The sequence below is a fragment of the Aythya fuligula genome, chromosome 5 (assembly GCF_009819795.1).
Source record: "Aythya fuligula isolate bAytFul2 chromosome 5, bAytFul2.pri, whole genome shotgun sequence".
NCBI classification, from domain to species: Eukaryota; Metazoa; Chordata; class Aves; order Anseriformes; family Anatidae; genus Aythya; species Aythya fuligula.
The window spans coordinates 48,924,584-49,212,941 of record NC_045563.1 but is presented as its reverse complement, the minus strand read 5'-3'; the positions used below and the strand labels follow the sequence as shown (position 1 = coordinate 49,212,941).

The window sequence follows — 288,358 nt, the reverse complement described above, 5'->3', positions numbered from 1 at the left end:
CTTTACCTTTTGATGGCCACTTGCTTGGAGTACCGGGTAGATTGGTGCTATAAATGAGGGTTAATGTATCACGGTCCTTTCTCAACACAGCTAAAGAATACTTCATTTTCTGTAGATGCTCAGCCAACATTTTGCATCTTGCTAGAGCATATCCATTTATTTAATATGCTGGAGCTGGTCCTGGTTTCTGTTCTGTGAAGTAATAAACCCCTGTAAGGAAATGCTACAGAAACGCATGCTCTAAGAGCATCTCTGCACAGCGGGCTTGCAGTGTGATGCTGCCCAGTCACCTTACAATTAACACCTGAAACATTTAAATGCACACATCAGACCCGTGCAGTTTAACAGTGTGGATGGAGGTCTGTGTGGGATTAGCCACTCCTTCTTGCTCTGCTCCACAGATGCCACCAAAGCACAGGTCTCTGGGCCAGCAGTGGGAAACCCTCCAGCATCGTTCCCACAGCCCCTGTTACACTTGTGTGCTCTTGTCCCTTCCCCACAAGCACCTCCTCATCCCCTGCTCACCTGGACCTGCTCTCAGTGCATACATCCTTCTGTGGCACTTAACCTTTGTTCCCTAAATTCCCGTGCAGTCCATCCTAACTCCTGCTGAAAAGCAAGTTGCTCCCTGCCAGCCTGCTCCCTGAGAGCTACAACCCCACACAAATTTCTTACTTATCTTTAGGGCTAACAGAAAAGATTGGGTGGAAAAACAAAACAACCCATCCCCACCTCAGGCAGTGCTCTGGTGACTTCCCTTTCCTTTGATGATTGCAATAAGGTACTTTTACAAGCATGGGAAGGGATTTATTTTCTGAATGAGCAGATTACGAGCACAGACAGTGACCGTTTCAGATTAAAGAAAGGGTGAAAAGTCTAGAGACAGTAGCAGATGAGATTAAAGCATAACAAGGCAGAGTCAGAGTTCACAAAGCTGAAAATACAGCTTCTACCAGTGCAGGAGAGCAGGCTAGTGAGTGTTTTGGGTATCATATTGACCATCCTACCTGGGAACAGGCCCAGAATACTGGGTCTTCCATCATTCTGCCTGCTAGTGCAGGCAAACAATAATGAAGAGAGATTTGTACATTATATCCCGCTAACGAGGTCTAGCTACAAGTGAAGACAAAAACTACACCACATATCCCCATCATTTGTTCACTTCTTGCTTACTCTCCCCACTAAATGGAATTCAAGATAATTCCAGAAGGGAAAATAGAGATAAATAAAATTTAATAACTACATATCCTATTTCCTCGTTGCAAATATTAGTCACTAAAAAGGGAATAGGGTGCTAAATGCATCCCTCTGCAGATGCTGCTGTTAGTAGTTCAGTCACACCAGAGCCACAGAGCTCTAAAACAAACGTTGAAGCACCATCTCTGACTGTGTGAGTCATAGCTCCCCATGGCTGTATCAAGTGGTAAAAAAAAAACACCCTTCCAGACCTCTTTGCTAGGTCTCTAGTTTCACTCATTTTTTGGACCACTATCCTCTATGGCTCATTCAGGCAGAGAAGAAAATCTTACAGCAGTCTGTGTGATTACACTGAAAACTGGCAAACATCTTCTGTCTGCTTTGCTGTTTCAATGAATTACACTATCGTCCAGTCTTTCTACGACCTAAAATATTTTCTAACTAATGCTGGTAACACAGCTGATTATCCTAGATCACTGTGGCCAGGTTCCTCCAATCCTTCCCCCATTTCACTTGATTAACCTGACATTCATGTCAGAGCATCTCATATGAAGAGGCTCTGCAGGTGTGGACACTGAGCAAACCACTTGTTAATAAGGAGTAAGTGCTTGCAGTGGTTATTCAATAAAAATGAAGGTTGCAGTGGTAACAGTATTCAAGAGCTAGCAGCAGCAGGTTTAACTTACAGCCAGGAATATTTAGGACAGACATCAGGAAGAGCTTTCTGCTGCTCAGGATAGCAACGGGCTTGCACGGGCTTCACAAGGACTTTGTGAAATTTCCATCACTGACGGTTTTCTGTAGCAGGTCGGACAAACATCTGCTGGGAATGGCAGATGCAAGTGATCCTGCCCTGAGGGAAAGGCAGACTTTGATGCTCCCTGTATCCATCTGCATTTTTGGTAGGTCTCTGCCTCCTGCTCCAGAAGCAGCCCCAGGATGGCTGCAAGCCCCCTCAGAGCCTGCCGAGGAGGCACAGGGGCACACTGGGGCAGAGGCTGCCGGGGAGCTACACGTACACCCCGAGGCAGCCCCAGCACTCCCTGAGAGCAACAGCTACCTTCTAACCTCAGATTCCTCATCAGCTGCTAAAAGCCAGAGAGAAACAACTGCACTCCAGACAATTGTGGAGGAAGTGGGTGGCTGGAAGTGACACGAGGAGCTGGGGGCTTTCATGCAGGCAGGCACTATTTTTAAGCACTGATGTGGAATCTGTTTGTTCTGCTCGGAGGAAATCCATCCCCCCATGCTGTGCCATGCCCACTCACTTTAAACCGAAAGACTTCAAACATCATCCATATCCTCTTTCTGGCTGCTGCTGTAGGACTGAATTTGTAACTTCTTCATGGGAAGCACGTTAGATCCCAGAGACTGTAAAACATTTTTTCTTCCCTTAAGAATTTCCCTCCCAGTTGCTTTCCACCAGCAGCAGCGCAAGAAGGATCTTCAGCACAGACTCACTGCTAATATTTTAATCACCGCATGAAAAGCACAGCTCACCGTGCCGTTTACTCCCCGCTCAGCTAACACAAGTGACAGAGCACTCGTGTTGATCTCGGTAGCAGGGTTTTTTCAAACAGGGGAAGAAAACAAAAAAGTAGTTCACTGTGGTGCTGTACCTGCTGTTACAGGAACCAGCTCTTCATCTGAGGACAAAACCACCGACCTGCTGCACCAGGCCCATCACCTCTGCTCCTGCCCAGTCAGACAGACACACGACCGTGTCACCGGTGAGGGAAGGCGCTTTGAAAAGCTGCCACAGTGTCCTGACCTCTCCTCGCAGGAGCCATCCGGCCACAGGCACAGCCAGCCTGACCTACTTCAGCCTGCGCAGCCGCAGCGTGCCCCCGGCATGGAAGTGGACCAGGATGATTTAAAAAAAAAAAAAATACATTTATATCCAGTTCCCTCTCCTCATCCAAACACAGCCTTGTCGATACTATTAGTGCCATTTTTCCTGTGGGAAATGCATTACTGATCAATAGAGTACGTGCTACTTTGTGAGCAGATGAGTAGTTGAATGAATTATGAACAGAAGGTCCTCCTCTTCAGCTGACATTATCCCTAACCCCTTCCTTTCTCTCTGCATAAATTCTGTGTGGCATCTTAGTGGTAAGACAGGGAGAGATCTCAGAGCCAGAGTAAGATTCATGATGAGATCATTATCTGCAAGTCAGGTCTCTGCAATTCATAAAAATTCAGGGTTAAGTCTCCTCTCCTAATTCAAGTCTGATCCTTCAGCCCAAACCAAGCACGGGGATGAACTAGGAGAGCGGAAGAAAAGACTGTCAAATATAACAATATGACACTCGGCTGCTTTATCACTGTTATCACAGTAAACTTTTATATGCAGCCACCGAGGGTCTTAAATTAAATGTCAAATATCATCTGGCACCAGGAGCACGAGGTACAGTCGCCTGCAGGGAAACGGAGCCTGACAGCTTGGCTCTGCTTGTCAAAACAGCATTTGCTTCATTCAGATCTTTGGGCAAATGAATCACCACTTGCCAAACAAATAGTTACTAGAACCTACTTACTAAAGCCTACAAAAAAGAGGTGGTGGTGATGGCAGGGAGTAAAGGCTTTTTTTTTTTTAATTATTCTATTCAGATGTTTGAAGATTGTTTTCTCCACTTGTACACTTGTAACAGAGGCACAGAAGAAGATAGAGAGAAGGTCCTTTTTTTTTTTTTTTTTTTTTCCTCCTTTTTTCCTTAAATTGAGGTTGATACAAGGTCATTAAGCGTTCTCCCCTTTCAGCTGGCCTATGTCCTCCTCACCAGTTAAAGAAAAGAAATAACCCAAGCTTATTTCCCTCTCAGGCAAGCCAGGAACTGTTGCTGCCTTTTTGAATCGCCTCCAGAAAGCTTGCCAGCTGAAGTTTATGAAGTCTAGTTAATTGCTGCAGCATATTGATTTCATGTTTGTGTGGGGAAATGTATAGCTACAGACACCCTGGCTGGTTACCCTCCCGGCGGCTGGCACAGCCACCCTGCTCCCTGCTCCTGCGAAGGAAGAGCTGGGATGCTCTCCTGCTGCTACTGCTGCTGCGTCCGGAGCCACAGAACAGCTTCCCAAAGCCTGCAGCTCTGCTGCAAAGGCAGATTGCAAGGAACTGCTGATAATCATGCAGATTTCACAAAACGCACGGAAGAGAGAAATCTAGTTTCCTGAAAAGCAGAATAATTTAGACAGTAACAGGTTTTCTTCAGCACCTGATTTTGTCAGCAGGGAGCTTTCTGTGCCCCCGCAGCCCCAGGGTACAGCCCTCACAGTGTACGGGAAGCAATGCTGCAAGCTTCTGTAGTAGTGGCTGCAAGCAGGAGGAGGACACAAGGTGAAAGCAGCAGGTCCCAGCTGGCATAGCTGGGCACATTTGCACGCCTAAGCACGTGCTGGAAAATATATGGTAATTACAGCTGCCTTTACTGACGCTTTAAGTTCATTTTAAGTGGGGTTTTGGGGTGTAAACTGGAAAGCAGACTTAGGGGCACCAGGAAACAGCTATAGAGTAAGGCACACCCGACTTGGAAAAATCAGTGGGAAGAACTGCCGTGGGCATTAACTGCCCAGTTGTGCTTTGATGTGCAGAGCCCAGGAAGAGTAGCATGCAAAACGCCAGCAGAGAGAGTCTCTGAAACTGTTGGCAGAAGCAGCAGGCTCCAGAGCAGGCAGCAGACAGCCTCTTCCAGCACAGGTCACCCGCTGCTGCTCGTGCCTTGGTCCATCTGCCAGAGAACTGCACGGGGCATGCAGTGCATCACGTGTGCAGCTACAAGGATTTGGTTCAAATGATCACAGAGCCACCACCACGCAGCAGTTTGCTGTTTCTCTGCCATCAGCACTGAGCCTCTCTCTTTCACTGCACGCCTTCTTCACAGACCGGCGAAGAATATGGTCTGGTCACATTAATTCTTGAAATTTCTTACTGAAAAGCCTTTCCCTGTGCCCTTGAAACAGCAAGCCCAGTACCAGCTAAAGTCAAGCATAAAAAATATTGGCTACAGGAGGAAATGGAAGAGAAGACTGAAAAAATTCTTGTGAAGTAGAAAATAAAGCAAGTTTCCACCAGGAAGGTTCTGTTTAAGCCACCTTTCTTCTCTCTCTGGCCTCCAACCTCCATTCCCTTCTCAAAATGGAAAGCACTCAAAAGGTTCTTTCCAGTATGAAGATTTATAAAGTTTTAGCAGCCAAAAGTGAGAGTGGAAATTCTAAATGTGCACAACTTCAAAATGTGGTACCTGCTCTGACCCATGGTCACCAGGCAGAATTGCTGCCCCGGTAACTTTTTAATTAGAGAAATAAAAGGCAACTTTGGGCACTGGGGGGTGGGAGGGTGGGTGTTTGTTGGAATCCTTCCAAGTTTTTAGCAACGAAAGGAAAGGCTGTGAGATTTATATTAGACAAAATCATAAATCTTCATCCACCCTTCGCAGAGTGCGAATGTTAATGCTAAAAATAACTACAGTGCCTGCGGGATTCAGCGTTTGGATTAATCAAGTCTCGTGGAGCTAGAGGGGAAAAAGCACTACAGGAACAAAGCGCTGAAGGATTTCAGGACCCAAGCATACAGGCAAGGACGCCGCATCCCAAGAACAAGCTGCCATTTGTTTCTGGCTCAGGCAGATGTTCCATAAGGATTACAGCAGGGGAAGGAAGAAAAAAAAAAGCAGGCAGGCACAAAAGCACATTGAGACACGGGTCAGGCTAGAGCAGAGCTGTCAGCCTTCCCTACCCACAGCATTAAAGCTTAATTAGCCCAAGATCTTTTATTAAAGTCCACGAAGCAGGACAGCACATCGAGGAGTCACATGTCTCCAGTCACAACTTTCTTCCCCATCCTTTCAGGTGTCTGGCATCGGCTTACCCCTGCTACATGATTTCTACACAGTGCAAATTTTACAAGCACTGAAGTACAACGCTCAACAGCTGAGAAGTGCAGAAACCATCATCATGGTTAATAAACGATCAGGGAAAGATCTATTGGGTTATCTTAGCTGGAAGTTCTGGTCCTGCTATACTATTATTCTATCCTGGTTTTTGCATCAAAATAAGGCGCCTAACTTCTGGTGTCCTCCTGAAATTAAGACAATTACTGACTGATATTTGGGAATTTTATGTAATGTTTGATCCCGTCACCTTTCAATCATGAAAAGCTTCTTGTACAAAACATTGTAATCTCAATTCTATCAATATGCTTCATTTCACAAATCTGCTGTGGAGTACAAGCCACCTTCCTTTATTACAGTTGCTTACAAATAGTAGTAACACTCAATCCCAAGACCTCAGTGGAAGCTCAACAGCCACACCATTTGATATTGCCATTATTGGTTTCTGGTTAACAAATTAGAATTTACTCTAGCTGTAACCATCCGTAGCTTTTGCTCCAATAGCAGAAACAGGATGTGGTACTCTGGATGTTGCACCTTCTCTCCTATTTCCAAAAAGACCTTCCAGGCATCTTTGTCGTATTGACTCCACCTGATCACATTATTCCTCTGAGACATTTCTAAGACAGTTTCTGACATTGCATGAAAAGTTGAAAACAAATTCTTTGACTTCTCTATGTTGTTCCAGTACGACCTTAGCTACAGCCTGGCAAAGTCTGGACCTTCCATGTGATGTTTGTTCAAAACAATTTTATAATTGAAGCTGACCCTTGAGGTAAACACTATGGTAAAAGTTCATTAAGTGCTTGTCTGCTGTTCAGAGAAAAAAAAAAAAAACAAACCCACAATTACCAGTAGCATGTTCATAGTCAGAAAATTGAAGGGGAAAATGTGACTTACCACCAGGCATATTAGAAGCCTGCTTTCTCTTTATTTCTGATTGGCAGGCTTAATTAGAGCTTAATGCAATGTTCGAATAGGCATTAACAATATACTACGCTTAGATCAAGGAGAATGAAAGGCAAGAGCAAGCAAGCAAACGTTCAAACAAGCAATCACTTCAATAACTTACTTCGGGGTCTGTGAACTTGAACTTTGGCCTTTCCACCATCTCCAGTGTGACCAGGCTCAGTGTAACATGCTCTGTTCTGTAGGGAAGGAGAGCAGAGGTCACTAGACAGAACTTATTTCAACTGTACAAAGCACAACAAAGATTCTCCGTAAACAATGGGAGGCAGCAATTTTTCAGCTTATTCTATCAGCCAAGTTGCAGCAAAACTATGAATACATTAGCCTGCCCTTGTGGGACTGCTTTTGTTCAGTCAAAACGACCAAGAAAGAATGAAAAAAGCAAGCAAGCATGAATTAAGAAAGGAAGAAAAGAAGAAAGAAAGGAAAAAAGGAAGAAAGGCTGCCAAGTGAACTGGGAGACCTGCTAGAATGAAAATTAAATGCAACTGCACAAGCAATTCATTTTTCTCAAGGCTTCCTTGCATAATTGTTACTAAAGCAGGGCTCTGAGAGATGCTCACGGATGCTCCACAGACACCACCAAAGTCGGTGGCTCAGAAGCTTGTGGGAGGCACTCGGTCCTTTCATGTACAGGTGTTAAATTTGCTCTCTGGAACACAAATTGAGTGCCTGACAAATTAATACTCTGCATTTATATTTTGATTTATTTATAAATGTGAGCAGAGAGAGGTTTAAGAAGTACTAATTAAGGAAGCAATCAAAGATGCATGCTTCAGGAGAGAAAAAGTGAAGTGTGAAGTACTTAAGGAATACCTGAAATATTTGCTTCCTTTGCTTCATCTACTCCCTGGAAAAAAAATAAAAAAAAAGTTACTCTTACTTGAGAGGCAGCAGCTTGCTGACAAATAGAAGAGTTGGGGCAGTCTAAGGGAGGCTTTTTGCAGGAGCATTTTCTGATTTTATCTACAGCGTTTAACAGAAGAGAATCTGAAAAATGTGCTGAGACCTTGCTAGAGGGAAGCTTAAATAACTAACCCCTGATTCAAATGCCTACATCCAAAAAGTAAATCCTAACCCCCCACCTAATCCTAAAGGCATTTAAGCACCTGCCTTCAAGAGAAGTGAGAGCTCCAGCTCTTGGTGTGCTGGGCCTCCTGGAGCCTCTCTCCTACTGACGCTCCTCCACTCTGCATAGTTATCAGCCACAACAGGGGAAACCCAGGCCCCTCATCAGAGGTATATTTGGCTTTAGAGTTGCCTGATGGCTCAGAGGCTGGGAGAAGCAATGCATACAGTAGGCAACTTTCTCAAACCTTGCCCCTCACAGACACCCCTTGCAACAACCCCCTTCCTACTCACATACTGAGGTGCAGGAAGAACACGGGAGGTCCTCTCTGCTCATCCCAGCCACCAGCCCACCTCCTAGCGAGATGACTGGGTTTGATCATCAAGCTGTGGTCTTTTTTGCTTTGTTCTGACACCAAAGGCCATGTTTTTTGCTTGTTGGCACGCAAATCTTTTGCTTGATGGCAAGTGAAGGTTAGTCATGGGCCCATGGGGGTGGTCAGGGCTAGTATAGAAGCCTTTCAAAATGAGCATGGGGCAAAGACCAGGCTACACTTGGTGCCTCACTGGAGACAAGGGGAGGTGGGGAAGGAGATCTCCTTACAAGAGCGCTGAGGGCTTCCAACAACAGCACCAACGTGTGGGTTTTTGGGTGCATCTCAATCAGCCCTAATAGCACATCTTGTGATGCACGGTGAACGCTCCTTCACCATACCACCAAATACTGTGACCTCCAGTCTTTCTCACTTCACAGCACTCATCTCTCTGTGGAACAACCCCTCTAAGCTCTGTTCACCAGCCAGTCTCAAAACAGTGCCAAATCCCATTTCACATGTGTTTGGTTTCTCGTTCACGGTCCCAGAGTTATCTTTCCTCCTGCCTCTGAGAGCTACCTCCTAAGTACAGAAACACTGGTGAATTTCCTCTGCTTCTTCGCTGCTTTCTTGCTCCAGGTTTGGCGGTGCCTGTGGCGTGCCAGCCCCCAGAGCTGCGGGTACTGCACCCTGCGCCCCGGACACCTCTTGCAACCAGCCCGTGACACAACAAGCACGAACAGCAGCAAGAGAGAAAATTTAAAAGCAGCAATGCTTTCACACAGGTGCCCCGAGTCACCAAACGAGGAAACCCTAAACTCCACCATATGGCACGCTGGCAGGATTGTTCCCAAATACATTTTTTTTTTTCCTAAGCAGCATCAGCGGCGAGCGCCCTGAGGGACTGCTTATACGCAAGACAGACGGCGGGATGGCTCCGACGAGCCAAGAAGCATCCCAGCGGTCCATTAACACACCCCTGCCGTGACCGATGGAGGCAGAAAACAAGACCATTTCTTCCTGATGGGAGAGACTGAAGGCAAAACCAGAGAGATTTATCCCCGGGCTCTACTCGACTTCGTCCCCAGCCCCTCCCTGGCGGCCCCCGCGGCATGGCCGGGCTGAGGCGGGGCCGGGAGGCTGCTGTGAGGCAGAGCCACGGCACGGCCCCACCTCCGCCGGCAGCCTCACACGGCTTAAAGCGGCGATATCGCGGCCGGGAGGGAAGGAAGGGAGGGTTATGGCTTCCCCACTCGTGATATTTCCCTGTCACGACAGCGGGGGCCGCCCGTGGCTGTGGCACATTGAGCCCCGTGGTGCCCGTGCCTTGGTGGGCACAGCGGCGGTCACTGTGCCACCCGGACACCAGTGCGAGCCCCCAAACCCTTGTGCCCCTGAGGAGTGGGCATCACCCTCCTCTCAGAGGCATAAGGGACCATCGGGACCATCGCGACTCCTCGGCTCCCCCAAATTGAGGCTCGTCACGGAGGAAGCCGAGGGCCCAGGGGAGCCGTCTGATGAAGAGCGAGCGCGTTTTTATGTGCTCCAAGCCCTCCCACCCAATTTTTCCCCTGCCGCCAGGCGGTCCACCCCTTTCAGCACGCATTAGTGAGTATCACAAGCCTATTGGAAAAAGTGCTGGGGATGAAAAATGAAACGCACTCTATTTAGTCTTCAATTAAGGAAAAAGAGTTTACTCCGTCTCTCTAGGGCAGCAAAAACTGGAGCAGAGTGCTAGGTTCATTGAACATTAATGATCTTTCCCTATTATGCTAAATTATTGTTTCCTAAGCCGCTGATCAAATACAATAGCTTTATTAAAGCCCATTCCAGTGAGAAAAAAAAAGAGAAAAAAGAAGGCGTCTTCCCACTGTGGTGGCTCCCAGGAGTGACAGAGCTCGGAGGGCCCAGAAGAGCGCTGCTGCATGAAGCAGGGGGAGCAGTGGCTGCAGGCACCAGCACGCTGCCTACCTCTAAGGGACATGTGGGGGCCTTGGGTGAGGAGCAGGATGCAGGAGGTCCCCCCAAAAAGAGAAAAACTAAATCAAAAAGGTGTTTAGCTCGTGGTCCGGGCGGGCCTGAAGTTTGTGCTCTGGGCTGCAAGGAGCAAGGGCAGGCCGTAGCCATGCGCTCCTGGGGGAAAAGAGAATGTGTAGCAAAAGGAGACGGTTTGGGTGCAAGCTCAGGAAGACAGGGCTGTGCTCTTCAGACAAACTTAAATGAAATGATTTTAGAGCAGGCCAGTGGAGGCCACAGTCCAGGGTAATTACAACGACAAATTGACGCTGTAATACAAGTATGCTGCTGCTGCAAGGAAAGGACATGGAGCCATGCCAAATACAATGGGTGGAAAAAATAGGGTCAAAACTAAGTTAGGGGAAGGCTGTAAATCCCCTAATCACCCATCCCCTTCAGCACCCCTCCTCATGTTTAAATACCAGGCTGCATCCCTGGCCCCTGCAGGATGAGGGCCAAGCAGGGCAGGCTGCCGACTGTGGCACTTGCTTCAGACACCCTGTGAGATGCTGAGGAGGGGAGGGAGAGAACCGGGTGCTGCTGAGCACACCCAGCCCAAGCCCTGCAGCACCCAGGGGGCACAAGGCTTGCTTTGTTTCAACAAGAGGCTTTCTTGCTAAGGGAACTTCAGTTTGCAAGTTGTTTCGCCCCACCCCAGCCCATCCATGCTGCAGTGATGGCTGGCGTTGAACATCCTGTTTGAAATCTACCTGGGTAAGGGGAGGATCGCTCGGCACGCAGCCCCGCATCCATGGCAACACGCACTTTACATATCATTTTATCCTGAACAAAGGGAAATTAAATACTCAATGTGAGAAGACTTCAGGTTTCGAGTAAGGAGGGGGAGGCAGGAGCAGGCTTTGCCTCCAGGTGGAAGCCTGCCGTACAGCATCCTTAATGCAGTGCACTTAAGGAAAGTGTTGATAGAGCAAAAGTGGAGGCTCTGTGAGGAGCATAGGAATGCCAGGCTTGTTTCAGCTGGCATGATTAGCAGCTTAGTACAAACTAACAGAGCCACCACTGACCCTCAGCAAACAAATATGCAAACAAGCCACTCTCAAAAAGTAATAATAGAAAAAAATCATCCTTCCTCCTCAAAAAAAAAAAAAAAAAAAAACACAAAAAAAAAAAACACTGAGAAAGGTCAAAACTTTATGCTTAGCACTAATAGCTTTTGAAACCCAATTTTGATCTGACTTCTACGGGCAGAAATCTTGAAAACCAGTTTTGAAGCTGCAGTGCTTCAAATCAGCAGAAAATCCTTGCTGTGGCCCTGGATACTGGAAGGGTTATTAACACTGGGTGATGTCTGTGACTGCTTTGGGTTTCATATCTGGTGATCTACAGAAGCCTCACCTGCTTCTCAGGTTTATAGTTTGCTACTTTGATGTCTTAATAAAGGTATATTTTTTTATTTTTTCCCAAACCCAATTATTCTGAAGTTGGGTTGAACATTAATTAAATTAGGTAGTTAACAGCATAAAGTGGCCTGATTTTCTTCTGCTGTATCCCATGGGTTTTATCTGCCCAAGCACTGGACAAGTAAAACGCATAAAACCCTACATTTCTTGTCTGGTGTAATTTTACACGAGTGACAAATGACGGCATGTCACAAGAAATGCAGGCTGTCACCGTGCACAGCTCCACTGCACCTGTGGGTACGGCTGAGGCTCGTAGCTGTAACCCTAGGACCGTGAGAGCTTCCCTTCACTCTGATGCCCTCCTGCTGTCCTTGGGGCATGAGGGGAAGTATGGATAGCTCAGGGACAGAGCTGTGCAGCCTGAGAAGGCAGCGGTGAAGACCCTGCTCTGCACACGGAGGAACTGAGCACTGGGGACCACTTGTCTGCTAATTTAGCTTCAGTAGCCCTCCTAACAACATGCAACGCGCCCTTGGCTTCTCCATTCCTGCTTTCCTATCTGTAATACGAGGGCAATAATGATCACACTGAAAGAGTGCCTGACTTGTCCTTGTGACGTGCTCAGAACCCACAGGAGAGGCTCTGCACAAGTGCAGGGCTTTGGCGGCACATCCTCAGCACTACCCCAGCACTGCTTGTGCTGCTCCCTCTAGATGGCACGTGTCGTTGTCATCAAGCATTATTTGTTATCTACCCATGCTATATCTCCAGGTACGGAGATGCTGAAGCTGCTTTCCTTACATTTGCCCTTTCCCAACAATTTCAGGAAGATAAGCGCACATCTGAAGCGTTAGAAGTCAGAATTCTGTCACTTCTAATGCACAGAAGACTCCATCTGGCACACCTATATTTTTCAGCCTTTATGCAAACTGAGAACTGAAATGTTAATGAGCTTTGTGAGTAATTCCTATCAGGCAGGGCAATTTTTAAAGCCGTTCGGTGAGCACACTTTGCTTTCTGGAAAGTAATTCTCTTGATGACCATGAGGATCATGTGCACGCTGATCACGGCCACGATGGAAAGAATCGGACGGAGATCATTGCGCTGACAGCAGATTGAGAAACAAGAAAGCAAGATGCACAGGGAAAAATATCCTAAATATTCTTTTGCAAAATACAGAGAAGAAAGCATGTTAATGATTTGTGTTTTCAGAGGAATGGCTTCCTTTCGAGGAGCACTGACTGTAGGGCCGCCAGCACAGCTCTCGCCGTGTCCCACTCACATGGGAGAGGTCTGGGAAATGAGACTGCTCCGAGCTGCAGCATCGACAGAACGTGCCTTGACTCAGATGAATAAAACAAGCCAAATAACCATCTAGACTGCTCACTGACAACTAAATTACATTTTTAATTTAGTTTTAATCTTCAGAAGCAATATTAGAAACATAAAGAAAGGATTTTTTTTTTCTCTTATGGAAAAACATGAGGCAACCCAGGAGCACCCGCTCAACCCAACTGTACCAGCTCCAGCCGCCCACCTTCAGCAAGTGGGAGAGCTCAGGGGCTCCGCATCCAATCTCTTCACAAAGCACAAGCAGAGGGCCTGGTTTCGGTCTCTGGTGGCTATAAAAGGGGGAATATCTCTGCTGAGCAGTCGCCTTGCTGTGTAGCTGGTGCAAAAGGAAGTAATACCATTAATATCCTCCAGATCTTTGCATCCAGGTTCATCCATAATGTATGGCACCTGGCTTTGCACCGCACTGTTAAAAACTGAAAAATAACTCTTTGCCAGATGAGAAAATCCTGTGTGTTTTTAACAAAACAAAGGAAACGGTTACGGTTCCTTAGCTTGAACATATGAAGGGGCACGGAAAACTTTGGGGATTAGGAAGGTGACCCAGCTAAACTAAAGCAAATTGCCTGGCTGTCGTAGCTTAAACAAATAAATAGGTGAGCAGGTCCCTAGCTCATCTCCAAGAAATCAGGAACAAGAAAAAAGAATTCACACCAGGAGCTTTAACCCATAGTTTATTAATGCACTTTCCCCCCCCGGCAGGACACAAAAAGGAAGCTAGCAAGACAGGCGCATTAAAAAATGATGATTCCTCCATCTGAAATTTACAGATATGCAGAAATAAGACCGCTTTGTCGGGGCTGCGATGGGGCCCTGGCACAAGCCCTGCCACTGGTTAGCGCATCCCGTGCTGCAGGGGGGTTTCCACTACTCCAGGTGGGTGCCCAATTGGCAGCAGGGGGGCTCAGGGAGGGGTGGTGGGGTGTGTGTGTGGGCACTTCAGAGGCTGTTTTGCTTTCTGTGAGATATCTTTGGGAATGAAGCCTTTTAGCTGGATTGCAGCTACAAGAGGAAATCCCCACAGTCCCCACAGACGATGATGATGCTTTCGGGGCACAGCAGGAGCAGCAAGTGGACTCTCCCAGCCTCACCATGCCCCGGTGCCCAGCCTGCTCCTCACACAGCACAGCGGTGAACTCCCCAGCCTCACACAGCCACAGGTGCCCAAAGGCTGGCAGCGTCCGCTCCTCCAAACAGCTTGGGAAACCCTGGGCTGGTACGTGCTCGGATATGAAATTTTATATGCGTGCTTTATGACACTGAAAGTGAGCTTTTTAATGAACTGCTCACAGCTCCGAACTAGGGAAGGAAGAGCATTTCCAATGATGTCCAGTGTTATTTACCCAAAGTTATGAAATACCTTGTGTCAAACGCTGAGGGCAGTAAGGCCTGTTGAGCGCACATAACACATGGAGTGACATCCATTAGCGAGGCACAGTGAGTTAGATCAAACCATTGCCAGGGGTGCGGTGATATTTGTTAAATGCCAGTCGAATCAGGGCGAAAGACTCTTAGCAGCCAGGAGTCACCACACTGGGAAGTTACTGCTGCTCAGGTCAGCAGCGCCCGTTTCCAGCGGTGAGAGCTACGCCAGCGCCCAAGGGGCGAGGGAGGTTTCTGGGTTGTGGCCAACACTGAGCAGAGTGGCTCTGAGGAGCACTCATGGTTTATGTTGTGGTAGCAAAGTAGGAATAACGTGCAATATGGGATTAAGCCCCGACATGATCTCATACCCAAGCTAGTCCTGGACCACCTAGTATGCCGGTGAGAAAATTCTCAGAATTATTACCATTAAAATATGCACTGAACTTCAAAGGGCAACCAAGCCACAACCACGGTGCCGGTGATGGTAAGAGCATGCTGTTTGCCCAGTAAGTCAAAGCGTAACCAGCTCCCTTTTCACTTTCTTCCAGTTATTCCCAGAACCCGTGAGGGGGCTGGCATGGCCCCAGCTGGGTAGCAAAGTACAGCAGGAACAAGTAAATGTGTGAGCAGGGGGAGCCTCGCCTGGAGAAAAGCACCACGGAAGCTCATCCAGCTTCAGAACTCCTCCGGACCCCTGCAAAAAAGACGTGAGGAACGTGCCCTGTGAATGCCAGCCTTGTGGGCAAGCTCCTGAGGAGCAGCCACCCCCAGCCCACACCCCTCCCTGGTGTCCACCAGCAGCAAATTTGGATGCTGCAGGAAGCCCAGCAGCATGGATCCTCCAGCGAGCTGCTAGCAGCGCGTGGCCAGCTGCTGCCCTCAGCACCACTTACAGCTCACAACTTCCAGGGCTGCAGGTTGTCTCTCTCTAAAGAGAAGCCCTCCTCGCCTGCCCCGCTGCTGGGTGCAGAGGGAGCCACAGGAGATGCTCAGCATTAGAGTGGCACCAGCGAGATTTCAGCGCAGGAGAAGCCCGATGGGCCCCCAGCCCTTTGTTCTGCTCAGAGACAGCCCGGGCTCAGGCAGCGCATCGAGCTGGAGGCACGCGAAGAATGCGCCAGGGCAAGAACTGACAAAGCTCTGCTTGCCCCAAAGAAGTCACGCAGCAGAAAGGTGGTTTCCTTAACGTGACGGTGATTGAAAGATTTCTCCAGCACAGCAGCAGACGGTCTGCAGCAGAACAAAACGCAGGAGCTCCGCGGCACAGCATCGCGATCCCTGCTTTGCCCTGGCCTCTCTTCCCCCTGGGACGCGGCTCCTCTGGCACGGTACCTCCAGCATCACCGACCCCAAACTACACCGCTTTTCAGCGCATACCCCACGTACAGCTCGAATTTACCGATTGACAAATAGAGCCCCGCGTTTCTTCTTGAAGGGTGTAATTATCTAGGGTCTGGCTCTAAAGGCGCTGCAAAGGAGATTTATTCCCCATTAGCCATCAAAAGCGGGGTCGTGCCGATACTTGTAGAAATACTCGAGCAGAAACAAAACCGGGGAAGTTTGCGGCACAGCAGTTTGCTCTTCACCGTGGCTTACAATTTGTACCAGCAGTCTATTACTTAAACGCGTTTTCATTAGGTGAATGCAACAGAGCTGCTGCTTTTGAGTTACAAAGTAAGGCTGACAAACAGCGCTAAAGAGGAATTAAGAATTACACAGCTAAATTGTGCATTATCATGTAAATGGCAAGGGAGCGTCACATGGGGTTCTGGGCATTGTTCAGAGAGATAAATGCACCAAACTATAAAAACGAGTTCAATAGAGAGCCCTGTCAGTTAAGCACTTGAATGAAGCGAGTCCTGGAGGCTGCTGTAGCATTTTAAGATAAATACACATATGCACAGGTTGCAACATCTAATACAGCTAACTAGCGGGTAAGTTAAAGCTGTTTGTAAAACCCTTGTCCTACTTGAACAAGCAAACCAACCAACCCACAACACGCACACCAAAGGAAAACACGGCAACAGCCAAAGAAACTCGTCTTGGTGTGAAGTTTAATCTAAATAAATGAATATTAACAGCCCGAGGACCCCCACCAGCACAGATGAAGGCGCTGCTCTCGCTGAGGTCCGGGGAGGCCGGTGCTCGCCGCGGGAAGGCAGCAGCCACCACCTCACATCCCCGCGGCGTGCTGCTGCCTCAGCACCAGGGGTTACGCTGCTGCTGCGTTACAGAGGGATGGGCACTGGCATCTGGGGCGCAAAGAGGATTAGCTTGTCCTTTGTCCCGATTCCGGCTGTGTTTTGAGCCAAACAATTGCCTCTTCTGTGGATTCCGGCACATAAGGAAAACGCAACAAGAGATGCAGATGCTTTGTTTTGTCCACCCGCTGGTGCTGCTTTGCTGTACCTTGAACAAAACTTTTGTAGAAAAAAACAACCCACACACCTCTTTTAGGAAGACTGAAGAGCTCTCCTGTTCTTCACTTTGGCCTCAGCCCCAGTTGCAAAGATAGACAAAATGGAAACAGAGGGCGGAGAACCAGTGCAAATGCCTCCCAAAAGCACCTGGCAGCTCCGGGGAAGCTTTGGGTACCTGCTGTCAGTCCAGTGACACTTGAAGCAAGCCATGGTATGAGGCTGGGACACAGCCGGGGCACCCAAAGGGGCTGCCAGCCCCTAAGCCCACACCACCTACATCAGTTTTCTGAAACCAGCTGGTGCTAGTAAAAGCAGATCTTTTCAGGCTTGGAAAAAAATACAACCAGCAACCAAACCCCACGAACAAAAACCACCAGGCAAGTCTGTTTAGCTGAAGCTCGGTGCAGGAAGCAGCTGGGAGGCAGCGGGCCGTGTCACTCAGTGGGGCCGGCGGAGGTGCGCGCTTCCCTTTCCAGGCTCGGGCACACAGTTGGGACAAAGGAGGCGAAACATCGGGCACGCTTTGCCGAAACATCAGTTTCTTTAGTATGTTACAGAAAGGCTTATGAACATTTATAATGTACATAAAAGGCAGACTTTGTAAAATAAAAAGGTCCTTTTTTTTTTTTTTATAAAAAAATTAAAAAGTCAAAGTAAAGTGCATGGGACAGTTTCGTTCTCCGCTTTCACTATCACATCCAAGTCTTGGCACACAGCGATGTGTCTGCAGCCTGGGAGAGCCTCTTCCGTCCCCCACGGTCACGTTACGGGTCAAATCAAAGGATGGCGACGATCACGAACACACACTGGGGATCCGAGCAGTCGAACCAGGAGCGCCCACGACACAGACTAACAGCTACCGGGACGGGGGCTTTCTACACGCTTCCTTCTCGGCGGCCACATCCAGCAACCACCCCAGGGGGGGTCCCCAGCCCGGCACCCGGCTTCGGGCACCCGGCCTGGGGGGTCAGAGCACGGCGGCCTGCGCGCGGCAGTGGGCGATGTGGCGGTGCACGAAGTCGACGCGGGCCTGCAGCAGCTCGGCCTGGCGCTCCGAGAGGAAGCCCAGGTGGGCCCAGAGGGGCTCTCGGGCGCGGTACCGGCGGCGCAGCTCGGCGGCGGCGCTGCGGCGGCGGTGCAGCTCGGCCACCCGCCTGGCCGTGCCCTCGCGGAAGACACAGACGGAGCGCAGCAGCGGCTCGTGGTAGGGGTCCCAGACGGCGAGCAGGCGGTAGCCGTGCACCAACCCGGCCTCGTTGTCCATGAAGACCAGCCCGCCGTCGGGCCCGCGCAGCAGGTTGCTGGTGGCGCGCCGCATGACGCGCGGGTCCCACTGCAGGCTGAAGAGGTTGCTGGCCAGGCGGTCGAAGTTGGCCGTCAGGTAGTCGAAGAGGATCAGGTCGCTCCACTGCACCAGCTCCACCAGCTGCGCCGCGGGCAGCCCACCCAGCTCCGCCGCCGACAGCGCCCGCGGCCGCCGCCCGCCGCCCGCCTCGCTGCCCCAGGGCGCGGGGGCCACCACGGCCGTCAGGTTGTCCACCCAGCGGGTCAGGCTGACCACCGCGCCCTCGGCCCACAGCGAGCCGCGCAGCTCCTCCCGCACCGGCTCCCACTGCCGCCCGCGGGGCTCCACCAGCGCCAGCGCCATGGGCGGCAGGCGCTGCTGCATGCCCAGCACGCCGGCCAGGTGGTAGGACAGCGCCTCGCCCTGGATCTGCTCCGGGCTCACCCCGTAGCGCACGCAGGCCCGGCTCCCGTCCGACAGCCTGGCCAGCCGGTTGGAGCTGCGCCCGCAGCCGCCGCGCTCCAGCGACGACACCCGCGCGGCTCGGGCGGCCGCCGGCCACGCCGCCGCCTCCTCGGCCGCGAAGCCCCGCGGCACCCGCGCCTCCAGCTCCCGGCTCCAGAAGATGCCCCGCCGCACCGGCGCCGCCCGCCCGGCCGCCTCCTGCTCCTCCTGCTGCTGCTCCTGCTCCTGCTGCTGCTCCCGGCCCACGGCCAGCAGCGCCCGGAAAGTTTTCTGCCCGCCTTGCCGGGGCTCGCCCCGCTGCGGGCCGGGCGCCGGCGGGGGCAGCGCGCAGAGCCCCAGCAGCGCGCCCAGCGCCAGCAGCCCCAGCGCCGCGCGGCCGCCCCGCTCCATGCCGCCCGCCGCCGCCTCACGCCGGGCCGGGCCGGCGCTGCCCCATGGCGGCGGGGAGCGGAGCCCGGAGCTGCGAGCCCGGCTCCAGCCCCGGTCCTAGCCCCGGTGCCGGCCCGGCGGCAGCCCCGCGCCCTGTGCGCCCAGCCCCGGCTGCGGGGGGCCCCGCGCCGCCCCCGGCACCGCCCCTAAAAGCGGCGACGCGGAGCTGGGGCCGGGCCGGGCCCCCCCGACCGCCCCCCGTGAGGCGCCAGCGCCCCCCGCAGGGCCCGGGGCCCCGCTGCAGCCGCCGCCGAGCGCGGAGAGCAACAGGAGGGGCTCAGCGCTCGGCCTGCTGCTGCCCTTGCCCAGGGGGAGAGCTGGAGCTGAAAAAGCCTCGAGCACGGATGAGGGGCTGCCAGGGAAGCAGCGCTGGTTCTCCCGGGGAAGGGTGGGACTCCTGGAACAAGCTCTGCTGGCAAACACACGGTGTGCAGGGATGCTATGTGCTCGGTGCCGCTGTACGCTACACGAGCATCCCTCGCTACACAGGCATACACTGCACAAGCAGCCCTCGTGGTGAGGCGTCCCAGCGGCTGAAGGGCAGGGTTGGCTTATTTCCTTGGGAGGCAGGGCTGGAGAAGGCATTGCGGAGCAGGGAGGTGAGCGTTAGGGACCTTGCCCTTCAGGTGCGGGGCAGTTTCTGGAAGTGTTTTACAAATGTGTCTCAGCCCGGAGCAGGGAGACTTGGGAAGGTTTTCTATTCCTTGGGCTCTGCTTCTGGTTTCTCAGAAAAGCTCCCTGCCAGATGGGGCTCCTGAGGTCTTTTCTTGCAATCTGAAGCACCATGTAGGACACGAAGCCGAGCAATTTCCATATACAGCACAGATCCTATCTCCCCGGTACCCTGCCTCTCCCTGTTCTTAATATCTGTGACTCTGCCTTTAATATCAAGGCAATAAATGAGGAAGTGCTTGAGTTCTTGAGCCTGGCTCTTGTAAGCGTTCACAAGACTTGTCAGGTGCCTGCCGATGCTCAGCCAGGCAGGGGATTTGTTCTCAGCCCTGCTAAAGGTGAGCTGCCAAGATGAGAGGTGATGGGTGATGCCCTCAGCCCCAGGGTGCCCAGGAGCGGGCTCTTGTGACAGAATTGGACCCAAACGCTCTGCCAGCAGCAACCCTCGCACCAGCTCAGCCCCGACAGAGGCAGATGGCTCAGCCAGGAGGATTTTCCACGTGAGCATCCAACGCCAGGCTATGGCCTCGCTGCTGGTGGTGTGGGGGACACCCTCAGCTGGTCCAGCCCAGCCAAACCGTGCCATGTCGAGCAGCTGACTGCAGCCTGCAGTCCCTTCTGGGGACGGGCGTCTGTATCCATTGCACAAAGCACATTTTTTCCAGGCCAGGAAGTAAAGAGGCTCAAGGAATGCTTTCAAGTGAAATTGCTGAGGCAATTCAGGGAGATGAAAGGTAATCACCGTGTGAGAGGATAAATAATGCATCGGGTGCATGCCCCTGCTTTCTGATGGGGCATCCTGAGGGGTCAGGTCCTGTCGCCGGCAATTTTCATGCCGTATGCACTGATAGCAAATCTTCTCTCCTCCTGGCTGCCAAAACACGTGAGCAGAGAAAACTGCTCAGTGCTGCTGCCACATCTAGCCCAGGCACCTGCCCTGGTGTAGCGTAACAGAAGAGAGAGGGGAAACCCCAAACCGGTGTCTTTCTGGAAGAGAAGAGCCAACCACTCTGACCACAGACCTCCTGAGCCACCCTGCAGACCCATTAAAAATGTGCATCTTTAGATAGATACTGCCTTTAAGGATGACTCTGTCATCTCACTGCAAACAGTGCCCCCTTCCCCTCAATGCCCCCTGCAGGCACTGGACAGCCCCGGGATGGGCCCAGCTGAAGGCTGGGATGGACCAGACTTGCCTGGAGAAACGGGGCCAGCCTAAAGGCAGAGTTGCTATTGCTAGAGGAAGTTAAAAAATGCTCATAAAATGTTAAAAAATGCAAAACTACACCCAGGACACATCTTAAACTTTTCAGCAAGTCCTAAAAAGGCGCAGCTTTTGCAGGGCCGGTGAAAGAGCTCTGATTAGCCATGAGGTAACAACCCCAGCTGCACCAGCATAAGGCCAGCGGTGCGGCTCTCTCGAAGCAGTGCAGGGAACAGGGCTGGCTTAAATAGTGAGCTGTTTTCCAGGCCCCTGATAACCTCTCTCACTGCGCTGTCTTCAGGGGCAGCAGGAGCCCCTCCAAGGACAGAGGAGCCCCTCTGGCTGCCAGGAGCACAGGGGAAGGCACAGAAGAAAGCAATGTATGGATTCCCTGGACCTTTGCTTTAATTTCCCCGGCCTTTCCCCTCCAAGCAGGGACCCTCTGTCCCCATGCGAGGCCGGGTGGTGGGCAGCAGGGAGTGGTGTACCTGTCTCCCCAGGTATGGGCCCATCTCTGGTGCTGGTGCGCTCCTCTCCTCCCTGTGGGGGCCCTTCCTGCCCCGCTTTCTCCAGCATTTTTTGTCCAGTTTCGAGTGACTCGGGTGATGGGATTTCCACCTTGCAGACGTCTCCGCTGGCAGCCTTGCCTGCGGCTGCGATTCCTATTGTAATACTTTTCTACGCATTCCAGCTGTTAAGTTATTGACCGGCGCTCTCAGTCTTCGCTGCAGAAAATAAACAGGGTCTGCTGTGGCCACCCTAAATTGAGGCTCACTGCATTTATCACCTTGGGTCTCACAGCCGCAGGGATCTCTGCGTGGTCAATCCTGCAGTGGTGACATCTCTGTATGGAGCCCTCCTGCTGGGGGCTGAGAGGCAGGAAAAAGAAGCCCCCCACACCTGAGCCTCGAAGCTGTCCCCGTTTCGAAGGCCCCAGCTCAAGATTCCTCTGTGACCGGGGCTGGTGACATTGAGAAGTTTCCCTGCTGTGCACTCTACATCTTAATGTGACCCATTTAAATTTCTAAGCCTTATTAAACACGACATTAACATTCAATAAATGTCTCATTGATTACGTATTTACTTATCTGGTATTTAACTAGCATTCTCTTAAGGACTGAATAAAGAGAAGGACGGAAGAGAGCTGCTGCGTGGGATTTAAATGGCAGTGGGCAAGTACCCTTCAGAGGTTAAGGACTGCAGGCAGGAGCCAACTCTACCCAATATCTAAGCGCCATTTTTTATTCAATAGGCTTTATTAAAAATGCCATAACACTTTTTTACATCCAAATGTGTCTCAGCTCCTCCAGGAGCCTCAGGCTGGCGCAGGCTGAGGTGCGAGCAGTGGACGAAGCACCTACCACATGCGGCACAACACGTGGCTTTCGTCAGGAGCAATGAAACAAAAAAGCACGGGAGCAAGTCTCTTACCCAGCCTTTCTTGCACCCAGCAGTTTGCCAGACAGGTGGTGCCAGGGCTGGTTTCTATGGCTGGCCCTGCTGCGTTTCCCTGCCACATGAGGGGAGCCACGCAGCGTGCCCGTGCCGCAGTTTCTGCCCTTGCAGAATGGGGTGCTGCAACCATAACTTATCTAGTGACATCTAAAGCAGCCTCTGGGTTCTTCTGGACAGCTGGGAGCAGCTGGGGGGCTCTTGAGGAAGTCAGCACAGCAGAGCTGTGTTATTTCTGTTGTCACTATTCCCTGACATCGCAGTTAACTCCTGATTTGTGTAGCCTTCTCACTGACACCAAATTAAAGAAAGGAAAAAAGCAGAAGGGTCTGGGGAATACATGAGCTTCCCCAATTCCTCCATCCTCCATCCAGCCGTGGTTCATTCAGCCCTCATCCCCGCTCTGCTCCCTCCTGTCGCATTTGAGCTCCCCCAACCTGTGGGTGGAGAGGAAGGTCAGCACGGACCTTACAGAGAGCTCTTCTTCCTCTGGGAAACCGACCAATGCTTTTGTTTTGATTTATCCCAGTTTCCTTGCAAACGACTTTCTGCCTAGCTGTCAAACTTTCTGTAAACACTTTAGCGAGAGTCATGAAACAAATCCCCCAAAGAAGAGAAAAACAAACACGGTCATGAGTTACTGAAGTCAGCTCTCTCTTCCTCCTGCTCTTTGTTAGCCATCGCGGGAGCTGACTTTCCACTGAGTCACAAAAAAACAAAACAAAAAAAAAAAAACAGAGCAAGGAGATAATAGGAGTCAGCACCAATGAGCAAAAGCATCATGGAGAAAATAACACCTGCTCATTTTTTCAAGCTTTGCAGTGGGTGTGAGCAGACCCTTCCTGGACTCAGGCTGTCCTAGGGCTGAGCAGAGAGCAGCCAGCAGACCAAGCCCCCTGTAGCACCATCCTCTTTCCAGGAGCTGCAGCACTCCAGGTCCTCAGGAGACCCCATGAGGTCTTTGGGATCTTCCTGTCTCCTGCTGCCAAAGCCAAGGAAGGTGCGATACTCGCTAGGTGGGAGGGTGATGTTCAGGCTGTGCGGAGACAGGCTCAGATGGGCTGTCTTGTGAATTCTGCTCAGGAAGCAAAATAATATTTAATGTGCAACACCCATCCTAGCGGCTTGATTATGTTCAAATGTCAAGGTTGAGTCAAAGAGTTTCTACTCCGGGTCAAATGCTCTGGAGTGGATGGAAGTGGTTAAAATGTCATCAACGTACAGCCAGGAATCACCAGTTAAATCCAAGCTGTTCCAAGATCTATTGTTTTTAGTAGAGCTCGATGGTCACGGTGCCAGCATAGAAGCAAAGAGCTCAGCTCCCTCACGACTAGCCCATGTCAGCCTTCTTACCTCCCCAGATGAAATCAGGTCAAGGGTGCAAAGACAGATGAAACTTTTCATGCACGTGGCATTGAGTTAAAAGGAGCCCCAGAAACATCAGGGCAGAGCAGGGGCTGCAGGGTCGTGTGTGCAGTGTGTGGGGAAGTCCAAATCTCGCAATCAAAGCCGGACCCCGTGGTGGGAGCTCTGCAGGTCGGGATGTCAGCTCTGACACGGGACAGCGACTGCCTCCCGTGCACACACGCGCTGCGTCCAGAAGCCACGGGGAGCCGGGAGCCAGCTGGGACATTTCCTGGAGCTCAGAGCCCCTCACACCCCCTCTTCTTGGACCGGGCCGGCCGTGCTGACAGGGGTGTAATTGGCAAAAGCATGACATCACCCAGGGTCTGCGACTTTAAAATAAAACAACAGCAGATGAAATCAATCCCTGCTCCAGGAGAGCTGGCTGCTTGCAGCGCTTCCCTTCAGGCAGCCGTGGCAGGATTTTGCTATTAAATGTCCGAGATGTTTCTGTTGGTGAAAACCAGAACATTGAATTTGGCTTGGCCATTAGCACTGCAGGTGAGGGGGCAATTAGCTGGGCAGTGAGGTGGGCTGGCGAGGGGGCAGGAACAGAAACCCTCCGCACCCTGGGGCTGACAGAAGGGAGCTCAGGGAAGAGAAGGGCACCCTGCATTGCCCCCACCCTGCATTGCCCCCACCCCACATCACCTGCGGGGCAGCAGCAGAGCCCTGCACCAAGAGGAAATGTGAGGCAGGGATCTCCCACATGCATCTTCCACACGTGGTTGTATGTCTCTAATCTTTGCGAAATTATGCATCATGGATCCTTATTTAGGACCCTCTTTAGGATCCTTTAAAATCCACCCTAGGATTTTGCATGCGGCTTAAGTTTTTCCCAAGTTGTGATTTGATTTTCACAACCACAGTTCTGCTGCGCAGAGCCAGACGGCACTGCTTGAACACGCATCTTGATTTTCCAAATACTCTTATATCCCCATGGTATTTACCACGGGCTCTAATTTGACTTGCCTGGAAATGGGCAGGTTCACTAGCTGCCGGGGAGCCTGGGGCAGGATGAGATCCAGATCTCCTTGCTAAGTGCTCACTCTCCTCTAGTTACTTGATGCACTCCGTGTTGGCCAGCTGAGCAGGCTTCATTACAGATCCTGGCAAAGCTGGAGAGATGCAATGCCGTGGGCCATTCAGGTAATAAAAATCCCAGCTGGGAATCTGTCGGGAAGGTCAGGGACTGTGTCGGTCTTTTGTATGGCTGCCCTACACATGCACCTGTAACCCTTCCCCTGCTTTGGGCTGCGTCAGGACTTATCAGCCACTGTTGAAGAGTTTCCATGGGGAAGCCAGGGCACTTGGCTGGGCTTTTTCAGAGCTGTGGCTCTTTGCTGCTGCTGCAGCGAGTTTCTGCACGGTCACACAGAGCCCTGGCAGCGGGGCCTGGGGATGCTGGCTCGCTGGGAACAGTACGGCTCATCAACCTTTTCTGCCTCCCTTGCCATGATTTATTCAGCTCCCTCAATCTTGCTGCCATCAGCCCTCTTTTCTCCTGGGCTTTCAGGAAAGTTCAGATATGAGACCTTCACCCTGAGGATTTTATCAGTTTCCCCTTTGCCAGAAACATTTTTTCCTTTCATGTGCAAAGTGAAAAGAAAAAGAAAGAAAAAAGAAAAAAAAAAAAAAAAAAGGATTCTAGCACTAGTGGTAATAAAAATAAATCATGGTAGTAGGGCCGACAAGCTCTTTATTGAAATTCCTTTCTTTCAAGGGTTTTGCCTGTGCAGCAACATGGCCCACGAGTATAAGACAGGAAGTATTCATCCAAAACCGCAAGAAAACACAAGTGGGTAGGAACCAGGAAAAGCATTCGAATTTGGCACCACGCTTCCCATTTGAGTCTCATGAAAAGCCCTTGGATTTGTTTCTCCTTGAGGTCCACGAGGCTCACAAACAGAACTGGAATGAAAAAAGTGTTCAGAATTTCACACAAAATAGGATGTTATAAAAAAAGCACTGTAGAAAGTGTTCTGTTTTATGTCACAGTATTGCTTCAAACTTGATTTCCCCCCACTTTTTAAATTATTTGCATTTCTTATGTAATTTCCTGATCCGTTACTGGTATGCACGGCTGCATCTGATGGACTACAATGACATAATACAGTAGCTGAAATGCTTTATTATTGGAATGTAATTTAATAGAACACATAATGTTAATAATTAGCGGTAGCTGTTACTCGGAGCCAGTTAAAGCTTCACGCCGTATTCCCCAGAGCATTTTATCTTATTCTTCCAATCTGTGCTGCAATGTGACAGATTGACACTTTGCGCAGCATAAATAATGTGTGTGCCAGGGTGAGTCAATAGCAATGATTTGCACGAAGCAGTGCTAACAATGCTGTAAGAAATAGCTTAATATTAGTGGTACTTTGTGCTTAGCTCATATTTTCCATCCCTGTATCAGCAGACACTTTACTACGGCAATTAAATATCCATTCATTACTTCTGTGTTCCGGATAGGCGAGCAGAAGCTCTGGCCAGCGTGGTGATTTCAGGGCAGCGTTAATGTCTGAGTGCAAGGAGCAGACTTCACTCAGTTTTATTCTTTTGTCTCAGAGTCACTGCACTCAAGCACAGGATATCTTCTCTCAGCTGCAGCTCAGCCCAGGACCTCACAGTGGGTCAGCACTGCTGGTGGGGCTGGTGGCCTCGGCCCTCTCAGGCAGGTGCAACCCAGAGGCAAGTGTCCTTCATGCCAAAAAAAATCAGGATTTGCTACTGTGCTGGAAGATTGGGAAGGCCCATTCCTCTTCCTGGCCTGGGGAGGACAGGTTGACTCGGAGGAAGGAGATGAGACGCGCAGAGGTCTGCTTGCTCCCTCCTCTCCTCTCCCACTCCCCCAGAGCTGTGCTGCTATTCCTAGACACAGGGACCTAGATCCGAGCCACAGGCATTTACATGGCCTGATACTTTTATAGCAACAAGAATTAGTTTCCTCTTAGCCAAAAAGTGGCTGGAATCCCAGGTCTGGAGCTGTGCTGATGGGGTAATGTCTGGAAAAAAAAAAAAAAAGGAAATCTCCAACATGGAAACACTAAATGCTATGGCAACGAGAGGAGCAACAAACAGGGCTTAAAGACACAGGCTCAGCATTAGCTTAAGCATTGGGAATTAGAGGGAAATATCAGTAGCTTGTAATGCTGTGTCTTATCTGGGATGAGGAGATGGGATCGTATGCCCTTAAACACCGGGGTATAGGCGCTTGAGGTAGACAGACAGGCAGCATCCTGCTGCAGGCTGCTGGCTTTCATCAGACTCCCTTCTGGCCGTCCAGCTGACACTACATGTGGAAACTGAGCTCTTCTCGCATTATCCCTTCCGACTGCGCCTTCTTCTTTCCAATCATGTGCTGTAAATACAAAGCGGAGAGCATATCTGCGTAATTTGTTAATCCACTGACAGGAGTTGGCCGAGCCGCCGCTGCCAAGCCGTCCGCTCTTGAGTCACGGAGAGATTCCTCCCGTCCCCGAAGAGCAGAGATTTTTCTCCGGTGATATCTGACTGGCTCTGTGCTGCTTGATAGCTCCCTGTTGAAAATGATGTATGTGTTCAGGATACGCTGGGTCTTGGCCCAGTTTACGCTGGCCCGGGCGCCAACACTTCACAGGTCTCCCTTCAACCCCTGAGTCCCTGGCAAACAGATAATTTCCATATGTAAACCTTCTGACTTCCTTCCAGAGCGGCCCAGAGGAGGCTTTTTTTGTGGCTTTTATTCCCTCTGTGGATCTCAACCTCTAGCCACCATGGCACAGCAGTTTCCAGCAAACATCTGGAGAGGAGAGATAGGTAACGTGGTCTGAAAGCACTCAGCTGAAGGCAGGGGCTGCTGAAGGCAGGACACCGGCTGCAGCTCAGCAGATCTGAATTTAACATGTGTGCCCCTCTGCCTCAAACTTCCTTTGAGATCTTTCACGTGTCACCCCCTTTCCCCACACCTCTGAGCTCTGAAGGGTCTGCGTTAGAGAGACCGTAACCCATTTGGGCATGGCCTCTCATTATCTGTCGTGACGAGGCTTCAGCACAAGCTGAGGCCTGGCAAGGGTACTTCCACGAAGCCCTGGGGTCAGCCTGTTGGGAAATGTACCGAGAGGATGTTCCCTCGTGAAGCTCAGCGCCTGGGCTTCCGGGCCCTGGAACTGCTGCTTCCTCGTGAGCTATGTGTAACACTTTGGAAGTCGCCGTGAAACAGACAGATCTTGTAAAAACAGAGCAATCCCCGACTTGTGTAGAACTGTTTTTTTAATTTAAGAAAATGACATCATAAGATCCGCTCCTCAGCACCCGATGGGAATGACATCTGAACCTCGGGCAAGTGACTCCGTCTCTTTTTCTCATTCAGCTGCTCTGAGCATCCCTTCCCCGGACTGGCCAATTTTCCCCTCCTGACAATTTGCCTTTCCCCTCTGTCCTGGCCCTTACGCTGCAGCCCTTGCTGTGAGCCCATCCCAGGCAGAGGAGTCGGGATGAGGATTAGTGGTAGGAGAAGGATTAGGAGAAGGGATGAGGATTAGTGGCAGCAGGGAGGGAGAAGAAGAAATTTAATGGCTGTGAATTCCTCCCTCTGAAGACTGGGCTGAGGAAGCAACTCTCACCTTCAAACCGTCGTGGGTGGGCTGATTGCAGGAGACAGGACCAGAACAGTGGTTATTTCTCTCCCCTCAATTTACCTTGACTTATCTTGGACTGGTTTCTTCATTCTTTGTTGCATTAGTTCCCTTCATCTATAATGACAGGATAAGAATGCCATCCTTTGTGAAGTCCTTTGGCAGGCGAGGAGGAAAAGCATCACATAGAAGCTGCAGATTATTAGCTTTATCAGCATCGCAGCCATCATCCTCTTGGACAAAGTCTCTCACTTGTGCAAAGAACACCCTTGATGAATAACTGTCTGGTGTCACGCAGCAATATACCAGCTTTCATTGTGCAGAAAGAAAGGGAGTTGTGTTCCTTCCTTCAAGGACTTGCTCAGCATCTCGACGTGTGTCCTGGCAAGGCATCAGGAAGAAGTGGGCACAATGGCAAGTGAGAAGAATGACAACCTTTTTCTTTTGCTTCTGTCTCAGTTGATTTGTGTTCCCCGAGTTTCAGCAATTTCCAAGTAAATGAAAAAAAAAAAAAAAAAAGCAGTTTATGGTTTTCACAACTTCATCCAAGTTTCCTCAGAACCGTGGCCAGGTACATTCCAGCCAAAGGGATCCTTTCTGACCAAGCCGCCTGGTTGCAGCGTAACATTCATTCCGTGCGATTTTGTGTTTCAGCTGAGAGCATTTCTCACAGCCCTGCTCAGGGCGAGGGCTCTCGGCTGATGCCAGCTCATCAGGACACCCCAGTGCCAGGGCTTTACTCGCCTGCCTGTGTCACACACACACAGCTCGACAGTCTGCATCAGGCGGTGTCAGGGCGCTGCTCCAGGTGGAAATCTCTGACGCTATCTCCTGAGACAACCCCGAGACAACTTGTTGCACAGAGAAACACAACACAACATGTTGAAATAGCAGTCAGTGGGATCAGAGTCTTTATCCTTCAGAGGAATGTCTTTTGAAGACTGAAAGCCTTTTTTTTTTTTTTTTTTTTTTGCTGTATGTCAGCCTACAGGCCCGGAGCAGGGAAATCCACAAGCTCTTGCACTGCAGCGAGGGGGCTGCCATCGGCACAGGGGCTTAAAGCCAGAGGCCATCAGCTCCCAGGACAGCCTGGGCCATGGCACCGTGGTAAGAGCTGAGCTGAGCTTACTGGAGCAAAACACAGCTCTTTTCCTGGCTTCTGGAGATGATCTCAGGAGAGGACCAAACGGGCCCGTGTCTTTTTATTTTTTTTTTCCTTCCCTAGCAGTCCTGCATGAATTTTCACTTTACAGATATTCTAAGCGAATTTTTCAGCAGATATTTTGTACACAAAAATTTCAGATCTTGTCTCTACTGTTTTTCCTGATAGACTGCATGCACAGCTTGAGAGCTAATAGGATTATGATATCTCTGATAAAGGTACAGCACGATTAACTGAGAGAAGTAAATTTTATCTAGGCTTTTTAAAATGCTGGGGTTTGTTAGTACATTTTTAATGCAGCCTCCCTATAGACAGCCGTAGACAAAAACACCAGTTTTCTAAAGATTCAGCTCAGCCTGCTCTGTGCAGCCGATATCAGAGATATCCATACAGTTTCACATGAAAAAGCAGTGGAGATGAGTCTTGACTTTTCTGATGCTTCAAAGGCTAAAGCATAAGGAGAGAAGGGAGCCTGTTTGAGCAGGAGAAGAAGTAACACTTTTCAGGCCTTTTTTTTCCATCTCAGACAGGAACAAGAGTAGCACAGACTCCTCTTGCACTTCCGTTTGCCATTTCACCTTTCTGCCTCTCCTTGCAGCTCAGGAAATGTCACAGAAGAGCTGCAGCCAAGGCAGGAGTTTCTGGCTGGAGAGTCACCAAGTGGCAAGCAGCCCAGCTCGTCTCCCCCTCAGCCCTGAGAAGCCGGCCGTGTGACCGACCGCGGGCTCGAAGCATCCCAGAATGTTTAAAGGAACAAAATAAAACCAAAACAGAGCAATTGCTCGGGCAGCGGGGCCTTCTGGGAGCACTGACAGTCCCAAGGAAAGGCTCAGCATCACAACAACCATTTCTGCTGTCTGCTTTGCCTGTCTCGTACACAGTGACACAAGGGGAAAGCTTTTGCCAGATGCTGCCTTATAGTGTTTTACCTACGTGGGAAGTACTCAGACCTATGCCGTATATCCTGCAGGAATTAGTAGTAATGTTGAGAACTAAACTGGGGAATTCAAGAAAAGGTGGGTGTCTCCTCCTCAAGGAAGCAGGATCCTGCGGCTTTTATCCACGATTCTGTTAACAGAGAGTCACCGAACACCCAAACACCTCGCCTGGGCTCCTTCAAGCAAGCTTTCAGCTATCTGCATTTGGCTTATTGAGGTGCCCCACTTGCCACCCCAAGATTTGACCATAGGAAGGTGGGCACTGACAGCGGTAATGGAGGCCAATGGGAGTTTGCTCTGATAGTGTTATAAGAAAGAATGGGATTTAAAACAGAAACAAAAGCCCCAACAGCCTGGGCATCTCATTTTGGGCCCTGAATACAAACACACTCCTTAGCTTAATCCCTCTGTCAGCCCATCTGTTTCAGCCCCTCAAGTGAAAAATGATGCAGGCTCTTCAAGTCCTCGCTTGGAGCTGTGAGCAAGCATTCATTAATTCTTAAATGGCACGAGGGCAAGAAACTTCTCTGAGTATGTTTGGAAGAAAGATCCTAGCAGCCAACAACCCTAAATTAGCTACTGTCATACAGATTTTAATTACCCTCATGTCTGCTTTCAGGCAAATATCCGGTGAGGAGCTGTACACAGTTATCCCACAGAGATGCTGGTATCAAGCACACTCCTTAAGGTACAGATTGCTGTGAAGGATGGGGTTCAGTGTGAGGTCAGGAGCACTGAGTTAGGCACGTATGGCAGGGGAGGACACAGAAGGACACTTAATGAGGCCGTCCCTGCTCAGTGAGCATGGGGAAAGGCTGCCCTCAACCACCAGGAGAAGGGCAGAGAGAAAGGGAGGGGCAGCAAAAGAGGGAGCGCTTCCCTACTGCATCTCAAGCAGGTTTTTTTCCTTCTGTTGCTTTAACTTTACCTTTTATAAACATTTTGATGGCACAGTCTGTTTTGGACCTCATGAATAAATATTTTATTTCTAGCTGATCCTACACTGGCTTGAATTAAGAGCGATTGCAAGGTAACTGGATAATAACACGGCACTTTTCCCCCAAGTCTGTGCCAATGTATGAAGTGGGGTGCTAGGGACAATCGGTGGGCTCCCTTTCTCCCGGTGCATTCTCCAGACTGTGCCCCAGGCGGATCCACCCAGGCCAGCTCCCAGAGAGAGGAAATCGCTCTTGTTATACTAAATGATATGGCTGGGAAAAACTGACAGCCTTCTGGGCTCACTCACGCTTGTGTGCTTGAAAGCTTGGCTGTTTTTTCCAGCTATATCACTTGGCCTAATCAATAATTTTCCTCCTCCTACGAACTGTGCTGAATTATTAGCCATGTGATTTTAATCATGACTTTTCCCTATATTACACAAGAACAAATTGTTTAAAGAGGCTGAGTTAGTTGGGATGGAAAAAAGCAAAGGTTAAGGCAAAACAGCTGCTAATCCCTTCTATCAGAAATATAAGGTAATTACACTTCTGGAGCTTTGGCAAGCCTCACGTTTGATAGATCAATTTAAACTTGGTCTTGGTATGACAATTCTCCCCCTGGGGATACTGCAGCCGTGACTGATGAACTTATTTCAGTCCATCCATGTTCAAGGAGGCATTTAAGGACCCACTGAGATGGAAACATCATGCCACATGAAGGCAAGCACCTCTTGGAGGGCTCTTTGTCTGCAGAGCTCCCCATACAGTGCCCTCTCCTCCTGCGTGTCAATTCCCATGGCAGGGAAAGTAAACTCCCAGGGTGTAAAATCTTGCAGAATACAATAACTTAAATAAAAGCAAAAGTACAAGAAAGTAGTGGACAAAGTGTCAAACATGCCTGTAAGAATACCTGTATCTTAGTTTTCTCTGAGAGGTATTTGACTCGAACAGCTAGTGAGAGCGATGTTGTTCTTCAGGCACAGTGTTCCTTTCACTCACTCTTTTCTTCCCCGCTACAGAACAATTTGTTTTGACTTTGGCTATTCCCCCACACTAAGAAAATCCCTTCTGCTGTGAAAACATGTTTCTTTGATCCTCTCACCTCCTAGGATTTCCTGCCCTTTGTGAATTCCTCAGTTTTACAGACCATAACCTTTTGCTTTGATGTTAGGGATCTTCCACTTCCCTTCTCCCTCTCGTGAAGGAGCTGGAGGAGCTGACGAACACTTGCAGCTACGCCATCCTCCAACAGCATTTCCCTCAGCCAAGCTATCTGTCAGGTTTAATGACCAACACTTTATGTTTCTGGCTGGCGCCTGCTGACCCACCACCGGGCCCACTTTCCATGGTGGAGCAGTTCTGGGAACCAGGGCTCCTGCCTGAGACAGAGACAGCTGCTCCAACCCGGGGTTCCTGCCTCAAGCAAAGGTCCTTGCAGAATGTGTTACGGAGCTCATTGTTACACTGCCCCACTACCTATTTAGTTGTATTTTCATAAATTAGTAGTTATTTTACACAGCAGGTCAGATGGGTAAATCAACGGCAGTTTGCAAGGCTAAAAGAATCCCTCTAGCAGTGCGTGCCCAAGGCTGCGCCCCTCAACAAGCAATTAATGGCAATTAATGATCAGAACGGCCCTGTGTTGGTTTCCAAAGAGTCCAAAGAGACTACAGAAAAGGTAAATGCCTTTCATGAGAAACCCACTATCTAGAAATTAATCTTCCATAGACAGATTTCTTATCCCGGGGAACTACAAAAAATAATAGAAACAATGATGCATTTCTGTGGAGGCTGAAATTAAATGTTTATTGCCAGTGATCTCCAGGGAGTTTGTATTTATTTTGTTGAACATTTTACGAACACTGGGAAAATATTCTCTTTTCCTGAACATTTGCCCTTTGTCATGTTGCCAAAACTTTACAGAATGATGAATCATTCTTTAGTGACTGTGGTGCTACAATTTTTCATTTTTAACCTGACCAATTATTTTGGTGCAAAAATTTCAGACACCTTCTAGTGATTGTGCAATGGGACCTCAAATGAGTATTTGAGCATATGGGGGAAAAGTGCATGAAGAGAGGAAAGAAATCGTGAGCCCTATGGTAAAATTTGGCAATGGCCTGTGGCATCATTGCTCACACTGCTTGACAGTGAGGTCCACCATGGAAATAATGGGGAATTGCACAGGTGGAGACAGAAGTTCAGCAGGAACATCTGAGGCTGCAGCAGATGGGGGCAGTGGTAGCCACATGTGAGCTCTGAGGAGCTCTGGGCTTGGAATAGCAATGCCACTGCAGGGCAGAAATCAAGTGAATTTCCAGGAGCGTAAAGCAGTGAATAGAGAGGAGCTGGTGGCCGAGACTTCCCCGCAGCCCTTTCTGAGGTGCCTTATGGAAGGAGAGAAAGAAATTTGAGCTGTTATGTCTGAGAAACAAAGTGTGTAGGTCAAAACTGTCTGAGAGAAAGGAAGAAAGAGAAGGAACAAATGTTCTTTTCTGATGGACATAATGGATCTTTTCCGCAGCATACCCCTGGGAACATAATCTTAGCAAACTTAAAAGGGTTACTGGACACACCGGGAGGTAGCCAGAGGTCAGGATTGCAATTGGTAAACCATAAACACTTTAGAGCTTGAATTAATCTTTATCAGTGGAGAACAGGATGGGACTGTGGGCTAGAGCAGATTATCCAAATGATTTTATTGTCTGTATCTATTGAAATATATGGTCCTGGTCATTTCTGGGGGCAGGACGCTATGCAATCTCATGTGGCCTGACTGCATTTATGTGACACTATTCCAACGAATTGATGAACCCTAGACCTGAGAGAAAAAGAGAGATTGAGGAGCGTGGCTTTTTGGCAGAGCAGTTTGGAGTCCAACACTGAAATAGCAGGGGATACTTCAGGTCAGTCCTGAAGTGCACTGCAAGAGCCATCCAGTAATAGGAGGTATCCATTATCACTCATGCACAAATATTTTGAAAGGAAAAATTCTGGACAGGCTCTGAAAAGCTGGCTGGCTCATCATTCTGATGAGATTTCCATAGAGAAGTCACAGTATTTGCAGGGTTGCCAATTTTTAAGCAGTCCTCTCAGCCAATTTCTTTATTTCCCTCCCCACACTACCAAACATGATTAGATCATATTATGAACATATTGCCTGCCAAATTTCATCTCCAGTAAATCATACCGAGCACTGTGACCTTATACAAGAATCTTAAACTGATTAACCTGTTTACTCTGTGCCTATGTACAGAGGAAAAAAAAGAAGTCTCACCAACTTATTTTGGAGAGCTATTGATTAAGCTTTCCTAATTAACATTTTTCTCCTCTTTTTGCAGTTGACATGTCATACTTTAAAGGAAGGGACTGTAAAAGAAAGCTCTGGTTCCACCTTAGTTTTTATCACATGGAGGAAAGGGATGATATAATGCTAAAAACACTCCATCCATATCCAGGAATATGCAGAACTCTCTTATCTGTATCTTGTTGTTCCCTTTTATTTGTTTTCACTGTAACCCCTGTGGCTTTTTTTGGTCGAGAAAATCATAAAACATTTAATGTAGTTCATCTGTGCTGGCCAGAAAGGCTGTACCCTGATAAAATGGCCGAGAAGCACCGGATAATCCAGTGCACCGAAGGCCAGATCCTCATGTGGTACTTACCTGCCAGCCTTCTGGCACCTGTACTCTGCAGAAGAGGCTAATATTTTGAATGGCAAACCAGACCATGAAATAGGAGTTTCCGTACTTTGCATTTTACTTTCTTGTATGGCATGCAGTCCTCATGTAAATTCACCAGATTAGGTTGGGGTAAAAGCTGCACACGAATACTACCTATCCATTTCAAAGTGCTGGTATTGCTAGGGCCTTGAGATGCTGCTGTTGCAAGATAATTGTCTAAAAGCCAGTGCTTGTTAGGTGACTCAAGAAAAAATGCATAGTTCACAACTTTTAACAAACCAAAACATTTTGAAAAGATGTTTGAGAAACAAATCTCCAGAACATCAGCAAGAGAAGAATTTCCATCAGAAACCAAGTGGCTGGATATACTCAGTTGTGCTCCTGTCTTGACAGTGGCTACGGCTGAAAGCATAGAAACCAGTTTGGGATTGTTATAACATAAACAGCCCACACAGGAGATTAATTCCTAATGCTTACTTTGTCAGTGTTTGGGAAATTCCTGGTTCATTAGCACGTGTCACGCAGACAGAGTTATTATATTCAATTTGCAGTCTAGCCTGTAGTCACACGGATCTAGGTGACCAAGTTATTTGAAGTGATGCGCTCATATTAACTACGCCTATACTGCCTGCAAAGGATGGCCCCACGACTGCTCCAGGGGATTTATCCACTACAGGGTGAGCGACCAGACATGGCTTGAGGTACAACCAGAGCACCACTGCCAGCATCTACAGGACCATGTATTTCCAGGCCAGCCAAGGGGAAAATCAATACAGGAAGGCAGGAAAGGAATCAAAGCAGGCTCACAGGCATTTGAGAGGGTTCTCTTTCAACACAGCATAGATGTGGCCATTCATTTTAGCCGAATTTCTATCAGCTGATGATCGAGGATCCTTATGGGTTGCTCTGAAGGCCACTGAACTCGGTGGTAGACTTCAATTCACTTCAGTGGCTTTGGGTCAAGCTGTTTTGGTTTAAAAATAAATGAAGAAAAATATAAAACAAATGTCAATGGCCAAGACATTCTTCACAGAGAAGACACTGACTGAATGCAAACAATGGAATTATTGTCAGACAATAACATATAGGGGAAAAAAAAAAAACATGTAATTGTAAATACTCTTTTAGGACAAACTAAAATTCTCTACTGGATCCAAGGCTGGCTTTTCTGTGGTCCTTCCTGCAGTGTTTTAGGCTACTTGAAATAGACATTTCCACATAGACTTTTCTCTCCTTGCATGATATTGTGTGTCATAGTGCAACAGGAGTTTGGAAAGATCTCAGGGACCCATGAATGGATATCAGAAGCTTAAAGCTGTGCTGTCAGTAGGCACACACACCGTGGTTTCAAGACAGAGAGGTAATAACAAGGATGTAGAAATGTGGATTCTCTAGCAGGACAGACTGGAATGGAATAGGCTATTCCTTTCTTTTACTGCTTCAACTTGTAAGATCGAAGTGCTGCTGAAGAAAACAAGAATCACTATTATTTCTTTTCTACTCCTTTTTGTTGCTTCTCTTCTATGAAGAAATGTTTGAAGTAAAAAAAATCAATACCCTCTCTGTCAGCATGCACACCACTAAATGCTAACAGTCCAGGGGAGAGACAACGGTATAGCAAAATCTTTCACTTTGCTTCAACTGAGGTTTTCAATCTTTAAAGAGAAGCGTCAGTGTTGATTTCTAATCCTGGAGGCCGCTACATAAATATTTACTGAAAACCCTGATATGCCTATTAACAATGAATGCTGAAGGCTGTCTTATTTAGAAACTCCTGTCACTCTTTCAGTGTCTACAACGCAGTGAATAGTCCAGTGCCAGTCTCTTGTTAACTCATTGTGGGAAATCTGGTCTGATGGAATCTCTTTCTTTTTATTCTCTGTATTAAGCAGGCAACATGTTGCAAAAGGAGAGCCTTGGGTAGCAACTGCTGTGATGATAGCAGTGCTCCACGACTCCAGAGGTGTGGGAGGCTCAGGGAGCCCAGGACTCAGGCAGAGAGATTTCATGTGACTTGTGGCATTGTCACTTCCCTGAATTTCAGTTACACGCTAAGACCTTTAGGCTTCAAAGACTTAAAATTATGTAATTTAGCCCTGCCGAGTTCAGTAGAACTACTGATTTAAACAAAGTTAAGTGCGTGCTTAAGTCTTTGCTAAGTCAGAGCTTAAAATACCACTGCAATCAGTATTGTCTAAGTATCTTCATGGATATTTTAAACAGAGGCCTTATGAGCTATACAAAGTCTTCCATTAACTTGAACAAACTTTTTAGCTTGTGGGCTTTGTGCATGGAGTCTTTTTCCTTGATTAGCAGCTTACAAATTATCTAAACCTCATTGGCTTTCATTTACATAGCTATAAATAACAGAATTATACTAAGACACATTTTTTTCTGTTGCATTAGATATGCCAAGGGGGATTTCCTGATATAAACATATCCTACTACCCACTGGGTAAGCATTCCTGAGAAGTGTGACAGTGATTTGACAGATTGCAAGACAGCTTTTCCTATAAGAATTAATTTAAGGGTAGTGGGTGGGATGTGTGCTTAGGAATTACAGTTTAAATTTACTCATGGACAGTATGTTGCAACATATGATCTTGCTCATTCATATCCTGATATCAAGGCCTAAAATATAATACAAGAAAATTTAGCAGGAAACACTTTCTATGATTTTTTTTTTTTTTTGGTCTTCTGTGTTTTTAAGTGAAAAATCAATAGTAGTCTGGCATGCCAGAGTTCAAAGATGACAAGGATGACAGGGAGAATACATATGTGGAAGCAGGATCATCAGGACTGTCAACTGCCACTTCAATGTCTGACAGGCAGAAGAGGTGGATGAGATGCTTCATCTCAGTGACTTGCCTTTCAGCACCTGGTTTTGCAGTAGTTGATGCTGATGAATTTTAAAATAAAATCCAAGAGATGGCTGCATAATGGCCTGAGATTTTGATCAGTATATCATTTCATATAATGAGATCAAATTTTGCAATACCCTGGTGACCTTGTCCTGTTACTCTAAGAATGGGTTACTGCTCTGAAAGATCTCAGTTGCTTCTCCTTTCAGTTTTATCAATCTTACTCTCTCTTTCTGAATGGGTACATTTTTATTGTCTTTGTCATCTTCTTCAGGTCCACCTTTTTATCAAGGTCAGTCAAGTCAATCAAGGGAGAAGAATGGAAAAACTGCATAGCGATTAGCAGAAGACGGTATTAAGTGATTGATGGCAGAACTCCCAAAGGATGCATCAGGAGGAAACAGATAATGATACGTTACTGCACGTTTGTTGATTATTTACTTGTACCACATATAAGACAACTATATAAAGGGTGAATGATTTCATTACTCTTTGTAATTAGAATTTTACAGTTGTTCCTAGCTTGATTTCTTCATAGAACATTCATAAGGACATTTTAGCAAATTCAACCTAAAGGGACAGAAATTGAGCCTTAATTTCAGCTTTAATGGGGATCAATGAAAGGAGAAAAGGAGATCACAAAAAACCTGCGCTTCAGACTAAGCTCTTAATTTGTAAGGTAGCTCTGCTCAGGTCTTACATCACTTATTATCTAACTGCAATGCAGTTACATCTCATTCTGAATCACATTTCAAGAAGTGCTGCAATTCTACATTTCCAGTTTGGAAATGCAGACAATCATCACCTCTGAAAAGCTGGCCTTCCACCAATTGCTTCCAACATACATTTTTCTGAACTTTATTTAATGTAAATATTTTTCTGGCTGGACATCTTGTTGCAGTGCTAGGCTGAGCTTTCCAGGTTGAGCATCATTAGATTTCTGACTCAAAAACATGTTATTTTCTTGGCTTCCGCATTGGCTCACATGTTAGCATGATTATCAAATGTTCAACTTCAAACAAACAAACAAAAGCAGTTGCTAATGTTCTGGGTCATTGTTGTATTGGTGATCAGTTTGAGCCTACTGCACAGATTAAAAGTCTTATTTGTTAACCTACAAAACCTTATTTATTAACCTATGAAGCAAAATATGTATCATAACAACAATTGAATCTACAGATAGTTCATCTTCATGTAGGGAAATATGTAACTGCAACCCTTTCCTGTTACCTCCTTAGAGTGTAATATCAGTGTCTGACTGATTGATAAGTAGGCTTGACTAATGGCTAGTTTTAGTTTCAAACCAAATCTTCCACCTGACTGTTTTTTTTTTTTTTACCCATCGCTATGGTGAAGATCGTCATAGACTATATAAAAAAGTGAAACACAGAAGGATCACTGAAAAAAACCCACAGACAGACAGACTAAGACATGAAGTACCAACTGAAAGAACAACACAAAACAAAACAAAAAACATACTGCTTGTTAGGTGCCATTAAGGAGTCATATTTTTCTGGCCATATTTTGTTGATCACCTGCCCAGAAACATAATCGGAATTATAAATTTTACCTCAGTTTTCCTGACAAAATCTTTTTAACAAATACGAGCTTTACTATTGCCATTACAAGTCCCATTAGGTCAGGAGCTGTAATGTGTGCTGGCACTACAGTTCCTTGCTCTTTTGGCTTCTCCCATTCTCATCCAATTTGCTTTCTTTGACTGTGATGCTTCAGTCACCGAGGATTAACATCCCACAAAGAGCTGGGAATAAGTTGTGGAGCTTAGGTCAGAAAAAGCCCCACAAAGTGCCCTTGCCTGCAGGTGCCTGTGTAGGAAGGTTCTACTGTGGTTTATAAGTGCTTGATATTGCATTGCACACATTTGGCAGAACTTGAAACTAAAAGGGCAAAGTATACTCTAAATATTCCCAGAAACTTATAAAATGTTCCTCGGATGTTATAGTAAGGTCTGTGATTTCTATTAAAAGCAGTGTTTTAAAGGCAAACGCTTTGTAATTTCTCCTCTGAAAGGGCTCCCTCATTCAATAACAATGATTTGAGGGAAGGAATAAAACATTAGTGCTAATCTTTCATTAACTGCTGTTGCTGCTACTCTTAAAGCTCCAAGTCTGAGTTTCATTTGAACTTTATTTTTCCTGTGAGACACAAGCCCTTTCCAGCCTTTCAGAGGGTCCATTTTCTTTTACAATGTCTCACAAATGGTTTCTTCAGATTTTGTTCAAGTATGATGGGCTTTAGTGGGCAGTCACTAAGTTCAAGACCTAACTCTGCCAACTCTGCTGGGAGCACATTTGAGCTTGGGTGATTCAAACTCTTTTTCTTGCAGAAGACTCTACTGGTTTCAGTGGGGATCTTGCCTGTGAGAAGAGAGAGAAATGGGCTCAAAATATTTGTGTAAGAAGGATGCCTTGTGAAGGGAAATAAAAAGTTCACTAAACTTTCCGACTAAAAAAAAAAAAAGAAAGCCCTTCTGACTCTGAAACAGCGATTTTATTTCAAACCAAAATTGATTTTATTCAGAACTGTACATCCATCCCTAATTATTCTTCACTGAGTCATCTCAAGCAGAACAGACTAGAGCTTTAAGTATCAAACAGGGGTGAACTCATTCCGGCACTGCTACAAGGTATGAACCTCAGCTCCTCAATTTTTCTCCCCTATAAAATGGTGGCATTCTTGCTCTTCTTACAGACTGAATCACACAGCATTTTCATGTCTCATGTTTTTCATGGTGGATTATTAGAAGTCAGTGGTATTAATTACACATTAACTATTAATCCGGTGGCTAACTGTTAATTATCAAAGCACTTGTTTTACTCTAGGTTGAAGTGAGTTGCTAGGAAGTTTATAATGACTAGGAGATACATTAACTCTATCAATTTTTGCAGATCTGTTTTACAATTCAGTGTCAGTGGAATGCAATTTTCAAACCTGTACTTAAGTATGTTCAGCAATAGGGCAGATACAAACACTGCAGCCAAATGCTAGAGATTCCTCAGCAGCACAGACACATGGCTAAGAGCTTTTAGCTTTCTTTCGTGGAGAATTACATAAAGCCCAAAATATTTGGCTGGTGTGATTTGCCTGGTTTGGTCTCTGCATCTTAATAGAAATGCAATAAGTGCATTCAGGAGCACTATGTAAGCTGCCCAGAGCTAAAGCTACGTCTCATCAAACAACCAGTGTAAATAGGATATATCTACTTGATCATGTAAAATCTATGGGATCATGTTTGAATTCACTTTTTTGACTGACAAGCCATTCTCTACAGATGCAGTGGATCAACCAATGCAACTTGATTTTGCAAAGGGCTAAATGAAGCACTCTAGAATAACACTGAGTGTGATATTATTCCCTGGTGAGCATAATTAACTTCCCTCAGAGACAAGAAAAATAAGAGATATCAAAGATCAGTTAGCTTTCCCATTCCTTATCCCAGTCCTCCATAAAATAGAAAGACCTCTTTTCCATCTTAAAAGTGAAGGTGTCCCTGCAGAGCTGCTCCTTACGCAGGACAGAGGCACAACCTCAGCTACTCCTTTTCCACCATATTGAATGGCTTGCCACAGAAACTGGCTCAAATAAACAAATACTTGTGGCCCTTGTGGCTATCTCCCCCCCGCAATGGTTCTGACCTTTATGAAAAATCTATGTATTAGGTCCTCTATGCTTGTCCTTAACTCTTTGGTTCCCTGTGTTCAGCCTTGTTCAACGCTCTGGGATTTCTTGACTTCACACATCAAGGACAGATTTGGGTCTGGGTCCTCCTGGGGCTCCCCCTCAGTTTCAGCTAAACCTCAGGTATCTATAAGCCAACTTTCAGTCTTACTAGGACTTACTAGGTTAAATATTTTTATATTTCAGACTTACTAGGTTAAATATTTTCATTGTTTATTAGAAATAACAAGGTATGAAACGAACTATTTATGATTCTATATACATTAAAAATCATGTTTCTTTGTGAAGAGGTAAGGGCTCTCTGTTTTCATCTGTTTTGGAGGAATTCATTTTTTTTTCTTAAACACAGAGGAGAGTGTTGAGCTCCAGTTGTCTGGGTGAGAAGTAATGGAGAAAAAAAAAAATAATAATAATAATAAAAAAAAAAACACAGGGGAAAACACAGGGGAAAGCTTTAGTCAGCTTGTCATAACTTTGTTTTCAGCTTGCTGTAGACTGTCACTGCAATGGCCACAGAGGATTCTCCACTTGTCACCCTTGTCTTCTTCACCTTTTACAAGAGCTGACTATGGAGGTGGGGAACACGAGCTACTATGACATATATCCCTGTGTGGAAACTAAGTGACTGTCCCCAGTGAGGTGCTGGTAGCAGGGGCTGCAGGACGGTTTCTGTGAGGAGCAGCCAAGGTTGTACTGTGCTAGACAGGACCAGTTCCAACCAGTTCCAGCCAGTTCCAGTCAGTTTCCCTCAGTTCCAGCTGGTTCCAGTCAGTTCCAGATGGTTCCAGCTGGTTCCAGTCAATTCCAGTCAGCTCCAGGCAGTTCCCCTCAGTTCCAGCCAGTTCCAGATCGTTCCAGCCAGCTCCAGTCAGTTCCAGCCAGCTCCAGCCAGTTCCAGCCGGTTCCCTCAGATTCAGTCAATTCACAGAATCACAGAATTTCTAGGTTGGAAGAGACCTCAAGATCATCAAGTCCAGTTCCAGCCAGTTCCAGTCATTTCCAGCCGGTTCCATCTGGTTCCAGTCAGTTCCTCACAGTTCCAACCAGTTCCCCTCAGTTCCAGATGGTTCCAACCAGTTCCCCTCAGTTCCAGATGGTTCCAGATGGTTCTAGGCAGTTCCAGCTGGTTCCAGTCAGTTCCAGACAGTTCCAGCTGGTTCCAGTCAATTCCAGTCAGTTCCAGGCAGTTCCCCTCAGTTCCAGCCAGTTCCAGATCGTTCCAACCAGTTCCAACCAATTCTCCTCAGTTCCAGATGGTTCCAGCCAGTTCCAGCCGGTTCCCCTCAGTTCTAGCCAGTTCCAGCTGGTTCCAGCCGGTTCCATCCAGTTCCCCTCAGCCAGTTCCAGCTGGTTCCAGCCAGTTCCATCCAGTTCCCCTCAGACAGTTTCAGCCAGTTCCAGTCAGTTCCAGTCGGTTCCCCTCAGTTCCAGCCGGTTCCAGCCGGTTTGAACACCCCCAGGGATGGTGACGGCACCACTCCTCTGGGTAATCCATTCCAGTGCCTGACTGCTCTTTCTGAGAAGAAATGTCTCACATTTTCCTACCTGAACCTCCTCTGGCACAACTTGAGGCCATTCCCTCTGGTCCTATCGCTAGTTATCTGTGACAAGAGGCTGACCCCCAGCTCCCCACCTCTTCCTTTCAGGCAGCTGCAGAGAGCAATGAGGTCTCCCCTGAGCCTCCTCTTCTCCAGACCAAACACCCCCAGTTCCCTCAGCTGCTCCTCACAGGACTTGTGCTCCAGGCCCTTCACCAGCTCCGTAGCCCTGCTCTGGACATGTTCCACAGCCTTGATGTCCTTCTTGTACTGAGGGGCCCAAGGCTGAACACAGTACTTGAGGTGCAGCCTCACCAGAGCAGATTACAGGAGAATGATCACCTTCCTGGTCCCGCTGGCTATACTATTCCTGATACAAGCCAGGATGCCGTTGGCCTTGTTGACCACCTGGGCACACTCCATGGCAGAGGGGAGATTCTCCAGCAGGCCGTGGAGCAGACAGATATCCATACTGCACCCTGTGGAGGTCTCCACGCCAAAGCAGGTGGCTGTGCTCTGAAGGAAATTTGCAGTTAGCATCAGTTCCACTGCCATGCAGAAAATCGAATGGCAGCTAAGTCCAAAATGAACTTTAAATACTATGTTCTGAGTAGGGCTGTGTGCCGTAATCATCAAAATCTTGGCATCTGTCTCATGTCTTCTTACATCAGCAATCTCACTGGGTATGTTTGCAACCATGTTAAGAGATTTAGAGAAAAAGACGGTGATGAACACATCGGTATTGTTTTATATGGAAGGTGCACAGATACTACAAAGACTGTTCACAGTTAAAAGTCTATAGGTTGTTAGACAAGGATAACCTAGAGAGATGTCTGGATAAAGGAATTCATCCCATGAAAGACCACCTGAAGGCGTAATGGATTTTCCACTGCAGTAAATTACTCAAGGTTTCCATTGGCTACTGCTCGCAAATTTTTGAGGTTGCTCAACATGCCTGAGAGCTTTACAAACAGCTGTAGGTATTTGTCAAAGCCTTTGAGATACTTGGGTTTCTACTCTGCAGAAAATGCCAATTTTTACCCTTCACATTTTGAAAATGATCTACATTTTGAAAGTTCACTACAGAAATGAAATTGAGGAGATCTGGTGTAGAACCATGAAATGTTTCCTTTGGATAGTATTGATACATTTTGTAAGAAGAATATTAGGAAAATGAAGTATACGACTATTAAATATGAGCTGAAGACAGGTAAAATCAGTAGCATGTACTAATAGAAAAGGCAAACCAAAACATGACGCAGAGATCAAATCCAAAAGCAATGGTCTCCTTTGTTTGGATTGAACGTTTCCTCAATATCAACATGTTCCGACAAAACATTTCAATTTTGCCAAAGTTGCATTTTCTGGCAGAAACGGAGTCCGTAAAAAGCATCTGACTAGCTCAAGCGCGTGTATTCCAAGTGATTCCTTTTGTGTTTTGCGGTTTTCATCCACTGTGGAGGGAGCGAACACTTACTGAGCCCCATTCATTCATCTGGCCTGCCATAAAAAAGCACGTCTATTTTAAGCGCGTTGTAAAATGGCACATGTCACTTAGCCGGGCTGTCCGGTCACAGGACCGTGGGTCAGGAATCCCTCTCCGCACCCACCCCGCGCCCAGCCCGGCGGCGAGGGCAGCACCCTGGGGACACATCGGCCCTGCACACCCAGAGGGAGCACGTACCAAGTGCCTCCTTCTGGAGACATCTGTAACTTCAACTCGCCACAGCAACAGGGATGACTCATGAATAGAAATTTGTATTTCTGTCTCTCCCCCCTTTACTGTATCTTTCTTTCTGAGATGAAAATTGCTATCTCGGAGCTGAGCAGCGCGAGACAACAAGCCCGTCACAAAAGGGATCGCCTGCCAGAGTCCAGAAAGGGTTAAGGCAGCAGTTGGAGAGGTTTGGGGTGACGTCGTGCTTCTGGACGCCTGAGAAGTCTCTTGAAGGTAGTTCCCCTCTGGTGAGGATGGGAGCGAGCCGAGGTCTGAAATCCGAGATCCCTCGCAGCCTGGAGCTGGTGAGGTCCCAGTAAAAGCTGTTTGCCTGCCTTCCCTTGCTGAGCAGTCACACCGCTGCACCGGCCTGGGCAGTATGGAGCGAGCCCTCTGGACACACGTAGGACTCACCCTCCTGCAGCTCCTGCTCATCTCCTGCTTGCCGAGAGGTACCGTAAGTCAGCGTCTGCGTTCCCGGCACGGCCAGAGCAGTCCCTTTCCTTCAGTGTGGTCAGAGGGGTTTGAGCTCAGGGGCTGTCATGGGCAGTGGAGAGATCTGCAGGGCTGGTAATAGTAGAAGGAAGGGGCTCTGCTTTATTTATTCCTTTCTCGCCGGCACAGAGCATGTGTGGGGGGAGGTCTGCCCAGGGATGATTTCCAGGCAAAGTTAATAGCCTTAAAGAGAAACAACTGGCTGGATTTGTTTGCCAATGGCCATCAAGAAAAGGGTATGCAATCACTTCACTTACTACTGCTTTATTTTCTCAACACTCAGTGCTAAGGAAATGATGATAAAAAGAGGCATTTAAGTCTCCGAATTGTAAAGCGTAATTTGTTTAGTTTGGCAAGACAGAGACTTTCCTCTCCAGCCCCAACACCAAGAATGAAGGCAAGGGAGGAAAAAAGTGAAGGAAAAAAAGAAAACAAAAGCCACACATTGTTTCCGATCTGGGCTTTAGTTCTGCCAATATTATTCTTTCGAAGGGGAAGCCTCGTTAAAGCAGAATGATCTTTTTTATAGCCAAGCCTCACTCCAGATTCTGCTGAACCAGCATGTTCAGTTTCTTCTTGATAAGGTTAAGCGAAAGGCATTTACTGGCGAGTGCAGATTCGCTGTCGCTGCGGCCACGACCGTGGGCTGCTTACACCTGGGAGCAGCTGAAGCTGCAGATGGCTGTCAGCATCCCGCGGGCTGCCTCAGGAGCCGAGCCCTGAGCGCTGGGAGGTGCGGTGCCCCCGAATCGCCCGCCCTTCGAGCTGTGGGGTTGTGGCAACGTTAGCTGCCAGGTAAGCACCTCGGGGGGACGCAGCAGAGCAGGGGAGGTGCCAGGCATGCAGGCAACCCCATTGTGACGGCTATAAATAATCAGTGTCAAGGACGGGGCTACAGAGCCTGCCCCGCTGGGGGCTGAGGCAGAGGGTCTGCCTCTGTGGTGTCCTTTCCTGCTGGGCCTGGGGGCTGACCCCCTGCCAAAGCCTGCCCCCAGGGCCACCAGCACAAAGCACGGTCTCACTGTCCCACGTGCACCCACGTTTTGTCCCCACAGCAGCCTGTCCCTCTGCCATGTGCCAGAGCACCCCTAGGCATGGGCAGCGGCTGCCTGGTGCTGTGGAGAGGCTCATTGCCCACTCGTTCTCCCCAACACCAGCTCCTCATGTACCGGGGGCAGTGACTGAAGGGCCTGGGGGTCCCACATCGAGGACAGCCACCCCCCTGCCCCCTCCGTCCTCATTGTGCCTCCGTGCCCTGTCTCCAGAGGAGTCACCACCATCAGTGCTCACCCTGCATGCAGCGGTGGGAGGGGTGCTTGGAGCCACGGGAAGGATTCAAAAGTGCGGTGGCCTGAGCGTGTCAAGGCAGGTTGGAAAATAGCATTTTGCCTCCTCCCCACAGATGTATCCAATTTTTATCCCTATTTATCACACCCAGTTGCACAGGGCCTGCCTCTGGAGTTGGGGGCAGGAGTCAGGGGAGGTCTGGGAGTTGATTTCTGGAATAAACTTGAAGTGCAAGTGACTCATATTTCCTTAAAAATATATGTGTGTTTGTGTGTGCTCCTGCCTATCTCAACCCTCCCCAATCTCTCCTCCCCTCCCCCTTCATCCTCTGTCTAGAGCCGTGGAGCCCAGATGCACTCAGATGCATCCAGATGCATTCAATCTTAGCAAATGGGTTACTTCAGTTCACACATTTAGGTCCCTAGCTTGGACAAAGGGGGAGAGACTCGCTTTTTGGATCGGAGGAAAGCTGGGGTTACTCATGCTCAACCCTGAGGCCACCTCACGGGGCTCCCGGGAGTCCTGTTAAGCCCTCCAGTGCCCCCTGGTTTGGCTTGTCGCCCTCCCCGCCGCAGGGGCAGAGGGCCGGCAGCTCGGGGGCACCCTGCGCTCCTTGGCTAGGGCTGAGCTACAGCCCCAGGGCCGCTGTGTACAGCTTGAGGTGGAGGCTCAGGGATTTTGCTGCTGTCTGTGTGGGCTGTTTCTATCCAGGCAACACTAACTGCCCACCTGCTCCAGGTCTGACACCACTACAGCAAGCAAACACTCAAGACAGGGCCGGCACCACTTCTCCATGTTTAACACAGGCATGTCCCCATGTCATGTGCTCATGGATTTAGATACTGCAGCTGTTTCTTTTCTACAGATTCCCAAATATCCTCCCATATCACAGCAGTCTGGCTTTGTTCCCCAGCCCCGTTACTGAAGGCTGGGCTTTCCAACCTCGTGCATGCTGCCACTATCTCAAAAGTGCCGCGTTCACACCCGCTCCTGTTCCTTGTCTTGCAGCACAGGAAAAACAAAATCTCTTCCCAATCACACTAGTGTAATTTTCCTGGCCAGAATAAGCTTCTCTATCCCAGAAACAAATCAAGGCCTGCTGGATAATGTAGCAAACTCAGTTTCAGCCTTATCCTGGCTGTTTTACAGCCCTATCACAGCCCTTCTTGGATGAACACGCGATGCCACGGTGCCAATAGTGAGATCAAAAATGCCGTCCCGTAATTACAGAGGAGAAAGTGGAGGATGGGGAGGTTTAGGGCAGACGTCTGCAGGTTGCTTTAGATGCTATAAACATCCCAGCTCGTGGCATAGATGATGGCCTGTAATTTAAATCCAGCCATGACGAAAAGATACAGAAAGAGGAAGCTGTGGTGTTTTGAGGGCAGGGGAAGACGCGTGCTGAGGAGTGCGAGGTTTAAACTGGAACAGCATCTGAGATGCGGCGGAGGCGTGTACGCCTGCTGCAGCGCTCCGGGCCTGTGGGCCAACTGGCCTGTCCCCAGAGGGAAGACAGGGATTAGAAGGGCTTTGTACAAGAAAAAGGGGAAAGGAGCAGAGCTGCTACTTGGAGTGTATGGAGTAGAGCTCTATCTTGCGTGTTACAGCTCACTATCTGGAAGAAAGGGCTGCTGAAATGTAGGAAGAAGCAAAGTGGGACTTTTCTAATAGGAACGAGCACCCTGCCTGAGGCCTACCTGCCCTGCTGTGCTCCTCCTCAGCAGGGGTAGGGCAGGCGAGGAGGGGCTGCAGGGCGGGCGGGTTTGCTGGGAGGAACATGGGCAGAACATCTGCAACTGGTGGGCATCGCAACTGAGGCGGAGTTGGCTGAGGGGTACTGGGACCATCAGGGCTTTATGGTATAGAAAGACTGAATGGATGCTCCTATTTTCACTTAATGCTCTTTATCCATTAACCCACTGCTGTAGCTTCTAGATGGGCAACTCCTACACACCACAAAGAGGAAGCACAATTTTTACTTGGCTTTCCTTGATTCTTGATTTTTCTTATGGACAAAGCAAAACAAGGCAGTGTGGAATGAGGTACAAACACTGGAAGTCATATGGGAACTCCTGTTAAGGACCTGATGGAGACCTCAAAAAGGACTTTTTATTGAAGTAACAATTCTTCTTGGAGCAGAGCTGTTGTGAGTTTATGATTTGTTTATCACAGCCCAGTCAAGAGTGGAAGCTTGCAGGTGTAAAAGAGGCACTACCGTAGGAGCATGCTGAAGCAAACCTATGTCCTATTGGGATCAACAGAAATATTTATTTCTGAATTTTATAGATATATGTTTAGTAAGTGGACCAAGTCAGCTTAGCATAGTAGACCTCACCATGTGTTCACATGTTAACTTTTTTATTTTATTTATTTATTTTTAATGAGAAAATCTTTCATTTTTTCCCCTCACATTCATGTCTGTGTAAAAGCACACATCAGTAGTTAGGAAAGGATGCAAACTGGCTCACTGGAAGAAGCAGTCCAATTATTCAGCAGTGGCCTGCAATCCATAAATGAAGCACACTGAGTAAAACTAAAACAGGGATGTATTTTAGCTCCTCTTTTAATTAGGTCAGCTGCTAAAAAGAATAATAGGCACATAATTTCCTAAAGGGAAGCAAGCTTCTTTAGAGATAGCGTTATTCCCTTTCGTCTTCTTAACCTATTAGGAAAATAGGCAATGTTTGCACAACGGGTTATCTGAGGGATAAAAAGGTTAGGAATAAAGACCTGCACTTTCCATCATTATTCAGGGTTTGGGGTTAAACTGTTCTTCAAGAGCCCCAGTTAAAACTTCTTAAGGGAACAACTCTCTTCCCTTCTGAGGTCTGTTCCTCTTGGCCTTACTAAGTGAATCCAACATGTTTCTCATTTCCAGTTGAGAAATTCTAGATCTTCTGTGTGCTCAGAGCTCTTCATGTTGTTAACGTCCATACCCATAACACCTTTGGGATAAGAGCCAGGCTGCACAGTGGTGCAATGAGAGTAGACTTGAAAAAGGAGCAGGATAAAACAATCATGAAAATGAGACAGACACGGAGAGAAAGAAATGTGTTAGCTTTTACTAGATTTCACCTCTGTCAGATTTATTCTGTCTTTAAATGAGAAACCTTCATTTCAGAATTATTACATGGCTGAACATTTCCTAATAAGAGCCTTAAGAAATTGCTCCTTCAAACTCAGATGCTTGCTTCTTCTGCAGAGGCAGTAATTGTTATTGAGCATCATGCTGAAAAAAATAAAAGGCAATCAAATAAAAGGGGACATATTCTCATTTGTGGAACATGAGCTGTTTGAATAATCACTTTGAAACAGTCATCTTCTATGGACTCTCATTTTGGAGATGTATATGTTTGTATCTGCTCTTATTTACAATGCACTTTTAATTTGTATGGCACTTTTCAAAGCAATTTGAAATGATGTTTCTTCGAGTGTAAGTATTGTTACACCAGCGTGCTGATGGATAAACCATGGCATGGGAGGAAAACTCATCTTTTCTATGTAACACCATGGATATGTAGGATGGGAAGTTCCATCAGCTCAGATCAAGGTATGGATGTCCTTATAAAACACTTTCTTCCACGTTATGATAAATATATATATATAAGGTCTCTCTTGTAGGATTGTGGCAAACATTTAGTTTTTTTTTTTTTTTTTTTTTTTTTTTTTTTTTTTTTTTGTCTCCAGGGAGACATGGAGACTACAAACTGGCTTTCTGTTGGATCAGTACACTGATCCCTCTATGTAGCAGCTAATGCCAGCACAAAGATACGGAGTGGGAAGTCAGGGACACAATGGAGGGAGATGTCCCATTGCAGCAGCAGCATGGATTTATATCAGCTTAAAATGACTACATTAAAATGACAACAAGCCATTCTTCCAAAGAAGTAGAAGACATCTAAGTTAATTGCTGTAATTGGGCTTGCTTTAATTCACCTTAGATCCTAGCCATATAATTTTCCTAGCTCCAAACCCTTTGGAACAGAAATCCCCTTTCTGTTTAGTAAGGTATCTATGACAGGCAAATTCACCGTGACAAGAAAAGTGTGCTAAAATTGAAGTTTTAGAGTGATGAACTGTCTGGCCCACCCTTGAGGCAGCAATGTGCCTGTGAATCTGTGAATCACCGAAGTTTTTAGCCTGACCTAGTAAGATAAACCAAAATTGAAGCTGGTTTACTTGAATATCCCAAGCTGCAAGCTGCAGTTGGTTAGAAGTTCACTAATATGTGGATCACACCTTAACTGTTTCCACGCCCCCAAACCCATTAATGTAGACTCCCTAAAGATGAAAGCTAAGAACTCACCACACTGCCCACCACCATCTTACATTTCATCTGCATCCGCATCCCACAAGAATCGCTTTTCTTCTTTCCTTATTTTCATATTATGACTGAAGAACCTTTTACTATTATTCTAATTTCCTTCGCAAGGTCAAGTTCAGCTTGGCTTTTGGCAGCGCTCCCTTTATCCCTGAGCTCTAAGACATAGCTTTCTTTGATGATCAGACTTTTTCCATCCCTCATAGGTCTCCGCTTTTCCCTCAAATGAGAGATTTGGCTGGGCTCATTGCATATCCCATAGGACTCATCACTGTCCTTTCCAGCAGACCTTGTACTGAATAGAACTAGTGCTTTAAGACAGCCTGATCCTTACAGCTATTTCTTCTTTCTTGGGCATCCTCTTTGAACTCACTGGCATAAGAGTAAGTAACATACCTCCAGTCTTCAGGGGGAGTGCTAATGGAGCCTTCGCTTATCTTCCAAAGAGACTTCTGGCTTTTCCGAATGGCATGGCAAAAACTGCCCTTTTGGAAGGCTGCATTTCTAGTCCATTTCAAGCAATATTTCTGTCAAACCTCCATCACCATCTTTCCCAAGTACTAATAAAATATTTCGTTGTGGGGGCTTCATCACCTCACCTTCTGAGGTCCTGCAGTTTGGAAAAGGATGGTATTTGAGGTTTGGCCAGGACAGGGATGGCTGAGTCACATGCGTGCCCTGACCATGAGGGCAATAGGAATAACAGACCCATTTGTGTGAGGGAGATGACAGCTTCACTGCCAACTGTTCAAGCTCCTCTTCCACACACCGGGCTGCCTAGCCTAGGCACATCTTGGCTGAGGACATTAGCACCTCTTGAAAAGGTGAAGCAGGAATAAGAAGCAAATAAGAGCTCTCTGGGCCAGAGCAAGTGAGGGAAGTGGATGCACTAGACAAGTTAAATCACAGCTGAATTTTTTGCAACTTTGTGAATGGAGTGCGTGACAGCAGAAGCTTGGCAGTCCAGCGGATTAAAATTGTATTTCCCCTTAAAGCTATTAGAGCACCAGGAGTAACCTTCTTCCACTCCTTCCCTGGCTCCTGTGGGTATACAGCACAGAGGCAGGCAGATAAGCAGCACTTGTACAAAGGCAAACACAGAGCTGAATCAAAATCAAGAGCAAAGGCTGAACACTTTGCCTTTGCAGTCTTGAGAATCTGTGGAGAACCAAGGCCCTGTCTGCACAGGGATGTCAGTAAGCATTAGAGCATCCAGCAGATCGGCCGTGCACTTCATTCTGTGCTGGCCCCTCTGTGGCTGCTCTTCATCTGCTTTCAGCGGCTCAGCTCCCAGTGCAGGCTCAGCCACCACAAGAGCAGGAGCCGGCTCCCTCGAGACACTCCTGCGGCACCTTCTCCTCGCTGTGGCTCATCACCTGCACGCAGGTTTTCATGGAGGAAGCTCAGGGCCTGCCTGTTAGTGGGGACGGCTCCCCGGGGAGAGGAGTCTTTGGCTCCTCCAAACACCCAGCTTAATATCTGAGAGCAGGGGAGGTGGCGGTGTGACTGTGATGAATTGCCTTCTCCAGAACAGCCCTCGGGCTGCTGCTGCCAACAGAAAGGCCATTTAGAGCCCACAGAAACGTGGGCACTGCTGGGGAACATCCCCTCCCACTGCTGTCTGGCAGCAGCAGCCGCTGAGAGCTGCGGGATCTGAAACGCGCCCCTGTGCTGCGGGGGCGAGGCGGTCTCTCTAGGTGCAGATGTCAGCAGAAAGAATGAACGTGCACCCACCCAGACCTGGAAACACGTGAGAACTACCAGCTAGGCCGCATGTTACCACCATACTCCCCCACTGCTCCCCCAGGCTGGACTCAAAGCAAGAGGAGAAACGTGGTGCTGTGTCCTGCCAGGCTGCCGAGCCCCGCGGGCATTCCCCCAGCACCTTCCCCCGGCTGTTCGCCTGCCTTCCCACACGACTACTTCTTGCTCGGTTTCCGTGGTCTTGAGCTGCTTCCACATGCACTGTCTATTCCTGGATTTAATGGGTTTCTCTTCCATCATTAAAATCCCGTAAATTAATCCGCTGTTTATTTGCCTGTTCTGAGACTTGTTTGTTGATTTCAGCCAAATATTTTGCAGGGGTTGTCAAGCAGCCTCTTCCTGCTTCTTCCAAAATCAGGTCAAAGCACTTTCTGGACTATGTTTGACACTGGGAGACGCAGCCACTGCCTCCACGCCAGCCTGCCTGCTCTGGAGGATTATCAGCTAGGCCCACAGTGTACCCTGTGATTATCGCAGCCGCAGCCGGCCAGGGCCCTTTTTCCAGCAATTCACTCAGTAAAGCTCCCCCTGCTCCTCCCTGCCTCAGCCTCTTCTCTTTTGGGGTAATAATGGCCAAGTGTGGCTGCAGGGAGCTGCCAGTGGGGACATGGTTAATGTTCCCCAAGTGCACAATAGGGATAATTCTTCCTCCCTGGGGCCCAGGCTGAGCTCAGCAACCCAAACAAATGTTTGTTGCGTGCAGACTGCTCTGTGCATCTCCCTCTTGCATTTCTGAGGGGAAGTGTTCCTTGGCCTGCTGCTCAGCAGGCAGAAGATGTATGTGCAACACAAAAGGGACACTACCACTGTTAAAAGGGTACATCGAGTCTTTGAACAAGTTTCCTTAAAAAATAGCTTCTACAGATCTTCAGAATAACAGACTTCATGATTTCTTTGAAGAAAATCCTAGACATGATCACTTAAAAAAAAAAAAAAATCCTCAGACCCATAGATTTCCAAGTCAAGGAAAATATGCTGCCCAAACTACCTGAAAACCTGGAAGGGAACTCAATGGTCAGTGAACCAAAACACAGTCTGTTTCCATTGTCTCACTTGAAACAAGGGCAAGAAGGAAGCAAACAGCAATATTGCTATAAAATCATAGAATAATTTAGGTTGAAAGGGGCCTGTGGCGGTCGCCTGGTCCGGCCCCTCTCAGAGGGAAGCGCTAACCCGGCAGCCACGTGGTGCTGCCTGTGGCCTGGCCTGGCCAGGCTTGGCATTTCTGCACGGATGGAGATGTCTTGGTCAGCCCTCATGGTTCTCTCTGCCTGTGAACATTTGGATCGTTTTAGCTAGCAACAGATAGCTACACCCCAAATGGATAGAGCCATCTCATTAATGAGCATTGGCAACCTTGAGAGAATTTAGATTTCCAGCTTGAGCTGGGAGACCAAAGAATTTGAAGGAAGCTTTGCGAAAGCTCCTGAGTGTTAGGTAGCTATTTATTGCTCAGGCTTTGGGGATTCCTCCTTCAACAGGGAGCGAGACACCCGCCCCCGCACAACACAGGAACAGCGATTGCCAGTCATGTATGATGAGATGGATCAAGCTGAGTGTCAGTTCTAATAAGATAATTAGACACGTGTAATCAATTCGCTCTGGAATCTGAATCAGATACAGATCACAGATAAACGGCTTCATTAGAAGAGAATAATAGCTATAGGTTAAGAAGTCCCAACTTGGCCAAGCTGATTGACTGCTGTTCTGGGAATTAGGAGGCATGGGTTTAATTCCTGGCTCTGCTATTGTTTTTCTCTGGGACCTTGAGCAAAGTCACTTCACCTCGCTTGTGCTTCAGTTTCCCATCTGGAAAAAGCACTTTGTAAAGCATGTCAAGATCTACAGGCAAAAGGCTATATAACTGCTAAACACTAAGGTCATTTGGATGCAAGAACTTATATTGGAATAAATAATTACAGAATGTTATTGAATGACAGACGTGGCTCTTTTCTTCCTTTTGGAATGGTTGTGGCTGGGAGGGAACAGGAAGGTTTTAGCGCAAACAGCAGCCCGGTTTCCAAACACCGAACTGCAGTGGACTGGGAAAGGTTCAGCTGCGAGGAGCACCAAGGGCTAAACTTCATTTCCCAGCCAAAGGGAAAAAAAAATGAAGAAACAGTTGGTGGTCCCTTTTTGATGGAGCAAATAAATAGCGTTAGGGAAAAGGATAAGCTTCCAGGAACCTCTTCATGAGCCCATGGAGAATCCAGTGAGAGTGAGCAGCAAGGTTCAGTGGCAGGGAGCTGCGTCTGGCAGATGCGGTAACTCGGTTATGAGGCACGACGACAGCAGAAGCAGCAGGGTGAGGATGGAGCCAGGGACGGGCCCAGGCGGGAGCGCTGCACCTTAGAGATGTGTGGCTGGTTGTGATGGCAATGCAGCTCTGTCACTCAGAGTTTAAAACAAAAGAAAAAAGGATGTTACCTAACCACAATAAAAAAAAGAAAAAAGGGGAGGGGAGAGGGAAGAAGAAAGAGAGTCTCATTATGCTTCCTTCATGTCTCATCTTCCCAGGCTGCTCTCACACTTCTCACCATCAGGCTCCATGAAAGCAGCCGTCAGGTCTGTCAGCTGGCTGAGGCATGCTGACAGCCGCGTGCACTCATTAGATTTCAGTTTGTAGACCTTAGACAGCGTGCTGGCGACGGAAGGTGGGGTCTGCACTTACTGCGGCAGCCTGGAGTCACACCCTGAGGTATCACAGTGCCCTTTCCTAAAAGGGCACTTCCAGCATAGCTTAAATACCAGTGTATAAGGTTATGCTAGATAATAAAAAGACATTAATAATGTTATCATATTAGAAATGCCAGACAAAACAAACCTTTATAAATAATGAAAAATCTTGTTTCCTTTGGCAACAAGACTGAGCATAACACTATGTATTTCTGAGTGAAAACAGGGAGTGAAACTGGCGAAAACCCAGCCGCGAAATTGGCCTTTCCTGCCGGACACCCTCGTCTTCGACAGCAGCAAATTCACAGGCTGAACAAAACATGCTCACATAGCTTAAATAATGTACGCTGTATGCGAGGCTGTAAGTCAGGCTGAGATCTGCAGAAGAGTTTCTCACATGACCTCATCCCGTGTTTTTTTTTTTTTTTAATAATTATTTTTCTCAGTGCTGATGTGGAAGGCCCTGCAGAGAAAAGAATTAAGTAACCATATTCCTTATCTCTGCTGTGTTTGCCTCCCCTGGCTGTCCCTGCAAAACTGCCCGTGCGTCCCTCAGACACCCCAGCTGCTATTTGGGATGTGGGTTACCACCTAGTTTGCAATTTTCTACACTGAAGACCGGGGCAACCTCATGCCATGTCTGATCTGACAAATCGCTGAATAACAGATTCTGTCAATCCTCTGCAGAGAGTGGCTTATTTCTTCTGTCCCCCCCCTTTCCCTCCCTGCCTGCAGAGTACACGGTGATCAATGAGAACTGCCCCGGGGCGGAGTGGAACATCATGTGCCGGGAGTGCTGTGAGTATGACCAAATCGAGTGCGTCTGTCCAGGACGGAAAGAAAAAGTGGGCTACACCATTCCCTGCTGCAGGAATGAGGAGAACGAGTGCGACTCCTGCTTAATCCACCCAGGTACGTGTACTACCAAGCTGTGCTCACACCAGACCTGTGGCCAGCATGTAAAGGCAGCTGTTGAGCAGGGGAGCAGCGAGGGCATGGACATCCCTGAGGGCCTGGGATGGCGCTGGGTCTCCTCAGGAACGCCCCTGTCACTCTGGTGGCAGCAGCAGTGCACATGGCAATGTAGCATTGCTGCCCAAAAAAAGACTCTTCTAGCAGAAAAGCTGTCCTCAGGGCTTCTCAGAAGGTTTGGCAGCTGCCAAAGGGTGATGATGCAGCTGGCTGCCCACCAGGAGTGTTTCACAGGTGCTCAGGGATGATTTGCATCCCCAAGGCAAGAAGAGAGAGATGATGGGGCAGTCTGACTAGCAAGGAGGAGAGGGCAGGGTGACAGGTGAGAGCAGGAGGAGACAGGACCAGGTCAGGAAACATCTGAATCACTTGGGCTGAGTCCAACCTGCACCAGCATAATGTGCTTAGACTCATGAGAGAGGCATTTACAGCTGAAGCAATGAGATTTAGAGGTTTGGCCAGTGAAACAGAGCATTTGGCTCCAGATCTCAGAGTCTGAGCTGCCTAGGGCTTGGAGTTGGAGGCTGGGTATGGTTCACAGCGGGGAAGCTGTCAGCGCCACAGCAGTCAATAATGTTGTTGGCATTTATTGTGAAAAACAGAGAGTGGCTGCTCCTCTCCCCTCAGCACAATCCACCTTGGCTTTCTTCTAACATGGTGGCTCTCCTTTCAGGCTGCACCATTTTTGAGAACTGCAAGTCCTGCCGGAACGGCTCCTGGGGGGGGACACTCGACGACTTTTACATCAAGGGGATCTACTGCGCGGAGTGCAGAGCTGGCTGGTACGGAGGGGACTGCATGAGTAAGTGTCCCACACGGGCAGAGAGGCACGTCAGGGACAGGGAGCGATGGGATGGAGCCAGAGCCATGCTGTGCCTTTGCAGCTGTTCCTGTACCATGACCCTCGCAAAGGGCACAGGCAGGAGAGGACAAACGCAACCAGGCACTGAGCAGATGTATGGTGGGGAAAAGTTCTCTCCCAAGGCTCATCTGCTAGGGATTGGCGCGGGCCCCAAGTCATGGCAGTTTACAACCCTACTAAACTTCTGTTTTGTTTTGTTTTGTTTTAAAACTTTAACTACTGTGACTCTGGAAATCTTCTGTTCTCTGCATTTCTCGGACATATGTCAGCATAACTAATTCCCCAGAGGATTTCAGCAAAGCATAAACATTTACAAGGGCAGCAGCTATGTTACAGAACTTTTCCTCTGTCCTCTTTCAACCCCTGGGCTACAGAAGCAGCCCCAGGAAAGTCCTGGCGCTCCCTCCCTCCTCCTCACAGCTCCAACACGCTCAGAGGAAGCGCTGGGTAACACAGGGTCTTTCAGGCCCTGCTGGTGCTATCTGAAGGTTTTGATTCAAAAGCCCTGCCTTCCTGGGTTTTGCTAAGTTGTTGGTCCCAGTGCTATCGTTTAATAATGAATTCCATAAGCTAATTGGAGACCGTTTAAGGCACGTATTTCCTTTACCAATTTCCCACGGGTGAAACTACAGCCTTTCACCAACCCTCCCTCAGCTTTTATTGACTGCCTCTCTGTGTTTCACCGAGAGGGATGAAAGCAGCGTCTGCTTTTCCTACTCTCTTCTGTCCATTGTTCTACACACTTTAGGCTTATCTCCTCCTAGTCACAGATGTTAGAGCAACAAGTTAATCTGTCTTCCTATCGGACACAGCCCATGACAATTAAGGAGGTGAAAGCAAACAACATAAAGTAACTGCTTGAAAAGCAGGATGCGGGGAGCCCATTGTTTCAGCAGCAGGGTTAACTCAGCCTTGGCTCCTCAGAAGCTGGTAACTGAGTCCCTTGCGATTTACAGTCTGATTTCTGATTTTTAAGGCCCTTTTGCTCTGGGTTGATTCTCAAGCTCCCTCGGCACTTCAAAGCCGAGCCAAGACAGGCTCATTAGCTCATCTCATCACCTCACGCTGCAGCCCGTCAGGAGGCTGCAGCACCACGGAGACTTCACAGAGCTTCGCCCGTCAGTGCTTTTCGACCACTTGGTCTTTTGGGGTGCCGGGGGGTGCCCTTGTCTGGGTGCCTCGGGGCGCTTCAGGGCGGAGCGAGGGGAGCGGCGGCCGCTGCCCCCCAGCAGCGCGGTGCTCTGCCTCCCTCTCGCGGGCCGCGGGCGGCTCTGCCGCGCACAGCGGCGACCCCCGGACTCCTTCTCCCGGCTCCGGCCGCTCCGGGCTCGGCCCCAGCGGGACGGCTCCGCCTGGCGCCGGCTCTGCCTTCCCCGGGCCCGGCCAAGCCGCCGAGGCACGGCGCAGCCCCCTCCCCGCTATGCCCGCCCGCCCGCGGCGCCATTTCCCCTCAGGCGGCCGCGCTGCAGTAGCGAGGTGCGGCCGCGGGGTGGCGCCCGGGAGCCCCGGAGGAGCCCGGTCGGGGAGTGGAGTTAATGGGGGCGAGGGCAGCGCCTGAGGGGTGGGAGGCTTGGCGTCCCCTGTCAGGCACATCACAACCTAAAACCAGCCCCTCCTGCCCGACCCTTCTTCCTGCACCCAGTCCTCGAGCCTTTCCCGAGCTCTGATGTTCACAGCGCTTGGGAAGATGCTCCCTCAGGGCAGGGTTACCCGCAGAGCTGATAGCCAGCAGCTCCCTCCCTGTCCCGGTGTTCCCGGTGACGGCAGTGCCTGTGCGTTTACAGACTGAAAATTACAGTATCTCCCGTAATAACCAGTCTGTGACGAGCAACGGGTACCAACGGGGTGGGACAAGCGAGAGCTGCCTTCTCGTACCACCCTGTTTCTGAAGAGCGGTAGCATTGCTGCTGCCATTGCCCCCTGCTCACCCACCGGAGCTCTGAAGGAGCCCCACATCGCTGCTGAGCACTCCAGCAGCAGGCACCAAGTTCTCAGAGGAGGTCTCCTCAGGACCTCTACCTTCACAGCGCCGCGGGTCCCCGTGGGCAGGAACTCGGAGCTCTCTTGCATTGTTTTGCTTTCTGTCGGTAACCAGCCTTAGAGGAAATCTCACTGTGGCCCTGAAAGCTGCCTTTTTTTCAGGAACAGGAACGGAACAAGGAAGTTGACAGCCTGCCAAAGTGGATTATTTTTTTGTAAATGAGGCCGAATTTGCCAGCATTTGTGTTTAGGATGTAAATTATTCTTGAGAGCTTTCCAGGTCTCCTGCAGATTTCAGGAAGGGAAAGGATTCCTTTTGATCAACAGATAACCGAGCTGTTGGTCTGGGGAGGCAGCCTAACCTCTGCTAGAAGCGCTGGAGATACAGGAGCACAGATGTGATCGCAAAGGTGCTTTGTGCAGAGGAAGGTGGTAGCAAACCTGAGAATGTTCTTTTGGAGGCAGTCACTGAAAGGCTCCTCTTTAGCCTCTGGACCACCTGCTTCGCTGGCCAAACCTACTTCCTTGGCATCTGTGTTCAGAGGGTTCAGGCTGTACCACTGCAAACAGAAAAGTTCATTTAGTATGCCTTGCACACAAGTATCTCTTTGCACCAGTTCTTTGGCTTTCCTTTGTTAAAGGCACAGGAAACTCAAAAGCCCTTCGGGACGAAAGGGAAACTTTCTTTGAGGTGGTCCAAGCCCCCTGTCAAACCATCTGAAGATTTCTAGCAGCTTTGTCTCAGGTTGTTTTTGAGGCAGGAGCCAGCGGCAGCACAAGGTCCCGCTCCATGCTGTGGGAAGGAGCATTATCATGTGCACCACAGCAGATCCTGCCGTACTTGCTGAATTGTAATGTGGCTGCTGGGCACAGTCATTAATCCTTGCCTTTTACACAAGGAACTAAGCAAGCCACAGAGAAGGATGAAACACTTGTGAGGAACTCCTCTGAGCAGGATTTCTCTTTCCTTGGGTCCTGCTTAATTAAGGGTAACCGAGGGTAAATGAACAAAGGGTATTTCATTCGAGCAACTCTTTCTTAAGAAGAAAGAGGAGTAATTGACCCTCAGTTTTCACGTCTCCCCATAGACAAGATGCAGCAGGACAGATTTCCAGACACTAAGATCAATGGGAACCGCGGTGCTTTCTACTTCACCAAATCAGGTCACTGTCTCCCTCATTTCCCAAAGGAAAGAAGGGCCCTGGGGCAAGTGTTAAAACCCACCACTCCCGTAGGGAACATTCATCCTGCAGTACTTGTTAAAAACGTAGGGTTCATCTTCAGAATTTATTGCAGGGAACAGGTCTTTATGTTGGACTGAGAGATAAAAAGAAGTGAGAGACATGCCGTGGAGGCCTGTTGGGTCATTTTTGACCCTTTGGCTTCTTCTAGTTACCTGTGGTGCAGAGCCTATCAGGATCCCTTGGTTCAGCCGTGCTATTAGACTCGATTGCAATTTCTGGCTTACAGTTACAGCCTCATTCCCCAGCAAAACAACAGAAGGCTTAGTAGAGAATATAGCCATGTGCAAGACTCCATTCGAAAAGATGTAGTCAGGAAAGTAGAAACTGAGAAATGAGCTCTGCTTGGTGTGTAAGGATTTAACTGTTCATTTTGCTAGCATTTCCATTTACAGATCACAGAAGGCTGTACAAAAATTGCTAAACAACTTTCCTTCTTCCACAGAGGAAGATACTTCTAGCCATATTTTATAGTTGGGGGAAAGGGAGAGGTTACAGAAGGTGAGAGAACTCTCTGGACTACAAATGTTCAGCATCCACGATGAGGAATTAGGGCAACTATCTCTGGACAGCTGCCTAGGGACAGCTGCAGGATGGCCGTGAAAAGATCCTGCTTCCTCTGTGTGTGACCTTGTCTGCCTATTCGGGTCCCTCTCCTCTGATGTTTTTTTTCAGACTGGGCAGAAGTGACTGGAGTACTTCTTCTTATTCTGTTGATGCTGGGCACTGAGGTAGATTTTTTGGTATGATGTAAAGCTGAGGGTGACACAGATAGAGTAGGACAGGAGGAGAGAAAGGTTAGGAATGAACCTGAGAAAAGAGGTGAGGGCTGCATATTACACATACCCTACAGTGAGGTGGAGGGGTCATGGTGGTTTTATGTCTCCATTGGCACACATAAGGATGATGTGGTGAATCCTGAGGGAAAACGGATACCTCCTGTAGGAATACATCAGCTGTTTTTCCTCCAAGAATCTCCTTGGGAAGGTCTTCAAACCATGATTTTGGGTGCAACGACTCCTCCTCTCAATTTTTTACTCACTTGAACTAATTTAAGTGTTTATAGTACCTTTGACACTATCCCACAAGCTTCTTCAGCTTCAGTTTGAGATGAGACCTGTCGGAACTTTTGTGAGCTGGAGCATTGGCCAGGTGGGTGGACGGGCTAATCCTGAGTGGGACAAAAGCAGTAAGACATAGTGTCATGGGGCTGCTTTGCAAAGCAGGGAAAAGCAAGAAAGTAAAACTTTTATTGGGGCAGTCTTAACATGGATGAGACTTCTGATAGAATCATAACTTTTTACAGCCTCTGTGTGGCCATTCCATTGTTTTCTGTGCTGCCTTGTATGTATCTTCCTAAGCCACACTGTCTTCTCATTCCAATGTTGTTACTACTTATATTTTCTTCAAATGCATTTTGAAGGTTCCTCAGACAGATTATTTCTTCTTTTGCTCCCCAGGGTGCGGGCAGGTTCTTCGGGCTTCTAGAGGTCAGATTTTGCTGGAGAGTTACCCACTGAATGCGCGATGTGAATGGACTATTCATGTTCAAGCTGGATTTAACATTGAATTAAGGTAGGCTATAATGACTTTCAGCCAGCACTGGTTTCAGGTAGACATCAGGGCACATGAATAACCGAAGAGTCAGCAAGTGTCAGCAGCTCAGAGCTCTGGGACAGTGAAGACACTACTCCCACTTTGCATCTGGCACCTTCAGCTTTCCCCTAGCTTAGCTTGTGATGGGCAGCCACTGCACAAATCATCGATGCTCTGCCTTCAGTTCCCCTTTAGGACAGCTGGATACTAAGAAGAGTTTCTCAGATATTGGGCACAATGCATCTCTCCAGATCTCTTCAACACCTTGATGCCACAGCACCCAATACTTTCTTAAGCACGTACCAGAGTGACCTAAGACATTCTTTGAAGAAAAGCTATGGGAGCATTTTGATATGATGCCTCCTGCCAGGAGAGAGCTACCTTTGGGACATGCTTTGCAGTTAGTCTACATTTTCCCTCTCTTAATTTTCTTTCACTCATTTTACTAGCCCAGTCCTCTACCAGCCTCAGTTATTCATCTTACCATTCATATGTCTGGAGATGTGACCGACTCTCCTGAAAGTCATTGCTGCTCTGACCCGTGTATGCTTTGCCCTGTTACCCTCCCCTGATGACTGAAACTCACAGTTCTTGATCAGGTGTCTTGTCTAGAGCAGGAGAGCCCCTAGTTGGGGTAATTAATACTGTTTTTGTATGTGTGTGGCAGGGAACTCACACACACACAGCAGGAAGCTTGGCAGGGGATCGCATTCAAAACCCACGAGCTAATATAATAAAAACAGTAGCTGAAGCCTCCACATCAATATTTCACCAGCTTCTGAGCCCAGGCAAAGGAACTGTGCTAGACACACAGACATATTTCTTCCTATATATTTAACAAGACTTAATATTTAATAAGAGGAACAGAAATGAACTGAATAGAAATGAAGAGCTCATGGCATTCCCACACTAACCCTCCCCCCCTTTTTTTTAGACTTGCAAATGCAAGCCTATTGTGTAGTTATGAGCAGCTGTAATTATTGCCTGGTTAGTGTTGGAGCCTCTTGACTGGAGAATTGTGTGGCACATGGGAGACACAGGGAAGCAATGCTGTGAGGAAGAGTTTGGCATTCTTGTGACACAGCTTTGTTTCGGTCTCAGTGGGTATGAGCTGTACCTACCCTGTTTTTAAAAGACATTGTTGGCTACGTGCATGGTTTGCACAGCACAGGCTCGGAGAGTTGATAATCCAGTATTTTTTACACTTATGAACAAGACTTTGTCAATTTTAAGGCTAAGAAAGTTCTTCAGCAGCTACAGGTGTCACCCTGTCTTCACTTTTATGGGAATAGCTATGAGAGGAGAAACGGATCCCATGCATGCACATCGCTAGTGAATGCACCCATCAGTAGTGTAAAGAGATGTTAGCCAGTGATACGGGGTGCACAGTACTAGAAAGGAAGGAAAGGCTATTTTAACAAAGGACACTTAGCCCTGCAACCCTGCATGGCGTAGGAGGGAACCTCTAGGCCAAGCAGAGCAGAAGGACCTATATCTGCCTCATGTAATGAAGCCCTGGCGTGTATTCTGAACACGCTGAGGTTTTCAAGGTAGGCTACCTCAAAGTGGCCATTGGGCTACTTCAGCAGGTAGGTACTGTGGAAAATTGGTACATTTAGCTAGAAGCTTCTCCGTTAGGCCATACTTGCACAGAAGGGCAGGTACGATCAAGCAGGCCTGCAGAATCTTCCTCCTGGTCTGCCATCCTGGCTGAACCTTTGCCTTCACTGCATTTCTGTAAAAACACTGATTCCCTCTGAGTGCTAACTCTGCTGAGAGCTGTAGCACACAGCCAGTGTTGTGCTGAATCAGCATCACTGCTAACAAAAGAACGCCTTTCTTCCTTCTTTCTGTGCATTCCCCACAAATTCTGTTTGCTGCCACGCTGATGGCTTGCGAGGGCGAGGGATGGGGACAGTGTGATACAAAGGGGGAACAAAGTGGTTTGTCTCCACTTACACTGGGCAGGAAGAGTGAAACTCTCAGGAGCACCAATAAATCTTCTCTTGCCTCAAGCTGTGCCACACTGTCCTTTGGGGGTTGGCTAAGCAGAGCTGTTTTGATAAATGATGCCCAGATTGCAGTGGTGGTTTGTTTTCTGTTTTTTTTTTTTTTTTTTTTTTTTTTTTTTTTTTTTATTCGAGCCTTGTTTTTCCTTAGGTTGTGATGTATAGGCTCCCTCAGCCCGAGCCACGTCAGGGATGTCACACCACAGTAGACGTAGCTCACAACTTTCAATCATTTTCTTTAATGCCTCAGCAGAGATGTAGTTTTAAATCTTTTCCTTTGGCTGGAAGCTTTCCTCAAAGGGGTTGGTGAATGTATTCCCATCGCAGACAGTAATGAAATCAAGACAGTGCTTTTCATTCCCTTTTGTCTCTGGTGACCAGTAGCATTAAATTTAAATACTTAGTTTCATAATACATAAGAGAATTAGGATATAGTCACAGTTTCACAGGTGAGCGAAGTAAGGTTAATTACGTAGACTGTAACTGATTTAAATAGCAATAGATGTTGTGGTCTCTAAATAAGAGTCCTGTCAACTAGGCCATAGCCAAGAGGTTTTGAATGGCAGGTTTTTTGACCTGCTAATTCTGAGTCTTAATCATGGGATCCAGTGTCATCAGTACAGTGTGTCTGCTTCTGTGCTAAGTGAAATAAAATGCAAATCAGAACCCCCTATGCCTTTCATATATTCCACTCCGTTTTCATCATTTTTAAAGCAGAGAAAACAACTAAAAACAGTGTTCCGCATACGAATCTTGCATTCTGTGCCTTCACTCTGTCTAGTGTCTCCTGATACTCGTTCAGGAATGCATTGCTAGACAGAGTTTGCCTCTGCATCTGTAAATAGTAGTACGCAGAGAGTTAATGGTATTATCCCAGCTCTTTCCCTCATTACATGGAGGGCATCCCGGAAACATTTCTGGTATTCTTACACACATCCTTAATTTTAGTCAGAAATGTATCAGTTCAGAAAACCAGTAAGTATCTTTAGGAGTGAGTCAGGATAAACTGTAGCCAGATAAGTGTGACAAGGATGAATAGATTAATTTGCACGGCTTTATTACTTCCATAAGGGTAGCTCCCTGGTATTTGACCTGCAGGTGAAAGAATATTTTGAAGATGTAGTGTGTAACCTGATGCCTGCGAGGATGTCTTTGGCAAACCTGACAGAATTAGAGTTCAGTCTTCCCAACTCATGTATTTTATGCAAACCTAAGTGGAATTAATCTCTTATGTATATTAAAAGCAGATATATATATATATTTTTCTATTTTCTACATTCTACCAGATAATTTAAAAAATGAGGGGCTCTGCTCCATTGTTGTAGCTTCCTAAAACTGCTCATTCATTTCTCTTTATGTAGAGCATTCCTGATGCTCTAACACCAACCACATGAGCTGAACAAAGGTGACTGAGTGAAGAGGCCTCTTAGGTCAGTTCGTGAGTTGGCAAAGAAAGGTCATTTCACAGAACACGGGGGCTTCCTTATGGCCTGAGTCCCCAGAAGAGAAGAGCAGGAGATAGACTCCTGTACTCTTTTGCCTCTTCAGACTGTGAGATGTGGCAGCAGATCCAAAATTTGGCTCATCTCCTTGGTGTGAAAATACAGTCTTTTCAAATCACTAGGCCCACACTGGAATAGGCATCGTGGGAGATATAGCCTGATCCTAAGTACACATAATCTACGGAGTTAGGAATTCTCAGGAAGATTGAATGCTTTGGGAGTTTCTTTTATAAAATGTGCAGCTAAACAGTAGCATGGCCTTCTCCCAGCCCAGATCTTCTCGTTCTTATCCGCTGTACCAGGGCTGGGCTGAGCACCCCTAGCCATTGCTTATTCTCCAGAGGCCCTTGGTGTTTCTCACTCTGCTTCTCATTCATATTCTGGTGGCATGCTTTGGCTCGGTGCCCCTCTGAACTCAAATAGCAGCATATAACATTGATGTTAATGAACAAGAGCCTTGCGCAGTGGCTGGATCAAAGCTGGGAAAGACAGACATTGTGGGGAAAAGCTTTAAATATTTCCCTTCTACACTAACTGCTGTCCCTTATTTCTGCCCTTAAAAGAAGGGCAAGTGCCAGACACTGGGGATTTACTACCATTTTGCTTTCTAATGCGCAACGTGCTGTACTGTTTCAGATTCCCTTTCTCCGTTTCTCCTTCTGTCACGTCTCTGAGCTTTCATTGTACCCCGAATTGCCGGCTTTTGGACATAACAATGTAAATAGTTTTTGATCCTTGGTCTTTGATACTGTTACTTTCAGTACTTAGGACTTTATTTAGGGCAAACAGAACAATCTTTAGCAAACAGCCATGAAAGAAATATACCCCCTACTGCATCTGACCGGAGATGAAAGCTTTAACATTGTGATGTGGTTAGGGTCCTGATGCAAGTGATCAGACTGTATGACTTCAGTTCTGGCTTCACTGTCGTGCCACTTAATGTTCTCATGGAGCAGCTCTGTAGAGCTGAGCTGGCTTTCAAGGATCACATTGCAAAAATGGAGATGAAGCAAGGGGGTCTTCATGTGATTGGGACTTGTTGATTCACGGAGGAGGGGGCACTAACATAACTAAGCTTCTAAATAAAACAGAATCAGGGTGCACAGGTCAGAGTATGAGGTCTGAATGCGTGTCCTTATTCCCCCAAGGTTTTCCATGCTGAGCCTGGAGTTTGATTACATGTGCCAGTATGATTATGTGGAGGTCCGTGATGGGGACAATTTGGACAGCCGAATAATTAAGAAATTCTGTGGAAATGAGAGGCCTCCTCCCATCCGAAGCACTGGGTCTTCTCTCCATGTCCTTTTCCAGTCTGATGGATCCAAGAACTTTGATGGATTTCATGCTGTCTTTGAAGAAATTACAGGTAAAATAGTCCCAAAAGTGGAACATTCCGCTCATTCTCATTAATTCAATTTCACTAATCTCTCTCCCTGTTTTGCTTCATTAAAAACTTTCATGCTGTGTTGCCAACAGCAACTTAAACAAAGTCAGTGCAAGGAAGGTTCAAAAGCCATCAGATAACACGTGAATGTGAGGTTCTTCTAACAAAGACTAAATTCCCTCTATCTGTGTGAAGAGCAAGCACATCGGCGAGCACAGAAAGGCTGCTGTGTTGTGAGGCTTTGCTGTGTGAATACGAGAACTAAGAGCACAGAAGGAAATAGAGGAAGGGGCATGTATATCTTTGCAGTTGTGGAATTGCTCAATGCTGTGTGCCGGAGCAGAGCCACTGACTCTGTTAGCAGAAACCTGATGCAAAGCCTCGTAATTAGCTAAGTGACAATGTCCTGACATGCCTTTTATTGTCTCATGTATCATACCATTAGAGTTAAGAAAAAAAAAAAAAAGTAAAAAAAAAAAAAAAGTGTGTACAAAGGACAGATTCTTTTCTGAAGAAAAAAATAGGGGCATTTCCCATTCTGTGGTGAACTCAGTGTTATGAATGACAGAAGTAGGGCTCCAGAATTCCAGTGTTTTTGTTCATACTCAATAACATAGAAAGTGTAGCTGGCTCCTGGTTTTGCAGTATGTATGCTCTTCCTGGACCTTTCTTATTTAGCTATGTAGGGAATTTTGGCCCAATCTATCTACAGTACTCCTGGCACAGAAGGCTAATCAGAGCATACTGCTTTGCCACAGATAATCCCTGCAGGGCCTATGGCTCAGTGTAACTTACCTTCCACATACCCCAATGACCCACATTTCATGAGGTTGTCCGGGGTACATCTCTCTCAGGAAGTTTAGTTGGTTTGTGTAACTCCTATATAAATATACAAACCTCCTGTGGGGCAGCTGTTGCCAATGATCAGGGTTGTGACTAGCAATCTGAGATGTGTGTACTGCTGCATGCGGTGCCTGTGCCATTTCTTAGCCTGCCCTGTTCTTCAGCTGTTACCTTTGGTACCCCTTAGTAACGTGGCGGTAGCAGTTAGCTATTGGTAGCTTGCCTGGGCTTACAGCAGGAGAGGTGATATCGAACAAATGAATGTGGTGTGGGCTATGTTGCATAAGGGCTGCCTACACTCAGGAAACTAACATTTTCCATATGGCGCAAGCTGAATTGATTCTGTTTTCTCTGCCCAGCAGGGAACACTTGGTATTCGAATACTGTTGAGCACTTTATTTCCGCCCCATTTTTAGTGGTAATTATTCTGAGGCTGGGTGGTTGCAAGTGTGGTAATCCACACAGAGCATGTTGCAAAGGGCTTCTTAGAGTTTGTGAGGAGGTCTCATTGTAGGCTTTATTATGAGGCTGTTCTGGCCTAATGTGTAGCTGGAGTGAAAGGCTTTTAAAACACTCCCAGTGCCTCTTTATGTGAAGCATTAACCTGGCCAGCAGGACGGTTTAGGGGAAGAATACGGCGTGCATGGGGCAGTGTAGAATTGAAAGCAAGGGCAGCACAAGATCGAAAGCTCTGGCAACACATTGCAAACTGAAGCATTGCCCCTGAAATTTCCCTCTGTGCACAGCCTTGTGAAAAGCCAAGGTCTCGGGAAAAAGCTGCTCGAGGCTTGCTAGAGCAATTCCCTGTGGCGCAGGTGAGAGCTGCAGCAGCAGTTGTGCTTATAGGGTGTGGAGATGATCAGACGTTGCCAGCACTGTAATGGTGTAATGGGGAGGACTGGAAAAGTGGCTTGTGCCACTGTTTTCCCTTCTGCTGAGCTTTGTGCTGGCTTATCAGTCACAGCCTGCTGAAGCAGTGGCACTGACTGCACAGAGGTCACTGGTTCGACAGCCAGAAAGATTTTGATTAATATAAAATAAGCTGTGAAGCCTATATTCCCCTTTGGAAAAGTTGCTGCAGGTGTAGTTATTAAAGGAAGAAACCACACAACCTGCTGCTCAGCTGCCTGGTCTGGAAACAGGTGTTAGGTCCCTGAGCTCTGTCACCCATCCCATGCTAAGTGTCAAATGAAAACCAGTAATTGGCATGAGTGATGTGAAGCCACTCAGCAGACTTCAGATGAGAAGGATGGAGGGCCAGATGGGGAGCCATCAGGATCTCCTAGGGATTAGACATATGTTGGATCTGTTTAGATGAAAGCCTGTTGTTGAATTTCAGTACCACTTCACTTTCTGTACCCCCAAGCTAGTGATCTTTGACACGACATAGGGGCTTTAACATTTTGTAGCACTGTCCCATGTTGTTTCACTGAAGCCTGGCAATCAAGACTCCTTTAAAAAGAAAAATATCTAGTGCTCTTGAGAATCAGGCATTTTCCAGGACAGTATCTGGCACTTATCCTCATTTACTTGTTTCTACAGAGTCATGAGACAAAGCTGGGGTGAGGACAAAGCTAAAAGTTCACTGGCTTCAAACCAATGACTGCAAAATACCAGTCTATACAAGCTCTTCTGCTTCTCTTTCCCTTTCTTGATGATTCTTTAGGATAATTGGATACAGTACAATTTCCACATATATATTCCTTTTCAGAAACAAGTTATTGTCCTTAGTTCGACCTTAGTCCTCAAAGGGACCTGGGAAATATTCATTGCCAGGTTACATACCAGTTAGTGTTACATCACCACGTCAAAACCTCTGGAGAAACCTATATGTGTCAGCTTTATATTTCTTGTCTGGATGTAAGGAATTCCAAGTTCATGCTTCAGGTGAAGTCTTTGCAAGGAAAACTGCTTATTCTGGTATCTGTGATTCTGAACTGCAGCAGGGAGAATGCTTTAAATGTGATAGCATGGGACCTTCAGGTGTCGGACATACTCAAATCTGAAACGAAATCTAAATCTTGTAATTGGGATCTACTTTCTGTCTGCTGAAACCAGCATTCAGTTTTGAAAATAATCTAGACTGAAACTATGTCTTTGCTTTTCTGAGAGTAAATGAATATTCTATTCCATCGTCTTCCCTTAGAGGCCAAAAAATGTGTATGTGTTATTGCACAGTGCAATTTGATGATATTAATCAAATATTGCACATTATGATGTGCAATGATATGATTGATGATATTAATCAAATATTGCAATTTGATGATATTAAATGGCGTGTATTAATACACAAACAGTGTATTAAAATACACTGTTTGATGTGCATCACTGTTAGATTTGTGATATGCAAGAGCTTCCTCAGCAGGCTCAGGATCATCAAGACCGCTCAGCTTCTTGAACCGAACACCAAATAAATGTTCCTCAGGGGTAAAACAACTTGCAAGGTCTCAAATGACATATGCCCAATACAAAACCAAACCAAAACAAAACTATAGCTCCTGTAATTCATCCTTCAACTCCAAGATGAATGGCAGGAGAAATGTAGCTTGATATTAAACTTCTTTAAGGCTATAAAACACTAAGCCCTAAACACTGTTGGAGCTTGCTGTAAATTATATTTCTTCCATAAACCTTTCTCACCACTGGGCAGCAGGTAGAGGAAAATGGTAAGAATAAATGATGAATGCTTGGAAGAGAACTCCCCATCCCTAGAAGTATAAAAGAGCAGAAGTGTTAGGCTGTTTACTGTCTTCCCACCTTTTTACCAGAATATATAATTCTGGTAAAAGACGCAACCATCGTGAGGAAAAATATATAAGAACTCCAACCTATCAGAGACCATGAATGTTCTTGTTTCTCTTTTATAGCTTGTTCTTCATCTCCATGTCTTCATGATGGAACTTGCATTCTCGACAAAAGTGGTACCTACAAATGCGCCTGTCTGGCTGGCTATACGGGGAGCCGCTGTGAAAACTGTGAGTACAGGCACTGTGTGTGTGACCAGCCTCCAGGGTTGTTACTGATGCAGGTGCTTGAATGTTAGGAGTGTCACTGGTATGTAGGTTAGGTTAATCACAGCGCCAGAGAACACACCGAACTACTTCTGGCATTTATAGACACATTGCATGCAGTTTATGATTTCCACTGAAAAGCTCTGAATCTTTATATCTGTGTGGAAGAGGGTAAGACAGAATTGGAGCTGAGAAACAGCATACGAGAGGTATACCTCTCTCCTGAGAAGGTCAGTCCATTACAAGATTTCTCGTCTTCCCTCACAGTGGTCTGAAAGTTAGAGCACTGGCGTCATGAATGACAGAGATCCTTGGGGTCAGAATGAACAGAAAATGGCTGATTCTGTCCACATCTGTCTTCGTAGTCCTCCCTGTACATATAGATACACACCTGCTTTTGTTCTGCCAAGTGAATTGTAAATTAACTGGATTCAAATCTGATCAAATCCATTGTCTGCTCTAGCAATTTCATTTTTTCCATGCTTGAGCAAATGTCTTCATCTGACAGGGCTTGAAAGAGCAAGAAAGAGTAAAAATTATGCAATATATGCTATGATGAAGGCTATATCATCTCTACTGGCTGAAGGAAGCAGTATGCAATATTTAACGTCAAAGAGCTGAAGCTCCAGCTGACCCTGGAGGATTTCAGTGATACTAGTGAAATCCAGAAGGGACTATATTTGGCCCAAGTATGGCTTACTATGGCATTGCTTTGGCACTGATCTGGCCATAAGGCACACAATGCCTTGCCTGCTTTCAGAGTTTTCAATTCTATTCAGAATAGCCACTATACACCAAACCTCACCACTTCAAAATCTTTTCCCCACTTGTGCCATTGTCAGAAATGGGTTTCTGTCCTGGAACTGCTTTTACTTCATCAGGGGAGTTAAATCATAGTGACATGGTATCTCCTTACATTGTTAAATGGATGATTTTGAGACAAAAGACCTTTGGATTTCTATGGATCCAGAACTAGCTCATAAGACTTGACTTTTTTTTTGGCAGACCAAAGGAGAGGTAGTTTTGCATATTCTATAAACCCCAGAAGTTTTGGTTCAGAAAAGGGTGCCACATTCTGACAAATTGCACAGATTCCTCATGTTTTTGGTATGGAAAGAGCTGCTGAAAATTGAGGGTTCAGGGCTAACATGTCTGGCTCTTTTGCTAAAAAACCCTTTTCTGCCAGTAGCAGGTCATTTAGGGACTGCAAACTTGAAGCTCTTCTCAACTGCTCAGTGAGATTATATTGCTGTCTGTAGGAGAGAAATTAAAAAAAAAAAAAAAAGGTTCCTATCTGGTTCAGAACCAACCTAAATTTCAAATTAATTAAATTTCCAGCAAACCTCAACCCTACTTTTGGCAGGCTTTACAGTACAGTCAAGGGAAGAAATGAAGTCTGAATTCTTGTACTAGTTTTCTTTTGTAATTCCAGTATAGAAACTTCACCCATGCAACACAAGCAGCAAACAACTGAGGAGGTAAAGGATAAACAATAGGATGAGACTTCTATTTTAGTGTAAACAATGAAGGCTGTATGTAGTAATAAAGCAAAGGGAGGAGATACTTATAAATATATACAGTAAGGTCTAACTTGACAGGAATCCTTTTGTTTGATTTGTGAAAGAATGGGGCAGGTGGATAAAATACTGTTACTTTATGATGTTTGTGGTTGTATGCTGACCTTTTCCTTAGGCTAGGAAATATTTCTTTCAACATCTGTTTTGCTGTCTTCCGTAACAGGTAAAGGTTGACTTTTTTTCCTTGTATGTGAACAGCAAACCTCACAGTACGAGGAAATCATGGCAAATCTCTGTTCTCTCTGGCTTCAAAGAAGTATTTTTAAAGATATTTCCTGCAGTTTTGCCAAAGCATATCCTAAGTATTTTCCAGTGTATAGGGGAAAAAGAGGCAGAAAATAAAAGTTTGATTTGTTTTCTAAGAGCAAATGGAAGAACTGGAAAAAATATTTGTGGCTATAATTCTTTAAAAATTAGTCATTTAGTTTCCTGAACAGCATTGCAGTTTAAATATTAAAGGGAGATCACATCATGCTCAGAATCATTCTTTGTGTTAGGTCTTGCAGCAGCAGAGCTGTCTTTCCTGTGACTTGTGAGGTGGAGCTGAGGTTGTAATTTTATTTCTGCAGAAAACGGTCATAAAATGGTCACTGTTGGAATATCGAATATGACTTTGGACACGGTGATCGTGATTCTTTCAGTCCAGTTTTCTTGGAGCATGTCAGGTGCAATCCCATTAAAGACAACGGATTTATGTTGATGAAAAATAAGTATAAGAGCGAAGAAAATTAGAGCCCCTTAATGTTAAGTGGATGTAGAAGATTTGAGGTGGTGCAACAGAAGGTAGCCAGAGAGATATGAGAGATTTAGTCAGAGAAATCCAATGGGCTTGCTTTGGAGAAAAGGAGGCTGTGGGATTATCTCACTGAGGAATAAATAAAACAAATTCAGCAATAGACATTCAGTGACTTGTATCCCCCTTGATGAGGAACTTGTAGAAGTCCCTCATCATCCCAACACAGCTATGTCTTTTTGTCTGTTTCCAAGTCTAGTTTTAAAGGTGTGGGATGCACTGTGGAAATTATGGAAATGGCTTTAATGAGATAAACCTCAAGGAACCTATTTTTTCCTCTGTTAAAGTAAATTCTATCTCTTTAACAGGATGATCAACATTGGTCAAGCTACTTTCCTGGGGTAATATCCAGCCCTAATTGCTGTCAGTTGCAATTTGCAATATTAATAAAATGATTAAAGGCACAGATTGCTGATTACTAGTACTCTCTTCTCTCTTCCTCTGTGGCAGCCAGGCAATTGCCTTTTTGTTTACAATCTGAGGGGCTAATACAATCATCTAAAGGCATGAAAGTTGAAATGCAGGTTCATTTCTTTCTTACAGCTGTTAATATTTCAATCAGCCATACTTATGACTGATTCACTGGTCAAAAAATTCCTATTTTAAATAAGTCTGATTTGACTCTGGAGATTATTTATTTATTTATTTATTTTTCTGTAAGAAATTGTAAAATAGATGCTAACCAGTAGAGTGAGATCTTTACTTCTTTCTTCTCTCCTAAAACACAGTAAAGAAAAGGCCTAACGACCAGCAACAAATACCTTCTTACACATAAGCATGCTTTGTTATGATGATACAGTAAGTAGAGAATCTTAATTCCTATTTTAAATACTTGGACTTCTTCCTGATCTTAAGCTGAATTTGCAGTATACCAGCACACCCCTCCCAGTGACCTCTGAGCCATGCTGATATGATTGAGATCAAACTCAGGTTTTTCTGTATGACCTCTGTCTATTTTAATGTAAATACTCCTGCAATCAGAGGTGTAAGAAATGACAAAAAAAGGATCATCTTGTTCTCTTAGCCTAAAATATCCTGAAATGGAGCAGCAGCTTCCTCAAAAGATATGTTAGGGAAAAAAAAAACAGCTGATTAGTGGCCTGATCCTGGAGCTCTACATGCTAAAAAGCATCCACACAAATATCACACTGTCAATGACACTATACAGTGTGATGCCTGCTTGTTCACCTCAAACTTAGCAAGGTCTTTTCTAAAGTCTCAGTGTTGAGTTTGCCTTCTGAAGATGCAGCTGTAGCAAGATGGTACCCTGGTACCCCATGGCAAATGCTCTCACCCTCTGATTGTTCTCCTCCTAGGACAGGGTGTTCTGACTCAAGAGTCCTCCCAGGGCCTGCTGGCCCCAAAGCAAGAGACCTTGACCTCATCCTGCCCTGAAATTTCCTGTCACCTTTATTTTAAACAAAGCCAGGCAAACTAGAGTTCCTACGCAAATAAGGGATCTCGTGCTGAATGGGGAATTCAGGGCTCAGATCCGATTTCCATTTTCATTCTGTTTCTCGCTCCTTGTTGCCAAGAAGAAAAGCTTTGTTCTGCATCCTAATGAAGGGTCTGATCCAACTGACTAAGCTGTATAAACTAACTCCACGCTGTAGCCTTTGATGTTGCTGGGGCTGGCCTTACCATGTTGCAGTCAGCCTCTGAATATAGCTTTCAGACCCTTCCCCACTGCTGAAATAATCCCCTTCCATCCTTCTCTCCCCCGTGAAACTATGACTTGGGCTGGTTCTTAGGGATGGCCTCACCCTTCACTAATGGACTGATATTTAAAATAGGAAGAAAGCAGTAACACTCCCCCATCCTCTGCCTTCTTCTGCTGCGGGAAAAAATGAGCCCAGCTGTCAGCGTTTGGCATAGACTAGACAGTTTTAAACTCAGCAGAGTCTAGGATGAGGCACAAGGGAAAGGTTCTGGATGTTAAACCTATTTTTCTCACCTAGCTATGGACATGTAATGTAGAGACTTCTAAGGATATACTATTTATTTTTTTTACTTATGTCAGAAAGATTCTCAATAACAGGTCAAGGAGCACCATAATCACTGGTGTATACTCTGCCATTTGTAGCCTGCATCTGTTAAGCCACGCATACACTGCATATTTATAGCAGACAACTTCAGGTGTAAGAAAATGCCCCTGAGCCCTTTCTTGCCATTCTGGCTAGTCCTATAATTAGGAGTAAAGGATAGTGGCCTTTTATTCACCATTACTGCACAAGGGCTCAATTACCTTGAGACCCATACCCCAGCAAAAACCTTTAACTGGAATGTGGAAATCCTTGGCTTTTGCAGGCCTGGCAGGGGTAACAGGCTAAGGCTTAAACCACCACCACCCTTAAGCCTGTCATGGCAAAGCTGTGATGTGAACACAGTCAAGATGTTCTCATAGATAGCTTGTTCTCAGAACCTTCCTGGGACTCCCTCTGAGAGGCAACGTAGCATCACTACTGTGCCTTGAGCACTGTCACTCACTGAAACTGCCCTTTGTGGGCAAGCCTGTTCAGCAAGGCAGTTTGTTCAGACAGGATGAGGTACTTCTGCAGAGAAGACATGGCCAGTGCAGTCATACAGGAAGCTTTATTGGCCCACATTTCTCTGCATAGCTGGGTAAGACAACAGTACTGCAGTCCTCGGGTTTTAAAAGTCACCTTCAGAGTTTGGTTCTGGTGGGATTTTGTTATTCTCCTGACCTGGTCAGAATATTGTGATACCGGCTAGACAGTTGGTGGGATGTTGTCGCTGCTCCTCTGTAATACAGTATGGTGTCACCCAGGAGAATTGTAGAATCACAGAATTTCCCAAGTTGGAAGGGACCCACAAAGATCATCAAGTCCAACTCCTGGCTCCACACAAGAACACCCAGAAATCAAACTGTATGTCTGAGAGCATTGTCCAAATGTTTCTTGAACTCCAGCAGGCTTGGTGCTCTTACAGCTTCCTTGGGGAGCCTGTCCCAGTGCCTGAGCACCCTCTGGGTGCAGAGCCTTTCCCTAACCCCCAGCCTGCCCCTCCCCTGTCCCAGCACCATGCCATTCTCTCGGGTCCTGTCACTGTCCCCAGAGAGCAGAGCTCAGCACCTGCCCCTCCGCTCCCCTGTGAGGGAGCTGCAGGCCGCCATGAGGCCTCCCCTCAGCCTGCTCTGCTCTGGGCTGAACAAACCAAGGGACCTCAGCCACTCCTCACACATTTTGCCCTCCAGACCCTTCACCATCTTTGTAGCCCTCCTTTGGACACTCTCTAATAGTTTTATGTCATCCTTATACTGTGGTGCCCAAAACTGCACACAGTGCTCGAGGTGAGGCCGCAGCAGCACAGAGCAGATCTGGATGATCTGTCCCATGACCAGCAAGCCACACTGTGCCTGATGCAGCCCAGGATTTGGTTAGCCCACCTGGCTGCTGGGGCACACTTTTGACTCATATTCAACTCACCATTGACCAAAACCCCCAGATCCCTTTCTGCAGGGCTGATCTCCAGCCTCCCATCTGAGTCTGTACGTATATCCAGGGTTGCCCAGTACCGGATGCAGAACATGGTACTTGCTCTTGTTAAACTTCAGGTGTTTGGTGATTGCCCAGCTCTCTGATTTCAAGATGTCTCTGCAATCACGTGCTTAATATGTGTGATCTGCATTGTTTAATGCCTAGTGCATGTATTCAAAGGGCTTAGCTTGAGATGGAGATAGAGGTTTCTGCTCCCACTTTACAGTTCAGTATATTTCCTGGAGGTTTTTCCCTTAGGTAGAAGGATGCCAGAACTGTTCACATAGCAACTGCCAAACCACAAAACATGGCACCCGATGTTTTAAGGCAACCTAACATCAGTTTTGGGTTATCTTAATTCACTGAGCTGTAGACTAAAGGTCTTCATCTTCTGTTATGCAAACAGCCAAGATGCCCCCATAAGGAGAGCAGGAACATCTAATAGGAAATTACTACAAATGTCTGAAGCAATCAACAACTGCTGCTTGTGAATCAGACTGCACAACACTTGTCCTTAACACTGCTCTTTCCTTCAGCTCCATCAGTACAACTACTGGATTGGGCAAGTCACGGTTTGTGCAAGGAAGTTGCTAATACTGTTTAGCAGTGCTTGGTTTCATAATATTTTTATAGAGTTTTGAAACCCCAGTGAGTAAGTGTAGCTGATAACAAGGCTTAAAGAGACAGGATAACTCCTTTAGTGGCAACTTCTCTTGGTCCTTTATTATTTTCCCAATGTTTATTAAGTAGCCATTTTTAAAAACTTCTCAAAAAAGGCAACGTGTCTGGTAAAAAACATTCTGCCCAGAGCATAGCTCTAGGCATTGCTATCATCTAAATCAAAAGTTGTTTTCTCTGTGATGAAATCTATACAAGGATAGGCCTGCTGTAGGAATAGAGGTGCATTTCTAAACCACGTTAAATCAATTCATAGGAAATCTCCACTCCTTACACCCCAAAACAATCTTGAGCATTTTCCTCAGTCTGCTAACATGCCTTAGAGTAAAACCATCCAGGGGATTCTCCTTGGTATGACTTGCCATATGGAAAGACAAATCAGTATTACAGGAGGCCAGTTCAGCCCAGTCTATGTTTCAGGTATTCTTGTCATTCTGGACAGCACAAAGCTACTTTTCCCTGTCACTGCATCACTGAATCACTTAGGGACAAAGTCATCCTCCCAGGTCTGCTCCAATCGATGGTGTAAATCAGCTCTTCAGCATGGCAGGCCAAATAAAACTTTGCATCGCTGACACACTTTGGGGTCACCCTTTGGGGTCTACCCTTTGCAGAGGTTGCTGACTATGAGTTGCTGGTATACATCTGTAAGCTGCTGATGGAGATGTTTTCTGCCTCCTAGCTGAGAGGCAGGGGATTATCTTTTGATTTCTTTGGAGTGAAAAGAAATGAGAGAAAGGCCCAGAGCAGTTATAGATTTGGGGTCTCTGCCTCTAACTGCTCCTTGTCCTCTCTGAAGACTACTAATACATAGCTCATAGCTTTTTGGGTGCAAATGTGGAGCCTGCGCATTCTTTCAGTGTTTCAGTGCTTCGGGGTAACCTTAAATCTACTTTGAAAGCTTGTTGGAGTAACCAGCATGCTTAAGTGCTGACAGTTTCACTCCCCCCTCCCGTCCCCTCCCGTCCCCTCCCCAGTTCATTCAAAGGCTTTGTTCCTCCTTGAGGATTTTACACGCAAACATCTCTGAGGCTAGGTACCTTAGGCACTTCCCTTTGTTGTGCTCTTGGGCTTGATTTCACTGCCTTGCACACTCCTTGCAGCTGATAAAAAATACTACCAAGGCAGGATGGCCCCAGGCGGTAGGCATGATGACACAAATGATCAGGCAGTATCTCACTTGCTCTTTCTTATGGCTCCCATACTCCTCTTTGTATTCTTCAAGAGCTCAGCAACTGTGTTTCACAGCCAACCAAATTGCCCTGCTACTTCCTTAGTACTCTCCTGCTTTTTAATTCCCGTAATTTTCTTTTTCCCTATACCCTCATCTCAACACTTGGTAATTTTGATCTCTTTCTCTTAAACAGGCAATGCCAGATCATCTTTTCTGCCTGAAATCCAGCTTAGATCCCTTCCAAAGACTGAATAAACTATTCTCTCAGCCACACCGGAGTGAATCTATCTCATTAAATGGTGTTTTCCTGTTCCTGTTAATGGACATTCACAAACATTGTTTCAAAGCAACTTGCATTTCTTTAGAATGTCTTTCCCATCCGGCATTGCCTGGGCTTGTCCCTGCTCAGCTGGAAGGCTGACATCTCCAAAATGAAACACCTCAAGATGATTTACTCTCTTTTGTCATTTGGTATAATAAGGAGCATATCAGCTTCTCTGTGGCTCTACAATCTTCCCTGTGAGCAGATGGTGCTCTCCTCTGCAGCGTGATATTGTGATGTTTTCCAAGGGACACATTGGGGAACTCACTCTCAATATTAGTTCCTGCTGCTGATAGAGAAAGTGAATATTGAGGATCATTCATTAGGATTTCACTCAGTCCAGTATCCCATGCACAAACAGGTCCAGTTGTGTAATTAAGTAGGCCATCCGAATACCGAATACCGGAAAGGTTGTATCCAGAGACACAGCTTTCTAAGGGCTAGGAACAATGCTGATAAAGATCAAGTGGCTAATTGTAAGCAACAACCTCCAAATTGCCTCCGGATGAATAAATCACAGTGGGTGATCCAAGCATATTTTCACATGGATACTGTCTCATTCACAGAAGCAGGGAGCTGGAAAACATCAGGAGTGAGTTCCAATTGGCTGGAAGGGAATGAAAAGATTTAAATTTCAGTAGGGATTATGTCATAGTTTTGTGTAATTATTCCTAGCTGGTGGAACTGCTGCAAAAGTGAAGAGGCCCAGAAAGTAGGACTGGAAGTCTACAATCTCTAGTACTTGGGGTTGGCTCATGAGTTGCTCTTGTTATGATTTCCTTTGACATTTCCAGGATTAATGTGAGGACTGGCAAAAATCAACAATGAGAGGAGCTTTTCAGCTTCCAGAACTCTTTCAGGGGGCACAAATTAAGATCAGTGGTCTTTGTGGTAAATTGTGTGTCCCAGCATTTCTGCAGGAGATGCTGGTTTTGGAACTGAGAGAATGTGTCACCGCACAAGCCGTGAAGGAGGGCAGATAGTTTCCTCTTTTTTGAAACACAAGTTAATGCAAAAGTTAATGCAAAATCCTTGCTGGCTAACAAAGTGAATGGAAGCTACTGCAATGAAGGGGAACATTTCTGGGGAAGAATCCTTGTTCTTCTTCTAGCAGTGTCACAGAGAGAAGGGCATTCCTGCCACAGTTAACACAGCTTGCTCTATTAGGTGCTAGACAGAGCAGGTTTCTGATGCTCCAGCCACTGGGTGTGAGACCTGCTTGGAGTCATCCGCCAGCAATGGCACCTTTCTGCCCTGGGGCTGTGGCAGCTCTACCCATTCTCCTGCTGCAGACCTCAGGTATGCAATGTGGCAGTCAGCAGGCTTTGAAGGCCAGACCAGGAAGCTGGGGGTCCTAAAGCATGAATCTGGAGTCAGGGCTTCTCCCCTGCAGTGTGACTTGAAGCATCAAGGTCTCCCAGGCTCCCGGAGGTGGTACTGCCCTGCTCAGAGGAGACTGCAGAGCCACACTGCCCCAGGACATGCCTCAGGATGCTGGTGGGCAATTTCATCAAACCCACCGCCAGCATCATATACTTGCTTGGAAGTCCTCCTCACTGCTTATGAGAAAAAATTAAAAAACATTCTCCTGAGTACACTGAGCCACAGCCTCCAGAAATCCCTCACCTCATTCCCTCCTTGAGGACACAGGCATTCCAAAAACATTTTGACAGCCAATGCCCTTATGCTTTTGGCTAAAGTTAGTATCTGTGGGCTTATGTGTTAGGCATCCTCGTCTCTGGGCTGCTCTGCCAAGCTGCGGGGGGTGATGTCTGAGGAGAGCCATCTGAGTCCTCCTCCACATCAGCTCTTCTCTGCCAGCAAACCCTGTGGGAACCTGGGGCATCCTCACCTTGTGGGTGCCCGCTGGGGAGGGAAGGGATAGTGTAGGAATAAGGAGTGCCAGAGATTTGCATGGACTCACAAAGCTCAAGGGCCAAGAATGGAAAACAAGCTCTGTTATGAGTGAAGATGACAAATTCTGTAAGTCTGAATTCGGAAAAGCTCTTTATTCAAGGGGCTTTGCAAAGGGCGTCCTGCTCCCCCTCAACTCCTGTGCTGTGCCTTCAGGGGCACACAGCTCTCTGCTCCTGTACAGCTCCATCACCTCGTCACTGCTGCTGAGAACAGCGCATTGGATTATGCAACGGCACAATATTTTAATGCTGGTTTCTGCACAAAGCTGGGCCAGTTTGCAAGTAAACTTAGTAAGAATATACAGAGATAACAGCTCTTTTCCTAGCTCTGCCACTCACTCACTATTTGCCTTCTGGTAAATCACCTAATTTGTCTGTCCTACAGCTTCCCCAGCAGTCACATGCAGACAGGCGCTCATTTTACAAAGAATTCGGAAATACAGATATCATAAATTTTAGGAACTGCTATATAACGACACTCAGGTAGTCATGTAATTAGACTTGCCCTCATAACAAAAGTTAAACCAAGAAAAAGATTTTGATCAAGTCAGAGATTTACAAGCCAAAAATCAAACCTGATGGGATTTGCCACTATTTACTTCAGCAGAGTTGGCCATAGGCAGCAACTGCAGCTACGGGTGGGCTGCATGAAGTGCACGTGGGTACCACTGGCTGGGAGTCCTCTGTTAGAACGGTTCTGAAGTGGTAAATTCACTTTTCAAAGAAATTTCTATTTTCTGCTGGATTTTTTAAAAATTACTTACTTAAGCAGAGAAAAAAAAAATCACTTCCAATCCCACATCCCCTGCGTGTTAGACTCTTTCCAGCAAGAGCATCTTGGAGCTGTGATTTCCAGGGCTTCCAGGTTCACTGGCTCCAGAGTACCTTGCCAGCCAGGGTGCTGTGGAGCCAGGAATCTGCAGAGCTCAGGGTCCAAAATCTTGCTGTGGAGGGTCCCTGTCCAGCTTTTGTCTGGCTCAGGGGCTGCTGTGGCTTTCAGCAAGGGGCTGAGTCACGGTGCCGTTCCCAGGAGAAGAGAATGGCGTTTAGGCTTTCTGCTGACAAAATGCCTAAATTCCATTTGGAGGCTGTTTCGGGATTTTGTTTCTGAGGATAGTCATTTAAATTTCTTCAGCTGAAGTCTCTGTCAGGCTTTCTTTGACAGTCACTAGAGTGGTTTTGGCTATGGTGGTGGCACTGTGAGCAGTTCCGTAGCTCTCTTTCACTGCAGAATATGTACGCTAGGAGCCATACCAGCAGAAGCTGCTCTGCACCCCTGCTCATCATCAAGTGCAGTTTCTGTGGCCATTTTCAGTGTTTGGCCTCCACTAAGCCTGCCAGCACACCTTATGTGAAAGCAATATTACAAGCGAATAGAAAAATTTTCCCCAAAGCCACTAGATGTCAAAATGTGCTATATACATTAGCATGGGTCAGTCTGAAAGCCAAACTCTGACTTGGGAATATGCAGAAAAATCAATTTCTTTAGCAGTAGTAGCATTAAAACATCCTGTGAGCAAATTAGTATAAAAAATAAAAATAAAAATTATTAACTCTTTCGCCCAATATATTGGGGGGAGCAAAAACAGAAATATAAACCTTTAATTTGAAACAGCAATGAGAAATGAGATTTATTTCAGGTAAGCAATATATTATTGAAAAGGATGTGCAGAATTTAGAGATAATGTATGATTTGTGTGAGGGAATATATATTATTTAATGAGGAAGTGGGTGAGAGGAAGGCAGCAGAATAAAACGGTGTTCATTTAATGAAGGGACTCTGGGACAAGAGCAAATGATAATTCCATCAGGCAGGATTTGAAGGACACTGAAAAAGAAAAGTGTAGCCTAAGAGACCATCTAATTTATCTCACTGGTTATAAAATGAACATGAAAACTATTTCTAAATGGCAGATAATTCAGATCTGAGGAACGTCTCCTACTTATAATTGAGAAGAGAGAAGAATTTGCACTGGTTTTATTAATAATGGAACATTTACTTAAAAATTCAGGAACTTACTGTTCCTCTAGTCTAGTTTTTCTCTGATTGAAGAAAGTTATCTGCAAAAGTGGAACCATTTTTGTGTTTCATATGGGACAGAAATATTTTTGTTTTGTTTTGTTTTCCAAGGCAACAAGTTAAGAGGCAAGAAAGATAATCAATTTTATTGGGATTCTCTGAGTTTGTTATATAGATACTTGAAGCAGTTCTGAGTTTTGTCCTCCCTCTAAAAACGGTTGTCACAGTTCAGCATTTCTTATGGAACTGTCTGTAGCCACCTTGTCTTACACCTCTCTACTTTACTTTCTTGTAAACTGAGTTTTCTCAGGCCACTAGTTGCCTCACACACTAAAGTGACAAGGATTATCTATATGCCTATACAGATTAATTGTGGGACTTCCAAGGAACAACATGGTGGGGCAAAACATGGAAAAATTAAAACAAACAAACAAATCTCTTAGGTCACAATGGGCTTGCTAGTGATGATCAGTGTTCTCCAACATCTTCTTTCTTGTTTTGTTTTTATTTTTTTAGATAGATTTTCAGTTTTCAAGTGCTGAGACATACAATTTCAATTTAGATCCTACTATGTCTTTCAAACATTTGTCAAGAAGACTTTTGTAGCATTTTTCTTGAGTAAAAATTCTGTTATTAATTTTATTCTGCCTGAACATACCTCTTTATCTTCCTTTAAACATTTTGCCATATCCTTTCTGGCTTTAGCTTTTACATTATTACAGTTTTTAGTTTTGCATGACCAGAGCCGTCATTCTTAGCTCCTAGTCTCTTCTCAAGATTATTTTTCACTAATTTTCCCCAAGATTATTTTTCCCTAATTCCCTAGTTTTTCTTTCAGATCCCCAGAGCCTTTATAGGTGTGATAACACCATGGCATGAGAAATGGATCAGGCTCAGACATGGGGTCTCTGTGTTGCTCAGACCTTTTTTTGGCAGACATTGCATGCAATCTCTTTCATATTTGGCTGTCCATTACCATCTTGTAATTTTTCACTCACCTATCCCATTTTCTGGATTCTCGGTGTCTTTGGTCCTCTGTTTGTGGAAAGAAGGGTGCAGAGACTGAACACTACAACCTGAAATCCCTGCCAGTCTTAGTTCCATTTCTGCAGGATTGTCTCAAACATTACAGTTTAGGGTGAGCATGACTGACCTCACAGTACAGTTCATAGATGTTCTTCAGGTAATTCTGTTTGAAGCTCTCTACCTTGCCATTTGCATCTTTGCATTGCAAAGGGCACTGAGAGGAAAGGTAAGGTATTTATCTCTTGAGAAGCTAGGCACTGGCTGCTGTTCAGAGGACAGAGGCCTTTCGGCTACTGTGTATAACCAGAGGGTAGAGCTAGGTATGAGTGACATTTACAAAATGTTCCTTTTTTCTTTCTTTTTGACTTCTGAAAAATGTGTTGGAGAGTTGGATATAGTCTTATATCAGGAGAGAATGTAAAGACTTCAGTACAATATCTCAAACAAAAGAGGCTGTCCTAAGATTCAGTGGAATATACTGCACATTCAGAAAGATGTAAGAACCCATCAGATTTATACCCTTGATGGGAAGCCATCTACAAAAAGGAAAGAGTGAATTGTATGAAGCACACAAGAGGCTAGGATTCCCTTCACAATAACTGTTCAAAACTTCATTGCCTGAAGTATTCACAAGTAAAAGGACAGGGTGCATAAGAGCTACCTGAGATTTATTAGGTAAAAGGGATAAAAGGCAAGTCAGGCTGTACAGGGAGAAAAGCTACAGAGCTCAAAATCAAAGCAGCAGAGGCAAGTACTAGAGTAACTGCATGTGACTTTCAGGCTAGATAATATAAGCTGAAAACAGAGCTCAGCTGCGGTAGTGAGGTGCAGGGAACATCTCAGGATTCAAAACCATGTTTAATTTGAAGAGAGTAAGAATGAAGTAATGAAATGATCCAAAGAAAAGATAAAAGGCATGGCTGTGCCTCCAGTGGCACAGTTAAAGACTAGGACAGACCATGAGGGAGGATGATGAGAACAAGAGAACAGACACCCAGCAGATAGAGGCACAGGCAACAACAGGGACACGCCTGTTAATAATACTCAGCTGTTTTGCAATCAGAGAAATTCCACCATGACTCTGTGACACAAGTGGATATGAGCTAATGCTTATAACATCCCTGTGAGGAACAGGGTGCTTTCGTTTAATTGATACAGCAAATGAAGCAACTTACCCATGGCCACAGTTTCATAGCTATGATTAGATCTCATGACCTTCTGCCTCCATATCCTCTACTCTAGGCCATAGTTTCATTACTAAATCAATCTGTGCACAAAATCCTGAATTTACCTCATAAGTAAAACCAGAGTTGTTCCAGCTGGGTCACACTGGCATAGAGAATCTAAAGAAAGACTGGCAACCAAAGCAAATCGCAAGAGCTAGGAACTGAATATCTTAATCACTCAGGAGACTGAACAAGAACAAACACTCATAGTTTGTGGGTAAAAAGTAAGTGTAGCTTGGATAAGTTTTTTCCAGGAGGGACCTCGAACACAAAAGCACCAAATGATTTTTTCTGTAGAGCTGAACTGGACCACAAGAAAACAGAAAACCTGTATTTATGACAAAAAGGAGAACTCTGAGTGGTGTACAGATGGTTCTGATCAACTGTTTTCATTTGACAAGCTGAGTGTGACTTTACATCAACAGAGAGAAACACAAATATGATGCAATAAATTGAAATTTAGATATGGAGGGAGTTACTGGGAATACAAAGATCATAACTGGGATGACAAGCATTCACTGAGAAAATCTATGCTTCCATTATTTTCCTTTCATTTCTGCATGTGCTTTTGTATACACATATATACGCGTGGGTATATTTCACATGAAAAGCCTCATGGGCAAGGAATGAATTTTGCTGAATTTTCATCATTATTCTTTTTCAAAAGATGACGCTGATGCAGAACGCTTGCAGCCAAGAGGAAATGTTGACCTTCCCTAAGTGGATGTGTTTTGACTTGGAGTAGTGAGTCTGGGCCCGTCTCTAAAGTTGACGTATTAGACAGTGTTTCTTTGCAGGACTTGGGCTTACTAGTGCACAAGTGATTCTGCCAAATCATTGTTTGACATTTGTAGTAATCCATAAAATGAGGGGAATTTCTATTGAGCCTTGTTCTTGTGAGTGCTACTGCTTTAGGACGTTTACTCACTCAAGAATCTCTTTCCTTATGTGAATAATTGGATCGTCCATGCTCCATATAAATAGATGGAGTCATGCGTGTTCTGAGTAAGGATTACAGGCCTGAGGCCTTACAAAGTTTTTTCCTCTGCAAGTGTAAGGATTAAAATTTGGCTGTAAGCAACATTCTTTGTGTGTCCAGATCCAGTAGCTACAAGGCAAAACAGAAAGGGAAGTCAAATTCTAAAAACATAAAGCAAGGATGATCTCTGTAGCATTCACCTATCTATCTTCAAAGGAGTACTGCATCTGCTGGGTTGTGCAGACACCAAAATCTGTATTTCCTACATTGTTTTAATTTCTACATTGATACAGAAAATTGCTCTTGAAAAGTGACTTGCAGAAGGTGAATAGGACATGGGCATTCTTTGTCTCTGATAGCGAAGAAAGCATCAAATGAAGTTATCATGTGGCAGGCTAAAAACCAAACCTATGAAGGCAGTGGATTTTTGACACAACGCGTACTCTGTAGAACTCATTGCCACAGCATATTGTGGATATAAAGTATGTAGTTGAGTTTAGAAGATACTTAGACAAACTAATATAAAGGAATCCACCAGGGTATGTTTTACCAAAGATACCATCGTAGTTTGGGTAGTTCTTGAGCCTCAGATTGCTGAATGCTGCCAGATTATGCCAGGAAAGCATTCTTTTTGCTTTCTCTGTTTTTACATTCTTTTTATCAAATCTACCTTTTGCTGTCATTGAAGACAGAATTCTGTGCTGGATGGACCTTCAGTCTGATTTAGTATGGTTGGTTTGATGTTCTCAGAGAAATCTTGCTTAGGATGTTTAATCTAATATTTACTACTTGCAGTAGTTAAATACACCATCGTCTGTCAGTATTTCCCCAATAGAACAAACCCTGTGGAAAGAGTAAATATCACGGTTTGGTAAATATCAAGGTTCCTTTTTAATGTCATTATGATAATGTTTGATCTATACAAATAACAATGCTTTAATATTTCAGTGATGTTATCTGAAAAAGTATATAAATGTTGAAGGAAGAATTTGAAAGAGTTTAAAATTTAAGGCTCTTAAGGATCTAAATTTTCTGTTGACCAAAAATGGTTCAAGACCTGTTTAGGTGGAAGGTGCTTCAAATACCAGTGTTTTGAGCAGATGAAAATCATAATGGTACAAATACTTATGCATATGATCATTTTGAGTTATCCCATTGAACTGAATGGATCTAGGCATGTTTTGAAAAGTGACGTATATGTAAGTGTGTGTAGAAATGAGGTATAAACAACTTTCTAAAATCAGCAGTTGTCTTGCAATTTTGACTTCTGTGCCCATTTTAATTGGTTTTTCAATGTTCTAAATAAAGAATCATCTTAACACAGTCCTGTTTTTGTAATAAAGTGGATTTTTTTGAAATATCTGAACTGTCAGTGGTGATGTGTAGGACTCCAGGTGCTCCCGCTCATGGTATTGTGGAAGGAGATGACTTTAAATACGGGGCCCAGGTTTACTTCAAGTGCAACGCAGGTTACAGCTTAAAAGGCAGCCGTGTTGCCTACTGTCAGCTTGATGGGATTTGGTCAACACATCATCCCGAATGTGGTAAGGTCACTTTAAGTTTTGGTTCTTATCAAGTGTTTCAACCATTGTATTCGCATGAAACCAGAATATCTAAATCTCGCTTGAAATTTGGTAGATCCATGGCTTAACATGATGTTCTTATGTCTTCCTGCCTTAAATAGCAGTAGGGATTCTTATTTTATTCTGCTGGAGCCCAAGCCTGCAAGACTTACTTATATAAAGGTCTGACTGAAACATCGGATGACTGAAAAATAATCTCAAAAACTGTAGGCATACATCCTTCTTATATTATACACTGGCAATTTCTAGGACCAACTCCAAGTGAGGGTCTTTGTGCATCAATGGATAGCTACTTCCATTGCTACGTACCTCTGATACTTTCTCTGCAGGAGCTTGGTGCACTCTGTGGAGGTGATTGAGGCTTACCACATGAAGACTAGACTCTTAACATCAACAGCATTCCCATCCTAGAGAAAAACTGTTAAAAGAGAAACTTCTATCCATTCTTGCTGTGCAAGTTTGCATGCCTATGGTAGATCTACCATTCACTTTGATTCAGCTGTGATATTCCAAGCCCCTTCTTCCCATCCAAAGAGACTTCTAATTTTTCTTTAGTTGTTCCATATTGCACAATTTTATTTCCATATTCCAGAATAATTTGTATCAATTTGAAAAGTGCTTTCACAACTGGGTTGTGGCAAGCAATGCAAATTTCAGGTGAAGTGTCGTGAAACAGCTGTATATAAGTTCATCTGAAAAAGCAAGCAAAGGCATTCTTCTGTCTAGAGAGAACACCTCCAATTGCAATAAATGTGATAATTTCCTGCTGCATGACGTCCCTGGATAAAGATCTGTTGAAACATCTGTCTCTAGACTTGATTGTTACTGTAGTATCAGTGCTGAAATTTGAGTCTCTCCTTCCCAGATGTTTTCTCTTTGTTTTTAATGTGTCAGAAAAATCATAACCCAGAACTTACAGAAGAAAAGAATTATGATTTGAGTTACTGATAGGCACAGGATGAAATAAGAGAAGGTCTTTGTTGACTTATTTGGTCAAGCTTTGGTACATTTGGAAACAAATGCACTCTGCTCATCAGATGATGCCTCTAGGCTAGATATCAGCACAGAAAACAACTTGCAAATGAAGCATTATACTGTGGGTGATTCCCTGCAGTCTTCAATCAGTATCAAGTTATAAGTCATCTGTGAGAGAGTAAGACAGCCCCTGAGGTACAGGGCAGAAAGAGAGAGCCAAAAGAAAAGGAGACAGGGCTCGGCTTCTCCCTTTCTCCTGGTTGAGAGGAAGTTCAACTCTCATTCTTGTTTATTCAATATGACTCATGTGGAAAAGTATTGAAGTACATGCAAAACCTTCAGCGTATACAAAAATCCAGTGTCATTAAATAAAGCACTGAAATGCACACTACACTTGAATTATACGCTCAGTGTTAAGAGCACATGCCCTTATTGAACCTTGTACCACCATGGTTAGCTATGTGCTTACATCTTTGTTGGTCTGGGCTCTGTTGGTCTGGTCAGGCCCATGCCTATGCACTTTTACTGTGCTCCTTTCACAGGGATTTTAAGCATTTTGGTTTGTGTTGGTGCTTTTGTGAAGTGAGGCTCAGCAGAGTCTGAAGCAATGCCGTGAAGGGGTCATTTCTGGTCAATCAAAAGACCACAGTCTTCTCAGGACGCTCTGTGCAGAGCAGCACCAACACTGTCTAAATGAGACCTTCACTGGATGTCATGCAATGAGATAGAGGAAGAGTTAAATAGAATTGCATATTACCATCAGCCTGACAAGAAAACTGAGATGAAATCCAAAAAAAGCAACCTTTTCCAGCTGCTAATTATAAAGAGCGGAGGGGTCAAGATTACAGGGAATAGCATTCATTAGCATCAGATAGGGAATATTTTCATCTAGATTTAGGCCAAAAATTTAAGCTTATTGAAAGAAAAAAGAACAACAGCAAAAAAAAAAAAAAAAAAAGGAGAGGAAAATATTGGGAAGGAGAAAGTAAAAGAGGTTTTATAGGCAGTGTGCTTATGAATTTCCACATTAAACTTTTAGTATCAGTAAATATATTTATATATGTTCTATTTAAATTCCTGTATTTCCCTGGATTATTGAGATCTCTCTGTCAGTGCTAAGAGACCAAACTGCAACCAAACATAAAAGCAAAATTAAGTAGTCTAGTTTATTATTCAAGTCCAGTAAAGTATTGGAAGTATATAGAGGGAAAAGGATGCCAAGAGCCTGTTTTCTGCAAATAGTTTAAGTGCATCCTTTTTTTGCTCCTGAAGTAGCCCCGTTAATGTTAATGGGACATTAACATCATGTAAAGTCAAGGTTCTTTTTCAGGATTGGCAGCCAAGTTTTAAGGACTTTTTAATGATTTGAGAGTTTTACACTTTCAACAAAGACAAATGTATTATAAATAGACATCTGTATTAACATTTCTTCTTTAATATATGATCTTTTCTAAGACTGGGATCCCAAACGGGTCTTGGGGCATCCTTAATGAAGTGCAGAATGCGTTGTAAAATCTGAATGAAACGTCAAGCAGTGTGATGGGTGAAAATAATGCTGTGAACTTGATAAAATGGTTACTATTTTTCCCCCTATCATTAGTTCTAGATGAAAAAAACTGCTCAGATCCTGGTGGCCCACTCAATGGCTACAGAAGAGTAATGGAAGATGCTGAGCTCTTGAATGGACGCTATGCAAAAATTGGCACAGTCATTGCTTTCTTTTGTAACAACTCATATGTTCTTAGTGGGAATGAAAAGAGGACCTGCCAAGACAATGGAGAATGGTCAGGGAAACAGCCAATCTGCATAAAAGGTAGTTTACAAATTATTTATTTATTTATTTTTTTTACAACAACTCTTACAAGCTGCTATGTTTTTACTGGAGTTTGCTTTTTATATTTTGCATTGGCCAAAGAAACATTTTTCCTAAGAATAAACTCTGACTGACACCTGATACTGAGATTGGTAGTTTGCCAGCTCTTACTGGCTGCTAAACTCAGCCAGAGAAGCTGCCAGTGATTCCAGCAGATGCTTTCATCTTTAAAGATGGTGAGTAATGCTCCCCATAACCCTTATTACCCTCTTTCTAGGATGAAATCTGTATAAGGTTAAAAGCAAAGAAGATCAGCAGGGAATTGAAATAGAAGGAAATAACTGTGTCATCAGAATTGTTGTGACAGGACCCAGCTCTCCTCTCACAATGCTGTTCAGTTGGTGGGACCAGTCCTGAGCATAAAGGTTTATAAGGCCAAGCCTGTAGATTGCAGCCTTGGACATTCGGTTCAGAAAACCACTTGAGGACATGCTTAAATTATCTGTGTTCACCAAACCATTGAAACACATCTTTAAATACTTTGCTAGAAAGGGACTTATGCTGTTGACCTGGGGCTACTGTAAGCATGAGCCCTGAATGGATGAAGGAATTTGGGCTGGGGAACTGCCAAATTCATTTTCCCAAAGCAATTTTTTGAAATATATTTTAATGGATTTTTTTTTTTTTTTTTTGTTAACTGAAGTAATGATAATATAAGGAAATATATCTGTCCCCTGAGGAATTTGCTTTATTCTGTTATTTTAGATGGAAATACTCTCTCCCTGAAGCGTATAATCATCTCCATTTGTGGAAGGCTTCTTTATTGAAGTTAACTTTGACAATGACATAAAGGTTAACATATACAGTAATCACAAAGAGCTAGATATTGTTAAATCCCACTGAACATGAGTGCTCAGGCATACAGATGAAATACATCCTGCAAGATTCCTTTTCTTCCACTGTGCGCAGCAGGAAGGAGATCCTTGCAGAGTTATTTGAAGTGATAAAGCTGAATATTTTATCCTGCTTTTAAAGTAAATAAACAGAACATGCAAAATTAGAAATCCTCAATTGTCCTTCTGCTATTTTGTGCACATTCAGGTAACTCTGTGGTGTTCGTTTCCTTCAGAGCCCCCAGCTCCTCCCAAAGGGTGCCCAAGCAAACAGGCTCTCAGAAGCCTGTAATATCTTGCAGCCTTTCTCAGTGTGCTGACTCACTGGCATTAGATCTGTGTGGCTACATAGGTGGAAATTAAATGGTTTTTTTTGTATGGTTCTATTATTGCTAAAGTTTGCTCAGATTCATAACTGCCAGCTGTGGTGGTGTAAATCTGACATTCAGATACTCTAATAGACAAATCTTCTTCAACAGCTGAAAGTGTCCAGTGCAGATGATGCTGAGTTGCTTCCATTGTGGTAAATGGATAGATATGGAGACCTGTGGGGAACTATTTTCCTAAAGCTTTACCTTGTAGGGCCTACCTTTATTACAATGCACATAATTTACTGCCCCTTTTCTTAATCCAGCCCCCTATTGCTAGTGAGAGGAAAGGGTGGAAATGGGTATGAATCATAACATTTTAGCTGTGAATGTGGAAAAGTACTGTGCAACATTATATTTTTTCTAGCCTGCAGAGAGCCAAAGATCTCTGACCTGGTGAGACAGAAAGTGCTTCCAATGCAGGTTCAGTCAAGGTGAGAATGCAATACCTCAAGTACAGTTTTAAGAAATTGTGATTGCTTTTCCTCTCCTTTCCATCCCATGACCATGCCCTGACTGAGCAGCTTTTCCTAGGAAACGCTTCATGTGTACTCCACTGATAACCGAGCACTGAGAGCTGCTGGGAGGGGAGGTCTGGTTAAGCACAGGTGTGCAAGCTGCAGGACGCTGCCAGGAAGAAATGCATGGTTAGAGGTGTGCAAACCACTGGACAGTGCCAGAATTAGGCTTGCAAGCTTGTAACAGACTACAAGAACAGTCTGAAGAACAGTTCCCTGGAGCTGGGGATGTATCTTAAAATATGAAAATGTGTTACCTTTGTGAAGAAATGAGTGAGGAGAGCACAAGAAGGGAAAGGGCAATGTAGTCTGCTTCCATGAGGTTTCACTACCCATTAGGTTTCACATTATAGCACAGTTGATATAAAGTTGGGTTTGGGATGGACACAGGGAAAAGGTGAAGGAGAATAGGAGGGGATGAAGTGAATGAATGATTAGACCTTGTGTGAGCTTGCCCTTTTGCTGATTTCTTGAAATGAACACAATCGGAATCTGGTTATGCTGAAATGTTCGGTTTAATTTCTGTCCAAGTAGTCATTTCTCATTTCAGCGTTTTCTTTCAGTAGAGGATTCATTTATTTTTAGATGCAGCGCAAGAACTGTCCTCATCTTTGGTCTTAAAAACAGCCATTTGAGGGCAGAATAAAGGTCCAGCTCTAGCCATATCTTGTCTCTGGCAATGGCCAGTAGCAGATGCCTAGAGAAGCCTTTAGGAACAAGGCAACATGTACCCCCCACACTTCTCCCACTCCCCAGCTGTCTGTAGTGTATGAGTGTTGAGGTGGCCCTGGGAAGCCATCAGGAGGCTTTCATAGCCATCAAGATTTGTTGCTTCACTTTTGAACGCAGGTCTTTTTATGCTAAATGTTTCAGATATTAACACCAGCTGTATGAGAGTGCATGCATGCCCCCACCTGCATAGCATCATGATGGCATCTCATGTCTGTGCACTGTTTTTGTCCCTTTAAGCATGATCCCATGAAGTAGCACAGATAAATAAAGAGGACAAATGTGGATTTTGTAGCATTGCGTGGTCACACATGAGTAGGGAATGGGACCCAGGCAGTTTGAGCATGACCAGAGCAATTCTCATCCTTCTTCCAAAACCCAAGAAACTTCTTATTGCTCTTCTTCTTAGTAAGTTTATTTTCCCTGAGTGGTGTCATGTATCTCCTCACAAATTCTATATGGTGAAGGTAGTCTTTGTTTCTCTCTGACCGAAAATGGAATTACTATGTGAAAAAGCATTCTTATGGCTTTTCTGGATACAGGCAGTTCCAAAAATAGCAAGGGAAATTATTTTCCTGCTGTTTTTTTTTTTCAGATTTAAATAGTTTGTTGTTGTTGTTGTTGTTGTTTTGTTTTGTTTTGTTTTGTTTTGTGTAGATATATGCTTTTAACCATTAGAACAAGAAATATATTTTAAGTGATGAAGATTTAAGTATAACTGTAGTCAAGCTTATGGTCCATATCCAGGCTGGTGCATATATTTATTTTTTTTTAATTATGTGCCATGTTTCAGCTAATCAGTACAATTTCCAAATGGAAGCTTAGTGATTATTGCAATTATGAAATCTCTGTGGTGAGATAATTATCTGTTAATTGCTAAATCAAGCAACTTTATCAACATGATTTAATCTGAATCGATTCCTAATACTGCCTATTAAAACATTCACTAGAGAAAAGAAGTGCCTAACTCCTCTCTAGTGAGAATTAATTATGGCAGCACCAACTTCTAGTGTAATTTCTCTATTTAAAAACACAATATCTCGGTCCTTTTGTGAAGGGTGAAACCTGTTCCACACTCAAAGACAACTAAATATAATCCAGAAACTGTAAAATAAAAATAATTAAAAAAAAAAAAAAAAGAGATACAAATAATTTAAAAATATGTGAATATATATATATATATATATATAAATAAAATATCTGGGATGTAAATGGCAATATTGCTAAACTATGTTGGAAGGATATTTGTCTTCTGTTTTCACAAGCAAACTACCTGCTTATATTTTAAAATGTTACTTAAGACAGCTGGTGATAAAGCTATGGAAATGATCTCTTTTATTGTGTTGTTATCATGACCTTGTGTTTGTGCATTGAAACAGGGAAACACCTTTGCATCAGCTTTACTCATCTGCATTCAGCAAGCAAAAGCTTGAAATCTACCCAACCAAGAAGCCAGCACTGCCATTTGGAGACCTGCCCCCCGGGTACCAGCATCTGCACACTCAGCTTCAGTACGAATGCATTTCTCCTTTCTACCGCCGCCTGGGTAGCAGCAGGAGGACTTGTCTGAAGACAGGAAAATGGAGTGGGAGGGCCCCCATTTGTATTCCAAGTGAGTCTCAGAGGGAAGAAAAGCACACGTCTCTTGGCGGATGGGGGCACAGGCTGTGTATTTGTCTTAGATAATTAGGGAGTCCCAGCAGTGTAGGCTGCCTATGCTTCCAGCTGGGAGATAGGAGCAATAAAGGTTGGAGGATATATGGCTCTTTTTACCATCAGTAGGTGATGTAGGTGATGGTAAAGGGATCAAGCTTTCAGCATGGTAATTTGCCATCGGTTTTTCTACCCTTTCATTGAGCAAAGGGAATGAGGTTCTGTCATGATTTGAAAATTTGTTCCTACTATCACCTCATGTTTTCCTGTATTTTTATTGCAAAAATGTATTTTTATTGCAAAAACCATTGTAGTTTGGTTTCTTTGATTGGGAAGAGGTGTCACCTCCTTCTTTGTCCATGTTTCCCCAGTCTGTGGAAAGGCAGAAAACATCACTCTTCAGAAGACAGTGACCTCTACCAGGTGGCCCTGGCAAGCAGCAATCTATCGGACAGCCAATGGGGTGAAGGAGAACAGCCTCCGAAAAGGGTCCTGGATCCTCATCTGCAGCGGGGCCCTGGTGAACGAGCGCACCGTGGTGGTGGCAGCTCACTGCGTCACTGACCTGGGCAAGACCATCGTCCTCAAGTCAGCAGAGCTCAAGGTGGTTCTGGGGAAGTTCTACAGAGACGATGACAGGGATGAAAAGACCATCCAGAACCTGCGGGTGAGTAAGTCTGCTGGGAGCTGAAAATGATGAGCACTGACAGATGCTGATCACATCCGTCTCGTATGGGGAGAAAAAGATTATCCTTTGGGCAATGTATTGTTTTACACGCTATTCCTTGAAATACATCTCTAGAGATTCAACTGACAGAATGATCATGGCATAAGGAGGGCACGTGCTGTAGTGCTTTAATTCCCCTGACACTGTCCAACCAGCGTGTTTCTCCCCTAACACCAATCACTGAGAAAATAGCTCAGGTTCCACGGGCCATGACATCTTGAGTGATATTGCCAGAAAAAAAGAAGAGGTGCCAGCTACTGTCAAAAGCGATTAGCATAATTTATGAAGGAAACGCTTGTGCTCTAGATCCTGGTTTGACACCGTGAACGCATTTCACATCTCAGCCCCAAAGCTGTCCAGCTCTAAACTCAAAAGAAGTTTGTATCTGATTCCAGCTCCAAAAACAGCAACTCAGGCTCAGAATAGCTTGTTTTTTCAAGTAAAACCAGGAGCATAGAAATCAAAATGAGGAGAAATACAGTAATTTTGGCTGTGAATTTTTTTCTGAAGTGGGGAGATATGTGAATCAATTAAAGGATTTGATCCAATAGTTAATAATTAATTTGTTTCCTCTCTCCCCTTTATTTTTGATTCCTTTCTCTAATTCCAACTTTCTCAGACCTACCTAGATATATTATTTTTTGACAATTTTTTAGCTCCCATGTTATGTTATGTATTGCTAATATATATATATATATATATTTTTTTTTTTTTTTTGGGGGGGTATGATGGCTGAATTTCAATGAGAATATAATATTTAATTTCAAAAGGCCCTCAAATTCAAATTATACAGACAGAAGATGACATCATAGGTGAATTCTTTTCAGTAAACAGTGGAAAAACTTGAACTGCACATTAACTCCCTATTTTTTTGGAAATGTCCTTGACTATATTTCATTAGAAGGAGCTTTGTACAATAAAAACTGTCCTGAAACGACCCCCCACCCAAAAAAAAAAAAAAAAGTTCTTAGAAGATGCTTGGTCTCTTTGCTTATTTCTCATTTGAGTGAGCTCTAAGGTGAAAGAACCCTTTGGGAGCAGAGGTTGAGTTAAGTAATGCTAAATAAACTAAAAAGTACTAATATGGAAATAATGCTGCTGATTTTCCATGGCTGTTAACGCTACAATTGTTCTCGTTCTGTTTCCTCCCCAGATTTCTGCCATCATAGTGCATCCCAATTATGACCCCATATTACTCGACTCTGACATAGCTATCATAAAACTCTTGGACAAAGCCAGAATCAGCAGTCGCGTTCAACCCATTTGCTTGGCATCTTCTCATGACTTGACTTCACCCACAGAGGATTTAAAAATAATGGTTACTGGCTGGAAGGTGTTGGCTGACATTAAAGATCCCGGATACAAGAACGACACGATCCGCATGGGAGCTGTTCGGATGGTGGACTCACTGTTGTGTGAGCAACAGTATGAGGACAACGGGATACAGGTCAGCATCACTGACAGCATGTTCTGCGCCAAACAGGACCACACGGCCTTTTCGAATATCTGCCCTGCTGAGACTGGTGGGATTGCAGCCATAACTTTACCAGGAAAAGCATCTCCTGAGCTAAGGTGGCACCTGATGGGATTGGTGAGCTGGGGTTATGATAAAACTTGCAGCCTAGAACTCTACAGTGGCTACACCAAAGCTTTTCCCTTTAAAGACTGGATTGAGAAGAACCTGAAATAAAAAGCTGTGTCTGGAAACGGCATTTTATAATTACCATAATATCTGTCACAGTCTCCTCTGCTTTAGGCTTCTCATCCCAATGATGAGCCACGTCTGGGATAAGGTTAAGGCAGACACCCTGGTAATTTGTCCTAGGATCAGATGTTCCATCAGGCTACTCTTAATTCCTGGCAGAGTGTCTTTGTGCATGGGAAGTTTTGCCATATTTCACCTGTCTCCCCTGGTGGGAGGACGATGCCCTGCTCCTGAGTCTGACATACAGAAACGGGACAGCAAATTCTGACTGAAATTAATCTGTAGCATGGAGTCCCTTAGAGAAATCAACGGTGAGCCTCTCCCAAAGGTCAGCGTGACTGACAGGAATAAGAGGCTGGAAAGAGTAGCCTGAATTCATTACGATGGATGAGCTTGTTACGGTATGTGCTGTCTCTATTGCCATAGTACAATGTAATCTTTTTCCCTCCCAAGTACTTTACACATTTAAATAAACCATGGTTTGTTTTTTTAACCTACATACCCATGTCTGACATTATTTAGATTCCTTGTTGCTTTATCTGTGTCACACTCTAGGGACTCCCTGCTGCCCTTGTCTGTTTGCATGTGACTCACTTGGGACTCTGGGACTCTTCAGGCACACCGAAAGGCAAAATTAGCACAAAATTCAACTACTGCATAAATAACAAGAATCCTTTTTTTTTTTTTTTTTTTTTTTCCCTTAATACATCCAGTGATGGTATTGTATATGAGCCATTGCAGTGAAATGTACCTGGAGGGTTAACTCCCACCTTGTATTCTGAACAGATGAAAACCCAAAACACACTTTTCAAAGCATTTTTCCATGTGGATTATTTCAAAGACCTCTGAAAACCTTGGGACAAGTTCTGGTTTCTGTCAGTTCACACACTTTTGTGGCAAAATAACTCCCCTGTAGTCCACCAGGGTAAAGAATAAAGTCCAGCTATCATGCTTAGTAGAGGCTTTTCTTAACTGGACTTTTTGACATCCGAGTATAAGATTCTCCCGTTGGGCATGTTGCCAGTGGAGAGACTTTGGTGTCCTCATGGTCCTTAATTACTGCTCTCTGCCTAAATCATTTTCCTCTATTCAGCTGTGGATGAAGACTGAAGATGATCCCTAGAAAAAGTTTGTGAGAGTGGACAGAGGAATGTCTCCTGTCACAGATCTGTCATCTATGACACCCTGGAATTTGCAGGACTTCCAGATTATTACAGAGCCCAAACCAAGTCAGAGCAACAGTTGGATGTGAAGATGTGATGAAAGGATTTGTTACTCTCACCAGGAAGGACTTGCATGTTATAAGCTTGCTGCTATAAGCTATCAAGTCTGTTTTCAACTCTCATTTCTCTGACGCCATGAAATCTCGTTTAGTGTTTCTTAGTGCTCAGAAGTTTTTCCACCTACTTTTGAATCTGAAAATTACTGCTAAAAGGGCAACTTGTATTGGGGACCACTCTGTGTAATTTCTGTTTGCTTTCCTGGTCAAAAGTACTTAACACTTTTGAAATTCTCTTATTTTTACTGGTGATAGGATCAGTTTATTTGTTAATTGAATCAGAAAGTTTAAGGGCTACAACCAAAGTGAGTTACTTTTCTTGATGTTGCTTGTCTATCTCCTCCTGCCAGGAGATTATGCTTGGCTGACAAACTGCATGACAACAAAAATTCTGAATTAAATGTGAAAAATGAGATCCGTTCCTCTGCTGGGAGGAACACGTTTCAGTGAATGTATGGTACTTGTCCTCTAAAAGAAGTGTTTAGAGGATATTAGGTGGCAGTTTTGGAGGAGAGTAAACTCACAGAAGGTTGACACGTGTTTCTTCCTAACACTATCAACGGTGAATGAAATGAAGGAATGAGAAAGAAATATAATTGTTTATTGGAGCATGGCTTGCCCAGTGTGAGCTCTTCCGTGGTTAAGTTAAATAAAATTCTCACACCCTAACAGTAAGAGAAATTCTCTTCTAAAACAGAAATCATAAAGGGCCATGAGCTGGATCTTTTCTCCGCTGTGGCACTGTAGCTGCCCTGCTCTATATCGTATTGTTCTCCACTGCTGCAACTGAGAAGGTAGGCCACAGGGGTTTTTCCCTGTAGGATTTGTCCAAAGGAGAGCTAGGTGCTCCGCACTGAACTGCAAAGTCTGAGTTAATTCCAGCCTCAGCCCTCACTCCTCTCCTCTTACCGCAGCTCATCCATACTGAGTATTTACTGATCCTCCAGCTCCTCCTCAGTGATGAATCCCATCCCCATGTCATTTCAGTCCCTACAGATCTGGCAACGTAAAGCTGAAATCTGCTGGGCTTGGGCAGCAACAATATAGCTGTTCCCTGGCTGTGTATCACAGAAAAGTGTATTATTGGAGAGAAACTTGAAGGAACTGATGGGATGAAAATCACCGGGTGTTAAGGCTCGTCGTGGGAGGAGGGTGCTACAGCTGTGCACGCACCGCAGAATTCAGCCCCCTCCCTTTCACAGGATGGAGATGCTATTTAGGGGGAAGCAAGGACATGGTCAGGCTTCGCTGGACACCAGCATTAAGATTTCAGCTCGGTCCTTTATGGAAGGAGGACTCAGCTGCAACATCGGGGTCTGCTTCTGGACCACCACCGGGCTGAATCCTAGATCCAGTTCTGGCTGATCTCCAAACGCAGCCACCGTGCGTTGTTCCTGCGTTATGTGACAGATACATGGCCGTGTACATGTACAGATACACACGGGCACGTGGGGCGGGCGGTCACAGCGGGGCACCCAGTACCTGAGCTGCCCCCGGGGGTTACAAACATGCTCCCCGCTCAGCCTGCCCCCCCGGCCCGAGCAGGGCAGGGGTTAACACCTCCCTCCAAGGAGGGAGAACCGGGGGTGCAGGCTGGCAAGACCCAGCCCCCCGGCTGCAATCGCTGCTCCTGGGGAGCTCCGGGACCCGTCTGCGAGCCGCGAAGCGACGCGGAGCATCCCCATCTCCGCCCGGCTGGAGGACCCCGACCTCTCCCCGGGGACGGACGGCACCCGGCAGCCCGGGGGTCCCGGCCTCCCCTCCCCGGGGTCCCTCACCCTCAGGTAGGGCGGGGGGCTGCGGGTCGGGGCCGTGCAGGTGGGGCCGCGCCGCCGCCGCCTTCCCGTCAGGGGGCAGCACCGCACCGCCGCCGGGACCCGGGGCCGGGAATGGGGCCGGGAATGGGGCCGGGGGGAGTGGGGAGTGGGGCGTGAGGGGCTGGGGGCGGCTCCTTGGTGTCCCCCCCCCCACAGCGGAGGGGAGCGGGGCAGGTAGCGGGCGGCGGCAGCGGGCGGTCCTCCCCCTGCGGGGGGCTCGCCGCCCCCTTCCCCTCGCCTCTCCCTCCCGCTTTAAAGGCGAGCTTGGGGGGGGCGTGGGGGGGGATTTGCGGGAGGCACGGCGGCGGTGATGTCAGCCCGAGCCTAAAATAGAGCGGGATAGGCTGCAAATCCACGGCGCGGGGGCTAAAGCCTTGCAATCCCGCCGCAGCCCGGCACCATGCCGCTGTGAAGTGCCCCCCCCCCGGCTCTCTCCCACTCGCACCCGCAGCCGGAGGACCCCGCCCGGCCCCCGCCAGGTGCCCGCAGCCCCTCTGCTGGGCGGCCCCCGGGGCACGGAGCCGGGGCGCGGAGCCCCCCCTGGGCGGGCGGCGGCGGCGGGGCGGGGGCTGCCGGTCGCTGGCGGATCCCCGAGGATTACCAGGAGCCGCTCGCCCCGTCCCGGAGGCTGCCGAGGGCCGCCCGCAGGGAGCGCAGCGCCCCGCTGCCCGCAGCCGTCCCGCGGGGCCCCCAGGAGCCGGGGGCTGCCGGCACCATGGCATCGGCGGACGGGTGAGGGGGACCCCGGGGCTGCTCTGGGGGGGAGGTGGGGGGCGAGGGGGGTCCCCCCAGCCGTGCCCCGGTGCCGGCTTCGTGCCTCGGCCTGCCCCGCAGAGGGAGATTTGGGGGGAAAAGGGAAGGGTTTGCGCTGTCAGCCGCCGGGAGGGGTTCGGGTTCCCTCCCCGCCGCTCCTTTGTTTAACCCCTGGGGGGCACGGCAGGCTCGGAGCACCTGCCGGGGAGAGCGAGCTGCCTGAATGGGAGAGGGGAGCCGCCTCCTAAAATAATACCAGCAATAGCAATAACCTGTGCTGCTAAAAGAAATGGGGAGCTGGCTTCCCCCCCCCTTTCACCCCCCCGCCTGCCCGCCTCTGCAAAAGGCAACACGCAAATCCAACTTCTCGAGGAGTTTTGCAATTTTGCAGGTTTGTGCCAAACGCAGCGCTAGCGAGGGAAGTGCCGGGAAGGGCGAAGGGTTACACAAGAGGCTTTGAGGCAAGCCAGCCCTGTCCCAGTCCCGCCACGGCCTCGTCCCCCTGTCCCCTGCCCTGTCCCCCTGGCAGAGACCTGTCCCCTGCCCCTCAACACTGAGGCTCAGCTCCCGTGGGGCTGGGGGCTTGCTGCTCTGCAGACTGGCTGGCAGTGTGCGAGGAAAGAAAAGGTTTCCTTGATCTCTGCTTGCCCTCTTCTAATAGTAGCTGGCATTAGGCTGCGTGTGGTGTGAGCCTCCCCTTTATCCCTGGCTGTTGTCAGGTTGGATCAGCGTGATCTGCTCTGGATGGGACTCTCTGAGGACAGAGTGCAAAAGGAAGCTGTGTTGATACTGCCGCTGCGTCTGGGGCTGGGAGGCTTGCTGAGCTGCTTTAAATAACCTAGCACATGGCCGGGGGGTGTGCACACAGGTGTCCCATCGCTGGGATGGCAAAAGGAACTTGCTCTCCACAGAGCGGCCCGAGGACAGTTGGCTTGGGCCGAGGGGAAGGTTAGGAAGAGTTCGCTTTGGTTGCTTTAGGACAGGGACAGTCCCCAGGGCTGGCAGAGGGCAGGTCCGTGGGGCTCTTCTACCTCACAGAGTCACTAGCTCGCCGTTTGTCTTTCCCTCGCTAGGAATTTCTCCTCCGGATTTGTACATTCCTCTATTACTGGTAGCTGCTCAGCAGTTCAATCTGCCCTGTAGCATTCCCATAACAATGCAGTCACCCAGCTAGATGCTGTCAACGAATGCTTGGAGCCACAGGGCAGAGGCTCGGAGATGGAGGAAACCACCTGCGGCCGTATGGCTGCAGCTCCGTGTCCTCTGTCCCTTCTGTTCCCTCGGACCACCCCGACTTCTGCTCTTCTCATAGTGCTCTGCTTGCTTAGAGTCATTAAGGTTGGAAAAGACCTCCAAGATCATCTGGTCCAACCATAAAAAAATAATAATAGAGCATTGCTCAGGCACAGAGGGCTTCCTTTCCTTCCATATGGAGGTGATCCAGGTGCAGAGGGGCTGGATCAGGGGCCACAGCAGTTAGCCAGGATGATGTCCATTACTTCCTACCCTAACAGAGCATTTGGCTTTGCACCGTGAGGGTCATAACTCTCAGTTAGTGCTGACTTGAGGCTTCTGCTGCAAGTGTTTAGAAATATTGCTTGCACATAAAGCATTCCCCTGCCCGAACAGGGAGGTGCAGAGGTGTCTGCTTGTTTCAGGCTGCTGGGGCAAGGGGGGATCTGCTGTGCAAGGCTTTAATAGGAAGAGACGTGATGAGAGGTGGCTGCAGCACAGGGATTTGTCAACTTCAGGGGCTTTAAATGTGTGCAGAAAGAGAGGCGCTTTTCAAGGAAGCTACCTGAGCAGGTGGGCTGAAAAGGATGAATGCCACAAAAAGAAGGGCTTCGCTAGAGGTTTGGTTTTGCTTTCTGTGTTGGACGGAGCTAAATTGTCAGCGTGAGGAAAGAAGCAGAAAGGTTAGGCTTTGTTTTCAAACTTTTTAGGAAACTCACCTAGACAGAGACAAGCCAAAACTGCTTATTTGGTGTGTTTCTGCTGATGCTCAGTGATAGCTGAGGTAGGTGTGGAAAGCAAGCTGAGTGGAAAGCATTTCACTTGCTGGTCCCTTTTTGCCACTGAGAACCTCTTCCAAAACTGACCTGCCGCCTTTCCCTCCCCTCAGGTAAGAAGCTGAGGAGAGAGATCAGCTTTGCACGCTGGCATAAAGGTCAGCAAACTCGAGCCCTGTAAGGATCAGCAGGAAAAACGAATTCAGGACCAGGCAGATCTTGTTCAAGAAAGGCTTTCGTTGGCACCAGCACAGTGGAAGAAAGACAGGCAGCAGAAAGTGCCCATTGCTGCCAGCAGAGCAGTGTCTCAGGGACACGCGGGTACATGGAGAAACACCTGCTGGAGGTGGGGACAGGCTGCCTGCACTCCAGTGTAAGGTCTGGTGGCTCTTGCGATGTTCAAATAGACACCTTCGTTGAGGTTTATAGTATACGAAGTCATTATTTTGTAATGATATGTGCAAATGACCAACCGTGGTCATTTTCACAGCGTACAATTTCTCCTCTAACAGGGAAGTTTACATAAAAACTCCAAACTGGTGGTGTCAGGAGCATGATAAGGTATTTGGCAAAAAATAAGGCCCCTATGTATACACAGAGGAAGACAAATCTCTATTATGTTGTTAAAAAATAGTCTTAGAGCCAGGATTTGCTAGGAAAGCTTCCTTTGTCTGCACCTTTAGTCTTTTTTTTTTTTTTTTTTTTTTTTTTTTTTTTTCTTCCAATGTTTAAGTTGGGTAAAGTTATCCATGTACAGAAATTTGCTGCCCAAAACTTTCTGTTCCAAGAAAGGAAAATGTAGACAGCAGAAAACTTCAATCAGTTTAAAACAAAAAAAGGAAATGTCCCTTGTGCAGCATGGCAGAATCAGACCCAGGCAGTCCCTGTGTCCACCGTGCTACAGTTTCAGCTACTGGGGCTTCCGCAGGCCAAAGAATACTCTGGCTGCTATCTTGACTGTTAAGTCTTCTTTCCACAACATCCTCCGATACCGATCTCATTACCAAGGTGGATTTTTGGTGCTTAGCTGGTGCTGGAAGCTGAAAATAGTGAGTTTGGGGAGGAAGAGCTGGAAGCAGTTCTTGATGTACTGCTCGGGGTTGCTTGTTTTCATGCTCTCCATCTAAACCTCCTCTGCTGGCTGTGACTGCAGAGAGGATGCTCACAGATGTGGCCTTTTGGTCTGTGCCAGGATCACCTTTTGTGAGCCCCTAGCATGTTTCAGAGATCCAGCGATGTCAGTTCACACTCAGCCTGTGGTGTCTGGCATAGCCTCAGTACGCACTAGGTTGAATGTATGGGGACTGACTTTCTGCTTTAGGATGATTGAGCATTTAAGCCTTTCCTTTGCTTTTACAGGGTCTGAGAGGACCTAAAGGTTAGATGAGATTGCCCCTGACCCAGCTGGTTCCCATGCTTGTCTCCAGACCTTTGAGCAAAGGCCTGAACGCCTTGCCTCACCTGGGTTCCTTGTGGCTCTCCTTGCTCTCTGCAGTGTTACTGTTTCAGAAGGGAAATAATGCAATGCTTTGCTACAGGTTTTTAAATTACACTTGTGTATCTAGAGAGAGGTTTTAAATCTTAAATCAGCATGTGACTTTGTAACTGGGATATTAAACCTGGAATGTTCAAATTACTTTGTTTTCGCCTCCTTGAGTGATGCTCTTTTAATGCTCTAAAAACCCTGCGACATGTTTGTATTTTGCGTGCTTTCGGAGCGTGGGAGTTCCAGGTGTGAAGTTTGGGTCTGGATCAGTTCCTTTAAGAATGCAGCCACTAGGAGACACTGTCACTGCGTCTAGAGCAGAAGTTGAGGAGAGGCAGAGCAGGTGTCTGAGCGCTGGAGCTCAGCCCTCTGCGCGCAGGTAGCTCGCCCCCAGCTCCCAGCCAGCCTGGGCCCGCCGGGATGCCTCTGCCACCTTTTGGAGAGGGCAATGACACAGATGTGGGCTCTACCACTGCCGGTAGTCTCAGTGCCCGGAACAGTCCCGGAGCAGGTTGGCATAGATGGCAGAGATGTTACCTTTATGCGTATGCAGGGCACAGGTACCTGGCAAGTGTGTGTATGTACCCTGCTACTAAACAAATCCGGTGAAGTGGAGTGGTACGCTGAAATATCAGGATGTTTGGAAACACAGAAGTCTCTGGGTAATTGCCTAGCATCGTGGTTTGATTAGTGCGATAGTCGCAAGTGCTTCACAATTGTATGTACAATTAATACAAGTGGTGTTTATGTTACATGGATTGGCATGGAGGCAGGGCTCCCGGCCTGTCTGGAGGAGCAGAGATGCTGCATGTCAGCTGCAGAGATCCCTGTCTTTGCTGTTATCGTTACCTCAGTTAACAGGCCAAGCAGCAGCCCAGCTGTGGGCTTTTCTTCCTCTCCCAGCCTGACTACTCCTACATCCTTCTACAGATGCTCTCTCTGCATCCCGGGTTTCACTGCCTCTGAAGTTACGGTTCCGCAGGCAGAAACAGAGTCTGCCTGCGCTACCTGCTCACAGAGCAACACGAATTCAGTCCCGATCAGGGAGGGGCATACGATTTGAGTTCTCTAAAATTAGCCACAGTACATCGCATGGAACTTACAAAGGTTTTTCACTAGCTGTGGAAAGATGATTGTTAGTCAATTCAAGATAAAGCTAACATGGGAGGCATAAATAGTAAGTACCTTACCCAGCATCAAGCCCTGTGGATGCGAGTTAACCTGTCAACAGTTTTTGAACAAATTTGATCCTTAAGAATGAGTTTATTACGCTGGATTAGTGTTTTAGTCATGTGGCTGTAGTGGTTTTGGATGTTGGAGTAGAAGCCCTAAAGCCATTTGCTGCATCGTCAAGACAAAGCCCAAAAGGGAGATTGCCAACATATATTATACACCTAGCCTGGGGACAATGAAACACACCTTAGTGAGTCAGAAAAACTAGCTTTGCATTTCATGATAGGGTTCAGGCTCCTACATAGAGTGGGTTTTCAGGATCTGCCACAATATGTACACAAGCACACCCACAGATTTCTTGTCATCTGAATTTTCACTCTGTAATTTACCCACAAAACTCCTCTAAATGGAAACTTGGTGAAATGTGCTGGCACAAATGTTTAGATACTTCAGAGGATGAAATCCTCCAAGTGCTCTCGCTGTTATTTTTATGCAGATTTTGAACAGTACCAACTCAGGATGGAGACGTTTTACCCTATACTCTCTCAGACATTTTGTGGGACAGATGGAGTGGATGTAGCCTATTAATTAGACATATCAGCTGTGGCTCTGACCTCATTTCACTGTTGCCGATTGCAAATCTCTCATCGATTTCAATGAAAGGGAATGAGGCTCCGCAGAAGATAACACACGTTCCTTAAAATTAACCTGATGACATGATAGTTCTCATGACCCCAACCTTCAGTTTGGCCTTGAGCTATACTTTCAAAAAGAAGTCATCATCTAGACATTAACTCAGTTTTTGTAGGAACCCAGACACTTATGTAAAGGTGCAAATACTAAAATGCTTCTTAAGAAGCCTATAGTGCTTATTCATTCTAAACTTTTTGAAAAAAAAAAAACAGATTAGGGAATTGGATTAGATATAAAAAGCTGTATAGATAGCAGTTCCTGAAAAAAATGGATAAAGTTTTCAACAGTCTTGGCTTACTGTAGCGTTTCATGAGATGAATAAATACATACACACCCCCTTCCCGTGAACATACGCTGAGATGTTTGTGTATAACACCCTAAGAATTCACCTGAAGAAGCAGTTCTGTATTTCTATACTAACAAGTTACTGCATTTAATTTTCTTTTTGATCTTAGCATTTTCCCTTGATCTACAGTCTGTCCTAACCAAGAATGTGATAACTAAATCTATGAACGATATTCAAAGGGTCAGATTTTTTCAGCTAAAAACTACTGCCATAAAACCTCTGCTCTGCTCCACCTGCACAGATATCCATTCCTTCCAGTAGTGACCCTGACCAGCAGTCACCGAATGCTTAATTTCAGTAGGTAGGGGAAGTTCACCTGGAAAGCCTGATATTTTGTGAAGTGCCATTACTGGAAATAGCCACCTCGGTGTTCCTGACAATCAGAGATTTTAAATCACGTTGGAGACCTCAGATTTTTCAGTGCCTGCTTGCCCAATTTGACATTGATAGAGCTAGTTTTGCTCCGTGAATCATCTGTTCCTTGGCTTAAGTTGTGAAATACTGTATTTTATAGCTTATACCTCATGACATAGATAATAAAGGACATTTTTAGAAGACTTAAAATAGCTAGTACTACTTTTGTTTCTTCTTCTGGCATGCACAGGCATTCAAGTTTCAACAACTTCCTTAGGTGTACTGAGCAGGAGGAAGTGAGAATATAAAGCTGATCAGCAAAACGAGCGCTTTTGTAAGAGGTGAGGCATGGACAAAGTAAGTGCATAGGCAGTGGGAGCAAATGCTGTTCCCTCAAAAGTGCAAATACTGCTTTTAAACCACCGTGCCCTATGCATTGATCATCTTTCCATGGGGTCTCAAATGAGTTCAGGTGTGAACCTGTCAGGATTTACCACGTTGCTCAGATCAGGTTACTGCGGTGTGTATGCATGAGGGCCAAGCCTGTGGGTCTTCAGACAATGGTTGTTTTCAGCTGATGCAACAATCTGGAGAAAGCTCTGGGACTGCCTTTGGGTAGGGTGGCATCACTTAGGGTGCAGCCGGTCAAGTTGTGCAGGAGCCCTTCCCTGTCTGCAGGCTGCACCCCCTGCCAGAAGGTGGGCAGGAGCCCCGGGCTGTCAGTCGAGGGCATCTTGTGAAGAGCACCCACCCTCTGTGCGAGTCCCCAGCACTTTGTGGAAGGTGCAGGTCCATGCCCATGGGGCACGTGCTGGGTCCTTCCTGGCACACATGGCGGTGCGAAAGGCGCAGCGCTAGCAAGTGCGCCTTCATCTTTGGTGCCTTCTCATTTAATGCCTTCTCATTTTCCGTGAGATTTAATTCTCTCCCCCAGACCGATGTGTTGCAATACCTGCTATTTAGAACAATTAAGAATATGAGTTCTTGAAAACACTGGCTGGGTCTGTCAAATCCATCATCTCTGCTATTGTCCATCTGCTAATGAAAACCCCGCTTTTGCCAAGTCAGTACAATATCTGACACTTTTAGCCTCCAGCCCTTTAAGTTAAAATGCTGTTTCCACAGGCATGAGAGCAATAAAAATGAGTGTGCTTTTATATATTTAATCCTACTTCTATATTAATTTCAAAGCCTCTCAGTGTACTTAAAGCTTTAAGACAATTAGCTGCAGTGTATGTCTCAGTGCTTGGGAAAGATAACAGACTAGGTTCAAAGATCGTATTTTATAATTTTTATATAGAACATATTTGATCTCGTATTAAGCAATTCCAAATTGGGGACCCTTAAAAGGAAGGTCAAAAAAAGAACCAAAGCATAAAAGCATTAAGAAACACTCCTGCTAATTACAGGCTAATTACAGGTGTCCTTAGGAGAACAGCGTGAAATTCACAAAAATGCAGTAGTTCAGGTTCACTGAAATACCCGAGAAATCAAATTCATTGTAGTGTTTTACAGAAAAGAAGGTGGAAAGGGAATTTAAAAATTAAAAGTGTTTAATTTTTACTTTTCAAATATAAATGCTCAGTTTCAGCTTTTGAAATGTTTGAGATTTCAAAATTCCTACTTCACACCTATTTTTCAATTGGAAAAAAATGGAATAAAAAAAGAAAGACTAAAACGAAATGACGGGAGACTCCAGTACAAAGGAAAACACACCACTGTGTATTAAGGAAGCATTTTGGGTTGACCAAAACAGCGTTTGTCCTCTTTTTTTTTTTTTTTTTTTTTTTTTAAACTTTCACTGGCAAACTCAAAATATATGCTGTTAAGTGTGACTGCAACTGATCTTTTCCTTGATATATATGTTTTTAAAATATAACCACCAAGTCAAAAATCAGTAATTTCTCTAGGCTGCTTTCTGCTCTGTATCCTTTCTTACTATTTTTTTCAACACACAAGTAAAATAGTGGTTTATTACTTTAGGCATTTAAATTTATATACGTATAGAGTTGTGAGATTTTACGCGTCATCATTCCATTTCAGATATTGTCTCCTTTCTGCAACATTTTTATTTACCAGACTTTGCTGCTGTTTCTGTCATATTGATGTGCTTTGATTCCACCTCTTGCATACATTTTGACTTTCTCTTTTACCTTTAGAATTTGGACCAATTCCTATACTTTCAACCATTTCTGTTGTCATTCTTTTATTTCTAGTCCTTCATGGCTTCTGTTTTGTCTTTTTCATAGTACTTCTCTGTGCTGGTCAGTAGCCACTGAAGGTTCACTTAAGTTCTCTGTGAAGACAGCCAGTTGAGGAGAAGTTTTGACAGGTCTCAGTGCTTCAACACTATTCTGTTTAGTTTGGAGTGAAAGGTTTCTTTTTCTCTGGAAGCGTACAAAGGCATATCTGATTCTGGCTTCAGCTGGTTCACTTGTTTTTCTTCCAAAATTGCCAGGGTGTTTTGAACCTTTAATGTGTCAATCGCAGAAACTGTTAGTATATTTTGTGGTGCTGATTTTCACAGCTGCGGGTTTGTGGTGTTGGTTGTTGATGCTGGTCGCTGTAATGCAGGTAACCAGCACAGGAGATACCTGCTCTGACCTGCTTGTCTCTGCTGGGTGGGCAGGATGCAGCTTTCGTTACCGAAGTCAGGGTCCTGGAGCTTCATCTAGGAATCGATCTTTTTCTTCTTACATCTGCACATCTACTTGTACATCTACCATAGGGAAGACCAGTAAGCAGGTCTAAGAGGAGTGATAAGTGCATCACCTGCTAGTTCACATTTCTTTGTGAACCAGGTTAGGCTCTTTTAGCTCTGCTAACAAAGCTGTGCTTCAAACCTGTGAGTGACTGCATCTCTGATTTACCTGTGGCCTCCTCAAGATGTACCATGTGGCTTCCAGGCCCATGGACTTTGTTTCCCCTGAGGCAGGAACCCCTGGTGCTCGCCTTTCCAACCACTCATTGCACGTTTCTCCTGTAATTCTCTTGGATCTTGGAGATTTGCTCTCTCATGGGGACTGCAACAGAGATCACAGGTAAACAAGTCACGCGCATGGCTTAGCTTCTGACGCACTACCCACTGTTGGCAGGGGGTGTCTGGCACATGCTGCACGTGAACTTGTTCATTCCTGCTCCCATGGGAGGGTCTTTGGGCAAGTGGGTCTCGTGCAGCACCCTCCTAGAGACTCCTAGACTGTTGCCTCAGGTACATCTTTCCAACCCGGAGGAGCAACACTATCAGGGAACGGTTTTGAAACTGAAGGTGGTGTAACTGCTTTAGCCCAGTACTGTATCCAGGCTAATGATAGCCTCTTAGCTAGGCTAATTAGCTTGAGTGCAGCAGAGAGTTAGTATGGATGTCCTGGGCTAGCACGGAGGAAGACATGGTTACCTTTCATGCCCCAGGTCAGGTCCACACAGAGCCTGAAAGCCTGTTTCTCAACAGGCTTCTTAGTCCGAGGAAAAAAGGTCAACATTCTGTCTTCAAGAGTATGAAAATGATGGCCAGCTCTTGTGATTATTCACTACCAGCCATCTAGGACTGTGGCTTCCTTAATCTATAAAAATGCCAGCACATATGTAACACTTATCTGGGAATATGGGAATGTATTGGAGGGTCTCCAGAGCTCCTTTCCAACCATAGTTATTCTGCATTTCTGTATACTGCAAATAAACAGCATACAGCTGTCTCCATGCAGTGCCTTCGTATCTCAGTTTTTGGATGTGGCTGTGATGCCATATACTGCTGGCATACCATATCATACTCTGTACACTACTTCCATGTCCCTTAGCTTTCAGGAGATCGGCTATGCCTACATGAATAAGTAGTTGAGCCCAACAGGAACAGCTGGTCCTGGATAAGTCCACGCTACAGTGGTTAGTGTGTGGAATGCCGTTGGTGTGCTACTGGAGTGCATTTTCTGGTGTAACTGCACCCAAAACCAATTCAGTGCGTCTGCCCCAGCGCAGTTCTGCGATGCGAGCCGCAGTGCAGCAGGTGGGCACCATCAGGAAATTCACTCCAGAAGCTCACACCTGGTTCAGACTAAACTGCTAGTGTAGGTTTGTCCTCAGCCGGTTACTGAGACTCCTCAGGTAAGTGCTCCCTGCTGGGCAAGTTCCTGGTGGCCTCCTGTGACCTGCTGGGTGCACACACAGAACCATAGAATAGAATCACTGAATCATTACGGTTAGAAAAGATCTTCAGGATCATCTTGTCCAACCATCGCCCTACAACCAATCTTGCCCACTAAACCACGTCCCTAAGCACCAGGTCCAACCTTTCCTTGAACACCCCCAGGGACGGTGATGCCATCACTTCCCTGGGCAACCTGCTCCAACGCCTGACTACTCTTTCTGAGAAGAAATGTCTCCTAATTTCCAACCTGAACCTCCCCTGGCTCTACTTGAGGCCATTTCTTCTTGTCCTATCACTAGTTATCTGCTAGAAGAGGCTGACCCCCAGCTCCCCACCTCTTCCTTTCAGGTGGTTGTAGAGAGCAATAAGGTCTCCCCTGAGCCTTCTCTTCTCCAGACTAAACACCCCCAGTTCCCTCAGCTGCCCCTCACAGAACTTGTGCTCCAGGCTTCGTGGCCCTTCTCCGGGCATGCTCCATGGTCTGGGTGTCCTTGTACTGCGAGGCCAACGTGCGTGCAGGCAGCGCTACCACTGCCGTGGCCATGACCCCGAGCCACTGCTGTGGCCCGTGGAGATGCTGGGGTACGCGAGCCGCCCCCAAGCAGCATGTGGAGCACTGGCTGGGGCAGGCATGGCCCATGGCCTGTCACACAGGTGGTGTCCTCTGCCAGGTCATGGCAAGAGTGCTGAGGGCTCCGGGTCCCTTCCAGTGGCAGAAGCACAAGCTTCCGAGTTTACTACAGTCATAGTACGCTTCCCTTGAGGCAGAAAGCAGTCTTTTAATGAAGCATCTGGCCCCTTGGCCGTGTAAGAACTGCTCTTCCTATAGCAGCCGAGAAAAGGTTTGCCTCTACGAGTGCACGTGGATAAAACACATGGCACTCGCACCCAGGCGTGCATATGGGAACTAATTAACACCTGGCTGCTATTTATAGCACAGCAATCTAGGACAGGGAGCGAGAAACCAGTCCGAGTCCCTCGCCCGCCATTTTAGGGGCTGTGAGGCGGGCGGCTGGCACTGCCCCGCGGCCGGAGGCATTCCCCCTGCGGGCTCCTGACCGACACCAGGGCGCCTCTGCCGGCGCCCTCCCGTGCCGCAGGGCTCGCCGCGGCCCCCGGGGACTGAGCTTGGACCCCGGGGGCTGAGGGGCCGCCCCCGGCTCCCCCGCGGCCGGGCCGGGTGTCCCGGAGCCCGCATGGCCGCGGCCCGACAGGGGGCGGCCGAGGGCAGCGCTGGCGGCCGGCGGGGAGCGCCGTGCTCCGGGCCCGGTGCTGGAGCTCCCCGAGGGCCTGCCTCTGATTTTTAACCACGTTTAAGCAGTTAACCACGCTTTGGCCTCGCAGTGAGAGTAGGAGGATGGTGGAGCCTGAAACCAGCTCGGTTTGTAGGTGTTAGCCTGCTCACCAGCCTACAGAGAAACGCTTCTAACCAGAACAGCAGTGGGGCTAGTGAATCTGGATGTGCTGTCTAAATCAGGAGAAAAGAATGCGTTTTCCTGTCATAAGGGAATGGTTAGGATGTAGTCATAGAAAGGCTTGAATGCCAAGATCTTCATTCCTATGCATTTTTGAGCTTCAGGCTGCCCCCAAAACGTCTTGTGGAGCCAGCATATGTAGCCCATAACAATAAAAACATGAAGAACAATAATATTACATCAGTGAGATTTTCCCCTGTGTCTGGAGCACTTGATCCAGATTTCATATGCTTTGATCTGTATGACTGATTTTCTAAAGCACACAGCTCTATAGCATGCTATTCAGCCTGTGCATGAAAACGGTTCATTCATAGACTCCTAGACAAATTGGTGTAATGACAGTATGTGACCGAACATAGAAAGTCCTCGTTTGAAAGCTGGTCAGGAGCCGATGACAGGGACCAGTCAGAATGGGACATGAATTGGACAGGCACAGCAAACAGGAGCAACAAAGTCAGGAGGTCAGACTCAGCCCCGAGACTGAGAATCGAAAAGGAGGGGGACAAATTAATTCCCGTCTTGTACCTGCGTGTTCATGCCTTGCAATTACCCTGGGGTCAGCAGCGACGATGTATCATCCTCCAAGTGAAGTATTTCCATAATTTTAGACACCATAAGGAAATCACGGTAGCTGTCATATACTGTTTCTTCATTATTTTGAAGGGGCAGAGAAAAGAAAGGGAAGGAGGATTTTAACTTCCACCCAGTTTCCCTGCTATTTATACTCAAGAAAAACTATAGTTTTTATAGTTTTGGCAACCGCTCTTCTCACCCGTGGCACATCGAGAGTGGCCACAAGGAGGTGTTGTTTTTCCAAGCCGTGTATTAGTAATCCTGTGATACCAGAATGCCTAAGAGGCGTCTTTTGGGGCTAAAATATGTACTGAAAGATAAATGTCTCCTAATTTATCTTCTTGTCTAAACAGAGGAATCAGAGACAGCCTGGAAGTAATGTGTTCTTGTCTTTATAGATGGAGAACCAAGGTGTAAGGTATGCTCACTGTTACACAGGATCTGTGACTGTGGACAGAAGTGAGTTAAGTTGTCCTGTCTCAGTAGCCAGTCAGGTAACACAAAACTCTCTGTTTTCCACACTTGTCATCCCAGGTGATGTTGGTTGTCCCTTGGCTGCCTGACCAGAGCAGAGGGAAGCCAGGTGAGGGGTTGAATTTACTTTGTGTGGACCTGTAGTGGCTTCCTTGTTCTTGCAAAAAGAAAATATCAGGATGTTTTCAGATTTATTGAATCACTTGAGAAAGCTTAGGGTTCCACTTTTGCTTTCTCTCATTTTTTTTTTTTTCCATGAAGCTTAAAATATCTGAAAACCTGACAACAACTTATTTATTTTTAGAGTCAGACCACATTTCTCAGAACTTCTGTTTCTGGCACTGTTGTGGAACTGATGCATTTATTAACAGTGGCTGATTTGTAAAATTAGGCTTTTAGGCACCAGAAAATGCATACCTGAAGAACAGATAGGACATTGCCCAGTGATGGGAAATAGACTAGTGCCAGCTGTGCACCGAAGGCCGGAATGGAAAGATCCTTCTTGGCAGATGACCAGCATATCACCATTCACAAACCTGCCACTCACTGTTTGTTTTATGGACTACTACAAAAGAATACTCAGGAAATGGAAAGTCACAACCTGTCTGAAGCCTCTTTAACACTTTAACTGAAATTTCTTTAACACTTTTTGGTGTAATGTGTCATGTTTCTCATGGTTCTTTCTCATTCGTTTTCTCTCTTGACATAACTTCAGATTCTGCCTAGCAAGACAGAATAGCAAGAGAAAGAAAAAAAAATTAGTCTATCCGTTGAATAAGCAATTAGGTAAGCAAGATAACATCCCAGTAATCCATTTTTTTTTCATGACAAAACACAAAAGAAGAATGGAATAGTTCATTTTCTTGACATCATTCATAAACAATTGTTGAATTGAGGGTGTTTCTTGTTTAAAGAATACATTCACACATCTGATGAGCCAGGGAAGACATTTTTACTTATGGACACATACTGTAAGAAATACATGCTAACATGCAGTCACTCGTCTGGCCAAGTGGTCAAGTTGAAATCTGTCTCTAGGACATAACTGAGAAACATGGCATAATTTTAAATTGCTCCATTTGATTTACTGAAAAAAAAAAAAAAAAACAAAATAAAATAAACCAGAGATGGCACAGCTATCATTTGGTTTGTCTGTGGATAGTTAGAAAAATTACAGTAAATGCCCACTGTAAAAGCAGTTATGGTAAGTTGACTTGGCTGTTTTGTTGGATAATACTAATTCTGATTTCACATAAAAAATCCACATCAAAAAAATCAACCCACAGCTCAGTAGAGGACCATGACCAATGACTTCCCCAGCAGGGAGAGAGGCCCCTTGGTCTCATTGTTCCACACTGGTCACAGCAGTTACTGCTTTGCATTTCTATCTAGATTCCATATCACTGACACCACTGAAATACCTTCCAATGGCTTTCAGATCAATGCACGAGTCTATGTGCTATATGAAGATCATAGAACAATGTGTAAGTTTTGTTTAAAATGCATCCTTCCAGGTCAATGGAATCATACATTAGGTGTTTTCATGTGGGAAAATGAAAAATTAGAAGTTAACGTTTCATGGTCTACTTAGTATTTGCCCCTACTGACATCCACCTAAGTAACACTTCTGTTATCACAGAATCACAGAATTTCTAGGTTGGAAGAGACCTCAAGATCATTGAGTCCAACCTCTGACCTAACACTAACAGTCCTCCACTAAACCATATCCCTAAGCTCTACATCTAAATGTCTTTTAAAGACCTCCAGGGATGATGACTCCACGTTAAGTGCTTTCTTGCTTTTTTTTTTTTTTTTTTATTTCCTTTTTTTAATCACTGATCCACATCCCACATGGGAATTTTCTCCACCTTCTTCGGTGCCAGTCTGGATGAAGCTCATGCTGGAGACCCTGTATGCCCTGCTCTGTGACAGTTCCCCCCCCAGCAGGCTCAGGAAGCAGTCTCTCTTGTGAGCATGCATCTTCTCAGCATCTGTGAGTGCAGAGAGCCACATTCTTGTGGGTGTCAGTGTTCATGTGCAGTGTCCCACAGGTTTGTCCGTACAGACATCTCACATACCTTAAACCTGACAATTTTTCACTCTCAGTTTTTTGAACAGACCAAAGGAGGATTTAACAATTCTGCCTACCCACTCTATTCTGTTTGGACTATAAACCTCTGTTGATAAACAGTGGAAATAATCTCAGATTTTCTTACCACTTTTTTTCTTCAGTCCAGTGGCAATGGTTAGTCAGGTGAACAAGAATCAGACTTGATAGCTGTTGGGACTCATTCCTGATCCAATTTTTTGTTGTAAAGGAAGCGGGGGAAAGCTGGGCATTGTAGGATTTTCACAGTGCTGTACAAATACTTGTTTTAATAGGTGAAAGGTAGATATTTTGCCCAATTGACACTTTTTTGATGCTTACTCATTGCAAGAATGAATGCAAGTTAATTACAAAAGAATGTGAGGAAGGTGGTACAGCTTTAATTGCAGCTTTCCTGGCCAACTATGCATAGCTTGTTTGGGTTTGTCAGTACAGACTGTCCTGTCTATTTGCCCATATTCTGACAATTGTTTCTCCTCAGTTAAAATAAAGGAAATTTTTATTTCAGGCTTAGTCTTTTTTCAGTGCAATTGTTACCTCTGTGGCTGGCGGTATTGTCAGTGGAGTGTGCTGGACTTTGCCTGAGTGCGGACTTCCATAGGATACGTGCTATGCCGCATGCATTCATTCTGGTGCTTTGCTGGATTTTCTGTTGATCTGAAAGTCTTTCTTTGGGAGTCCTTTGCAGCAACTCACAAACATGCTCACACTTGGTCTGGAAATGTATGGGCCTGCCTTCTGTGAAGCAAGCTATCTGGCTAATTGGCAGCGTGCTAGCTACTCTGCTCATTCCTCCTGCAGGTAGGCTTGCCCCAAAGCAAACGTGGGGTACCTGCCTCTACCTTGAAAGCGTAGAATAGGCAGCATGGTGTATACTCGTACCTTTGTCTGCACCACAGTAGGTTCCAGAGTTGGAAAGGTTTTGCTGTCCTAAAAATCACATCTTCTTTCCATCCACCTCATGTTTTGTGAGCTTTCTTTTCTGTGGCCACACTGTGAGCCCGACTGCCCGGCCGAGCCAGGAGATGGCGTTGAAGAATTGACTCCGACTCTGCTCCTTTCTGCCTACCAGTCGGTAGCACACCAGGCACTCTGCAAGTTTGAGCCTGGCAGCTAATAAAACCGCTGGATTTTATGCACAAAACAAATTTGACTCATGGTCTTACTTATCTTAGAAATGTAATTCAGCTGTGTCAGAGCAACAGGCCTTTGCTTGTTGCAGGCTTTGCCTTGTTCCCTCTGTGGTGTAACCTCATGCTGTGGGTGTGAGTGGAGCAGGACGGGGGCCTGGAGCTGCTCCCCCCCAGTCGTGGGACACTCGTGGACACAAGTGGCATGCGATGGCATGGACACCATAGCAGGCAGAGCTCACAAACACTGGTGTGAAGGGCAGACAAATTCCTGGTTCTCCCAGCACCAGGCCTTTTGTTGGCAGCGAGTGCTGCCACCCCATAATAAGTCACTGCAAGGACGCAACAGGGCTGCATGGGAGGGTGTAATTAGCACTAAATAAAGATGGCTTGGGAAAACCTAAGCAAGCCAAGTAGACACTTCCCTAATGAGGCTGTCAGGGAAGTGCTCACAGATGGTAAGTTTTATGAAATGCCATAAATAGGCTAATGAAACTGTTTAAGAATACACTGACAATGCCATTTCCAAGCAGCAGTCGTGGAGTCGCATTTTTTCCTGCCATAGAAAAATACAAATCTGGAATTTAATTCTGCCAGCGGATGGACAGCAAAGATGTGCTGTGTTAAAAAAGCAGAATTCACAACATTCAGATCTGCTTCGTAATATGCATCATGACATACTTTTAACATTACGGCTGTGATTTTCTTCTGGGGCTCCCCAAAGCGGAAGAGAAAAGGGAGTGGTGATTTATATCATCAAACCCAGCTAATAACATTTTTTAAAGTAGAAAAAGATCCATCTCTGCTCCTCCCTGAGCATTTGCTTAATGCTGCTGTAGCTGGCTTTGGAGTAATGTACTGGAAAAACTCAAATGGGGGACATGCAGGTGGACGCTTGAGCTACAGAAGGAGCTGGGCTTGGTTGGAAATGGATTTAGGAGAATTGTAATGTTGTTACTGCCTTTTCATATGGCTTGGCTCAAGATGCAGATGTTGCTGGCGTGCTCTGGGCTGGAGGGATGTGAGGCAGCTCTGGTCGAGGGGAGCTGTGTGCCTGCAGTAGCAGTGAGCTAGCTCACCTTGTCTGTCGGCTGTGTTTGGGATCGTGCTAACCCTGCCGGTCAACCCGAGCAGAGGGAGTTTGTTTCTGCATGTTGTGTGCCATTTGGGCATGGGAATTCAGCATCATGGTGCATCAGCCAGGCTGCAGGCTGACCCCAAAGTCACTTACCCTGGTTAAGCAGGAAGAGCACAGTTGTAGGGCTGGGATCTGAGCTCCTCCAGGTCTCCAGGCAAGAACCTGAACTGAATGACCAGCTCTCCAAGAGCACCCTTTTTCTAGGGAAATAAAACCCTTTGTAGAGAATTAGATACAGTTCTTAAAGCCATTCTTACAGTGCTGTTAATGTGGACACTCCTATTCCAGCACAACGTAAAAGAATAGAATGAACTTTGTCACCTGCTATCCTCCTCTCACTGCCACCTTACAGCTCATCACAAATACGTGCATACCGAGCATCTCTTTCCCTCTTTGTTTGCCTTTCAGAGCTTAGTCATAGGCAGTTTCTCTGAAATTATTTTTCCTTTCCTTTGTTTTTAATCTGAACCGTAATTACGTGATGGTTTCACTTCACATTAGCATGCTCTTTGCCTACTGTAGGTCAGAGTGAACTCCGTGCTGAAGAAGGGAGCTGAATGAGCAGCCCAGGACAGATTTCAGTTGGTTTTTGTCCATGGGTAGGAAGGCCTCAGCGCTGCCTCACTACGGCCTTGCGGAGGCTTCCCAACACTCACCCGCACATCTGTGTGTGTCTGAAAAATCTCATCCCGTCTCTTGCAGGGAGCGAATCCAGTCCCAGCAGGCAATTTATCCTCTGGCTTCTCCCCGCTGAGTCTACCACAAGTAATGTGTTCGTGGTTTGTGGGCCTGCTCCCTAGGAACCGAAATCACTTGCCCCACATCCATCACAGGGCTGCCGTTAGCGGTTGCACCTCTGGTCACAGCCAAGCCGGGCTGGCCAGGGTCCAGAGGTGAGCCCAGCTCCCCTCCCCTGCACATCCTGCAACACCAACACCCTCCGCTACGTAAAACTCGCTCTGCCTCTCCCAAAATAAAACTCCTTGCGGTATTACACAGTGCTGTTGCTACATCCATCATGCAGGAGTGGCCCTGCTAGGCGAGCAAGGCTGCATACATGTGTGCAGCTCACGCAACGGTGAATTATGTGTTGCTAATAATAATCACAGCTTCATGCTGGTGAAAAACAGCCCAAGCTCCAAGACCCTCCTTCTGAAGTCATGGGCAGCAGCATGAAACAACCCGTGTATCTGACACCGCTCCTCCAGGCTTACTTGGAGCTGAAAATGCGGGTTTTCGTGGCCAGAGGGCACAGACTGGGGCCGATGCAACGCTGTGGAGGGCTGCTGTGTGTGTGCATGGGCACACACAACTGGTGTGTTGTGTCTGTTAGGGCAAATTGATCCCGTTATAGTGTGGCCAACTACTCCCCAGTGCAGCAAGAAAGAAAATGGAAATGAAGAATATTGATTGTGACTTCCCCTCAGCCAGGAGACCTTGCAGACAGTGAGCTATATTTTTTGCTCGTGCTCGCTGGTCATCACTCTGCTGGCTTCAGTGCGGGTCTGTCAATTTGCATCAGCAGAGGTTTGACCTTCCACTTGCCTGAAATTTATAGGGACAATACATCGTTCAGTCAGTCGCAGACTGCGTGTTTTATGGGGCAGCCATCACCTTTCATGTAGACACATCTACCCTTTGTCAAGACACGCACCGTTCGTGTTCAAAGAAGCCCAAGTATGTTTTTATGAATAGAGATCTTAGGCATTGCTATGGCAACCTAATGCTGTCATTCAGGAGTAAATTATTAATGCTTTTCAGCAGCAGAAAATTGAAAATCCAATTCCTTATGGCTGTGCACCGTGGTATCATGTTTTATTATGAAAATACTGCAGGACTTGTGTAGCTCTGGGAGTTCACAGTGCAATATGTAAGCCAGAAGATTTTTTTCCTTTTCTTTATATATTTTTCCTGGAGCTTTGTCATCTACTCTCAATCTTTAAGCAGCTCTAGCAGTTCATTTAACCATTACCTGACAGGCAGAATAGGTTATGTTTAAAGGGGAATCTTTTCCTCTGAGCTTCAAAATTGGAACCCCAAACTCTCACTTGTTATAAATTTTATACAGAAAATGCTTCCTGACATTTAATATATTACTATTTTAAATTAGAATCTGGGTGGTAGCTATAAAAATCAAAACTGGGGAAAAAAATGTGTATGTTGCTTGCTATTTTTTTCATACAGCGTTTCTATACAGAAATAGCATGGTTGTAAAAATATTGCAGAAGATTTTAAGTTTTTTTATACATTCAGTAATCAACAAACTTTTTTTTTTTTTTTTTTTTTTTTTTTTTTTTTTTTTCCAAACTAATGCACACTTAAGTAAAGAGTGGAGTGTTTAATTTTCTAAGAAAATTATAGCTAAATTGATGAGCTGTGAAGTTCTGGTTCTGCTCTTTTTAATAAGAATTTTAGTAAAGGATTTCCTTGCTCAGATCCTCCCCCAAAACATATTTCAAACATTTTCTTTTGCAAAATTTCCTGGAAGTTCTTCCTAGGGTGTAGTATGAAAAATGTCATGAGGATAAGAAAGCAGATCGCATGGAAATGAAACACGCTGGTGGCATGACTTGAGGGCAGACCTTTGCCCAACATTAATATCATGAGCAATGTGTGCTTCTGTGTGTTAATATTGCCGAAGGTGGCAGCTGTTCTGGTAAGGGTCAGACAACTCCTTCAAGCTTACAAAACCAGTTAACTGGTTGTTTACTTCTTGAAAGGGCTCTGAGTAACTGCTCTTGTAGGATCTTACATTACTGCTTTAAAACTACTTAAAATATGATCCTCCTTATCACATTTCTCATGAATGTACAATCGGTTTTCTTAACAAATACGCTACAGAGGAAATCTGGTAGACGTCGTTATTCTCAAAAAATACTGGAGAAATGCGATCCTACACTCATTTGCTGAAATAACTAGATAACTGAGTGACTACCAGTCACGTCATAAATTCTCCCACCTCGAGGTAATGTGTCTCCCATCTGTGCTGTCCCAGCTAGGCAAGTGTCGGTGTTAGCTCTGGAAAGGGAGGTGTGTGAGTCTTTCACTGGGCTGCTGTTCCTGGCTGGAGACAGTCTTTTCTTTCAAAAATTGGTAACTGGAGTATGGTGCCATGTGTAGCTCCACCTTTGTTCGTTGGGAGTAGGGACTTGTGACTCTGGGATGAATTTGGAGCTTGCTGTGGTGTAGTCAGTGGGGGTCTCCTCCTTCCAAGCCCAGCTCTCCCTGCTGGGATGGCTGGTATATGCAGGTGTTACTGCATGCTGATAATTGTAGTTATCTTTATTAATGCTGATTTTTCCACTGCTCTTCTCCTCCTCTATTCACGCTCCAGCTAGGCTTTGATATGCAGGATTGAGGCCAAAGGCAGGTTTTGTGTGCAGGGTTTGAAATACAAAGCTGATGGTCTAGGGCAGATACTATAACCTCATTAGCCACGCAGACACGAGCTGCATCTGCCTGGCTGTCCATCACAGGCCCTTAATGAGTCCTTGGGAAAAAAGATAAAACCAGGAAATCAGAGCTGTAAGATACCCTGCTTTGCAGAGACACCTGGCAGGTGCCTTGATCGTTTCTGGGAAAAAGCAATAAAATGAAGAGTAGGCAGCTTTTTATTTATTTATTTTATTATTTTTTTTTATTTTTTTTTTACCGGCTGTTCCAGCTCAGATCACACTTCAGTGCAGCTTTGTAGAAGCAAATGTGTGATCCCATTTCAGAGGAGATGGTGGACTTCAATCAGTCAGAGAAGCTGGGAGCAGGTCGGGCCAAACAACTGACCTCAGATGAGCGGCAGCACAGCAGGCTTCTTGGGGAAACTTGAAGTTCAAAGCACAGATTCTTGCTTTTTGTCAGGTTTTTGTTAGAAGAAAGTTTTCTGTACTAGGCCACTGTAATCAGACGGAAAAGCAAGGCCAGCCTTTACTTTTATTGCCATGGGAAGGAGAAGCAGTGATTTTGGGTGAAATTGTTAGGAAGTTGCATGTGTTTGTGTGAGGACATTCTTCTGCTGGGCACTGAGCTGAGGTGCACTGCTGCTGGTTGAGTTAACTGTTGGTATCATAAAGAAAAGAAGGAAATTAATTTGCTTGGTCCTCGTGAGATATAATTAGGAATATTCAGATGAAAATAAACAGGGGAAAAATGATCTTGAATTTACTGAAAAAAAAAAAATGATCCAAATGTATGCGTGTATTTATGCATTAATGGCAAGATTCATTAGACTAATGCACAGATTCTCAGGGGAAGTCATGGAAGATAAATTCCTTAAAACTTTAATGAGCAGACTGGACAAATCACCCCAGTTTATCACCAGACACACAGCCTGCTTTATCTGGGGAGTGCCCAGATGACCTACTAGATACCTGGTTTAGAGCTTTCTTGGAGAGGAGAGAGGTCCAAAGGCACTAATGGAAATAAAAAACACCCAGTCATCTACAGGGGGATCCTCTTGTGCTCTGGTTTTGAGAGCTTCCACCAGGTTCTTTCTGGATGTGCTTGTCTCCCATCTTCTTCACCGTGCAATCTGCACCACAGCCCAAAAGCCACCTTTTAGCAGGAAAGGAAATATCCCTTCCCTGTGCAGAGTGCAGTCAGTGGTCGGGAATGGTCTGTGTACTACAGCCAAGGAGTGATCCTGAAATGGAATCCACTGAAAACATCCAGACAGCAGGGATGAAGAGGCTGGGCCTGTGGGGAACGCGCGGGGCTGTAATGTTAGCAGGGGGATTGTGCTTGGCAGATATTTTAGCTATTCAGTAAGCCTGGGGAGAATCATGAATCAGGAGTACTCAAGGCAACTCCCTCTTCCTTGTGACCGAAAACGGAAGCATTACAAATCAGATGGGATCAAAAAAAAAAAAAAAAAAAGGAAAAATAAAAAATGAAAAGTAGTAAACCTTCAGGAAAATCCTCATGGCTTGGGAATAATACGTATTTTTTTGCTTGCTCTGTTGATTACCATTCATCCCCCAAGGGTGGGATGTAATAGACCTCCTGGAGGCTGGCTAATGCAACTGTGTGCTGTTGAATGGGAAAGGCCCAGGTCTCTGATGTGCTCAGTGTACTGATTTGGACACAGTCATCGCTTCTTGACTGAGATAAAAATAGAGAATTACTGCAAACCCCAGGAGTTCTGACTGTAGCAGAAGCAACGCTGCTTTTTGCTATTTTCCACCCTTGCCTGACATCTGCATCTTTTCCTCTGTCCTGCAGGCAGCCCAGCCATCTCTGCGGTCAGCGGTGCTGGGCCCTGCCCCTCTCGGCTGATTTCTCCTGCAGAGGTCTCGGGGCTGTTGGCCAGGGGATATAAGGTCTCAGATTCATGCCCGAAAAAGGGCAAAATGTTACAGCTGGAGCCTCATTTATAAGATTTATTTGAATATTTCTAGAGACATTTGCTTGCATTTACAAGGCATTCCACTGCCCAGGAATTCAATAAACATCTCAAATGAATAGTACATCTAGGTGTCATTTCACCAAAAAACGGGTTTCTTGTGGTTTCTTGTGCTTGTACGCCTTCCTTCCCTCCCCAAAATGGAACGGAAAGGAGCATTATCAAAGCTAGGGGCAGAAGAGTTCAAGGCTGATGTTGCAATGCCTGCTCATAAGCAGTCCCTGCAAGGTTACTTGGAAGAATAAGGGTTGTGGTTGTACTGTCTGCAGAGCAGAGCACATCAGGGAGCCAAAGCCAAGATTTTCTTTCTTGCTGAAGAAAATCAGACTGCGGTCTGGGCCTAAGACTTGGTGACGTTGGGAAGTGCCTGTCGGAGCTCCCACATTTTCCAGGTGTCCATTGCTCCAGTGCAGATTAGGAAAATATATTTGCTGCTCTACCTCTACTTAGCTGCGGGTCATCCGATGTCTAGGCTGGCACTTTAGCATGCAGGGAGTCTGCTGTTTGTCCTCACAACTCTTCTGAGTGTGAAATGGCTTTCCCCATAGCCATACAGCTGCCGTGGTGGTGTTTGGAGGAGGGATTTCGGCCTTTAGGACCTCCCTGACACTAGAGAAATCCCATCTACTCATTGTATGATGGCCAGGAGGCCCTTACCTTTATGCCAGATCCTTCACAGCACCTGCAATAACCATATTACCACATACAAGGGGTGGGACACTCAGTTTTGGGAGCTTGGAGGCCAAAGAGGCCTCTAAAATTGCACCATTCCACAAACTGACGTATATTTCTCCCTCAGCGCTTTTTTTTTTTTTTTTTCCCCCAAAAAGCCTAGTTGGAGAGAAAGAGATAAAACTAAGAAAACCTGAGTAAGCAAACGTGATGTATGTTTTTCCTGTCATTGAGATGCAGTGAGTAATTGCATGCAGAGCAGATAAATCCATGTGTTGCAGAGCTGCTAAAAATATTGTGGGAAGAAACAGGGGACAACTAAATGCTTGTGGCTCCCCCCCAGTTTTCCAGGCTGCACTAGAGTCCTGGGGAAGCACTGCATACTGTCTGGCTTTTTATGTGCCTCCCTTACCCTCTCTTAAGGTAGGATGTAAAAGAGGATTAATTGAAAACGCAGTCGGTGTCTTCTTGCAGCTCACTGCCAATCTAAGCTAAGATTTATCAAGAGATCAGCCTAGTCCATGGTGCAGCAAAGGTTAGTCAGGCTTTAAAATAAAACTCTTTGGAAAAAAAGTTCACTAAAAATAAACCGCCATGCTTTTATCCGTGAATAGGTACAGGGACTACAAATAGACACCAGGGCTTAAGACAACATGGAGTCACGGTGAGAGAAAGCATAAACACCAGCCCTGTTCTAGGATGTGTAAAATACGAATTTCTGTACCTCTGCCCTAAATGGGGTGTGATGGTGCCTGGGGTTGCTGCAGGAAACAGGAATTCTAGGTTATTTTTAATGATTAAAGAGCATCATGTTATTAATCAAATGTACACTTAGACATGTCAGTGGGAACCTTCCCACTAATGAACACCGCTGACATCAAAATTCCTTGATATTTGGAAAGTGACAGGGAGCGTTACATCCCAGTCAGCCCTGACATCACTGCTGGAGATGTAGCTTGTCAGACGTGGTTCAAGGAGAGCAGTGTGACGCCTCAGCCCCGCACAAACTGTAAAGCACATGCACTGTCTGCGGCAGGCTGATAATTAGGAAGAGATTAAAGGCAATCAAGCAGCCAAAGCTCTTTGCTGTTTGTTTGTGTTAATGCTCATTCCATGTTAGTGAACACCACAACACAGATGTAAGGCAGCCATTGGGAGTCTCAAAGGAAGTAACGCTGTGAGGGGCCTCGGAGGTTTTCCATCCTTCATCTGAGATGGGTCAGTGGCTCGGGTCTCACCTCCCACAGGTCTTTGGTTAAATAGGCTCAGTGAAGGGCATCCCCTGGCCTCTGCTTCTTGCTCAAGTGTCACTGTCTGCATCATTAGAAAAGTTTTTTTTAACACCTAGCCTTACCCTCTTTGCTAAACCTTAACGTTTTTGCCTTCTATCCGTTGCAGCCACAGATTAAAAAATCAGTTCCTGTCTTATAGAGCAGTCTATTTCATAAGGGAAGACCTTTCTAATTGACACTTGTTCTTAAATCTTAATTTAAATAGCTAACGTTTTATGAGAAGAATTGCATTTAGTATATTAAAGCTTATAGCAGATCCAGTCCTGTGCCCAGTTCCCACTGTGTAACCACAGAATAAAGTTCTTCTTTTGTTCTGGCCAAAATAAAGCTATCAGCCACTTGCTTTTATAATGTGGTATTTTAATGAGGGTTTGTTGTATTCAGCAAAACCTGTTTCCATTTTATGAGCAGGGAAGATTTGGTACATCTCTTACACATATACATTGCAAAAAAACCCTTGTTTTGTGAAAACTCTACCTTTTTAGACCTGTTCAGAGAGCCTACTTTAACTCCCAGATCATAAAATGGATTTTTTTTTTTCCTTTTCTGAAAAATGTCAGGAAGACATCTATGGGGACTAGCCTCATTTTGCTGTACTGTGGCGTTTATGTGTCTGGCACATGGGGCCAAACGTGGTGGTTGTCTGTCCTCAGCATATGCTCTCAGAATGGCAGACTGGGCTTTCCCTTTGGATGTAGAAAAAGGAAAAATGAAGACCTTTGCAAGGCAGAAGCAATCACAGTGGTTGGTGGGTCACAAAATGTTCTGTGTACACACATGAGGGACTGGTATCACTAGGCCAGTGATGTCTATCTTATTTTTCAGTATTTGTTTCCTTTCTAGAAAACTGTGTTTTATTTACTTTTCCACATATAATACTGGGTGCATTTTGGAAAGAGTCTTGAAGAGAAACCTGGTGATCCTCATCGTGAATAGGAGTGACAGTGTGTAGTTTGATACAAGCTTGTTGCAAATTTAGGTGACATTTTTAATAACATGTTTTTCTAATATTGTGTTTCTTTTTCATTATTCTGCTTAGCCACAAGTGGGATTTAACTTACAAGTAGGATTTAACTACAAGGCTACCTTAGTTTCTTCTTTGTTTTCTCTTTGTAAAGGCACCATTTGAGAAGTGTAATTATAAGAAAATAGGAGTTTAGTTTATTGGATTAATGCACCCTGCTTTTTGATGAAATTTGTCCAAGAACCTGACAATAAAAACACCATCATTTATTAAGTCAGGGGTAAAGTGTGAGAGAAAAATGTTTAGAAGATTTTCTACCGGCAGCTAAGTCAACTAATTGAGCAGAGAGCAAAATGCTGCATTGTTAATTGGTTTAGTTTTATGCTGTTTTAGCTCTCTTAATCTGAGTGGTATATCAAAATATAAATCCAGGAATGGTGTGGTGACTTGTGGTGACTCTGGCCTGAGTGCTCTGGGACTTTGCCTTGATTTTCATTTGTGATACCTTGCTACAATACCCAGAACAAGTCCAATAAACTGATGGTCTGTGTCCTCAATGCAGTTCTTGTTGACCCCATAAAGAATGGCACAATGTCAGCTTAAGAATCAGATGCAGCAAGGTCAGACTTCTCTAAGACTAGTGTGGTAAACCTGAGGGTCAGGACATTTATGTGATTTTTATAAGGACTATGTTTTAAAATGTCAGTGTATAGGTGATGTTTAGTTGCCTGTTCTATGGAAAATGCCTTTGTGTTATCAGTGTAACAGTTCCTATGTTTTCTGGGTTTTATTGTGGTAACAACAGTTCCTATGTTTTCTGGGTTTTATTGTGGTAACTGGAATCTAGCATCTTGAGACAGCAAATGCAGGATGGCTCGTTACTAAGTGCAGTTAAGAAGAAATACATTAAGGTTTGCACTAGCTTCTCTTTATTACGTTTAAGACTTTGCTTTGGGAGAATGCACCTAGGGTAAGTTATGTGTACAAAGGCAGCTCTGCGAAGTAATGGCACCTGCACACGCACACAGTAGTTTACCCAGCTGACCTTCCCATGGTGATGATCTTTAGGATAAGCAACAAATGCGAGTCCTAGTATTTACTTTGTAAAATAAATGCTACGTAGAAGCCAAATCCGGGGGCGTAGGTTGAGGCAGAAGAAGGCCATAAGACAGGGAAAAATTGTCCTTATGAAACATCAGAAATTCTCAGCAGTATGTAACGATGCTGTAGTATTTTCCATACAAGTCTTTACAGTCTATTCTCCCTCTCAAGGCAAAAAGTGGTGGGCATAAAAGGATTTAGATTTAGTTTGCCGAGACCACATCTGTGCTTGAAATGATGCACTACAGACTAATATGCTCCATAGGAGACTGCTGGGAGGAAGGGGAGCTTGAAAAAACATGCTGGGGTTTATTATTCAGCTAGAATCATGAAGGGTTGCTCTGCCATGACCTCAAATATGGCAGAGGACAGTGTTTGCTTTCACTGGAAAACAGTCTGCAGGTAGCTCTGGTCTGTGTGGGGGCTACCGAAACAGGTACCTGGTCTACTGCCACCAGCCCAAGCTCACGAGTAGGCCGCTGAGCCCTGAGGCTTTCTTCTAGGCTTCTGTTCCGAAGCAGCTGTGTGTGATTTCCAGGCTCAGGAGCCTGTCTGTGGGTACAAAGTGACAGAAACCTTCAGGCTTAGCCATGAGTTTGTTTAGGTGCTGGAAAGGCCCGACGGATTTACTGCATGTTGGGGCCTCCCTCGCTCCCCCCGGAGCACACTTTGCCCGTCTCCTCTCCTCGTTTCCCCAGTGCCCTTCAGGTGAGCAAGCTTCATCAAAGCTGTAGTAAAACGGCAATAAAAACTCCTTGTTTCTATAGTGGCCTGCAAACACGCATCTGTACCCTAACAGCACAGCTGTGGGTGGCGTTACATTTGCTTTGTTGGAGGGTAAGCTGAGGTGCAGGGAGGTCCAGCAGGTCACCAACGTAACGGTGAAACAACAACAGAGCCAAGGACGAGCATAAAGGAGCTATAACTCTGATCATGCAGTGAGCTAATTCATCATTAACTAGCTTATCTTCTCTTCAGTCGATAAAACGGAGGTGGCTTATTTCACAGTAAATGTGCCCTTAGAAGTGCCGAGCTGTCCTAATAATTGGTATTCTAATTCATATCCTGATTCGAATTTGCAGCAGAAGAAAAACAGATTGAAAAAAGAACTGGAGTGTATATCTTTGTATTTCAGCAGCTGTCTTGTGTCCTATGGATTCCTGCTATGAATTGCCCTCAGTTAGGTCTTTGGAAGGGTTGCCAAACTGTGATGAAGTTCCCACACATGTTTCTTGGTCTGACTACCAAGTTTGCCACACAGCTTCTTTCTGCTTGGTTGACACTTTTTCATCTGCTTTTTTTTTTTTTTTTCTCTTTCTCTCTCTCTCTCTCTTTTTTTTTTTTTTTTTTTTTTTTTTTCTTGGCTACATTAAAAAAAAGGAAGGTCTATAGGCAAAACTTCCAATAAACTTAAAGGAAAAAGGATCTGATCATGAATGCAATTCATCTGTGTTTTCCAATAACAAGTTTAGTACTGTCTTTAATATATGTTGGTGTAGGACATAAAACATAGCTTTTTCTTGAACTGATTATTTTTATGTCTCTTTCCAACTGACAAGTATATATGTTTTTAATAACATGATTTTTCAGATTCACATTAACTTTTTTTTTTTTTTTTCTAAACAAAAAAGAAATAAACAAATGCAGAGATCATTTTTTATTTGTCAAACTTAGATTGGGAAATCTAGACAGAAAGAACATATGAGCAAAAAGCTGTGATGAAAAACATTTCCAAAGGCAAATGTTGACCAACTATTTTGAATGTTGGTTGCTGCACACTGCCTGTGTGGATCCAAGATCCTTTCAGTGTGTGCAGCCTGGCAGGGAGTCATGTGGGCACCTCCTCTTGTTCCATTTGCGAGAGTGTTCCCTGAAACAAGAGGACTGATTGTCCTTCTGGGTTTACTTCAGTGCACACCAATATTGTGTGCTTTAAAAATAAGTCTGCTCTTTCATTTGGAGCTAAGTGATATGCTCCCAAAAAGTCAGAGGGTGTTTTGCTTAAAGAAGTAATTAGATATTTGTTTGACAGTCTTGTAAGGAGCCTTTTTTTTTTTTTTTTTTTTTTTTTTTTTTCCAAGATATTCCATGTCTATGCTCAATATCCCCAAAAGGCACTTTTGTAGCCAATTATTTCCATGCTCCAGTAACACAAGTTTGGAGAAGGGAGTTCTCTTTGATGGCACTGTAGACCGTAATTGCAGAAGAAAAGGTTTGAAGCTCCAGTGTGCAGTATATCAATACAGAATGATTTTTTTTTAATTACTTGAAAGTTTCGTAACTGAGCTAGAGAAAACCGAACTAGGGGGTATAGTGGGACTCTTTGGAGGAGGTGTCACACGGAGGGAAGGAATAGATTAGCAGCAGCTGCCTTTCAAATATCTTTGAGGTTGTGGGGAACGGCTTCGTACCAGGCAAAAACATAATGAAGCCCATAACATGCGGAGGAGATGAAGAAATTTGATTTTTTTCCACTTATTCTTGGTTGTGTGTAAGGGAGTGCTAAGGCACGGATGTGCTTTGACTGCAATGGTTGCACAGTATTTGAGATGAGTCTGAGAAATAATGTGGAGGCTTCTCTACTCTGTGCCCTCAGCTTCGTGTTTTTCACTGCATATGCCGGGATACAATTGCCTTCCTCTGCATCTTACCGGGAGAGGATCTAACTGCTGAGTGTGACAAACGAGTGTGACAACACAAGTTGTTTTGTGGGGCACTGCCAAGCCTCTGAGCAGTTTTGCCACCATCTCTGTCATACTTTTATGTCCAGAGGGAGGGCGCATGCACTCCAGATGTGCTTGCAAGTTATTTTTTCCCAGCAATATATAAAATGAAATCTATTGCCAGCTGCTTTGTTCTGCTTGAACAACTGAGGAGAGATTGTGCATAAAACCAGCAAGGCGTGAATGAGATTTATATCTACAGAATCAGGAATGGGAGTGCTATTTCTTCCTGCGCAGGTAAATCCCTTTCCTGGCAGGCAGCTCAAGATTTCACAGAGCAAGGAGTCCACATCTTCCTATCAGGTGGCTCTGAGGTTTGAGGACTTCCTTTGAAAATCACTATAAGAAATAGGAATCCTCCATTAACTTTGGCATGGTTTAGCTCAAGTTCAAAAGCGGAGTCTTGGAAGAAGAGAGGAGATCAGGGCTCTGTCTCGGCTTGTTTTACCTTCAGCAAATCACTCCTGCTGCAGCCCTGCGGCTCTAGGTGGTTGTGCTGCTCTGGTGAGCTGTGCTGGGGGGGCATGGTGCTGCTTTGCTCACTCACATGCGTAGGGTGCACAGTGTGCTCCCTCCTGCACCTCGTCACCTCTGATAGTTGGCATGGAATAATAGCGGCCTTTGTTCAAATCCCTTTCTGCTTCCTCTGGAAAGGCTACTAGTTGCGAGGAACTCACCCCATGTGACTAGAATTTTATGTTATTTTTTAAAATATAACGTCATACAACATAATCATTATGCAGCTGACTCAGAAGATGAACCAACCACTGACTGGGTCATGCAGCAGCATGATGTGCCTTAGACAGCAGGACCATAATACTAGCCCAGGATGGCATAATTTGAATCTGTTGTAGTAGTATTTTAAATGATACCAACTGGGTCAGGCTGAGTAACCAGACAAGCTCTTTCTCTAAAGCCTTTAGCATTATCATCTCAGACAAGCGCCTGAGATCATGACCCCAGCTCTTGCGTACTTGACCTTGCACTAAGAAGCTGCACGTATCACATGGCCCGAACGCTTCAGCCCTCGAGCCTCCCACTGCTGAGCTCCATCTGTGATGGTTTGGTGTAAGAAAGGTCCCCCAAGGTGGTGCCTTGCTCCTTTGATACCTGAGCTGAAACTGCGTTACGAGCATGGGCAGGAGTATATAAAACAGATCAGGGAGCAAAAGCAACCTGGTACAAACTGTTCACCTCGTCCTCACTTCGTCTTCTGAAGAAGCCCATGGAAGACTGCAGTATGACAATCTTAGAGCTCACCAGGTCTGGATTAGGGCAGACCCAGACTTGCAATAGTTTGCATCAACTCAGAGGTTTCACAGACCCTAGCAAATTCTTTGTAAACAGCAGTTGATTTTTCCCCGTGTTTGTTTTTCCCTTTGCTTGTTTTGAAGTGTGAATCAAGGCTGTGCTTATTTCTCCATCGGTAACCAATCAAAAGGGAAGTCTGCAAAAAACAGAGCAACAAAGCAGAGGGAATGACCACAGTGAGGGCATGTTGTTTGTTGTCTGCCAGCCCTTATCCTGAGTGCCAGTCACAGACACACCTCCCGAGACTGTATTAGAACATGATCTAAACCAAAGCCATTCAATCATAAATGACATTTTGTTCACTCCAGCTCTTCTAATTGCACAATAGCACAAGCTTTGTGCCCCTCAACGACCTGAAGCTTGAATGTTCCTGTGGTAAAGTTTACTCTGTGGGAGTTTATTTCCTTGTAAAATAATGTCAAGTAGGAGAATGTGTCTTTCTTCAGGAGGTCCAGACCTTTAAAAGTTAATAGATTGCATTAACGTTTCAATCTTTCTGTTTTCCTTGTGTACTCCATTTACATCAGAATATTATGTTGTAAAACTGGAGTTAGGATTTCACGTTCTTGTGCATTTAAAAGAGAACAAAGGTGGCATTCATTCATGTTGTTCATGCTATTTGCTTTCTTGCGTTCTTACTGCTTTAGTAAACTTTCATTTTGAGTCTTTATCCCCCATTTCATACTACTGTCTGGTTGCAGGTTTCTTGCCATATATATGGCAAGTGCAGCTGTTCAAAAAACCAAATTCCCTTCCCCCCATTTTTATGAGTGGTTGCAGTAGGATAAAATGGTTCATTCAGGCTGTAGGGAGATTAAGGCTGAAAATCACCATCAGGAAGCAGGAAGAATGAAATACATGTGTGTGCACAGCGAGACTCACTGGACAGCCCTTCTTTTAAAGGTTCTTCCTTCAGACCTGTATGAATGCTGCAGCCCTTGCTAGATGGACACACCACTTTTCCTGCTTTAAATACCACTCCGTACACTGAAAGTACTAACGTGAGTGGTCTGACTGAGTGTCAGTCATGTTTTCAGGATCAAGCCGTAGTAAGAACGTTAATTTTAAAAGCCCCATTATGCCTGCTCCTAAGTGAATGAAAACACGAGAGGAAAACAGGTTTTGCACCTCTCTAGTGTAATGCAGGTTCAGTTCTTCTGAAAGGCCTTTCTCACCACTGCAGTGCCCTGAACATCTCTTCTTTTTGATATAACAGGATGTCACCATAAATTATTTTCTAGCAAAGGGTCTTAGGAGTAAGCTGTCCTGCCCCACCTTGTGCAGGGGCGTCACAGTGATGTGAAAAGGCTGCTTATTCATTAGGTGAAATGGCAGCAGGCAAGAAATATCAGGTTATTAATTCTCTTCCCATGGCATATCCGTAAGACTCTTTATCTCACCGAGCTGGAGTCACTGTATGACTGTGCAACATGTGCTAATGCCCCAGGCAATGGACAAGTGAGAGACACAGGGCCAGATGATGTTCTGGCCAAATTCCCCTTTCAGCTCCGTGCTCTGATCTGTTTTCACAAAACTATTCATACTACATAGAGAAAAAAACTTTGAAATGTGAGTGTTTTTATTGTAAAGGCTCCTCTTTGGAATTTTTTCCCTCTTGTACATTAAAGGGATACAAGAGAAGCATTTCATATTAAAAAAGAAAAAGAAAAAGGCCCAACAAACCCACATCCTGTGGGTTGGGCTGCTGGATGGGAGGAGAGAGACAAATCAAAGAGTGAATAGAACGATTGATCTCTGTTTTCTACTTAGTCTAATTGTTTACATTATTTTTAATTGCTTATTGATTTCACTTTTGAGGCAAAAGGCTTTCCTAGATTTCATTTTCTATCATATCTATATATTTTAGTAAGAATGTGCAAAATCAATAGCTGCAAGTTCTTTCCTTTTTTTTTTTTCTTTTTCTTTTTTTTTTTTTTTCTTTTTTTTTTTTCCTTTCTGCAATAGGAAGATCCACATTTTGACCTTCATCATAATTCACATGACCCCTAGTCAGGAATCCCAAGAGTAGAAATTATAAATCTACTGCTAATTAAACTTCTCACTGAGGCTATCTGCTGAGGAGCAGTGTTACTGAGGAGACGAGCATGCCTCTTGGCAAGTTGTGATAACATGTTTGTTTTGTTTTTGCATGTTTGCATTTGGTAGATTTCCTGGGATTTTTCTTGCTTACATATTATATGCAGAGAACACATGAAAGGCACGTGTATATTGCTCTATTTGTGTTGGACAACTGCTGTGGTTATGATTCAAAAAGAAAAGCATAACATTGCCTCAGTAATGTTGTAAGTCACAACTATGTTAAAACATAGGTTTTCCAGAATTCTAGGATTAAATCATATTGTCACAGAGATATGGCCCAGGGATGAAGAATGTTTCAGAAAAGGGGGGTAATTTTGTGAATCTGTTTTTCTAGCAGATGTTTGAACTGCCTGGAAAGTTTGTGTGAGAAAGGAATTTGCAGACAGAGATCTTGAGGCGTGCTTTCTTTTCCTCCTATGGAAATCGAATCACTGCAGAGTAACCTCAGATCAGAACTACCCTGGCTGAACTATCAAACTGTCACAACGTGGAATGCTGTTGTCTTGCCACAGGAGTTGTAATGTGGGTACCCAGATGGTTTCCCCTTCTACTTAACAGGCTGGGCTAAAGGTCAGATTATGTCTCGTGATAGGAAGAGTGAATCATGTTAATGTCCCTTACCCAGATAAAAATATATGGACCTGAGGTAGCTAGAGACCTTCAGTTCAGCATATCTAAACTGGAATACTTTGTCTGGGGATTTGTTCTGAACTTTCTTTTCCTGGATTCTTCTCAAACCCTGAATTTTGACTAAGTTCTGAATCAGAAATAAATAGGAGTAAGTAGGCAAATTGGGAGACGCACTCAAGTCCCATGTAATAAATTATTTTTCCCTCTGGGAAAGAGATTATTGCTAAGCTTTATACACTCTTAATTTCGGTCAGTCATAGAGCCAGGTCTTACCTTCCCATACATATCTATGCAATTAACAGAGAGAAATAATCTCTTCTGCTACAGAAGTGACAGCAAGGAGAAAAAAAATCAAGGTGATACCACAGGGGACCGAAGCCTTAAGAATTCATATAAACTGTATGCCTCTGTCAGTGTGTGAGAGGTGGTGGCTCAGAAAAGAAACAAAACCTAAGGAGATTAAAGGGGCAGGCAAGTGAGAGACAAAAAGGAGATGTACTGACCTTGTTTAACTCAGGAAAGCTAATTAATAAAGAGGAAAAGCATTGGGATTGAGCCTGAATGTGAGCTTTCTTTTAGGTGATGCTCATTAACAATCTGGGAGATTACTAGATGAAATATTAGTCTGAAGAGTTATTATTTCTAGTAGAAGTAAGTGGGTCTAGACTGTGACTTGTCAGTCCAGTGACTTTGTAGAAAGCCTGTGAGTAAATGTTCTTAGCTTCTTTTCTAAGCAAGAAACCTGCTGACTGGTGAGTGTGGAGGATCAACCTTTTATATTCCAAAGGGAGTTGAAATGTAATCTTTGATACGCACACAAACAAGGTAAGGGAATTCCCCTATTAATTCAACAGTGTCCACCTCACATGGTTGTAATGACAATAGCTCTCCGTTCTGTTCAATATGCAACTGCAAACAAGGAGAGATAAAATGACAGCAGATGTTATAAGGGATATTGTAAAAGGCTGTAGAGACAGTGAGGTTGTGCACAAGGCAGTCATTGTGATCACTTTGCTGTTGTAATTTTCCATCTTCAGGGCAGTGATCCAAATATAGTACCAGCAGAGAGGGCTAACAGAAAGTGTTGGTGAGATAGTCAATATGTAGAAGAATGGATGACAATGGCCTAATTTCTATGGGTGATATATGTTCTAAAGAATAGGCTTTTAGTCTAAAAGGTACTTGAAGCACTGTGTTTAGCATGATCTGCAGTGGCTCTTTGGTTACCTTGTGCTTAGATAAAGAATTTTGGTTTCCAATGCCTTTCCTCATCAAAGGATGTACACACAAGTGAAAACAGATTGTAACAAGACTTGCTGCTTGTCTCTGGAAACTACCTAGAGAACATGCTCAATCTGCAGGGCACATAGGTGTGGAAAACATTGAAATGTGTTGGGTTACTGTTGAAGGCAAGTGTGTGCTGGACTTAAAATTTTCCTATGCAAACATCAGCTTCTTCTATCTCACAGTTGGTTTTTTCTCATTTGTACTGTTGATATGCTCAGTTCACTGGTACAGTTCTTCACAATATGTGTGCTGTGGCCAATAGTGCATTAACCAAAAGGGTCTCTAGGGTCTCTTTGTAGTCAGATTTCTTTTTTTTTTTTTCTCCCCAGCTAGGATGGATGTTTCCTATTGCATATGAAATCCTCCATCTTTGTTACCATTTAAGAATCCTTTGGGTTTTCAATGAAGAGCATTCTGGCTTTCTGGCTCATTACAAGATTACATGTAGCCATATCACCCATAACAGGAAGGAAAGAAAAGATGTAGGAAGTGACCAAAGACAGTCTCAGCAGTGCTTAATACTAAGGAGATACTATGAGGCTGAAGTATTTAAAATTGCATTCAGAGCACAGTCTGATCCCACAAAATACTGGAATTTGGCTAAACTCTTTTGGTTTGTAATGGACCTTGTATTGCATAAATGCACATCTGGGAACAAGTCCAGGTAGTCTTCAGGATGTAAATTCTTTGTGGTCTGTCCAAGCCCACTTCACTCAGAACAACAGCACCCAATTCAAGCAGACCAGGTCTTGCTGATTGCAGTGTCTGTTGGCAAAGCCATACAATACTGAAATCTGGACTCCTGTGTCATAACAAAAGTGATCTAGGACAGGGAAAGAAAGAGAGAAAGAGAGGCAGCATAGGACAGGGAAAGAAAGAGAGAAAGAGAGGCAGCATTGGAAAATTCTGTTTGTCAGGAAGGTAGGAGGTATAAGACCTCAACAGTCAAGTGTAAGAATTACTGTTAAAACTTTTACACTTTGATAAGGTCTTTCTATAATAATGTTCTGGTTCTTCTGGCATTTAGCAGGTCTTGATACAGCAGGTATCAGATGCAGATTCTGGATTCTACTTCTTGCCCAAACTTTTGCAAATATTTTAATGTAACAACAAACTAAACAAAATAAAACAAAACAAAAAAACCTGCATGGCATACAAACTTTCCCATCCCTCTGTCCAACAATCCCAAGCCTTTTCATGAAAAAGAATACATGAGAACAATGAAATTCTGTATAATCTTGTATCTTGTTTTGGAGACCTGTATTCAAAAGTCTTTGGGGAATGCACCACGTTTGCCTGTCTGTGCATGTGCTTTCTTGGGCTACGAGGAGTTGTGATGTGGACAGATAGAGATGGTACTGAGAGCTGTGACCTGCCTGTCCGTGGCTTTGCTTATCATTCCTCCTCGAGGCAGAACGTGTTGGCATCAAGGATAACTGCTGACTGCTGCAGAGGAGTGTTTGTAGGCCACTCTAATGCATCTGATCTAGTGTGATGGGATGTTCTTAGAGTACACAGGGGCTGCTTGACATACTCAGGAAATGCACGGTGGAAACAAAGCGGTGTCATTAGGGTACAGTTGTAGAGAACTGTCAACCCAGGAACGGTTTGCACCCACCTCACTCTAATATAAATGGCAACATAAATTGGCAAGATTATGAATGATTCTACTGTGTCTGTCATGATTTATTTCCAGAATGCTGGTGGCTTATATATGTATATGGGGGACACTAGGGTACAGCAAAATCTTGCCTGTATGTATCATGTGCTAAATTAGGTGTGTTTTCACTTTTACTCCATCCTCTGATGAAAGTAGAGAGAAAGTGGCACTATACTTGTATGCATGCACATCGGGCTCTGAAGTTCCTTAAACTGCTTAAGTGCTTTTGTTGTGTGAGAGCCAGAACTGCCAACAGGATCTGAGAGCAGAGAGGAGGGCAGGGGCAAAGAAGTCATAGAAAGATTATTTCCTGCAAGGCCTGAGAAAATCCCATGTAGGCCTCAGCTGTGCTCATAGAGAAGAAGCCCGAGCACGGCTTCATGCAGACTTCAGTAATTCTGGAACAGTGAATGGTAAAATATTCCTTTTGCTCCTAGTTCTGAGAAAAGAGTAGAAGGAAAATTTTGTAGCCTACAACCCCTCTAATTTTAGGAAGCCTATTTTCTTGCTGTACCTGCATAAATCCCTGTTGGATGTCAGCCCACAGAAAGAGTGGTTCTGGGAAAGGTGTAAGAGATCCTCTGTGGGGTGTTTTTGGAGTCCTCTAAGAACATTGTTCCTTCCTTACTTGTGGTGCAGAGTAATTGGTCTCTGTCTTTAAGATGGAAGCTTGTCCTTTATCAGTTTGTATCCTGTCAGGAAGAACCAGAGGGAAGGATGTAGTTTCCACTAATATAATGCATGGTTTCCAGTAATGATGGCACAGCGTTAGCTAGCAGAAGATGGGCTGAGCAGACTGTATCCACTTTGGGAACAATTTTAGCAACAGGCAAGTCAGATACAGGTGTCTCAGCAGCCCTAAGGGCTTTTTCAACCTATAAGGTCTTTGAAATATTTCACATGTGCCTAGTGGATATCAAGTGATGGATATCGAAAGTGTCGTTTCACCCTTTAAAACTGTGGTAACATTCTGCTGAATTCTCCCAACCTTCCCCTTCTTCAAGGCCAGATGCAGATAAACCCTGACTGAATGTAAAAACAAGCCTGGGCTTAGCATGTATCTGCACTAGAAAAATACTGTGTTAACAAAGCAGACCAACTTCCCTTTTAATGAGTTTAAAAGTAGATTGGCTGCTAGTGCAGGTGTGCATTTCACCATCCCAGACAATCTGTACCACACTTCCTGCAAGTGCGGTAACAAGCCAGATTGTTTTCAACCCAAGTGATGTGTAAGAGGAGGAAGAGCAGTTAGAATGATGTTTTTTCTTCTTTGTATAGACAATACAGGAAACCATGTAACAGGCTCTGGCATGAGCCGTTAGAGTTATTATCTTATGCAGGGACTTGCAGGAGGTGATGTAACTCGGGCTCCAAGTTCTGCTTGGTACAGATAAGGCCAAAGTCAGCAAAGGCAGAAAAATTCCTACCTGCATTCTGCCTGGCTTTGGGATACATGAGCTAACAGGGGATGCAGGCGCTCACATTGTTCTGGGGTTTAGGTAGAAGGAAACTGGGGGATGTTTGCTGAACCTGCCTAGTCCAAAGCAGCTCCCTCAAGGATTGCCAAGAGATTCCCGTTGCTATCAAGGCTATCTTCTGGAACCTGGAAATGAGAAAAGTACTCAAATGCAAAGAATGACCTAGTGGGAAGGTGCTTCTTGGAGCAGGGCTAGAGCTTTGTTTTTCCAGAGAATTTCAAGACCAGGTTTGGGCTGCACAGTGTTGTAGTGTCTCACTGAATTATGAGCCAGTGAGTCCAAATTTATTCACTAGTGAACTTCTGGTACAACATGGTGGCGAGCAAAATGCAAGTGTTTGCTTACAGAGATAGAGAGGTTAGTCATGGAGGCTAATTCAGAAATATTTTTTATACTTCTCTGAGTAGATTTTGGCATAGAACTTATTCACAAGTGGTTCCATGTATCTGAATGTGTGTAGCATGGCCAGACCGAAAAAAAAGGAGACCACATCACCTTAAGAAAACCTCCAAGCAGTATCCTGACAGAACAGAACATGGTCTGTCCTCATCTTGCACAGGGCTTGCATGGGCGCCCAATATATCACTTCACACCCTGGAGACACCCAAGTGGCCCTCAGTCTGCACCCAGAGGGAGATGTGGGAGAGCCTGGGGAAGTGCTGGGGCTATGTCAGTGGTGAGGGGGACGCTGAGGTACGACAGTGATCATGGTTAATGGGGTGGGTCACTGGCAGCCATCCTATGGCCTCTGACTTTTCCATCCTTAGTGCTGTGGTATTCTTGTATAGCAGATAGTCATGTTGCGTGCTTCTAGAGAGGAACATCTAAAAGATGGAGCAGCTGAGAAACACTTTATTAGACAAAACTATATATTTAAAATACAAGGGCCCTATATTGCCATTGAAAGATGGTATTTCATACACAAATGTAAGGACCTGTTTTGTAACTTCACTCTATGGCCATATATTTTCCCACTTGCTTTGCCTAACGTATGTGTGTTCACCCTTACTGTTCACATTTTCTGTTTATTTTTAAGCATGAGTGAAGAGCGATTGTATTTCCTTGTCTAACACCTATGCTTCCTGTTATAAATAATCACCTGCAAAGCACCTGTGAGTCATTATTTGTGCTACTAATAAATTTGCAAACAAGGCAGTATTGAAACACATGGAAAATGTTAAGATGTATAAAAATCTATTGTGTTAGTCTTTGCCATAAAAGTGGTCAAATTACTAAAACCAACAGCCAGGGGCAAAAACACAGAAGCCATTATTTTTGTCTTCCCTAGCTGCAATCCTCCTGCACCACCTGGTTTGAGAAAGGCCAGGCCTGGTATGCAGCTTGTGCTCGAATGACACCAGCAAACACGCAGTGCTCTGCAGGTCTGGGTCAGTACACACACCAAAAGGCAGTGAAAGGCAGTAAAAGGGGGTGTTGAGGAGGTTGCAAGGGGCATACCTTCACAAGAAGCCATGTTTCCTACTTCTAGAAGTGGACACATCACTGACCATTTGGAATCAGTCTTCTTCCCTCTGAAACACAACATTTGTGCTGTTCAGTTTACGAGCAAATGTCATTTCCTCCTGCTCAGCTGAAAATACCTTTTTTCTTTAGATATTCTGATTTCCAGTTGCTGGAGAGTTTCAAGCAGAATAAGAAAGAAGGAGGCAGAATTGGAATAAATCCAAGCTTGAAATAAAGGGAATTGTGTTGTAAAATGATTTAATTATCACCTGAGAATTAAAGGCCAGAACTCAAAAAAATAGAGGAAGTTCTGAGAATTCCCAAATTTATGTTTATCTGATTCAAAACTCAAGCTCCCTGCCAGGAACCTAATTTCAGTTTAGCCCAGATTTATTGCTGGCATAATATACTAGTGTGTAAAATACTCACTTTAGAAGAAATGTATAATATTTTACCAAAGATATGGCCATTCATCTCCCACAGATTTCTACTGTGTAGCAAGAGGCAGAAGAGATTTTTCTCCTTGTAGATGATGCCGTGATTACCAGGCAAAACCTTGCTGAAGCATGTCAGACATAACACTTCATCCCATGCCAGGAGACCAGAAGACAGTGTGACCATTTGTAGCTTTATGCTTACTGCAGCTGACAAAGAGAGCTCAGGGCAATCAATTTGAATGAACTGTACTTTTGCCCCTTAAAAGGTCAAGTGAACCTGTCAGGAAATATGATAAATGCAATAATTGCTGTAAGAGGATTGACGCATTGATTCTGGCATGAAATTTCCCACTTGTCGGTCTCATGCACTCCTAGAAAGTGACTTTCACCTAAGAGCTGGGAAAGCACCCTGTGTGTACATGGTGGCGTGGCAGAGCTGTGCTGCTGGCAAGTGGCGGGGCAGCGAGGAGTGGGCATGGGGAGAGGACTGGAGACAGAAGAATGGGACGAGAGGGAGAGAAATTGGTCAGAGGAAATGCATGCTGAGGGTGTTTTTGGTAATTCTTCTGAGGCAAACTGTGATTTTGACGAAGCTGCTGCTTTCCGCCAGCTGAAGGAGCTTGCTCATCATGCTTGGTGTTGGCCAGAGAGCTCTTGTAAATGTCCTCAGGGACACTCGTGTATTTTGAAACACACCGTGACCGGTGTCATATGCACAGTACAATGACTGAAAGGCATGTGACCGCAGGAGACAATTGCTTGGGTAATGACCTTCTGTCCTCTGGCAGGGAGATGCGGTTACATTTAGAGTGTGCTGACAGCATAAGGGAGCATTAAGCGCAGAAGGACCTGAGTTCAGTATTTTAAGAATGACAGCACCAGAAAAGATTGACTTGTTGGACTGTGTTATGATAAATATAGCAATGAAAAGCTATAGTTTTAAGTAATCAGAAAACAGCAGGGTTAGCGTGTGAAATGAGCTAGGCAGGAAGAGTGGGAAGAAGTGAGCAAAATACATGGTAAGTTCAGGTCAGGGACTTCATGATGCCTGAGGAAAGACACACAAATGCATAAGCACAATTTTTTCATTCCTATTGCTTTTAAAGAATTTCACTGGTACAAACGTTTGCTCTTTGATTGGTGTCACCTGTTAATTAATCAGACGGAAAAGTACCAGAGATTAAACTGACTCATTGGCACTGCAGGATACATGGGAAGGGCAGGAGAGGTTTAAGGAGCATTTGACGAGAATGATTCCTCAGTTAGTTTTGTTAAGCAGAAAAGCGTCATATTCCCCACTTCAGTCTGTACACTAAATGCTTAGCTGATGATAAGCAATTAAACTAGCACATGCTGTGCTGTTTATGGTGACACTGAGCTAAGTTATGTGCTATATGGATTTTTAATACAGATTTCTTCATTTCTTTGATTTCTTTGAAGTGCTGTGGGGTGCTATAAAACTCAGCATGATAACTGCAATGTATGAAGTCATTGATCTGAAGCTATTTACAAACTCAGCCTACCCTGAGCATTATTTTGCCCCAGAATCGGGCACAACCACAGAATTACCTAGTCCATTGTATTTTCTATGTGTCCACCATGGCTATTTCCCTACTTTGTAGCTTTTGACTGAATAATCTTTGCTGATGGGGAATAAGCTGTAAATGTAAATGATGTAAGTGTCTGCTGGCTGCCACTGAGGACACCTGTGCTGTGCTGTCCTGGCAGCCTGAGCTCGGGTCAGAGTGCCTGGGATCAGAAGCTGTGTGCCAAGCTGGGGCTCCACAAACGGCACTGCTGTAGCAATGAGTTATTGGCTGAAGTGCTGGGGAAATGTTCAAGAAATAAAATGAAAATGCAATAAATAAAAGCAATGTAAGATAAAGCCTATGTAGCCCTAAAAGTCAGAACTATCTAGGTGGTCTGCATATAATGGAAAAAATCATTAGGATCTTTTAAAGTACTATTGAATTCAAAGTCCCAAAGTATCTAGAAGCCTAATATTTAGTCATAAAAAAAAAAAAAAAAAAAAAGCATGAGTACAGTAAAAAACCCTTGTTTCCCACAATCATAATTTAGACAGTGGCTACTTTCAGTTTGCAATTCTGTTGTAAACCTTTTGTCAGAAAAAATAGCCTAGTAAATTCTAGGGTTATATTTTCCTGTGGTTCACTGGTTAGGGCCCAGTTCAGTCTCCCAGATAAACATATACTTCACTTTGAGGACTTGTGTAAGAGCTGCTGAGTTAACACATAGTTGTGTCCCAGGAGATCACTATTCGTTAAAGCAAAAGTCCAGAAGATTGTGGTTGGCTGTGGCATGTGCTGTGAGTGAGCCTCCAGTGCTGTGCAATTCCTCTGACATTGGCCAAGGAACAGGCCAGTCATTACACCGAGGGATTTAACGCTTCACACGGTTTTACTAGCCCTTTTCAAACCCGCTTAAGGACATCCATTGTTTTGATGGTTAGTGGTGTGGGCAGTTTTTATTTCTTGGCAATAATTTCCTCTAAAAGTGAATGATTTTCCACAGCTCCAACTTTAGGTAAATGTTCAAGTGGCTTTAGCAGAAACCTCAGTAAAACTGATTAAAAGCTTTAGGGTTTAGCTTTGGCTTTTTATTCCTTGGACTGCAGCACTCTGCAATACGTCACCATTTCATTGGAGATGATGTTTACATAATATGCTTTGGAATTTGCTATAGAAAACATATAGCCGTAGTAAATGTGGTGGGGGTTAAGATCATTCTGTAATTTATGATTTGAGGCGTAGCTGAGCATAATTCAAGCTAAAACTCTGTTCAAGCTTTCCACGTGTATAGCATGTTCTGCAGAGGTTCCCAATCCCATCTCAGGCTTGGTCTCTTAAGCAATCTGGTTTACAAGTCTCACAAGAAAGGGGAAAAATGCTCATGGTGTGTGCTTGGACTGTCCTTTTCTAACTTTGTACTGAAGGAGTCTTAAAGCTTATGTGGAGACAACACTAGAAATCCACATCCACACACTGATGAATGCCAGAACAGTACTTTGGAAATGCTATACTGCACTCTTGTCTTGCTTTCACATTCTGGGTACACAGAGCTCATCACTGTCAGGGATCTGAAACTCTAGGCCCTCTAATTTGACCTGCTTCAGCCTTCATATTAGAAGCCACTACGGTGAGGACTACAGAATAGTTGGTAATTTAACCTTTCTAGATCTCTCCTAAGAACTTTGAAAAAAATTCAAGTTTTGGTCATGGAAGCCAGCCAAGGTCAGGAAATCCATCCTAGTTTTCACAGAGGCTATTCTGCCCCCATGCAGTGACAGCAGTTGCATCCTGCAGAAAGCCTCCTGCTACAGCTCAGAGTAATGTACTGAGGGGTTGAGCCTCAGAACTTTTATACACGAAGATTTGCCTTCAGCACACCTGTAAGTGGCTGTGCTGCTCCGTCCCAAAGAGGGGCATCTCCCTAGGAAGGCACTGCCAGCTCAGCTGAAGTTCAGCCGAGGCTACCCACAGTGCTATACCACAGTCCAGTAGACAATAGCAAATAAACAGCAAAAATAAAATGCTCCAGAAAATGTCTTGTTAGGGTAGAGATTTAGGGAATGCCAAGAATAATCCTATTCTTTCCAGCCCTGAAATTCTGTCAACTCTTTTGCATCTGTAAAATGAGTGTACTCAGACCCCGGGGAGACAGAGGCAGTCCAATCTTGCATACAGCCCCTGAACTGGATCCTTTGGCAGAGAGCCACATGCCCCGAGGGCGTCACATGTATAATATATAAGAGAACACAGCCCATTGAGCCACGTTCAGGTCCATAATCCTAAATACACGCTTCTTTGTGAAAGCTATTTTGTATTCATGAGCTCCCATCTTAAATACAGTTGTTTTTCTGGGTGCAACCTGCAGTTTCCTGGCAGACGTGCTGATGAGGAGGCAACAATATAATCAGATCACCTGAACAACCAGTTCAGCTGTCCATTCCATTTCATGCAGCTTCTTCAATGTGAATAGAAAACTTTCCTCGCCTTTCCCCAACTTGTAGTTGCAGTGTGTTTGCTGCTGTTTTCATTAGTTTCACAGGTACAGTATGAGAAGAAGGCTCCAAAGCCTAATTTAATTATGAAGGAACATGAGACAACAAATAAGATGCTTTACACTGGGTGAAAATTATTGCTGCATTTCAGGATTTATTCAGTAGAAAGCCTTCTTGGTTCCAGCAGATGGCATGCACTCATCAAAGCTTGCTGTGTGTGATCATAAATACTGCTCCAAGCAACAGCTGTCAAAAAGGATAAAACAGCTCATGCTGAGCTTCAGGAGCTAAAATAATTTGTCACGAGAGATTCTATTATGCTACAGTTTATTTCTATAATCTCTTTAACATACTGCAGGAAGTTACTGTGTGTTCAAAATGAAGTTTCTTTACTTTTTCGGTGCTCAGCCCAACTAATTTTTGTTGAGATCGTTCTCAGTAAAGAACACGAGCAGATTTTGGCCAAAGTAATTTTGCCGGAGCAATAGCTATGATTAAAGCAATCTGAATATCTGGCTATAATAAAAGTGTATTGGCATTAAAGAAAAGCAGGGACTCTGGAAAAATAATTACAAAATGAGTAACAGAAAAGAATGATGAGAAGTTTCTTGAGCAGGATGCGTTTTAAGCTAGAATATGCCATATGGTGAGGGAAAAAGCTTAAAGAGTCTTTTTTTTTTTTTTTTTTTTTTTTTTTTTCCTGCTCGTGAAATAAACAAATACATTGTACTGGTGAACAAATATAATCCTATTCTAACAGAACTCCATACTTGAATAGAGGTTTCTGGAACTCAGAGATTGCAGTAGCAAATTAGTTTATAGTTGTTTAAAATATGCTTTAAGAGAGATTTTGGAAAGAGCAGAGAACCACCATTATTTACAGTCAAAGCAGCATTAACATCTGTTAGGGTACGTAGGAGCAAACGGGGACTTTGAATTTCCGTACACTAATCCAAGCTCTGACATTTTCTGCATAGACATTCGACTGTTTTCGTGTAGTCTTCTTAGTAGTTGTTCTTTGTGCAAACAGTTTCTGACTCTCTCCATAATGCTTTCTGGAAGAGAGATTTCCCACACAGGAATCACTGAGAAATGTTTTAGAACAGAATTAGTGCTGGACTCGATGTTATGTGCTGGCTTGTTGACAAAAATCCCATGGAAGAGAATGCGTTTTTTAGTGAATTGGCTTCTTTTTATTAAGTTTATCTGAAGTCTAGTCAAACTTGAACCTATTTGTGTCCTTTGCAGGGTTTAGAGGAAAATGCTGAAAATGTGAAAGGTCAGTTATCTCAGACTTCAGCCACTGGAAGTCAGAAAGGAGCTTTTATTTATTTATTTAGTTTCGCAACTTCATTTTTCTAGTTAAATGTGTATAGCAAACCTAGCACTTTTAACTTCTTATAATTTCTTTTACAAACAAAAATGTTTTTTTTTTTTTTTTTTTTTTTTTTTTATATTTTGAGAAGCAAGTGGTTGGTTGGTTGTGTGCCTTCTACAGCATACGGAAAAGAAAGATGAAGCTTTAGGATGAGGGGGAATTTCTGTTTGAAAGTTAAAGCAACAGAGCAATAAGAAGACTTCTAATGTATATGATCAGTACTTGCTTGATGCTGTCAAAGCTATAGGGAATTTTGAAATTGGATACCAAGAGCAATAGTCAATCCTAGAGAGGTGTGGATAGTTTTCCTTATTTTTTTGTACTTTTTCTGCTCATTGACACATATCACACTTGCGTTACTAAATGGGTAAGATAGAAATTTGATGAGGAAAGAAATAAGCAAAGAAAAGATTAGATATGTATTTCCCTAGCAGTGTCTAAATGAATACTAAATAATTGAATTCAGATTTAGTCAAAATTTAACTGTAGAGCTCCAATTCAGCCATTGGGGTTTACATGCCCACTAGAAACTTGTTCTGTGCCAGTGATGTGGTCCAAAATCACTGGCACAGTTGCTTTTACTGACAAACCTCTGAGACCTTACCACAGGAGAAAGTCTTTCAAGAGCCATCACTTGAGAAATAAATTCTTAGGAGAACTTAGAGCTTGCATTTTGTTTCCTCTTGTCACAACAAAAGTAATTATTGCTATTTCGGAGTTCAGTCTGCTTTTCTGTGAACTACTCTGAATTATATATATATATATATATAAACACTTCTACTCATTTTTGACCCTAGCCAGTGTAGCCAGTGTGCTAGGAGCACATTTCTGATCTTTGCCTAATCTAACTGGTTTGATAATCTTTGCTCAGTGCCCTTGAGAGCTATGTTAATCCCCAGTCATTCCATAGCCTTTTTCTTTGTGCTACCTGGCACACCCCAGGTAGAAGCAAATGGAAGATCATGATTTTACTTGTCTCCGAGTTTCTGAGCATGTAAGTAGATAATTTTTGCACAAAGCACATCATTATTATATCCTTTGCCATAGTAATAATATGATTCATCTTTAATTCTATTACTCTCCGTCTCAGACTCAGTACATAATTCTGGGGTAATGAAGCATGCAAGGCAGTGTTCCCAGGTTGTTACACCACTGTAAAGCCCTATCAGAAATTTGGCAGTTGAAAAGATATTCCACATGTGCATCATTACATAAATAAATGATCATATTTATAGCAGTTATTATACTGTGTGTTTTAAAATACACTTTTTGTTTTATATTCTGGATGATGGATAGACTATGATCGCTGTAGATGGAAGTGCACCTCTTTTGTTCCATACAAGAAACAAACCAGCAGCCACTTTTCCAGAAAGAATTGATATTCCTTTTAAGGTTCTATCAAGGAAACTTAAAGTACTTTTGAATCTTTACTGTGTCATAGTAGGATTTGCTTTTTTAGGTTGGTTAGGCCTGAGATTCAGAACTAGGAAAGCAGAGAGAGTAAGTGGATAGAGTTGAAGTTTCACTAAAATAAATATCAGTGCCAAATTTAAAGACTTGTTAAAAAAAAGAGTTTGTAGCCAGATATTCCACTGATGTGATCAGAAGACCTGGCAAATAGGAAGAATTATGGAGGCTTTTTTTTTTTTGTCTGCTAAAATGTGAATTATATTGCAAATTCTCTCTTCCTAAAATCAACAGCTAATCTTGCAAGGGGAAGGGCACGAGTCTTTGCTCACTCACTCCAGTCCGTAGACTGGTCAATGTGTACAGACACAATAAACCCGTTTGGGCCTTTCAGGTAGTTCTGCAATGAGTGCATCTCCCAGCACTAAAGTTTTGCCCTGTTCAAGTGCTGGGGATCTTCCTTGCCCCAGGTCATAGAAGCTGTTGGGATGCCTTTCTCTGTGAGGTCTGGATAGCTGCCTTCCCCTAGCTCTTGGGAACCAGAAATTAATCTCCTGTCAGGCTCTGTCATGCCGCTCTATTAAAAAATTAGTTAACTTTCTGTTGTGCATGCACACAGACACTCTCTGTGAGGTGTTAAAGTCAGTTCCTCATGTCACTGGGTAAGAGGTGCCTGAAGAAGGCACAGCTGCCTGCAGTCCCACCTGCCAAGCAGTCCGTGGCTCACAATGTGGCAGCCACCAGGCACAGGGCTCAGTGCTGCACATCCCTCTCCTTCCTGCAATCGCCAGCAGAAATTTCCGTCTCTCTTCTTGTCAAACACCAAGGTGTTATCCTGGTTCCTTTCCTCCCTAGCTACGTGACACTACCAAAGGTAACGCAAAAGTCAGGCTTTTGCTTGCCTTTGCATTTCTAGGTCTGCAGTTACATAACCGCTGGTGTAAAACACAGTTACCTTTCTAAGAAAAACCAGCATGATTCAATGTGATCCCTTGGTCTCATGGTTTATGGTACAGGGTTCCAACAGAAGTGAACTTTAGGTCACAACTTCTCCACAGGGACTAATTTTGTATTCTGTATAAAATGCCATAAAGCACTATATAAAATCTAAGTTGTGAGTTAATGGGAAAAATATTGCACAGGAGGAGGCTTCATCCATGCACTGCAGTCTGTCTAAAGAGGTTACTCAGAGTCATGCGCGCAGGCGTGCACAGAGCGTGAGACCGTGTTTGTGAGTAGAAATCAATTCCTGCCCACCTGGCAGAGCCAGGACCTTTACTTCTTGTTATTCAAAGGTGTTGCTGCAACCCAATTAATACGAAGTCAATATATATTTGTCAATCAGGCATTTAAAAAAAAAAAAAAAAAAAGGAAAACAATCTCAGCTCCTCAGCGTAATTATATGTGGAAAGACCTGCATACATACATAAAATTAAAAAAAAAAAAAAAAAGCTTGTAAAAAAACCCTGTCACCTTATCTTTCATTTTCCTTTGCTCCTGCTTTCAAATGGTCTCTAAACTACCCTTTCCCCACTGTGCAACTGTACTTCTATGCTTCTTGATCCAGATACAAAAGCTGGAGAAAATGTTAAAGGCAAAATTTAGTCATCAGAAACCTCATGCCAACGCTATTAGAGTTTTAAAAATGCAAACAAACTGAGCCAAAGTTTGAAGTTTGGAAACTCAGGTAGATCATGAAGAGTTGTTTTCCTAAATGTCCTAAAGGAACAATATTTTTAAAAAGTCAGAAGAAAGTGATGCATGTAACTGCTAATGAATTTGGAGAGGAGTGGGTTCACTCAAGCCACTTTTCCCTGCAGGTTCAGTGAGGATGCTGCTGGTCAGATATTTAAATATGATCGTGTTAAACTTGCAGAATGTATACAAAATGCTAACCTGGAGAAAACAACATGGTTGTAAAATGATACAGGGAGAAAAGTTCTCCCACTGTGAAAAGCAAGTCATGTTGCAGGGTGTTGCTCATAACACCATTCTGTAGGCCAAGTCAGGATCCATGGTCAATGACTAAATCTTCACTTAGAATTCATTACTGTCCTACAAATAACAAGGAAAAACCTACATAATGCAGTTAAAATTGAATATAGGGGCTTAGTGACAGCAAGAGGCTTAAAATAAGCCCTTCATTAATGCGGACTAAAGCTTGTGTTGCTTCTGTTTGTAGCAGTTGTGTGTTTGTTTTTGCATTTCTTTTGCTTTTGTGAAGAGGCTGAGAGCTGACCAGAGTATTGTATTGATGTTAAAAATGCCATTTAGCAACTGGCTGTCACACAGCAGGAATGATGCCAAAGCTAATGTATACTTTGCACAATAAAAATATTGTAGCTCTTTCACCTGCATGACCTGTGCAGCCTCATATTGTGGCTCTACATGGTAAGCTTTTCCAGCTCCAGTGTGGTTTGAAAAATGTATCTAATCTAAAAATATAAAACCTCACACTGCAGCAGTGGAACAAGAAATACTCCCAGACTCACTCCCAAAAGAAATGCAACAGTTCTTGTCTTGATACAAGAAATTTAAGCAACAGATAACTCTACTTCACCTCACACTGGGAGTTTCCCGGTAAGCTGGTGCTTGAGCCTTGTTTCACAAGAGTTGTGGCAGATGATCCAGACTCCTGACATTCAGGTAATGAAATTGCTCTTGCCTTGGTGATGTTATCCATCAGTTTCCCTAGTCACTCATCTTTCATCTAGCAACCACAGTAGACCCTTTCCTACAGTCAGCTGCCTGGGTGAGGCGGAGTGGATCGATGCTGTTACAGACACAGCACGTGGCCCTGAGTCACTTGAATGGCACCATTTCTCCCATGCTCCATGGTCAGGGGAAGAGATACAACCCTGATCCAAGCATTGCTGCTAACAAACGTCCTTGAGGGCAGATTAAGCTCTCATTTACTCCCATGCAATTCCACTGACTGCCAGAATAAGCTCAGTGAGTGAGTACTCACCAAGATTACTATATACCAAACTTTGTGATATCATTTTTGCCATGAGTTTTCAGTGACCGTGTTTGTACCACCTGTCTGAGCATTAGATAGTAGTACCTGGTATTTTGAGGTCAAGAAAACAATTTTTTCCCCCATCTTAAAAAGGCCAGTCCTACCGGGAACAAGTGCTGACATTTATACCTGTTGCTTACTCATCGCTCCAGAATAGAGCTGTGCTTGGTTTGACAGCAAACATCTAGTTCAAGAGCTGTTTTCAGAACCTGAGCTGAAACTTAGCCATTCTGTCCAAAATAAGTTTTTTTTTTTTTTTGAAGAATAGCTCCAGCTGCCCAGATTGAAGTAATTACTACAAAAGATAAACTAGTGTTTTATTCATGGCATTCCAGGAAGAGAGTGCTATTTCCCCTAAATGCTTATTGAAGATTTTACAGAAACCCCAAGTGACTCTAGTAAATAACCCTTAATATACCTCCAAGAGCTATTCGGCTAGGTCCTAAATATATGAATGCCCTCATTCTGTTGTCCTGCTCTAAAAGAGATATTTGTTATGCTAACGAGAGCCTCTTCTCTCAAGAGCTCACCATCCAATCCTAACCAAAAGCCAAATAACCAAATTAGCCAAAGCAGTATTTTATACTGAGTAATCCAGCTTGGTTCATTGACACAGCTAAAATACCTTATACAGATTAAACATGGTCACTGCTAATTTACCCTGTCCTCAGCATCTGTTCTCACTAGCCTCATTATGATCTTTGCCTAGATTTTTCATTTAGATCACGGATTATTCTTTCCCTCCAGTCTCTGCTCTAGGTTGATGCCAAGCTAAGTGTTCTGTGATAGGGAGCTCTTTCCTCATGACTGACTGGAAATAAAAGGATATTGTCACTCAAGTGCTATGTGAATTGTTAACCCTTAACTTTTGTGAGAGAATGAGTTATATTTTGTAACCAAGGAAAAAAGCAAACAAATTTTTCCACTCCCTTATGTCTAGAGTATTCAATGGGAATATGAGAAAGAAAAAGCAGTGGAAATGAAATATAACAGCAGACTTTCCCAGAGGGAGGGAAAATAAAACCTAAGAAAAATGTTTGGAGGAAACAGGACTGAAAAACCCAGGGGCCCTTGTGTTTTAATAAATTGTTTTCATACATTTTTACACCATTATGTGTAATAACCAGAAAGAGAAACAAACTACAGTTTAAAAACTACAGATAATTTACAGCCCTGTATATCTAACAGGCAAAAGTAACTCTAAACATTTAGGTAATCTAAAATCAAACACTTTTGGACAGATTTTCGTCTTGTACCTTGGGCATACTGTGGGGATGCGGGATACTGGAATGAGCAAGTGGCTAATCTCCTGGTTATTTGGGCAAGAGGTGGATTCCTTGCTTAAAAGGCAGGAAAATTGAATTTTGTTACTTGTTTCTATTAATGCACACATATACTGCCTTGGCAGGGTAGAGGGTATTTGGAGTAGATGAAAAAACAGATTGTATTCACTTGGAGATGCTTCTGTACTCTCCTAAGGTGAATAAAAATGAATTCTTCTGGGCTCAGAGGAGTTCCTCTCCTTTTCCTAGGGGTAAGCACTGCCTCAAAAGGGAGAAGAGTTCGTGGACTGGGCTAGGCAGATGATCATACTTATCATTCAAAAGCCACTATATGCATCTAGCTCTTGGTATGTACCGTTTCATGTGGCTACGCATTTTCCAGTATTCAGTTTATTTTTTATTTTTTAAAGTCCTGTCAATGTTTTCAAATGCCAGGAGTCAGCAGAAAGCATTCTCTTTTATTCAGAGGTCTCAGTCCTTACAGTTCTCTGTGGGCCTATTCCAGAGCTTAGCTGTTTGGCTGCTTGTCACTATGACACATGAAAATAATGAGCAGAGTTAATTTATATTATAGTGTTCTGGCTTCAGTGAAGTTAGGCTAAAAGAGGTTTTGGTCTGTTGGGTTTCAGACGAGCTTTCAGAATGCTCTGCTGGTTTGAATAACCATGGAAGATCAGCGCAGTGGAACAACAATTTATTTAACCAAGGTAATCATTTGCATGTTTGAGAGATCACAGCTGCTGAAATGCATCCAGTGCTGTTTTATGACACCTACCTACAGAGGTACCATTGACATAAAGATTATATTAGCAGTGTCCAGTGACACAGAAGGGGCTGACGTTGTTGGTACCTTCCTGGCTTTGTGCTGGGGCCCCAGCACTGCCCACGAGCTGGGACGCCTTGAAGCTCTGCTCTGGTGTGCATTGATTTGTTCCTTGGGCAGGAAAATCTGAAGCACGAGGATGCTTAATACATGTTTAAGCCCCTTCCCTGCATGCTTTTGCACAGCACTGTGGCCTGCATGGTATGGAGAAAGCGGAGCATGTGAGCATGCACTGATGTATTGGAAAGATAGCAAAGGATTAGGCCAGATCCAGGGGGGGTTGCTGGAGTAATGTATTCACTGAATTTACAGTAATCTGCAGCACAAGTTTTCTCTTGTTTGTTTGTTGTGTAAAGGATGTGCTCCTCACCAAGCACGTGTTGGTGAGAAAACTTCAGTTTGATGCTGCTGCCACCTCAGAGGTCAGGGAATAAGAGTTTCTGCCTGGACATGCGAGGAGGCGACTGTGCGGTGTGAAGGAGGAAAGTAGTGTCCAAAAGTGACATGAGAGAAACAGACAGATCTGTGTAGGGTGCGTAGCGCACTTGCAGGCAGAACTGCTGCATGGCTGAGATGATTTGCAGCAATGTTAGTGTGCCTTCGGGAAAATGGGAGTTCTTCTGCTGGTGGGACTTGCTGTGCCACTGGGCCTGCCCTGGGCACTGAGAGCAGGGCTGAACGGGGCAGGGGTCCCAGCGACAGAGACGTGTTAGGAAGGAGAGGGCGATGCTGCTTCTGTGTTCTGGGGTGCAGGTGCTCTGATGCTGGAGCATCATGAGATCAGACCACAGTAGTTTAGGCCATTCACAGTCTTACACTCCTCTCCTCAGGGTGGGGAAAACAAAACAACCACTCAGTGCTTTCTGTGGCTAACATTGCCTTCTGATAGGCAGTGGAGGGTATTTGGCTGTTCTTGCTCGGAGGGAACTGTACCTTTCTGTTTAAGATCTAACTTAGATCTGCACATCTTTCGTTGACTTCTCTAGGAACGTCTCGCAGTTATGTCATTACGTGATGGCTGACTTTAGATGCTAAAAGTTCTGCATCCTTTTAGAGGTAAATAGCATTTGCAAGGTGCAAACAGAGGCACTCTGTACTCTGCAACATCCTCAAAAGTCTGGAAGATACCTTGTCTCTGGTCTAGTGATAAAAATCTTGTTGCTAAGAGCAGTGCTAACAGTGCAGATGCTTAGATAATTATCCTTTGTGGTCCCGTTTTGTACGTGATTATGTTCATCTGTCAACACTTTTTGTAACAGATCCATACAGTTAACACATTTCAGTACTACATCTTTTTCTTTAAAAACAAAACAAAAATACAAAAACAACATAACAGTCACAATTTCAGTCCATGCTGGAGGTTTGCTTACAATCTTGAAGAGCTGGTGAGTGCAAAACACATTTTTCACACTTTAGAGAGAAACACAACATGGTATTAAGTTCCTGGAAATTTAGAAATGTCCTTAAAGAGCTTTGTGTCCTCATTTCCTTCTCTTCTCAGTGGGCATTTGGATATATGAGGTTTGTTGTTATGTAAAAGCTCTGTGTTGTCTGAGAACCTCAAGCAGAGCTGGGTTCAGTCCACTTTGGGGGGTGATGCTGAAGTGGTCACTGCGGCTGTAGGAGGAGGTCCAACCCCCCTTCACTTCATGAACCTGTGCTTTTTGGTTGCTGGTTAGAGTGCAAGGAGGATCTAGCCAGCAAAGACCAAGATGTTACTTAGACATAAGTGGGAATAGAAATAAGGCTTGAATACAAGAGCATGATCAAAGGCCTGCTTCTTCATGGAAGGACTTCTTTGAGCAATGGTGGCAGGGGAATGATATGCTTCTGTCTGTGAGTCTGGGAAAAGGCATTTAGAATAGCCCACAGCTGAGGAAGAAGGTGGTGAGGTGGCTTTTCTTTGGACACTGTGAAGCTATGAGCATGGGGTTGGGTGGGAAAGGTACAGCATCCACTCAGGGAAACCAGACTCAACCTAGCCCAAAGCAAAATCCTGCAGAGATATACAACATCATCAGGTGTGTCTGCCTACTGACAAATTCTAGTTCCACCTAGTTGTCTCTAACATTTTATTTTGAACTACTTTCAACTGCCCATATTTCAGTTTCAGCTGAATATGTATGATCAACCTGTGGTGAATATAAGTCTAATCAAGTGACACTCTTGCATTCAGCATACAAGTGAGACTAGACGTGGTACCCAGTTGCAAAGTTTAGATTCCACATTCCTTGATTTTGTGGCATGTTCCGCTTGTGATTTCATGGCTCTGTTACCCATGTGTCTGAGTGCTACAGACACTATCTAATTTCTCTTACAGCACCTCAGATAACTGCTATGAACATTTATCCCATGGATAATTCTTGTTTACCTCTGATATTTGCATTCATAACTATTCGAGATGTAGGCATGCTTCTCATTTAATCTGCATGAATATGCACTTGTATTCTAGTTTGTTATTCCAGTCAGAAGTACATTTTACCACTGTAAAATATTTTAAAAGGTACAAAATCAAAATTGCAACACCTAGAAATCCCCCCACACCTTAAATAATAATAATAAAAAAGTATCTCCTAACCTAATATATTTTCTGCTGGTGCTGCTTTTTAACAACCAGGTGTATTGGGAAAAAATGCCATTTCACTTTGAGTGGCAACATCATGGAGCTGTTTGTGTCAAAAGCACAGAATTCTTACAGGTCTAATTATAACTCTCTGTTGAGAAACTTTATGAAGAAAATGAACTGGTACTATATGTAATACAGAAATGTTTTGCTTCCCTGGAGATGCTTTAGCTTGTTATCTTTTGTGGCAGTTACACTGGTACGCTCCAGACAGACTCACAGTGGGACAATATCTTAATAACATCTTAAAAAGTGCTAGAGCATCATAATTTTGTCTGTCTTTTCAGGCCTATTTTAGGCCCATAAACCTCAATTTACTACTGTAAAGACAGATTTGGTTTCCTTTTTCTGAAATGTTGTTCTAATCTGGTGCAAGACCAGATCTCAATCTTTTTTTTTTTTTTTTTCTTCTTATTTTTCTTCATGATAAAAATGCTAAAAGTGTTCTTCACTCATTTCTCCCATTGAAGTAGACAGACCAAAATTTTGAAAAAACTCTGTTTTATTTATGGTAGTATTTTTAGTGTATTTTTTCCAAGTATATTTAAAGATTTTGTATATAAAAAGAGAATCTGTTACTAATGATTTCTTGGGCATTGAAAAGTTAAAGTTAGTTGTATGGCTTTCAAACTCCTGCATTCATGTGCATATCACTTACTCAAATATAAAACAATTGGTAAAAACAATAACAAAAACAACAACAACAAAATCTTTTCCTCTAAACACTGCCAATTCAATGAAACCAAAGTTTTTCACAGAGAATGTGTAGTTTTCAGATGATTTTTCAGTGGCAGTTGATCAAATCTCATTAGAACCAGGTTGAAAAAGATTCTTTTGACCTCAACATTCTGATTATATTACATTAAATGTTAAATGTTGAAGTGAAAAGTTTTGGAAAGATTAAGCAAAGTAGTCTGGAATGGGATATTTTGTAAATAAATCATTGTTTTTAAACTCCTTTTCTGGAATGGAATTGAAATCTGCATTTTCTTGTTAATAGAAACTTTGGTCTTCAGACATCTCTCTGATTTCAGTAGACAGCCACGATCTTTGGGAAAACCAAATCGTCCAGATCAAGACAAATATTTTATTTCATGAAACAGTTGGCATGATGTGTCCTGTGAATTCATTCTAGTTATATCTCCACTGTTTAAGAGAGAACCACAAAAAAAATGCCCTGATGGCTAAACCTTTAGAAGGACCATTTCAGACATTAGCATTTCAGAGGCCTCTCCTTAAAGCAGTGAAGATAAAGTGTTTATGAAATGTGGGAAGCGATGGAATATGCATCAGATTCCCTAGTTATATATGATGGAAGTAATCCAGACTTTCCTCTCACTCTTGGCATCTTGTGTTATAACTTTACTTGATTTTCATTTTTTATTCTAGTGCCAACAATATGCCTAAGCAAGTAGAAGTGCGGATGCATGAAAGTCATTTGAGTCCAGTGGAGCACAGATCCAGGAACATATGTGTGCAGCTTTGCCGGTCGCTCCGCAGGAATCTGCTCCTGACTCTTACTGTATTCGGTAAGCTACAGCTGCTTCTCTGGATGCTCTGTGTATCTGTACTTGTTCCTGGAGGACCACAGCCCCTTTCCACACTCCTCAGCTGTTCTAGCTGAAGTAGGATGCCCTCAGGCACTGTCACTCTAGTTCAGGTGTGCAGAGTGTTATTAACACAGCATGGAACAAGTCCACCCCACTGAGCTACACACCATCTCCTTTTTTAATGGAATGCAACCTAAAATCCCAAGGCGAGCCAGATCAATGTAATTCAGTACAACTAACAGCACTGCACTTTTTTTCCCCTCTCAGTTACTTGAAAAGAAAAAGACAAAAACTTTTCAGAATTTCTTTCTCCTCATCTTTTTATCTCTCAATTCTTGCTCTGCTGCTTTTAAGGTTTGTCCCCCTCTCTGTAGCTGTAAGCCAGCACTCAGTGATCTCATGCTGCATATTGCCCCTGGCTTCAACAACTCCCAAATATGGAGCAGTTTGACATTTTATTGTGGTTCACTGGCTTCTTGCCTGGCTCATTTTCACTGAAAGCCTAACAGCCTAATGCAGCAAATTCGTAGACATGCTCTATTTTGTTACTGTTTGAAAGCCCAACTGCAGCTGGTCCTGAGCCGCAAATTTCACATCCATAGTTTTAATCCTTCAAAACCCGTACTGCTGAAGTGTTTATACAGGGTATTTGCTTTGAATCATCTCTAGAAGGTTTCTGATGCAATTCCACAAAAAGTTTTAAATATGTGTATATTTTCCTTTGTATCAAACTGAGACTTCAAAGAGTCATAGTTGCTGCAAATCACAATTTGGGCTTTTCTGTCAAGTTTTATTACACTTGAGACTTTTTAATGGGCTTGGGATCAAGAAGACAAAGCATCCTGGATATAAACATAAAATATGCATTCACAAAGACTGTATTATGGAAGTAAATGTGGCCTTTTTTCATATAGACAGTGCTTTAGCAGCCTCAGTCCATAGAGAGAGAGGTTTAGGTGTTATCACACTACACTTCTACACGTGATGAAGGGATTGTTTGTGGTAATGACTATTTGAGAGCATTAGTACAATTAGAACAAAAGAATGCAGTCCATCAAAGAGAGGGAGCAGTAAATTGGTACCAAGAATCAGGTTTTTCTTCAATCAAGTTTTCTTCATGCACTATATTTCGGGTCAGGCACTTAAAAGGATGAAAAACAGCTCTGCGGGAGTTTCAGGTTTGAGTAGAAAAGTGGTGTCTGGTTGCTTGAAAGGATCCATCAGAGCTTGGGGTGGAAAGGGAGCTGGAATCTGCTAGGTCTTTTTTTTTTTTTTTTTTTCTCGCTTAATTTCCTATTTTGCTTAATAGTATGCTGATAGTGATAAAACCAGAGATGACCATGTTGCTAACAAATGACTGGCCAAGCTTGAATCTATTTTCCATGCAAAACTATTCTATATTTCCTGTAGGGTTTTTCTTAGTCTGTAAAATAGCTACTTCTGCTGTCCTTGTTTTCAAGCAGTACCATTCCGATGTTGAGAGCTAGATGTCATACTCAGAAAATCTGGACTCTAACCCTAGCTCTTCTACCAAGCCTGAATGACCTTGTATAATTCACTTCACCTCTTAGTGTCTCAAGTCTGACTATCCCTCAGCATATTATAAGGCCTACTCAGAATTAGTAAACCTCAATAATGTTGTTGGGAAAACATGATGCAGAAGCAAAATAACATAGGAGGCGTAAGCTCAGGACTATTTCTCTTTAATCGTGAGATACATGGCAAGCATGTTACAGCCAGTATTAATTAGAAGGCTAAGCCTTCCAAAATCTGTCTCTGTACCAAAAATCAGCTGCCTTCTTTAAATGTTTTTCTTCTTGGCTTTTCTACTGGGTAATGAATGCACATTCAGGTATATTTTTCTTGTCTACTTGCTGTCTTTAATTCTGCTTCCAGGTGTCATCCTGGGTGCACTATGTGGGGGTCTTCTTCGTCTAGCAACACCAATTGACCCTGACATCATCATGTTAATAGCCTTCCCAGGAGATATACTTATGAGGATGCTAAAAATGTTGATCCTCCCTTTAATTATCTCCAGTTTAATCACAGGTAAGATCTAATACTTTAAGATGCTTGCTACAGAAATCACCTGGTTTGCTTTTTGTGATGTAAGAAGAGTAATAGTGTGATCCTGGGACTTTGTAGTTACAACATGTATTTTGGAGTTAATTTCTGATTAACTTTATTGGCTTTAATAGGTAGATGCTCTGGTGAATTTATTTTCAAACACATCCACACATACTCCCTTCTTGAACATGAGAATTTTCTTAATATCTAATTCCTGGATTGGACCTTGTAAATAATATGGTAGGATAGTCAAATGCCTAGCATTCTTAAAGCTGTGCTGTCAGCCAGAACATGACCAGTTTGCAGCTATGAAGGGCAAAAGATGGTATCATATCTTCTATATTTTTCAATGTCTCCTGTGCAGTCAGATGAAATCTCAAATGCTTCTCTTCAAAGCAGTAACAGCAGACATTGCTCACATAAGATTTGGAGGGAGAACCTTCAGTAGTCTATGTAGTGGTGAGAATTTTGCACAGACAAGAAATAGGCAGACATTAAACTATGTAAATTAGACAGTATTTTCTGTGATGATTATTGAAGTGGGTATTGAAACTCTATTTCTTTGTTTGTTTCTTAAAAATAAAACACCTGCAGGACTGTCTGGTTTAGATGCTAAAGCAAGTGGCCGATTGGGAACAAGAGCCATGGTCTACTACATGTCCACCACTATTATTGCTGCCGTGCTGGGTGTGATTCTGGTTTTAGCTATCCATCCAGGGAATCCAAAACTCAGGAAACAGCTAGGTCAAGGGAAAAAGAATGATGAAGTATCTAGTCTGGATGCCTTCTTGGATCTGATACGAAACCTGTTCCCTGAAAATCTAGTCCAAGCATGTTTTCAGCAGGTAAATCCTTCTACTCCTTGGCAATATATTTTTTTTAAACATCTTTTATTTACTATGGTTGTCTGTAGAGTTAATGTCACTAGTTGAATGACATAAATAATGATGCTAAGAAAAATACAGGTCTTAGGTCTTGTGCAGGTAAATGAATGAATATTATTTATTGCTGCTTTGTTTTATGTTGTAGTTATTTTGTTTCATAGATTATTTTTTTTTAGAAGAAATATTTTTAGTTTGTTATTAGGTAATCTTAAAAACTTTTCCTTACTTTGTATACAGTATATAAGGTCATGAATGCTAGGTTGTGGCTGAATGGATGATGACTTAAAGGATCATTCACCCTTGTTGAATTTGGTTTTGGTCTTACAAAGCTGATGGTTTTATAATGGCCTGTGTATAATGTATAGATGATCTTCATTCAGGTTGGCTGCCAGTGGAAATGTAGTGTGAAACCCAATCTCTCATAACTGCTATTGCTGTACTACAATCCAGATTATATGGGGATAATACACTCAAGTGGCTGACCCACCTACAGGTGGCTCCATCAGGCCAGGTTTGAAGGATGCTGGGAAAGATGCATATTAGACCATGCGTTGCGTGCTGTGTAGGTAAATAATTGTCTGAAAGCTTTCTGCTAATGCTTTATCAAAATGGCTTCACTTTGAGGGGAAAAAGAAATGAAGATGGTATGCTTGCTGATCTTCTGCTTAAACAAAATTCTTCTGTGTGAGCTACTTTTTCCTACAACTAAACTGTTTGGCAGTAATGAGGATTTTTTTTTTTTTTTTTTTTGGATGAAACGGGGTTCATTGCCAAACCTGTTCTTAAATGTTCCTAAGTGAAATGGCATGACAGCTGGAGCTGTGGTTATGGCTGAAGAGTGAAGAGAAAAGGGGGAAGGGAGAAGAGGCCATGGGGGTGGAAGAACAGAGGGCAACCTAAGATGCCAAAAGGATTTGGATTGCTTCACTTCTTTCACAGACTTCCACATTAAAACACATAGTCCTCTGGGGTTTAATGAGAGAACATTCTCAATATTTCCAAATCATCATGGGAATGTCAGTTGTGGTCAAACTGTGGTTGGCCAAACACCACATGTAATATGAAATGTGTTTTGCAAAATTGAGTGAGGGGAGAACAGGGTGCTTATGATTTTTTTTTTCTTTTCTTTTTTTTTTTTTCTCTTTTTACCATCCTTTCCCCAGTTTAAACTGTGGAAGAGAGAATTAAATTTCTGGTCAGTTGAAAGTTGCTGAATATCTAGACAATGGGACAAAATTCAGGAGAAAAAATAATTAAGCTACACATTTCAAATAGTTTTCTTGGAAAGTTAATACTGCTTTTTCAGTGTGTGTAATATCAATCTTCAGTTCAGTTCAATTCCATTGTTATGGATTACCAATTCCGTTGATTGTTTTTTAAACTTGCCTATGCAGACCTATTTCAAAGCCCGTAAAAGTCAGTGGACACAGTCCTGGTAATTTAGGTGGCACCTCAAGGATAGTCCCTTACTGAGCTTTTGGTTTTCCTAAGTTTCATCTTATGAGATTCCAAACTAATTGCCATTGAATGCCTCTGCACAGAGCCACCTTTCATTTACAAAGTCAGTCATGCTCCTTTCCAAATGGAACTTGTGCCTTCTATTAGCTCTTAACTGCTCAGTAAGGGAGTTACGTTTTACTTATTCCCCCCTTTGTTTAGTAGGAAAATTAACTTCTTGTAATGGTGTCAGCATATATTTTCTCTTCCTACTTTTATTCAGACTCTCTCCATGAGCATTCAATGTTTCCAGGTTCTCTTAGGAGGAAGCAATTTTTGCAGAGTTCCTGCAGAGTGATTTTGAAGCATGCACAGCAGTGGTGCTATGCAGCAGTGACCTATGCGGGAGTTCTACAAATAATGAAGGGATTAAATAACAATTTTGATATAGCTCATTTGGAAACTGAACTCTGAGCCATCATGGGATTTCAGTACCTGTTGAATTTTTCCACAGTCCACAACAAATTCTTAATTTATAATAGAAACTGCTATTCCAGCAGAGACTTAAGTTCTTGTGTGCCATGAAGAGAAATGGACTCCTATGTTTAAATATGACTGTAACGCTCAAATGATTTTCAGGCCTCAGGCAATTGTAATCTAAACTTAATGTTAGGCTCAGCATTTTTAGTGCTATGACCTTATGCGATGAAAAGCTGAAGACTTAAGTGACAGCAGCGGAATTTGTGAGTGCTTTAATGTTTTAAGGTTAATTTCTGTGACTCTGCTCTTATATTCTGGCTACCTTACATAAAAAGTTAAGTTGTCTCAGAGAAAATTCAAATCTGGAAATAAATGAAAGCATGCAGGCATGTTGGATGGTTTCAGGACAACTGAAGAGTTTCTCATACAGTAGCTGTGTAGGCTTTCTGCCTACAACCCCCTCTGTAGGTGCAGACAGCAGGTTTTGAAAGGAGATATGTAAGGTATGTTACAATGTTATGTGGATCAAATCTGGATCATCATCTATAGTACTACAGTTTGTCATCACAACAAGAAGGAGGTGCAAATGCTCTTTGAAAGGCTAACACACTAGATCTGATGCCTTGCTTAAACTTCATTTCTAGGAAACAAGGAAAGTAGGGAGCAGATGGGAAACAGTGGCAAAACAGTTGTAGCTTCTCAGGCATTCTGCCTGCCTCAGAGCCATGAAAAGGCAGGAAAGGCTCAGGGTGGGAAGTGGGAAAGAAATGCAGTCCCTTCTAACAGAGCAAATCATAGATCTCCCTCTTTATATTCATCCTTCCTGCCCTCCTGCCCCCAGCTGTAACTCAAGCCTGTTTCTCCCTTTACCATTCCTTCCTATCTTTCCATTAACCCTGCCTTTCATATGCCAGGAGAGGTCCAGAGCCATTCAGATTTTGTTGTCTTCTTTTTTAAGGTGGTCAGATTTAGTAGGTGTCTGGCAGCTTAGATACTCTGTTATCTGTCACTCAAAATGTTTTAATTGGAAAGCTCTGGGATTCCATGTGTTTCATTTTGAGCTCACGGTCACTAAGCAAAGTGTTGGAACTGTCGTGAGTTCAAGTCAACCATCAAACTATGATAACTTGAGCTGGACAGCCCATCCTGAATAACAAGCCTTATTATAGAGTTGCTGCTGTGACTGATCTTAGAGGTGCCTGCCTTTTGGTGCTAAATAAATTATATCTATGTGTAACATGCAATCTGTGAAGCACCATGTGTGAACCATCTGGACAAAGGGGCTAACTATCTGTTAAATGCTATGCAGTAGCAATATGGATCAAGTATTTAACATAGTTTTCACACCAGAGTCATGCTGAAGACTCCCAGGACTTTGTGACACTTGGAACTATTGAAAAACAAACTTATTTTTGGAAGAAGGGATAAGAGGTTGTGGAATGCATGTCTAATCCTTAAAAATATAGTTTCCTGGAATTTCAAGATAATTTTTTTTAATTACTTCCTGATCTCCCATATTACATTTGGTCTGTTTCCATTCTTATCCTCCCTTTTTATTGCTTTCAGATCCAAACTGTTACCAAGAAAGTGTTGGTGCCACCACCCATTGAAGAACCACCAAATGTTACTGATGCTGCCTTTGCTATCATGAATGAGACAGTGCGCGAAGCACCAGAAGCCCAGCTGGTCATTAAGAAGGGACTTGAATTTAAGGATGGCATGAATGTCCTGGGTAGGGAAACTTTTTGCCTGTCGAACATGTACATCATATGCATGACACAGTTTTTGGCTGTGACTGGGTAGTCAGTGTTGTCTGATCTGCTTCTCAGTGAAAGTTTAGTCTCCACAAATAATCATCACAAAATGTTATCATCTACTGGCTGCCCTTTGGTCTTTGAGATGAAAATCAAATGGTCTTAGTAGAACTATCATAGAAACAACCAAGAGAATTATTCTGAATTGGCAGCTTTACAGGTATTGTTTGGAGCACTGTGGGGAAGCATGTAGGAGGTACGCAAAATATCCTTTCATCCTACAAGTAGCCTACCTAGACTAATACTAATGCATATTGGCAAAACAGTATGGGGGAGAGCTTCAAGAGCCTATGCTCTACCCACCCCCTGATGCATTTGAGCTCAGTTGTTTCCAGTAGGTTTCTTGGGCAAGTTGAACTAGATTTTGGCTTGAGGCACAGCCCGAAGTGAGAGGTGGGGTGTGCACCACACCACCCAAGAAAAATCCCAGAGAGGCTTGACACATCTCTGAGTCACAACTCCCTCTCTCTTTCATCTTGGCTGTTGACCTTTACCAGCTGCACATTATGAACAACTGCCATTGTGCCATCTTGTCTGTACAAGACGGCATGTGGGGGTGGTATGAAGGTTTTGCCTATCTCCTACTCCTTCCTGAAGCACCTGTTCAAACTGGGGCGGGGGTGTGGGGGAATGAAGAGTTGCTACACAGCTCCTATTTTCTCCTCTGTGCCTAGATTCAGTTTTATCAGCTCGGAAAGGAGTGCTCCACCTTCACCTTCTTTGTGGATGTGGGTGAAGATGGTCACAAATTAGCCCTCAATTTGTACCACTCATCAGCACGCCTACATTCGGAGATTCATGTGCTCTGGGGCAGCGTGTTCACAGGGCTGAGGCCCACACCTGTGTTTACAGGCACTCTCCTCAGAGTGGGACAGTATGTGGCAGTACCTATTCCACTGCTTTATCTCAATGCTAGGCCATCACTTTTTAGTGGCAAATGGCCCTTTACAGACCCCTTAAAGCTGATGAGCTGTTCCTGCTGAGACTGGCTGCTGTGCCTGCAGATCTGCTCCAGGTGTTGGTGAGCAGGTTGGCAGTGGCTGCTTCACTCAGACACAGGCGAGATAGCATCAGTAAGCTTATCTGAGATGATTTGTTTCTCTGGGAAGCAGCTTGCTCTGCAAGAGCCAGAGCTACTGCACTGTGCTTGCCTCAAAGATGCCTCGTTTCACTCTGCCTCTGTGGGCAGAGGTGATGCTTTAAGGTGCTGATCGATGTTCTGCACCCTGTGCGAGGCAACAGCTCAGTGTTCATGCTGTTACCATCACCTGCTTTTTTTTTTTTTTTTTTCCTTCTTTCTTAGAACTCTTTATTTTGTGCTAAAACGAAGCAGTATTTCTGATGTGAGAGATGCATTACATTTAGTGTGGGATTTGTGTTGTGCTGGTCCCATCCTGGATAAAAAAAGAGCTAGAAAGCTGAATAAAACTCCTACAGGAAGGAAATGCACAGCATTAAAACTATAGTTTAGGTGGGATATATGCTGCAGTGTTTTGACTAAAGACTCAAACGTTGCAGAGTTTGCTTTTTTTTTTTTTTTTTTTTTTCTCGCCCCCCCCCCCTTTTTTCCCCTCTTTTAAATGAAGAAATGAAAATGTTGGGGAAATGCCATCCAGCTTGCATAAACTCTGCAAACCATGCAGACTCCTGCAAGTATGAGCCAACTTGACTTTTCTGACTAATGTAGCAACTGTTTTGGAAGTAACAGAACAAAACCACCTACAAACATTTTCTGATGCAGTCTGAATTCCAGGAAGTTACTTGGTCTTTGACTAAAAAGCTTTTCATCATTTCTCCATGCTCTGCAGCACACACACATACATTTCACTTCCCTCGTTAAGGACTCAAAAGAAATATATTGGTGCTAGAGAATGACCTTAAATTCAGTGGAATGGATATTTAAAATAATAAAAAAAAGATGTTAAACCCAATGTGAAGATATGGGACAGGGTGTCTTTTCCCAGAATACTGGTAGCTAAAATTCCCTTCTTTAGAATGCTTTTGTATCCTGATGGGTTTTTCCTCAGGAATTTCCCAGATTGATTCACACATTTGATAATACTGAACTCATGCTGTGTTTGAAAGTTTACCCTCAAAGCCAACAATTCCTTTCTGGACACTGAAAATTGCTGGAAGCTAAAGGTTAGCTTTGGAGACACAGCTCAAAAGGAATACATGACAGGCACACTGAAAGTCTAACAGTCTGACATATTATCATAACTTAGTCATTTAAATGTTGGGGTCCAATCCTACTCATACTGAATCTATTATTAGATATCCACTGATGCTGGTTTCAGTGAGGGCAATCTGTTTAATATGAATTCTGTGTGGTTTAGCTTAAAGTGCAGTACCCACCTTCTCCTCCCACCCCTACCTTCTTCATTTAAGGTGGGTACCCCTGGCCTGTGAAAAGTGTGTTCTGGGACTTCAAATTACAAAACTGACTAGTCTGTAGGTTGACTCTGCCATTTATTTTTTTTTTTTTAAAGCTTGCCAAAAATGCTTTTGGTCTCTAGTGACTGTTTTAGCAACAAAGAACAGTCGTGGTGCGGTGCTGTGTTGACTCTCCCATTTGCCAGGGGCTATGAGGTTTCTAGCAATTGCATGGCACTGAAAAGATTAGGGTATAGGTATTTTTTTACTGATCAGATCAACTCAGAAAAAAAGAAAAAAACATAGTTCGACATAGTTCCAATTTCAATTGGAATGTAGTAAAATATTAGAGTAAAGGATGTTCTTCTGAATATGATCATGAAAGTTGAGGGTGAGATCATGTTAAAAAGACCGAAGAGATGTGGAATGCACTATAATCATTCTGCAAAATTGATTAGCAGGTAGTATGAAGACATTGATTAGGTACAAGAACTTTCTAAAAATGTGTTTTTACTTGCTTTTCTTTGTGTTGCATTTTTTTTTTCCCTATAGGTTTGATAGGATTCTTTATTGCTTTTGGCATTGCTATGGGGAAAATGGGAGAACAAGCCAAGATGATGGTGGATTTCTTCAACATTCTGAATGAGATTGTAATGAAGTTAGTAACTATGATCATGTGGTAAGTTCAAACTCCTATCTTCTAGAACAACAACAGCAACAAAAAAAGATTTAAATAATCTTACAAGACCCTTATATAGCATGTTGTGAACACGGTTTGTTTGTAAACAATGGAATGAAATACTTGGGTTTTTAAAGCCTTAACCGCTATGTTAGAACCAGAACAGCTTTATTTCTATTTGTTGAGGACTATTTAGGAATGATTTTGAAATATTTCTGAAGATGACAGGTTTTGTTCTTTGTTTACTAAAATCCAAGGCATGCAGGTACCGGCAAAGACCTTCAAATGCCACATTTCTTATTGAAGTTCACTATATAGAAGGACACCTAAGCATACAACACCGCCCCACATTAAGAACATCCAAATCTTCCTGGGAGGTTAGCATAATCCCAGGATATTAGCTAGAAGGTATAATTACAAAGAAGCCTGAAGACATACTTTATTTGCTGTCTTCTGTAATAAAAATACTTTACCAGCAAATAAAATTCCAGTGGCTTTCAGTGATGTATAGCTCCTCCCCCCCTAGTTTCTGCAGAACTTGAGTTTTTGAGGCTCACAGCAGTGGGGTCACTGGAAGGTACCCATCCTGTTTTTGAAGTACACCCATCTGTAATAACGGGACCTGGCTTGCCTTCAAGGGAGTGACTTACCCAATTAAGACTGAGCCCTTGTTTACATTTCTGGAAGGGGATTCTCTCTCTTTCTCACTCTCTCTCTCACTCTGTTTCTTCTGAGGGCTTCCCCAGAGCTATTTGTACACAGTGCCAAACCTGTCCAGATCACACAAAACCAGTTTTTCAGAACATATAAGCACATTGCTGCATGTGGCATCATACTACTACCTTTGGCACCTCCAAGGTCTTTTAAGAGCAGAAGTAGCCACTCCAATACAATGCATGTGTCCTGGCTCACTGCTTCCTGTGATTCCCAGGTGTCCCTGGAAATTATTCCATGAGTCACAAGGCTGCAATCTATCTTTTCTATGAGGCTTTAGATAGGTAAAGTTTATAGAAAAGGGAGAAGGGTGCCCAAAGCATGAACCTTTAGCATCATGAGTGTTTCAAAGAATATCTTATGCAAGAGTGATGCAGGTAGGAAGAGTGATGCAGATGTGGAAATGCGTCAAACAAAAGAACTTGAAGCAATGATTCCTGTTATATTCCTGTTATGCTTCTGCTTTTCTATAGGGGATCTTGCCACATAAAAAGGCAGTTGCTTATAATCACAAAGCTCTTCTTCTTTCAGTAGTTATTGTAATTTGCTGCTTTCGACTGTACAGGGAGAGAGACAGTGACTATACTCTCATAACACTACAAGAGCGAGAATTTACTCTTACTTCTCTTAGCACCAGTTGGTACGCCCAAGACTTAATGCCTTACTGAAGTTATAAAGTTTCCGTAGTGGTCAGTGTTGCAATGGCAGGAAGCCATTCACATTTCAAGAAATTCACTGCACTTTTTTTTTTTTTGTTTTGTTTTGTTTTTTACTGATGTGCTTTTTATTTCTCTTTTCTCAACGAATGAGATAGGTGCTGGGAGCTCCACTTGTTCACCTCTGTCTAGAATTGTTAAAGAAATGCCGTGGCTAGAAGCAGCTTCTGTGTGTGTGTGTTTATAAAGACAACTGCACTTTTTCATGCAGAATTACATTGTTTGGTTTATGACTTCTCTGCACCAAGAGCTGGAACTCCTGTGGTAACTCCAGCAGTTAACAACACTCTCAGGAGCATGGTGTTTAGCTGAAACAAATTAAACAACTCCCTGAAACCAGATGAACAATGAATTTTCAAAGTCACAAACTAAAAACAACTACTGCAGTACTCTGCATAATGGTACAAGCCTGTATAACATTATCATGTTATCATAGGATGTTATTCCAGGATCAAAGACTATTCAGGAAAATGCATATTCCATTCAGTGCAATAGAATAAAATAAAGTAGATGTGGAATTTGCTGAAAATGGGCAGTGTTTTTAAAAGAGGTGTGAAAGCTATCCATTGAATTTCCATCACTTCCTGGCCTGGTTCTCAGAGTTGAGCCTGGGAAACCCCTAGTCTGTCTCCAGTCTATATTAAGCACTAATTTTATGACTGCATGCTGCAAAGACCAGTTCTGTTTATGCTTGTTCTCTTTCTCCAGGTATTCCCCTTTGGGCATTGCTTGCCTCATCTGTGGAAAAATCATTGCAATCAAGGATTTAGAAGTAGTTGCTAGACAACTTGGCATGTACATGGTAACAGTGATTGTGGGTCTTGTCATCCATGGAGGGATCTTCCTGCCTCTGCTTTACTTTGTGATAACGAGGAAAAGCCCCTTTTCATTCCTTGCTGGGATTTTCCAGGCATGGATCACAGCACTAGGCACAGCTTCCAGGTACACTAAAGAAATAACACCTTTATTAATTTTTTTAGCAGGTTATTAGATGCTGTTTAGAAGTGATAAATCTGCTGTTTTGACCTTCACAGTAAAATCATTTTATGCCATTGAATAAAAATTACTTTTTTTTAAATTTTTTTTTCCATTTATGAAATAAATGGATGAAGGTGTCCTGTGGCTACCAGTTGCTTCCTGTTTTGAAGTATCATGGTAGTAGGCAGCAGAGGCTGTAGTGGGGTTGTAGGATTTGTGTGTATCTGCTGATCTCAGTGAAGATTTCAGTGCATCCAAGACCTTTCCTCTTTGGAAAAAAAAATCATGCATATATTAAAAACTCTATGCAAAAAAAAATCTGTGCATATTAGGCTTAACAGAACTTGGTTCCCAAACAGTGGCAAGGTGTTACTATAACCTTCACTTTATTCTTTCATCCAATTTAGCAGAACAAGGCGACTTTAGTAACAATCTGAGCATATTAGACTCATTGGTAACACACAGACCAGTCTCAGAAAATGGGGTAGGCAAGTGAATAACTCTCAGTAATAAACTGATGCTTTGCATTGGGGCAACCTGCAGATTGTCTGTTGATATTTTTTTTTCCAGTGAAATAGTATATTTTATAATAAATGTTTTTCCTCAATAAACACTTTCTTTCTGAAGAAAATAAGAACTTGTTACAATTGGAAAGGTAAAAACAACAAAACCAAATTCAAAACTGACCATCAAAAATCCTGAGCCATCTTGACTTCAGGAACACCTCAACAGAACAGTAACTCATCTGCTTCTGGGTTAAAACTGCTCTGCTGGATGAGAGACTCTGGGGGGACATCACTGATGTGCATATATATCTGATGGGATGGTGTAGAGAAGATGGAGGAGGATTCTTCTCAGTGGTACCCAGTGATAGGACAAGAGGCAGTGGGCACAAATCAAAACACAAGGAATTCCATCTGAACAGAAGAATCTGTTTTACTGAGGTGGTGGTGGAGCACAGGTTACCCAGAGAATTTGTGGAACATCCCTGGAGATATTCAAATCTCAGTTGGGCACAGTCTGTGTACCTTACTCTAGATGCCTCTGCATTGATGCAAGTGGCTGGAATAGGTGAGCTCCAGAGGTGCCTTCCAACCTCAGTAATTCTGCAGTTCTTTCATAAACACCGTGACATTATAGGAGATGCAGTCTGGCCTGGAGTTTGACTAAATCACAATTTTCCTAAGGCTTTTCTGCACTTGAATATTCAAGTTTCCACCTAGATTTTTCATTAACATTTTGCAGTGTGCATACACAACATTTTCAGGTTTGTTTTTTCAGTATGAAGTTTTTTTTTTTTTTTTTTTTTTTTTTTTTTTTTTTTCCTGCTGGAGGATCACAATGGAACAATGTAGGGGATTCTAAATGGTTCCAGCTTATGGATTTATCTGGGTGCTACGTTTACCACCTGACTGCTGTTGAGATCTGAATTACTGAAGGACTGGAAGTGGACCAGTTTGTAGCTCCACAGGCAGATCACCACATGACAACAGTCACCATCATACAGTCTAACCTGGCACCTTGGGGAGCCAGAAATTATTTCTATTCAGGGACCTATTAAGGCCCTCTGTTTGGCTAGGCTGAGAAACCATGGAAGGCATCTATTTACTGTGCTCTTTTAATAAAGAAACCTTGTCTCCATGGTCTGCAAACCTGTCCTTGCTCATGGTGGCAGAACTGAAGGGGGAAGATATTTGCATATCTTTGGAGATACACAAGATATATGCATATATTTGCAGATACTTGCAGTCCCTGCCTGCTGAGCCAGCCAGGGTTCATTACAACACTGTTAACCTATGGCTGATACACACCTTGTGCTGATGATCTCATTTGTGAAAGCAAAGGTAAGGTGGGATTTGTATTTCTGAAGAAAAAGAAACTTATCTGACTGGATTTCAATGTGTGTCAGTCAACTACTTCTATTTCTCTTTTAATAAGATGTGGGAACAGCTTTAATGTAGAAGGCAAAGTGATCGTGGAACTGACTTGAAAATTGACAAGCAAACATTAGTTAATGACTCACCAGATATTTTCCACTATTTACTATAAATATAGCTGCTAGAGTTAACCTATGGGGGAATACTACATTGCTTTTAGAAACTATAAATTCTCTGATTTGGCTAAAAAATGCAGAATTTTCAACGCTTGATTAACTCCAATTAAAACCACAGTAAAATAAATCCTAAATGCAAATATATTTCTAAAGATGCTAGAACAAATGAATGGTAATGTGTATCTGGTTTATTGGCAACTGCAAAAAAAAAATCACCTCTCTGAACAAAGGATGGTCTGATCATTTGAGTACAAGATGGGGATCTACAAGCTTATGTCTTCTAAGTCCTGTTTCCAGAGAAGTGGAACAAGGAGTCATTTAAAAAGTGACTTAGGTCTGTCTGCCAGTATAGAAGGGTTTGAGTTTCCAATAAATCTCATGTGATGTATATCAATCTCATGTGCTTGTTCCAGATAACTGAAGACATTTATTAGGGCACTACATATTTATAGTTAGGTACCTAATCATCCTTCAGTCTGCCTTTTCCTTGGTTTAATTATCTGTAAAATGGAAAGATGACAGTTTTTGTACCCAATAGCATCTCTCTGGTAATGGATGAATGAAAGAGTTGGAAAGACTCTGAAGTTACAAGGCACTAGAAACAATATGCTGTAAGTATTATCAGAGAAAATTTGGTGAGTCTAGTTCTTTACTCCTTTATAAGAAAAATAGTATTTTTAGGGGCAATGACACCAGCATTAGTGGTATGTAATGGTGAAGGCCTTTGAGAAATTCTGCCAACTCAGATGAAGACTCTAATAAGCCACAACAGATGTGCTCCAGCTGCTTCTGTATGAAACACCAATTAAAAGGAATTTCCCCAGGTCAAGTTTGTTTTCAGAACAGCTTTTCAGGCAGCAACCAACTTCATTTAGTGGTGGACTTGACCTCAGAGATAACACGGAAAAGAAAGGAACCAAAACATGCTCCTGTGTGGCTTTCATACTTGTTGCAGCAAGTCTTTTGCCTGAGGCAGGCAGACCTGCTAGGGAAGGGAAGTAGAAGATATTTGCATCTACAGGGAGTAATAATCATACAGAGAGTATGTTCTGCTTTCAAGAGTATTTTTAGATGGAGTTTTACTTTAAGGAAGTTAATGTAATAGCCTTAACCATTCCCACAAAGGCAATGCACTGTGGATCTGTGCAAAGAGCTGTTCCCTTTTCCAGCCGTCTTTCCTTTCTTTTCTTATCCTCCAACCATGTTTCATATCCTTTCCTGTCCTCCAATGTTTGGGAACTGCACGGGCTGTGTATGCTTTTGCCTGACTTTTTCCTTCCTTGATGCAGCACTGATTTATCCCTTCAGAGCAAATTTACACTCAAAGAAATATTTGTCCCTTTGCATGCAGTTCTGTCCACCAGAAAACATCTGGAACTGGTCTTTTTGAACAAAATGCAAGAAATAACTCATTGAGGAGTCTGAAAGCTTCATCTACAATCTCTCAAGCTCTCATCCCTCCTTGAGTCATGTTTGTGTCTTGGCCTCAGTCCCACCTCCAGCTAAATGTAGATGTAATTGAAAAATTGGCCAAGATAGCTTGAATCACAGCTGAAAGTACAAGTAGAAAGTGTAAACACAGAGAGCAGAATTTGACTTTGCTCCCTCATGTATATATTATATTATAACATTGTCTTCTGTACTTATTTGCTTTTTTTCCTTCAGTGCTGGAACATTACCTGTCACATTCCGGTGTCTTGAAGAAAATCTAGGCATTGATAAACGTGTAACAAGGTTTGTTCTTCCTGTTGGAGCAACAATTAACATGGATGGAACTGCCCTTTATGAGGCTGTGGCTGCCATCTTCATAGCACAGATGAATGGAATTGAGCTGGATGGAGGCCAGATAGTTACTGTGAGGTCAGTTCAAAACACTCATAACTTTATTTCTAAAGACTATAAAATGTGAAGCTTTGGGTTGGATGTCTTCTCAGTGGCTGTGGGAACTGCTATGAAACACATGGATTTGTAATAATGATATGCAAAGGAACGTAATATACATGGGTCTTGGCTCTCTAGTGATGCAAATTTTCCATCATTTGCAGCCTCAATGCACACTGGTGGTGATTTATGCAGTTTTGCAGTTGACAATACATGATGAAATTCAGCATGCTTTGTCCAATGCTGTGCCTTCTTTTAGTACAGAGGGTTGCCCCAAGTGATATATGGGGCATTAACTTTCTAGAATGTACCTGTTTATAAACACTGGAAGAGAAAAATATACCTAAAAATTTATCTATGTCTTGTTTTGTGTGTGTGTGCATATTTTTTTTCTTTTTCTGTGACTTCTGTAAACAGTAAAAAACAATGGGCTGACTATAAAGCATCCTGAGAGTGAGATTGCCTGCTGCATGGTCTAAGCACACTCGGGCTTTTTCTCTCTAACCCAGAGAATGTTGGCTGTAATCTTTTCATTTCAAATCATCGTATTAAGGACAAGGCTGAATTTTTAGAAAGACAAAGAAAGTACCCATTCAAAATGGGTAAGAGTGATTGAAGACTGTTTACTGTAATGGAGTTTTAAGACTCATTAGATGTAGTGACTAATAAAAAACAAAGGCAAAGTCATGACTGCTGCAGCTAAAGTTAATGTACAATGGAAAACTCGATGAAAACACCATATCTAACATTTTGAATAGTTAAAATGCAAACCACAAGTGATGGCTGCCAAGTTTGCCTTCTTCCTGTAGTTTTCACCCACCCACCCAACTTTTCTTTTATTAAACCTTTTTAGCACTAAAGAAACTCCTGCATAGGGAAGTATAATTCTATGTTTCTTACCCAGCTATATTATCAGCACATTTTCCATTTCTTTACCTCTTGCCTCAGCCCCTAAAGTAGAAAAACCAAGGTTTCTAAAAGGTGCAGTGCTGCTTCTAATGAAGGCAAATGCTAGACCCTAGTGACTCATATCTCCTGATGAAAATGAGAACAGTAATTTTAGAGGTGCTACTCTTTAAACCAAAATAAGATCAGGGCAATTAAAGTCAGGAATCAGATGCTGGCCAGGAGATTTGCTAAGCCTGAAGCACAGTTACTCCTTTTCCCCTCAGTACCTCTGAGGTGCTGACTCACTAGAGCTGTCTGACCCCGCTATTTTAAGGCTGGGCTCACCAACTCGTGACTTGCATATACTAAGCAGCAGGCACCTCTGGGGTATCTGTAGGAAAAACATTCATTCTCCTCTTCATGTAACAGCACATTTTTGCTGCAACGATATGACAAGAACTATCCCTCTAGGTACCAACACAAATGAATGGGAAGTTATTAGGTTTTGACTGCCAAACTCAGCATGTGATACTGGAGATATTCAAACAACCTGGATGTAAACTCACAAATACTTCTCCTTCTCCTTCTCCTTCTCCTTCTCCTTCTCCTTCTCCTTCTCCTTCTCCTTCTCCTTCTCCTTCTCCTTCTCCTTCTCCTTCTCCTTCTCCTTCTCCTTCTCCTTCTCCTTCTCCTTCTCCTTCTCCTTCTCCTTCTCCTTCTCCTTCTCCTTCTCCTTCTCCTCCTCCTTCTCCTCCTCCTCCTTCTTCTCCTCCTCCTCCTCCTTCTCCTTCTCCTTTCTTCCTTTTTTCCTCCTCTTGGCTTATTCTCTGACAAATTTGCTTTCCATTCTGCATAGTATTGGCCTGTGATGTTGATATTTGTTATGATCTACGTTATATTTTTTACAAAGTTCAGCATTTGGAACATTGACATTCACTCTATTGGTCTTCGTCAAGAAAAGAAGAGAGGCTGGAGCAAGTACAGTTTTGGATTTATGAAACAATCAGAAGAATTTTGCATTTTTATGTAGGGTTATTTGTATCTAGGCTTGGTACACTACTGGCTTGTACTATAGGATTTGGATACAATGACTTTTACTCTTCTGCACTCAATAATAACCACTTTCTCTCAACCATTGTCTTACAATTCAGTGTTCAGGTACCATAAAATAAACGTAAATGAACTGCCCTGAAAATTCAGCCTGTAGCTACCAAACTGCAGCAAGTCTACATGACCAAAACTCAGGATTCAATAACCCATTCACTAATGTGTTGGTAGAAATCAGAAAGCAAAACAAAACAAAACAAACAAATAAAAAAACACACTCCAGGCCAAACATTTGAAAGTTGTAACCAACTTACAGAATTTAAAACTGTCTAAAAACTCTCTCATAGTTCTCACTACAACCCCCAAATGGCCTCCCCAAGATAAGTATTTTTGGAAGAACACAAGCATGAAAAATTATGGCCTAAATTTGCCATGGTTTATTGTACTCTCTTTTAAGGGAAGAACTCATTAAAAATAAGACCTTCCTATTGATCACATGAGTATGCAATGAAAGTATATGTTTCCCTTCCTGCTACTCCCACTTGATTTTTGTTTTTGCAGTTTGACTGCCACCCTTGCAAGTGTTGGAGCTGCCAGTATTCCCAGTGCGGGACTCGTCACTATGCTTCTGATCCTTACTGCAGTGGGTCTCCCTACCCAGGACATCAGTTTGCTTGTTGCTGTTGACTGGCTTTTGTAAGTTATGGTGACTCCACTGCTTGATGCAGAAAAAATAGTGAATGCTTGTCTGTAATGTTTTTCACCTAGTGATCTTAAAGAACTCTAAGAATTTCCTCTACAGATAAAGCAAAGAAGGAAATAGGCATCTCGGGTGATACAAAATATTACAGAACTACCGAAGTCTGTTTCTGTGAACCGTCTTCTTGTATGAGCCTTGGGCCCATGTTCATATATTTTAATCTTCTTAATGATACCACCCTTTCACAGGCATAGATCAACTGCAGTTTTCTGATCTCTATTTTCATCTTTCTTTTTCTTATAGTTCTATGCTAAAATAAAGGATAAATGCTGAATAGGGGGTTCCAAAACCATGCTGTCACATGTTATTGGGGAATTTGGGCATTTGTATTATAAAATGTTGTGCTTATAGTGGAGAAGTTAAATTTCTTTTTGTACATAAGAAACTAAAATGCTTTGAAGATAGAAACTGTTATAGAGCAGGATATAAAGAAAAAAATCAGAAGGCAAACTAGAAGAATGAAGGTCATTCCACAGCCTGGTTTTACTGACAGATCCTTCAAACTGGAAAGCCCAATTTTCATTTTCAAGGACTTGAGATCCATGTCCATCCATCAAACCAAATGGTTTCAGTGCCATTGCTAGTCTTCTGACAAGAAACAGCTAACCCACGGATAGTTGTCCAAAGCTTTTGTTGTTCAACATATGAATACAGAAGCTGTAAATACAAAGTATATGCTATGCCATATCTTTTCTTGTGTTGTCATTTGACACTGTAGACATCTTTCCATCACCTATGCAAAGCCAACAGTGACTCAGTAGCCTACTAAGTTGTTCTTGTCTTTAGGAGGTTTTGTATTGTCCTGTACTGCTACAGCACAGAATATTCTGCTCAACAGCCATCTCTCCCTCAATATACTTTTATATAGTAAAGAAGTATTTTTCTATTGTGCCAGCTGTGGTGCCAGGAAGGGGAAATGTAAGTTTTCTGTACTATTTGTGCATTTTCTCCTACACTTGCAGCCTCAGCTGCTCATTTGTGGTAGCTTTCAATCAGATACACTACTAAAACTATGCAAGAAGGAATAGAAATGTTGAAAATGTTAAGATGAAATAGATTCTTTTTTTTTTTTTTTTCCCCTGTCATTATCTTTTAACTTATTGAGAAGAATTCACGATCTTGGTCAATCCCCTGACATGACTTCTGAACTGTATCTATTATTATCTGTCTTGTCACTGAGTTGTGACAAATAGCACACAGCTCCTTTTCTGCTTCAGATAAAAATGAAAGAGGAACTTACAGGTTGGGAAGGCAAAGGGAAAAGATGACTTACATATTTTATATATAAATGAATATGATGATATCATGACTCAGAATGGCAAAATGAGGCAGGTTCAGCCGTCAGAGTACAGCTGGCAAAGGGAAAAAATGTGATATTCTGTGGGTTTGTTAAATTTATGAGGTCATGGCTGAAAATAGGAAAGTGGTGTAGGAATCTGCAGCTGGTAAGAGCAGTGCAAAAGGGAAGTGGATGCTCATTTTAAGTGTATATTTTTACTGGCTCTCAAAGTGAGACAAATAGGTAGGTTTCTGCAGCTGGTAGAGGAATGTGCAAAAGGAGCCTGTGGTTTGTTTTTTTTTTGTTGTTGTTGTTGTTGTTTTGTTTTGTTATTGTAGGGAAATGTCATTTAAAAATATTCCTGTGGACTGAGAAGCTCTGCCCACAGTAGCAAACCTCAGATCTGTAAGTTACCAGCAGCTGTGATCCAGTAGTAGCTGTTGTATTTCAGGCTCAGCTTGGGAATTGTGACCCCTGGCTAATGCAGCCCTGCTTAGAGAAATAAAAACGTCCGTACAGTGGAGCTGGAGCAGCAGTGAATGTAAGTATAGGAAGGCTAGATTGAAAGAAAGCACTCCTGAAAAAAATATTTTATGGTATCTTTCCAGAAGAAATGCCAAACAAAGAACCTTTCAGCTAATAAGGTTGGTTTTGGATCCATATGGCCTGACAATCAGCAGTGCAATTCCAGAGTGACTCAAAAGTGAAAGATAGAGGGAAAAGGGAAAAGAGATAAAAAAGGAGATGTAAAACTCTTTGTCATGCCACTAGTGCTGTGAAGTTAAGACCAAGTTTGTTGGTGAAAGTGTGATGCTAATTAGTATATGTCAACGGGTAATAGCTTTGTTTTCCATCTTCTAGTGGTTGTGTTGTGGCAGCCATGATGGTCTAATGAGATATGCAAAAGATGTTGCTCACATTGGTGATGTTAAAAAGGGACAAACAAACCAACTTTTGAACGAGCTTTTAGGCATACAAACCAGATCTATGAATATCTAAAATAAAAAGTCATAAAAATGAGTTTTCTTTACTTACAAACATTTCATTCTTCCATTTCTTTAGATCATGAAACAAAATTACAGCAGTATTTATGTAGAAGAGAAAGTTAAGAAAACCTTTGAGGCCTTATTCTAGCCACTTTTCTGGAACAAGCAGAAATATTTTGGAACAGTTCTGTTTATAGCGTTTGAATTCCAGTTAGTGAAAGTTTCAAAAATGTCCAAAATGGCCAATTTTGTACGATTTTAAATATTGCCAATGAAAGAAACTATCAGAACATCAATTGATTTTACAATACCGCCATCATCTGAAACTGCAGTCTTACCAAAACCAGCTTTGCAAGAGTTGGTCATGGTACAACACAAAGCTGACTTTTCATTGGCCTTAAACTTGGCAGTTTCTCCTTCAAATTGGAGCCAGAAGGTTTCTGTATCGATTTCTTCTCAAGCCTCTCCAATATCTAGAGATTAGGTTGCTAAACCTTTCCCCCTCCCACGCATACATACAGAGTGAGTTTTTTCACCAGGCAAGTTTCCCAAGATTTCACAACTCTCACAGTTTTCTCAGTTTAAAACTAAGTACAGCACAGCAGTGACATTTAATAGGATAGTAATTATATGGCAACAGCTGGAATGAAACAAGCTTCTTTTGCTCCAGCTAGAAGCTGGCTACCTTCCAAATGGGAGACTGACAAGCTTAGCAAATACCATTGCCCAACCTCAAATACAGTGGTATTTTGCAGTGAGGAAAGAGGAGTTAGAGAAAATGGGCTTGGGCGGCCATTCCAGTATTTAAAGCATCTACCTTTGTTCAATAGTTCGGAAAAAGATTGCTTGAGTTCTCACTTTGTTCCTTGGCTTAGATCTAAATTCAGAACATTTGTACCTAGTCAACATCTAATGTTACAAACAGGCCTCAAATGAATTGAATTAAACTGTAGAAAACCAGAGCTCTTTCCTACAACAGCTTAAAGGTAAGGCAAGTTAAACACCTCACCAACTCTTTGTCTTAGCGAGTGTGCTAAGATTTTAATCTCCTTTCCAAAATCTAGTAAGGTTGATACACCGGGTTTTCAAGCTTTCAGGGAGCAGAAGCACCTTTTTTGCATAGAAGATTACTATTTAGATACTATGACATTAATGGCAAGAGGGCCTGTTACATTTCCTCTTCTTTCTATTCCTCTTGCCAATGTTGGCAAGCTTCCAGTTCTTATTTATGCCAGTTGGTGGAAATCGGGCATTAATATTTATCAGGATTTCTTCCCAGTAATTCCTAAGCACATTCTTACCAGATGTTGAGTTGGCTTTTGAGAGAGAACTTTGACTTTCCTTCCCATTGTTCCTCTTGGGATCTGTTATGGACAGCACAGAAGTAGCTGTATTGGGCAATTGACTAGACTGCAGCTTTCCTATATTAATTTTGTTTACATCGTTCCAGCATTGCTGGAATTATTTGGTGGACTCTTTTTAACAGAAGAGTAAATACAGTCTTCTTGCTTCTCTTCAAGGTGTCCTTAGCCCCAAAAGATGTCAATGGCACGTTGGTGCTGATTCCTGACAGCTGAGATTTTGTCTGGTTGTAAGAAAGTTTGTTTACTTCAGCTCACTCAGTATAGGATGTTCTGCAGTAGTGTGCAGTTTGTGTTGCTGAATCTCTTGGCTAGTAATTCATGAATATGGGCTGAAACATATCCTCAAATGACCCATTCAAAATTTGAATCATGCCTCAATTATATTTATGTATTCTCTCCTCCTCATTTTTTGGGCAACTTTTACACTATCCCTCCCGTATCTGGCATCAATGCATCCTTTCAGAATTTAATGGTACTCATACAAATGAAAATTAAGCAGGTGTTCTTGCGGAGCTGTATGGCAGGGTACAGTATATTTGATAGTCTTAATTAAAAGTAACTCTTGGAAAGTCATATTTTCCTATTCTGCAACTCTGTTTGGCTTTAAAATGTTCTTCACAGGCATGGGATGAGATCTGTAAAGCACTTCATTCATGTGAAGCAAAACTGGAAGGATGTTTTTCTTCTATGGATTTTTTTTTCCTTTTGGTTAAAAATAAAAATGGTCTGCTTCAGCTAACATATAACACCAAACCCATTAGCTCTTCACATCTAGCTGGCAGGTTTAAACAATTTCAAATTGTGCAATGCAGCCTGTCTGTGGTAGGAAAGATAGCAGGAGCTCACAGTCCTGCAGTTCTCTGCAAGACCATTGACCTTTTTTGGGAGGTTTTGGGCAGAACTCTGCAATGAGGGAAAATCCACAACCATGACTTCACTGCCGGCAGATAGAGTCACACTGTAAACGCAAGGCAGGAGTAAGGCAGCACATCTGTCCGACGTCAGTCTGTCGGGAAGTGCCAAGAGACGTATTTCTCTGTATTGGAGCACGTGGGCCTCTGGCACCTGTGCACAGTGAGGGGCACTTGCTACTGGAGTGCTGTCACGGGCTCATCATTTTGTAGGCTGTGACCTATATTTGGCTGGCTCATCTGCTGAGTGCTGGCATACGGTCATGTGGGCGGGCATGCTGCCATGCTGACAGATGACCATCTGTAAAGATGATGCCAGGAGAGGAGCTACGATGGCCTGAGCTTTATGGAGATATTTCAGGCATTTCTTCCCAGTAGTGTGCTTGTGTGCTTGCTGAGAGTAAGGGGAGAGGCCATTTGTTAATCTGTCCCAGCAATCAGAACACTTCATCAGATCCAAAACCCTTTTCTCTGGCTGCGTTAAGTAAATTAAGTGCCCTGATAAATTAAAATTAAACAAAGGGCAATGATGTGAGCCTGGCACCCTGACACTGAAACCTCCAGCTCCAGAAGCAGGCACTGGGGAGATTTCAGTGAAGCACAGCTCTTCAGTTTGGCTATGTCCCCTCTGCAAGCTCCTTGCCAAAATCCATGAGTGTGAGCAGCTGGGACATGGGAGTTTGCACATCCTTCCTGTCTGTACAAGTCCCATGGGAAAGCAAGCTTTTCCAATTTCACTTGAAAGCCACCATCTTTTTATTCTAAAGATGACTTAAATTTTCTGAAATAAATGCAGTAACTGTGACTTTAACAGGGCTTTCAGGCCCCACTTTTTCTTCTTCTCATGCCATTCAGCCTTTTGCTTCTTTTGTAGGGACCGGATGAGAACGTCAGTCAATGTAGTGGGGGATTCTTTTGGTGCTGGCATCGTCTACCACCTTTCCAAGGCAGAACTTGACAGCATTGATTCTCATCATAAAGGGCACGAAGACATTGAAATGACCAAGACTCAGTCAATCTATGACGACATGAAAAATCATAGGGAAAACAACTCAAACCAATGTGTTTTTGCAGCTCACAACTCAGTCATAGTAGATGAATGCAAGGTACCTTTCACATTTATGGATATTGAGACATGTATATAGCACTGCATGTTTGATTTTATTTTTATTTTTATTTTATTTTTTAACCTGCATGCATTTTTCAAATTGTTCCGCAAATAACAAAGTGACAACAAGCTTCATGAACCCCAGACGTTTTTAATGAGTTTGAGCAGTTCAAAAGATGTTTTTTGGCTCTCTTCTTAAAAGTTGTCATTTGAGGAGAAAAATCATGTACCTTGTTTACATATGAAAAGGCAAGATGCAGCGTATTATGGAATATGCCAAGACACCGAGAACATGGCATCACCTTCTATGGACATTTACCTAATTTTCTTTGGCAACAAAGAACTTACTTGCCAACTCAAATGAAGGGTATCTGCAATCCAAATATAGGTGTAGTCATTTGCTGACTGCCTTCCATGATATGCTGTTCAGATGGATGTGTTGAATGCACTTTAGCATCAGAATGCTCCTGCACTCATACAGCATGCTTATGCTTTGCTTTCCTCATTGTTCCAGGGTCATTAAGACATGAATATCGTATTTTCTCTCTAATCCTTGCTGTAACTAACATGGATTACTAATAGTAATGATAATGTCTTGATTAGAGTAAAGTGAGCTTGAGAAACCCCACCAGTTGAAGGAGAAAATGGTTGGGATGGCTAGTGGCTAGAGGTTTACAAAGCACCCACCACTAGGACAGGGCAGTTTAATGTCGAGAGAGTTTTTAATTGAAAAGGAGGAGTAAGAGGCCAAAACAAGCTGGATCTTTTAATTTCATAGTATTTATATATATATATGTAAATATATATATATATATAATTTACATATAGTGGTCTGTGAAACAGCGAGCCTACCTTAGCCAATCAGATTCTCTTGCATCTTTCAGTTGAAACAACTGAGCCACTTTCTAACTGTAAATACCTACAGTAAGTCCTGTAGCAAATCACTGTATATATTGGAAATATAAGTCCTGTTCTACCACTTTCACCTATTTCCACCCTGTCTGGAAATGTTCTTTAGAATATCTTCTTTTCCAATGCTTACTTCTAGATAATGTCAGGACAAACCTGAATTTCTAGGGGACAAATACTGAATTCAGGAAAAAAAAAGTCAAAGAAAAATAACACAAAAAATCATCCAAGTTATTCCTTTTTTTTTTTTTTTTTTCCCCAAATCTTCCACATTTTTGATAAAGTGATTTTTTACAATGAAATCAAACATTTTGTTCTGATATGCCTCTTCCCTTCTTCTTCAAACCTATTCTTTCCTGTGAGAAAAATGAAAGAAAAATTATTTTAAAATTGAATGAGAATACCTGTTTGCCTCAAATTAAAAAGTCATTAATTTGCATGTCTCAGAAAAGGAAAGGAAACTTAAGAGATAAAATCTTGAAGGAAGGAAGAGATTCACTGAAAACAAATATCTTATTCGATAAAAGATTTTATTCTCATTAAAAATAAGCAATACCACCAACAACTCACTTTTTGATTATTTTGAATATTTATGTTGGAAAACTTTTTCAGTGAAATAGAATATTCTAATTTCAGTGAGTTTAAGAGAAATTCAGCTACCACAGATCATTCTGAAACATCTGATTGGTTTGTGGAGCTGCATACTGAAAATATCTCCTTCCAGTCTCTCAGAGATCCGAGCCAAACTAGAAAGTAGTAACTCTTTGATACAGTATTTACTGTACTTTCTTTTCTCCTTCAGTTTCTCTTATCATTCCATCAGTTGAGTCATTGGTTTAACTCAGAGACACAGACGTATTGTGCAGTAAGTCATCCTAAGCACACCCTTTAATAGAAATCTGGGACCAATGATGCATGAGCTTGAAGGGTTTTTACCTTTTCCGTTGCTTTAGGTTTTCTCTGCTTGGGCTCTCACTTTGCACTTTTAAACTTGTGAAAAGAACCAGGGTTTACTGCATTGATCACAAGACCAACTTTGAGCAGGTCACTTGTCTGTTTGCAAGCTGCCAAAAGGATGTGATGTTACAGTCCACTTTATAAGCTATGAATGCATGCTGACATTTGCAAAGCATTTGGATCATGTTGAAGTGGTCTACAGATAAGTGTTAGAGTAGCAAAAGCAACTCAGTATAGGATTTGGGGATTTGAAACAGCCAGTTGTTAAATGTGAAGAGAAATATCTTCATCCTGTCAAATGCACTGGTGGGGTAAAAAGTTCACTGCAACTCTGATCAGTTTTGAAAAGCTAATCTGCTAGCATGTCCTTTCTATTTACTTTCTGTATTATACTCCATGTATAGTGCTGGTAGTTCATAATTTCGCATGGTCAATGTATATTTTTAATAAGTAGTGTACCTTTATATTGGGGTAGAGTGGTTGTTACTGCATGATATTTTTGTATTTTTTTTTATTATCACATTTCACATGACTCTATGTGATTTTCATTTCTGAAAAAGCTGTTCATTCCTGTATTTGCATGATTTCCCCTTTCAACTATCTAAGAAAAACTTGACTTTATTTGAAAATCAGTGCACTTTGTCATATTTCCATGTCCCAATGCTTCCATGCATCCAGTTTATCCAGCATGGGGATTTTCAGCTGTGTCTTTAAGTTTTCATTTGAAGCCGAGGATGTTAACCTATAAGGTAAGTTAGGAAAGGTTGAGCCATCCACTTGGCATTAAATGAAGGGTTCTCTCACAGTTATGCAGATCTAGATTATTTTTATAAAGTTAAACTGGTATTTTACTTTTTCTCTTCCCTTTTTTAAGTCACTATGGCTGGCACTATCTTTGTTGAAGTGTGGATTTATTTATATCGATTTCTGCTATGCAACATATTGGCCGGTGTTTACCATGAGTTGGTAGATCACTATACGTCTTCTACCATACTTATAAACTAAAAAATGTAGCACGGATCTTTACAAACAAGAGTGACAATTTGCTTTAATTTGTATGAGACAAACGTAGCATTGCTATGAATTTTTGGCCCTACTATAGGCATAATCTTACATACTTATATACTACAAGAAATAGTTATACAATGAAAATTGCTTTCACAACGTATCTTTTCCTCTATTTCTTTAAAGGTGGTGTAATTATAGGTGAGTTTGTATAGATATATATCTTTGATTATTCCTGCCTTGCACATTTTTTATTTCCTTGCATCAGCTATCTTGCTTTGTGAGGGAATTTTACTGAAAAAAATAACAACTTTCTACATAGAAAAAAAAACAAATAAACAAAAACATAACCAAACAAAAACCATTTATGAAATAACCCAGAAAAATCAATAGGAGATAGGTGTGTAATCTGAAACATTTATTAAAAACAAAACTACAATAAAGGCTAAGAAAATATGGAACTTTTTCCTACTCCTGATGTTTTCTAGTCAATATAATAAAGGAACAGGAGTCTCACTGTCTCACTATTTGTGAGTGTTGTGAATTCTGAATAAATTTATTTTGCATATATAAGGCATGGTGTATGTAATTCCTGTAAATATCATGATCTTCCATATAAAAGTCATGACTTTTCTTGTAAAAGTGTCTTGGCCTTTAAGTCGGTTGTTGATGATAATTACTTGCAGGTAACACTGGCAACCAATGGCAAATCTGCAGACTTCAGTGTGGTTGAAGAAGGGCCGTGGAAACATGAAAACTAAGGGAAGAGATTCCCAGCTCCATCTTTAATAAGCCCTGAAGCTCTCTTCTGGTAAAAGATACCACGATTAAGGAAGATTTCTCTCTCTCTCTCTCTCTTTTTTTTTTTTTTTTTTTTTAAAGTTAACATCTACAGTTTCTGCTTACTTAATTTCTTAACTGAAACTTAGCAAAGATCTCATAAAGTCATTGTAGCATCTTTGCCAAACAATGATCCGTAACCATCTGTCTCCCTTGTGTTACTGTTTGGATGATGCAGCTGGAGAATACTCCATGCAGTGCAATGTGCTCTCACCCGCCTCCCCGTTCATTCAAGACGCAGAGAATGTAAATGCTGCAACATGGGAAGATCACAGTGCCAGTACAGTTCACTACAGGGACTCAGGGTCACAAATTGTTTCAGATAAATATAACTTCATGCAGACCTCCAAGTGTTTCAGTGACTCTTGTGACACACCTGATCTAGTTGGCACTGCATGGCTAAAATAGCTTTTGAAAATGCCCACAAAGATTTCTATTTGTTACAATAATAAGAAGAACCTGGCACGGGAAGCACTGAACTTTTGTGCCTACTTCAGACTGAACTTAGATCCAGGGGCAAGGTTAACGTATGGAAGCCAATAAATCATCCCAGACCTTCTGTTAGATTAGTACAACTAATACTTGACATTAAGACAAGACCTTAGATTTGCATGTACATATGATACATTTTTTGTAAGCTGTCCCAGGGCAGGTGCAGCTCCATTTTATTATGGGTCCGTGCAGCTCTGTGACCACAGTGCATCAGATAATACAAGGCAGTATTATTGCAGGGTGTAATAGTTCTTAAACCAATGCCTGATGTACAAAATATAGAATACCATGGGCTCAGTTATGTCATTCTTAGTCCAAGCAGGTAGCACCGTACTCTTCACTCTGCTCCACTGAAGTCTGAGGGATTCCTCATGTGGAAAGGGAGGCTCAAGTAAGGTACTACTAAGCATGAGCAAGGATGTCATGATTGGGTACTTGATGATGATCCATATAAAAAAATATAAATATATTACACTAAATAATTGGGAGTTTTGAATGTAATCATCAGTAGCATTTGGCTTGAAGTGTATGTCTTCCAAGTTCATGTCACATGTCAGAGAATGGCTAAATCCTGAAATAATTACTAAGCCAAATTCCTTATTAAGGTCAGTGGAATTTGGCCAGGGCTAGGACTGAATGAAGAATACACAAGAATTGCAGGATTTAGACCAATGTGTTGAATTACTTCTCTCTTTCTCTGTTTTGTAGAGTAATGATTCATATACATTTCTAATGTCAGAGAAACGTTTCTTAGAGCACGTGGCATCTGATTTAACAAGATGGTGTTTTGTCAACATAATATAGCTGACTCATCCTGTCAGGAGAAATTACAGCCACAATAATCGCCTTGTGAAGTGTTTTCTAAAGGTGCTTGTTAATACTCTGCAATGTTCAGACACTGGTGAACGCCTCTGTACTACTAGCAATGTTCTATAGCGCAGCTGAGCCAAGCAGCCTGGGAGGCTGCACCCACAGAGCGAGCCCCGTGCAGTGTCTGGGGGAGCTTGCAGAGGTTCTCAGAGTGACCGAGTATGAGTGTACTGTGAGCTTAGACATGGCCGTGAACAGAGCCAAAACATTTAGGGACACATGCCATTCAGTGTCTGTGCATGGACCTCTTGTGGGTGTAAGCAGGAATAATGTATTGAACTGTGGAGTGGTATACGGCTCTGTAGAAGCTATTAAAATATAAATATAATCTGCTTTTGCTCATCTGCATTCATATAAAGACCTCTGAAAATGCACATGGACGTGAACCAGCAAAGGCTGCTTGCATGATGAGTGATGTGCAAGACCAAGTTAATTGTCAAAGCACCTCTCATTCATGCATTTGTTGATGTGGACTATTCTTCTTGCCCTTGTATTTCTCTCCTCACTTACATGCCATTGCTATGATCCTAAACAAAATGGCCTATATAATTTAGCAAGTATTGAACCACTGTGAATGCTGTAGGTCTCTAATGTATATTAGAGGTGGCGACCTTTTCCAGAGGTCTTGTGAATCATCTTAAGGATCCTTTTTTGATGGATGGAACCGTAGATATCCAGAGAAGTAATAGGCAGATGATCTTCTCTTTTCTTCAGTCATTGGTATCATCATACCCAGAATTAACCTGGAGCTGCTGCTTCTCCCAGTAGACACGCGAACGCTCCCAAATGCTTTCTTCTTAAAGTGCATTTGTGATAGCAAGAAAAGAAAGCATTATGCCACCTGTCCATATTGAACTGAAAGTCTGGGTATGGAGAGTGTCTGGGGATCAGGGCCCTAGTCTGCATTTGAAGACAATTTCTCTTCTCTGTTATGTGCCAGAAGTGTGCCTAGGGCAGTGTGCAGGTACTCTGAAATGTTCCCTGTTCTGAGGGCGTGAGCTCGCATCGAGTGAAATTCGCTGTGACTGGAGTGGTGGTTATATCCAAGAGCAGCACACCGCGTTTGCCCAGTAGCGCCTGTCCTGCTGCCCTGCTCGCCGCGGCAGTCTCTTAGGAGCAGCCACAGTGACCGCTTGTCTTGAGAGCAGCTTCAGAAAACCAGTCTGCAGACTTCTAGCTGTCTTTTGAAAGCATTCAGCAGTTGGGAATGAAAAGGAATGCCAGCAACATGTGACTGGGCAGCTCCACAAAATTACATATTGAGAAACACTTATGATGTGCTTACGCTTACCCGCCTGGGACATGCTGTCCTTTGAAGAGTGATTCTTCAGATGGAGACTAGGGGAGGAAGGAATGAGATGCTAGAAAAACTCCACCCACACAAGGGAAAATAAATTTGGGCCTTTTGATAGGACTGGAATAGCAGACTGTGATTTTAAAATGGTAATCCTGTAGATACAGTAACTCAGGGAAGTTTCAAAAGATAATTACGGAGGCATTTCTCGACTTAAATGTGGATGTGGGAGAAGGAGAAATGTTGTTTTTGGTAAACTCCTCTGCTTTTAGCCTGGCTGAATATTTAATATAGTGTTACTCCAGTACATCACTGTATTTAACCATCAAAAAGCTTTCCATTTCACTGGGAAAATGTAACTCACTCTTGGCTTGCATTTCTCGATTTGCTCATTCCACATGAGGCCGGGTTGCTACTTAACTAAATAAACAGAAACTAACCCAGGGCCTGGCCACTTCAGCTAATACAAGTTCACGTTTCAGCAGGCAGGGCTGGTCACTGACTAGTCTCTTTTTAGTTTCACTAGGAATGTTGCTGCATTCATTTGCATGTGGCAAACATTTTGTGCTTGTTTCCAGGACTGGGGTGGCAAAGTTAAAGGAAAAGCAGAGTAGAAAGCGATTTGCTTTCTGTGCAGTTCCTGGAGGAATTAACGTTTCTTTCTTATGTTCACCTCATGTGCTGCTCTGCCTGTCCCCCCACCGTTGTCTGTGCAGCTGTGATACCCTTTGCCCTTTACATTATTGGCAGCACTCTGGCACATGGGAAAGTCTAAACCAAGCAAAGACTCAGTTAACTGCATGACTAATTAAGTACATATGTATTTACTTTGTGCATTCACTGCTGAAGCTAGGTCGGCATTCTCTTGATACCTGTTCATTGAAACTAAAGCGCACTGCATGCTGAAGCTAAAGAAGAGGTGGAGCACTTTCCTACTGAGTTTTCTTCTTCACTGCTTCCCTCAGAAAACAAAGGCTGTGCCACTGTAAGATGCACATGTGGTTCTTACACAGGAAGATGCTTCAGATAGGTAGGGGACAAGCCATGTGAACCATGCTGATATGCATGCCCTCTGTTTGAATCAGTGAGAAACTCATTACATCTTTGAAAAGCTATGTTTGCTGTAGTGAAACCTGGGCCAGCAATGCTCTGGCTACACGAAAGTCCCACTGAAATCCAGGGGAGTCACGAAAGTGTCAGGAAAGGTCAGATCTCTTCCTGTCTCCACTAAGTAATAAGGTGTTTCACAATCCTGTCTGAGTCAGTAGTCTTTGTCTGCTGCTTAAAATGAAGGTGATTCTCACACCCTCAAGGTTTTTGCCAAGATGCTTCTTGTTGTTTGGCCTAATTGTTTCTATGCTGTACAAATCCAGCAATGAATTTAAAACTCAGCACAAAAATAAGGATTGCTGTCATTAAGTTTTTCTTTTTCTTTTTTTTTTTTTTTTTATTTTTCTGTTCTGTCCATGAGATACAGCTAACCTCCATTTCTTTCTCAAAGCACGTGGAATTACAAACATTGTGCCACTCTAAGATGTGTGAGTAAGATGTGAGTAATATGGATTTCTGATTTGTTTTCCAGCACTACCAGGGTCATTGCAATTCTGGTAGTCAACACTCAGAAGAGCAGACTGCTCATCTGAGAAGCTGCAGCAGCAGTGCTTGAACAAATTTGTTCTGGCAACTGCCTCATTTTTCTTTGCTTCCTCGCCTTCTCTTGTGTTGTTGCAGACTTGTTGTAGCAACACAGCAGCAATCGCACAAATCCCTAAAAACACAAGCAGCATTAAACCTCACCTCTGACATCCACTTCTTTAAATAAGTTTAAGAAAGCTCTGAGCTTTAGTATCATGCTCAGAGAAATGCTTTTGTGGAGACTTAATGGTATAGCTGTTTCTCTTTTCATTAGTTCCATTCATCTATTTTTATTGCTGCATTTGAGTTCATTTACAGAAGGGTAAATAAGGGCACTTTATAAAAAAATGTACTGTAATATTAGTCTGTTATGAGCCAGAAGACTATCCTTGTTTTGTTACTGTGACTTCTAAGGACACGATAATGCTAAGATATTTTTCATACTAGTCATTAGAGTAGGTGTATGGTCCGCTGGGCCAGTTCACCTCGGCTATCGCTCTGCTTGCATCCCTGCATAACATTGTGTGGAGGCTCCTGCTCCCACCAGAAAGCCCTCTCTGAACAAAGAGTGATTTTCTTTTCTCCAATGCTATCAATGACTTTTAAGGAAAAATATTTTCCCAAATATTTATCTGAATACCTGTAAATAAAGGATTTTTATTTTTATTTTTTATTTTTTTTGGGGGGGAGAGGAGGAATTACAACGCTGAACTGTCAGAGAAGGCAGCCAGCTGTAAACAAAGTGTTCAGCTTCACCATGTTACTTTTTAAAGTGTTATGTTCTTGTTCACAATTTACCCCAAACAATGTATTAAATCCGTATTCTTTCCAAAGCCATTGATCTTTCTTCCTGGCAGACACAGAGGCTGTGGCTCTCCCTAACCCTGATGCAGGCTCCGCAGTTCCGCATGCCTACATCAGGACCCCCATTCCGGTACACTGCAGAAGGGGTGCCTTCCTCATTTTTTCCCCCTGATCTTGTTTGATATTAAATTGAAATCTGCTGCTGTGAATGAACCAAACAGCTGCTGATTCCCTGGTGCTGATCATTCCTTTACTTCTTGCATGAGCAGGCTCTGAGGAACCATCCCTCGGCTGTGCCCACCATCCCAGAGACTTTTTCCATGCTTGGGGGAAGCCTGGTGACTTCCCACTACCAAGCTGATACAAATCCTCATGGATAAGGTGGTTGTGCTTTTGCAGCTAGTTTTTTTTTTTTTTTGAAAAAAAACTAGAGCATATGACTGAGCCACTGAATGGGTCTCTGCTGGTCCAGGATGGAAATAACTAAGCTAAGGCAAGATTTGGGAAGGCATAAAGACCAGTGAGATTTCTCACCCAACCTTTGATCCCCTTTTATGTCTGTGTTCTGCTGCAGAGCCAATGCTGATTGATGCTGGAGTGTCGAATCCTTCTAGTTTGATTTTTCAAAATTCAGGAGCCCCGCAATTGTTTTTAATGACGCTCTGTGGCATACACCATTACACGAAGGGAAAGTGCCATAGGCAGCATCACACAACCTGGGTTGTCTAGTACCTGTACAGTGTTTTGTACATAAATAGAAGAGTTTGCAGGGATTTTTGTATCGTTCTTTTCTATTTCTTTTCTACAGTTTTTCAAAGACTGTATGCAAACTGTGTTTACAAATTGGTTTTGCTGTCAGTATTGTAGATTATCGCATGTCCATTTTGGTGTTTTGTATGGGCTTGTGAGTCCTTGTGTGTTACAGGTTGTCCTTCCTTCTTAAAAACAATTGCATACGCTTCCATCCAACATATCCTGTGCCCTTCTTAAATATATCCCATTTCCCATGGTCCAGTGTGAGCTGTAGCTTGTAGAATGCATGAGAAAACACTGCACATATATTAATATAAATATGATATGCTCAATCCTGATGTAGTTATTAATATAGGTTTTAGGGGTTTGTACTTGTTCTCTGGAAACTACAGTTTAGACTGAACTAAATTGCCTAGTATCTGTAATTTACAGACACTCATATTTTCATATAATATTTTCTATATGACCATATAAGATAGGGGGATAGGCCTTTAAAGGTGATCTGTACCTTAGAACAAAACCAGTTTTCTCATAGCATTTAGGATCAATGAAATGTTTCTGTGTTATGTTTAGTGATGAATTATAAACAAAGCACAAAATGCAAGAAGCAAATAGGAATTTCAAGATGTCCTTAAATGCTGCAGTTCATTATAGAACAATGTTATAATAACCTGAACAATCTTCTAGATTGACTGTCTTGGGCAATTGCCCCTCATTTTTGTCATTTTTCCTGGTATTACCTTTGCCAAATCTTGCAGTTCTTTCTTAGGACCTGATCATGTGTAATTGACTCACTCAGACTGCTGATGAAAGAAAATTGGAGATCTGGGTAGGCAAAAGATAGGTTGTCAGTTACCTAGTCCATCTTGCTATAATGTAATGTACTTGAGTTTAGCCTGCAGAAAGACTTCATGACTTGGCCACCAAGCTTTGCCTTCTTGAAAGGGGACCAACAGAACCACCATGGGACCACTGCAATTGGGTAGCATCTGTACAAATACCTCCTGCATTCTTATGTATTTTAAAGAGATCAAACACTATTTTTTTGACCAGGACAAGTAAAAGTTGCTTCTCTTTTATGGTCGTCTGTTCCCATTGGGCAAATACCTGTTGGCATTAAGGCCATGGCTACAATAATTTTATTTAATGAACAAAGTACTGTTTGGAGAGGAATAAACATGATTTAATATAAATATTAATAACACTTACATCACAGAAAGTTTCCCTTATGGTCAACAAGTTCCTTGATCATGATTAAAAACAAAGAAAATATTGAACAGCAAATATTGCTATCCCAGTGTGACTGATATTGGGCATCTCTTCATCTATTCAGAAATCTGTGGGGTGTGTTATTCTGCTGAGGTTTTGGAGACTAAATTTCTGGTAGATATACATGTAGGAAGTGTGTTGATGTACCCTTGTATTTTAATCTGTTTCTTGTATTTTAAATCAGTTTTACCAGGTATTATCTTAATAGGAACTGCAGGTAGAATAGAGCTAAGTGAGTCACTAATAGCTGTAAAACCTTATTGATACCAGTTTTGACATTTTGTTGAAGCATGATGTCCAGTGCCTCTCTGCACTTAGTGTAGATAATGTAGCTATCAATGTGTAATTTCAGTGAAATGGTGTATACAGTATGGGTAGCGGTGCTTTAATTTAATTTTACTCGTTGGTGTGTATTGAACCATAGCATCAAATTAGGCCATCTTTTAAAATTCTGTTCTACTTTTGGTTTTTGTTCTTTTGTCTGAGTTTGTTTTCCTTCTGGCCATTCAACTGAGTCAATTACGTAGTTTAGTAACTGCTTTATCTTTCAGTTATGGGCTATCCTGTTCTGATAACATTCAGAATAATGTATTCAGTCAAGTTACTGTAAATACATTGGTTTTAGTTTTCAGGTCTCTAACCAGCATGGTACGTGCTAGTACCTGCATGGGTGTGCTTCCCTGGCAGTGAGCAAAAGTGATGCCAGCATAGATGTGTTCCTCATGAGTACATTTGTTATGACACTAAAAATTAATGCACGCACAGAATGATTAGTTTATGTTTTGTTTTATTCTTGTTTGTCTGATGCGTTGGGACTCTACCACCAGAAGTTCAGTAAGTCACTGCTTAAATTAGCACAATGAGCAAGGGGGAAATCAATCTAGCTGCCTTATGCTGGATACCCTGTCTGCTACTTGCGCAGTGTGCTGCATGCTGCGGGCAGCAAGGGTCTGCCTGTCCTCTCTGGAGCACCAGCCCCTGCTGTGTCCCCTTGGTAGGAACAGACTATAAGGAAAATGCACAGACTCATGGGCAAGGGTCCACTGCTTCTGACATTGTTAGAAGAGGATATTGACAGCTACTGGAAATTAAGTGTAAAGCTAAGTGCTTCTCAAGCTACTGTAGTTGATGTCCAGGATGCCTGTTATATACAAGAAGTATGTCTTATCATAAAATAGATAATAAAACAGACATACGTATTCAGTGGCAAAATTATTCTGAAATCAGGGCTATAATCTGTAAGAAAATTACTTCTTTTTTTTTTGTGGCCAAAACCTGAAGGTGGTTCTGAAAGATTTTGAGACAGCAAGAAAAAAAAAAAATCTGGATCATGCCCAGGGTACCTGAGCCTGGTTCTCATAAATATGTATGTATATATGTTCATCCCCCGTAAGTGGAAAAAGATCAAAATTAGGTCCTAAAGCATGGGAAGTATCCTTCTCGGTGAGTCCTCCTACGATGTTTCAGTGTGAATCACATGCTGTGGGACTGTGCACTGCCTGCTCCTGCTCCTGATACTCCTTCCCCCTCTTAAAAGTGACCAATTATAAGATGGAATATTTTCAGATGCTTCACCTGAAAATAATAAAAAGCAAGAGGGGTCAGGTTGGTCTTTTCCTTACACTCAAAAAGTTCCCTAGGTTTTGAAATGACATACTGTACAGTATCTATAGCACACTTTGTAAACTAAAGAATACAGATAAAATTTCTCACAACTTGAGGCTCTGTTCTTGTATATTGTAGCTGGAATGCCTTGTAGACTAAGTCTATTTTTGTAGTTCAGATCCTTACACTTATCTGTAGTCATTTGCTTTTAATGCTTTCTTATGGTGTACACTGATTTCTGTAACTTTTATGTATAAAACAAACTGGACATTCTTTCTATACTGGAAATAGTCGTGAATATAATATTTCACTAAGTGTTGTACCTCTTCTGTACATATCGTCAATAAATGTTGATTCATAATTTTCCTGGCTTATACCTGTGAGTTTTACTGTCAGCCTGGATATAATTTGGGTGAGAGGTTACATAAAGAAGACAGATGTGAGATGCTGAGATCCATGAGATCTCTGTGAGAGGTAGATGTTGGACCTGGATTTGCCAAAGCACCAGAAGTCTGCCCCCTCATGTGCATGCTCTAAATGTTCCAGGGTACCAGCTGCATCTGAGCTTCCCTGCTGCAAAGTCCAGGATGTGCTAACCACAGTGAAGTCTTAAGCAGTCTTGGCAGTGAAAGCTAGAGGAGTAGGAAGAAATGTTAGAAGAGTAGGAGGATGCAATGAGTTACTTGCAGTTGCTTTAGAAACATGCTTCACTTCCCTGCCTGATAAAAAGTAAATCTCTTCATCTTAGCCTTAAACAAAAAATAAATTAAATAATAGACACTTTTACTGAATCCCTGGTAAACTTTTTAAAGAAATAAACTGCGCTTAGTACATGAATTGAGATATGCTCATGGTACGGGCCATGGCCTGAAGGACTGGCCATTGCTATGTATGGAGAGAAAGCCCCGGCATTTATGATCCCAGCAGGACACAATATGGATCTCACCTAACCACAACTAGGTGATCAATAGATGTAACCTAAACCAGCCTGTGAGGCACAGCCTGCACCTCTGTGGGCTGCCATCCCAGCTGAGGAGCTTGCAAGGGGAGGCCCGGTGTGGCAGGAGCAGGCTGAAGACCCCTGCAGCACTGGGGGATCTCAGGGTGGGAGACAAACCTGAGGCCCAGGAGGTTTGTTATGGTGTCTGAGCCTCTGACACAGGCTGCCAGAGGCAGGATATTACTGCGTTCAGGCCTGGCCTTGTTCATAAATCAGCTCTGCTGCCTTAAAGCCCCTGGTCTCTTCAGAGCTCCAGATTCCCCATCACTGGCATACTCACGAAGCATTGACCACACTGAGAGCCATTCCTCTATCCCTTCTCAGGCATGAAAGAGAAAGAGAGAAGACTTCAGGGCTGCCAAACCTCCACCAGCCTCCTCCGTTGTATCGGTGCATGAAAACAGGACAAGGATATGAAAGAAACAGGTGGCCCCAACAGGCTGCGATGTAGGAGGGGAGCAGCGTAAAAAACAACCAGCTGGCAGGCTGGAAGGCACCCCTGCAGCATGCACACACATGGCCAGCAAGGACTGGCACCCCGGCCAGGTTTGGGGCAGAGCTCCAGGGGTGCAAGGGTGGTTGCATGGGCCCTGTGCTGGCCCCATGTAAGCAGGCAGCCACGGCTCCCCTTTGCTGCAGGGGATGCAGGAAGGAAATGACTGTGCATGCGATGCTGGGCCTTGCGGTCGCGGCGGCGTTAGCGCGGCAGGCAGGTTCTGCAGTGATAAGCAAAATGCGTCAGCGGAGACAGATAAACAACAAAGCTGGTGGCTGCCCACTGAAACCCACGGGGAGGGGCGGCAAAGGAACTGGGCCTCTCACAGCATAAGGCACTTCCTCAGGACAAGTGCCTAAGAAAGTAGCCTAGGGCCTGTCCTTCACAGGGGTAGAGCAATGGTAGTCGTTCATGGTTCAACTTAAAAGAGGGTAGCACTTCTCACACTCATTTGGTAAAACTGATCCTCATGGTGCCCAGGGGCCTTCCTGGCTCATGTTCCCATGGCCTGAATCACCTGAGAGGTTCTGCTGTGGAGATGCCCCAGAAAGAGAAGATTGGCTCCAAAATCTGTGAAAGGTTAGGAACAGAGACAAGCCTAGGAAATACATCTAAAAATTCACTGCAGGGTTTCACCCAAGTTGCCAGGACTACCTAAATTGCTAGCATTAAATAGCTATCTTGCCTTTTACCAAGAATTTTTGAATGCACTATTCTGTATGAGTGGTGGTTATTATGGAGAAGATTTTTCTGGGAGTTATTGAAAAATTCCAGAAAGATGATGCAATCATTGGTCTCAGACAAAGTGGGTTCACGAGGGGGGAGTCCTGACTAAACAATTGTGTACCCCCTGCTCTGCACTAGTGTGGCCTCACCTCAAGCACTGTGCGTAGTTTTGGGCACCACAATGTAAGGAGAACATAAAAATCTTAAAGAATGACCAAAGGAAGAGAAAGGTCTAAATGGGAAGATGTATGAGGTCACATTGTTCAGCCCTGAGCAGAGCAGGCTGAGGGGAGGCCTCATGGTGGCCTGAGGGGAGCGGAGGGGCAGGCGCTGAGCTCTGCTCTCTGGGGACAGCGACAGGACCTGAGGGAATGGCATGGAGCTGGGACAGGGGAGGGTCAGGCTGGATGTTAAGGAAAGGTTCTGCACCCAGAGGGTGGTTGGGCACTGGGACAGGCTCCCCAGGGATGTGCTCATGGCACTGAGCCTACCAGAGTTCAAAAAGTGCTTGGACAACATTCTCGTACATATGTTTTTTTCTCAGCTATGATCAGAGGTCTGATTTTTGGGTGTTCCTGTGTGGAGCCAGGAGTTGGACCCAGTAATCCTTGTGGGACCCTTACAACAGGCTATTCTACGATTTTGTGATTCTGTGAGGTTCCTCTAAAAAGGCTCAGTGCATAAGACCCACAACTTCGCAGAAAGCCAGCACAAAGCTGACCCGCTCAGCTGTACCTGGGCTCAATTTCTGCCACATGAATGGCATGTAACCCACATGTAGGCTTTGAGTCTGCTCTCTGTGTGGGGGAACTTCATCCTTCATGAACACCGGAAAACTCTGTTGAGTCTCTAGCTCAACAAACAAGTATATTTACCTAGAGTTCATTTCAAACTTTATCTTGACGAGTGAAAGAAACATTAACTAGAAAATGAGCCACAAAAGAAATGCAGGGAAGTTCCAAATAACTGTAAACATAACGTGCCCCCACTGGTGAATCTGATGTCCCTCTGCTGCAAAACGAAACATGCCTAATGGTGGTGATGACTGCTAAACTGTCCTTGCTCAGGAGCTGAGGAGCTGTGCTGCAGCCAGCCGAGACTGAGTAGTGGGCACTGGGCACAGCTTCGATGAATTCATCTTAGAGAAACTCATCCTCCAGGCTCAGGCTGAAATCTGCTGGAAGCTGTCTCTCTAAGCTGGCTAAGGAGGGGGTGCTGATAGCAAACATCAGCAGCAGCCCAAAAACAGATGCTTGTTATTAAAAAGAACAGGCTGATAAAAAGTGGTGAATATAAACGCAGACTTAGTTTCCAACCATGAGTCAAAACATACCCAGTTTATTACTGCTTGTTCTGGGTAAAATGAAAGCGTGGAGTCTTGATTCATGAGAGGAAAATGTGGATGCTGAAAATGATCTAAGATTTTTTTTTTTGATTAAGCCAGGAAAAAGAATAGGCTTTTGAAAATGTGGTGCCAGAAGGCAGATGTACACTCATGACTACAAGTAAATTTAGATTGAAGGCTAAAACTCTGCTGTGACCAAACCTTTTATGCACTGCAACACAGCATTAGCATGTGGGCATTCAAGTGGACAACCCCCTAGCACAATGGCCTGAGGCAAGGCTTTCAGATGCCAGGTGCAAAACTCACAGCCTCTGGAAAAGAGGTGGAAAGTGTCTTCCTGTGTCCTCCTCTCTCCTGCGTTGCTCTGGGGGTTTGAAAGACTTTGGGACTAACTCAGCAGACCCTGAGTCTGGTTTGTAGAGCCACCACTGCCTCTGAGCCACATGCTGACTTCCTGCTGCCCGCCTACACACTCCTAACTTCAGCTGTGTACTTGGCATTACTTGCAATGCATCTGCTTGCCTCAGAGCCAGCACCAGAAAGAAGCTGCTGTTGAGCTCGACTCTGTTAGGTGGGTGCTACAGAGTGAGACTTTTTTACTGAAGGTGTGAAAAGTCTTGTAGGGTTTTTTCATAGATGTACTTAAATTTATGTCAGATCCTATTTGACTTGACAAACTTTATTTTCCTGTAAATTTCTACATTTTTTAAGAATGGGAAATCAATTACATTTAAGCATTTCACTGTACGAATGGAAAGACGTATTATGTATTAGGCATCTTCCACAAAAAAAGTTTCCTATTTCAGATACTGAAACTATCTAAAACTATGTCTATTTCTGAAAACAAAAAAATACTTATTTTCCCATTTGACAGTCTATGTCCATAACTTCATCATTTTTGTGTCTTTTTTTTTTTTCTTTTCTTTTCTGAAAGGCAATACAAAACTAATGACATTCACATCAGCATTCCGTGCATGGCAGAGGACGTATGAAAATGGTTTTTATCCATCCCCTAATTCATCCAAACCCTTTTGCCTATAGAGTAAGAAGCTTTAATAAGAAGTTTGCAAACTCTTGAAGCTATAGCTCAGGCAAAACCGTTCTACTGTTTGCTGGAGCCATGCAGACAAAATTGAAAGAAAGCTGTGCTTAAAGCATTTGTAAAGCTTTTGCTGCCTCTGCTTTACCTGCACTTTAACAACAATCAGCTCCCTTGAAGTCAGGGGATCTTCTCTGAGGATGGATTCTCTTCTTTAATTTAAATTCTCAAACAAAAACAAAACCCAAAACAAAACAAAACAAAACAAAAACACTAAAAACCTCCCCAAAACAAAGCCCCAAAAAAACGTTGCTGCATCACAGCTGACCTGTGTGAAGAGCCGTTTAAGTCTGGTGCTTTAAAAACAGGAAGATGAGCAAGAACAGAAATATTCTAGAAATCTTGTCGTTGCCTACCCATCCATGAATGGGTGAGACAAGAAGGACAGAAAGTGAAGCTTCTGTGCTGCACAAAAGACACCGATAGTCATCTTTGTGAAGTTTGCACTTTGCCTCTCATTTCCCATAGCCCCAGCTGGGTGCTCTCAGCGTGGCATTGGTGAATGCCACAGCAACACAGCAGAGTAATAGTGAGAAAGGAGCTACCAGGGAAAAATGGTCAAAATCAGTTTGCAAATCATGTGGTGAGTGCAGAGGGTGACCTGGAGGTGGGGGGTTCACAGGAAAAGGCTGATTCTTTTTCCTTTCTCTGAGCTATGAACCATTCAACTGACGAAGTCCTGGGGATGTTGAGGGGACTTTCCCAGTCAGTGGCACAGAAATTTCACTCTTCCTCACTTTGTTTCCCAGTGACTGCACTCCCCTTCTGCCCTGAATTCCCTGGAGTTCCCACCCTCAAAGTACCATTTCGTGCTTCTTGCCCCCCAGGAAGAAACAAGAGCTTTGTCACCCATGCCCACAGAGCTGGAGCTGCTCCCCAGGGACCAGCCCACTTCAGCACTTTCCCTTCCACCTGTTTGTCCTCTCCCCTTCCACAAAGGAGAACTTGTCAGTGCATGTGGTTACCCAAAGGGTTCATGTTCTTTAACTAATCAAAATCTTGCAACCAGAGAAGTCTGAGCCTTCAGTTGTTTAATAAGGCCAAGAGATAACTGCTGGCTAACAGCCTAATGTAGCATAAAATAAACCCAGTAACTGCTGGCTCATGAAGTATGCTGAGGCAGAACACAGTTCTCAGAGGATTTTATTGCTTCCCTTCATCTACAGAAAGAGTGACTAGGAGCAGCCCTTACCAGGACGATATACAAATCTCTGCCTCTCCCCAGCACTTTGACTATGTGTCGATGTTTATGAGACACCTGGTAATTTTCTCCTAATAATATTCCAGCCAATGTACACTACATAGTGCAGAGGTAGTTGGTGTTGGTGTTCTTGGCAAAGGACACAAAAAAGACATCCCTATGAAGAAGAGACTGTTGTGCAGAAATACAATTTGGGGGCTGATGTTGTGGGAAGGGTTTAAAATATCCACACAGATAGACATGAAGGCTGCATATCCTTTCACTGCTTTAATCAACCATTCCTTGTAAGAGCTTCAAGAAAATACAGGGGAAGCGATCACCCCAGACTGTTCGACGAAAATATTACATTCTCATAAAAAGTACAACCTCTCTTTTAAATATACTTACTGCTTTAAACATTACTTCTCTTTTACTGGGTTGATCTTGGACTGAAATATCCCAGAGATATTCAGCTCCGAGGGGAGATGAACTCATCACTAACCCCCAGAGCAGCTGGGGAGCCCGTGGGTGATGTGAGGTCCAGCAGCCTTCAGCTGAGTTTGGCTTGCAGCTTGCAAGCAGAAGAACTGACCTCTGGTCACCACTATAGCAGCTCACCACTGCTATATATGACTACCCTGCTGAATGCCTCCTCTCTCCCACTAGTAACTTTAATCTTACTTTTTACCCTCAATGTGGAGTCAAGTTTATTTTTGGAAGCTCATTTTACAATTATTTTAGAAATGTTATTTCTAATTACAATTTAGAGGTGCTATTTTCTTTCTTTTTGATTAATCTGTTAAATAAATATGCAAATATATCTAGTGCTCTATAGAAAAAATACATACACACAACAAACAACCCCTGAAATAATAAAAAAAACAAGATTAATAAAAATATGTACAATATTACATATATGAAATGGCCATCTAGTTTTGAAACTATAATAAAACTTAATTGCACTTCAGTTGCATGACATAATCTAAAAAGAATCAGCATATATAAAATAATGGCACTGCCTTTTTAAAGAGAAATTGAGCATCTCCCTATTTAAAAATATAAAAAGAAGCCAACCAGCGTTGTCCATGCATTTACAGTTACAGTTACTGAATATTAGATAAATTTCTCCACTGAACATCTCAGTAGGGAGATGAATAATAGCTCTCCCACCCTCCTTTTTTTTTTGTTGTTGTTGTTTTTAAAAAAACTTATCCTCCTTTTTTTTTTTTAAAAAAAAAAAAAAAAAAAAAAGAAAACTTTATCCTTCAAGACAGTGAAAAGTCTCCTTTTGATTGTGGCTTATATTCAATTGAGATTTAAAGAGAGTCAAAATTCTTATTCTGGATCTCCACACTTAGTGATAAGCATATATAATTACATGTTATTGATTTATAATGACAAAAAGAAAAGCTTGCTTAAAAACACTGTAGGAAAAAAATCAATGTAGAGTCAACAAAGTTCCCACAGCACAGCTCAGTATTCAAATATGTGCTTGTGGCAGGGCTGAGAAATTTGACAATGTACTGATATACATATACTGATAGTGTTGTTAGTCACCTTGACCTTATTGGCTTCAGCTTGTTTGAACACCTTTGGAGCTGTGTGACTGCTCATAGATGAGACGTCTTTACATACATGGAGCCAGAAAATGTCCTATGTGCACCCTGAAATCATGTCTTGTCTTGGGACCTTTTGCCCAAGTGTACATTTTCCCTGAGGAGATCTGCCTGCAGATACTGGGGCACTGAGCAACTCAAATAGATGCTTGGGGAACTGCTGAAGGGCTGTAACTGAGAACCATAATCACGATTTTGATTGGGCTTCATGTTCTAGTAAAGATCAGTGCTAGATAATGTTAGTACTTAGCCAGCTGAATACTTATCCTCCAATTGCTTCAGATGGAGAACATAAAATAATGCATTAGCAGAATGGCGTTTTCCAATGAAGGTGCTATGGTCAGTGAACAGGAACATCTGAATGGACTTCTCTTGGTATTCCCCATCCCACAGCTGACACACCTCGCTGAATGCTATTACCTCTGGTTGATTTTGCTTGCATTTTTTTGAGGCAGCCCAATTAGAAGTTACAATTCGCCCACCATTCCAATATGCTTTCTTAAAAATGGCACAGACCACTGGTAGTAAATAATTTTCTTTCTGGCAGTTCATATCAATATAATGCACAGCATCATAGCTTAATACAAATACTTTACATAATAGACATACAATGACAAAACAAAAGCATATGACAATGCAGCTGCAGCTATTTTACTATATTACATTGTTGGGAGAGTTTCCTTTAAATCTCTTTGATCTTTTCTGTAGAATTTCAACTTCTGGTACCAGTAAACAAGCAGTATTTGTTTTGGTATTTTTAAAAAGAAGAAATAAAATGTGGAGGAAATAGAATTCAGAAGTGAGTGAGATCATAGAAAGGCCACTTTTAAAATATCATCAAACTGGTGTAACACAACAGTTACAGGGGAAACAAGCTTTACTAAGCTCAGCATCTCCTAAGTACAATTGAGCAGGGGAAAGTAAAGACCTATTCTTCTGGAATAAAAATACTGTCATCATCGCTGATGATTTCAAATTCCTTGATTTGTGCATGCACAATAGAGCTGGGGTCATTCTGTTTTATTAATTATACTAACTAACAGACTCATTAAAACATACACAAACTGGGACCAATGAAGGAGAGAGGGGGAAGAGCAATGAACACTTCAAAAACTCAAGGATAACTCTTCAAAAACTCAAAAACTCAAGGATAACTGTACAGATTGTTAAGATAATAAAGTAATGATGTTTATTATGTATCAGCTCATGTTTTCATTTCTTTATTCCCCCTCCCAAAAAGACTTGCTGCATGCCCGCAGACATTTTAAAACAACGATAAATAAGCTTTGTCCTTCTGGGTTTTCCTTGTTACAGAATAAGTCATAAATCATTATGTCACTTTTTGATTTTACTGGCAGACTTTCAATGCACCTACTGCTCTTCCAGGCTGTAAGGCATTTCTGATGAATTCTGCTGTTTTAGACATTGTATAGGAAGCCTTTTTGGTTTAAGCTTTTTGTTTTGCTCTTGACATTTGTTGCTCACTTACTCTTGTACCATGACAAGTTTAGTACCTTAAATACCTGTAAGATAGAGCAACTGCATACTTCTGTAGCTCCGCACAGCGAAGACACTGTATCTGGGGATCAATGATATACCCAGGACACAGTAAGTGTCCTCTGTGTAGTAATTGGGAACTGACAAATTTATGCAACTCTTGGGGCTTATTTCAGGTAGCAAATGTCAATTCTGTAACTCAGACATCATTTAAAAATGATTAAAAATGAAGACAACTTAAGTTTAATCGTGTTCAAAAGACATCAGTAGCACAGTGCATCTGTGAATTCTGGCCCAAGTTCCATGTGATTTTGATTTCCCCAGCTCTGATCTACTTAGTGAGTTGGTACCATTACACTCCACTCTTCATGTCCAGCTCCTGATGATTTTGTGTTTCGTCAATGGTGAGGAATTCGTCAGATGCTCCTGTTCGGTCATTTGACTGTTCTTTGTGAACCAAGTGCACCATTTCTTGTGATTTGCTGGCATCCCCATTTAATTCACTTGTCTTCCTGTCCTCCACTGCACCTTTGCCATTATTGATCACAAGCTTTTTCTTCTGCCCACACCTAGAAAGAAATTAAAAGGAAATAAGTACCATAAATGGAGGCTAATGGAAATAAGAGAAGAAAATTCAAGTTAGTATTTAGAAAAAGGTGCTTAGAAATGAAACTTGCGTCTGTCAGTGCAGACCCGTGCAATGAAAGGCGTAAGGTGTCTCCACACTGCATATTTTATTTTTGAAAAAATCCACAATTATATACATAAAATTTTTCAGGATCCTACTAATTCAGTTGCTATCTAGTGTCATTATAGACAGGACTAACAGGCATTACTGAAAGCTAGAAAAGATTTTCTAAGGTGTGGATATATCCACATTTATGAACTTTGTATACATCCCAGTATATGGACAGGGTCATTGTACATCCAGACTTTGGACCATGTGGGCTGGATATTCTTCAGGGCAGTAGAAATTAATAGTTGGATGTCAGGATTTGCCCTAGTCCATTAAAACTCTGGATACACTGTGCTGAATATCCCACTTGTTGTCTTTGAATAGCCTAGTATAAACTGAATGCCCAGAGGTCTGTTAAGAGGTACACTAATTTTCTGAAGTTTTACTTTAAAACATTTTCTTCTTCGTTGAAACAGATTTTGTTTGAATGACTAATTTTGCAGTTAAATTATGCCATTATGCTTTTGAAGTATGACTTTTTTCATGCTTACTGACTGGTAGGTGAGGATTATTTCATCCAAAGCAGCTCAGTTTGCTGTGTGAATGCTATGCACACACTTGGGAACGATTCCTGCTCTGCAACTATGAAATGCTGAAAGAGAGGCCACAGCCTCTCAAAAGAGCAGCTCAGCTTTTCTTTCCTGACATGATGGTCAGGCTGTGCCGCACCCAGTGTTGGACTCTGGATGGAGGGCCTAACACTTTTTACAATAGGAACCAGACAACGACGTTCTTCTTTGCAACAAGAGGAATAATAAAAAAATAAACAATCAAACAAGGAAACTGCCTCACACTGAACCTTGGGCCATTTTGTTTTGTTTTTGTGAAGATAACACCAATTTTATCAAGACAAGACCAATTAAACAGCAACAACAACAACAACCCTATAGTGAAGCAATTTGCTATTCGCTGAGAAATACCAATTGCTTGGTGGAAGTGCTTGAGATCCCTGCTGTACTGACTTTGTAGCTATGAAGGCCAAGTCTATTGATTTCTGAATCAAGAAGCTAACTACTTTGAAACCAAAGCCTCCAGCCCACAAGCTTTTACAGGCAGCCAGAATGAGAGCAAAACTGGAGAAGCTGCTGTCAACATTCCTTTTAACTGACAGCATTATAAAAATAAATACACAGTTCTCGTTTTTAAATAAATGAATGCTTGGAACATTCTCACTTTACTGCTTGGATAACCCTGGATGCTCAATCCACCTTTTTCACCTGCCCAGTTCCCTTGCAGCACAGCTGCAGAGCTACTTTCAGATGAGCTGATGCTTGTGTGCAGTGTGGTGACTGCATAGCAACTCCTTCCCTGGGTCTGCAGCAGATTATCACTTATCTGAATAGATTAATCTCTTAAATATTTTGATCCTAGTGAAAGAAACAATGCCACCTGTTTCAAGAATACCAGATTACGTCCATGCTTCAAACACTGATCCTCATAGGGACTGATGCATATTAGTAGGATCTAATCCATGAACTCATGCACACCCACAGACCCATGTGCACTTTTTCTCCTTGGGTCTCAATCCCACCTGCATGGCAGCTCTAAGTAAAATATATGTTTTCCACTTGCAGTATCTAGGACATAATTTTTAGCTTTGAGATTGTTTCAGTTCTTGTCAGATGCAGTCTATATTTAGTCACACTGGCCCTATTTGTCTGTTTCTATGGTGCGTCTGGGCTAAGAGGGAGGAAACAATGGCAGCCTCTGCTTTTGTACGCAAAGCAGAGTGATACATAAATCAACAAGCCGTGCCATTCAGGGTGTATAACTCCAGAGTCACTTAACAGAAAGAAAGGTATAGATTTTTCCATCTCACCATGTGTCTTGTCTCCATCTTATTTCAATAAGACCTCTAAAAGATATGTGGCAGTGCTTTATTCCAGCACCCACATCATGCTGTGGTGTGCTTCAAAGTGCAGGGCTACCTTACCTCCTCCGACTGCTGACGGCGATGCACACTACAAGGATCAATGCCAGTGCCAAGAGAGCAGCAACGATGATCAGCCATTCTGGGGAGAGTCAAGGGAAGGGGAGAGAATGTGTTAATCTGTCCTGTGTAATTTTGCAGTTTCACAGATGCTTGTGCATTCTTTAAGTTTCACGACTTCTTGAATGAATGTTTGTTCACTTTGCAAATTGCTTCTGTGCAAATCAGGTACGTTTTCATCAGTCACATTGCCTATGTGATCAAAGAAAGTGCTCAGCTACACCCAGACCAACACCAATGAAATACCTGGCCACTTCTGGCATCTAGAATCAGTGCATTTTAGATTGCATAGGTGAAGAGGAGTTGTGTCATTGATTTATTCCAAGAGCAGAAGAAAAGGCTTAGTGCTGACACATCTGCAATCCCACGTACAAAAGTAGGTTGGCTTTAAGGTAGAGTGAAATATCTACATTTTTTTTTTTTAAATCTTACTTTAAGGGAGATCTTTAAAAAGCCAAATCCTAAACAAACAAACAAAAAAAAAATAAAATAAAATAGAAGGAACTACAAAACCAGGATAAAGAGGTAAAACTGGAAAGGACCCAAAGAGATCACCTCAGTTATATTTTACTTCAGTGAAACAGAATGAATAAGAGCATCTCTGAGAAATGTTCCATTTGCTCTCAGCATTTTTAATAAAGGAGATTTCACAACCTTCTCCATAGCCTGTTCTTCATTCCACAATATGTCCCAGAAAAAAAAAGTCATTCTTTGACATCATTGTGTTGACTTCTTTCCATTTTATTTTAACATGCAATTCCTTTTCTATAACACTTATCAGATATTGTTTTCATGGAATATTCTCAGTTATGATACTTTGCATTTATCTTTACTGAATTTTCCCTGATTGTATATCAATTTATCAAAATTATTTATCTCTTAATCCTATTCTCCAAAATGCATGATTTCTTTTATCTACATAGTGCTAGAATATTTTATGAGTTGCAATATGCTCCATTTCTCAGACTCTCAGTAACAATTTGATTCAGAACAAAACCTGAACAACTATACTTGATGTACATCTTCATCTCTTATTTCAGTTTATATTATTATCATTATGTTCTTAAATTGTTAAAAGATATGACTTCAGAAACCTACCTGGTACCTGGGATGACCTTGGTTGTGATGTTATTGTTGTTGTTGCGTTCTCTCCAGGGTTAGGAGTGGGTTCAAAATTTCCCTTGCGTGAACCATCTATAATGGATGTAGATCCTAAAGATCAAAACTGTATGTTACTCCAAATATCTTTAGTGAATATTTAACAGGGAGGTTAAAAATGATGACTTCCACAATACAAAAAAAATATTTCTAGAAAGTTCACACTGAGGTCATTAAAAAGTATTCATATGGAAATCTATTACAAAGACTATAATCATCATACTCTGAATAACAAAGCTCAGGGTTTTTCCCTTTCCACATTCTCATATGTTTCATTTTTGATTATGCAATACTTTCATGAACCAAAACGCAATTGTAATTGCCTAGAAATTTTCTGGAGAGAAGGTAAAAACTTCTGAATGTTGGAAACTTTTTGAAGATGCTTTTGTTATATAAGTCAAAGATCTTGTCTGTTCCATGGAGAAAAGAGAATGACAAAAGAGTAGAGAGAGAAAAATAATTTGACAATTTGACTTTCTGATTTAAATTGAAAATGGTCAATATGGAGAAATTTTAAGGCTTTTTATTTTATTCCTATATAGAATGATAAGGAATTTCTAAAACTTTCCTACTTTCATAAAATAAAAGTATAGTACTCTGGATAGTTTTAAATTTGATAGCTATGTATAAAGTGGGACCTTAAAAATTCTAAATATTCTCTCTAATAGCAAAAATACTCTCTGTAAAATTATATATGGATCCTCTGGCTCTTTTTAATAATTTTTTTTAATTTGGTTCTAAGACTGAATTAGATCTTAAGTTCAAATGCATACTTTCAGTCTCACATATTTCCTCTGATGGTCACACTGCTTGAAGTTTTATGTGATGACAGTAATATTTGTGGCCCACTCTGTTGCCATATGGGTATCCCATGTCTAAAATTATCTGTATGTTATAGATACAGTAGTTTCACATGGGACTACAACTTCATTATCAGTACAAAAACAGTATTACAGATCTCCACCTCTCTGAATTCTTCCAGACACTGATAGAGCAAATTAGACACTTACTCTAATCAGCTGTAAAATTCTTTTTCTGTCACACACATTGCAGCTCTCTTCTAGCCAGCCTTTCTGATCTCATTTCCTAATGGCAGCTGGCAAATACAAAACTAAGAAGTGCATTTTCCTCCTGTTAAGCATAGCCAACAAGTAGTTGAACGTTCCAGATGTTTTCATTACATTTGTTAGCAAGGAACTTATTGACCCTTCAGTTGTTTTGTACTATCTCACCCCAAAGGACAGAGCACTAACTCAGCAACTATGGGACCTAATCTAGCCTCCAAGAAAGCTGAGTAAGATAAATGTAATGACTTGTCTACTTGACATGTCAGCGGATATTTTTTAAGGTGCTTTAAATCACCCTCGTGAAATGGCAGAGCTTTTTCACCAAAAAGGCCCTTAGAAAGACATTTATTAAAGATTTCTGTGTTAAGAGAACTGCTAAATTTGCTCTTCCCTGCTCCCCTGAGCCCTGAGAAGAAACAGGATTTGATCATGTCTCCTGGTGTTCTGGCTCCTGGGAAGTGCCTGCAGAAGGCAGGGAAGTCTCCTCAATTGCGGTCTACATTTCATTTTGATGACATACTAGATTTTCTTCTTTTTGACTCTTATTTTTTGGATTCTTTCAGTAGACTGATTTGTTATTCCACTGTGGCACTTTGACAAAAGGTCAGTCATTAGTGGGATGTCAGACAACAGCTTAAACATTTCTGCAGAGGAAAGGCAAGTGAAAGGAAGGAGTATACTACAGGAAGCCATTCATTTGTTTGGAGGAAGCCTTTAAATAGTGCCTGTCAATATATTAAGGAATCTTTTTCACTCAATACAGCTATAGAGGGCAATGTTACAAATGAAAGAACGCTTCAATAAATTAACTTTAAAAAAAACGACAACAGTAGTGTCCAAGTAGTCCCCTTGTACTACGTTTTACAAAGGGTAGGTAAGTGAGAAAAATAAGGAAGTTTTAAGAAGAAGGCCTTATGAAACTTTGCCAGGGCACTGGCAATGCAAATATTCTACACAGGCATTCACCTTGAAAAAGGTCTTAAAACCAGTCCTTACAGGTTTTATATGATCAAAACAGAAAGGTAGCAAACATTTTTTCAAAGTTTGTAATGTCTGTACAGTAAATTAAGGAGGCTGCTTGGACTAATTAAGTTAATAGGGCAGTGGGTGTCAAGAAATGAGTTTGTCATAGTAGGAAACAGTTATTAAAATATTTATCTTTCCAATAAAATGCAAATACACATTTTGCATTTATATTGCTGTGCCTATGTCAAAATATTTTAACCGCGGTTTTGGTACATTTGATTTTACTGTGTCTACAAAAAACTCTGGAAAAAAAAAAAAAAAAGGAAGAAAAATTCTACCTGATAGCATATGAATTCACATTAATTATTTTAAATAGACTCCACCAAACCTAGTGGAGTTATCCCAGGGTAAAAGTGTAGAGAGAAATCAAACATATCTAGAAACATTTAGCTGTCACTCCAAATTCCATTTTCAAATCTATCAAAATTAATGTTTTCATTGGAAGCAAATTCTAACTCCTAACCATTATGAATAATAAAATTATCTTTAAAGTGCTTGCTGTAAGACACATACATAGTATATGTAAGTATATGTATGTTTTACATATACAAGTATATAATTATGTTTGTGTGTAAAGAATGACCACAGAGCATTGGCCAAACCTGACAAAGTTCCACTAACTTCCAGGAAAGTGCATGAAAGTAGTATTTAGGTTAGTGTGTGAGATAACTAGATTCTGGAAAAAAAAAAAAAACTAAAAAATTGCTATTAGCATGATGTGTTTAAGAACAAGGAAAAGTCCCTCAATTTCCCGTACTACTAAGTTGCCAAAAAAAAAAAAAAAAAAAAAAAAAAAAAAGATATTTGTAGTGTAATAAAGTAAACATGGTTACTGTTAACTGCACTAACTTTATCAGAAGAATAACACTTAAGAAACTGTTCACAAAGGAAATGTCAGTTAAAACCCACTATATGTAGCTATAATTATCATTGGCAAGATACCAATAGCAGAGGTAACTAGGCAGGAAAAAAAAAAAGAAAAAGGACTGCAGAGAGAATTACTTTTTCTTGATATGTATTCCACTGACACAGAAGGAATGAGGACAGGGGAAGAGTGAAAGACTATTAAGTGTTACAGAGATGTCACTTGCGACCGTCAAATAGGAAGAAAAATGCTAGCATGGGGAAAAAGCTTATGCTTTTTCATTTTATGAGATATGTTGTCACATACAGATAGTAAAATGTAAGAAAAAGTTATTTGCAAAACACTACTTTCAGTCATTTGGCAAAAGTCCTCTGCTTTGCAGAGAAAAAGATTTCCTTTCATGGCATCTTAGATGTGGATCATAAAAATATCTAGAAATGCCAAAAGCAATAATAACCAAAAAAGCAAATTAGCATAACTGAAAACCCTGGTTAGTGCAAATACTTTCAGGGGATCATCGTTGTCCCAAACGATAATTGACATGGAAAAACGAAAACCATTTTAATTTATACTTCTTACTAGGAGGAAGAGGGGTCTGTAACTGATTGTGATGATCATCAATGTCTGAAAAAACTCCAGGTACCAAATTGACATAAGAGCCGTCTGTGGTATTTGCTTGTTCACTTTCACTTCCAGGCTGAGCGCTGGGTGCCAACGGCTCTTTGGTAGCTTCCTCCCGGCCGACAACATCCATGGACTCTGTGACTGCCATGATGATGGCACGATCAGCTTTAAACGTTAATGCCCACCAAACCACCACCCATGTTATTGCCCTCTCTCCGGTATCACAGCAAGGCAGAAAGGATGTCCTTCTGCCTGGTTTAAAGCACGGCAGGAGAAGAATGAGCAGAAGGCCTCCCCTTCCTCTCCCACGCTGCCACTGGCTTTTGAGACACTTAAGCAAAACTTGTTTGTCATGTTGGATGGAGATGTTGGCCGTACCCATGTATCCCAGTGACAGATGGAGAGGGAAGACTTTCGGAAGAAGAAACCACAGCAGCAAAAACCTGACCCTGTAACTCAGGAGTGAGCAGCCATACCACAGCCCGATCTGTGGTGTTGTGCCTGTGACTCCCCTAGTGAGGAGTAAGGAATGGAAGGCAGAATTAACGGGATATAAATCTTGTGTGATTGCTCTGCTCTCATCATCAGGACAGTCTTCCTTGGTGATGGTGTCACTGCTGAGTCACAGGAGCAGATCACTCAATTAAGTCCACCAGAGCACCTCCACCACACCAATCGCAGCACCAAAGCATACCAAGCCTGACCCCACCGATGAATAATATGGGAGGATGGGGCTGGGAATTCAGGATCACCAAGGCACATGACGTGCATAAGAAGAGACAGGAGGCCACCTGGCAACATGCTTCAGCAAAGACCAGAAACCACCAAATGTACCAGGAAGAAGTCCCCTGCGACTACTCCAGAAGGTTGTTCTAATAACAGCACAGATCCCACCACAGGAAATTTTTGGGTTGCAAGTCCGCAATAGGGTTGGAGATCCCCAAGATGAGAAAGGTAGTGAAAGGCATCAAAATCAGAAGAAATAATGCCTCATTTCACACAGCACGTGAGAAATGAGCATGATCCATTATTCTTACTGGTACCCGTCAGGAGAGAGTCATCTCCAGCTTCATTCGTACTATCAGGATTCAGCCCGTGGAGGACCTCACCCCCATGGGCATCTGTGGAATGTGTGATGCCTTCAGTGCCCCATCCTGCTTCATTGTCTGAAGACAGAGGTGGCTGAGTTGAGTCTTCATGATGAGCACCGTCAGGAGTGGCAAGAGCTGTTACGATGACTCGAGGTGTCCACACTTCCTGGGTTACATCCGCTGGTTCCAGAACATCAATTTTGGCTGTTGCTGTTGTGATGTGATGATGGCTAAGTTAACCTCAAACATATTTGCAAAATCCCACCTTATCAATTTTTCTCTGTTTATTTCATTTAACAAGGTCTACCTTTTCCTTGGGGAAGGGTTGGGGCAAGCAAACAAGATCTGTATCTGTCATTATTATTATTATTATTTTTTATCTATTTCTTTAACTGTGATTTATTGATTATTCGAATAGTTGCTTACTCATTTCCCCAAATATCAGTGATCTTGGAAGTATATAAAAACTATTTAAAGAATAGATAGCAGCTACTGCTATAGCTACCTGATTATTTAAGATTAAGATCATCATCATCAATCTAATAAAATCTCCTTTCTAGTGTATTTTTCATCTCTGCTTTTCCATGAGATTATCATAAGAATGCATGCTGGTCTCCCAGCAGATGAATTCAAAATGAATTCTAATGGAAAATAAAGGAAATAAATTTTTTAATTAACATCCTTCCCACAATCACTCATATGGTGCTCTTCTCTAAAGAGACTGCTGCTGATGAAAAAGAGTACGGATGTCAAAAAAACACGCAAAAATAGCATAGCCTAACTAAATGCCCTTGCAGTAATTGCAAATGCTCCAAAATATGAATAGAATAATAAAGGCCAATATACATGCAAAATTACAGCACTGAAAATTAACATTGTGAAACAAAATGACACACCAAAACATGCATTTCCAAACAACGGGAGCCTAAAATGTTATCTTGGAAAATATCTAGTAACAACTATTTAGAAGGGAGAAAAATCATATTATTTTCAGAATGGAATGTGTATTAGAATTCCTATCATTACATAGGAATAAGATTAGAATGACTTGTTAGAAAGCACTTACAAGCACTTAAATAGATTGTCACATCCTGTTGTGTTCTTTTGTTTGTTTGTATGTTTTTGTTTGTTTGTTTCATTTGTAATTGATCTGTCAAACTACATAGAGCTTAACAAGCTGATGACAATAAACTGTGAAGCTTTATATGATCCTTTCCATTCTTGGAAAACAAAAGGAAGAAGTAGAGAAAAGAACTGTTTTTTATCAACACAAGTTTTGGTTTTCATAGCTCTTTGGAAAATCCCAGGAGTTGTGATTTAAAGGAATCCTGAAGAAAATGGAAGTTGAAAAGGGAAAGCATAAATTTTATTTTTTCCCTTAGAGTTTTATTTTACTTAATAAAATATGAGAGATGTAACATTTCAAATGCACTAAAACATCATAAAAATCCAGTATTAACAAATAAAATTTTAGGATAAAAATTCAGTATTGTGATGGTGGATAACTCAATAGGATACCATACATAAGATATGAATTGAACCTTGGAGATCTTCATGAACTGTAGTAAGTTATTTTAAAATTTACTGTACTAATGGTGTCTGTGGTGATCCTAAAACCAGGGATGAATAGACATGAAAAACTGTTTTTAAACATACAATTCAGTTACCTTTAAAAAATATAAAATAATAATTTTCTCTGTATCACCTTCCACTAAAACTTAAATTGAAAAAAAAAAATATGGAGGGCATAAGAAACAGTACACACAGGAAAAAGCAGACTGAATGGATAGCATTTCGTGTTTGGATGTTCACATGCAACAGAATTATAAATCAGTTTGCACTGCAAGTCTACAACAAGAATATAGATCCCCAAGATGAGAAAGGTAGTGAAAGGCATCAAAATCAGAAGAAATAATGCCTCATTTCACACAGCACGTGAGAAATGAGCATGATCCATTATTCTTACTGGTACCCGTCAGGAGAGAGTCATCTCCAGCTTCATTCGTACTATCAGGATTCAGCCCGTGGAGGACCTCACCCCCATGGGCATCTGTGGAATGTGTGATGCCTTCAGTGCCCCATCCTGCTTCATTGTCTGAAGACAGAGGTGGCTGAGTTGAGTCTTCATGATGAGCACCGTCAGGAGTGGCAAGAGCTGTTATGATGATGGTTGAATCAGCTGTGAATTCAACATGCATCCTGCTGTGCCCCTCATATACCCATCACATTCAAGTCTCCTGTTCACCTTAAACCACTGCTACGCTTTTCACACCACAGAGGGGGAGAAGAGGGATCTTTTGCCCCCTGTACATCCTCATCACTCTCTCAACATTTTGAACAGAACTTTTTGCTTGTTATTCACATGCACTTCATGACTTAATGCAAAAGAGTCCTAAGGACAGTGGATGCAGTGAAAGGCCATGGAGAGAGGTCAGGATAATTCCTGCCCTGTATCTCAGGCTGATCACAGAGCTTCAGCACCACCGTCCAGTGGTGATACAGTGCATTTTACCTTACAGATATCAGTAGTGACAGTAAAGATCCCATTCTACAACCGTTGACGCCCCTTTGTTGCTTAAGACTATGTGAGTAGTGACAAGTTAAAAAAAGTGCTTTTAATTTGTATGCCTTACTTGTAGAAAGAAGGGTCTGTAACTGATTGTGATGATCATCAATGTCTGAAAAAACTCCAGGTACCAAATTGACATAAGAGCCATCTGTGGTATTTGCTTGTTCACTTTCACTTCCAGGCTGAGCGCTGGGTGCCAACGGCTCTTTGGTAGCTTCCTCCCGGCCGACAACATCCATGGACTCTGTGACTGCCATGATGATGGCACGATCAGCTTTAAACGTTAATGCCCACCAAACCACCACCCATGTTATTGCCCTCTCTCCGGTATCACAACAAGGCAGAAAGGATGTCCTTCTGCCTGGTTTAAAGCACGGCAGGAGAAGAATGAGCAGAAGGCCTCCCCTTCCTCTCCCACGCTGCCACTGGCTTTTGAGACACTTAAGCAAAACTTGTTTGTCATGTTGGATGGAGATGTTGGCCGTACCCATGTATCCCAGTGACAGATGGAGAGGGAAGACTTTCGGAAGAAGAAACCACAGCAGCAAAAACCTGACCCTGTAACTCAGGAGTGAGCAGCCATACCACAGCCCGATCTGTGGTGTTGTGCCTGTGACTCCCCTAGTGAGGAGTAAGGAATGGAAGGCAGAATTAACGGGATATAAATCTTGTGTGATTGCTCTGCTCTCATCATCAGGACAGTCTTCCTTGGTGATGGTGTCACTGCTGAGTCACAGGAGCAGATCACTCAATTAAGTCCACCAGAGCACTTCCACCACACCAATCGCAGCACCAAAGCATACCAAGCCTGACCCCACCGATGAATAATATGGGAGGATGGGGCTGGGAATTCAGGATCACCAAGGCACATGACGTGCATAAGAAGAGACAGGAGGCCACCTGGCAACATGCTTCAGCAAAGACCAGAAACCACCAAATGTACCAGGAAGAAGTCCCCTGCGACTACTCCAGAAGGTTGTTCTAATAACAGCACAGATCCCACCACAGGAAATTTTTGGGTTGCAAGTCCGCAATAGGGTTGGAGATCCCCAAGATGAGAAAGGTAGTGAAAGGCATCAAAATCAGAAGAAATAATGCCTCATTTCACACAGCACGTGAGAAATGAGCATGATCCATTATTCTTACTGGTACCCGTCAGGAGAGAGTCATCTCCAGCTTCATTCGTACTATCAGGATTCAGCCTGTGGAGGACCTCACCCCCATGGGCATCTGTGGAATGTGTGATGCCTTCAGTGCCCCATCCTGCTTCATTGTCTGAAGACAGAGGTGGCTGAGTTGAGTCTTCATGATGAGCACCGTCAGGAGTGGCAAGAGCTGTTATGATGATGGTTGAATCAGCTGTGAATTCAACATGCATCCTGCTGTGCCCCTCATATACCCATCACATTCAAGTCTCCTGTTCACCTTAAACCACTGCTACGCTTTTCACACCACAGAGGGGGAGAAGAGGGATCTTTTGCCCCCTGTACATCCTCATCACTCTCTCAACATTTTGAACAGAACTTTTTGCTTGTTATTCACATGCACTTCATGACTTAATGCAAAAGAGTCCTAAGGACAGTGGATGCAGTGAAAGGCCATGGAGAGAGGTCAGGATAATTCCTGCCCTGTATCTCAGGCTGATCACAGAGCTTCAGCACCACCGTCCAGTGGTGATACAGTGCATTTTACCTTACAGATATCAGTAGTGACAGTAAAGATCCCATTCTACAACCGTTGACGCCCCTTTGTTGCTATGTGAGTAGTGATAAGTTACAAAAAGTGCTTTTAATTTGTTATTCTGTTTATGGCAGTAGTAAGAGCAATTTTCTTCTCAAAATGAAATTCATATTTTGGAATTACTGAAGGATTATAATCATCAGAATTACTTTGTTCACAAAATTAAAAATAGATTCTGAGGATTGTCTGATTGAGAAAGGGTTAAAGTTACACTTCCTCTTATTTTAGTACAAATAAGTCATGTTCTCATATCATAATTTTGGAATATACTTCAATGGCATAAATGGTATGTGCTATACCAAACTGCATCATAAATTCAGTGGTAGAGTTGTGTCATGTCAGATTTCTAAATTCCTTTCTCTCATAATTCTGTGAACCAGAGTGATGGATATTTTTCAAAAATCTATGAAAAGAACACTCTTCTACCAGATCATTATTCACAGATTAAAAGCATTAACCCGTTTAGATACAAGTAACATAATTATGAATTCAACATTATGGTAATAACTGTTTGGCAACACAAATTAATATAACATATATGTATGTACTGAACTGCATGCAACTCCACAGTCATGCTTAACTGAAGAACAGAAAGCAATAGATGTGTTACTGGTAAGTATAAGATAAATGTTTTCTAGAGAGCTAAAATCTCACCACCATTCAGGCAAGTTATGTCACTGTCCTAAAGAGATCAGTAAACTACTCCTCTCTACAGTCATGCAATGTTGTTTCAAAACTTGCCACCAGAGAGATAGAAGTGATTAAATATGCATAGCTGATATTATTAATAGTACCTGTATTGGAAGACTCTTTTTCATGATTATTTTCTCTGGAAGGAATAATTCTATCCATTACAGGGGCTTGTGTGGAATAATCCTCTCCCTTGTCCCAGCCTGGATACACCAACTGGTCTTGCGCTGAGTCATTCTGTCTGGCCCCATGACTGGAGGCCATAGCTGTTATGATGATGGTGAAGCAATTATGAACTCAGTATATAAAGATCCATTTCTCATATTATTCTCCTCTTCGGTTCTTGTCTCTATGACAGGCCTTGCTCACATGTCTACTACATTTAATGGCAAAGAGAAGTAAAGCAGTTTTGCTTCTCATTCTGGTTTATGTTTAGAAAAGCTGCCTACCATCACCAACAGGATTGAATCCTTCCTCAAACTGAGCATATGCTTTTCAGAATCAAGATATCTCATTGATTTCCAAAAGTATTTCCCTGAGTCTTGCTTTTCATGACTTCGTATTGGTTGAATATCAAACCAAAATCCACTGATGCATAAGAACAAAGAAGGCAGAAATAACTGGAAGAACCTGATCCACCAGTAAGATTTTAATCACATAATTTGAATGTATTGACTATACCCAACTTTTCCCCCTCGAAATGTCACTATTTTATTAGTTGCAGCCTCTCCAGAAAAAATAAAAAAGCAAGTCTGGCAGCAGGGAAGGTTGGCAGATGCAGATTTATGAATGATGCACATAGTATATGAGTGAACAATTGACTGGAAGATATCTGATATAGCAATTATATAGAAATATAAAATATTTTGCATATTAAGCAATCTGTAGTTTTTATTAGATAGTCACAACCAAAGAGTACCCAAATCTTAACATATGCCCCATTAAAAACACCTCCAACCTAATAAAAACCAAACAAATAATTAAAACAAGAAAATTACCATAGGAAGTAAAAAATTAAATTGCTACTAGGCCAAATTACATTGCTATAATAATGTAATATAATATTTATATATCTATCAGTAATATATTGCATTGCATCACCAGATTTTTAAAGGATGTTGATGAAGCACCTGGAGTTGATATCTTAGAAGAATGTAGACTTGGGGACTGCTAAAGCAGTGAGCTACCTTAAACTTTTGCTTAGATTTAGGTGAAGGAATATATGCACATGATACAGCATCCCAAACAATGTCTATGATATACTTGTCTTCATTGGTCTGTGTTTGATAATCAGTAAGAGCAGATGATGACTGTTGGCAGTGCTTAGTATAGCACATCAGTCATTAGCTAGACAAACACTCACAGGAACATCAACTAATATTTATCAATTTTCAGTTACTGGCTTTACAGTAGAATTGAATCTTTTGTTTCAATTTATTAGACTGATGGAAGAGAGAAGCCTCTCTTTTATTCTACAGTATGCTTCTTTTTTCTTCACTTCAGTATCATCTAGTCAGATTTCAAAAGTGGAGTGAGTAGATATTTTGGATACTATTTATTAGTTAAAATTGCTGATTTAACAAAAACTGTAAAAAACGGGTCCAATAATGGCTTTCAAGAGGGGTGTGAACACAGCTCTCAAATATGCAAAAAATGCAACAGACATTATTATCTTTCTATTTAAACATTTACTGTTTCCTACAGATATAAGCCTGGTAGATAGCCTGGTAAAGAGTTGTGACTGCATGTGATAGAACACAAAATGTGGGAGACAATTGCAGTATTAATCCACTATAGGTATTGACACGCAGTCCAAATGAGAGAGAAAACAAACCTCCAGGACCGAGCCTGAATAATAAATTTTATATATATGTATAGAATTCAACCTGCAGATTCCTGTTGCTCAGGTTTGTTCACAGAACATCTGATATGGCTTCAGATTGCAAAATTGTTAGTAAAAACATTCTAAAATTAAACCTTAAGTAAACCCTGATAACTTACTAAAATCTGACCTGTAGTATTACCTGTATAAGGAGTTTTCTTTTCAATATCATTTTCACCTGGAAGAGTAAATTCTTGATGTTCAGTACTCCCAGTTGTATTTGCAGGGTTTTGTGCTTGACTGATCCATCCAGAATGAGCACTGTGTAACAGTGGATGTTGGGTTGGTCCTTGATGCTTTTCATTTTCACTTGTAACTGGTGCTGATAAGATGATGATTGAATCAATAATGATCAAAATACCCAACACCAGTCATATTATCCTTATCTTCATGGTCTACGCAGTAAGGCTGGATTTTGTTTTGCTTTTCTTTTTTAATTGTTGCATTTGGTGTAAAAGATGAAAGGAAGCAAAGCTGCTTTGAAAACCGAAGCTCATTTTGAACACAGAAGCTCCACCAGGAACAGAGGAAGATTTAGTATCCCAATGACCAATGGCAGAGAAAAGCTATAGGAAAAGCAGTGGAAGAACACATAGGGAACACCAACTTGCATCTCTACTTCGTATTTATTAATACTAACATAACTGTTGAGTCTGCAGATTCTGGGTTTATGAAAGTGAAAGAGATGATGAACTTTCTCTTTTGAGTTAATATCCCAATTACACAATTGCAAGGCAAGGAATTTCTATCTCCAAGGAAATTGTCATTCCTTCTGGGACTGAAAGAATATTCAGTCGGATGGAGAAAATAAATAGGTTTGTATATTTGAGGTTGAAACGCATACTAGCTTTGAACTCAGTAATAATTAAACCTAAAATAAATTAATTGCTTGCTGTTGAATTTGCTGTTTACACAGCAGAAAATGCAGTCAGAAGTCATCTGAAATACCACCACCATAAGAGATTTTCTAATAAACAGTAGAAGTCTTATAAAAAGATATGCCAAAAAATAAAATAAAATAAAAATAATAATACTTGTAACAGTAAGATGAATATTAGAACCCAATTAAAAAAAAATGCATTAGGTAGCAAACATTTCCATGAGTGATACATGGATACATGAAAGGTAAAATAAAGACCCTTTACCAGAGGATGCAAAGAATGAATTGGACCTGTTACATATGCACTTAGTCACCTGCTAAAGAAACCTATGCTAAGCATTTTCCTAGAAGAACAGAAATGGAGGAATATATATCTTCACATTTCAAATGATGAAATATTCACAAGGAGATCATTCTTGCAAATGTAATTCATTATTTTTGTAATTAAAACAAATATATAGAGAGATTATCCTGTACTATTTGGTGCTGAATTTGCATCCAGTAGGTCTATATGTTAAACTTAAGAAGTGTATTAATACAACTAATTTAACAATGCTTCAGAATTAAAAGAAACTTTTCACAGAAATTCTTTCTAGGTGATTATAGCTTCTGCCCTGTGTCACCTGGATAACATTACAGTGCTCCCAAAAATCGCAGGATCAGAAAGAATTGTACCTAGCCATTGGAGGCAGATCATATAAATCCAAAGAAGTACTGCTGTAAGTAGAAAATGCCTGTTTTTACAGAAGGATAAGAAAGCTTTCCACAAGTCCACCTGAAATATATTTATTTTCAGTGCAATCTAATTTTATGCAATTACAAGACTAGCCCCTAATCCAGCTGTAGAAAGCTGTGCCTTCGGCTATTCAGTTTTGCACTTCACTTTAACAGGGTATAGCCAAAAATGAAGTTCATATTCAACTATGTTTTAAAAAAAAATTTTACTGGAGACTATTTGTGTACACAACAAAAATAGCTGGAGAATGCATTCCATAGGCCTTTGCGCACAGAGGTTTTTAGGCTTGAAGAATGTGAGAACATTTTCAACAGCACAGTTGGCTGCTGGCACTAACACTGGTAGGAAAAAGTTCACATTTGTCTGGAGGTAGTGTATTATCCTTCATAGCACAGTTAGGAACGTAATGTTTACTCTTCCACTCAGAATGAATCCTTAGCAGTAACGGATCCTAGGCTGAGCCCTTTGTATCTTGAAGACCACAGTTTAACTTCAGCTGGATAATTTTTTAACTTTGCCAAATGTATACTACCAGCATTATCTTATTATCCCAAACTAATTAATTTACTTAAATTGATCCAAGCTTTATATCTGCAGATTTTCCACCTACATAATTTTCAAATATTGCCCTAAATGTTTCTGTAAGTAGCCTTATGGTTTTACATGTGTACTAAACAATGGAAAGAGTAGGAGGTTACTACTAAATTTTGTCATATTTGTACCTGACAAGAGCTCGTTGTTCAGGAGGCCTGATTTAACCGAGAAGTTATGATTAATCTAACCTTTATGTTTCTGAATCACCAGCTCCCTTCCTCTTCTTTGTCTTCAGATTTTACGATAGGAATTTTGTAGTTAAAAAGGGAATTTTTTTTCCTCACCAAGCTGGGTCACCAAAATGTTACACATTGCAATCTGCTTGGTTTTATTGTACTACTGGCAGTGCAAGTTTAAAAACCCTGGAGACATGGGGAAAAGTGGCAAGTAATGAAAATCAGTTGTCAAAGATAGATTTGGAATGGTAGATGAATGCTACAGATGCCACCTCTGAGGGCTCTAGCACAAATAATGTATAATTGAAGCTAATAGTATAGGAATTATAATCAGCTGCACCATAAGTGAGTTATATTTCATTGAATTATGTCATAAATCTGACTATTATCTGAAATGCTAAATTGCTTTACCCCTGCCCGCAGAGCTAGGATATTGCTCCTCTTCATCTGTATAAGAGGGGTTCCAATGATCTTGTGTGGAGATTTCCAGAAGCACTCCATGTTGCAAGTCCATAGCTGTTAGGACAATGGAGGATTCAATGCTGATCATGCTGTACGTCTATCATTATTACTTTACTGTTATTGTGTGCCATAAAGATAATGGATTATGGAAATTCATGCATAAATGGATCATAGTCTCACTACTCTTCTTATCAAATCCCTTTAGATCAAACCACTAGGTTTTATTCTTTGTATCAGACAGATGCAAAGTTTCCCAAGAGTAAGGGGGAAAAGCAATAGAAGAATAATGTACAGCAGAAGTAGTGCAAGGCTATTACAGAAGTTACAGACATTTAAATTCTAGTTTGAAGAATAATGCTCTAACTAAAGAATATAGTAGATGCCTGAGTACATGTAAAACATGCTTGCTAAGTACTCAAGTATTGAGATTCATGTTAGAATATCCACAGAGCTCAACAGAAGTAATCAGCAAAAATCTGAAAGCACCATGACTGCCAATAGAAAGCCAATATTAGTCAAGAAAGTTATAATATGATTGAACTGGTAAAATAAAACTGCTACAAGAAGCTATGACCAGAGATTGTACACATTTTCACCTGGGGAACATGCAGACACCACTAGGCCATAGAGTTTTTTTGAACATTATATGCTATGTGGAATAAGTCAGAGAGTAAAATGCAGAGTAAAAGCTAAAGAAATTAATACCAGAAAAACCTAAAATGTAGGCAAAAGGATAAAAATCCCTAAGCAAGTTGAATTGCTCATTTTGTATGTTCTTCTAATACCAAAGACTACTGCTGAAAATCAAACAGAAAAATCCTCCACTGCATTCAGAAAAAAAAGTAAGATGCTTATAAGCACAGATTTGTTTACACTACTGAGTGCACAAGTGCACAGAATAGAAGACATTAAGATGTGCTTAAATTATATTAAATTACATTCAATTACAAAAAGAAGAAAAAAAAGGAACAAGTTATTATATTTGAATGAATGAAAGCCATATAGTATGGTTATCAATGACAAAATATATACTGGGAAAAAAAAAAAAGGAAACAGAAATGCCTGAGGGTGGGGGACATTCGCTGGTTATGAGGCCAAGTAGCACCTACTAGGTGCTTCATTGAACACAGCGTTTGGCTTCAAAACCTCATATGTGGAGATCTTCTGGTTTTAAAAGAAAATTATTTTAGCTCTGGATGACTTTTTAGTTAAGAAAGAGTTATCAGATCATCACTGTGGTACTATGCATACCAGAAAAAAAAAAAAAAAGAAAGAAAGAAAAAAAGGTTATGAAAAAGGTTATGTAAATCTTTCGGTTGTGGTATTAGATCATGCCTAAATATTTTTGGTCAAAAAAAAAAAAAAAAAAAAAAAAGGGATGATATTAGAAAAGTGTGTGGGAAGAGTGCAGAAGGTGGCAAACATGAGAGTGTGTGGTAGCACTTCCTAATGAAATGAGAACCTAGGCTTTGATATCCCCATATTGTGGCCAAACATCTTACAAAAAGCCAAGAAATCTACTAAGAAAACATATCAAAGAATCGTGTTCAAGCTCTGTATTACATTTCAATCATGACACATATGTAGATTATGAATAATACAAAACAGAACTATTTTAAAATTGTTTCCTGTACCTGAACCCACCCACCTACAAACCAAACCAAAAAAAAAAAAAAAAAAAAAAAAAGGGAAAAATGATAAGCATGTCCTTCAGGAAGATAATGAATGAATGAATGTGTTCAAATTGGGATAAAACTGTGATGTCAATTTTAAGTAATGATAGAACAGATATCTATTCAACTAATATGGGTCTTATAAGATTTTTCCAATGGAAAAGGAACATTCATGAGTAATACTTGATAGAAGAGTGTCCACTCTTTAGGCAAAATACATGCAGTAAAGGAGGAGGAACATAAGATTTGTTACATAAAAGAAAAAACAAAAACAAAAACAAAACACACATCCAAAGAGAAGGGAAGTTCCTTACTAGTACTTGGAGCATACTCTTTCTTGGCCACACTTATATCCCATCCTGGAAACACCGTAGGGTAAGTCGTCTCCTCTGAAGAGTCTTCGTCATCCGAACCGTTGCCGCTTGAGGTCACATCTGCTGTGGTGATGTTAAATCTGCCATGAAGCCCTAACCCGCAAGGCCTTCTGCTGGCAGCAATTATGCTTTGCTGTCTCCCCTGCACGCAGCCCTCAGCCACTGTGGAGGCTGAACAGCACCGTGCTTGCCACGGACTGTATCTCCTACTGGTTCTTCCTCCCACAGGAGAGATCCATCACCCTGCCTTGGCCCTGCTGAAGCCACCCCACCAAGGATGTTAGCTATATTGCAGTGCCCTATGGAGGGTCATTGCAGAAAATGACTCCTATCTCATTCTTGTGTCTTCTCTTTGGGATTTGACCACCACCACTCGTTTGAAAATGGATTCCACCAGGTTTGGGTGGTAGTTTTCTCCAGGTGAACATGATGAGGCCCCGGAGCTGTTAGGACATGGTTCATTGAACAAGGAACTTGTTATTTCTTGAGAGGCACATTTCCTTCATCAAAGTCGAGTCCACCAGCACCAGCACCCTGAACATGCTCATGCCACTGAGATGGATGTGAGTGGAAAGGGAATGTATGAACCTGTGGTATCATTACATTCCTAAGACACTTAGCCAGATGAAAGAACTAGTGGCAGTCCCAGGACAGAACACAGTCCCTTGAGAGGAGTCATCGCAAAGCCCCGTGGATCTGTTCTTGCTGTTCTACGAGGTTAATGAGTTCCTCACAGGCTGTGCCAGCAAGAGAGAACAGATAGGCCGAGGTAACTTCCAGCACACGGAACATCCACCAAGACTTGACACAAAATCAGGCACAAAAGGTGATAGAAGCATCCACGACAGGTAGAAAGGATACCCAGAAACAAGCACACCCATTAGTTTTGCCTTTGCTTCCTCTGACAACCCTGTGAAGCCAACGCTGCCAGAGACCTGGGCTCAGAAGAATGGCCATTCTGCTTGAAAGACACATGCACTCCTCGTAGCCAGCTGGAATCAGTAAGATGTACACCAGAAACACTTCTGAGGAAGGCATCAGCACATTGCAGAGACACAGCTTTACCTCTGTTATGTTACCCCTGCACAACTTTTTCTCAGAACATAGCATTTCAAATAGTATTGACCCATAGCTTGTGACAGACATTTAAGGATGGAAATAGATTTTCCCCTAGAGAAATTACAGGGCTTACACTCTTTTCCTTCGCTGTGCAAGGCAGGCCAAATAGGTATATGCATGCAAACATAACTACTTGAGCATCATGTGTAGAGGCTGGAATTTCCCTCCAAAAAAGAATTTTTCCTCGGGACACAAAGACCCACACAGGAAGCCCAGAAATCCAATGTATGTGAAAACAAGATATAAATTCCAGCAGTACTGGAAGAAGTTCCTTCTAAGGATTGGAACCTCACAAGTTCAAGAATCAGCTTTTCCTGTGGCACAGGAAAGATCTCTGAAACAAGAGCCAATCAGAAGAGCAGCTACCCCTTTACACGATACTCGTTTGGTGAAGGAAGAGGATCATTGGGTAGAAAAGGGAAAAAAAATAAGAAAAAACAAACACTCAAAGCCAAAAACCCAAAACCCCAAACCCAAAATCAAGACATCCAAAGAGAAGGGAAGTTCCTTACTAGTACTTGGAGCATACTCTTTCTTGGCCACACTTATATCCCATCCTGGAAACACCGTAGGGTAAGTCGTCTCCTCTGAAGAGTCTTCGTCATCCGAACCGTTGCCGCTTGAGGTCACATCTGCTGTGGTGATGTTAAATCTGCCATGAAGCTCTAACCCGCAAGGCCTTCTGCTGGCAGCAGTTATGCTTTGCTGTCTCCCCTGCATGCAGCCCTCAGCCACTGTGGAGGCTGAACAGCACCGTGCTTGCCACGGACTGTATCTCCTACTGGTTCTTCCTCCCACAGGAGAGATCCATCACCCTGCCTTGGCCCTGCTGAAGCCACCCTAACGTAGTCTGTTATCTACACTGCAGTGCCCTATGGAGGGTCACAGCACTAACTGATCCCTTACATGTCTTATCAAAGTTAAGGACTAACAATTTTGATAATTTTAGTAAATTTTAATCAAGAGAGATTTGGGATCATATGAATGATATCTTTTTAGAATTAAATTAATGCTTCATACTTTTTTTTTTTTTTTTACACAGCTTTCATTGCTTAATAAAAACAGTAAGTCAATAAAAATTAAAACATTTCCCATTGAGTCTATTTTTTGGTATAACCAGAGATATCTTTTATTGTCTCTTCCTTTTTTTCACAGGCATTTCCCACTTTTATAAGCACTATTCTAATAACACTGTAAGTAGTTTATGAAATAGTATGTCATTCATTTTCTATTCAGTAAAGCATATTCTTTCCATTCTATATCAACAAATATATATATTTTTTCAACTCTGCCATTGTTTGAAACTACCTAACTGATCTTCAAAATTCAACTCTTTTCCTTTCCAGAGGTGTACTACCTACTCAGTATATTTGCTAGCCTCAGGTGAAACAGTGTCCTCTGCCACTACCAAAAGTACAGACTCAGAAAGAGACCAATATGTAGGTTTTCACTCCTCAAACACATAATACAGAAAACCAGAAACATGTACAGTTGATTGAAAACCCCCTCCATTTAATGCTTCGCCAGCTTTCTGCCTTGGAACTATGGTTATTCAGCCCTTAAACAAAGCACCCTCTTAGCATAATGCTCTTTACCCCTTGTTGTCTGGGTGGGTTCTTGTGTCTTCTCTCTGGGATTTGACCACCACCACTCATTTGAAAATGGATTCCACCAGGTTTGGGTGGTAGTTTTCTCCAGGTGAACATGATGAGGCCCCGGAGCTGTTAGGACATGGTTCATTGAACAAGGAACTTGTTATTTCTTGAGAGGCACATTTCCTTCATCAAAGTCGAGTCCACCAGCACCAGCACCCTGAACATGCTCATGCCACTGAGATGGATGTGAGTGGAAAGGGAATGTATGAACCTGTGGTATCATTACATTCCTAAGACACTTAGCCAGATGAAAGAACTAGTGGCAGTCCCAGGACAGAACACAGTCCCTTGAGAGGAGTCATCGCAAAGCCCCGTGGATCTGTTCTTGCTGTTCTACGAGGTTAATGAGTTCCTCACAGGCTGTGCCAGCAAGAGAGAACAGATAGGCCGAGGTAACTTCCAGCACACGGAACATCCACCAAGACTTGACACAAAATCAGGCACAAAAGGTGATAGAAGCATCCACGACAGGTAGAAAGGATACCCAGAAACAAGCACACCCATTAGTTTTGCCTTTGCTTCCTCTGACAACCCTGTGAAGCCAACGCTGCCAGAGACCTGGGCTCAGAAGAATGGCCATTCTGCTTGAAAGACACATGCACTCCTCGTAGCCAGCTGGAATCAGTAAGATGTACACCAGAAACACTTCTGAGGAAGGCATCAGCACATTGCAGAGACACAGCTTTACCTCTGTTATGTTACCCCTGCACAACTTTTTCTCAGAACATAGCATTTCAAATAGTATTGACCCATAGCTTGTGACAGACATTTAAGGATGGAAATAGATTTTCCCCTAGAGAAATTACAGGGCTTACACTCTTTTCCTTCGCTGTGCAAGGCAGGCCAAATAGGTATATGCATGCAAACATAACTACTTGAGCATCATGTGTAGAGGCTGGAATTTCCCTCCAAAAAAGAATTTTTCCTCGGGACACAAAGACCCACACAGGAAGCCCAGAAATCCAATGTATGTGAAAACAAGATATAAATTCCAGCAGTACTGGAAGAAGTTAAGGGGAAATTTAGGCTTGACATCAGGAGGGGGTTCTTCACAGAGAGGGTGGTTGCACACTGGAACAGGCTCCCCAGGGAAGCGGTCACTGCACCGAGCCTGTCTGAATTTAAGAAGAGATTGGATTGTGCACTTAGTCACATGGTCTGAACTTTTGGGTAGACCTGTGCGGTGTCAAGAGTTGGACTTGATGATCCTTAAAGGTCCCTTCCAACTCAGGATATTCTATGATTCTATGATTCTATAAGTTCCTTCTAAGGATTGGAACCTCACAAGTTCAAAAATCAGCTTTTTCTGTGGCACAGGAAAGATCTCTGAAACAAGAGCCAATCAGAAGAGCAGCTACTCCTTTACACGATACTCGTTTGGTGAAGGAAGAGGATCATTGGGTAGAAAAGGGAAAAAAAATAAGAAAAAACAAACACTCAAAGCCAAAAACCCAAAACCCCAAACCCAAAATCAAGACATCCAAAGAGAAGGGAAGTTCCTTACTAGTACTTGGAGCATACTCTTTCTTGGCCACACTTATATCCCATCCTGGAAACACCGTAGGGTAAGTCGTCTCCTCTGAAGAGTCTTCGTCATCCGAACCGTTGCCGCTTGAGGTCACATCTGCTGTGGTGATGTTAAATCTGCCATGAAGCTCTAACCCGCAAGGCCTTCTGCTGGCAGCAGTTATGCTTTGCTGTCTCCCCTGCACGCAGCCCTCAGCCACTGTGGAGGCTGAACAGCACCGTGCTTGCCACGGACTGTATCTCCTACTGGTTCTTCCTCCCACAGGAGAGATCCATCACCCTGCCTTGGCCCTGCTGAAGCCACCCTAACATAGTCTGTTATCTACACTGCAGTGCCCTATGTAAGCAATGAAGTAACTGAGCTCTGGCTCATTGTACCCGAGTAAACATAGGGTACTGACTGGAAAATATTCTCTTCCTTTCTCTCATAAGTCTTCCTCATTGAAACAATCTGCATCTAAAGTATTTTCAAAAATTAAAAGTGAAAGACTTGAGTACATCGTTTACTAAATGGCTCACGCATTCACACCTCTGAGATATGCAACTCATGACTGATCTGAACAAGTGCTCTGTTGCTACCATACCTACAGTCAACCAGGCAGAGCCCTGTACTTCACTTTTCTCTCTCCAACACATTGCAATAAAAAGCAGAAAAGAACTTCCAATTGAAAACCCCCTCCATTTAATGCTTCTCCATCTTTCTGCCTTAGAACTATGGTTATTCAGCCCTTAAACAAAGCACCCTCTTAGCATAATGCTCTTTACCCCTTGTTGTCTGGGTGGGTTCTTGTGTCTTCTCTCTGGGATTTGACCACCACCACTCATTTGAAAATGGATTCCACCAGGTTTGGGTGGTAGTTTTCTCCAGGTGAACATGATGAGGCTCCGGAGCTGTTAGGATATGGTTCATTGAACCAAGAATTTGTTATTTCTTGAGAGGCATATTTCCTCCATCAAAGTCCACCAGCACCAGCACCCTGAACATGCTCATGCCACTGAGATAAATGTGAGTGGAAAGGGAATGTATGAACCTGTGGTATCATTACATTCCTACAGTAGTAAATATATATATATATATATATATATATATTAGCGTAAGAGAAGATTGAATCATTCTACTAAAGTATAAGATTATGTAACTAGCTCTGATAGTCCAGCAAAGTCAATGAATTCTGCATAGGTTTAATAGCTGCAACAGGTCAAAATATGCACTGTATGTGATATATGTCCTAATATTTTGACAAAATGCATACAGAGCTAATGAGGTCATGCACACCAAGAATGAAATCTCTCAAGCAAGCCAGCTGATAACTTAACCTTTCTCCCTCCTAATAACATTATTCAGCAATAAACTGAAAGAGAAAGCTTACAATATGAGCTGTGTTTTAAGTCATACACATATCGAATGAAAAAAAAAAGCAAAATCTTCTTCAAAATACTACCCTATTTTTTTTTTCTATTTTTTTTATTATTTCTATTCTACACCAAGCCATCAAACCTCCTTTACCAAAGAAGGCATTCCCACAGAAATGAGGCAATTTTTAGATACAAAATTCAAACTCTGAATACAGGTGCAGATGGGAGCAGAAGGAGAGGATGGTTTGCTTGTTTTTCAGAATCAGAGACTTGGACATTCAAAATCTGATCTCTGAGCAACAGAACATCAAGAAATAAATAAATAATGGTCTCAGATTTGGGGCACAAAAATGATCAAAATGATAATATCAAAAAATTGTTAACAAGAAAATAACTGAAGAGCAGAGCTGCAGGACTCTGGTACCTCTTAAACTTCAGATTATACTGAGGAATTAACACATGATTTTATAGAGAAAAGAGTGTCTGATATCATTCTTTAAGATGTCTTCCATTTCTTACTGGTGAACATGATAGACTGAGAATCTTCTGTCTTTAGCACATCTCAAGAGATGAATCCACTGTTTATTTCAGGAAGAAAAGCTGCTATTAAAATGTGTCAGGGGAGATTGCATACTGAAATTATGTCACAGATGTCAAACGAATAAATATTTATTAGCAATCATCTGACTCCTATCTAGGTGTTATTATTTCTAGAAACATCCAAATTCACATTCTTGAACTAGAGGGACTAGATATTTTTGTTGTTGTTCTGGCATCCATTCTTATGGATGAACCAAAGTTGAGTGTGTTTTTAGAGAACATTCAATAGAAGCATCACTATTATTTATCTCTACATCTATTAAACTTTGCCTTGAATTGTCATCTGACTTCTTGTAATCACAGCAAAATTCTCACCTCTACCTGCTCTCCATAGCAAGCATTAGGAACATAGTTACTTGAATATGTATATGCTTGAATATGGCTACATGGCTTCCTTCCATATATAAAATACTAATGCAGATGCTTTCCTATCAAATCAGCCAAAGTATCGACATAAGATTTTTTTTTTCTTCCCAATAATGACATTTTTTAGAGAATGCTCCAAACCAAATAAAAAAAAAATCCACTACAGCATGGGAGTGTCTACTGTAGATGGATGAACAAAAGCAGCCGCAGTTATTGTTTGAGTAACTAGCTCTGATAACTCAGGGAAGTAACTCATATCAGCTACAGAATTTTATGATATCTGATCCATGGCACATCTGGAGATGAATCATAACTTGTTAGCAACAAATAGAAGATTGTTTCAGTTTAGAGATAAAGAACGTCAGTGGCAAAGTGCTTGCAGTGTATTAATCTGGACTGTGAACTTGATGGAGAACATTGCCAATAATGCTCAGTCAGAACAATAATGAAATGGTAATGTGAAAAACAAGGAGATGTAACAATTGCTTACTTCAGGCCCATAGCAATGACTTATTTTGATCAAAGTAGGCATCTTTTCACCAGACTTTAAGTTTACAAACAAGGTGTAGTATAGATGGATAGCCACTGGTTTTGTGTCTAACATTCATACACTATAGAGTTAGACAGGTAAACTTTTACCTATCTATCTGAAGATATATGCCTAGTGGGATGAAGTTTTTTTACTTGCTTCTTAATTTTCTACTTTCTTGCCAGTGGGGTTTTTCTCCAGGATATTAAGTTCCTGCCAGGATATTCCAATGAGCCTGAAATGTTGCACAACGTAAATACTAGACACTGGGGCATGACTTTAATTTCTCTTTTTGTTTGTTCTTCTTGTAACTTTCTCCTATGATATAGAGTATTTTATGACTTCTCTTGGAGATAGGTAGCATATATTTAACTTGTGAAAAAAGTGCTAAATTACTCATTCGCTTATTGTACAGTAACATTAAACAAAATGAATCTGTTTGGTTTTAAAGTGATGTTGCTAAGCAATAGCTGAAGCTATCAGAAAATCTCAGGTGCAGTACTTTCATACCCTCCCCCTCCCCCTTTTTTTTTCCACTAGAAAATCAATCTGCCAGCCCCAATAAACAATCATGCCAATGCTATCACTTCTGTAATATAGATATATCAGCATTGATAGTTTTATTACATATCTCTGTACTTAATTCAATCTTTTTAAATGTTAAACACCTCTAGTTTTTCTTTAGAATACCATGCCCATGATAGGGAACTGTTAGCAGCAGGTAGGGACATAAATGTTTAGAATCAATATATTTGATAAATCAAGTAGTAAAAGCAAAACCAGATACCTAGAATGCTGCCTAGAAACAATGCACAGTCTTTTGCAGTGGGTGAATAAACATCTGTACAGGCAAGCATTAAGTCACACAAGCATACAAAGGCGAATAAATGTGAAATCACCATTAGTGTCAATGAGACAAACTCCCCACTGTTACCAGATGGGATTTTTTTTCCCTTTCAGGCAATACTCTGAAGCAAAAACTCACACTAGAAACAAAACTTAGAAAATTGTCTACTTGCTTTCAAAGTTTGGGGAAAAATCATGCTGATACATATATGTCTTTTTTTTTTTTTTTTTCCATTTATATTTAGAGGTGTTATTAAACTTCTCATATTCTGTGATGAGATGTTTTGTTGAATGATTTTTGTATTTTAGTAAAGCTTTTGCTAACTGCAATACATAATACATAATAATTCTTACACTATGCTGTGATTTTTAAATACAGTAACTAGGACACTGACCCTCCAAGTTGCATAGACCATTTGACTACCTGTCAACACCCCCAAAAAAACCAAGCAAACTCATCACTATCATGTGCTTCTCTGGTGGGAAAAAAAATGTTGGCAGGAAGAAACTTTCATTTCTATTGTTTTTGACTACAACCTTCCAACAACCTTCCATCATGCCTCTATAGATCTTCTCTGTGAAATTCAAATGTTCTTCTATGTCCTTTTTTTTTTTTTTTTTTTCTCCCTGTTTTGGCTGGTTGCAAAGATCTATATTACTTCAAACTCAAGACATCGAGCAAATACATGTACAGTTCCATTTTAAGAAAAAATAAGATTACTTCAAAAGGTTTTTGTTTGCTGTAGCTGCTGTGCACCACATATTCAATAAAAGCATCACATCAGTTTTTCCCACTCAGCCCAGAAATTGACTAATGTTCTTCTGAGCCTTCAAAGCCTGCAGAGACATCACAGGCTCAAAATTGTTCTTGTGCACCTTGCCACCACCAAGAACAAAATTAATTTTAGCATTACACAAGTGGGTTAGCAACTGGACCTACCACTTATAGCATTGTTTAGGTGAGTGAGGCCATGGTTTTGACATGGATTATCCACTTTCACAACCATAAGAATATTAGAATCACAGATGTACTATTACCACAAATTGATGACAATGTCATTTTCTAACTCTGAGGTAGGAACAATGTGACTTTGAGTGATAATTTGTTACACTGATTTGTGGTACCTCATAAATATGTGTAATAAAAAGGCAGTGGGAAACACAGAATAAGCCAAACAGCAGTCTTTCAGAGTGCATGTATAAACACTGAAGAAAAGAAAAAGCAAATGTTTTGGCTCCCTTTATCTCTTTAAATAAGCAAATAAATAACTTCACCAGAAAGTGAAATTTATTTCTAAATTAATCAGTCATTAAAGTAGGTCTTTCAATGTCTTTCCAAAATTGGAGAAAATGTATATTTCACCACTTACCAGAAAGCCCTGCTGAAAGAAGAAAGCAGTTTTAATACAATCTATAACTGATGTAGTTATTATAATGCATAAATCTTACTAGTACTTCCACGATGCCATTCATCATCTTCTTTGGCGAAATCATCAAATCCTGTTACCGAAGAGATATCAGTTGATGTAGGAGAAATTTCATCATCTGTATAATGATGGATGAAAGATTACTATTTCATTATCTGCTCTGCAACTCATTACTCACAACTATATCAATTATTCTATATTGCAAACTTCATTCCTTCTTTTATTAGCACAAGGGAGAAGAAAGATATAGAGGAGGTTCTTCACACAATTCAACCCCAAATATCTTTATTTACTAACACAGCAAGATTAACACCAAAATAGATTATTTCAAGAGGAGCATATATTATAGTGGTAATGAAACATCTGGCAATGATCTCTTCATGTTGTTCAAGCTCTAACTGTACCTGTGTATCATCTGACGGTACAAGGAACCCAGAGCAAGAAGTGACATTAATTATACTCCCCTTTCTACTGAGCAATATTCAGAGTTTTAGTCCAAAAAACTAAACCCTGAATGTTAGCAGAGTTGGTAAGGATTGTCATGGCAAGCAATTGAACTACATGGCATACACCTGAGGGAATGAATCTGATCCTAATTGCTCAGGAATAGAATGTTAGTAATTATCTTTCATGATGTGAATTATATGGACAAAAAAGCATAAGGTGTTTCTCCCTTTTTTTTTTATTTTTTTATTTTTGCCTTTTTTTCCCTGCTATATTTCACTGTTAAATTATTGGTGATTTGAAAGAAAGTCAGAAGTCACACAGTAACACATCACTGCACTTAGAGGATGAACTCTGTTTCTATCCCTTAGGTTCAGTGGAGCTAGTCCTTTAGACCTCTGATAATTTCAGCTACACACAGAATATAAAAGATGAAATACAATAAAAATCACCTTCACAAGAAAGCAAAATACTGGCAAGGTACCCCAATTCACTGATTTGTCACTGTGCTGAATGCCCTAGCAATGAGTATGGCATTTGTATTTGGTAAGGTTTCAGGAAATTAAAATTTGACTTTATCAACTAAAATAAGAAGGTATTAATAACATATAATTTGACAATTTTATCACTCTGTGCATTCTGTAATCTACTGTAGTAGAAATTCAGAAAGCTTTATTTCTTTTTTTCTTTTTCCTCTTCCCCCTCCCCCTGACCCCAGAGACACACCTTTCTCCTTTCCCTTCCCAGTGATACAAACTAGAGACAGTGCTTCCTATTCCTACCTGATATCATTTACGTAGCTAGGTAATTCTTCACTTTGTTGTTTTAAAGAGGGTATAGTTGCAACCCACCATCCTTACCAGAATTTGTGACAGGAAACTCCTTTTCACCTCCTCCAGAAGAATGATCTGACAGATGTGAGACTGGAGTAACACTTCCATAATACGAGGGACTGGATCTTCTGATGGAGGTATCCACTGGAGTTGTGTCATGTGATGATCCACTACCTACATTTTCATCATCCGCACCTGAGGTTGAGGAGTCTCCACTATGACGTGTGCCATCTGCATTATAACGTGAGCCATCTTCATTGTCAATGACTATAGGAAAGAGAATATTAGGCAGTTGTTAATACCCAGGAGCTATATAGCTGTATTTCAGTTATGATAGCTTAATTCCTAGAACCAAAAAAATACAGAGAAACAGTTGTGGATTAATATTAGTTTATTAATTAAAATTAATACAAATTTAAAGTTAAGTAATATTAATGCTTTAAATAATTAATATCATTAATATAATTAATATTTTAATCATTAGTATTAAATTAATCATCCTGAAAATAAAACAAATTGCAAATCTTTCTAATCAATACAGTACCTATTTCACTCTGATTACTGAGAAAAGAAGTGTCTATTCTTTCAATTGGCTCGCATGCTTTGTCCCTTGTTTCTGAAAAAGAAGGAAAAAGAGAAAATATTAATTTAAGAGAATTGAGAAAAAGTATAGTGTATACCAACATAATTTAGATTCAAAGATGTATCAAAATGAATTATCTAGAAAACTTCTCCAATACTCCTAAAAATCACTTTGTCCTTTTCTAAGCATTATGTTTTTAGCTAGAGTTGAAGATGATGACATTTGGTTTGATTCCTCATCTGGCAGTCCAGAAAACTTCCCAGAAAATTTCCACAACTATACATAATCACAGAAAGATATCTTGAAATCTGGACATTTAAAAACAATTTCCAAATTGAAGTTCATTCACTGATCTACCTATGTTCCTTCTGATCTTTCCCAGCTGGGGCACTACAGATTGCTTTCTCAGCTAACCATGACATTCCCTTTTTCCATACCCGTTCTAGAAAATAGTTGCAATCAATGTCCATGAAAATAGCCTTACTCTGCCATTTCAATACACACAGCCCTAACGTCATGGCAGCTCTAACCCTGTATAGCTAGAAGGACTGCATCCCTTCTATGGGGGTTCTGCACAGGCAGAGTGTGCCCTAGTCTGGTGAGCTCTGTTCACCCTGGTGGTCTTCTGTGCCAGGCTTGGGGCCACTGTGTGACCTCCTGCTTGTAGTGCCAGAAGGGGATAATACTTGGAAGTGTTTATAAAGCTCCAGTAGGGATGGACACTAAAGAGCCACCCTGGATGGCACAGGCTGGTGATTCACCTAACACTATGCCAATGCAGAGATGGCTTTTAATGATATGACCACCAAGGACAAAATCTAAGAATGTCGCTGTCATTTAGATCATCACTGAGTTTTGCTTTGAGCTCTGTATGATCTGTCTGTTTACATTGGAAATGTTTACTGAAATTCAAGACACTTGAAGTTAATCCAGATTTTATCTTGAAATACTGTTTTCAGCATCTGCCACAAGATTATCTACATTTTCCTAATAATATGATCAAATATTTCCAACTGTTACAAAGTTCAGAATCTTCAGTCTGCTTCTTGGCTGCATCACCACCTAACTGCCTAATGTCTGAACATCATTTGCCAGAGCCATTGCATACACTGAAAATGAGAACCATGATCCTCACCAGCTCCTAGCTTTTCAGAATTTGTAGAAATTGTAAGGATTAAGGGGACATGGGAGGAACAAAGGAGGAGCAAGACAGAAAGTACTACAAAAGGCGTTGGTCAGCATGCTTGTCTGACCAAGCCCTATACCTTGTCACTGTAGCCTGCTGTACACTCTTATTAAATCCTTTAGTAGATTTTGGGATCTTTTAGATTCACCGTTGGGAGTTTCACTGCACGAAATAGTTGTAATGAGCTGTTGTGAAGCTATTAAGTTAGTCCCCAAGGCAGCAAATTGTTTAGTTGGAGAAACACTAATGACCAAATGGGTCAAATTCATTGCTGGTATTATAGATGCACTTCTGGAGGCTGGCAAAATGTATTTCTTCTCAGCTGAAGATCAGATGATATTTAATATAAAAGACCTCTTCTGAGTACCTTAGGAGTTACATATATTACTGTAATTTGATATATATCTAAAATACATCATAAAACATATACATACCTGTTGCATTGTAACAATACGCATCATAACGGCCTGTTGTATTTGCTGAAAGTTTATAAATTCCAGTATGATTTGCTGCACAAAGATGATAGGGATTGATTCGTGGGATAACAATATACCCCACTACAAAACCGTACCTGGGAAGTACAGAGGAAAACACACCACATTATATGCTATAGCAGACAACATAAATGCTCAAGATATCTGTAATATGAAGAAGTTACCAATAAGACATTTTCATCTGCTTTTAATTAAGGATCTCACTAGCTAGGATGATTGGTTCCAGAGCAAGGCATTGAAAGTGAGGGACTGGAAAGTTAAGTGAACTTTTTATTTGTTGGGAGGGTGTATCACCTGACACTAAAGACTGGCTGTTTGTTGTTGTTGTTGTTGTTTGTTTGTTTTCCTTCACGGAGTCACATTTTGATTAATTTGAGCATAACATACTGATCAGTGCCATTTCACACATAAATATTTGGGGCTCAATTTTATAGAATCTGATTAAATTTAGAGAATGACACACTCTTCTTTCTATAAAGCAGATACCTTAGGAAAATATTCAGATACAAGTCATTCATCCACATATTCTTACTGTTTCTTTCAGTGGAACAATGTGGCTACTGTGTACAGAGCTCACACATTTCAGCAAAGACTGTGGTTAACAGAGCTTCATAAAGCACAATGCATTAGTACTATTTTGCAATCCTGCAACACCTGTTTAATTCCAATGTATTTAGCTGGGAGGGGTGATAGAGTAACAAAACTGGGATTTGGTTTGCTTTTTGTTTTACTTATTAAGACATACAATTATCGGAAGAAATATATTTCATAGCTTGGCAGTCCTTTTGAAGTTGGGAGCACCATTCCAGTTGCATGCCTAATGTGCAGATGCTTGCAGTTCTAAAATTCTATAGTAGGTGGAATTATAAACTACTTCACTTACACTTCCAACTGAGCTTGTGATGTTGACACTGTATAATCTATTAATCACCTTCTTCTCTTACGGTCTGTTGATTCACCTTACTCACTCACCATTCCACACGTATTTTGGCTATTATGTGCAGTTTATTTTTTCTCTCCAACTCAAGCTTGATAAGAGTCTAGTCATAATGACAAGGACTTCTAAAACAGGATCAGCAAATGAAAGTAAGAGGGTGGGCTGGCTGGCTGGAAGGGAGGGAGGGAAGAACCTACATGCCTTACATGTCCAAATCTGTCCTCTGCTAAGCTGTGAAGTAGAGAGAAATTCAATCATTAATGAAAAACTACAGCTCCCTGCTGCATTTTTTACATTTTACTCCTTTCTTCAATTAAGTTTACATTTTAACTTCAGGAAAGGCTTTCTGCTTTGCAGAATATTTACAATGCCAGCACTAGAGATCCCTAACAATAGGCTTTAGTTGGGATTTGATGTTTTGTCTCTACACGTGGGGTAGTGATGGACATTTCAAAGTACTGAGTACGTGTGACAATGTTAAAGAATGAACTTGCCTACCACATTATCCAGGACTTTTCCCTCACAGTAAACAACTGTCTCTAGTCTGTATTTGGCAGTGTTTTAAACTACATTCCCACTTATGGTGGAAGACTCTTTAAACATATTCATCCTCAGGATTTTTCCATCCATTGTTCCCTGGTACTACAGTTCACATCTTTCTCCATAGTGCAGGACATAACCCTAGTGAAAATAAATGTGCCATATACCATTATTAATGGCAATGCATGACATTTATTCTTATATTTTCAAAGACCTGTGATAGTCAAACAAATTAATTGATATGGATAGTACTAATTTGAAGGAGCTTTATTTAAATCTCATGAATTTGTAAATCAAAAGGAAGGAACATTCATGCATTAGGAATTAAAAAAGTAAAACACTACTGACTAAACTGAAGTGAAATAGTTCACATGAAACAATAGCAACCAGTATTGACACTACAGCTACTTCTCAGGGACAAATTCAAGGATGTAAGTTAAAACCCACTTCAAATTTACAACTCCTGAATTCAGTCTTTCTTCTGCATTTGTTTAGGATGACTTGCATAGTAATGTATTACATATTTTGTACAGCAAAATCACTTGGTCTTCTACTCTGACCTATTTACGGACCTCAGGACTGTCCTGACTTGGTTACTAGATTGAACTAGATGGCATCCCTAGGAAAAAATATTGAATCTTGATGGTGTTTATGTTAGACAAAGAATCAATTACAACCTTTACAAGTTGTTTCAGCCAAAAATTATTATCTTTGACTAGTACTAGTGTTGTTATACTAGTGTTCACTTCATTTTTTGAGTCAAAAATTATCTATGATCAACTTCCAATCTCTAGGTGTATATTTTGCTAAACTGAGGAGTCCATATTATCCACATTTGTTTCCCTACAAATCATTAATTAGAGAGGGTATTTAAATCACTTGACATCGGTTTGTGTGTGTGTATGTGGGGTGGTTTGGGCGGTAGTTTTTGTCTCTCTACCAAAACTTATCTATACACAAATTACAAGAATGCACCACTAACACCATCACCAGTTTTTCACTGCAAGTCAGCAGTTCACTCCCCACACTACTGATTTGATGTTTTTTAGTGTTGCTTGACAAGACAGAGTTTCCTATACCGCATATACGATCTGCAGTTTTTGACCCTACATCAGGTCATTAAAAATCATAAATATATTGCATGTACTAGTCAGTGGTACAGTATGATCTGAACACCATCCTTATTAATTTATTATAATCTCAATCTTTAGTTATCTTTAGATTTTATCTGTAGAAAGTTATGATTTCTTCAAGATGGCAAAAACAATATGCAGTCAAGGACTTATTACGGGACCCAGGGCAAGCACACACATTCACAAAGATGTTTTGCTTGTTACATAATATAACTTACTTCAGGACTGATATGGACATGTAATTAGCAACTAGAATGAAATCAACTGTAGTTATTACACTGGATAGATGGATGGATGAATGGATGGATGGACGGATAAACAAACAGACACGATACATTATTTTTCATAGTTTCTTTACCTGCAAGTTTCAAATCCAAGTTCATGAGCTTTTTCCAACTGTTCTAGTGTTGACAAGGTACTATTGAGAGCTCTGCAAAGGTCAGCTGCTTCAGTTCGTGTGAGACTGTAGCGACCATTTTTCTCCACATGAAAAACTCCTCTATATCTGCAACTTACACTGAATTCTGTTATTGAAAGAAAAAAATAAATAAATTACTAATTGTTGAAGTTGCTGCTTCACTGAAGACCTGAAAATGATTTATTTTCAAGTACATGTATAGTGCTTTCAGTGCAAACCAGTAACAAGCAGCAGCTAGTAATTCATTCAGAAAGAGAGCTAGCACATTAAATCACCTTCTCTATATTTCCCTCTTTGGGCTCAGACACATGACCAAAACAAAACAAGACAAAACCAAACCAAAGCAAAAAAGGCAAGAAAAAAAGGATTACATGTTTTTTGAGGTAGCTTAAACTTTTACCTTATAATCAACTATAATTGTGCAGAAGATACAAATATGTTGTGAAAGTCTTTGAAGCCACATTACTGCAAAATTTACTTATATTCAAAAGAATTTTATAATATTTTGTTCAATACAGAATTATTTAAAGATGAAATGGTGGTATAGTCAGAGCCTTTATGATCACAAACATCCTTAATCTTCTCATTGTGATCCTTTCACAACGAATACTTTCAAATTAATATGTCAATCCACAATTTCAGAACTGGTTAAAGCTAGTCCTTATTATTAGCTAGACAAAAGAGAAAAGCTTGCACTGGTTTGGTACTACTGGATCTGCCTGATATGAAACCTAGGTGAGCTGCACACATATTCTAAACTAGAACATCATGCTATCAAATACCCCCTGAAAGACAAATTTCAAACTCTTTCTATTCAGTCAGCATATAGAGAACCTTTGAGTACTCATCATCTGGATGAACTATTTGCTCCCTGATCTTCAGTTTTGACAGTATTTCCCTCCATTTTGAAAGGCTTTCTTTTGATGCACTTGGAACTCACTCTTGCATGCAAACATATTACTATCATACATATACAAACATATTACTATCAACCTGTCACAATTTCAATATGTACCGCAGCATCTTTAATAATAAAAGATGTCTTGGATGGATTTTAATTAAATAATACTTTACAAGTTTGCACATGGAAGCAAGTGTATAATGCTGAACATTATGAGGATAAATATAATGGATAAAATAAAATAAAATAAAATAAAATAAAATAAAATAAAATAAAATAAAATAAAATAAAATAAAATAAAATAAAATAAAATAAAATAAAATAAAATAAAATGTAGGTGCCATAGTTACATTTTACAATTTGTTTCCTGGCCTTCACCCTGGGACCCTGAGCAAGCTGCTGTACATGCAAAGCATGTGGGAGGGGAGCATTTCATTCAATTCACTACAGGCACTGAATGAAAGGCATAAGGTCTAGAGGCTATGAGGTGATCGCAATCCGTTCATCTCTATGTTGGAAAGATGCCGCCTACACAGTGCAACAAGTAAAGTGGGAATGACTGTATAATCTGAGCAAAGTCTGCCTGAGTAAAATGAGAGACGATATAAACATCTGTTTATTGTCTTTTTTTTATAAAAAAAAAAAAGGAACAGCTAAGAAAGAGTTAATAATAATAATGTGGGATAGAAACTGGGGAAAGAACAGGATGCTTCAAAGCAATGTGAATTAACTTTACTCCTGCCCCACCTTTCCCTCAAGAGAAAAGCGTGGTAGCAACTCCTGACTAGAACAACTGCAAAGCATGCTTGATAGGAGCAGCCTATTATTTGTAGTGAAGAGAGGAGCATGACTCATTTTTATCTTAATCTTAATGGGAACTCCACGTGCAAGAAAGGGGAAATAGACCAGTCTTCAAATATTTAAAGGAGGTGTCTGTCTCTTCTATTTCAAATAAAAGATGCCATATAATAACTACTTTCCTAAAACACCCAAAATGCAATTCATGCAAATTTGCATTGACACATTCTATGTGAATAACAAGCAACTTTCCTAACATCATTTTTGCTTGATGGTCTATTTTCTTCTATAGAAAAGATGTGAAAGCCAATGATAATAATCAAGGTGTGCACTCTTCCTTCAATTGCTTTTGTTCACTGGCAAACTGAGGTTATTCTATCTACGGTGTATCTACTCAGTGCTCCTGTATATTCACCACAGTTGTAAACTGCAAGGAATGTTCCTTTCCACAGGTAACAGGAAGCAATCAAGGAGATGAAACAGCAGATTAGATCCAGACTGTACAGCATATCAGAAGAGAAGACCATTATTCACAAGATAAGTAGGAGTCCAATAGTATTGCTGACTACTCATCCAAAGGAACTCAAAAGCTGTGCATCAAATCTTAAGGGCCTTTACTGTTACAATAGAATTAATCCTTATCATTAGTTGGACGGTATTTCCACAAAAATGTATTTCCACATTTCAGTGTCAACAATACTAGTCAGTCCTACTTCATTCCCATGCAATTATTTAAGCTGACAAAAGAATTTCATGTGAACAAAATTGATATACATTGCATAGCTGCTTAACATCTTGTTGATTACAGTTCTTAATAGTTTTTTGTTTGTTTGTTTTTGTTTTTTTTTTTTTTAATCATGTTATCCCAAAATACCAAGAGGACACAATTTTTAATTTTATACAATTTATGCAAGACTAACATATTTTCTCAAAATGTCTTCATTTTGACACAGCTGTTTTCTTCCAGGGAGAAATAGAACCATAAAATCATAGAATGGTTTGGGTTGCAAGGAACCTTAAAGATCATCTAGTTCCACCCCGCCCTGCCATGGGCAGAGACACCTTCCATTAGACCTGGTTGCTCAAAGTCCCATCCAACCTGGCCTTGAGCACCTCCAAGGATGGGGAATCCACAGCTTCTCTGGACAACCTGTGCCAGTGCCTCACCACACTCTCAGTAATTAATTTATTCATTATATCTAAGCTAAATCTATCCTCTTAAAATCAATATTCCTTATCCTATCACTACACACCCCGATAAAGAGACCCTCTCCAGCTTTCTTGTAGACCCACTTTAGGTACTGGAAGACCAGTATAAGGTCTCCTTGGAGTCTTCTCTACATATAAAAGTAGTTTTATTAAAATTTCACTGATGACAGCCTTGTCATAGAAGGCTTTGAAGGCAACAATGAGCGGCCAGTACAGAAGGCAGAGGAGGCTAACAAATATGTATTTTTTCCTCCAGAGAACTTCATATCTTGCAACAAGTCTGAATTTCACAGTCAGAAGAGAAGTCAGTGGATTAACATAGAGTGATAGCATCAGCAAGTTCCCACAGATAAATTAAGAAGGAGTGACAATGTTTCTGCAATTACTGGACTCGGACACACACAACATGCTCTAAAGCCATCAATATGTATACCTGTAAGTCACAAACAGACGTTCACATTGTAGATCAACAGACAGAATGTCAACAAACATTCCCATTGTAGATCCCAACAGACATCTTCTTACAACAACATAAGAACTAACTACGTGAAGGAGTATGTGGCCCGTAACTGCTATGCAATGGAGCTGCTCTCACAGCTGCCACGAGTGACTTCTACTTTGGCTCTGAATGTTCGTGATTCAAAGCCTTACATTATTTTGGAAGCTGTCCACTCAGCAGCTGTATTCAGCATAAATGACCCAGGCAAGGAAAGGTCTTCTCTTTACTTTTCCCTTCATGTTGCTCTTGCCCCTGTAGAACAAGGCAGGCCTATGTTTCCTAATAAATAAGCATACTCTGTGAAGCCTAAGACAATGTTACATTCAGGGGTCACATCACAAAGACTTATTAAATTAATTAAAAGTAACAAGTTCAGTGATTTGGGAACAAGTTTTTTTTGGAACATCAATCTTTCTTCCAATAACGTTGGGCTCGTTTCTGAAGAACTTTCACTATGAAAGCAGATTACCACATATGCTTGCTTTGGGTTGCATTTGAGTCTTGCAACTCATCCCAGTTTCACTGAAATATGAAGTGAAATTCACTTTTGTTTAAAGGGAATTAGATTCAGCTGTCATCAAACCTCAGCCTATTTAGGACTTTAAAACATTAGAATATATGTCCTGTTACCACCCAGAGATCCAGTCATGGTGGGAATCCCATTTTTTAGGCAGCTGATTCCTTAAACTTCAACTGCTAAGAATAAATAGGATTACTTACAAAAATAAGTTAATGGAACTACTTGGAGGCTACAGCTATGCACATGTATGTTTTCCATGGAAATGCTGAGCCTAGCTCAACAGTGTACATCCTGTACACTGGGACACTTCTGGGAAGCACCAGATGCATTGCACGTGCGCTGACCATCTGCACTGCACAAACATGCAGAAGGACCAAGCTCCCAGGAAGCCATACACATGCAGCACATGAGGTCACGTGGCTGGCCCGGAAACACCGGGGAGACGTGGCAATCCGATTTGCAAAACTGGTTTCGAGGCCATCCAATTAACTGGCACTTTGCCCTAAAGTAGTGTGGAGAGAGCGCTTTGATTGTTTGTATTTTGACTACATCTCCAAACCTGCTATTACAAGTGTTTATAACACTTTTGCAGTATAGGCACTTCTGTTTGTGAAACAGTCAGTGTGAGAAAAGGACTACAGTAGTACCTAAAACTCACATAATGTTTCATAGTCTCAACAAATTGCATAAATCCAGCATTTCCTCTATGAAGGCAGTAATGACCACATTTTACAAATGGCAAAATACAGATGCAGAGAACACTGACCAGAGCTATACTGGGAACCCAAAAACCATACTCCAGAGTTCTGACATGATCCTCCTGTATTTTAATTTCCAGTCAGCTTGGACCCTTAGAAAATATTTCTCGTTACATTGATACAAAATTTATTAAAAATAAAACACAGGGCCTAAATTAAATTAACACCTTAAATTCTTTCTCCCCTGCTGAGGCTTATGGTCTAATTTTGAGTTTGGGAAGAAACATGATTACCAAATGCAAATCAAAACATGTCCCACTTTTCCATATAGATTGAAAACGTTCAAATCCATTACTTTTATGCTACTGCTACCTATTTGGCCTTAATGCAGCTATGGAAAAAAAAAATGTTTTTCTTTCTATTTTTTCTGTTTCAACATCTAATGCAAAACACATTGTGTGTACCAGGCTGCTACAGATCCCTTCACCCTGTCTGAAGTTTCAAAGGAGCTGATTCAGAGTGGACTCACAGCATTATCACAACCAGTACCCAGAGCTTCCCTCCTGCCCCCTCTTATAGCTGGCAGGCTTGGAGAGCAGACAGGCCATGATCTGTCCCTGACATCCTCATGATTTGCTGCAGCTGAAAGACAATATTGTTTAATAATAGCTCTTAAAAAAGGAAAAAAGACTAAACATGCCTGAATTGTCATGATCATTAATCTTATCCAGACCATGAGACTTGGCTGACTCAACCCCAAACTGTGGAATGCCCCTAAGCCTGCACTCAATTTTATAAGCATGGAAAACTTTATCATACAGGTAATTTCTCCCTGACTTTCCTGGGATTTCTGACGCTCTGCCTTTCTCTCCAGCTCTTCTTTTGCCTTTCTTTCCTTTTTTTTTTTTTTTTTTTTTTTTTTTTTTTTTTTTGGTCATTCATAGATAATCAGAAAGCAACTGCAAGTTCTTCTTCAGTAAACTTTTCAATTCTATTGACATTCCTTTATCTAAACCAGGCTCAGATAATGCTTTTAGCTACAATCACTAGACCCAGTTCCACAGTTTGATAGCTAAGGCCCACTGATGTGACAGAACTGGCTAAGACTGAAGAGCATTGTCCCTTCATGAAATCATGAGTTACACATGTTTATTAACACCAAAGACTTGTTAGAAGCTGTCACAGTAAGAAGCCAGGTGCAGCTTCCAATTCCACCCTGGTTCTGTAACCTTTACTCACAATGAGTAATGCTGACTCATGTCAACTCTTCCCATTGGAGTCACTTTTCCATAAAGATTTTTGATCTGATGTGTGGATGGTTCTTGCACTGCTCTCTGCTTTACATTGCTTTCAGAAGAATAGCTAGTGGTTTAATGGTTTAATTCTCAAGGTGGATGCTGTCTTATGTTTAAAAAAAAAAAAAAAAAAAAAGGTTGTTAACAGATTTCTTGGTAAAACCACAGTGTGTATTTTATTTGTGCATGGCAACCAGGAAATGTTAATGCACTGTTCTTATGGGGATTTTCCTTTTTAGTTTGTGGTTCAAGATGATTGATAGGCCACCAGGATGTGAGAAACTGAGGCTGAAAACAGGACAGAACAAGGGTTTTGAAGGTGCAGATAGCTTCTTTCTCTGTTTGCTTATATAGGTTTTACTCTTAGTTTGTTGTAAGAGCTTTGTTCTAAATTTATTAAACAGATTTCAAACTCCAGAAAGATATAGATGGGTCAATGCTTCCTTATGGATTGTTTAATCTTGTACTGACACTTACTTCTAAAAAGGAACAAAAAACTAGCTTAGCGCTGAGAATTACATTTTTAATATTAACACCTGTTTTAATGCTGGTAATGAATTAGAGGAAAGTGGCATTTCAGAAACAGATTAAAATACTTTTAAAAAGGGCTCCTGGTAATTTCTGTTCCTCTCCAAATAAATCTACAAATTGGACGATATGAGTCCTAACATTTGTGGAGGTTTGGTCAATTCAGATCTCAGTTTTCAGTTCAGATTTATCTCCAGCTGAAGTTTGCTTTTTTAAAACGTTTCTCAGGAAAACTACTTCATGGCTAAATCAGAATACTGTATGCAAAAACTAATGTTGCAGTAATTTTGAAACATTTCAGAAGCAAAGACGGTTTATCTGCAGAAATACTAAGATAGCACAACTACTGCCATTTGGGCCACTGTGAGAACTTGAATGTACAAAAATAGTGTTCAGGATTACCTAACACACTAAGATACAAACTGGCCTGGATGGAATGGTTATTTGCTGAGTATTCCACCATCTCCTTAGAGTCTGTTAGCAAAACCATTCGCTAAAGCAATTCACAGCCCAGTCAACTCTAATAGCATACAGAGGCTTCCACCTTTTTGTCAAAAATTGGACTAAAGCCCAGGTCAGTACTGCTGAAAACCACTGGATAGCTGTTTGGTAGGTTATGTAAAATGATTCATTAGTCCCAGCCCCAGTCACTAATATACACGTGTCGACATCATTAAAACACACCTATACCTGAGTCCCTCAGGGCTTGATGGGGAAAGGAAAGCTGTACTGGGAAAATATGACTCTGAACTGGCACGACTACACACTGATCAAAATTTAGAAGTCAAATTCTGCAGGATCCATGTGAGTAAAGTGAACGTGTTTGTGAGGTTGCAGCACTTTACCATCTCAAAAAAAAAGTGCAAATGGTCAGGCAACATGCATGTCATGTAGCATGGCTGGGTAATGTTTTTCATTTCTCCCAGCTGTGATACGCTTGCTCTGCTAGCCACCATTCTCTACAGAAAGCAGAGAAACAAACTTGGAAATAAGCCACCTAATAAGCAAAGCTTCTCCAAATAATGGCTGGCATAAGGTGAAAGTAATTTACAGATTCTTGGGAGTTGTCAGATGAAATACTTTCCTTGGGGTATTGCCAAGTTGTGAAACCTAAAATGATTTATAGGAAATTCCTTTTTTAGATTCAGTATGAATAAACCATACCTTGTGTTTTCTAAGTATCCTTTGTGGACATTTAACAACAACAACAACAACAAAAGATTTGTTTTTCAGTTTGAAACTGTCTCTCATTTTGAACTTATTAATTAGTTTGCACAAACTAAAACAAAATTAAAGCAATTTCAGAAAAAATAATTTAAATGTTTACTGTTTTCAATACAAGTAGATGATTTAAGGAACGCCATCCAAAAATTCCCTGTAGGTTTTTTTTTTTTTTTTTTTTTTTCTTATTTTCATTTCAGTTTGGTATATGAAAAAGTTCTGAACCTCGAAAAGATCATTGGAGAGAAAAAAATCACAGCTGCATCTTTAACAGATTGCTGATATTAAAAAAAAATTCTCTGCACAGCTGGCTTTTTAAAGGCAACAAAGTCCAGGAAAACACTTTAAAAGGAATTTACCTGCATGCTGCAAGGGCTGCCTGCTGAAAATAGAGACAACATGCTCTTAATAGCTGGGTGTGGTGACAAGAAAGTGAAGATGTCTCTCCATAGATGCAGAGGTATAAAATCAGACCTTTCTTTGAAGTTGTGCCAAAACTGTTTCTACTATGCAGTTATATTTGGGCACCTAGTAATTTTGGCTGAAAGGGCAAATAAGATGGTAGCTTCCTCACATCCCTGTATATTGTTAACTATGTAAAAAAAAATAAAAAATAAAAAAAATAAAAAACATAACCATGCTAACCCTGTGAGCCAAATGGGCTTAGGTGGATCTCTGAAATGAAATGAAAAATAATAAGGAGAGATGTGGCAGGGAAATTGACAGTAGCAGTAGCTGAAGTGGGATGAATGGCAGTAGGAGGATCTCCCTTCTCTACCAGATGATAAAAAGTGTTCTATATATTTCAGTGTTACTTCAGTAAGTACACACTGGAAATGAGATGTGGAACAGAGCTCAATCTCTTGGCTTCCCTCTAAGTTGTTCGCCTTTATGAATGTACCTACCAGGCATAAAATCATTGTTTCTGTATTTGTTTACTGATAGGCAGAGATCATCTGTACATTAATCTGATACTTTTCCTGGCTACTAATTTATCTTTATAAAAATGGAGGGGGAGTGGCACTATTAATAAATCAAGTATTCATAGAGTCACTCAAAATGCAAGTAAGTACAAGAAATATGTTTCATTCTTCTGCATCTGCTGCAGGAAGGAAAAGTCTGCTAATGCATCTTCCAAACATGCTTCATCTGCTTGGCAACTGTTGCTCTGGTAAACATCCTGAGTGAGCCTATCCAGTGTCATCACTTACGATAAACTTCCTTGCTGCTGACATTAATATTATTCTTTTTGTAATAGTTTTACCCAACAGTGGTCTGAAAGTGTTCAAACTCCACTGGAACATAGTACAGCTGTGCAGCACCTCAATGGAAAAATTGCAGGCAGTGAAATCATAGTCCTGGAATTAGACAGTTATCAGATATGCCCCCCTTGAGATGATGAAAACATAATCATCATTGTCGATACTAGGAATGCTTCAGGCTGTACAATGAGTAGTCTAACCCCAAAGGCTGAGTAACAAGGACTGTGAAGCAAATCAGTTGGGACTGATTCCATGCAATCCAGGTGAAGAAATGTGTATGAAACTAGAGCTGGTGAATAATAGTTGGAGTCTGATCTTTATTGTTTGACTGAAAGCAAATTGTTTAGTCATTTGGGATAAAAACAGGTGAGATGCAGTGTTGCTCAGAAGACAGATCCCCAACCTGAAGCTCAAAGTGTCTTATATCTATTCCCTGCACTGTCATCTACCTGCAGATATAAGACACGTAAGCCAATTCATCTCTCTTTACCTCAGTTTGAAACTAACCTCCTTAATAAAGCAATTTAAGATTGACTGATAAAGAACACTGTAAGAGCAAAGAACTATTACATTGTTGTTTTATTGCGTGCTTGCAAGTTTTGCAGTCAGCTTCTATCTAAGCTTTGAGAAGTCACAGGATGCCTGATTTAACATTTGTGGTTATTTAGACAAGAAATTCATACAAAATCAGACAACAGATCAGCAAGTCCAATAAATGACAGATTTTGTCATTTGGCAGCATGTTACTCAATAATAATACCAGGTGTGATTTGAAACTATTATTCATGTGACATTGAAAAACTTCAATTTCCTGGTAAACAATTTATAAACTTAAAAAAAAAAAAAAAAAAGCTTAAGTAAACAAAATTTCTATTGAATATTCTCAATGTTTTATGTTCAGTCTTACAGTAAGTTCATTACAGAAAAGCAAGCAATGATCAAAACTGAAAAGAGGAAAAAAAAGGCTTTGAATAAGAAGTAAAACATCTATTGACTTTAACAAGGCCACTTCACAAGGAAACAACAGTGAAAGGAACCTCAAGAATCTTTTTGAAAGCTCTGAAAGCCAGCCAGTTAACAAAAAAATAATGTTAGTCATCTTTGCACACTAAAAAAAATAGAGATGCTTAGAATATGCCTCACAAGGTAAGATGTCGGAGGACAAATGACCCAAGCAGGAGAGAAAACTGCCCAAAGAGGAGTACTTATCGGTACATTCCTCACAATGCAGATGACTTCATACACAGTTTCTTTCACATCCCCACTTAAATTTCAGGGAAAATTATGAAAAAAAAAAAAGAGAGAGATAAAATAACTTTTTTACACAAGTTTCTTGTACAAATTTGCAAAGAAGTGCCTTACAGAATAATGCAAAGTAGCACTTTAAACAGTTTAGATCTTAATTGCATATTGGTTAAAATATTGGACAGCAGTCCACTGAACTTGACCAAGATCTCACTGGAGACTGAAACTGGAGAACTGAAACTTCCAACGTAGCGGATGTTTTAATGACTCATACTAGATTCAGATTTCTCCAATTAAAAAGAAAAAGAAAAAAAAAAAAGGAGTCATTTTAGTACATAGCTTTGCAGTTAGAAACCCATACTTCTGAATACTTGCCATTAAAAAAAAAAAAAAAAAAAAAAAAAAAAAAAAAGCCAAATAAGATATGGTATCATCTGCATTTCCAAGGTCTGGAGAATATGCAAGAGTCATAAGCACTGATACTTGTGTTCATTGGAACAGTCATTGTCCTAACAAATTACTGGATGAGTTTGTGACCAGCTATTTATAACCCAATTAACTGCTGAATTATAATTAAATCATGAACAAAAACTGAAGAAAGCTACTTATCTGAATCAATGGTTGGCAAAAAGAAGCTGTCTCCCTTTGTGATGTTAGATTGAAACCCTGCTTTCTTCCACAGTGGGATTTTGGGTAAGTTCTGTTAACAGTGTTGTTCTCTGTTTGTTGTATGCACAAGATCTTACAAATGCTATGTTTTGAAGAGATCAGAAATGCTGGATATGAAAAAGGAAAGAAAGAAACTTGGAAGAAAGAGTTCTCTATGGAACAGATCATGGAAGAAACCTGAAGATTTAGCAGAGCTTAATTCAAAGGCTATCATGAAAGATGAAAGAAGAATATCCAGCTATGTGTACAAGCTACTGCAGTTTCAGAGATGTACAGTTGTTTGATCCTAGTGTGTCCCTCTCCATGAAAACATAAACACCAAACTATGCGGTTTTTTTTCAATAGAGGGATGGCAACAATGTTACTTTTAGGAGCACTGGAAAGCATACTACACATTATTGAAAAAAAGTTAATGAAATGCACATTTCCTTTGCAATTCCTGAAGACTGTGAAATTTACCTCTGGAATCATTAGGACAGACCAAGTGAAAAAGCCCAAGATTTTCCTTGTCAGAAAGACTTGGTTTGGGATCTGCATTAAGTATGATTCAAACAAGAAGTCAGTTTTGGAAACGATCACTTTATATAAGTACATGCAATGATTAAAACCATCAGCTTAATCAAATCTTTTCTGGAGTCTATGCAAGTCGGTGGGAAAGTTAAATGTACTTAAATCAGTGTAGCCTCCTCGCACAGAAAAGAACTCTGTCACACCCATTGCTCCCTCCACTTCCAACACTAGGAGGGCAGTGATCACACAGCCTGTAGCCAGAATGCCTAGGCTAGCAGGAAGCCTCTACCGGAATTTTTGGTGGCAAAATGTTGCCATTTTCTGCACTCCGTATAGCTCTACCCATCTGTATGCTAGTTTCAACAATCTTGAAATCTTGACTTACACTGAAAATACCAAAGCGCAAGAAATTTTCTTAAGATGCATGCAGGTTCTTTGTATCCCATGTTCAGTTAAATTTCTTACAGTTCTTTGCACAGTCCTAGTTTGGAATCTTTTTATAATTGGTTAAGGAAAAAGTTATGTTTAATTTCTAATGTTTCCAATTAACATTAGTATGTACATAATGTTGTGGCTATTGCCAATATGGAAAGAATAACTATATGCCTTAGGTCTCATATATCTTTCATACTTTTTTATTTTCCCCAGATATTTTAACTTAAAAATTCATAGGAAGCAGTAAGGATTTGCACGCATAAGGGAAGAATTGGAAAGAAGTATTAGCAGTGTGGCCTCAGTCTTATGTGAATTCAAATATTACATTAAATCCTAAACACATTTAGGTATGTGAGAGCAATGCACTACTGTTTGCATGCAATAATCCTCAAGCAGTGAAGCACTATTGTCTTCCAGAAGTGCTGGAATGATTGTGAAGCCAGTGACTTTGCTGTGATGTTAATGGGTTCTAATAATCTTCTGTTTTAATGAAATATAGCTGTATTTTAAGAAAAGATGCAAAATGAAATCAATCTTTGAACTGCAAATGATAAAGTGACATACCTCAATTTATGTGCTATAAGTTTCTTGACAGTAGAAAGCATTCACTCTGAGCAAGAGTCAATTCAAACAGCAAATTGGGCATAAGCCATCTTTATAAATAGAAAACCCTAGATAGGTAGCATGATTTTTTTATTATTATTATTATTTTATTTTTTTCCAATGAAACTGCTTACATTCTTGAAGCAAAAGAAACCATACATATTAGACAAAGCAAACAGCTGTTCTTGTGTGACCCATTATTACCAGATCATTGAGACCAGGAAGCTTAGACTGAGATAAAAAGGAAAGGAAGCCAGTAAGAACTCTGAAAAGAGAAGTGAGGAGATGTCATCATGTACTAGCAAAAAATAAAAGAGGGAAGTTCTTTACACAAAGCAGAGATCTCTCAGGAATAATAGAAGTAGCTGATGTAGAGTGGAAACACTTTTACAGATGATATGCTACCAGTCATTGTGCACAGATCCCATTTGTCTTTCTTGAATAGTGCGAAAGTCTCTTAGGCACACCTTACTATACCATTTCCTAAAATACTGCTAATTCTGCCGAGTCTTAAAACTATTTTTTTTTTCTGAAAGGATGGGAGATACTGGGTGCTTAGCAATCAGTTTAAGGTGCCAATCCAGTAAACTGAAAAGCAAAAGACAGCCTTACATTAGGACATGAACATGTTGCTATAGCTGTAACCGTGGCTATATTTGTATTGTGGTAGGGTTTTCTTGGTGAAAAGAAAAAAAAAAAAAAAAAGTTGTTAATAAGTTGTCTTGCACTTCTCACACCTGAATTTCCTGTGAGCCAATAGCAATATGATTGTGAAGTGTGCTGATAAAGTGATATGACCTGAACACTGAGTACCAGTAATAAAGTCAGTAAAGTGTCTGACTGATACTGTTAATAAACTCATTGCAGGTCTGCAAAAAATGGGTTATAAAGTCGGATGCTTCATAAATTAGAAAAACACTTAGCTCTTGCTCATAACGTAACACAGGCAGGAGCATTTTCTTACATGGGTTGTTCAACTGCAGTAAGGATTGCATAGCTAGGCTCAGATTACTAAACGGTCAGTAACTGAGGAGTTTCCTGTTTTTAAGATGCCAGCTTTCCAGAAAATGTTCCAGTCCCCTGTACTCTTGTAAACTTTTGCATCAGTAGAAGAACTTTTGCAGGAGGACTTTTTTTTCCTTTTTTTTTTTTTTTTTTTTTTTTTGTATGAATAATAAAAATGCTTACTTCAGCTGAAATAGCCTTGTATATGAAATCATAGTTGCTTTCTGAAATTCAAGCAAAAGAACACTAGTTGTGTTGATGAAGCACAACATTGGGACTTAGGAAAAAATGTTTTAATTCCAGTTACATTGCTGGGTAACTTACTTGCTTTCTCTCAGTTTGCTTACTTGTAATGTGGGGGTAAAATCACTGACTTCCAAAAGCCAAAAAAAAAATAAAAAAATAAAAAAAAAAATGGAGCTAGCTTTTATATTTGTCAGTTCACTTGTTTCTCACTAGCTAAGGTTATCTTTATTCTGTTGAATAACAATATACTCAAACTTGAAATTTCAAGTTATCTGGTAATTTAAACATATTGAGCCTGATTCCACCTGTACTGATTGTACTGATAAAATGCATCAGATGAGAGAGCTACCCCCTCTAGACCAAATGTTGTAACATGTATGTAAACTGCATGTAATGCAAGAAAAAGATGACTACATGGAACTAAATTTCATCAGAGACTCCACCTGTTTCTAACGTAATACATTGAGAAAGCGTAAGCATTCAAGTTCTCTTTCAAGAAGAATTCAGGTTCCTCTTTTACAGAGCCAGAAACAATCCAGCAAATGACAAACAGAAGGAGTACTTCTTAGGCATCTTGATGTCCAGTTCAAATGTCTAAGTTGCTGTAGCATATGTTAAGAGAACACTGCATTGTGTTATTAATGCTCCCCTGAAGCTTTGAGGATGTAGTTTTGTAACATTAAGTAGATGTTATCAGGAAACACTTTCACAGGTTATATATACTCTTATAGGCATATAACCTTTGCTGGGCCCAAGACTTTCAATGCTGTAGCTATGCTGTATATCTAAATAGGATTGTGACAACAAAGAAGCAGCTGAAGAAAATAACATTGCATCTCTTTTATTTTGAAGGGTAACCTAACCAAATAGAGAGGTTTTTGGACTTTTCCTCTTTTGCTCAGCAAAGAAAAGTTCCTAAGGAATTTTACCAATTTACCAACATTTTACCAGTCTTGCATTGGTCTGTGAGTAACATACATGTATTGTGTACTCTTTTCTAGTTTACCATAGTGTTGGGCCCCATTGGCATATATAGGAACAGGTGTCCCTAGGAAATGTAAAAGATCTAAAGAAAAAAAGCATCTCAAAGTCCAGAAACACAAACTACTTGTTATATGAACTGCTGAGACAGAAATATAATCTCGGCAAAGGGTTAACAGGAAATAAATTTGCATGCCGTCATTGATCTCAATAGTCTCCAAGTCTCAGGATATGCCACCTTCTGGAGAACTGGATGACTGGGCTTTTCTCTAGAACCCACACAGACAGAAAACGCTGTCTAACACTTATGCCTGTATTTTCTCTGAAAAAAGTGAATGACTGGGCTGACCTTACTCTTCCATGATGGCATAAGATTATTTCACTGTCTTAAAAGCCAGTGAATGCTGGCTCTATTCAGGATGAACACCAACTGCATCATTACTAGATAATGTGTGAGACTTGGCAGGCCAATGAGAAGGAGAAAATAAAGCAGAACTGCCACAATCATTTCCTATCCAGCAAGCAGCCAGGAAAAAAAAAAAGAAAAAAAGAAAAAAAAAAAAAAAGGAATGAATGAATGGGACTGATCTAATGGAAATATTAGGAGACACAAAAGTCATCATACACAGTCTGAGAAAAGCTTTGCAACATTTTACACCACAGCAGTGAGCAAATGGATTCAGGGCTTTCTGTGGCAAGCCACGAAAGCAGGAAAGAAACTTCTCCCCAGTCAGTCACCATGGGAAGGTGTCTCACATGCTCACACTGTCTGCCTGTTACTGCTTTACATACAAGAACTGTGAATTTGATGGCTGCCAGTTTATACCTTAGCTGTGCCATTCAGTTATGAACTAAACCCACCAAGTATCTGTTCTCTATAGGCTATAAAATGAATTGGTTATGTTCTGGAAAAGAGAAGTTTAAGAGTTTAGAGCTCAATATTTCAAGCAAAACATTTTTATTTTCTGTGCTAGAAAAATGTTGTGCTTTTTCTCTTCCCAAGAAGGCAAAGTGACTCTTGCTATTGCAAAATAAGAGTGATAATTTGTTATTACCACTCTTCGGAAGTCAGTGGATGCTCCTGCCCTATTAGCCTCATGCTGAACTCAATGACAGCAAGTCAGACTTGCCAGCAGAGATGGCTGAAATAAAAAGAAATTGTAAAAACATGAACAAGAAAATTTTCTGCTTGTTTGAGTCTTCTCTGAGGCCTGCCTCTTGGAAGAACTTGGTCTCCATGTTTCATTTTGCTCAAGAATGACTAAGCTGCTGAATAGAAGTTTTACTGGATTAAATGGATTTAACCTGCTATCACAGACACAGGCTGACAGGAGTCTAAATTTATCAGATTGCTTCAGCCAAATGTTACAAAGAGATGGAGATGGATTAATGTGTATGGAATGGAAAGTAGGTGGGAGAAAGAGAAAAAGTTCAAAAGAAGATGTGAACATATACAAGATACACCTGGCTAACAACTGGAGACAGCTGGTTGCCACACAGTGACAGTTAAACTTCTCTGGACCTGTAGCCTTCTGTTTAAATGGCCTTATGGCATCATGGGCAGGTTGCCCAGCCTCAAGTTAAAGACAGTGGGTCTGTTCTTAGCTCCTCCTCTTGCTGGGTCATTTTGTGTCTCTTTGCACTCATCTTTCCCAGAGTATCAAGCCCTTATGTACAAATACCTCATAAGCTCAAGAAGATAAATGATAGTTATTACTAGGAAGTTTTGCTTCAACCAGGAATGAAACGTGAGTGGATTTAAGGCATCATTCTTCAATTAATTATTAAATCAATTTTAAAGTTCAGGAACCAAAATAGGTGTTCAGTTTGACAGTAGGATGAAAGACTTAGATCAGTTCTCATTTGCCAAACTACTTCAAACATCCCGTATCAGAAATAGACCAATCCTGAATACAACCTTTTTTAATTTTTTTTAAGAAAACTACATCAGGAACCAAATGTTATTGCAGTGAAAATAGCTGCCAGTCTTTCATGTGTATATGAACAGCATACACACAAGTAAACAGGATAAAACTATCAGAACAATGGACAAAAAAGTTGATTAAAATCTGATTTTAGTGGGACTGCTACTGGAGAATGAGAACTTGAATGAAGACTTGACTTGAACAGAATACATGTTATTTAATTTCTGTGTTTTAAATATTCCTATATGTCAAATTTGCTCATAAGCAATATTCAGGAACAGAGAACAATAAAAACAACAACATTTATAAATCTAGGGACTCATTAGCAAAAAAGGGCTTTTTCTCTACACTTACACGCCTGAGAAAACAATGGAAAAGGGACAGGATATTAATGGAGGATGCCTAATCAAGCAGGAGGAGGAAGAACAGGGAAGCAAGTATAAGCAAACCGTGAAATGAGCTCAGGCCTCACCCTCAGTTTCTTCATCATTAATGAATCATGTTTCTTTATAATTGGCAAAAACTACTTTTCCTTGAAGCTTCCAAGTTAACTGTTTAGTGTTCCCTGCACAGAAGCTTCCCCCAGAGCTCTCAGTTGGAGCCAGGAGACCTCGCTGCCACTCGCACAGCCACACTGCATCACCACCTCGCCTCCACGCTCCCCAGCAGCGGAAGATGGCAAGATGGCAGAGGGTAGGTAAACGACTAATCGCTGCCACCACCACAAGTCCTAAGGCACTTCTAAACTACTAGGTTTGCATGCTGTAGAAGGAGCAGTTGCCAGCTTGCTTGGCCCATTTGGGGTGGGCGGGCGGGCTCTGCCTGCCCTTTGAAAACTCTTGAGTCGCACTGCGATGGTGGGTGTGATACCAGTCCCAAGCTGATGTGCCTCCCCGGCAGCAAGATGCATTCTCTGAGTGGCTGCCAGCCTGGGGCTGGTGCTCAACTTTCAGAGTCCCAGCTGGCTGCTAGCCTGCTTGCTGCCCGACCGAGCTCGCTCACATCTGCCCACAGGGTCCTGGCTGGCCAGGGACCACGTGCTGAGCACCAGTTCACCTCTCGCTTCTGCATGGGAAGGCTGCAAGAAGCCATTCATCACATCTACCCACACACACCACACCCTGCTGCTTTACAGACACTTATGCATTAACAAAAATAACAATAAAAAAGCCCCCTAGGGAAATATACTTCTGAGAACCTGTTTCACTGTGGGCCTTGCTAACTCGCTGCCATGGTGAGACATCTGTAATCAACAAAAGCTATGTCACAGCAGATTTTTAAGTATTATATGCTCAGCAAGGGCAGATTCTTATTTACAAAAACAGGTACTTACTAAAACAGACATTAGCTGTATAACTGATGATCACTGTCTAATGCCCTCTGCCCTGCCAGCTGCCCGCCTGTACCCTGGCACCCTCTTTTACAACCATCTCACGTTCCTGCTGGAACCGGATCATTAGCAGAGACAGAGACGGAAGTTTTACCACAGCTGCTGCATGTCTGAGGTTTTCTTTTTTTTTTTTTTTTTTTTTTTTTTTTTTGTGGGGAGGGGGGCAGGGCAGGCAGGGGATGGGCAAAGACACAACACAGTCAAGTCAGTTAGAGTTTCCAGCTACTTAATCTAGTTCGGTCATCAACAAAAGGAAAGAAAGAAAAAAAGCAAATCAATATATTTCTCAAACTGCAAATGTAAGTAAAGTTCAGGTCTTCTTTGTTATTTTTACTTTGAATCAGTGTGGTTGTTTGAGTTTCCCTGCTAGTAATTGTAAAACTAGATTATTCTTCAATTTCTTTTTTTTTTTTTTTTTCTTTTTTTTTTTTTTTCTTCCTTATTTTGCTATATGAGGGTTGAAGGTTATTGTACTGAATTAAGATTGCTGTATTATAAAACACAGCCAGTGTTGTCATGTAGAGGAACTGGAAAGTCCCAGATCCAGTGCACACAAAAGGGAGTTCAATTACATGCCTAATTGTATGCACAGACTCCAAAAATGACAGCAGATTTCTTTAGGCAGCAAACAGTTGCAGAGGCTTGAACTTTAAATCGCAATTAGCTGAAATTTCAGTCTGACTGACAGGGCTCTCCGAGGAAAACCCCTCTCTCCTCTGCTGGTTGCTGTTTCACATGGCTGCCTGCAAACTCATCCATGCGCTGAGCTTCTCCACCATGCCTTGGGTGGGGTGGGCCCTGGAAGCCACAGCGAGAAAAGAAAATCACCGCCAGCTGCTACTGATATTACTGTTGATACTGCCGTAGAGAGGCCTGTGATTTCACAGGGAGGAAGTTGATAAACATTCAGGGCTGAAACAATCTTCTCTGCCACCAGTATTAACAGCAGCCATAATGGTCACTGATAATTACAGCGTCTGATGGCCGTAAGCCTGGCTTTGAAATGATTATTACCTCCCTGGGAGTGACAGACAACAGCATTGTAACCGCTGGTGAACTTCTGGCACAATCTGGAAGATGGTGAGCAGCTGCTCCAAACTGGCTTCTCCCTTCCAGTTAATAGCCCACAGAGAATGGTCTAAACCACCAGATATACCATAAAAAGCCTTATGGGCAAAGGCAAAATATAAGTAGGTTGTAGGTGTGGTTTCACTCGGTATCAACCATGGCATATTTAGTACAGAGGTATTGGTGACAATCCCAACCTCTGTCTTTATTCTCTCACTTTGCTTGCCTTTAACTGTAATAATGAGATTCTGTAGTCTAAGAATTCCATTCAGTGCCAAAAAACGAAACGTGATTAAAACATGCTCTTGGTTATCAGCTGATGCTATAATATCATGCATTTCAAACACCATGAATTGTTCCAGTACAGCATTGTATTCTTTTCAAAGTAGGCAAAACTACTGCGGTTGGTCATGTTTGTTTCACAATTATCCTCTCTGTGAGGTAACCACATACATTTAGACTTGGTCCTGGGACAAGCAATTTTAGGGAACAGTTCAGCAGAAAACACTCCCTACCTCTCTTCCATAGGATTCCCTTTTAAAGAAAAATCTTTAAAAGGGAACGTTTTTACATGTTTTTGTAAATAATGCAATCTGTGTTATATGAAATTGAGAATTGCCGCCTTCTGTCCTAACTGCATTTTCAAACACTTGTCTGTTAATGTCAGAACAGAAACGCAGGGCAAGAAGACCAGAAAGCAAGTGGGGAAACCTTGTTACAGCATCACTGGAATTTCCCAAAACGTCTAAGTTCTTGGGCACAGTTTTCCTCTCTTCATATAAGGAGCACTACATCATTTTTTCCCCTGCTTCTCTACAATGTATTCCACTACCAGTCATCTACATTCAGAACTAAAATTAACCTTTTATCAAAGAAAAAACCCAGTTACCAGATGTTTTAGACTCCATCTTCTGACCCAGTAGCATGATCACCAATACCAAAAACCTTTAAAGCTGTTTATCTAATCTGCCTTTATCTAATTGCTCCTTAAAATCAATGTCTCTTAGCAACCTATTTTCAAACTTAGCTACTGCTGCTAGCCGCTCCCTATGAATACCATCTCTTCTTTGGCAAGAACATTGCCATCTTGAATTGTTTGCCCTTTACAGTTTAATTAACATATATCCCACAGTTTTCATCTCTTATTTTTCCTCTGCCATGTCAAAAGTGCAGCTTTTATTCTTCTAACTTTTCACATATCTACAGACTCCACTCCTGTTACACGTTAACTTGATTGCTGCTGCAGGCTTATTTTATTCCTCATTTCTTATTTTTCCCCTGTTCCTAGTAGTTGGTTCCCAAATTAACTGAAATCTGCGTTGACATTTATGCTATTTTTTTGCTTGGATACTTTTCATGTTTCTTCTCTAACTTAAAATTCTTTGAGACTGCATGCTGTGTATATAACCAATGTTAGTTGTTTCCTGCAATCCACTTTGCTCCTTGTCACACAACCAAACATTGCTTTGAGACCTTCATTTTTCTTTACTATATTTTCCTGCTCTCTTCCATGTGTTCTTTCATTTGCAATGTTTTTGCAGTTGTCCATTAATGAAAGAATTTTTTAACCACTTCATGAGGTTCTTGAGAGCCCATCTTTTCCACAGTGTAAAGTGTTTTTGCATTAATGAGCTCATACTCATTTTCTCTGATGTTTATACTTGTCTATCAGCATCTCAGGGCATCTCATCCTACTGGCACATTCTTGCTGCACTAGAACCTCATGCATGTTTAGGTGCTAGATAAATAACAACAGTATTAGTACTGTCTTCAAGTCCTGGCCTATAAAAGTCATGGGAACAGTTCTGGAAAGAAAGACACGCTGGGTATGGGGGAACATTTCATTTGATATTGGCTAGAGCTACCAGTGACTTTAATAGCGTTTAGTTTTAGAAGTTCTACCTCACTTCTGTGATGCTATCTTCCCTCATTAAGCCTTTCTCCAACTTCCTGTTTTCAAGGTAAAGGTTCTGCATTGTGGTGAATACCGGTGACTAAAGATGCAACAAACGTTTCTCCAAAGACTGCAAGACATTCCTGTGCTATGGTTTGTTGCTTGTGTCTGTGTGTGTGTGTAAGCTGTTCAAGGACAAATATATAACCTTTCCATTAAGCAGTGATGGAAGTCCAAGAGAACTTTAATAAAGTGCAGTTTCTTTGCAGCTTTGGGAGAACAGCCAAGACACACACTGTAAGGACTAAGTGAAAAAAAAAAAAAAAACAAACAAATAAACAAACAAACAAAAACCCAGCAAACCTAGCATAGAGAGTTTCTTCAAACTACTATATTTACAAATTTACATGACATACGTAAGCTAAGAGGCAGGCAGGTCCCTTTGTTTGTGACTGACTGTTTGCTATAGTAGCCCTTCCTCAGAGCCCTATCTTGTCCTGAGACTCTGGCCACCTCTTCAGTGCTGATACATAAGCCTCTCCCTCCCACTGGTGGACTCATTCTTCCTCTTTTCATTCCATCTTTACTCCTACTTCTATTCTAGTTTCTTTCAGTTTGGGGGTCAAAATTCTATGAGTCACTTTGTGTTAATCTAGGAAAACTTTGAGAGAAATATTTTTACAAGTACATAATATCCACAGGGGAAAATCTCTCCAGAATCGTCATTAACCAAGATGTCAGCCTCCATATCCTCCTGGGGTTTGAAATGTGGCTCAGACTACACAGACAACAAAAGTCACATCAATATCATGAGTACACCTCGCTGAAATATCAATGACACTATGGTCATAGCAACACAGAACTCAGGATGAATCAGTTTTTCAACAGCTCTCTATATCTCATCTTTCCTTTAGCAATCACATTAACAGCAACCCTTGGATGTTTTTATTTTTGCCATAATCAGCACTAACTGAATCAGAATCCAGGAACAGATCTGAATTTGGTCTTCCAACAACTATGATCCAACATCAGTGGCCAGTATTCTGTGATGCACACAGGAAAGTCACTGATTTTAAAAAAATAATAAATAAATAAAATAAAATAAAACCACCATCAACTGCCATTTTGAAGTCATTACCGACTACAAAGTCATGCTGGAATGTACCGCATACCAACTAAAATATATTGTAGCTATAATCTAATACCTTGCTAAGCCATTAAAGAAACTTCCCCGTGGGGCATATGTGAAGTCTGACATACTTCTTGTAACTATGCTGAAGTAGTAGGGTTTTCTTCTATGTCTCACTGCAAAAATACATTACTTCCAGAGTCACTACAAAACCTGCTTCTTTAGGACACTCCTGGCAGCTCATAAAAGGAGAAATCAGTTGAGCAGGCGGTAACCAAACCATTATAATCCTACAGCATACAGACCTGGAGTAAGTCAAAGTTTTAAACACGTCGGATATCCTTCATATACTTTCTCTAAGGACTTTATCTATATACCTGATTTTAACAAGAATATTTCAGTACAATAGGTAGGCAATTTTAGGAAGAAAGCAATGAGGGCTCTCCAGCTACCCCAGATGCACTGGGAACTGTTCACTCTGACACACCCATACACAGCCCAGCCGCGCTGCAACCTTTACAGAAGTATCCAATGCTGCTCAGGCAAATGGGATATATATGTACCGTACACACACACACAGCCCTTGGGTGACAATGGCAATGAAAAATGTACTTTGTTAGACTCCTGGAACTGATGAGTGGAAAAATAATGTAGAAGGATAATTGTTACCCCTAACCACAAAATGCCTCAAGGCTGTTGCTGTCACAATGAGAGTCTGTTAAAAGCATGGCCATTTCCCTCAGACACGGGTGAGCCTGCACCATGTCAAATTTCCAGAACACTTTGTCATTTTGGACATACAATTATTATTTTTTCCCTACATGAATGTTTCATTTTTAAATGCAAATATTTGAAGCAGACAACCAAGCTACAGAAAGCTAACTGATAAACAACAAATTTTGCATGCGCTTGAACCCCCCTTTGTTCCAAAGTCTCACCAGTCAACCCCAAAGAAACCTTAAGTTAGAAGCAGGCATGCCTGGCATAAAAGCTCTCCAAATATCAGTCACACAGATCACTGCAGTTTTGTTTCTGTTCAGCAAAGCTGTGTCCAAATGCAGTCTGCATTAGGTGTTAGTTCAGCCCCTCTGAACTCAAGAATACAGCTATATGCTGGGGAGGGGGTTCCCCCACACTCCACTCTAAAACAGAGCTAGGAGAGCGACCTAAGTATGTAACAGCAGTCACATTGTCGAACCGAGCTATACCAGAGCTATTCTAAATTCCCTTGTGTACCTCTGTTCTTAGTTTAAACTTTAACACTCTACAACTCACTTTTTATGGATCTGGAATTGCCCTTTACAAGCAATACACAGCTTTCTGCGATTGTACAGAGCGGCACAGCTGCAGTTACAGTTCTAAAGCATCTCTGATAACTCCCATAAATAGTAACACTTTATACAAAGATAGATGCAAGGAAGCTTTTAGCTATATAGCAGAAGAGCTGTTGTTGTCTGAAGCAGAAACTTATTAACAATCGTAAATGTTTTCATTCATACAAAACTTACGTGTCTCTGTTAGACAAAGCTTCAGCAAACATAATCCAAAAGTTGCCCACACGTAGAAGCTGGCCATTGTTTTCTCAGAATTGTTTGGTAAAAAACAGAGATCCTTGTGAGCTGCGGAAAGAAGAAAAGCCCCGGCGCTTGTTAAGCCTGCAGTCAATGAGTCTGAAGTTTGCTGCACTTTTTATTCTGATTCAAAGGAACTGGAGTAATGACATAACAGGGAGGGGGAGCTCCATCAAAAGTCACACCCATATTGCAACAAACTTACTGGGCAGCGAAAGGGGGAGCAGCGGGGGGGGGGGAGGGGGGGGGTGCCTAGTACTGACTAAGCAGCCGCATGAGTTTTAAAGAGGCACTAAACCTCCTATTCTTACACACCAGTACAGCCAAAAGTTATATTTATCATGCTTACGGGAAAATGTGTATAATCTCTCATGAGGTAGCAGGAAGGCACTGTTTGCTACAAGCTCCCCCTCCTGCATTTTAAAACAGCATTAATACAAACCAGGCAAACATACTAAAGCACTAGAGCTTCAAAACCCCAGCAAAGAACCTACAGCTGCCTGGATGTTTCCCCAAAACATTTTGCTTGTTTTGTCCCATCTCATCATTTTCTCACTTTGCAGTAAAATTTACAGCAAGCAAAAATACCTGCTCCACAACGAACCTTTCCAAAATGTTCCTGCTTGTACCCGGAGGATATCCTCGTGCAGCAGGTAAATCAAGGTGGATCGTTCCACCCTTGGCTCCTCTGCGCAGGCTGCTCCAAAGATGTGGTAACTAATGCCAGTGGTGGTACTGAGGACTAAGGTCAATGTTTTATTGACAACACAAGGTAGAGAAGGAGTTATTCCTCCTATTCCCAATTCACAAAGCAGAGGAACAGGATGAGAGCACGTGACAACATTTGATACACAGATGAAGTCCTGGTTCCCAAGGGCCACATGTTTATTGCCATGTGGGGCTCTGTGGGACTCTACAATCAGCGAAAGATGCCACATGAAATCCCTCATTGAAAAACCTCAAACCTCTGCAGATAAGAGAAAGGTACGTCTGTTGTGTGCCCTAGCAATCTCCCGTAGTCTCCATGTCCAGGTCTCTCCTAGGGGGTCATGGCAAACGTTTGTGTGCAGCAGAATGAGGGGCTGGAGAGGGCTCACCCAGCCCAGCACACCTCACCTGTAGCAAGCAGCACGTGGCAATGACTGACAGCCTGTAATCCGCCGATTTCAGTTTCACTCAGCAAATTCAGAATGAAAAATTCTGTATCGGATTACCATGGTGTCAATCCTCCCACTTTAAAGAATTTTCTCATTAATTTTTTAATCTCTGTTAACGTGAACTATGGAAAAATACAGACAGGTCTTTCCAGCCACAGGCACGAGAATGTTACGCTTTGCCTTTTCTTTGACTTTTGACTTAAAGATGGCTGGCTATCCCTTCCCCAGTCAGCCAAATTTTTAACATGTTCCAACAGGCTTTTCCTACAGGTCTGGAATATCTGATGGGACAAGGTTAAAGAGAAAAATCTTTCCTTAAAACCCAGGGCATCTTTTTATTAAGAATCTAGAAACTTTGAAGTTACAGATGAAACATACTTTATTTAGTGAATTTGTTACTTTTACTTTTGAAAAAATGTCTTAAAGAGCAGAATAAAAACAATCACCTATAGGACTTACTGTTTATAGTAGTGGAAAAGAAATAGTTCTGTGAATTCCTGTACGTTTATACCAACAGGTATTCTGGCATCTAACTATATGAATGAAGTTTGGGGATTGAAAATGCTGGAGCAGAGATAAAGCATGTTGTCAGTTTACTAAGGATATCTTTTTCTTCAATTGATAAATGACTTTTGAAATTCACCCCAATGTATGAAACAAAAGAATGGTGTATTTAATTAAAATTTAGTTATCTGTAAGTGCTGTTGTTTGGTTCGTTAGTTAGCTGGTTGGTTTTGATTAACATAAAATACCTCTTTTTAATGTCCTTTATTCCCAATTAAATGGAACAAACAACCAAAAAAAGGAAGTCTGTTTTCTTTACTACGGGTAAATGGAGAATAATGTTCATTTCAGGGATGTGGGCAAATGTTACAGAGGCAGGTGTCTTATTTTACCAGAAGTGGAAATTCCCAGTCTCTTCATGGACTGAAGTTTCTAATTCTAGCTGTTCTGACATCTATGAACAGGTTGTTTTCTCAATACTGAGCATTATTTGATATGCATCTTAGACATCTCAACGTTTCTGCATGTGTTTGGTGTGTACAGGGGGTATTCCACTTCAGAAAATCTGCTTCTTGCTTGTTGTCCTCTGAAATTGGGCTAAGATTAGGCATGTTTAGACCAGGTGCACATATATGATAATACCTAATGCAAATGGAAAGACAGATATATACAAGAAAAATAATTCATCACAGTATGTCATTTCATGTGATAAACCACAGAAATAATTACTGAAATGTATATATATAACAAGTCAGCCTGTCTATTTCACATGCCATCCACCTGCGTATGCATTAGCCTAGGACATAGACTTGCATTTCAACCCCCTAAGCACTTCAAAGAGATGCAATAGATAAATAAATAAAACTGACATGGAAATATTTCCTTCCTTCTCACCCAGACATGGAATTTCTCCCCTAAAACATATTGGCCTGAGGTAGACAGCAATCCATATTTAGCCTGGGTGCGGCAGAACCTGATGCTGCCCAGAAAATTTAGTTGAAGGAGATGTTCACCTCTGCGAAAAGGGTCCTGCAAGATTATTATTATTATTATTATAGTGAGAAATACATAATATTTTTTTTTAGCTTGAGATAATCTTACGGAACATGAAAATCATGAAGCAAATATTCAGCTGGAAATGCAGTTGACCATTGTTTTAAGGTGAGGCCATTAGTTCATACCCATTGTGCGTCTGTTTCCATGACATTATTGTTAACAACACAAACTGCGCAGTGAAATGTCAGAGCTTTTGGAATTTTCTTACTCCCTTGGCAACAAAGAGTTAAATTCCTGACACCAAAATTTTGTAAAATAATTAAAGGTACTAAATGAAGTATGATTTCAAAAGAGAATCTGACAACTAATCCAACAACAGTAACAAAGCCCCAACATTTACAAAATGTCTTTTTGAGAAGCCTTTGACAAAGCAGATATGGAATCTATGATGGTGCAACGTAGTAGAGAAGCACCAAAATAGCTCATTCATGATTTTATCATATACATGAACTGTAGCCAGCACCAATTAATTTTGATAAAATCCTGTTAGGGAATACATGGTTTGGAGCCCTAGAAAAGGAACGTGTGTGGCTTACAGCAATATAAAAAGTTTTGTTTTTTTTTTTGATGGAATCCCCTTAGAGGATGAAATTCTGGCCCATCTGAGGTCAAAGGCCAAAATTCCACTAAACACAGCATGGCAGCCTGTCCCTATAATATATATTTATTTGGGTTTTATTAAGCATAGAGACCAGTAAATGAAAATACCTGAACTTACGATGAAAAAAGAGATATCAATGGACAATGGTTTCTTTATCAAATGGGAGCAATTGAAACAGAGGGAAGAATAGAATTTTGTTTCTGTCAAAATTACTCACATTTTTTTTCAAAAATAGAAACACGGAAAAAGGATGTTCATAATTTGAAAAAAAAAATCTTTTTTTTTTTTTCTTTTTCTATTACCATCAGATTATTATTTTTTAAAATAAAAAATCCTTTTCTGAACACATTTTTGTGGAAATGTCAAGCTTTTCATGGGGAGCTAAAGAGTGTAATCTCAGTGAATATAAAAAGCACAAATCTCATTAGGTAATTGTGGTCGTGGCAGCGTACATTCTGCACAGACTACAGCTGGCCTGTGAGACGGGCTGTAAGGCAGTTTCAGGGGTGGAGGGAGGATTTTATATCCATTTAACTACGATCTCCAAAAGATATGGTATTTTTAATAAGATTTCCTCCTGTGTCCCTAGACTGCAATCTTATTTGCTACATTTCAGACTGGATTTAATTTTCGTGATCAACCCTGAAACCAGGTTTGTAATGGAAATGGTTGTAAATGCTTCAGTGTAGCAAATCCTGTACTGCACACTTTTCTTGGGCTCTGAGTGCTGGTGGGAAGGCATAAGAAGAGTCTGTGCTGGTTTAAGCCAGAAAAGCTACTCTTTTGGCTGGAGGGCAAAGCACTCCCTTGGGAAGTTGGGCACCCGGTTCTACTCCCATCAACCTTTTGTTCCCAGATGTAATTTACAGCTTGTGTCCTGCAGAGAGTCAGGAAGATGAACAATGGCTCCTAGTTGTTTACTTCTGAAAAAGGCAGCAACCCAGATTGGCACCTACCGCATGGATTCATCAGCCTGTTTTACTGGTTTGCCCCAGATCCCTAAACAACTTGCTAATCCAACGCAGTCAAAAGTCTGTAACAGCCAGAATCCCTCAACTACTCTGAAAGAAATGTTCTGCAGCAAGGTTTCCTCTGCAGCAGACTGCCTGGCCCCATCAGCTTCCTTGCTCCTTGCAGTGTCCCAAAACAGTCAGCCCCTGGCTGACTTCATGGCTCACAGAAGTACGCCTTCAGGACATCCCAGTGCCTGTCCCCATCCACAGCTTCCACACCATTGTATCCCGTTAGTTTCTAATGCTAGATGCTGGAGATGGGGCAGGAAACCTGCACAGAGCACACAGCAGCTGCCACCAAGAGCCAGATGTCCAAGCACGCAGCACAGGAGTACTGGATGTGTTAGGAACCCACAGAGCCAAAAGCAGCTGGGGGCTGGGGCTGGGGGCGGTGCAAGTGGGACTGAGGGAACAGGGGGAGACATCTCTCTGCAGGTGGTTTTACTCTTCCTCTGTCCCTCCCTCCTCCTTCTTCACCCTCCCAGCACATACCTTGCAACACAAACCTGAAAATCTACACATCAGTGCATGACTGCCATCTCTGCACTGATCTTTGTCTTCCTGCTTTTGTTTCTTTCATCTGCAGTTTAACAATAGGTAAATCAAGCTTATACTGTGCCATCTCCACGATGAGCTGTTTCTTGTCCTCCCCTTTCTCCTCCCCTCTGCCCCTTTCTCCATTCTTCTCCTCCTGGTTTTGCTTCTTGACTTCTACCTCTACTCCTCTCTCCCGTCTCCACTTGTTTCACCCTTTTCTTATCTCCCATCCTTTCTTATCCACTCTCTCTTTTATGCAGTGGAATAACGAAGTCAAACATTTAATGCCCCCAAAGAGCAGGTGAGCTTTACAAAACTCAAACATACTCACTACTCAGGAAACTCTCGGGATTTGCATAAGCAAACTTAACTGAACGAACAGATAAGTCCTTGGGGCCTCTCACACCTAATATGGGCCTGACCAGAGCCCTTCAAAGTCAAGGGAAGTTCTGTACTGATTTTGAGGAATTTCAACTCAAGCCATCTGTGAACAGCATTTGGTTTAGTTGCAGTATCTGTATTACGATAACTCTGCATACTGAGTTACATTTTTTTCCTGTATGTATATAAACTGAAAGGATGGAGGGATTCCATTGGATTTATAGCTACTGATAAAATATTTTCCTATCTAAAGAAAGTAGAAACCAAGTTCAAGTTGGATTCATTCATGGAACAATTTCTGTTTGCACAGTATATGTTTGTGCCAGTCTTGCCATGGCCACATGCAACAGCCACATTTAGGCTGTGCCCTAAACTTAGCAGCGTGGGAATGAATAGGTAAGCCTCTCTTTTCCAGTTATGAAGAGCACTAAAACCAGACCTGGGCTGTACATAAACAGAAGCTTACTGAATTTCAGCAGTCTCCCTGTTAGTCAGTATATGACCCCTGTGAAAGGTGGAAGGGAAGGAAAAGTATCCTAATTTTAGACCATAATAGGCATGTTTGTTTTGAGAGACAAAGATAATAGCTGGTTCTAGTCTGGCTCTAGGAGGGAAGGTGCAGGTGTGTGCACGTCATGCAATGAGCAGGGCAAGGAAGCTGATAGGCGTAGCTTTTGACTACTAAACTGGCTGGGTAAAATACACATCAAACAGTCTGCCCCTTCTCATGGCTTTAGGTAGTTCATCACTAGAGCAACAGCATCTTCCTCAAAAGAGCAGTCCTTTTGCCTCATTGGACCTGCAGACATCAGCAGCAAATAGCATATTCTTACCTCCAAATAGCATATTCCATACCCCAAAATAAGAAATCTTAAACCCTGTTAGTTCTGCAGGCTAAACATAGCCAGCAATAAATGAACTTGGCTCCTCCTGGTACAACATCAGCAGCTTGTTTACTCAGATTCAATCCTTGCCACATGGGCATACTCAGCCACAGTCTGGGCAACTGTCTCCATGAGCTTCAGCTGGGAAACAGGGACCCTGAGGCCCAAACAGCACTAAGTGCCCCTCCAAGGATGGAGAAGGCAGGAACCCACCCCCAGTTTATCCATTGGAGCTTACTCAGAGCATGCAGAACTGTCAGTTAGGAAAGCAGTTTTCGCTTCTGATCTCTACATAATTTATGTAGGAATTGTCAAGGAAAATAAATGGTGACTTCTGAGGGAAATTGCTTTCTCTATATAAATAAGCAAAAAAAAAAAAAAAAAAAAGTAATTCTGGGTGTCTGCAAGCAGGATTTTTGTGTGAGGCTGGGACAGAAGTACATAAAATAGATTTCATAAAATTAGTGACACAGGAAATTCTGTTTTTGCACATTTCCGTATTCCTGAATTTCTGGTAGAGAAATAGATAAGGGAAGAGCTGAATGCTATTATAACACAGTAAAAATTAATCTTAGAATTGGGAATTGTCACACTAGAGCATACATCCATTGCCTACTTCATAATTTGGCTTAAGAATAAAAGGCAGTATTTTAGAAATTGAAACAAACAAACAAACAAACCAAAACATACACTCATTTGGAATATTATGACATAATTGGTAAGAGTTCAATTATATGTTGAAGTTTCTTTCTTTCCTTCTTTCCTTTCTTTCTTTGTATACATAGCATAACACATCTGTGTCTGAGTGCATGTTTCTTACTGACCAAAGGCTGATATTACTGGTGTTCAACTTAATTTGTCTTTCCTTTAGTAATACTGAGTGACAATAATTTGGCTTTTTTTGGACCTCAATAACATCCGTCCCTTAAGGGGAAGTAATAGTGTAAAGTAATACAATAAACAGAGATCCAGGGGATATACTGCTACTCCCACTCTGAGTAGCAGTTAATGCTACAGATCTGGGTCAGTCACATCTTTCTGTCTCTGTTTTCTCCATCCATCAGCAGTCGAATAATGGCAGAGCAAGGAGGAAAAAAAACACCTTAAATATGATTTTGAAAATATTATTGCATACAGTTGCAGTCATTTCAAGTTGGCTTTTGAGAGACATTTAAGTTGATAGGGTCTTTCAGTAGGAGAAATTTTCCCAATAGAAATTCTATATGTAAAAAATGAAATTCAGTGTTTAATGCAATTTAAATTACAAAATTTGCACCATGTTGGTAAACTATATAAATGGACTAAATACAGCATCCCATGATTATTGTTGCCAACCAAACCCCTATAATTTTTTGGTTCTTGAACACTCTTTTTCAATAATTTGTGACTCATTGGTAAAGACAATATTTACTCAGAATTTTACTAGATTCTTCTGAATAATACATCTAAGATATTTGCACTGTGTTCACAACCTTTTAATTTGTAGAAATGTACAACTGGTAATAAATAAAGTATTATGAGTTATTTGTTCACCTCTAAAACACTACTTATGTATGCTAAATGTTTTATTGAAGTGTTGGAAGGATTAAGCAGGACGTGTCTGAACAGCATTTTGAACAAGTCAGATCTGGAAAGCTATTAAGACTCCTTGAGATGTCGAAGTTTCAGATAACTTGCACTGAATTTACAAGAAATGATCCATGTCTGAGTCATCTGAGATTTCAAAGATACGATATGAGAGCAAATTTGGTGACATACAAATGAATATGAGAACAAGTAAGAGTGTTCAGTTTATCTGCTGTCCATTGTACCTGGAAGTTCTACCTGTAAGAAGACCCTCTTCCTATCTTGAAAGATATATTAAGATAAAGAGGTTTATACACATAAGATTCTAAGATTCACACTCCACAAAGTCTGCTTTCTATAACCATATTGTGAACTCTTTAATTATTACAAGAATTTAGTGAAAAGTTTTTCTAGAGTGATGGGTAGGAGAGGCAGAGAGAATAGCAGGGAAAAAAAGCCAGATGCGTCTGGTACTATCATAAACTCTGCACACCACTATCTAGCAAGCAGAAAATGCTGGCCATTACCATAAAAAGAGTATCACACTAAACAGATTTTTTAAAATCTTGGGACAAAATGGAATGCATTGAGAGAACTCCTGTAAAGCTTCTTTCCCTTATACAGGCGGAAATCTGTTTGATATTAGCTAGCCCAGGAAGGATAGATCTACATCATCGTCAATTCTTACAAATGTATTACTCCCTAAGTTATGAATTATACAAGGCATATCTCAAGGGGCATAGATGTGAGATAGACAGGCTATGAATGTTCAACAGTCTGGTTCAAATAAAGATATAAGGATACTAAAGCTTATCTCAACTATTTAAGGATTCCTTTTTAACTTCTCCCTCCCATATTCAAATTCAGTTCTTCAATCCCAGTCTAGCTAGTTTTTCCTCTCTTCTTAATCACACTTTTATTTACAGACAGATATCTGAAAGTCAGTTTGCATGGCCCAGTCTTTGCTGAACTTAGCATTTCCAAAAGACTTCTTTTTTCCAAGCTTAGTCCATTTGAGAATTAATTAAAGAAATCGAAGCATAGAAAACAAAGCAAAACAAAACAAAACAAAAAAAGTATTATTGAGAAATAAAACGTAAAAATAGATCATACACTGCTGGTCACATGCAGACAGAAAGTCTTACTGACTGTCTGAAGAGGCCCAGACTGCACCTCTCAAGAGATTACTCACTTCCTTCCAAGATATGGGTGCATCATGTACAGAGCACAGCAGCTCCTTTGCACAATATCGTTAAGTATGAGAATTTCAGAGAACAGAAATATCTGTTTAACTGTAAATTTAGGTTACAATCTTAATTATTCACATTGTGATTATCTGCATTAAAATGCAGCCAAGACCATAGAACTAAATACACATTTATTAGTGAATAAAAACAGAGTATTTGCTTGCATTTTTTTAATGGATGTGGAAGACAGGTTTAAGTACTTCTGCTATGACCATTTCAACCACAGCTGCTGTCCTGACAACTTGTGTTAGCTAGCAAACTCTTTGGGCCTCTTGAGCTGGGAGTCTCTCAAGCATTCCTGTTGAAGTTACTGTTTAGCCTAGACAGTTAGGGGAATGTTGAAGCAGAGAAAGAAACTGAACCTATGGCAGGATGGCCTCGTTAGACACCCTTGTGGGAGAATCAGGGTCCTCTTCCTTCCCCTGGGAGGAGGCAGCTTAGCAAGTATATGCATGTCTGCATAGCACAGAAAGCCCTAACCATCTGTCAGCTGAGCCTGCTTCAGAGCTGAAAATGTAGCCACAGTTGTATGGCATTGCATATGAGATAATTAGACTTGCAGATACAGCTAACTAGCTCCATCCTGGTAATGATCTATGGCTTTCAGGAACTCATGCTTCTGCATAGCTCTGAATTACATCATGTGGATATGCCAGCTGCATATATCTCTTTGCTCTCATCTACTGTATGCTGAAGTCCTGTCCCTAGTCCGTAGCAGTGAGCTAACATAAAGAACACAGCACATTGAAGGATTTAGTCATAAGCTACTGGTAATGCTGTTTGTGGGCTTTCAGGTAGGAAAGGGAGTATCTTCCACAGACGTCTGGGGCAGTTCATCTCTTCTTCACCTCCCTTCTTTTTTCTTTTGCAAGTTTCTGCAGGATTTCAGATTTTGCTGGATTTAGGCTGAAGCAGTAGCCTATTCACTAACAGATTTTGGCCTTGTCATGTAAGAAGCTATTTGCCAAAGAAGCAAGTCTTGTCAAGCAAGACAAGGAGAAACTCCTCCAGAGGCTCAATTGATGTAAAGGATAAAATTTGGAGTGGAAATATTAAGATGAACATTAGGAAGGTCCTGGTGTGATACCAGTTACATAGTGGGATAGCTTCTGAGAACACTCTCACCCTTGCTGAATGATGGATGAGATGACTATTCATTTTAAACTATGAGGCTATGATTCACTTAAGAGCATCCCACATCTCCAGTACAACACAACTGAAACTTGTAACACCTGAACAGTCACTGAAACCAGACCTAGGGGTTAATCACACCATGGTGGGATATGCAACTCCTTGGAGACTTCGTTGTAGACAAGAGGTGCTTTCAGTCACACAGCTGCCAGGCTGAAACACAACTAGAAGTTTCTTCTCTTTCCTGGAACACAGGTATACTTGATTACTTCATGTGAAAGGACTTTTGTATTTTAACCTGTATAGTATTGATGTTATTGATCATCTCATAGACATCCTGGATTTTACACTCCTCAAGAATTCATTTCAACATCCGTGAAGGACAAGAGATTACCACCAGATGGCCAATTACTAGGTGAAAAATAAAAAATACTTTGAATATGAGGTTCATTCTTAAGTCACTTGGTGCTCCAAAAGAAACATCAACTTGTCTATATTTTCCTTTACTCTGTGCCTTTGTCGTGGAAAGATGGTGCCATGTTCTGGGTTGTGCAATGCAATTACACAATTGCATGATCCTCGCAAGATCAAGATCTTAGAATAATTTCTACTGCTTTGTATACTGCTTCACAGATTCCTTAGTTGCTTTTAACACACACACACACAAAAGAGAAAATATAAGGTTTGATACCTGACTGAATTCTCCCTTCAGCCACAGGCATTGTAAGCAAATCTATACAAAACATCTCTAAAGAGTCATGTAGAGATCTGCTACCTTAAGTACAATCTTGTCATGTTATTATGCACAATAATCACTTTTTAGCATGGCATGCAGTACTAAAAATATTGGAAATGACTATGTGGTTCTGACTTGTTTCTTAAACTCTTATGACCCAAATGGTACTGTGGGGAAGAAATCATAGAAATAAGGGCCACAGGATTTTAAACATGAATATTAGGATTGACCTAAACACATTCTTTTCTGGTTGTCATTACTTTAATGTCATGGATGAATAATTTTGTGTCTACTGAAGCTCAGAACCATGAAATATATAATACCTTTTCTTTTAAGTATGGTAGTACGGTAGTACAGCAAGGAACAGGTATAACGTATATCAAGAGTTATGTTCGTCACTGAAATATTAACTCTAAAGAGATCTCAAGCAAAATGTACTTACAGTCCTTTGGATCACCCTTCATAATGCTCACTCGTGCACAGGTTTAGCCATGCAATATCGACCGTACAAGTAACACTAAAATACCTTCATGAATCTGAGAGCCACAAGATGAATTATAGGAAACTGAGGGAAAAGAGGGGAGTTCCACAAGAGGTTCACATGATAATGGTTCCTTCTCCTTTTTGGGGCAGAGCTGAGCTGGGCTGGACACACAGGGCAACTCAGCAAGATTGACCTCAGCCATTCTTTCCTACTAGCAGAGACAAATTCATCAGAAGCTGTGGTACCAGCAGAGGCTTCCTCATTCCCCATTGCTAAGTAGTCCCAGACTAAAGTCTCATAAGGATCATGAGCTACAGTTTGATCCTGTGTATTTTTATGTTTTGGTCCCTTGTCCTGAATGTATAAACTCTAAGTTGGAGTTATCCTCTTAGAGGAAGAAAAGCAATTTCTTGATTTCAGTAGAGATTCTTTCTCAATGTGAGTAGAAAAATGTATTCTCCCAAGATAAATTTGGTGCAGAAATCAGTGCAAAGCAACAAAAAATAAAATATGAAAATGGCAAACATAAATGAAGCATTCATTTTTGACAGCTTGAACCTTTCATTTTTTCAAGGTCTGAATACTATTTATCAGGCAGTCTGAGAATTTGTGCAGAAAGCAGTCTGAACTTGGATGTTCAGCCAATCTTTGGAAAATCTATGATCAACATACAACTCAAATGGCATTCAGCTGTATCTGTCGATGACTTCAAACTTAATGTTAAAATAAAAGGTGAATAGGATACAAAGTATAATGATAGAAATTTGGTCTATTCTGTGCTTGAAGTTTTAAAGTTAAGGAGCTTGATTTCCCCTTTTTGGTTATAAAGTTTAGCTTTGTTTAAGAATCCAAACCTATCCCAAACACTTACAATGTAGGTCTATTTCCAGTAAACCAATATGCATCACTAATCCAAATACTATTATTACCTTTTCTCCCTATCTATACCCCCAAACCGAACAGATTCTAGAGGGAAGAAGAACCTCCAAAGTCTTAAGAATTTCTATAAACCTCAGCTTGTCTTCTCTGATAAATCAAAGACATACCAGAATTTGCATCTCTGGTGATCGTTATGAGATGGAGAGAGGTGCAAACAGTAGAGAAAAGGTGAGCCTGGAGAGAATTCATAAACCTGCTTTAAGACATATTCTCAAGTCAGATACGAGTCTGAGAAAGGACACGAGCCATGATATGGACAGAGAACTCATTTCTACCCAGCAATTAAAACTGCGTTGTCCCAATCAGTAATCATTTGCACGTAATCACCACCTACTCACATGCATTCTGGATAAACCGAAATTCACTTCTTAAATTTATTTTTTAATTCAGCATCAAACACATTTGTTTAATTATTTTCAAAAGCTTTTGAAATGGAATCAGAAGCCATCTGTGGGGTTTATAAATAAACTCAGGTTTCCAAATGAACAAACAGATTTTTCTCAACATTCACCTTAGTCCAATCATTTCTTTCCTCTGCATGTGGCTACATGATGAATGAAGGAAAGAAATAAATAACCATGCCAAGCATTTGGCAATGAACTCGCTCTATTATAGTCAAGAAATTGCACATCAGATGAGAAGCTGCAGAACTTAATTAAAAGGAAACACAGTCACAGTTTGTTACTTTACTTTTTTTTTTTTTTTTTTTGAGTTACAATTTATTTTAAGCTTTCAGAAATCCTTAACATCCTCTTAAAGGAAACAAAGATCTTAGCAATGTGAACAGATTTTAGAAAGTACTAAAATGGCATTCAAGGATTGCTTGGTTTAAATATTCCTCTGTATTTCTGCACAGTTACCCTACTGTTTGGGTTCCCTTACAACTATTATTATTGTTAGCTTTAGTGGAGACATTCTTTTAAAGGAGAAAAACTGTGGCAGAAATATAAACATAAATGCCTGTCATGTTAGGTTTGCCTAAATATGATTTTAAAAGGAAAGAGAGAGACAAAAAAAAAAAAGAGAAAACCAACAAAACACTGAGTTACTCAGTTGTGGTATCAGGTTTCTTTGTATCTATTTTCATTTTGACATGCAAATGAAGGCTGAAATCTCCACTGTAGCATGTATCATAGAAGGACACAAGTACATATATTTATTGAGATTTTTACACTTTACATTTTTCTGTGTGTGTGCATGTAAAACAAGCAACTTTATGAATCACCCATCACATATCTGAAGAACAAAACTACAAGAATATGTGATGAGGGGATTCCTGAAGGACTTCATAAGAATTCAGCTTTGGCATTACTCAAATTAAGGTACCACTTCTCAGTATCTCTGTGTAACTTTGTTCTGAACTCTGTGATTTTCTTGAGGATCTTCATCCTGATCTGATTTACATAAGGAAGGGGCTAAAACTGATCAGCTCTTTTAAGACAAGGGAAATTCCAGACATGCAAAAAGTCACTACTGCTACGACTGACTACCTTTTGAAAGAGAACATCCCAGTTTGCTCTCTCTGGTGTGGGGGAGTAGGTATGTGTTCTTTCAGATACTGCTTTACGTAGGTAAATATTTATTAACTCTTATGCCTAGTAGCTACTTCCAAGTGACTGTTCAGGGATGTGATGTTGTCTGAATGGAAACAGACAGCTATACAACTGAGAAATTGATCTAAACTTCAGAGAAATGTGAGATTTCAGAAACAGCCTTATTCCTCTCAGCATTTCCTGCAATAACTCTAGGAAATGCTTTTTATAGTTTCCATTTGGAGACACCTGACTTTCCTTGTCCACTCTATAGAAACTCTAGGTGAGGTTCCGGCTTTTACCTGGGGAACCAAAGGTCTGACACATTGAGTTATTAAGTATTCAAGTGTTTTACAGGATCTAGCTTAAAAAGTATGTTCCTCAGAAATTATGTCAGTGACTCTGCCTGGTCTCAATGGGATTATTCTTGGACTTAAAATCATGCATGAGTTTAGATGTTTTGCTGAATGAGAGATTTCACGTTGCTAACTGATCAATGATTGCCACTGAGGCATTATTATACACAGACTTCCTTTATTCTACTATTTATAACTGGGCAAAATTAATGTGAACTGTTGTCATTTTATTTGCAGATCACAGTAAACAGCTTTTCGATCTCCGAGATTGGCTACTCAGGAAGGGAGGCAATGGCAGAACAAGTTTTCTTTTTGTTTGTTATTGTTGTTTTATTATGAACTCTGTAATCTAAATTCTGCCCAAACAAATTGCAGTTTTAACTAGAAAGATATGGAAGACTGATATGCAAGATAGGAATTTATGAATTTAAACAAGGTTAGGTTTCTTTGATGTTTTGCTGGATTTTTTTTTTTTTTAAACTATTCAAACGAATCTAGGAAAAACATGAATGTTTGTTACAGGGACCACCAAGCAAAGAAGCACCGGTTTTAGAAGTCCAGGGTATGAAAAAACTAAAGCCTTTATCATTTTGCATGTGTACTGAAAGTGCTTTATACAATCCTAAATTGTCCTTAGGGGACCTGGAGTATGTTTTGAAATGTAGAGTTATTTGACCAAATCATTATAATATTCTTTGATTCCTGATATCTTGGAAACAGAACGAAAAGTTCATGCTTAGAACTCTTTTCAGATCTGTATAACTCAAAAGTGTGCTCAAGTAATTAGACCTCCATATTTCTTCCAATGACTCAGAATATGGTAAAATAAGTTTTCCTCTACAACACCAAATTACTGCATTTCATGCAGTCAGAAATTGAGTGTTTAGAGGTGTGGGAGGCATGAAGAACACCCTGTTTTGCTTAGGAAATATCAGATAGACTGGAGCAATGCAGAGGTGGGGAGCTGAACTGGGAGGGAACAAAGTAAACCAACAATTAAAGGAAACAGGGAAAGCAATTGTAAATAAGGAAAGTTGACTTAAAATGTGATTTCAGGTGAACATTTCAAATGGCAGATTTTCCTGCCAGCCTACAAGGAAGTAAGAGTTGAATTTGTGAAAGGGATTCAGATATCTTGCGGTCTTGCCTCTGTCCCATCAGAGTCTAAAATGCCACAGTAATGATATTAACCCCAACAGAAGCATGTTTGCTGTTTTGTTTGTTTGTTTTCTTTTATTTTTGTGTAATACCTAAAATCGTCTAAACAACATAGTGAGGAATCTTCTGACATTACATTATTTTGCTGTTTCAACTTCCTTTTTCTATAGTTCCCTCAAATTCCTGTTTCCCCTCTACTACCTACCAGTAATCACACCTCTTCCATCATAAAAAGTACCCAAAGTTCTTACCTAAATTGAAAAGAAGGTTTCACATTTTTTCAGTCTGCAATTAGGTTTTAAAAAATTCTTCTTAAGTCAATTTTTCTCTAGCTGGATGTTAGGTTAAAATTTGAGTCCTTACGAATTTTCTCTGAAAGATTATTTAGAATTTTAAATTCTAAACAGTGAGTTACCCCTATTTTCTGGTATTTCCACACAGTAAGCAGCCTAGCTTCAGCTTTTGGTAATTCTCAGGATACCTCTAATAACTGATAGCCCAGAGCTGAAGATATTTTCTTGTATCGTTGCATGGTCATTAATGGCTCATAATACTGGCTCATCAAGTATCTGTTTCATACTCCAGGCAGCTTCAATTATTATAAACCACTGCTTAAAAACTATTGATGACTGCACATTTTATTCAGACAGAAGTTCTTAGGACAAAAATCCCAAAGATAAAGTATTTATGTGCTAAAGACTCTCTGAAACACAACTCTTTACTATCTTTCAGAATACCACCTCGTAGAAGAGTTTTCCTATACTTCCACTCATTCAGCAAAGGAATGATTTCTTTTTATTCTTTATACTCATTGGACTAATGAGAATTACATCAAAAAATAACAAAAAAAGAAGTTGCATTAACTTGCTTATTCAGAGATTTCTGTCCAGTCTGTTGCCTTCTATCTTACTGATTAAATAACAAATAAAACATGTTTTTACATGTTCTCACTTTTTTAAGATATCCATAAGAGTAAATATTTTCCTGGCTCCTGTATATATGACGAGATTCATTTCCTACTTTGTTACCATGTTCAATATTTTTTTTTATTTTTTTTTTAGAAAGACAATCTTCTCCCCACTATTTCTCGCTGTGCTTCACAGCAAACATTTTCATAGCCTTTGTGTAGAATTTGTCTGCAGAGAGGGACTTAATTCTGCTACTGGCGCTTTTTTTTCCCTCCACCTATTTAGCAGATTGTAAAATGTGTGCGCTTAAAACAGCAATTACTGTCAGTTCTTCCACCACCAATGAGATCACAACTAGAATTAAAGAAATTCCTCTCCCATTACATAATACATTCTTTCCTTTATTTGATCATTATTGATCACATTTATTATTGATCCTATCTATTTTTATCTATTTTTTATTGATCTTATACTATTATTTATCCTATCATTGTTTATTTGATCTCTTCCCCAATCCTCCTGTCCTAAAACATAGAAACTTGGCATAACTTTTTCTATTTCCCACAGCATTTTAAGAAAATTGGTCATCATCCCTCCTAAATGTCGTTAGAACACTTTATTTTATATAACTCTGCAATTCTGACTTAGAAATTGAATTGATTCTGTGTTTATAAGAAAATGTTTTCTCATTTATATTCTCACTTACACATATTCAGATCTTAGTGGAAGAAATTATTAGATTAAGCAAGAAAGTAAAGCAGTTCTAATCTTTGCAGATATGTTTGTATTGAGCCTGACAGTTTCTCCTTCAAAGAGTCAGACTGGATATTCATTTGTGCAATATAAACCAAACAATTCCTCCAAAATGGACTTTCTTGTTGGAAGAGATGAAATTAAAATATTTACCCATCTGTTCTTCCTTATTATTTTGGCCATAGAAAGTCACTGGTATTCTACTACAATTAGAAGTAAATAGGCAGGTCAGAGTTTCAAAAATCCTTCACAGCTCTCCCTGTGACAGCACTTTTAAAAAGAGGTGAACCAATACATTTTTTGTCCTCTGTATTGATATAAGTGATACCATTGGCTTGAAAGAGAGTGCTCAAAGGAAGGTGATCAGAATTTTACAGTGGGAAAAGTTCTTAACAATGAGGCCTATACATTCTGTATACCTATACAGGTACACAGTCATCTTCCAAGGGAAATGATAATTGTAATACAGTCCAGAATAGCATTGGATATACAGCATATTGAAAATATTCTTCTTTGCCAACATCAACAGATTAATTTTTATGTTTATTACACATTGCTTTGGACATCTCCAGATGGGTACATTTCAAAAATTAACTTATATAAATACAGTATTTTACTGAGAGAATTTGAGATAGGAATTTTGCATGGCTTGTGCATGATTACCTCCATGGTAGTTACAAAAAACATTTGTACAGGGACAGTGAATATCAGGATTTTATAAACAGAAAACATGATCTAAATAAATGCTAATGCAGGACAATTTTGACAATCTTCATGCATGTTTCCTGCCAGTCTACATTCAGCAAAGACCTAAATTATTTCAGTGACCAAGAACATAGACATTATTTAGAAAAAAAAATCTCAGGAACTAACCTGGTATTTCCACGGTAAGAAATCCTTGGAGTTTGTAGCTATTGTTTCTAAATAACAAAAGAGTCTGTAATGATTCAAAAATTTAGTAGTTTGTCCACTGATGCTCTTGATAGCCTTTCAAATATTCACTTCAAGAAGAACAAACAGGTTGATAAAATTTTGAATTTATGTCCAATTTAAGCAAGTTTTACAGGGAAATCTGATGCTTGCTCCAATTCCATCACATTTGGTGATCTCAGAAAGAAAGTGATTACCATACAGAACAACTTATTTTTAATAAACAAAACCATCTGGTCTCTTGAATCCCAGAATCAAAGCTTCATATCATTTTAACCACAAGACACTTAAGTTACCCAAAAAGGCAGGAGCAACGTAATTACTGCCTCAAATTATCTCTTCTAGTCTATATGGCCATATCTCTGCTTTTCTGTTATGTCCATTTAGCATTCTTGTACTTGACCACATAATACTTGTCAATGATACTTGCACATTCATTTTCCCAAAAAATTATTAAAGTTACAAGTTTAGTCAATTGTAGTAATTATATCCTTTTTGCTTTCAATAAGGTGTACTGAAGTGTTTTTAAGGAACATGTTAACAATAATAAAATGAGATACTGCATAAAGTTTTCCTTGGTCATTTTACCATTAGATCTTTAAGCAGGGTTAGGTTCTATCTCCTTCAGCTTAAAAACAATACTATTGAAAATAATGTCTACTTACATGCTTGATTTCAGGGCTTCTTTATTTCTTCTTCAGAGTACTTTATGCTACCTTAGGCATTATTTCAACATCACTTGGTGCAAACTGGATGCATAATGTATTGCTCCTGGATCTTGATAAATAGATGCTGATTTTCAGTCCATCATTAATTATATCTGCTGACCTGGGAAAATATATTATGTTAGCTTACAAAAACTGTTCAGCTTTAATTGACACTGAATTACATACTGGGGCAAGGGAATACTTTTTCATAAAACCAAGATCGCTAACAGCAGTTGCTCTAATGGTCTTTTTACACGACAAGAAGAAAACTTCTTTGCAAAAGCAATTAAACATCCTCTTCTAATGTTTATCAACTATCATGGAATTGACTGAGAATGAAATTGGCTAAAATTCAGTAAATGCAAAAATGAATCTGTGCTATTTTCCTTCTTTATCCTAAGTAAAATGCAAAAATCAAATAAGCAAAAGCAACTGCAAAAGACAAAATTGTTTTTCCCCTCTGACTACCTTCTGTTGTGTAATACCTGAAAGCTGATATCTATCATAAAGTTGCAGATTCTTTATTTTGCATACAAAATACAGATATCCTGTATTTTCAGTCACAAGCTCCATTAATAATGGGATATATTTGCACACGCTGAATAAATGAGTGTGACACTCATTATGAACTTTATGAACATTATGAACAAAATCCACACTGATGGAATCACCAGCCAGGATGAAAAAAGTCATCATGGCTTCTCAGATGAGCCTGAGGAAGAAATGCTTTTGAAAGGAAGCAATTCAGAGAGACTATTTTACATTACTGAACCTTACTGCAAGATCAGTCAGTTTAACTAATGAACCCAATATCACTCCCTTGGTTCTGGGAGCACAGGCTGAAAAAAAAAAAAAAAAAAAAAAAAAGCAGCCCACATCAGAACTATTAGTTACTCTCAGTAAGTTACATGAAGAAATAAAGCCCTATTGAGGCCTGTGTTTAATCAGCTTGAGTGAAGAAAGAGAGAAATCAAGGGCATTGAAAAGAAGAGCAGTTTATTGAAGATCAGTTGACCTGAAGAACACAGAGCAAACAAACAAATAAAGATGCTTTCTGAGAGGTTCATCTATATGAGCCCACATACTATAAGCACTTCCTTGTTGGGATGTGTGTGCACAAGGCCCAGGGTTCAATAGTGCTACAGCTACTGAAATAGCTTGGCTGTGGCAGCAGTGCTCAGCATGTCTGAAACTGTGTAAAGGTTCAAGTAAGATTTTAGCCACTTGCTTCAGTCTGTACAGTCATGGCTGAACCCCCATCAGTCCCCATACTCCATATGCTACATCTAACTTTGGAACATCTACATAGGTTCTTAGCCATTCTTTATATAATAGCATAATCTTAGCCTTCTCCATCACACTGGGTATTTATTGCACAAGTTTTGGAAGAAAACAGCTGGTGACTTTGCAGAGAAGAAGAGATGTAAACTTTTTGCAAGGACATTCTGAAAGTCTAACTCAGTGTCTGACATGCTCATCTAGATCATATTTCACTACTATAGTTATATTATAAAGTGCAGCAGCTGGTGAGTGTAAACTCAACAATGCCTTCTAACAGACAAAATAACGTTCAGATGGAGATTCCAAACACTTTGCCAGGACTCTTGAATTAAGCCCTGAGTTTGTCTTTGAAAATAATAACGTTTTTTCCTATTTTGTAGTTAGGATAAATGGACCCTCCCACTGACCTAGACAGTCAGACTGGTCAGCATTTTCAGTTTGCCTTTTCTTTTGTAATTAACATAGAAAATATTATGTGGTTAAAAGGTCAGCTTAATCCCATCTATGCTGTCAAACAGCGCATCAAGTGTCTACAATAATTATTAGCAGACAGTCTTTAAAAGCAACTGAGATTCAGTGTTGCTTCTATGCAGGCCATCAGGAAAAAACACAAAACAATTTTAATGACTCAGTCCTAATAATGAGAAGTTGTAACCTCATTTCTAATGAAGTGCTGATTTTGCCTTGGAAGCAAAGATAATGCTTAATTGAACAAGACAATGAGCAAAATGAAACAGTTGAATCAGTTTGGAGCAATGCAACTATTGAAACATGATGAAAAAATATATTTACATTTGGAAGGGAGAAACAGAACATAAATGTTACTGCGTAAATGTTTATTTTAGCAATTCATATTATTAATTAAAATAAACAAATTAATAGAAGGAAAAAAAAAAAAAGAGAGAGAGAGAGAAAAAAACATTTCAGACATAAGTTCGGTCTAAGAAACAGATAATAGTACATGCATAACAAAATCTCCTTGCCAGTTAGTTACCAATCTTAAAAAAACAAAAAAACAAAAGCACATTGCTGTTTGTTCTTCATGGGATTTAGTTTCCTGCCTAGTAAATTTTTCTCTGCTCTCAGTTGTAAAATATTACATGCAGCTGTACTAAAATACAAGGTGCAGGCCAACTATGTGAACTAGACTGCTGTGTCTAACCGAACTGTCTGGCCATTTTTATCACTGCACTATGTTTTACATAAATTTTCTCTTTCTCTCCTACTGAGATTAAGAGGAAGATTTTAAATAGCAAGTGGGCCAAGAAAACAGAGGCTCCTCTAGATACATTTCCATTTGCTAATGATGGCCTGTTTACAGTCAGTTTTTCTGATCAGTCAGATTTTGTTTAATTTTCTGGTGTAACACTGACAGAACATGTATAATTTCAGTTATATAAATATATGTATGTAGAATTTAAGTGTGCAAGCTCTTCTACTTATTTTCTCCCTTGTGCTCCCAAAATTCACTGAAGTGATTCCTACAGATTCTCAACTCTATATGTTTTTAAGCTGTTCCTAATATTACCAAAACTCATTAACAGCTGCTAATATAAGATCAGCTAGACAGACTCTGATCTCCCCCAGCAAACTTAGTACATATCCATGAAAGATGTGGCAGAGTCTTCACTCTAAAAGCCAACGGAGGGCAAAGCAAGAGTTTAGCAAAGACTGTATTAGAATTTCATCAAAGGGGTTGGAAATTGGTCTGAAAATCAACACCGGCATTTTATTAAAATGTCATGATAGAATGGAAAACCGTTTCAAAATATTTTTGGCTTTTTTATGCTTCTAGATGTTCAGCAAGTTCTTAATGAAACTGTCCTTATCTACTGTTTATGGGAAAGCAATGTAGATCAACATTTTCCTGCGAGCTATTCGAGAAAGCCTACTTTATTCACATAATTCATCTATTCAACTGCAACAGAGATTGTTTAAATAAAACGTTTCCGCTTTGAGTGATTTTTATGTTTCAGTTCCCCTCCCTTTCCTTCCCCTTTTCTTATTTGTTCTTTTTACTAGTTGCATCCACTGAAAATTTCTTCCAAGAAATGTCAAACTTAATACATTATTTGAGGAGATAATATGGTTTGTTTTACAGTGTGTTTATGTTTAATATGATCTCACAAAGACTCTCTTATCTTGTACAAAGAGCTCTCAGATTTTGGACTTCCCATTTGTTCAGCTGAAGACTTCTGTAGTAAGGCTGTAGTAAGGCTGTGTAAGGCTGGACAGAAAGAACCAAGCCACAATAAATTAGATTACATCAGAATGATTTATTTCCATTGTAAAGAAATCCAAGATACAGAGGAAAACCAAACCAACCAAACAAAAACACAAATCCATGAATTTTCCTCTGAAGAGTCTGCCTCACCGTAGTAACCAAAGGCTTTTTAGAGCTAACCATTGAAAAGGTCAATAATCCTTGATTCTTGTAAATCTAGGGCTTAGTTCCAATCAACCTTCTCATGCCACCACACCAAAGAAGCCTTAGAATTCATATTTCTATTTGATTCAAATGCTTAACAGGAGCTAATAAATAATTACAGCAGACAGAAAAATACTGACATTTCTACATTTCCATGTAGAAATGTGTAGATATGTAGTAGATGTGTAGTCAGAATTATATCACTGCAATCTTTCCCATACTAAGAACTAACAAGCATCTTCTCAACAAAACACTATTAGAGAGATGAAATGAAATGAAATGAAATGAAATGAAATGAAATGAAATGAAATAATAAAATAAAATAAAATAAAATAAAATAAAATAAAATAAAATAAAATAAAATAAAATAAAATAAAATAAAATAAACATCAGCTGAGATTTAAATAATGGTTAAATAATGGTAGACAGTGATCCAAGGAAAGATAGAGAATGCCCCGGCATTCTGTTGGTAACCCCTTTAGTTTTATTTAGCAAATGCATGAAAGAGCATTTCTGAACAGTTCATTATCTGAGGTGTCAAAGACACCTCACACTTTTGGCCTTCAGTGTTCTAGAACCATCTTACTTATGCTAAATCTGTCCTTCACCACATCTCTTGCTTCCCATGTACAACCATGAAAGCACTACATCTTTTACCTATATTTTCCTGTTTCGTTCAGGGAAAATGTATCTCCTAAAGAGAGAAATACTGCAGAAGTGGTTCCTAGTCAGAAATAGCAAGTGAAAAGTGTCACTGACTGTCAGTTCTTATTAAATGAGATTAGATGACTAAGGAGCTGACAAAGGAAAAATAAAGCTTTATGCTGAACTTTTATTTGTGCAGTACAATCTATGTTACCTTCTGTAGCCAAAAGTTGCTTTGGTGTCAAGTTTAAATTGGTGAATATTAGCCAGATTTTAATGGCTTTTGAACTTTTACTGCTATGAACTGTTTGTCCAAAACTATATTAAGCTGTATAAGCTAAAGTATAACTATTCCAGAGAGGAACACGCTATAACTTTTGTCAATAGATCAGAACTTCTTTACCACAGAAAAGTTAAAGAAAAAGTAGTAATTAAAATAAATAAATAAATAAAAATTTGTACAACACCCTACCCAAAAATAACAGTTAACTTCTGAATTGTTAACATGTAATAATTGTTTACTGAATCTGTCAGACTAGTGGGAAAGGTACCAAATTTAGATATGCAATTTAGATTGCAATTAATAATATTCCAAATGTTATTCTATAGTATCTAACAATATTCCAAGAAGTTATTTTAAAAACTATTGCAACTACCAAAAAGCAACAACCTAGGCATGCCAGTTATCAACGTCTGAATATAAAACACTTTCAAATAAACGTTATTATAAACTGGGTATGAATCAAGACTACAAGTTGTCTCTCATTTAGCAACTATGCAGTCTGGAAACTGGAAAACACTCTCACTTCTGGCTCAGATCCATTGCTGAATCTCTTGAGTTACTCCAGGCTGATCTCTGACTGGTGAGTAGCAAGAGCTAGCACTAGCTTGTAGGTTTTACTGCCTCTTCTGCTTTATGCTGGAGATATCTACACTGCCGGTTTCTTTCAAGAGTTCTGTTGCCTTTATCTTCCCCATTGCACATATGTTACATGTATCAGATTTATGCCCAACAGAGAATTCTTTTCAACAGGCCCAATAGAGACTTATTTTCAATAGGCAGTATGAGTGAAGATCAAGATATGCCTTGCCCCACATCACCGGTTCCATTCTCAACTATAATACATCAATACCTTGTGACTATCTCTTCATGCCATATCTCTCTACGTGAGAACACACACCATTGCATTATGAAAGCACAGATAAGGTGGGTAGCAAAGTGGCCCCTTGGTTTCTTGTAAAGAAATATTAAAGGGTACTTGAAGAATTTTCACAAATATTAAAATGTGTCAGTATTAAAAGTAGGTCAGAGGGAGCCAAAGATTTTTCAAAACCCCACTGGAGGCTGTCCTAGGGGACCTGTTCTAGCTCACCTTGCCTGAACAGAAGAGGTGGACTAGATGATTTCAAGAGGTCCCTTTCAACCTCAGCAGTTCTGTGAGCTGGGGTCTTGAGGCATTGTACTGGGGTAGGGTAGCGACTTTACAATCTCTCTGGCAGCTTACACTGACACAGCACAGCTCTTCCTATTGCATCTCAATCCCAAATTGAAATTTAACCCTATTTTAAGGACAAGGTGATATCCAGCACTATAACACAGCAAGGATGGAGTAAATATTGAGCATAGCATGCATAACTTTCTACAAAGGATTGAAAGTGCACGAGGTTGTAGGATACCACGTCAGAGATGAGCCCAAGTGTGGGTTGTGCCTGATTGCCCTAGGTCGAATGACTGGGAGAACAGGCATAGGCCCATGAAAGCAGTCTAAAGGTACACAGACAATTAGTGATAAGACTGCTTTTAACCAAAGCAAGTTTAAAGCTACATTTGGTAATAGGTTCATGTGATGTAGATAGGCCAGAATGGAGATGAGGTAAAATCTATCTGAAAAATATGATAAAAAAATTCCATCAAATCTCCTGTACCTAAGAGAGTGACTAAGGGTCACTTCAAAACTTTTTTAATTTGACTACAGAGAACTGAAGCAACCACTTTTAAAACAAAACTAACAATCATTGTCTTGTCTGACTGCAGCAGCTGTAAGTATGATCAAATCTTCCTGCTATGCACATTCATGCAAAGAATTTAGCCACTATTTATAAATATAAAACCACTGAAATTCCCATTGTAGCAACTCATATGTTCATAAGAATGCTTAATTTATTTTTGTGTTCCTCTCACTCATGGTTCAACTGTTTGCTCTCGATGAAACTAACTTGTTTAACTATTAAAAGTAACTGAATCGATGAGGTTTTCCAGAAGAGGAAGTGATTTTTTTTAATGAAGAGTAATATAAAATGAACAAACTGATTTTTTTTTTCTTGTTTCAAATCTTCACTTAGAAAAATCTGAGAGACTCAGATACGTGCATCTGCAGACATTTCATTTTCCACATTTTCCACTCCTAACTGCTGCCACACCTCTATAGAATTACCATCTGGTCCTACTGCTAGGCTGCTTACTAGGATGGCAAACAGGGCCAAAAAATGGAAACACTATTTTTTGTTACTGCCTGAACTACTACTTTTTCTTTTTCCTCACAAGTTCATATTTCACTGGTTCCTTAGGAATATTATATCTACCAAATCAAAACAATGTGCAAAAAATTATTTTCTATGATTTACATGTAGACATGGACATGTTCCTTCCAGACAAGAACTATAGTGTTTTAGCTGATATGCGTGCTTCCTATGAGAAAGTTTCCCATGAGAAAACAGTCTCCAGTGCTTTCCAGAATATTTTCAGTATCTACATAAAAAAGATCAAATCTTCAATAAAGCTTTTCTGTTTTCATTCATGTAAATGTACATATTCTTTTAGTATGAAATTTATTGTAGTTAATCCTAAGGAATTTCAGATTTTTCACTCTTAAAAAAAGTGAATTCTGTGACTTTTCTTTTTTTTTTTTTTTTTACTGTAATTCATGAAATGATCAAAACATGAAAATGCAAAATGTTTTGCAAAATATATTCTCTTGTTAGTTTT

General features: G+C 41.9%; 4 protein-coding genes across 7 annotated transcripts; 2 read left to right on the top strand and 2 right to left on the bottom strand.

Annotated features, from left to right (window-relative positions):
* Window positions 1-16,568: 16,568 nt before the first annotated feature.
* FJX1 (four-jointed box kinase 1) lies at window positions 16,569-19,092 on the bottom strand. The gene has a single exon (XM_032188892.1). The coding sequence runs from the start codon at window positions 19,090-19,092 to the stop codon at window positions 17,920-17,922; it is 1,173 nt and encodes a 390-aa protein (XP_032044783.1). The 3' UTR covers window positions 16,569-17,919.
* A 26,181-nt stretch (window positions 19,093-45,273) lies between these two features.
* On the top strand, window positions 45,274-97,631 carry PAMR1 (peptidase domain containing associated with muscle regeneration 1). 3 transcript variants are annotated; one of them, XM_032188808.1, is made up of 12 exons: window positions 45,274-45,467; window positions 56,294-56,470; window positions 57,204-57,332; window positions 62,074-62,188; window positions 66,869-67,086; window positions 70,815-70,922; window positions 87,561-87,710; window positions 90,325-90,537; window positions 92,166-92,232; window positions 94,425-94,657; window positions 95,070-95,365; window positions 96,579-97,631. In XM_032188808.1, the coding sequence occupies exons 1-12, from the start codon at window positions 45,395-45,397 to the stop codon at window positions 97,113-97,115; spliced, it is 2,316 nt and encodes a 771-aa protein (XP_032044699.1). In that variant the 5' UTR covers window positions 45,274-45,394; the 3' UTR covers window positions 97,116-97,631. The 3 variants fall into 3 exon arrangements, with proteins under 3 accessions (XP_032044699.1, XP_032044698.1, XP_032044700.1); XM_032188807.1 differs by having other exon boundaries at window positions 87,540-87,710; XM_032188809.1 differs by lacking the exon at window positions 87,561-87,710.
* A 2,899-nt stretch (window positions 97,632-100,530) lies between these two features.
* On the top strand, window positions 100,531-184,834 carry SLC1A2 (solute carrier family 1 member 2). Its single transcript, XM_032188656.1, has 11 exons — window positions 100,531-100,958; window positions 156,539-156,678; window positions 158,596-158,748; window positions 159,361-159,611; window positions 163,134-163,299; window positions 166,307-166,433; window positions 168,572-168,805; window positions 172,560-172,754; window positions 175,272-175,406; window positions 180,885-181,116; window positions 184,676-184,834. Exons 1-11 carry the CDS (start codon window positions 100,942-100,944, stop codon window positions 184,748-184,750), a joined length of 1,725 nt encoding a protein of 574 aa, XP_032044547.1. The 5' UTR covers window positions 100,531-100,941; the 3' UTR covers window positions 184,751-184,834.
* Window positions 184,835-201,532: 16,698 nt separating this feature from the next.
* Window positions 201,533-262,583, bottom strand: CD44 (CD44 molecule (Indian blood group)). 2 transcript variants are annotated; one of them, XM_032188648.1, is made up of 10 exons: window positions 262,376-262,583; window positions 238,777-238,942; window positions 235,749-235,885; window positions 234,090-234,161; window positions 233,573-233,812; window positions 232,291-232,386; window positions 211,020-211,277; window positions 206,335-206,448; window positions 205,180-205,258; window positions 201,533-203,079 (listed from the first exon to the last, which is right to left on the bottom strand). In XM_032188648.1, the coding sequence occupies exons 1-10, from the start codon at window positions 262,440-262,442 to the stop codon at window positions 202,863-202,865; spliced, it is 1,446 nt and encodes a 481-aa protein (XP_032044539.1). In that variant the 5' UTR covers window positions 262,443-262,583; the 3' UTR covers window positions 201,533-202,862. The 2 variants fall into 2 exon arrangements, with proteins under 2 accessions (XP_032044539.1, XP_032044540.1); XM_032188649.1 differs by lacking the exon at window positions 211,020-211,277.
* Window positions 262,584-288,358: the final 25,775 nt, after the last annotated feature.

Bases quoted from the DNA above. Each gene is read 5' to 3' on its own strand.
- SLC1A2 (XM_032188656.1), top strand. The intron at 168,806-172,559 runs GTACACTAAAGA...TTTTTCCTTCAG, and splicing joins GCACTAGGCACAGCTTCCAG to TGCTGGAACATTACCTGTCA. The intron at 172,755-175,271 runs GTCAGTTCAAAA...TTGTTTTTGCAG, and splicing joins GGCCAGATAGTTACTGTGAG to TTTGACTGCCACCCTTGCAA.
- PAMR1 (XM_032188807.1), top strand. From the start codon at position 45,395: ATGGAGCGAGCCCTCTGGACACACGTAGGACTCACCCTCCTGCAGCTC. The intron at 70,923-87,539 runs GTGAGTACAGGC...CTGAACTGTCAG, and splicing joins GGGGAGCCGCTGTGAAAACT to TGGTGATGTGTAGGACTCCA. The intron at 95,366-96,578 runs GTGAGTAAGTCT...TTTCCTCCCCAG, and splicing joins AGACCATCCAGAACCTGCGG to ATTTCTGCCATCATAGTGCA.
- CD44 (XM_032188648.1), bottom strand. From the start codon at position 262,442: ATGGCCAGCTTCTACGTGTGGGCAACTTTTGGATTATGTTTGCTGAAG. The intron at 233,813-234,089 runs GTACTGTATTGA...TCTTTCCTATAG, and splicing joins CAGTAATCAGAGTGAAATAG to TCATTGACAATGAAGATGGC. The intron at 206,449-211,019 runs GTACCAGTAAGA...TTTGATCTTTAG, and splicing joins AGATGACTCTCTCCTGACGG to GATCTACATCCATTATAGAT.
- FJX1 (XM_032188892.1), bottom strand. From the start codon at position 19,092: ATGGAGCGGGGCGGCCGCGCGGCGCTGGGGCTGCTGGCGCTGGGCGCG.